Source organism: Cryptomeria japonica, chromosome 3 (genome assembly GCF_030272615.1).
Source record: "Cryptomeria japonica chromosome 3, Sugi_1.0, whole genome shotgun sequence".
In the NCBI taxonomy this organism is placed as follows: domain Eukaryota; kingdom Viridiplantae; phylum Streptophyta; class Pinopsida; order Cupressales; family Cupressaceae; genus Cryptomeria; species Cryptomeria japonica.
In genome coordinates this window covers 1,000,135,894-1,000,391,029 of record NC_081407.1, presented here as the reverse complement: position 1 = coordinate 1,000,391,029, position 255,136 = coordinate 1,000,135,894, and the positions used below count along the sequence as shown (strand labels likewise).

At 37.1% G+C, this 255,136-nt stretch overlaps 2 protein-coding genes and 1 long non-coding RNA gene across 5 annotated transcripts; all 3 read left to right on the top strand.

Annotated features, from left to right (window-relative positions):
- Positions 1 to 11,723: 11,723 nt before the first annotated feature.
- Positions 11,724 to 143,655, top strand: LOC131077750 (uncharacterized). Of its 3 annotated transcripts, none has more exons than XM_059217096.1 (4): positions 11,724 to 12,095; positions 12,243 to 12,333; positions 56,865 to 56,916; positions 121,475 to 121,870. In XM_059217096.1, the coding sequence occupies exons 1-4, from the start codon at positions 11,954 to 11,956 to the stop codon at positions 121,853 to 121,855; spliced, it is 666 nt and encodes a 221-aa protein (XP_059073079.1). In that variant the 5' UTR covers positions 11,724 to 11,953; the 3' UTR covers positions 121,856 to 121,870. The 3 variants fall into 3 exon arrangements, with proteins under 3 accessions (XP_059073079.1, XP_057871282.1, XP_057871283.1); XM_058015299.2 differs by lacking the exon at positions 121,475 to 121,870 and adding an exon at positions 143,356 to 143,655 and having other exon boundaries at positions 11,745 to 12,095; XM_058015300.2 differs by lacking the exon at positions 121,475 to 121,870 and adding an exon at positions 143,359 to 143,388 and having other exon boundaries at positions 11,745 to 12,095.
- Positions 143,656 to 159,995: 16,340 nt separating this feature from the next.
- On the top strand, positions 159,996 to 162,454 carry LOC131077753 (uncharacterized). Its single transcript, XR_009113644.1, has 4 exons — positions 159,996 to 160,148; positions 161,322 to 161,384; positions 161,750 to 161,797; positions 161,986 to 162,454. It is a non-coding gene; the product is annotated as an uncharacterized LOC131077753 (long non-coding RNA).
- A 64,644-nt stretch (positions 162,455 to 227,098) lies between these two features.
- LOC131077754 (trihelix transcription factor ASIL1) lies at positions 227,099 to 229,398 on the top strand. The gene is made up of 2 exons (XM_058015301.1): positions 227,099 to 228,477; positions 228,567 to 229,398. The coding sequence occupies exon 1, from the start codon at positions 227,478 to 227,480 to the stop codon at positions 228,450 to 228,452; it is 975 nt and encodes a 324-aa protein (XP_057871284.1). The 5' UTR covers positions 227,099 to 227,477; the 3' UTR covers positions 228,453 to 228,477; positions 228,567 to 229,398.
- Positions 229,399 to 255,136: the final 25,738 nt, after the last annotated feature.

Genomic DNA, 255,136 nt, shown 5'->3' with positions numbered 1-255,136 from the left:
AATTAAATAAATATTTTATTTATTTAATTATCTAAGCATAATTCTTCTATTAATTAAATAAATCTTTATTTATTTAATTAATTCATTTATCCTCTTCTAGCCTTATTTCTCATTTAAATAAATACATTTATTTATTTAAATTATCCTTTTCCTAAATTAAATAAATATTTTATTTATTTAATTATCCCATTTCTTCTATTAATTAAATAAATTTTTATTTATTTAATTAATTCATTATCTTTTTCTACACATGACACATGTCATTCATCTCTTAATTCCTACACTACCTACCCCTTTCACTATTTTACTATTTCTTCTACCTACCCTCTAATCCTAGCCGACCTCCTTTTTACACCTCTCAATCTTATCCCTCCATTTCATATTGTGTCTTCTATTTAAGGAGATGCTTCCTTCATTATCAAACCCTAATGATCCTAATGAGCTAACAACTTGATCAATTGGCTACACTACGATCCTACTTGCAACCACATTCCGTTCTTTGTTGAGCTCTTGTGCACATAAAAATCTGAGAGCAAATATATCAAGCAAGATCAATGGAGATAGGAAGAATGGAGATCCAAACCCTATTGGACATGTGATGGTATAATCTTTGTGATTTCATTTGATTTGCATTGTCTTAGGTAATCTTCATATGTTATGGTGGATCTTTGTTGATTGTTAGGCTAGGGTTTGGTGGTTGAATTCATTTAGCCTTTCAATATTGTTATTATTGTTATCCATTTTCACCATACACACATACATACACACATACACATGCACACATACACACATGCACACACATACACATACACATGCACACACATACACATATGCATACGCATACGCATACACATACACATCCACACACATACACATACACACACCCATCACATGCACACACATATACATACATATACATTCATACACATACCCATACATGCACATGCACATAAACATCCAGACACATACTCATACATGCACACATACATATATACACACATACTAAGCCATTTCAAACATCGCAAACAAGAAGACACAATGATCATTACAACTAGTGGTAATATAAAAACTAACGTTCATAGGCCAAATTCAACCCAATTTCCACAAGTCTTTAAACACAATTGAAAACACATCAAACACTTTCTTATCCTAAGGTCAATGTTCTCATGGCGGTAACTTTAGCCGACAACTCAGAATCTCCGTCAGCTCAAGTGTAGGGACACCTTGAGGGGTGTATTCACTAATTTTTCCTTTTGTGTGAGTGGACAGCTAGGGGCCTCCAAGACTAGAAGGATGACCCTATCACCCTCTCCTTGGAAAGCTACAAGTAGCTTATGCTAAGCCAAGGATTTCTGTCTCATCCCATGGGAGCCTTATGGTGAGTGTCTTGGGGGGAAAACCATCTATCCTCTTGCGTTGAAGCTATCGCAATGTTCAGACAAAAAATGGGTGGGCCACTAAAACTACTCTAAGGTGTTTAGTGGGGGAGCTTCTATGGAACTTGGTGTCTACCCATGTGGCAACAACTTATTCAGGAACCCACTCCTTGTTCTCCACACAAGTGCGTACACATAGTGCAGATACTAGGGAGTACCGTCGGTGTAGATACACATCACCAAGGCGTCGCGACTTTTGCTTAACGTATTAATTTATATAGCGGGTAGAAGAAAGTACCTCTTGGGTTGTTCCCCTCTCACCAACCTTATGGGCTTCTCGAGAGGGCATGCCCTTCTACCTAAAAAGAAGATGATAACAATTTCTTTTACACCCAACGACCAATGGAAGATGAGGAGAGTTCAAATACTTTTGTTATCATCTTTAGGGTTCTATCTAAACACAAAGCATGTGAAATACATAAAACACTTCAAACAAGCTAATTAACCCCAAAATGGAATAAATATGTGTCTATCTTTGGTACTTTTTTGTTGCACACATTAGTGGTTTGTCTCTCAATGCTATGACCTTTAGCACTTTGTTCATTTGTGGAAGTATTATCCATTGATGCTCCTTACACATTATCCCACAAATAATCAACATTGTTTCATTCACCTAAATTTAATGTTAGTAGAATTTGATAATGGAGTCATATAGACTTAAGGATTGTTAGAGCTAAATTTTAACTTTTATATTAAAATTGAATAAATGAAACCAAACTTAAATTTTTTAAATAAAATAAAACCTATTTAAAAAAAAAAAGTCAACTCATAATGTATTTATTTAATTAATTCAACTAATATGAATAATGATTATTAATATCATTATTTCAAAAATAATTAAATTTATCAAAAAAATATTTGATATTTATATAAATTGAATAATAATATTATTAATTATATATATATAATATATATTAAAACTAATTATTTATATGATATATTATAATATAATAATTATTAAAATAAATTAAATTAAAAAAAAATGAAGCATGTAATTTATTGTTTATATATTATATTTATCATATATTATAATTATTAAAATCTCTAAAAAGAAAAGTTCAAACTTAATAAGAAAATAAATGAGTAATAAAAAGTGACAAGAAAGAATTGATATTTAAAAACACATTTCACGTAGCATTGGAAAAAGTGAACTTTAAAATGTTTAAATATAAACACTGATACTTAGGGGAAGAGCACCAGTAGCCGTCATAGCTAACTTCACGCACCCACAGATCCTAAACAGTACATCGGATTTTGATTTTTTTTTTTGTTGTTGTTTTCGCATGCGACTTAATTGCTTAAAGCTATTGATTTGGCTTGTGGGTGGTAATGATGCACACTATGGAATCAGTTATGCACATAAAGGTCATAAAGTACACATTTCAAAGTGTCACCTGATACCTTACTAAAGATGTTCCAGTAATCGTCCACTCAAAATCGCCAGTACTTGTGGACAAATGTCCCAATAGTTTTGCACAAATGTTCCAATAGTCGTGCACAAATGGACCAATTATGAACAAAAAATTACAAAAAATGACAAAAAAAGGATTGGCTATTGGTACAAAACAAATTTATTAATGGTGTTTTCACTATGATGGCTATTGGGGGGTCATTGTGACAATTAGATGATGGCTATTGGAACTATGATGGCTATTGGTACTCTTCCCCTAAATAATCCCATTGTTCCTTTAAAATCTTCGTGTTTCCCTAGGATCGTACATGTGAGAAGATGATCGTCTTTTCAAAATATAAGTATAATGAAATATCCTGCACGTGAACCGATACACATCATTTTCTTAAAACTACGATTTCTACCATAACACTTCTTGATTTCCATTGTAGGTAATGCTTTTCTCACACCACAAAAGGAAAAAACTGATGAAAACCCATCTAATGATCATTATCGACTCAATCGTCTTGCACACCTCTTAGGAAATGTGGATTGTCAATTTGAAATATTAGCTCGTTCATTTCAAATAAGGAGACACCTTTGGCATAAATATATTGATTTGATTATGAATGATGGGATTTTTTTATAGACAAAACCGATTCATTAAGGGACATGTTTGTCTAAAGGAAATGTGAGATTTAATTAGCAAAAAGAGATATTTACAAAGGTAAAATGTCTTTCTCTTTCTAATAATCAAAATAAAGGTAGCACTCACTATCAAGAGGAACATTCCATTAAATGACACTTAATAGATAATTAGTGAAAAATGTGATTATCCCAAAAGGTGCAAGTTAACAAAATTATTATCATAAAGAAAGGGTGTGATTGTTAAAGAACTCATTTTTTTTTTAATATGTGACTCATCAATGAAGAGGCATGTAGATTACTAATGGAATACTCACACACACACACACACACACACACACACACACACACACCAAAAGAATACATCTCATATACATCAATAGTCTCATATGTAAAGAAAGGAATATCTGAAGAAGTATATGTAGATTTGAAGGAAGATTCATAGCAGATATAAGAACTTCATATTAGATTTATGAAGAGTATTGCTAGATTTGAGAACAAATGTTTGAATATTTATGAAGATTGTGCAGATTCACGAGAATGCATTATTGATAAATTATTATAGGTTTAGAAGAGGGATCACACTGATTTGGAAGAGAAGATTATGATAAGTCTTGAAAGGGAAATAATGCAAATTTGTGAAGGAAAGTAGATACAATTGTGATAGAAATATATGCAGAGTTGTGAAGAAGAGTACATATGCAACTAAGAAAGGGATATAGGTAGATTTGAAAGGATCAAAATGTCCATAATTCGTTGTGAAAGTAACATTCAAGGTGGAGACTAGTTTTGAAGTGGGAGTTGGTGCTTTCAGTAGGTTGGTGCCTACAAATTGTGGGAGTTGGTGCTTCCAGTGGGTTGGTGCTCACAAACAAGCTTAGGGGTTGGTGCCTCTAGTAGGTTGGTGCCTACAAACATTATAAAAAAATAAATATAATCTAAGCATTAATTTGTCGTGATTTTCTCCCATAAGGTTTTCCACGTATATATCTTGTGCTCTATTTGTGTTCACATTAGTTAGATTTCATGTGAATGATAATATATAATGAACATGTTTACGAGATAAGTTATTTGAAAAAGTAAAAGATTGTTAATATACTGATCCACCCCCACCCCCCTCTCAATATACTTGTGTGCTCTTCAGGTACTAATGAATAAATACATTGTTCAAAGGGTAATTATTAGATACAAAGAACACAAATTACACAAAAATCTTCTCTCAATAAAAAACAACAATAAGATTAGATACTTCGTTTAAAAGTGAATCATCAAACATAACGAAGCCAACAGAAACTTGCAACCAACATATGTTGTACTAAACATTAGAACTTTGAAAAATTTGCCAAGCATGCTTTACCAAAAATATCAACAACATTGCAATTAATATAGATTATCCAAAATGCCCAAGCAAGTGCAAGTCATCCTTTTTGTTTACCATAACATGCTAACTCAAACTCACTTGTCCAATATTTCTTCTTTTATAAACAAACCTGAAATACATAATTCATAACTAGAAAAGTTGAAAGAAAATCACCTTGCTCAATATCACTCTCAATAGCTTTCAACAAAGTTCTTGCACCTCCACTACCTATAATAGATCTATGGGAAATGTTAAAAAAATCACAGTAAAGAAATTCACAAGCTAAATAAACAAGACATAATATTTTGATTCAAACATACTTTCTTTAAAATCAATAATGCTTATTGTGCTGCTAATCTTCACATAGACAATGAATTCTCTGACACCTCGATTACATGAGGAAAATGAAATCAAAACATAACAATTCTTCTAAAAGACATCATATTAAAAAAATAATAAATTTTAATACCGACACATATAAATTACTACATTTCAATATGATCCAAAAATTAGTAAACAATCATTCACCATGCTTTAAACTAAATTCCAACTCATGTAATCATTAAAGACATCAATAAACTTTAATTGCCTCCTCACTTTATATTGTATCTATTAGCAAATGTATTGTAATTGTAGTAATAACTAGTATACATATATTTTAAAAAATCTATGTAAAATTCGCCGAGAGATATCAAATTTTAAAATATTTAAACATTCATTAATATGAATAAATCAACCTACAAACGAAAGCTATGCAAGTAAATATTTGCAACATTCAAAAGATTTAGTACAAATATGTTATTAGGGTTAGGGTTTGGGTTAGGATATGCTAACATGCATGTATACATGTGTGTGTGTGTGTGTGTGTGTGTGTGTGTGTGTGTGTGTGTGTGTGTATTGGGTTAAGGTTAGGGTTAGGGTTAGGGATAGAGATAAAGATAGAAATAGGTTAACAGTATGGTTATAGTTTATTTTAGGGTTAAAGTTTGAGCTTAGTGATAGGTTAGGAGTAGGATTAGAAATAGAATTAGGATTAGGGCTAAGATTAGGGATAGGGTTAGGTTATGAATAAGGGTTAAGATTAGGGATAGGGTTAGGTTTACTATTAGAGATAGAATTAGGGTTAACAATAGGATTATGATTAATAATTTGACTCTAACCCTATTTAGACCATTATATAATTGAACCCTAACCATAATCTTAATTTAACACTTACACCAATATCAACCCTATTTAAGCAATAACCCTACTTAACCCTAACCCTAATTAAACCTTATTGATAAGTAAACTATAATTTGTAATAAAATTTTATCATTAAGATAAACTATAATAACAATTACAACCCTATTTTAAAGCATAAATCTCACCTTAAGCTTAACCCTAATTAATCTCTAGTTAAAATCTAGCCCTAACCCTAATTTCACTCTAATCGCATTTTAAACTAACACTGACCCTAACCCTCACTCATCTATAACCATAAATATAATTAAAATCCATTATTTTAACCCTAACTTAATAATTTCCCCTAGTTGATCCCTAATCTAACCATGACCATAACCCTAATTAAACTTAAACTCTAATCCTAATTGAAACATAACTCAAATATTTCTCTTATAACTCTAATAGACCCTAACCCAAATTGTTCTATAACCTTAAATTTAAGCTTAATTAAACCTTAACCCAAAAATTAACCATAACTCAATACTAATTTTAACCATATCTCTAATTCTAATTCTAATTCTAATCCTAGCTCTAATTATGATTCTAACTTTTTAAAACCATAATTATAAGCGGACTCATAATGCTAACCTTGATTGAATTTTAGCCTTAAGGATAACCCTAATTAAAACCCTAATCATAATTATAATTAAGTGTTAACCCTACTTTACCCCCAACTCTAACCATAACTTTAACCCTAACCCTAACTGAATCCTAAACCTAACCTTATTTGAATCCTATTGTTAACCCTAATTCTATCTCTAATAGTAAACCTAACCCTATCCCTAATCTTAACCCTTATTCATAACCTAACCCTATCCCTAATCTTAGCCCTAATCCTAATTCTATTTCTAATCCTGCTCCTAACCTATCACTAAGCTCAAACTTTAACCCTAAAATAAACTATAACCATACTGTTAACCTATTTCTATCTTTATCTCTATCCCTAACCCTAACCCTAACCTTAACCCAATATATATACACACACACACACACACACACACATGTATACATGCATGTTAGCATATCCTAACCCAAACCCTAACCCTAATAACATATTTGTACTAAATCTTTTGAATGTTGCAAATATTTACTTGCATAGCTTTCGTTTGTAGGTTGATTTATTCATATTAATGAATGTTTAAATATTTTAAAATTTGATATCTCTCGGCGAATTTTACATAGATTTTTTAAAATATATGTATACTAGTCTATAGATGTGGTCTATTAGACTATACTCGGCTCCCATTCAATACAGAAAAAACTAACATAAACTCGTTTGAATCTCATCTAATATAGATGTTATTGTGCCAATTTATACATAAACTTAAAAAAAATAGAAAGGAAAATGCACCAGAATGGTGTTCGAACCTCTGTGGTATTCTTCAGTTTAGAACCCTGAACACTGAAAACTCTCATGCGGAGCTACTCAAAATGGAAAGGTTGAGAAAATAGTTAGATAGAAACTGCCAAAAAGAACACAAAATGGCAACTATATATTACCCCCAACCTTAATGTAGATTTAAAATCTATTAATGAGTCCACTCACATCAGTGACAAAAAAAAGTTTTAAATACATGCATATGCATTGGCTATTTTTATAGTCTGTTAAATCTGCATTTAAGCCAATTCTGCTTTTTATTATCATGCATGCGTCCACTATGTAAGGGTTGATTCATATTCCTACTACAATGGCAATATTTAGGGAGACGTTTCAATTTGTGTTGATTTTATGTGCAGATTCCTTAAACAGGCATGCGACTGTCAATTTTATTTTAAAATGGTTTTTTGTTTATGGACAACATTGATCCCATTGTAGATCGCCTATTGGCGAAATAACCAAAAATACTTTTTAGACTATAATATGTCACAAACTTACCAAAATACAAATCATTGAAAAAACTAAAAAAATTATTAAAATTAATTTTTTTCTCTACTTTTTGTAAATTAGACAATAGAAAAAGCAATAAATCAAAATTAAAAAATCATAAAAAATAAAAATACTTTTTACCCGACTTTAATACTATTGCAATATTTCAAAAATACTTGATGTAAAAATTTTTATTGAGAGGCAACCATTGTTATAAGAACTAGGTAATAATTTAGACCCAGACATAAAATTTTAAACACACTCGCCAACAAAAATGTGGTGAGGTTTCAACAGAAATACTTAGAAAAATGTGATTGTAACAACTTGTTGATTCAATGAGAAGAGGAACACTCTCTTGGGTAGCGTTCAAAATTTTATTGTATTAATTAGTTTGTATTTGTGACTAATGACATACTGTTAATTATTCAAGCAACTTAATCCAGGCAAGATATCCTCTATACGATATGAGAGTATTAGATGGCTTCAATTTATCTGATTGAAACTTGCATTCTCTAAAAGGTTGCTTCTTCATAATATCCCTTTTTCAAAATCAAGAGGATGTCATTAATGTGGTGGGTGAGGTCAAAAAGAAAAAAAAATGACTAAGTATTGGATGAAGTCCAAATGGTCACAATTTTTTGCAATCTTGATGTCTTGGAGAAGATACTCCCGAGAAGGGCAGGAATGGGAACTCGAGACAAACAAAGACATTAGGATTCAATATTTTAATGTGCTTATAGGACTCAAAATCTTGATGGACAAATAAGGAAATAAGCAAAAGGAAACTCTGGGCGAGGCAAGGAACTTATGACAAAGTCCCAAGATCTTCCTATTAATTTTGTGGATCGGAATTAAAATTTATCTTCTTCTATGTATTATCTATCATTGAATTGTTGTATAAATCTGATTGTCTTCTTTTATGTTGCAGGAGAGGAGGAGCATTTTTATTTCAATGTAAATTCTCACACATTTCATTTGGTATATGTAGTGGGCTGGGTATGGTCAAGTGATGCCTTGACCGACCATATCTTTTGGACATGGCCGATCAAGACATCACTTGATCATGCCCCCTCATGATAATAAATGTTTGAATGAGAGACTTCATTTATCTCTCATTCAATCATTTATCTTACTGAGGCTATCATGCATTAACACTTCCTGGGACTTGAAGTCCTAAACAGCAAGAAATAAGAGAAAAACAAGAGAGAGGGAAGTGGGGTATCGAGAAAAAAATAGGGGTCTCAAGATAAACACCTTAGATCCTTGTGTAATTTGTAATCTCATAGGGTAAAACATAATAAAGAAGAGGAGAACAAAAAGAAAAAGAGAACAAAAAGAAGGAAAAGGAAAGAGAAATAGAGGGGGTCCCCATTTTAGCCAACAAAAATATAAGGGTGTGTATGTAGGGCATTACACATACAAATTTTAAACAATGACGAACCCTACCAAAAATGGAACATAGAAAAATGTGTTAATGATGACGTACCTCCATAACACTTCTATAATAGCTATCATGTACATTAACTATATAGATTTTAAAAAACTATTAATCACGATAGAAAAATGCTTGTGCCCGAATTTTATTTTGTGTACATGTTTGTAAGTTGATTGTAGAAACACTCGAAACTTTGGACTAGCTCTCGTAGGGGCTCTCATTTCTAATAGGGATCAAAGCTCTAACAAAAGCTATTAAAGAAACCTATCTCACAATGCTCTAGCTCTTACAAATGGTATAGTTCATAGAACAAATCAAAGCTCTGTTAAAGATATTAGTTAAGCTATATTAAAATAAAAGGCTTTCAGTTGACAATTCCTAAGGACTATATGTTTTGCCAAACACTAGAACTCGCATCTACTTGCGAAAAATCCTTTAGTTCTCCATAACATTTTAAAATGTGACAAATGTACTAATGAATAAATAGATTGTTGAAAGGGCAACTATTAGATACAAAGAACACACGTTACACAAAAAATCTTCTCTCAATAAAAAACAACAATAAGAATAGATACTTCATTTAAAGACAAATTATCAAACACTAATGGAGCCAACAAAAACTTGCAACCAACATATGATGTACTAAACATTAGTACTCTGAATTTTTTTCCAAGCATGCTTTACCAAAAATAACAACAACATTTCAACTAATATAGATTATCCAAAATGCCCAAGCAATCACAAGTCATTGTTTTTGTTTACCATAATGCTAACTCAAAATCAGTTGTCTAGCATTTCTTCTTTTATAAACAAACCTAAAATACATAATTCATTACTACAAAAACTAGAAAGAAAATCACCTTGCTCAATATCACTCTTAATAGCTTTCAACAAAGTTTTTGCACCTCCATTACCTGCAATAAATCCATGGAAAATGTTAAAAAACAGTAAAGAAATTCACAAGCCAAAAAAATAAGACACAATATTTTGATTCAGATATACTTTCTTTAAAATCAATAATGCTTATTTTACTGCTAATCTTCACATAGTCAATTATTCTCACACCTCAATTACACAAGAAAAATCAAAACAAAACACAACAATTCTTCTAAAAAGCATCAATTAAAAAACATTAAATTTAAATACCAACATATATAAATTAGTACATTTCAATATGGTCTAAAAATTAGTAAACAATCATTCATCATCCTTTAAACTAAATGCCAACTCATGTAATATCATTAAAGACATTAATTAACTTTAATTGCCTCCTCACTTTAAGTTGTATCTATTAGCAAATGTATTGTAATTATAGTAATAACAATCAAAAATATTTTTTAGACTAAAATATGAAACTTTTCAAAATATTAATAATTGAAAAAATTAAAAAAAATTATTAAAATGAATTGAAAATTAATTTTTGTCTCTATTTTTTTAAAATCAAAATAGAAAAAATAATAAATCACAATTAAAAATCATAAAAAAAAACCTTTTGGAGACTATAGTATCTATTACAATATTCAAAAAATACTAATTGTTAAAAAAAATCATTGAAAGGCAACCATTGCTATAAGACTATTTAAAAAATATATGTAAAATATGTCGAGAGTTATCTTATAATAGAAAAGAATCATCTATAAAACAAATGTTCTTCTAAAATACTAAACACCAAGAATACAAATCCATTAAAGTCCCGCATGCAAAAAACCTATGAATCTAGCTTGAGAGTGAGGGTTTATTTTATTTGGAGTAATAAAATAACACTTTCACAAAAGCTGAAACATGGCATATTTCATGCATTTACCTATCATTTGCATGTCAAATTGTTTCAAAAATAACATTTTGATGTCATTGTAGATGCCTCTCGGCATAAATTATGCCGAGAGGCATCTACAATGACATCAATTATGTCGAGAGACATCTACAATGACATCAAAATGTCCGTAAACAAAAAATCAATTTTGAAATTTTTTGGCATTAACAAAAAATTAATTTTGAAATAATTTGACATGCAAATGACGGGTAAATGCATGAAATATGCCTTCTTTTGGTTTTTGTGGAGGTGTTATTCTATTACTCCAAATAAAATAGAACCCTCGCCACTTGTCTCTAACTATATGAAACCGTTACATTCAAATGATAATGAAAGAGTGCCATAATATTTAAAAGGGAACAATCAACTCTATTATTATCTATATTTTTAAAATTCTTGTATTTTACTAATATTTCTACAATGGTGAGACTTCTTTCTAACATAAGATATCTCTAGACATAATTTACTTATATTTTTTAAATATAAGTATACTAATTTAAACCTCGAAATAATTTTTTTTTAAAAACTCGCCAACAAAAAATGTGGTGCCACTTCAAAAAATGTTAATTCTACAAGGAGAGGAACACTCTCCCGGGTAGCGTTCAAAATTTCGCTGTATTAATTAGTTTCTATTTGCGGCTAAAGGCGGCTAAAGGCATACTGTTAATTATTCAAGCATCTTAATCCAGGCAAGACATCTTCTATCCGATATGAGAGTATCGAACGGCTTCAATTTATCTGATTGCAAGTTGCACTCTCTGAAAGGCTGCTTCTTCATAGGCGAAGATGGGTGGTCTAGGAACCCCAAATTTGCTTAAGTCACACCATTTTCATTCAAATGAACTACTCAAACTACCCCGACGAGGGGCACAGAGAATTTGTTCAGCTACAGACTTGAAAAATTCTGCGCTAAAAGTCCGTTGTTGTGGTGTGTATATAACATCTCCTCCTCCTTTCTTCTCCGCCAGAAGGAAAACTAAAATAAAATAAAAAGTTAGATATTTGGGTATAGTGATCTCTTGCCAAATATCAATTTTTAAATTTTTTATGTTGAACATGCTCTTGTGGATTGCAGATAGGCCTTCAACTACGAAAGTGGGTCGCATTGGGCAAGATCGTTTTAAAGAAGGAGCTCTGCCTGGTACCTATTGGAAGGCAAAAGCTGAGTATGTATTTGCTCTTGTTATTTCCACTGTCAAATGTTCTGTATGCTATGAACAAAAACTTTAGTTGTAGGTTCAAAGATCACATTTAACCGCTGAATAACATGGTCTTTAGTCAGTTATTACCTTTTGTATTTCATGCTCTTTAAGGGTCCTGTTTGATTTACATCATTGTAATGGCATCATTCAAACTCGGAAATGTCGGTTTGTAGAGATGCCTGAGAATTGTGCTTTCTTCGCTACTTATTTTTGAGAACTCCAACGTTTATGTAGGAGTCTCATAATCATTTATTTCCCCATATGTTTTTGATTAATTAGGATATTCTGAAGAATGCCGCCGCCTTTACACACTTGGATCATAGTTTCTACATGCCAGAATAAAATTCGTTTTTTCTCCCAAAGATTGGAAGGGAATGAACTCTCAATGTTTAATCAACTCTAACCCTCATCACGCTACTGCGATTACCAGAAGTTCTACTGAAATGGAGTGGCATGCTGCTCGATTTAGGATACCGTCCTGCTCTAAGACTTATGAATGTCGGTGTAAACCTCAGATTAAGGCAGATCATTACTCTACCTGTTCTACTGCACAAATTCGAACTAAAGCTCCAGGATAGTTCACATAAGTAGTATAATAAAAACTCAGGCTTAAGACCATCTTGTCAGTCTCAAGTGGATATGATGATGTCTGTATCAAATTTATATTGTGGCATTCTTATCTGCCTGTTGTATTTAGACAACTTTAGTTTGATTTGGCCAATCCGAAAGCAAGAATTCAGATTTAGAAAAGGAAATAGGAAATTAATTTTGTTACATTTTTTCCCACCAATAAGAGAGAACTCTATGTTTACTTTTTGATTTGTTGTTACTCTTTATCGGAAAATAATTTGTAATGGCTGGTTATACCAACTCTTACTCAGAACCACAGATCTTAAACTTAATGCGACAAAAATTTATCAACTAACTGCTATAACTAAGTGCTTTACTTAAGAAAACAACTTCTAACATAGAATTATAGTGATTGCATGGTGTTGGAAGTGAAAACTGTATATAGAATGTCAATGAACTATTAAGGAAGAGAAAAAATATATGCAGTCACAAAACCCAAAGGACATTAGATATACCTTGGATACATACACTATGACTATGAGTGAAGAATCCAGCAAATTGGGTATAATATCCCCCAAAAGGGGTGCTAAAAACAAAGACAAAAATTTCTGCAAACTAGGGCACAAAATCTGGAAATTTATTTGCATATAAATATTTTTCATTTCAAACCCAGAATTCTGATCAGATTTCAGATCTAATTTGTGCAGCTAAAAGATATAGATATTAGATTATTTCTGAGCTAGCAAAATACAACAAAACCCTCATTACTGCCCGGAAATTTGAAAACTGAATTACAATGTCTTTCCTTAAACTTTCTGAGAAAAGAGCAGAGATAAATATGCAGATTTCAATACCAAAAATACTTTAGAACTGGTTTAGAATAATTTTCAAACCCTAGCCAACCCTCAAAGTGGCCCTAGGCTTCTAAAATGGTCAATGCTAGGTCTGTTTTATGTGCTTCTTAGTAGTCATCTGTAAATTACTCAGAAATTGATGGTTTGCAGTTGTAGATGATTCCAGATTTGAGTCTCCAGCACTGAGATTCTCCTCTAATTTGGTCTCCAAACCTGATGAATATTTGCAGCCCAGAAATAATAATGTGCTAGGGTCTCACAAATCAGGGTTCTTCCACTGAAACACGCTCTTCCGATTAGGGAGAGCCTATATGTCTCATCGAAATTGAAAGATCCCCACTCAAATCTGACCCAAAATTTTCTGTTTTGATTGTTTGACATTGTGTCCAACACTTGGCATGGAAAGTGCTTTAATTCTGATTTCTGAGTGTATGAATATTTTCTGAAGTTTGTTTGAAAGTTTTTCAATGCCAATACTTAAACAAATGCATAGAAATGATAAACAAATGATTGCATAAACACATATCAAGTATATCACATCCAATTATGTCTTTATTGATATAACCCAGGTCTGATTACAACCTATGACTGGTCTGATATGAAAGTTTCAGGCTGCGACAACAGTTACAAACTTAATCCAAATTAAAGATTTGGATTCGCAGAACATGCACAACATATCCAGGATGATTGCCCTTCATTGTAGATGATGTTGAGCCTTAATTGGAGGTGATATGAGCGTCCAACTGAGGTAGACAAGTCTGATATCAGACTGATACGATGGCTGGTAACTGCTGATTTAAGGTGCCAAACTCTCAATTCTTGCCACAAACTCCTCCCTATGATCAGTGCTTGGTATAGGAATTATAAATGATGAAACCCTTGATGGATTGAATCCTTTGAAGTCTGATACAAGTCTCGGACAGCAAATGCAACCTTTTCCAGCTCTATCTCAGCTTCACAAATCTGCTCCAAAGTCTGATCTGAGTTCCTAGCTGATGCTGAAGTGTAGATCAGCTCCAAACCCAACAAGAAACCCCACATGCCACATAGGGTTTGATGCCCTTGACCTCAATATAGTACGGCAAGCTGAGACAATGCAATAATGAAGTTGTATTGGCCTTGGAAAGGTCCGATCTGATGATGGCTGCACCTGATCTGTTCAAATAAGGTGCTGATCACTGCTGTCTCCTCTAACCAGCCAAGAAAATACCTTCTCCCTGCATAATATTTGCTGATAACCTGTCCAAAACTGAAGAATTATGACCCTTAGAGGATCTCTCACCCCTGTAGGCCACCAAACCATGAAAGGTTTTTGTCCTCCACAATAGATCTGAGAATTTCTTCTCCGCACAGCTGCTGCTCTCAAAATCCAGTGCTTCTGAATGAACGAATGAGCTCCCAAAATTGCTTTTTAATCTTTTTCTCCTTTTCCCTCCAAAAGGGTCGATCCTTTTTGGGCTTCTCTTTTGCCACTTAAAATATTTTATGATGTTTTATTAAATATTTAGCCTCCTCTAGGAGGTTCAAACCTCTTGAGGGTCTTATTCCTCATTAGCAAAAGACCACCTTTTAAAAACAACTTAAAGTTGACACCTCCTAGGGAAAAGTGCCATGGGGGTCAATTTATAAATTATTATTTTATTAGCATCACTTTATTTTATTTGAATAAATATTAAAGTAATAACTTTAATATTTCATTTTTATTCCTGAATCCACCATCTGGTCTCCCAACTGAAAAACTGAAGCTGCTATCCATATCGGGATGATGCCTGAGTGTGGCGGCCCCCACTTCTGCCACACCCCACTAGCTCTGGGAAGGTCAACAGGTTGACTTCCAGTACCTTCCTAAAAAATAGGAATCTTCCCTAAAAAATAGGAACTACAACCAAAACCCCCCAGAATGGTCCTGTTGACGTGTGTATTGTGACCATGCCAACACAAAATAAAGTTTCCCAACGGTTACCTTATCCTCTCTTGATCAAAATCAAATGTATGCTAAGATTACAAGAAGATCATACATTGACTCTAAGGTTCTGACTACGTACTAGCGACTTTATTTGGATATAGGCTCGTCTGGTGATGTTGTTGGCAATCCAAGGGGACTTACATTTGGATCATTCTTTCACTTCTTTGCTATGGCTGGAACTTCATCATTGGATATAGCAATTCTGTGATGCTTCTACTTCGAATGAACTAAACTGGAATGAACTGAAATTAAAGAGGAAAGGATTTAGGAAGACTAAGCTAAACCTAAGAACTCAATAGATAGCAATGGTTCAGGTGAGATCAACCACACTTCACTTTGCCACTAGAAGACAACTACATGAAGCGGGTGCAATCTTCAAAGGTTTTGCTAGAAGGATTTTAAACCATTGATGAATACCATCAGAGAACAATGTTCATCCCACGATTCAGATTAAGCACACACATAAAATAGCTCAGTCCAACCTTGCACTGTTGATAAAAATCATCTATCAACAAAAGGTATGAGCAAGCGATCTTTGGCTTAAAACACTGCAATCAACGTTGTTCATCTAAATGATTGAAAGTAAATTTCTACTCTAAGTGAGGAAGGTGAAACCATGCAAGTTTTGAAAAATAATTTAAGTGAACACCATCAAAGAACAATGCATCACTGTTGTTATCTCAATAACTTATTGCAACAATTTCATACAAATCTCCCTCCTTTACAAATGAAGGGATGACCCCCTTTTATAGGCCTCCAACCTTGATTACATGCAAACCCTAATTATGGTTTAACCCAAAAGATTCCACACACATGATGCAACAAGGTGGGAATAAACATTAATAACCCATCATGTCCCTTAACAATTGATTATATTCCTGCCAAAAATGGCGCCCATAAAGCATTAATTAACCATTAGATTCAAAAAGTGCCCACTATGCAATAAATGCACCCTCATGCAAAAGATCGCCCAATGTGCATTAAATGCACCATCACCTCCAAATTCGCCCAATGTGCATTGAATGCACCATCACCTCCTAGAATATGGTATCTGCCATGCATTAAGTATGCCACTACTTGGTCAAGATGTCCACTAGCAATAAATGCGCCATCATGCTGCCATGCACTGAAGAGATTCTTGCCATGCAAATGGACCCTGCTGTCATAGGAATTTTTTTCCGGGTTGTGCTTCATTAATACAAAATATTCCCTTTGCACGTTGCCAACTCATCTTTTGCAAGAATCTTTCTATTCCGGGCTCACAAAAGACATTTTCGAAGATTTTCCTGCCTTGGAAGAATTTTAACAATCTTTTCCACTTCTTAAGGATTCTTGTATGTCTAGAATTCAAGGAGACAGAAAATCCTTATAGAGAGACCTTTTTTTTGAAGGAATTTTCTCATGTTCTCATGCACACCTTGTCTTGAAGGAAGATTTTCCATCAACTGACCATTTCTTCCATGTCTGGGAAATTTGCCCTATCTTGAGTCATGGAGAGAAAATTTTCACACAACCAACTTTTTTCGTGCTTTGAAATTCATCATCTTGCGCGCACTTTCATCTTAAGGAAGAATTTTTTGAATTTTGAACTTTTCGTCTTGAACCTTGATTTTCACGTCCTGCTTCCAACCTTGGGCACATTTTGAGTTGGAGAAGAAATTTTGGAAATTTGTTCCTTTGAGGAAGGAATTTCTAACACTTAGTCAATTTTTCACTTTTTCCAAGAATTTTGTCCTGAAGGAAGGAATTTCCAACACTTAGTCAATTTTTCACTTTCCTGGAATTCCTTCATCTTGGGTGTAATTTTGTCCTTGGGCAATTTTTTTTGATCAATTCATCACCTTTCCTATTTTTCAGTTTTTTTTTCCATTTTGAGCTCTGGAATTCAGGAGAGAGAAAATTCTCTTCCTTGATTAATTTTTAACTTCGCCTTGAAATTTCTTCATGAATTTTGTTCCTTGGGCGAATTTTCTTCTCGAGGAAGGAATTTTGAATTCTTCCTTGACTTAATTTCCATGCCACTCTTTCAATGCCAATTTCATCACGTGGAGGAATTCATCACCAAGAAGGAAATTCCTCTCGGTCTTGTTGATGTGTTTTTCATGCACATGCAAACACATAATAAAATACCAAGGTATCTTATCCTCTCTTGACCAAAGTTTCTCGACTACTGAAGATCTCGTCGAAGGATCAATCGGAGTAACTCCAAGGTTCTTGTATGTAGGGTCTCTATGTGTGGATAAGCTCTTTACGGTACGATGTGATCTTGCTGGAATCACAAGGGGACTTACTTTCGACGACCTGAACGTCTGATTTGCTGGAATCACAAGTCCTATTTACTAACTTGAAGATAAAGAAATGGCAAAAGACACAAGGTTCGGGAAGTCTACTCTAAGACCTAGAATGCGAGAAGATGGATGAATGACTAGGTGGAGTCCTACTGGGCTGGGTCTCACCATCAGGTTGAACAATTCAACACCAACTCAGTGCGATCTTCTAAGGGATGTTTCAAATATGTCCAAATCGTACACCATCAGATACTGATCACCATTCAAGATAATGTGTGGACAACAGAGGTGTTATGACTCGGGATTAAGCTCGTTCTATGCCAGTTGACCACGCAAGGCGCTCTTACAATTAGCAAGAGGCTAGTGGTTTGGACTAGGTGGATTCCATGCGAGTGCATTCAATAACTTCTTTCATTCAATTTAATTATCTATCATCTAAAATGAAGATTCAACAAGAGACCATGCATATTACAAAGAAACAACACACTTCACCATAACTTCAATGAAAATGGAGTTTATTTACAATCAATGGCAACAATTTCTTGCCTTGTCCTCCTAATCTACTCTAATTGCTATTCTATCAGCTGACTATTCACTATTTCTAACTATTCACCGACTATTAACCTTTACAAATGAGAACCCTTTACAAACAGATGACTCTGATTGACTTAGAATCAATGGCTAGGATTACAAGATAGAAACCCTAATTAGGGTTTGTTACAACAAACTTCCTTAGCCAATTAGAAAATTACATTTCAGGAGTGAGGACCAATAAGAAGCAGGGGTAGGTACATCGAAGTTTGTGCCACCTCCGGTAAATTAGGTACATTGAATCTAGTCATGCTGAGGTGGACCAATCCGACTGGAAGAATGATGACTGGGATGCCACCTTGTCTAACGCTTGTGGCTTGGTTGATCCTCTTCTCTGTCTCAATTTGATGAATGGTGTACCTCTTTTACTCCCAAGTGCTTGATGAGGCTTTCTTATCGTCAAGTCTTCCTTCTCTGGTAGCATACCTTGCCTTGAAGTGTTGGCGAAGCCTTTCTTTGCCGTCTTGTGGTAGAATGAGGTCTTGAGGCTAACTTGAACTCCTTGAACACCCCTAGTCTTCCAACGCTTCAAAGCACCTTGAATCCTCCCTTTTTGCATGTGGAACGTCCTTGATGATGATGGACTGGAAGAGGTCGTCCTTGTCCCAGCCTGGTCTTCTTTCATCTGCAAAACAAACCATAAGATGATTAAGGACACATAATATATTCATTCTAACATAGCTTTTTCCACCTTAAATCATAAATAAGAGTTATCAAAATGAAGTTCACTTGAAATCCTTCCCAGGGATAGGCCCCATAATATTTCGCCCTGGACCCTGGCCAAGGACAGGACCTATTTGGGATTTTCGCCTTGGACCCTCTGGAAGGGTCAAGAGCGAAATTCTTGTTTAAGCTCAAATTCCATCATTTTATTGGTTCAAAATGCCTCCAAGACAAGCATATGCTATCTTTCTCTTGTCCAAAGCCTAGGAATCCATGTCTTGACCTTCATCATGGGTATGTTAGGTAAAATTGAGAATTTGGAAGGGTCAGGACCGAAATTCATTCTTTAGCTCAAAATCCTTACCTCTTGGACTCATAACCTATTCAAACACATGCCTATGGCCATCTTTAAGTCCAATTCACCTTGATCACTATCCTGACCTATCACAAACTTGAAGGAAAAATGACATTTTGAGAATTTCGCTCTGGACCCTTTGGAAGGGTCAGGAGCGAAATTCAAGTTTTTTACTTGATATTTCATTTCCTACACTCCAATCTATCCTGCAAGGCGAGAATACATCACTTTTCTTCCAATCATGCCATAGGGATCAAGGTTCTGGCTTCAATCAAGGAAAAAATAGGTGGTTTGAAGAATTTCGCCCTGGACCCTTTGGAAGGGTCAGGAGCGAAATTCATTTCTTGCTTGTTTTCCCTCATTCAACTCCATTCCTCTCACTTTGTTCTTACTTGATTCTCACCTTTGGATCTATCTCCCAACATAACAACACTTGCTTTACCTCAAAATGGCTAAAAAGGAGAATTTTGCTAAAAACCATGGCCAGGGACAAGACCTATTTAGGATTTCGCCCTGGACCCTTTGGAAGGGTCAGGAGCGAAATCCTTGTCCTAGCCCAAAATCTTGGCCATTGGTGGCCACAATCCATTCCAAGTCATGCCTAGGGGTCCTTCCAAGCTCAATCTACCTTGATCCACACTTAGCTTGACACAAAAATGAAAGGAAAAGGTGGATTTTAGGAATTTCGCTCTGGACCCTTTGGAAGGGTCAGCAGCGAAATTCACCTTCTTGAGCTTATTTCATCATTTTCCACTTCAATTCACCTCAAAAGGGCAAGGACATATCAATCTATTCCTATCCAGGCCATAAAAACCAAGAGCTTGACTTGTTTTGAAAGGGAAATAGGTGCTCTTAAGAATTTCGCTCTAGACCCTTTGGAAGGGTTAGGAACGAAATTCTCCTTCTAGGCCAAAATCCTTCACATTTGGTGATCACTAGTAACTCAAAGCTATGCTTAAGGACATCTCCAATCCTAATTCACCCTAACCCACACTTGGCTTGGCACAAAATTGAGAAAAAAGGGAGGTTTTGGGGAATTTCGCTCCGGACCCTTTGGAAGGGTCAGGAGTGAAATTTCAACACTAGGCTTGACTCTTCATCTTTTCAACTCCAATCTTCTTTGCAAGGTAAAAATACACCACTCTTCTCCCAAGGAACAAGGTTTGGGGCCTAAACATGGAAGCAAAAGAGGTTTATCAAGAATTTCGCTTTGGACCCTTTGGAAGGGTCAGGAGCGAAATTCTTGTTCTAGGCAAGAACACATCAAATTCTTTCCAACCATGCCACAAAACTCAAGAATTTGACCATCTGCAAGAAGAAAATATGAGTTTCCAAGAATTTCGCTCTGGACCCTTTGGAAGGGTCAGGAGCGAAATTCTAGTTTTAGGACAAAATCTTTCACATTTTTACATCCCATCACTTCAAAAGGCAAAGACATGCTAATCCACTTCCAAATATGTCCAAGGAACTAGAATGATGGTCTAAACAAGGAAGAAAATGAGGTTTATGGGGAATTTCGCTCTGGACCCTTTTGAAGGGTCAGGAGCGAAATTTCCATTCTTGGACAAAACCCTCATTTTTCAATACTTCCAATCACTTCCTTAGGCAAGAACATATCAAAACCTTCACAACATGCCTTGGAAACTAAGACCTTGGTCTAATCCAGGAAGGAAAGGGTGTCTTCCAAGAATTTCGCTCTGGACCTTTTGGAAGGGTCAGGAGCGAAATTCATAAATTAGGTTGATTTCACACTCCATTGCCTCAATTCACCTTCTTTCAAAGGCTAGAACACCTCAAGGTCACTCCAACCATGACTTAGAAGTCCAAAACTTGGCCATATCAAGGAAGATTATGAAGGTTATGTGAATTTTGCTCTGGACCCTTTGGAAGGGTCAGGAGCAAAATTCCTACTTGGGCTCATTTCTCACCTTTTTCCTCCCTTTCTTGGCTTGAATATGACTTCTTATGACTCCTCCTACCACCATCAAGTAAAATTGCTCTCAAAGTGGCATTTATTTCAAGGTCTAAGTGAGAAAATAAGGTCATTCAAGAATTTTGCTCTGGACCCTTTGGAAGGGTCAGGAGCGAAATTCATATTTAGGCTCAAATCTTGACTTCATTTCTCTCATTTCTTCATCCAAACAAGTGTTTTGCCCTCAATAATGCCTGGGAATGAGTTAGTTCTAAATTTGGGTCAAAGTAGAATGTCTTATGGAGAATTTCGCTCTAGACCCTTTGGAAGGGTGTTGTGACGTATTCACACATCGCCCCATTGCAAATGGGGACCCCTGCTTTTTTTTGCTTTCTGGGGTTTGTTTTCCTAGGTTTTCGAGTTTTGTCTGTTAGCCTTTTCTTTTCGAGTGTCGCCAAGGGGATCACCTGGATAGCAGGCTCTGCTTGAGCTAGGTCAAGTTGGTGAGTGATGAAGTCTGGAATGTCATCCTGATCTTCAAATGTCTTGAAATTTGGCTACGTCTGGAATGTCCTGATCCTGAAATTTGGCTAAGTCTGGAATGTCCTGATCCTGAAATTTGACTAAGTCTGGAAAACTGAAGAATCCTCCAAAGACTAGATTTTGCAATATAACTCTTGGAGGTCCGAAACCACTCTCAAACATCCTGACAGTATATATGGAATATAACTTAAAGTATAAGTCACTTATACTTAAATGTTATATTCCATAAAATAATCCTGACGGAGAGACCAAAATGTCAAATTTCGCTCCTGACCCTTCCAAAGGGTCCAAAGCGAATTTCGCTCCTGACCCTTCCAAAGGGTCCAGAGCGAAATTCTCCATAAGACATTCTACTTTGACCAAAACCTAGAACTAACGCATTCCTAGGCTTGAATGAAGAAAAAAACGCTTGTTTGAATGAAGAAATGTGAAAATGAAGTCAGGATCTTGGCCAAGATTAGGAATTTTGCTCCTGACCCTTCCAAAGGGTCTAGAGCGAAAATCTTTATAACTCTTGTTTTCCTCCTTATTTTGGCTAGGCGTTGGCTTGATGGGAGATGAATGGGTATGTTTTTGCCTTGAAAGGGAGTTTGATTGATTTTGAAGAACAAGATTTTGGCCTAAAGGAGAAATTTCACTCCTGACCCTTCCAAAGGGTCCAGAGCGAAATTCATCATAAACTTCATTTGCTACCTTGTTTGACCTTGAAACCTTCTCCCTCAGGTGGAAAATGATCTAAGTTTGCTTCTTGAAGTGGTTTGAAGTTTGAAAAGTGAGTAATCTAGCCTAGAATGAGATTTTCGCTCCTGACCCTTCCAAAGGGTCCAGAGCGAAAATCTTCTTAAAGCTCATTTCCTGCTAAGTTTGACTAATTTTTGATTTGCAGGGTATCTTGGAAGGAAGGATGGACATTCTTGTTGCCTTTGAAGTGTTTGAAAGCGTTGAGAAATGAAGGATTTTGGACCAAAAGGGAAATTTCGCTCTTGACCCTTCCAAAGGGTCCAGAGCGAAATTCCTAAAAGCTCTTATTTTTGCAATGAAGAAGATCAAGTTTTGATTTGTTATGACGTGGATGGAAGAGAAATAACTTGTCTTTGCCTCTTGAGGTCGTTTTGAAAGGGAGAAATGAAGAATCTAGCCCTAGTCAAGATTTTCGCTCCTGACCCTTCCAAAGGGTCTAGAGCGAAAATCTCTCTAAGAGGCATTTCTTTCCTTGTTTAGCCAAATCTTGATGACCAAGACATGATGAGAAGAAGAATGAGCATGATTTAGCCTTTGAGAATGTTTGGAAGTTATGAAAATGAAGGATTCTAGCCAGGAAAGGAAATTTCGCTCCTGACCCTTCCAAAGGGTCCAGAGCGAAATTCCTTATTAGCCTACTTTTTGACCTTTCTTGGACATGAAACCTTGTTCCTAGGGCAATGAAAGATGAAATCCTACCATGCAAAGAAGTTTCAAGTTGAAAAAATGATGATTTTTGGTCAAGAATGAGAATTTCGCTCCTGACCCTTCTAAAGGGTCCAGAGCGAATTTTCTCAAAACCTCTTTTTGCTATCAAGTTTTTGCTAGATCAAGTGTGGGATAAGGTAAAATCATGAGGAAGTTGCCCATAAGAGTGACTTTGAGTTGCTAGAAACCATGAAAGATGAAGGAATTGAGCCTAAAAGTGATTTTCGCTCCTGACCCTTCCAAAGGGCCCAGAGTGAAAATCCTTAAAATCATCTTTTCTTCCAAATTTTGAGCAAAGCCAAGCTTGGACAAGCATGAGAGAGGTCATTTGGATTGCTTTGGAGTGGATTTTGGTCACCAAGAATGTAAATTTTGAAGCCAAATAGCGAAATTCTTAAGATCACCCTTTTTCCTTGCAAATCAAGTCAAGATTTTGGTTTTTATACCCTGGAGAGGAGTGAGGCAAGATGTTCCAAGTCTTGGAGGTAATTTGAAGTTGAAAGGATGGCAAAATAGCCCTAAAACAAGATTTTCGCTCCTGACCCTTCCAAAGGGTCCAGAGCGAAAATCCTAAAATCTACCTATTCCTTTCAAATTTATGCTAAGCTATGCCTAGACCAAGGTGAAAGATGCCCTTAAGATTGCCCTTGAGTTGATTGTTGTCTCCAGGAATGATGATTTTAGGCCAGAGGAGGAAATTTGCTCCTGACCCTTCCAAAGGGTCCAAGGCAAAAATCCTTCAATCACCTATTTTTGCCTTGCAAAATCAAGTTAAACTTGGGTTGGACGTGAGAGAGAAGTGTTTTCTAGCCTTTTGAGGTGAATGCAACTTGAAATGATGGAAGAATAAGCCTAAATTAAGAAATTCGCTCCTGACCCTTCCAAAGGGTCCAGAGCAAATTTTCTCTAAATCACCTTTTTTCCCAATGTTGTGCCAAGCCAAGTGCTGACTAGGGCGAGTTTTGATGGGAGAGGTGCTCAGGAATGACTTTGACTTAACAATGATTATCAAACTTGAAGGAATTGAGCCAAAAAGTGATTTTCGCTCCTGACCCTTCCAAAGGGTCCAGAGCGAAAATCTTGAAACCACCTATTTTCCTTGCAAGTCTAGTCAAATGTTAGGTTTTCATGGCTTGGATGGGCGCGAGGAGACATGTTCTTGCCTTTTGAAGTTAGTTGGTGTTGAAAAATGATGGAAATTAGCTCAAACCAAGGATTTCGCTCCTGACCCTTCCAAAGGGTCTAGAGTGAAAATCCTAGGATCACCTACTTTCTTTGCAAGACAAGTTAAAATTTTGATTTTTATGGCCTAGATAGGAGTGAGGCAATGTGTCCTTAGTCTTGGAGGAGAATTGAAGTTGAAAGGATGGAAGAACATGCTCAAAACTTGAAAATCGCTCCTGACCCTTCCAAAGGGTCCAGAGCGAAATTCATCAAAATCCCTATTTTCTCCTTGTGTCAAGTCAAGACTTTGAGTCCTAAGGCGTAGTTGAGGTTGAAATGATGTTTCTTTGCCCTGTAGGATGAATTGAAGTGAAGGAGATGAGGAATTAAGACCTAAAGCTTGAATTTCGCTCTTGACCCTTCCAAAGGGTCCAAAGCGAAATTCTTAAAACCTCCATTTTTGCCCCAAATTTACATCAAGCTTGGTGTTGGTTGAGAATGAGGACGTCCTTGGGCATGTATCTAAGCAAGTATGATCACAAGGTGATAAGAATTTGAGCCAGGAATGCAAAATTCGCTCCTGACCCTTCCAAAGAGTCCAGGGCGAAATTCTTATGGAGCCTATCCTTGGAAAGAATCTTAAGCAAACTTCATTTTGATATCTTCTTGTTGATGATTTAAGGTAGGAAATGCTATGTTGAAATGAATTTATTATGTGTCCTTAATCATCTCTTGTTGTTTGTCTTGCAGATGAAAGAAGACCAGGCTAGATCAAGGACGACCTTCTCCAGTCCAGCATCAACAAGGACGACCTTCTCCAGTCCAGCATCATCAAGGACGACCTCCTCCAGCCCAGCATCGACAGGGACGACCTTTTCCAGCCTAGCATTTTAAGGGAAGGTACACCATCCATCCTGCACATCAAAGACAAAAGAGGATTAAAGCAAGGGTCCGCTGAAGAAGTAGATAGTTTCAGAAGAGTTAATTAAAATTATCTTCTCAGCATCATCGAATTGAGCATCTACCAGGTTACAAGTGTCTGACAAGGTGGCATCCCAGTCATCACTCCTCCAGTCAGATTGGTCCATCTCAGCGTGTCCAGATTCAATGTACCCGACTCATCAAAGATGGCACTAACTTCGATGTACCTACCTCGGCTATCCATTGGTCAGAATTAAGTTTGTTGTAACAAACCCTAATTAGGGTTTTCATTGTAAAATCTCGGCCATTGATCTCAAATTGATCTAAGCCATTGAATTGTATTGTGGGCACTATATAAGCCCTGGCTCTTCATTTGTAAAGGCTAATAGTTAGTCAATAATAATAGCTAATAGTTAATAGTTAGTAATAGAGGCTAGAATAGTAGAATAGCAATTAGAGTAGATTAAGAAGAGAAGGCAAGACATTGTTGCCTTAATTGTAAAGACTTCTTTTCATTGAAGATATGGTGGAATATGTTGTTTTTTTTTGCAATATGCATGTCCTCTTGTTGGATCTTCATTTTGATGATAGATGATTAGATCGAATGAAAGAAGTTGTTGAATGTACCTGTGTGGAATCCATCTAGTCCATACCACTAGCCTCTTATTGATTGTAAGTGCGCCCTGCGTGGTCAACTGGCACAAAATGAGCTTAATCTCAAGTCGTTACACGTCCATTGTTCATGCATTATCTTGAATGGTGATCAGTGTCTGATGGTGTGTGATTTGAACGTTTTGGAAGCGTTCCCTAGAAGATCGCACTGAGTTGATGTCGGATTGTTCAAGCTTGATGGTGAGACTCAGCCCAGTAGGACTCCACCTAGTCGTTCATCCATCTTCTCGCATTCTAGGTAGTAGAATAGACTTCCTGAACCCTGCATCTTTTGTCATTTGTTTGTCTTCCAGTTAGTTAATAGGACCCGTGATTCCAGCAAATCAGACGTTTAGGTCATCAAGTGTAAGTCCCCTTGTGATTCTAGCAAAATCACATCATACCACAGAGAGCTTATCCTCGAGTAGAGAACCTACATACAAGAACCTTGGAGTTGCCTCGACTGATCCTTCGGCGAGATCTTCAGCAGTCGGGAAACTTTGCTCAAGAGAGGATAAGGTACCTTTAGGTATTTTATTTTGTGTTCGCATGTGCATGAAAAACACATCAACAAAGGGTCAAGAACGAAATTGAAATTCGCTTTGAACCCTTTGGGAGGGTCAGGAGTGAAATTTGACATTTTGATCTCTCCGACGGGATTCATATATGGTATATAACATTTAAGTATACGTGACATTTCCTTATATCTTTCTTCTTTCTTATACTTTAAGTTATATTCCATATATACTGTTAGGATGTTTGAGAGTGGTTTCAGACCTCCAGGAGTTATAATGCGAAATCTAGTTTTTGGAGGATTCTTCAATTTTCCAGACAGTCAAATTTCAAGATCAGGAAGACATTCCAGACAGAGCCAAATTTCAGGGCATTTGAAGATCAGGATGACATTCCAGACTTCATCACTCACCAACTTGACCTAACTCAGACCTTCAAAGAGGATATTCACTCACCAAGCAAGACAAAATTAGCAACAAGAGCAAAACCAGGCCCTAAGGAAGACTTTCAAAGAAACCCTAACCCGAAGCATCCACTGACTCACCTTTAGCTAAAACAGAGCCTGCTATCTTAGTGATCCCTCTGGCAACACTCATAATGCAAAGGCTAACAGACAAAACCCTAAAAGACCTAAAAAAAAAAAACCCCAGAAAGCAAAAAGTAGGGGTCCCCATTTGCAATGGGGTGATGTGTGAATATGTCACAACAAGTCTTGGGCACTAAAATCATATGCTTCATGAATTTTGTTTGAGGAAAATTCTTCCACAACGTCACTTTAGCACTCAACCTCCCTGATTGGGCCTCAAAACTTCATGCTGTAGGAATTTTGGGTTGGGAGGAAAATTTCTCCACAACCCCAATCTAGCGCTCAATACCTAGTCATGAGTGCCAAAACCACATAGTAAAGGAATTTTGGGTTGGGAGGAAAATTCCTCCACAACCCCCATTTTGCGTTCTATCTCTTAGAATGAATTTTCAATGGTGAAGGATTCCTTGTCTTGGAGGAAAATTCCTCCAAGACCTCCATTTGGCGCCCATCCATTTTGGAACCCATTTTGCCAATGTAAGGATTTTTCATTGATTCTTCACTAGACTTAGCCAATTTTTGCTCATTTTGCAGATCGGGATGCCATTTCAGGATTGAAGTGAATTCCTCTTTGCCTTGGGAGATTTTTCGTGCCTTTCAACTTTAGGAAAGAATCCAAACATCCATTTTTGATCAACTGTCTTTTTTTTCAACTTTTTGGATTTAGCCATGGATTTTCAGGAATGTTTAGTCTTCAATGTTGTGACCCCTAATGGTGAAGAACCTGCCAAAAATAGACACTAAAAATAGGAAGTACTTCAAAACGTCAAAATTAGAGCAAACTGAGGCAAGATGACACTTACTAAAAATAGAAACTACTAAAAATAGTGAGTTTGATTTTTGGCAAAATAAAGACAATCTAGGAGGCAGTGAAATTTCCTAAAAAATAGGAACTTTCGAAAAATAGAAAATTGCTTAGAATTTGCTCAAATTTCACTAGTAGTTTCGTTAAAGGGTCTTGATTTCAATGCAATGCTCAGTCTTTCCAAAACCCCAAGGAAAAGAACTCAAACCTAAGTCTAAAGGGAAAAACCCTAAAATAGGCAAAACCGATTCTAGACTTAGCCAAATTCACTCAAATGACTTGCAGTCTTGATCAAATTTCACCAAAACACTTGCAGATTGGGGAGATTAAAGGGATTGCTGCAAAAAGTCCTAGAGAAACACAACCAAAAGACCAAGAGGACCTAAAACGTAGGAATTTACAATTGGGTGATGTGTGAAAACATCACAACATCTAGCCCTAACCTGAATAAATGTTCCCAAACATTTCAAAGATAAAAACTTAATCCGCGGGGGAAGTGTTGAACAATACTTTAGGGCGAGAACCCAAATTAAAGCACATTCATCTGTGATTGCTTAAGTGTGTGCATATGCATTAATCCCATCTCACAAGACCATTAAGACTCCTGGAATTATTCATGGCAAGCTAAAGGTATCTATACTTCAAAAGCATTCAGGACATTGCCTCACTGCCAATCAAGCATCCATAGCTCCGACAAGGTTGTCTCTAAAATTCCACGAATATTGCTCCACTACCAGTTAGGCGTCCATAGTTATTCGCATATTCCCAAAGCCAATAATTTGATATTTCTTTTCATTTTTTAATCTTTTCCTTTCCTTTTGATATTGCATTCTTGTTTCCGTCAATTCCTTTGGCTTGTAAGCAATGAAGCTTACTAAGGGCTTGGAAATTTCAGTGGCGCTGAAGCAAGATGTAGGATATTCGCCAGGCATAATTTCTCCCAAGAAATCTAAATGACTTGGAGCAATTGGTTAAGTGTAAAAGCATGACAATCTCAAGATTTTTGTGCCAAGATACAACATTAGTGGAATATGACCAAACTTGTGCAAAGGAAAACATCATCACCCTACTCACAAATGGAGATTCCAAACATTCAGGCCACTCAAAACCCTAAACCTAAGCAAAACCACATGAGCGGACAAGCTCAAGGGAAACCAACACCAAAGGCTGAAAACCAAAAACCAAAACCAAAATCCCAAAACGGGAAAGGGGAAAGAAAAACAAACCAAAACCAAAAAACAACAGGAAAACAACAAAGCAAATAAAAGGGAAACCTAATCTAATAGGAACAAAAATTTCGAATGGACAATACTCACAAGACCTAAATATATACAACTCCTAATATGATTTCTCAGGATGTGCAGGAGCAACATGGCATTAGTCATGGTTCAAAGCCTTACAAATTCATCTTTAAACTCAGAAAAGTAATTTTTCATAACGCAAATCTCAAACTCAAGCAAAACTTCAAGAAATAATAGCAACTGTGGCAACTCATTGGGACCATGATTAATCCTAAACAAGTTGTTCTTCCTAAATTTCCGTAATCAAATTCATAGCTTTCAAACTCAGGAGCAAGGAAAGAGACAACCTGGTGGTCCTCGTACGTGGGCGGGAATTCTTGTGTGTGATCCACTGCTTCATCAGTGGGTCGAAGTTGGTGATGTATCATCCCACTTGCATCCGCAACATGCAACTCAGAATTCCAATCCTCAGTAGGCACATGGTGGCGAAATCCGGGCTCAAATGGAAACTTGGAGACATGAAGTATTTCAACCACTAGCTCCTTTTGAATCTTTAGTAACGGGTCTAGCCCCAATCTGAATTGCTCTTTGTACTCTACTTCCATCTTGGTGACCCATTGATCATCAAATATTTCTTCTTGCCTTAAGTTGCTTATCATTTCTTTCATCTTGAGCATGCATGAATGAACTTCTTCATCAAGGACTCTTCCTTCTTGAAGTGCACTGGAACCACTTCCCTCTTCATGTTTTTCTTCATGGATGAATGAACCTTGGAAATCTCTCACATCATCTCTACTTTGAGCTAAGTCTTCCATTTCTGGTTCTTGATGATCTTCAATAACTTGCAATTCTGTATATTCATTTGCTTCCATATGCTGACAGTCGCCTTGGGTGGTTCTCCTTGCTTGGATGTATTCCATTGCTTCTTTGATCTTTAATCCAACAACTTCTCGCTCTGGTGTGATGTAGGAATAATCTTCATCCAGCTGAATGCTTGATTCAATTGTACTATCTTCTTCCAATTTTCTTCCTCCACCTCTTGATGTTGTTGCAATACTTTGTTCTTTTGATGCAGGACTATGGTGCTCATTCCGGATGCATTTCCTTGGTAATTCTGATAATCCCAATTGACATCTAGCTTGGTTGATGGCCTCTTCACATATTGAACAAGTGAATTCTGAGTGAGGTGCATTGTGAATCCGACACCAACGAGGAAGCAACACGCTTTTGTCGTTCATTGCCCAACTCTATTTGATTTTGAATTCTCAACCTGAATCTTGAGAAAGGATCATTTCCATTGCCCTCATCATCAGGCTTTATATTAAGTAATGGGTGTTGATTATTGGGAAATTGGCAACCTCCTAGTAGGGAACATTACAATTGGTATCAGAGCTTTCATACTGCCATCCTATGAAAGATAGGTTAATGCAACATAGCCAAAGGGCACAAAGAGCCTTAGAAAGGGAAAGAAAGAAACTAGTAGCAAACTCTAAGCCCAATCAAAATAGTAACATGGATGAACCAATGGGAGTTGATTTGAAAACATTCATGGAGATGACAACCAAAACAATATTGGATCAGAATGAAAGAACAACCCAAGTACTTCTGCAGGCCTTACAAAACATGGGTAATTCAATTAATAATCTTAAGACCAATTCGTCAAATGGGAGAGATATAAGTTCAAACCATTCAGAAAACAATAATGGATCCTCTACATCTAGGATACCAAAACCCTCTTTCCTACCAAGGAATGCTATACTGAGGGAGGAAGAAGAAATTAATCCATCCACTAATAGCACCGAGGAAATTTCTGTAGCCTACACAAATTTGGACCCTGAGGTGAGAAGAACTATATCAGTTAGGGAATTTTGTAAAGCAAAGAAACACGAGGCACCTAGAAAAGAAAAGAAACATTCAAGTAAAGACTTGAGACATAAGATAAATAAATTAACTCTTCCAAACTTTGATGGATCTAATAAAATAACAGCCCATGCATGGTTACAAAAGTTGAGTAACTATTTTACCCTCAACCCAATGACATAGAGGTTGCAGTCCAATTTGCTATCCTGCATTTGGAGGGATTGGCCCACAAATGGTGGCACCATGGAATCCACACCCCAAATGTAACTTCCTATGATGAATTCTCACAAAAAACTGATCCAAAGATTTGACCAGAAACATCCCCTAAAAGATTTAAAGAACTGACTCATTTAAAACAACAAGGGACAGTGGAGGATTCATAGCCGAATTCCAAAGAATTTTAGTCAAAGTTTCAGATGTTGATGAAGATAGGCTAACCTATCTATTTGTTGAAGGATTGAAAGATTCACTCCAGGGATTGGTGAGCGCCCTTAATCCAATAACCCTAGATGATGCCATCGAAAAGGCTTTTAGACTAGAAACATCATCTGCAAGTATCAAGGCCTCAAGCGAACATACAAAACCTTCTACAAGAAAGATAGAGTCCACAAGGTCTCATCTTCCTGAGATAAACTCAAACAAAATAACCTATGCTTCAAATGCCAAGAACCTTGGGAATGTGGTCATGTTTGTCATAAGAAGGAAAAACTATGTTACAGTTGTAAGGAGAAATAGGAACCAGGAGTGGCAAGAGAGGTCGAGCCCAAAAGATAGAGGCAACCATCGATAAAGAAATCAAGGAAAATGCTAGCAAGAAAGCTAGGATTGAAAATGATGAGTATGTAACCTTAGCCACAATCACTCAAACCTCCAAACATGTCCATTCTGCATTAAAAGTGCCCTCAAAGGGCAGAGAGTTATCACCTTTGTGGATAGTGGGGCATCCCACAATTTCATAGATGAAAGATTAGTGGTGAGAAGGAAGTTGAAAACCAAGGACTTCAAAGGGTTTTCAGTGGTTACTGCCATAGGAGCAATGGTTCAATGCACAAAAATACTTCCCCAACTAAAAATGACCTTAGGGAAGTATCCCATAAAATAAGACTTCTATACGTTTCCATTAGATTTTGATGTGATATTCGGCACCCCTTGGATATACTCACTAGGATGTTCATGTTCGGCCTTCCTAACTTGACAATTCATTTTCAATATTGTAATATCCCAGTTATATTTTTTTTGTTTTTAGGCCAATAACAATCATCCACAACAAATAATCCGTTAAGGTTAGAAAGCATAAACTGAAAACTTGCTGAAGATTGCAACCTGTTGATGTGTATTTTGTACACGACCAAACACAGGATAAAATACCTAAAAGGTACCTTATCCTCTCTTGATTAAAGTCTTCGAATTCTGAAGATGTCGCAAAAAGATCAATCGGGATGACTTCAAGGTTCTTTGTTGTAGGATCTCTACGTGTGGATAAGCACCAGTGGTTGTTGAATATGTTGTTTCTTCAAGGGGCCTTACGTACTTTCAGAGAAAGCTTGTCCACGTTACTTTCTTTCCAAATGCAGGAACAGAATTTTCCTAACACTAACAGATTTTCAAAAAATGTCAAAAGATAAGGGTTTTAAAGAAGGAAAACTTGAACTGATCCTAAGAATGACTCAATGAAGACTAGACTTGATAAGATTCTACCAATTTCAGTTTCGCCAAGAAATTACAACTCTACTGGAATTGATGCGATCTTCTAAGGGGATTCAATAGTTTTTCAAATCATCAAGGATATAGATACTATCATAGAGATACATATCAATACTTCCAGGAATGATTGAATTCTTAATCAATCTCAAGGTTTCCAGTTGACCACACAAGGCGTCCTTGCAATCAGTAAGAAGCTAGTGGTTTGGAATATGAATCTTATCAAAGATCAAGCAAAACACTTCGTCTTTCAAACTTAAAACTTAAATGCTACTTCAACTGAGAGTGATTCAAGAAAATAAACAATCATAAAGATAGCCACAAGTATTGCAATAAAACACCATAACTTCAATATTTTATTGATCTCATAGCCAAATGGACAACAATTGTTCAAAATTCTTTCTTCACTACTCAATCTTACTACAACAATAAATTTCTAACTTTCTTCTCTTTAAGCTCTCTCTCTCTTCTCTAACTTTTCTAACTCTTCAAAATGAAATGAGTGAGGGTATATATAGCATCCTCAAATACAATGAATGGCCCGGATCAAAAGAAGATCAACGGCTGAGATTTTGACACCTAAACCCTAATTAGGGTTTGTTACAAAAAAGTCCCCATTTAGATAAACATCACCAATCCATAGCCAATAAAGAATTGGCACAAAAACCGAGGAGACAAACCAATAGGAATTAAGCTGCCACATCATCCTATAACAACTTTTCATCTAGAATGTTGTTCCCTTTCCTATGCTCTTTCTTAGCATATTCAATGAATCTGGACACAATTCCCTCAATCTCAGCAATGGGAATATCAGGAAGATTCTTCATTCGTTCTTCCAAGTGAAGGACTTGATCAAAAGAAGTGAGAAGAGTTGTCTCCCATCCAGGTTCAAGTTCTTTGGTCTTCCCAATCAGGAACATAGTAGTGTACATTTGATCTCGTTGCTTATCTGTGATGATGTTCTCCTCTTTGTAAAAGATGACCTTGACTCTCTCCTCCAACTCTTGGATGTCCACATCTGTCTCAATCTCGATTTGCCTGTCAAGAATGGTACACAACACCTCAAACACCTTATCTTGAATTGGATGAATGATACCTTCAACTCGACTGCATCTGGTGTTGATGTCTTCAAAAAGGACCTCTTTCATCTGGAGTAGAGCTGACCACTGTAGGAGGTTATGGGTTCCTCCATCCATTATCTTTTCTTGTGCCAGAATCCGTCTTGGTGTTTGTCTTATCACTTGTAAGACAGGAATGATAACATCTCTAGTGTGAGTGAATGCAGCTACAGTTATCATTAGATTATGGATAATCTCAAGGTCCTGGATAGCTCGATGAACTGTCTTCATCATTCTTGTTGCAAATTCAATGGCTACCGTGTGGGATTTATCAATCCAAGAGCTCATAAGTTGAACCAAGCTCTTCACCCTTTCTGCCTCACCTACTGATTCAAGAGGGAGTGCTTGTAAAGGAGATATTGCTGGATCCTGACGTCTCAAGGGCTGATTAAGGTGACTAAAATAGTTCCTCCAAGCACTGACCTTCCTTTCAAGCTTTTTATTCTTTTCCATTTCTTCTTTAAGTTTGTCTTTAAGTGCTTCAAATGAATCAGTTGCTTCTTCCATCGCTTGCTCAGAGGTAAGTGGACCAAGGTCAAATGTTTCTAAGTCATACTCTTCTGCAAGAATCTCATCCTCATATTTGTCCACCACTGGTGTAGCTACTTGCACTTTCCTGGATCCTGTCTCATCTCTAATTACCATAGACATCTTTGTAGCCATTTTTCTTCTCCATTACCTCATGAGAATTTCCTATAAGGTTTTCCAAGTCAAACACATCTTCTTCCTCTTCAACCACAACTACCCTTGTCAGTCTCTCTTTCAGCCAATCAGGAATGGCAGATCTTGTTTCCCTCACTTGTATTTCTTTAGGCAGTGGCCTATCTTCCCGGAAAGGAGATGTTGCTTCATCATCATTCTTTTCTTCGTGTTGCTCATTAGCATCAACTTGGGGAGATTGACTTGATGAATGCTGAGGTGTCTATCCTTTCTCTTGCTTATCATTCTGTACCATGGATTCCATAGACTCATCAACTTCATATACTATCTACCTCTGATCTTCCCCTTGACTCGCCTCCTTTTCATGCCTAGAAGATGTGCTTGGTGGGTGATCAGGGTTTGTTTTCTGCTTCTTCTTGGAAGATTCTTTCTTCTCAGGCCCTTCTTTCCTCTTTGAGCCAGTATTCTCACTCACACTTGCTTCTCCTTCTTCTGGTCTTGCCTCCAAAGTAAATGTCATTGATACATTCTGCTCCTTCAACTTTTGATGTTGTACATCCACCCATCTGCGAGTGCAGGATAAAACGGGAGCCATCAAAGCTCTCAAGTCTAAAACCTCGGGTTCATTCCAATCTATTTTCACTTCTTTGTCCTCTTTCTCATAGGACGACTGGAGGTATCTACCATTATCCTGGGCTTGATCGGCTACTCTATAAACTTTGCATTTCCTGATAAGATCTAAGGGTAGCCTGGAATGCATCTTTCTTTTAACCTCTAAGTCACCTGGGAGATTCATCCAAAAGTCCTCCACCTGAAACTCATGCTTGTACTTTCTACCGACTGTCTCCTCCATATAACCATGAGGGTCAAAGTTCTCTTGCGAGGCAAAGGATGTGAATGAGTATAAAGATAATTCCTTCTCTGCATCCTCCGCGGCTTGAGTATTAGGACACACCTCAACTGAGTTCCCTAGTATGATGGGCACATGAATCCCATTTCCATGCTTGTGTTTGGATGCCTTCGCATAAGCTGCCAACTGTCTAGTCACCTCAAGTAGTACTATCTTGTCTGTTGGATATCTCGGCAACATGTAAGGAGGTGAAGGACACCCATGAACTCTGATGTATGTGAACTTTTGAAACTGGATGAACCATGCGCCATACCTCTTCACAAGCTCTTGTGCATCTAGAGACAGTCGATTGTGAATTCCTCCTTGCAATATCCTAGTAATGTTCATTGTGAAGGTGTCATTGACTAACTTGTAGTCACTTCTCGGCGGATGATGCAGATGAACATAAGAATCACAAACCCTTATTTCTCCGGGTCCTCTTCCAATCACTCCTTTGTAAGGTAGCCCTGCATACTCGAAACTCCTGATCAAGGCATATATAACATATGAGCTCATGTGGAATGATTTGGTGGGTCTTAGCCTTCTCAACTGCACGTCCGGACAATTGCTAATGATTCTGGCCCAATGAAGCATTCCTTTTCCTTGAACTATCACTTGTATGAAGAAGAACATCCACTTTTTGAAGAAGGCTTGAGAAGCACCTGTAACTCGATTGAGCAAAGTTATCAAGTCTCTGTATTCCTCCTGAAAGTCGATCCTATGTGGTGTATTGGGAATCTTGTTCAGACGAGGCCGACTTTTGAGCAACCAATTCTTATTAATGAAGTTCAAACAAGACTCAGGATCATCTTCATAGATCGACCTTGCTCCTTCTAAGCTTTTGTAAATCATGTCTTTATGGTCTGAAAGATGAAGAGCTTCACCTATAGCTTCCTCTGAAAGGTAGCTAAGATGTTCCCGTCTTTGGTTACAATCGTCCTTGACTGTGAGTCATAGTGGTGGGCACACTCAATCATGAGCTCATGACACTTGACTGCGGGAGGGAAACCTGCCGCCTTGATGATGCCACTCTCGATTATCTTCCTTGCAACGGGTGATGGCTTGCCAATGTAGGGGACCTCTCGAAACTTCTTCACATTGAAGTTTCCTAAGTTGGTGTCTCCGATATTACTCCACTTGGACACGATCCTGGTCTCCAATTCGTCGCTTCTCTGATCTTCCTTGATGAGAGCCTGCCGACTAGTAGATCCTCCGGCTTTGGGGGTTGTCATTTGATGCCTACACAAAAATTTAAAATTAGTCTTTAAGTATCATACCTTAAAGCATAGAACTTAAGACCTTTCAAGGGAATAGTTCAAAACATTAATTTGAAAATGACATGATAACTCAAGAATTATGAATTTTCAAATTATGAATGAAAATCAGATTGCACAAGACTTAGATTTTCAAAGGATTGCTATGAGATCAAAATAAGTCTTGAATAGAAACTTCAAAAGGATTCTTCATACCTTCTCCTTGAATGCTTAACTATAAACCTTGGAAAATGGAAGAAAGAAGATCAGATTTTTGCTGGATAAAGATTGAATTTCTGGGCCTCCTTGGATGAATTATGTCTTGATTAACCTTTAAAAGAGCTTCACCCTCTCTAGCCTCCAACACTTAGCAAAAATTCGCCTCCAATCTGCTGGGATTCGCTCCTCTAATCTGCTCCTCAAAATTCGCATAAGAAGTAATGAATGAATGATTTGAATTTTGAAACAATACTCCTCCTTTATATAGGGTGCTCACCCTAATTAAGCATAAGGCCGACCTAGCAAATAAGCTTTAAAATAAGATAAAATCCACTAAAAAGGAGGCCGACTTGCTTGTGAAAGCCAATAAATGTGTTTTGAGTGCTCACTTTCATTTAAAATTTTAAAATTAATTTCAAGGCCTCCAAGGTGGATTAATTAATTCAATTATAAAGACCTCAAATTATGCGAATTTGATCTAACCACCCCAGATGTCTTAATTTTGGCATATTTGGAGAAAATTTGGGAATATTAAGTTTTCATTGAGGCTTAATGAAGTTTCCTGATGATTTCACCCTGGACCCTTTGGAAGGGTCAGGAGTGATTTTTCAAATTAGGTCTTGAATACCTCATCCCTTGACTCCAAAATCTCTTGGAAGGTGGGTTCATGTGTGTCTTGACCTAATCAAGTTCTTACATTTCAATTTTTTATCATTTCTCATGAGTAATTAGGTGAAAATGTAAATTTCGCCCTGGACCCTCTGGAAGGGTCAGGAGCATTTTTTTCTTATTAGGTCAAAATTCACCTTAATTTGATCGTTGACCTCCTCCAAGGCAATCTCCAGGGTTTATTTCTCTCCATCACTGGGTTAGCTCATCAAAACTTTGAAGGAAATATTGCATTTTTGGGAATTTCGCCCTGGACCCTCTGGAAGGGTCAGGAACAAAATTCTCTCCTGAGCTCAAAATTCTAATTTTTTAAGGTCCAAAACCTCTCCAATGCATTTCAAATGGGTTCTTTCACTGAGGTCCAGGCTTAGTCTCACTCAAATCTTGGAGAAAAAGGTGTTTTTAGTGTTTTTCGCCCTGGCCCTCTGGAAGGGTCAGGAGTGATTTTTCTTGTTTAGGCTTACTCCTTCATCATTTTGCCTTGAATCCACCCCTCAAGGCTAGGCAATGGTCTTCTTCATTCACTCCATCCAAGCTTGGTTTGTTCCTGTAAGGCAAAATAGGGGATTTTGAGATATTCGCCCTGGACCCTCTAGAAGGGTCAGGAGCGAAATTCTTTCTCTGGCCTAGAATCATCATTTTTTGGAACAAACATCCACTCAAAGGTGGTCTCAAGGGCAATTTCTAGCTTGGTTAAGCCTTGTCTTAGCACAAACTTGAAAGGAATGCACTGGTTTTGGATTTTTCGCTCTGGACCCTCTGGAAGGGTCAGGAGCGATTTTTAGGCTTTAGAGCAATTCCTTCATTCTTTCAACTTCAAATCATTTTCAAGGTATAGAACATCACGCCTCACTCCCATCCAAGTCATGAATAGCAAAATCTTGTCTTAAATTTGCAAGCAAAAGGGAGAATTTGGAAATTTCGCTCTGGACCCTTTGGAAGGGTCAGGAGCAAATTTCCCTCTTGGCTTCAAAATTTTCATTCTTAGCAATCCAATTCCACTTCAAGGCAATTCAAAAGTCCTCTCAAACCCATGTCTAAGCTTGGTCTAGTCCAATCTTTGGAAGAAAAGATAAGTTTTAGGATTTTCGCCCTAGACCCTTTGGAAGGGTTAGGAGCGAAAATCATTCTCTAGGCTTGATTGCTTCTTCTTGACAATTTCAATTATCTTCAAAATGCAAAACACTCTTCCTCACACCCATCCAAGCCATAAAAAACTAAGAAGTTGCTTTGACCTTTTAAGGAAATAGGTGCTTTTAAGAATTTTGCTCTGGACCCTTTGGAAGGGTCAGGAGCAAAATTCACCATTTGGCTCAATTCCTTCACTTTTTGATGATTTCTTGCAATCTCAATTCACTTCCAGGGGCAATTCTTTTAGTGTTTGACCTTATCCCATACTTGGCTTAGCAAAATTTGATAGCAAAAGGTGATTTTGAGGAAATTCGCTCTGGACCCTCTGGAAGGGTCAGGAGCGATTTTTGCAATCTTGACCAAAAATCTTCATTTTTTTACCTTAAAACTTCTTTGCTTAGTGAGATTTCATCTTTTATTGCCCTAGGAACAAGGTTTTCATGTCCAAGAAAGGTTAAAAATGGGTTTACAAGGAATTTCGCTCTGGACCCTCTGGAAGGGTCAGGAGCGAAATTGCCTTTCTTGGCTAAAATCTCCATCACTCAATGCTATCAAACACTTCTCAAAGCAAGATCATGTCCATTCCTCTTTTCAACATGCTTTGGGCATCACAATTTGACCAAACTGAGCAAGAAATGCCTCCTATAAAGTTTTTCGCCCTGGACCCTCTGGAAGGGTCAAGATTGAATTCTTCAATTTAGGCTCAATTCAATCATCATTTCAAGTTGATTTCACCTCTCAAGAAAAAAGACACTACTCCTCTTTCATCTATGCCAAGCTTGACTAGATTTTTGCAAGAAAAATAGAAGGATTTGAAAATTTTTGCCTTGGACCCTTTGGAAGGGTCAGGAGCGAATTTCCCTCTTTTGGGCAAAATCCTTCATTTCTTCATGACTTCTAAACATACCTAAGGGTTTGAATATGCTCATTCTTCCTTTCATGATGCCTTAGATTCCTCAACTTGACCAAACAAGGCAAGAAATATCCCTCATAGAGATTTTCACTCTGGACCCTTTGGAAGGGTCAGGAGCGAAAATTAGGTTTTAAGAAAAATCCCTCATTCTTCAAAGTTGCAACTTCTTCAAGAGGCAAAAACAAGCTATTCTTCTTCCACCATGTCAAAAAATTGACCTTCTTCATTGCAAAATAAGAGCCTTTTGGGAATTTCGCCCTGGACCCTTTGGAAGGGTCAGGAGCAAAATTTCCCATTTTGCTCAAAGTTCTCCATTTTTTCATGCTTCCAAATCTAAAGGATGTCCAATCTTTCCCCCAAGATACCCTGCACATCACAATTTAGCCAAAGTCAGTGAGAAATAAGCTCAAATAAAATTTTCGCCCTGGACCCTCTAGAAGGGTCAGGGGCTAAATCTCCATTCCAAGCCAAATTGCTCATTTTTCATGTTTCAAACTACTTCACAAGGCAGAGTCAGGTCCTTTTCCAAGCTAGGGACAAGTTTGCAATTTCATCTAAGGCAAGAAAGAGTTTTTAGGATGAAGTTCGCTCTGGACCCTCTGGAAGGGTCAGGAGCGAAAATCCTCATTCAGGCATCATCTTGCTCTTCAAAAATCCATTAATTCCATCTCCGGGCAAAACATATCAATTCACCTCCAAACATGCCTTAGAAAGTATCACTTAGTCAAAAATGAGGAGAAAAAGAGCTTTACAATGATTTTCGCCCTGGACCCTCTGGAAGGGTTAGGGGCGAAATTTCCCTTTTGGGCCAAGTCTTACCTTAATTTGCTTCATCCTCCATCAAACTTGATCAAACTTACTCCTTTTCTTCACTGGCTTCGCTCAACTGACTCAGACAGGGAAACAAGCAGGACTCTGACAAGAAAACCCTCTCTCACTCTAGACTTGACCTGAGATGAGACCTATTCACCCTGCCCCCTGATCTAACCAACTTGAATCCCCTGAAAGGCATGCTTCATTTTGGCAATCTTGAGGCTTCAGGCAGACGACTAACAACCTCCTTAACTAGACTAGACTTAGCTTGAAAGAAACCCTAAAACGAGCTTCCAAAGTTTAGCCCTAATCTAGCTAGCCTAGGCAGACCACTCACTCACTCAAAACCCTAAAAGCAGAGAGAAAACAAGCAAACAGAAAAACAAAACCTAAGGCAAAAAGAGGGGGTCCCCATTCTAATGAGGCGATGTGTGAAATGGTCACAACACAACCCTTCCACTTTCTGATCACCAAGTGCCCAATGTGGGAAGGTGAGAGCATACGGTGAATAGGGGATCGTTAGATCTCAAATTGCTGAAAGATGAAATGAAATACAATACTGGGCGGCAAGCTAGCCCCTTCCGCTTATCTAGCGGAAATGCAAGAAACTTGGCGGTGAACCAGCCAAGAGAAACACACAAGGCACAAATCACTCGACCGCAATATTTCAGCGGGAGGACTGAAATTACAAAACAAACTCAACTCAACCGCTTATGCAGCGGGAGGACCATTACAATAAGACATCACTCAACCACTTATGCAGTGGGAGGACTGAATTGCAATTTACTTGAAAATAGGTGGCAAGCCAGCCTCTTCCACTTTTCAGCGGGGTGAGATTTACAAGGCAGAATTGGTTAGTAGTACTACTACTTAACCTTACAATAATCAAGATAATGTGAGACGAGAGTAATGCTGAACATCCAATTAAGAACATGAAATTTCTGCTAACATCAAAAATCTGTAGGCTGGAATTGCAAAACCAGCAGCCTGTGGATTCACTAAAATGCTCATAACTCTCTCATTACTCACCCAATTCACCCAAAATCTGTTCTAAACAATTGCTATACCCGCCACAATGAGAACAAACCCAAGGAAAGCCATCGAAACACCCATATTTATTTTGCACGCTTCCCAATGCATTAACTAAACCCCACGCCTAACCTGGGAAGTTCGATTTTCATTATAAAAATCCACACTCAAAATAAGATGCTAAAAACTTACAATATGCATCGCCAGTGGTAGGAAGGAAGGATGAGCCGGTACCCAGAATGATGGAATCGCCTAGCCAAGAGGTGCGAGCAAAATACACTTTCGGCAGTCCCGCGACCAGCTTCCAGAAAACACTCCAATCTCAATCAAAACACTCCACAATCTGCAACTCACTCACCAACAGCACTGGGAATACATGAACACAACTAGGTACTATCTTGCAAGTACGAAACTGAGACTTAGCTAGGAAGCCACACTTCGAAGCTCAGATTTTTCAATCGCCAATTCGGCAGCATAACGATGCAAATTCATTTCATCTCTAAAAAGAGAGCCCAAGGCTCTTATTTATAGCTTCTTGCTCCACCAAATTCAAATGCAAATGCACACAAATTCGCCCAAATTACATGTCCTCCAATGCACCCAACACATTTGAATTTAATTGAACATGTCCCTTCAAAATGGCATCCACTTATTTCCAACTCCCTAGGCAAAGTTCGAACTTTTGCTAGGTGAACAACTTGCAATATTAAATCAATATGAACATGACATGTTTAATCATTTTCAGTGCCACCTGACTAAGGGAAATAATGATATTAGTAGCATATATTTATCCTTTTCCCTAAGTCACCCAAAACACGATTAATCAGTAATAAAATAATTAAATATCAAACCTTAGGATAAGGATTTAATATTTAATTAAATAACTTATAAGTCCAACATTGATTAATACCAAAAATCAAGGATGAAGCTGTGCGATGAAGACCACTGAACTGTGCTGAGTCAGAACCCTGTCTGAGACTGCTAAAAATAGAAATGCTCAACACAACCACTTACTAAAAATAGGAAGTCGAGAAATACTGCTCCGAAAAACATAATCTTCGCATCCAGAGAAAGTGCTTGGAAAGCTCATTAGAACTACATCAACCAAACAGCCAAACCCTAACTTACTAAAAATAGTAAGTCCTGACTTCACCAAAGAATCAAATGCATGTTATGCCACCATGGAGTTCATGGAAAACCTAGAAGGAAACCATAAGCAGAACTGAAGAATTCCCTCCTGACAAAACCTAGAAAGCTTGTGTAGAACTCCACAAAAGTTGGAAACCCTAATTTTCCTTTCCAAATAGCCTACAGGTCTCCGGAATAGGCCAATGGACCACTGAATGCACATCACTGAGAAGGGGACATTACAATCCGCCCTTCCCAAAATTGCTTGTCCTCAAGCAATGCCATCACAATTCTCGAAAATTTTAAACTGATCCGCATGAAAGTACGATCCCAGGGTCCCATGCCCGTCTCAAGAAGAACCCACCATGCCAATACTGCGCCACTCTGATCACATCAATGAAAGCATCACGCCCAAACTGCACTAACCTCCCTGGTAACTCCAAAATGTTACCATCCATGATACTCAAACTAAAAAACCTTGAAGGACTGAAATCAATATCATGCAGCATCTCATGCCCATAAAGCTCTGAGTAATCAATATCAATAATGCCACTATCTATCACAAGCCTTGGCAATAGGAAATAAAGTCTACACGACTCACAATCAAACTCCACAACATATCTCCCCAAGGTGTCAAGCGGAGCCATGACTGTAAATGTGGCTTCTCCAAATCTCCTTGCAAAGATGAAAACAATCCTTTGTAAGAGCTCAACAACCTCATCCCCATAGCTCCACATGAATCTACTAGGCCTCAATTGAATTATTCTGATACAACCATGGAGACTTTTGAAATCTCTTATAGTTCCTACTTCAAACACCTCAGAATGATGAACCATAGAGAGCAAAGGTTGGCTGTCCCAATCATAAGTAGAAGAGAGGGCATAATAATAACCACTAGTTAGAGCTTGAACACTTCCCATATACAGATACTTATAGCCCCAACTCGCCATACCTCTCATCTGAGACCATAAACCCGTTCTACCAAGAGACTTTGAAGTCTGAAAAAGAGTACACCAACGGCCCCCCAAGTCTGAAACGAATGACTTGAGATCTGATTTTAAGGAAATCAGCATCCAAGAAGATGAACAACTGCTGCAACATAGGAAATGGTCATCCCAAACAACACATCTGCTCACGTCCAAGGCTGAAAATATCTTCTCTAGTGTCTCCAACTCCGCATGGAACCATCCTTTGCTCAGAATATCTTCCCAATCCACTAGTTGATGAGCAAAAGGAACCATCAAATGGCTGGTAAAGAAGGGAACAACACCATCAAGTCTGAAAATTTGTTCCTTATCCCTCCAAAAATCCTTCTTTCCACATGTAATAAGCTCCATTAGACCATGTTGATGATCTCGAGCTTGGACACCCAACCGACAGTGATCTTCAACATACTGAAAAGAAAACTCCAAACATCCCCAAGTGCTAGTAAGAACCAAGAGCATACTTAAGAAATTGATGTCTCCTCTAGCAACCCCTTGAAGCCTAACCATGAAAGCTTCAACAACATTGGAGTATGGAACAAGTGTTGCTCTCAAATCCAACTCCCAAAATGGACTAGTATGAGCCTTATTATTATTCAACCCAAGAAATGGGTTATTAAGCATGCAATCACCACGTTTCGGTCCTTTCTCCCCTACTTTGTGAGTAACAAATCTGAAATCTTCACTCCTCGCTGCTGCAATGAAACCTTGGACGACTTCTAAACTGTGTTTAGACAACATCTTGATGCCAAAGATGTTGAAATCATCCAGCACAAAGAGAGGGTTTTCAAGAACTTGGAAGCCCTCCCTTTCTTCTTGCTCACTTCCATCTTGCTGATCCAAATCTGCACATGCAACCTTCGTTTTTCTTGTGAAGTTCTCAAGATCAAACTCTTCTTGAAGGCTATCAAGCTTACCAATAACTTGCTCAATTTCTTCAGCTCTTTGTGCATTCTCTTGCTCCTTGAAAAGTTTGAAATCAGCAAACTGATCTTCTAACTCCATTAGAGCCAATTGAGTTTTTCCTAACATGTCCTTTGTTGAGTCAAGCTCAAGAGTAAGCTCTTCAACTTTCCTCTCTTCCCTTTGGAATGCACTAGTGGTTTTCCTTGCAAGTTTGGAGACATAATCTTGATCTTCAATCAAGTGTATGTAATCTGATTTCAATATTTCCAAAGAGTCTTTGATAAGTTGCAGATTAGGGAGAGTAGCTTCATCCTTAACCCCTTTCTATCTCTCATCCACTTGAGCCTTCCAATAGAGTTCTTCAATCAAACTATGTGTGTGATCAAATTGGGATATAGCTTGCATTTCTTTTCCAACAGACACCTCGAATTGACCATCCCACTCATAAGAATGCAGAGATGGTGTAGTACTGATAGGAAACAAGAAAAAATCAAAACTTTGTTTCTTATAATCACTGCCCCCATAGCTGCTCCAAGAGTCTCGTCTAACTCCACCAACTAGCTGCAATTGCTCAACATCATGAAGAGGATCAGATTCCACTAAATCTTCAACTTTTTGCTTACTACCAACTTCACGAATAGGTAAATCAAATTTGCATTTTAGAACCTCTTTAAACTTTCCATCATCAAGAACCGTATGGTCCTCTAACTCTACAGCACAATCTGTTTTTTGAGCTTCATCAGGATCAAAGGAAAATTCATCCCACACAAGTTCCTTGTCATCGCTAGGTGCCATCACACTTGGATCCCAAGTGCAAAAGGGCTGATTACTGTGTTTAGTTAAAAAGTGCTCACCATAGCTCCACATATCATCCAACTTAGATCTTGAATCTTCTCTTAATTTCCACACATTGCTATTCCCACCAAGAGCAATGCTAGAACCAAGTAATGTTCCATCTTCCCACTCAAACAGTGGATTGTCATATGTTTTCACTTTACCCATCTCAAACAATGGGTTATCAACAATCTGAAAAGTATTTCCTTTTTCCAACTTAGACCAACAATCCTGCTGTCCTAAATCTGAAAATTCCAATTTAGGACATTGCTCAAAGACTTTCAGAATTTGGTCAAGCTCATTCTTCAAACTATGAGTCTCAACACCATTGTTCTGAAATGCAATTTCTGATTGGTCCTCTAAATCTGCCCCTTGAATGTCATCATTTTGGCATATTTTAAACTCACAAAATAGGACAGCCTCTTGGTCATTAGGAACTTCGTCATTAGCTGCAATATTTTCAGCTTCATAACATGAATCTCCATCCAACAATCTGTTAACCTTTTCCTCTTGTTTAACATCTTCAATTTTCATCTGCTCTTCCTCTAGAAGCACATGAGTGCATTCAACACTGTCACTAGCTCCATAAGAAACATTAAGATATTCATCATGCACAACCTCAAATATTGATTTTTCTTCTTCTTGAATGACAACCTCATCAATGGTAGGTGCATGCATCACCAAAGAGTCTTCATGAAGCACTGTCTCAAAGTTAGGTGTCAAAACACCAACTCCATCATTTGTCTTTGTATTAGAGATATTGTTTTCACACTCTTCCTTATGTTTGGAATTTGCAAGAACCTTCACGAACCCCATTTTAATGTCTGGATCCTTCATCAAATTAATCAATCCTTGCATTAACTCACAAATAGACTTATCTATAGTAGACATTCTTCCAAACTCTGATATGCAACCAACAAACCACGACCCAATAGGATGGAAGGAAGAACTTGTGATTTGATCAACCGAACACACAGGCTGGCAGGAAAACCAGCTTTGATACCACTGTAATATCCCAATTTTTTTTTTTTGTTTTTAGGCCAATAACAATCATCCACAACAAATAACCCGTTAAGGTTAGAAAGCATAAACTGAAAACTTGTTGAAGATTGCAACCCTTCCACTTTCTGATCACCAAGTGCCCAATGTGGGAAGGTGACAGCATACGGTGAATAGGGGATCGTTAGATCTCAAACTACTGAAAGATGAAATGAAATACAATACTGGGCGACAAGCCAGCCCCTTTCGCTCATCTAGCGGGAATGCAAGAAACTTGGCGGTGAACTAGCCAAGAGAAACACACAAGGCACAAATCACTCGACCGCAATATTTCAGCAGGAGGACTGAAATTACAAAACAAACTCAACTCAACCGCTTATGTAGTGGGAGGACCATTACAATCAGACATCACTCGACCACTTATGCAGTGGGAGGACTGAATTACAATTTATTTGAAAATAGGCGGCAAGCTAGCCTCTTCCACTTTTCAGCGGGGTGAGATTTACAAGGCATAATTGGTTAGTAGTACTACTACTTAACCTTACAATAATCAAGATAATGTGAGAAGAGGGTAATGCTGAACATCCAATTAAGAACATGAAATTTCTGCTAACATCAAAAATCTGCAGGCGGGAATTGCAAAACTAGCAGCTTGTGGATTCACTAAAACGCTCATAACTCTCTCATTACTCACCCAATTCACCCAAAATCTGTTCTAAACAATTGCTATACCCGCCACAATGAGAACAAACCCAAGGAAAGCCATCGAAACACCCATATTTATTTTGCACGCTTCCCAATGCATTAACTAAACCCCACGCCTAACCTGGGAAGTTCGATTTTCATTATAAAAATCCACACTCAAAATAAGATGCTAAAAACTTACAATATGCATCGCCAGTGGTAGGAAGGAAGGATGAGCCGGTACCCAGAATGATGGAATCGCCTAGCCAAGAGGTGTGAGCAAAATACACTTTCAGCAGTCTTGCGACCAGCAACCAGAAAACACTCCAATCTCAATCAAAACACTCCACAATTTGCAACTCACTCACCAACAGCACTGGGAATACATGAACACAGCTAGGTACTATCTTGCAAGTACGAAACTGAGACTTAGTTAGGAAGCCACACTTCGAAGCTCAGATTTTTCAATCGCCAATTCGGCAGCATAACGATGCAAATTCATTTCATCTCTAAAAAGAGAGCCCAAGACTCTTATTTATAGCTTTTTGCTCCACCAAATTCAAATGCAAATGCACACAAATTTGCCCAAATTACATGTCCTCCAATGCACCCAACACATTTTAATTTAATTAAACATGTCCCTTCAAAATGGCGTCCGCTTATTTCCAACTCCCTAGGCAAAGTTCAAACTTTTGCTAGGTGAACAACTTGCAATATTAAAACAATATGAACATGACATGTTTAATCATTTTCAGCGCCACCTGACTAAGGGAAATAATGATATTAGTAGCATATATTTATCCTTTTCCCTAAGTCACCCAAAACACGATTAATCAGTAATAAAATAATTAAATATCAAACCTTAGGATAAGGATTTAATATTTAATTAAATAACTTATAAGTCCAACACTGATTAATACCAAAAATCAAGGATGAAGCTGTGCGATGAAGACCACTGAACTGTGCTGAGTCAGAACCCTGTCCGAGACTGCTAAAAATAGAAATGCTCAACACAACCACTTACTAAAAATAGTAAGTCGAGAAATATTGCTCCGAAAAACATAATCTTTGCATCCAGAGAAAGTGCTTGGAAAGCTCTGTAGAACTGCATCAACCAAACAGCCAAACCCTAACTTACTAAAAAATAGTAAGTCCTGACTTCACCAAAGAATCAAATGCATGTTATGCCACCCTGGAGTTCATGGAAAACCTAGAAGGAAACCATAAGCAGAACTGAAGAATTCCCTCCTGACAAAACCTAGAAAGCTCGTGTAGAACTCCACAAAAGTTGGAAACCCTAATTCTCCTTTCCAAATAGCCTACAGGTCTCCGGAATAGGCCAATGGACCACCGAATGCACATCACTGAGAAGGGGACATTACAAATATGAAGGACAAGAGGTTACCTTGAAGAGTTTGCTCGATGGGTCCTCAAAAGTAGTCTCTTGGAAAAGAATGGACAAGATTCTTAATTGGGGACAAGGTGAATGGGCTGCTCAATGTATGATCTTGGACAAGTCTACTCCACAAGGCCCAACTATACACATTGATATACAACCCATCCTTAGGAAACATAATAAAAGGTATTTGATGACATTCCACCGGGTTTACCCCCCCAAAAGAGGATTTGAACACATTATAGAATTAGAAGAGGGGGCAAAACCAGTAATTACTACTTCGTATAGACACCCTTAAAAATTTAAAGAAGAGATAGAGAAAACTATTAATGAACTTCAAGAAATGGGCCATATCCAACCAAGTTCAAGCCCTTTTGCATCCTCGGTGGTACTTGTTAAAAAGGATGGTACAATGAGGATGTGCATAGATTAGTGATCTTTGAACAAGAAGACTATAAAGAACTAGTACCCTATCCCTAGAGTTGATGAACTTATTGATGAACTTCACGAGTCAAATACATCTCAAATATCGATGTACGGTCTGGTTATCAACACATAAGAATGAGAGAAGAAGTCAGTCTAAAAATAGCTTTCAAATGCCATTATGGACATTTTGAATTCTTGGTTCTTCCCTTCGGGTTAACAAATGCTCCAGCTACATTTCAAACCTGCATGAACCATACTTTCAGAAAACAATTAAGGAAATTCCTATTAATATTCTTTGATGATATCTTAATTTATAGCCCCAGACAAGTAAATCCCCATCCAAGGTTGAGGATTAGAAAGGAAGTAAGAATTGGGGCTTGAATATAGCCACTATCAATTGTACTATGAATAAATATGCTCATCTAGTTTAATAAATTAATTTAAGGCATGATAATATTAAGTAATGGGTGTTGATTATTGGGAAAGTGGCAGCCTCCTAGTAGGGGACATTACAGGAAGCTGTGGGATGACCCTTTTTTTCCTGATCTCTTAACTTTAAGAATGCCAATGGGTTCCTGAGGGTCTGAACTGTTCTTAGGACCTTCAGCTTGGTCTACTTACATCTCTGTACATCAGTATCTTCTACCCTTTGCTACTTGTCTTTGTTGGTCTTCCACTTTTATTTTTGAGCGAGCATTTTTTTTTGAGTTAGTTTTAGTCTTCTAACATGTCAGACTGATTGATTTTGGATCAGAATATTAGTGAACTTGTTGTTGGTACCAATTTTAGTACCCCTAGAAAACTTTGTTTTCAATCATGTTTATAGCCAAAGACCAAACCTTTCTTGTCAATGGCTAAGTCTCTAGGTGTTGGTATGTCCTAGTCCACTAACAAGCATAGAGGATGCTTGTCATGAAGATTATCAATCTCTGAATTCTAAGAAGGCTCTAATATAGGCAGTGGAAGGAAGGAATGAAGTTAAGAGAATTATTGTGGTGGTAGATGCTAGGTAGAGGAAGGAAAGATTAAGGTTGAGGCAAATCTTTTCTCACACATGAAGAAAAGATCATATAATGAGGTCATCTTTCAAGTGTAAGGTTGCCACTACTGAAATCCCTGATTTAAGTCAGAAGTTTCAATGTCTACTAGAAATCAAACTTTAAATGTTGTAGGAAAAAGTGCTTTTTACTTTTTAATTATTTCCTAGGTTGAGGAGAGAAGCTAAAACATCCAACTTTCTATTTTTAGAAAATTGATTTTTGTATTTTTGAAAGGATGGCAGTGGATAGAGGATTGAAAGAGTAAATTGGGGCTTCATCATGAGGAAATGGAATTTAGAAATAATATAGGGAATAAGGTGGAAAATTTGTCAAAGTGAATGTATGAAAATGAAAAATGGAAAGGTATAAAAAAGTTTTTGCATAATAATTTAAAAATTCCTCTAATTTGGTGGTGGAGAATTCTCCACCAAGCAGTGGAGCTTTCTTCATGGTATTGCCATGCCTAAATTTCCACTTTTTGGCCTGGCATGTTAAAACCTCCAATAGAGAGCAACATGTTGTCCAACTTTTACTTTTGTGGGTTTTCTACTTGGCATTGCCATGAAAAACTCTCACAACTTGGCACCTATGTCAAAAAATTCCACTTATTGGTGATTAATATCAAAAGTTCCACATCTTGGTGTTAAGTTTCAAAAGTTCCAATTGGTGCTAAGTTCTAAAAGTTCCACAAAAAGAAAAATGGGCACCTAAGCTCCACCATTCACCAAAATGACAATTGCACCCAAGTTAACCTACAGGATCAAGTCAGTGATCAAAGGCAAATAAATTAAAATAAAGGAGAAAAATCAATGAATATGAGCTCTTCTATCAAAGTGACGGCCAAGATGAGAAGGATAAGACGGAAAGAATGTTTTTGAAACTCATTTTTACATTAGTTTTGAAGAGATGAAGATGACAAAAAAATAGTTGTATAAAATTTTATGCATAGAATAATATTCTTCTATTCTCTTCATTTAATACACATTACATTTATGTAGGAGTTTAATCTCCTACATTGTAGGAACCACTCCCTAATTATTTGAGTTGTTTTAACAACTCAATTAAACACTCCACAACTAATTTCTCATATCTACACACACGTTAAACCATAACAAACATACAAATAATGTGACCTAAACACCCACGTGAGAACTAATTCCTAACACCCCTCCCCTTAGTGCGAACATGGGGAGAAAGCACATCATATGAACTAGAAACATATGACATGTCTATGCATACTTTTAGGTCTACATACTACTATTTGGATCTTGTTGCACATGATCACCTACATACAAGAACTTATTTCGCTTTCACTTTCAGTGAACTTATCACCGATCAACCACACTTCCAAGAAGTCTGATACTTAGAGGATCTATGTAGCCAACTGCTCTTCTATACAATTGTTTACAATATCGATTATATCCATATTCTCCTCTTTTCAAACTTACTAAGGGAAAGTTTATAATCTTCTGTATTATAGCCACCATTGTTGACTATTGCCAGTCGATCTTTAACAGCATAGGAAACTGCCATTACAATAGGAAGTTACCCTTGACTATAGTCAATTTGGCGCAGATAGTTTTGTAACTGATACAATTTTTACGACCCCATTGCTAGTGACTAACAAGATGATGTTGAACATCCTCTAAACTCTCATGCCTCCATCCTCTAGTGGGCTTGCTACTTATTAAATTTGGCTTTGAGGATTAGTTTTAGAATGCCCCCCTCAAGATGGACATCACGTTCAAGATGGACATCACGTACAAGTGATATGCGTCCATTTACAATAGAGACAATTTTAATTTTTAATAATTTTTGACACTTTTTAAAATTTGACAAACTTTGACTACATACAGTATTTTTAGATTTCTTTTAGACTATGATACAAAATATCTCTTTAACAACTAATTAAACGTTTTTGTAATATTAGACAATTACTGACAATAACAACCTACCACTTGCAAAATATGGTCAAACTTTACCAACCCATCCAAAGATCACAAAAATAGATTTTAGTATGGCATTATTGGAAATATGGGCCTTGCAATCTCAAAATGACTTTGAAAATCAATATCTATTATCAGACACTCTTGGGCTTCTCACCCCCTGCTATGATCCTCAGCTAATTGATTGATAGTTACTCTACACAAGTAAACATCATATATAGTTTGTGTGTTCTTTCCACCATTGGAATAAAATAACTTAGAGAGAATCACAACTAGTTATGGGCATCATCATAAAGAAAGTGAAAGTTCTATTGCTGTATATTTCCCAAGATCCCAAACCCCATCTAATCTAACATACTTATTTTTGGTAGGAAGATCCATATCCACACCACCTTGGAACTTAAAAACTACAAAAGGCAATCTTGAGTTACATACATCTCAAGGAAGCTAATAACCTTGATCCAACTCAAAATTTGCATGAGGTAGATAAATGAGGGAGTCAATGGCATGTTGGACAACTTCGTAAACTTTTGATACAAGATACATCACTATAGTACCCGAGTCAATAATTGTGCCTCCTGCAATGTAAACCATGAACATTGTTGCTCCAAGAATGTCCTATTGTGTAACACTAGAATCGGTCACAACCACATAATCAACATGACAAATATCTGCCAATAGAGTGTTGATCCTAAAGCACGTGTAATATCCCTTACAATCCAATAAACATAGATTGTTAGTCATATTGTAGCCCTTGCAAAGGATTACTTAAGTTTAGATGTTACACATGCGGTCATGCCGCATTTCGTGTGGAGAATCCCATCCCGATGAAACTAATTTGTCAGCACAATGAGTTTAAGATTGTCATTCTTATCAACTAACAGATTTTTGGGCTTGATATTGTGGTGAAGACCACAAAATAAGCCAAGAAAATTAAGGTCAACGCTTGCAATTTGAAGCTGCTTTCCTCCAAGATAGAGCACTAACTGCTAGGTTAGAACCCACAACCTTCCTAAGCTAATTAACAAGAAGTCCCAAATAACAAATAATGAGCTGGTTGTGTATACTTAGATGATTAATTGTGTAGGTTCCCTGCTAGCTCTGATACCATGAGAAAAAATAGAAGATTTAAAAATCTTATGCATAGAATAATATGCTTCTATTTCTATTCTCATCATTCAATATGCATTACATTTAAATTTGAGTTTCATGTCCTACATTATAGGAACCAGTCTCTAATTATATGAGCAAACAAACACTCCACAACTAATTTCTCTTATCTACACACACATGAAACCATAACAAACATACATATAATGCTAACCTAAACATACATATAATGCTAACCTAAACACCCATGAGAAATAATTCCTAATAGAAGATAAGATAACATCGGAATTTTCTTTAAAGTTATATTTTATTATTAATTGGAACTTTAAGAAACTTCAATTGGAAAGCTATAAGTATGTGTCTTTTACACATAAATTGTAGTGAGAGTGGATGTCAATTTATGTCGCAGAAATTGTCATTCGAAGGTTGAAGTCAAGTTAATGTGTCAAGTGTTTGTAGCAAATGAGAATGGATGCTAGACTTATGTTGCAGATATCGATATTCAAAGGTTGAAGTTGTCGTGCTCTGTGAAGTGTACCTGTACCTGCAAACACAATGAACTCAATAAATCATTACAAGCAATGGTTAGTAAATTGAAACAATGAAAGACAAAACCATAGCTAATCGACTTATTGCCTCCTAGTAAATGCGAGTATGAAAATGCTCTTAGATTTGATTATGCATATTCTAGTGACTTGACTACACTTAGATGGAGGATTTGAATGATGCAAATGCATGATCTAGCAAGAATAGCATGATTAAGCTATATGAATGATTGATCTAGAAAATGATTAAGCTAAGATTTAAGCTAAAATTGAGCATGATAACATTGCTAAAACTGATAAACTATAAGCTAGATGCCTATAATAACAATGCATAAGATGGAAATGATATGGGATCCATATTGCTCAAAATGAGGTCTATTTATAGGATTTTCCAAGGCTAGGGGTGAGTTGGCATGAATCAACGGTTGAGATTGATCTGAAGATATCAATGGTTAAATTGGAGGAGGTTGGCAAAGGGAGTTGGATTAAAGGGAACATCTATCATCTCTATGGTGACAAGTGTCAAGAGGCTTCTAGAAGAGGTTAGATGAAAGGGAACACTTAGTGACAAGTGTCACAAAGGTTCTAGAAGATGTTGGATGAAAGGGGACATGGTGGTAGGTAGAATGGGTTAGGTTTAGGAGTGGTAGAAGTTAGGAGAATTTGAATTTAAAAATTCAAATAATATGAAAAGGCTAATTAATTTCAACAACTCATTGATTTGATTTGTTTTAATTAATTAGGACTAGAAGAAATGATTTTGGATGGAGGGAATTAATTAATTTGAATTAATTAATCAAAGGGGGTTATTGAAATGAACCTATTTAATAAATCCATAGATTTATTAATAAGTAGATGAAAAGGGAAATTTAATCAAATTACTTAGTGAATTCAATTAAATTGGGAAGGGAGATTAATTAAATAATTTCTTATTTAATTAATTATCTTCAGACCATTTTTAGGTGTAAATAGAAGTCAAGTTAACATATTTAGTGTTTGTAATGAATGAGAGTGGATGCTAGACTTACGTTGTAGAAATTGTCATTCAAAGGTTCAATTCAAGTTAATGTGCTAAGTGTTTGCAACTATTAAAATAACATTGTAATATTGATAAAATGGTCATCTTAGTCATTTAGTTAGTATTTAGAAACTTCCATTTATGTCTTTCGTCTTTTGTTAGTTTTAGAAAGTTTCCTTTCCGTTTTTCGTTGTTTCTATTCTTAGTTGTTTCTTTTATGGAAAGATCTTCTTGTAATCTCTACATAAGGAGTCTTTGTCTCCTTTGTAAGTAATATATAACGAATTGTCATTTCATGGTATCAAAGCTTAAGTTCTTTTTTTGGCTAAAGTTTTTAGTAAAAAAATTTGTGGATTTTCTGATTTTTCCCACAAAAAATCATGGAAAGGTTTTGCTTGATTTTTGAAGTTTTTTTTTTGGCAAAAGTTTTTAGTAAAAAAATTTGTGGATTTTCTGATTTTTTCCAAAAAAAATCATGGAAAGGTTTTGCTTGATTTTTTCTACAAAAATCTGGGAGTTTTATTTGTATTTACTACTCGTGGTGGCCACATGTAAAGTTTTTGAACATACTAGGGGCTTTTGTATGATGTTCTTCTCAAAAATCGTGAATAGGTTTTCTGATTTTTCTCCACAAAAAATCATGGAGGGTTTTGCACGATTTTCTCTTCAAAAATTGTGGTTTCTTTGTTCATTTTTTGCATGATTTTTTCACACAAAAATCGTGGGTTCTTTCTCTGCTGGAGAGTTTTCTGATTTCTACCATAAAAAATCATATAGGGTGTTGTTGTTTTTTGGGTTTTCTGATTTTTTTCCAAAAAATCTCATGATGGGTTTTTTTTGCGCGAGTTTTGAGAAGCTGATCTCAGTGTCTCTGGATAAAGAGAGGGATGGCTTTGTTATGCAACATCATGTTGGAAGGATTGTGGTAGAAGGATCATGGTAAACTTGGTCATATCCAGTAGTTCTACAAAATCAAGGAGGGTCTTAGCAGGAAGCTCATGTCGCTGAGCGTTCTAAAGAGAAGAGGGCAGCCTTCTATGAATTCGTGGTCAAATGACCATTAAGGGAGGGTATTGAAATAATATTGTAATATTCATATAAGGGTCATCTTAGTCATTTAGTTAGTATTTAGAAATTTCCATTTATGCCTTCCGTGTTTAGTTAGTTTTAGAAAGTTTCCTTTCTGTCTTTTGTGTTTCTATTCTCAATTGTTTCTGTTATGGAAAGATCTTCTTGTAATCTCTATATAAGGAGCCTTTGTCTCCTTTGTAATCAATATATAACGAAATAACATTTCTGTAACAAGATACCAAATGTTATGCTTATTCTACACGAACTATCCAAACACATTGTTAATTATATTTGTTGTGTCATACTCTTTGAATAAGGGTAGTTATTCAACTCACTTGAAATACCTTTTTAGCGTTTTCTGTACCGATAGAAAAAGGTAATTGCAGCCTTTAAAGGCTGCATTCATATTTATTCCTACCGAATCATACATCTTGTAAGGTGGCCGCACCAATTTGAGAAGATTGCTAATATTTGTGATTGGTAATTATTTTTAGATATGGCATGATATTGCTGCTGTTGGTAATCAATTTTTAGTTGTATTTTTCAGTGCTAATCAGTCTTTTAGCTCATTAAAGTTATATTTTCTTAATGTGAATTTCTCTGCCATTTACTACTTGAAATGATATTAATAGTCGATTCTTGCTTTGTAAGCTTGGAAGGCTATGCCATATTGACATTAAGAAATTATGAACTTTCCAGCATTATTATTTCTAACAATAATCTGTGTTGTTCCCTGTTAGGTTTAGTATTTGTAATTTGGAAGGCTTGCTGCCAATAAGTATTTTATTATAAAATTTGTTTCACTTTTTTCATTGTATACTCTCACCTTGCCCACAATGAGATCATTGTGAAATTGTAAAAATAGAAAAATTTCAGTTCGGGACATTACATAGACTAATTTATTTATTTTATGTGCGAGTAATTGTTGCTAGGTACGAAGAGTTGTGTTTTTTTTTGTAGTGTATAATGGAAAACAAGGGGCACAAATAAAACAATCATTTGCAATTTGTAGCTTGCAATTTCAATGGTGAGTACATGAGGAACATTTTTCCTTTGTTGATGTTATTCATTTATTTATGTAGCTCGGAAATTGGGGGCGAGGTGCTTTTGACATTCAACAAGGACTCCAAAAAAGTGAGCGAAACAATTTTTTTTATTAAGATTGTCTGATTACTTTCTTTAAAGCAAAGGGATTATTGTTTCCTTTGGTATTTTCTCTTCTTTATTTCTTAAGAAAGAACATGATATATGAAAAACAAAAATTCTTTGGGTTTTTTGGATATTGTTGTACTGCTTTCTTTCAAGATATCATTACTAAAATGCACATACTTAGTGCATCCAAGTTTATTGTACTATTTCCTATATTGGTGGCATTGAATGCTTAATCACATTTGCAAGGAAATCATGAATTGTTGGTATAGATCTTATAACAGTAAAAACCTTACATTATAACAATTATATCATTCATCAAGCATTAATTAGAATTTCAGATTGAAACTCTTTAGGTATAATGTATAGAAATGACAGGCTACCAAACTCAAATAATGTCTGTCACAATCAACTAATTACTCAGCTACTACGTATTTCTTTGAGACATCTTTAACTAATATAACAAAGGTGGTACTCTCATAGGTACAAATAATATAATGTTTATGCAAGTCTTTTCCCACCACTTTAGGATTATAGACCTTTCCAGATCAACATTGAAGCTATTTACTTTCAATCAGGGGTTGTGTTGACGTGTATTTTGTACACAATCATACACAGAATAAAATACCGACAGGCATCTTATCCTCTCTTGAGAAAATAGTCTCTAACTGCTGAAGATCTGCAAAAAGGATCAGTTAGATGGACTCCAAGGTTCTTTTAGTGGGGTCTCCACGTGTGGACAAGCTTTTTAGTGGTATGATGTGATTTGCTGTTTCCTTCAAGGCTTCTTACGGATTCAATGGTTCGAAGATTTCACTAATCTAAAAGGAACTTTCAAAAAATGGAAAAAGGACAGGGTTTAAGTAAGTCTAATCTAGTCTAACCCTATGAACGACTTAGCATGAATGAGATTTGGCAAGACTCAACCAATTTCAATTTTGCCATAAGATAACAACTCAACTGAAATTAGTGCGATCTTCTAAGGTAATAATGGTGTTCAATGCATCAAAGACCAAGGACACTACTACGAAGGTACATATCCTAGATGCGAAAATGCTTGAAGGTTAAGGACTCAAAGTGTTTTCCAGTCGACCACGCAAGGCGTTCCTACAATCAGCAAGAAGCTAGTGGTTTGGATTGCGAATCCTACCAAATATCAAATCTCACACTTAGTCTTTCAAATTAACAAACTACTTTGATTGAGCGTGATTCAAGTACATCCAACAACCATGAAGATAACTCAAGAAACTTGCAACAAAACACCATAACTTCAATATTTTATTGATTTCCAAGTCATCATATACAACAATTGCTTGAACTTCTCTCTTCAAGACTCAATCTTGCTACAAAATAAAATTGCTTACACTTCTAATCTCTCTATTTCACTATTTTTCTATTCTTCTCTTATTCTATTACATCTATTCTCAAATGAAATGAAAAATGGGGGTATAAATAGCATCCCCAGTTACAATGAAAGGTCCAGATTGAAAGTAAATCAATGGACAAGATCATGACACCTAAACCCTAATTAGGGTTTGTTACAAATGACCTCCTTTTTACTGAACAACATTAAATACATAGCCAAATATTAAATTTGGCACAAAAATCTAGGAGGTATCAACCAATGAGAAATAAGATGTCATGTCATCTGTAACAACCTTTCATCTAGAATCTTATTCCCTTTCCAATTCTCTTTCTTAGCATATGCAATGAATTTTGCCACGATTCCTTCGATTTCTGTGCTTGGAATCTCGGGAAGATTCTTGATACTCTCTTCTAAGTGGATAACCTGATCAAATGCATCTAGAAGAGCTGCGTCCCAAGTAGGTTCAAGTTCCTTTGTTCTATCAATCAGGAGCATGGTGGCATACATCTGATCATACTGCTCATCTGTAACATCTGCGTCCTTGCGAAAGATGATCTTGATTCTATCCTCAAATTCTTGTAAATCCACATCTGTCTCGACCTCGATCCTTCTGCCAAGAATGGTACGAAGTACCTCAAATACTCTGTCCTGGATCGGATTGATCACCTCCTCAACTTGACCACATCTAACACTGATGTCCTCAAAGAGAACACTCTTTATATGGAGTAAGGTTGACCACTGAAACAAACTGTGAGAATCCCCTTCTAAGATCCTCTCTTGTGCTAAAATTCTTCTGGATGTGTGTCTTATAACTTTCAAGACAGGGATGACAACGTCCTTGGTATGGGCAAATGCAGCTACTGTTGCCATCAATCTGTGGATTATCTCAAGAACTTGGATAGCCTGATGGGTGATCTTCGACATCCTTGTAACAAACTCAATGGCCACCGTGTGAGATCTATCCATCCAACCACATGTACGCTGGACCAGGTTCCTGAATCTTTCTGCTTCATTGATTGATTGAAGGGGCAATGCCTGCAATGGTGATCTAACTGGATCCTGACGTCCCAAAGGTTCATTGATGTGACTGAAATATGTCCTCCATGCACCGACCTCTCTCTCAAGCTTTCTATTCTTTTCCACTTCTTCTCTAAGCTTGTCCTTCAATGCCTCAAATGTGTCGGTGGCATCATCTAAAGTCTGCTCTGCTGTGGAAGGTCCTAACTCAATAGTCTGTATATGATAGTCCTCTGCTAGGATCTCACCCTCATATTTGTCTGCTGCCGGTGTAGCTATCTGCAGTTTTCTAGATCCAGTCTCATCTCGAATCATCTTGGACATCCTTGTAGCCTTCTTCTTCTCTGTTGTCATATGTGAGCGTCCAACAAGGCTCTCTAGATCAATTGCCCTGTCCTCGTCCTCAATTACGATCACCTTAGTCAATCTTTCCTTCAACCAATCTGGGATATTTGATCTTGTCTCTTGAACTTGAATTTCTTTGTGTACTACTTCTTCTTGTCTGGGAGGAGATGTTACTTCGTTATCATTATCTAAATCATAGTCTTGGAGGGATCCATCGGATGAAACATGCTGTGCCTGTTCTTCCTCCTGTCTGTCATTCTGTACCATCGATTCCATGGACTCTTCCACTCGAACTGTTCTATCTTCTGGTCTGGAAGAAGTACCCGGTGCTTGATCTTTGTTGGCACCTTGCTTTTTCTTGGAAGACTCTTTCTTTTCTGATCTTTCTTTTCTCTTCGATCCTCTCGAATGGAGATTGCCCTCACTGGCACATCGAAGGTTACCTTCACCTGAATTCCTAGGATTAGGATTGCCCTCACTAACACTGGCTCCACCTTCAGCTGGTTTTTCTTCCAAAGTAAAAGACATAGCTATGCCTTGTTCTCTCAACTTCTGATGTTGAACGTCTACCCATCTGCGAGTACAAGACAAGACTGGTGCCATCAAATCATCTAAATCCACGGCCTCGGGCTCATTCCAATTCAAACTTATTGTTTTGCTTTCTCTATCATATGAAGATTGGATGTGCCTGCCGTTGTCCTGAGCTTGGTCGGCCACTCTGTAAATCTTACATTTCCTGATGAAATCCAAAGGCAATCTAGAATGTATCTTTCGTTTCACTTCGAGATCATCTAGGAGATTCATCATAAAATCTTCAATTTGGTACTCATGTCTAAATCTTCTACCAACCGTCTCCTCTAAATGTCCATGAGGATCAAAACTATTCCTCCAAGCAAAAGATGAAAAAGGATACAAGGCTAACTCCTTCTCTGCGTCATCCATGGCTGAGACATTAGGACATACCTCAACTGAATTACCCAAAATAATAGGTACCTGAACTCCATTTTGATGTCTGTGTCTGAATGCCTTCACATATGCTGCCAACTGCCTTGTTACTTCAAGTAACACAATTCTGTCTGTCGGGTACCTCGGCAACATGTATGGAGGTAAAGGACATCCGTACACTCTAATGTAAGTGAACTTGGGAAACTGAATGAACCAAGCACCGTACCTCTTGATTAACTCCTGGGCATCCTGAGATAATCTGTTGTGAATCCCTCCTTGCAACGTCCTGGTGATGTTCATCGTGAAAGTATCATTGATTAACTTGTAGTTCTTCCCTGGTGGATGATGCAAGTAGGTATAGGATTCACAAACTCTGACCTCGCCGGGTCCTCTTCCAATCACTCCTCTGTGAGGTAGTCCTGCGTACTCAACGCTCCTGATTAAGGCATAGATGACGTATGAACTCATGTGGAAGTACTTAGTAGCCCTGAGTCTTCTCAACTGTACGTCTAAGCAATGGCTAATTATCCTAGCCCAATGTATTGTACCCTTTCCTTGAACAATCACCTGGATGAAATAAAACATCCATTTCTCAAAATAGAAGGCATGAGGTGCTCCTGTAACTCTGTTGAGCATGGTAATCAAATCTCTGTACTCCTCTTGGAAATCAATCCGGTGTGGTGTGTTCGGTACTTTGCTCAGACGGGGACGACTCTTGAGTAGCCAGTTCTTGTTGATTATGCTTAGACAAGCATCTGGATCATCATCGTACACTGATCTGGCTCCTTCAATGCTCTTGTATATCATGTCCCTGTGCTCTGGAAGATGGAAGGCTTCACTTATGGCCTCCTCTGAAAGGTACGCCAAAGTGTTTCCCTCATTGGACACAATTGTCCTGGACTGTGGATTGTAATGACGGGCACACTCGATCATCAACTCGTGGCACTGAATAGCTGGAGGAAAACCGGCCGCCTTGATAATGCCACTCTCTATTATTCTCCGGGCGACAGGTGATGGCTTGCCGATGTAAGGGACCTCTCGGAACTTCTTCGTGCTAAAGTTCCCCAAGTTTGTATCTCCAATGTTGCTCCACTTTGACACGATCTTGGTCTCCACTTCTTCGGTCTTCTGATCTTCTTTCATGAGAGCCGAGCGACTGGTGGATGCTCCCGCCTTTGGGGTCGCCATACCTACACAACATTTCATTATAAGAAATAGATTTTGCAATAAATAACGTAGATAAGAGAGATAGATTTTAGGAAACCTCATGATAAGTCCCTAGAGTTATCATTTCCTAAAATACAACGATTGAGCTAAGAGATTTAAAATTCAAAATTTGAAATATGACGATGAATGAATAAAACAATAATAATTAAATCGCCATACCTCGATATAGAGCTAACTCTAGAATGCAAAAAACAAAATTTGCCTAGGCAAAATTGAGGTATAAAGATAATCTTCAATATGATCCCCTCAAATTTGATTTCGCCACCTCTGGAGAGAATGTGATCTTCAAATTCGCACAAATAAATCTCCAAGTCTTTAGCAAATTCGCCTTAGGCGTGGCCTTGGATGGATCTTCAAATTCGCTCTTGGTGTGGTCTTCGAATTCGCACCACCTTTGATCTTCGATGCAATTCGCACCTCTTCAAACACACTTCGCACGCCTCACACCACCTTGGGAATGTCTACGCCATCTTTGGTTTGAAGTCGCACCACCTTTGGAATGTCTAAGCGCGCCACCCTTGGTCTTCAATGCAATTTGCACCACCTTTGGAGTGTCTTCGCCACCTTGGATAAATGAAACTCGCACTATATTCGCCTCTTGTCAACTCGCATGAAGGAAGGTAAAATAATGATGTAGAAAATGATAATTCTACCCCCCTTATATAGCGCTTGCATCCTTTACCCCTTAGGCCGACTTAATAAAAATAAAACCATTTTTTAAATGATTTGCAATGACATAACAAGGCCGACCTCCATATATGAGCGCTCAAATCGATTTTTTATTAATTAAATAATTAACTATTAATGCCTTGCGTTTTTAAATTGCAAATTTCGATTTTTAAATAAGGCAAAAATAATTAATAAATGTTAACGCCATATTAAATGCCAATAAAAAATGGATTTTCGATTTTTTAAATTGATTTAGCATTTAAAGAAAATTTGAATTGTTTAATTTGGCGCCAAAAATATGAAAATAAAGGGACGTACCTCATCGCTCTGGTCCCTTGAAGAGGGACAGGAGCGATCCATGATTTTGGTCTAGATTCTTGCGTTTTCAACGTTCAACTCCTTCATTTCCACGTCCCAAATCGATCATCTGGTGGTCCTTCGAACTTGGATTTCTTTTCTTGTGCGAGCAAATGCATCCCATGACCATTATCGCCCTGGTCCCTTGGAGAGGGACAGGAGCGATCCTAAGTTCTTTGCTTGAAATTCTCCATTTTGGTACGATCCTTTCCTTGTATTATCTTCCAGATGCCATTTAGAACCTTGTGCGTCCTTGTCTTAACGTGATTTTCAAAAATATCATGTGTTCTATCTAACATCGCCCTTGTCCCTTGGAGAGGGACAGGAGCGATCTCCATGTCTTTATGTTCATCTTGTATCTTTGACCTTCGAAATATCATTGCTTGTGTCCTTTGCGCTTATTTCCATTTGCTTTCATTATGTGTTTGGATGTATTAAAGGGACCATCGCCCTTGTCCCTTGGAGAGGGACAGGAGCGATCCATTATTTCTCCTTGATCTTGGCGATTTTTAAACTTCGATCCTCTTTGCAATGTCCTCCAAATGTCGTCCTTCGCACTTCCTAACCTCGCCTCGCCTTGATCTTTGAAGGAACGGGAGTGTTTTAATAGTATCGCCTTGGTCCTTGTCCAAAGGACAGGAGCGATGGGAGACTTTTACCTCGATTAGCAATGTTTGGACGTTTAAAACTCTTGCAAATTATCTTCAAACGATGTCCTGGAGCATATGTAACCTTGTGTATCTTTGTCTTTACGTAAATCTTGCATGGATTAATCTAATATATCAATATCGCTCTAGTCCCTTCCTGAGGGACAGGAGCGAAGTTCATCATAATATGCTTGTTCTTGTTTGTACCAACTTGCAATTATCTTCATTGCGTGGAATGATGTCCTTTCGACCCTCTTGGTAACTTGAAACTTGTTTGCCTTTTGAAATTTACGCCATTATGTAGATATCGCTCTGGTCCCTTGGAGAGGGACAGGAGCGATCTAGGTCTTTAGAGTGCAAATCCTTCCATGTGATGACCTTTGCAACGTTGCGCTTGATGGAAATGCCTTGAAATGTCCTCGCCACCCTTCGTCCTGACTTGGATCGGCCTTGAACCTTGGAGGGACGACCTTGAACTTTGGAGGGACGTATCATCACCATTGTATCGCCCTGGTCCCTTGGAGAGGGACAGGAGCGATCCTTCCCTTGTGGCTTTCATCTCACTTTGCCATGCTCTAAGTTTATATTCAACGGATTCGTCCTTCTTCCCTCTATCCGCCCATGCCTTGACATTGTTTGTAATTTTGCAAAAAAAGGCAATTATATCAAAAATCGCTCTGGTCCCTTCCTGAGGGACAGGAGCGAACTAGGCATTTAACACTGGTATGGACGTCCCAAAAATCTTCAATTTATATTCAATGTGCTCATCTCATGTTTTCCCTTGTTTTTGAACGTAAACTTGCCCCGACCCTTGTCTGGATTTTGCAAAATGAAGGAAATCGCTCTGGTCCCTGGGAGAGGGACGAGAGCGATTTAGTCAATATAGGTCACTTTCCTTCGTTTTTTGCATCTCAAATTATATTCATTTGGCAAAGTATCTTCCTTCGGACGTCCTCAAATCATTAAGTTTTCAAAATCTTGCAAGGACAAGGCGAAATTTGAATTGTAGCTCCGGTCCTTCACTGAGGGACAGGGGCGATTTTCCTCCTGGAGGCATTTCTGTGCTCATAAAAATCTTCAATTTATATTCAAATGAAAGATCTTGTCGTTCTCTACCACTTCAAACGTAAAATTTGTCCGGACTCTGCAAGGATGATGAGATATTTGAAAATGAGCTCCCGTCCTTCACTGAGGGACAGGAGCGATTTTGCTCCTACAGGCCAAAATAACAAGATTTTTCACATTTTAACACTTCACGAGGCGAAAACAAATCAATTCCAATACCTAGGATCAAAATTCAAAAAAGTCAAAATTTGGTCAAAATATTCAATCAGACAAAAATTCACATTGACGGTCAACACTTAGACAAGTTTAAGCTCTGCATGAACATTCCAATTGAAAATTAGACCATTTTGGCGAAATCATTGCATTCTAGAAAAGAAAGCTCAAAAGCTCTCAAAAAAAACTGGATTTTGGCTTGAAAAGGCAAAATTTAAAACCCTAAGGCTTAGCCCTAAATCCAGACAACTAACTGACTAACAAAACCCTAAAAACGAAAGCGAAAACAAGCGAAAAACAAGCAAAAAGAGGGGGTCCCCATTTGCGATGGGGCGATGTGTGAAATGGTCACAACAGGTTGTTGCTTGTTGGAATCGTTTGCCATTGCACCAAAAGATCGAACTATCAACGACCGATACAAACGCCAAATTTAACCCAACCCACGGGAGGCCGTTGTAATGTCCCCTTCTAGCCAGTGATCGTTCCTGGTAGGCTATTTTTGGCAGAATTAGGGTTTCCAGCTTCCAGATGGATTTTGAGTGGGAAGCAGTTGGAGTTTGGAACTTCTGTTAGAGAAGTTTTTCTGGGTTTTCAGAGAGCTACTCAATGATATGACATGCTTTCAGTTCTGAGAGGAATTCTGAACTTACTATTTTTAGTAAGTTGGTGGCAGCTGACTAGATTTTTGAGGGTTTTTTGGGTTTTTTGAGCTCTGTCACTGAGTTCGACGAGGATGTCTTTCGAAGATGATTTCATGACTTACTATTTTTAGTAAGTATCAGTTCAAGTAGTTCTATTTTTAGCAGGGCAGTTTAGATCTCCAGTTCAGTCCAGCTGTTGGTTCAACACTTCAGTCCTCAATTCATTTGGTATTGAGTAGTATTTGGTTTGCAAAATGATTTATTAAATATTAACATTGCATTCTAAGGTTAATATTTAATTATTATTATTTGGACAACTTTGGGAAATAGAAGCTTATTTTATTTAAATGATTTTATTAATTTTCCCTAAGTCAATGGCATGAGAGAAATAAAGCTTATTTCATGAGCTTATTATATTTATATTTGCAAGTTATTTCCAAGGCAAAGTTCGAACTTGCCTAGATGGAAGGGGACACCATTTTGAAGGGACAAATGAAATGAAATTCAAATGGGTTTGGGCGCCTTTGGGGTGAAATGAAATGACATGTGATTTATGTTAATGCATGATAGCATCGGTAAGATAAATGATTGAATGCGAGATAAATGAAGTCTCTCATTCAATCATCTATCCTATCGATAAACTATGATGAAAAACTTCGAGCTATTGTTCCTTCATTTGATGATCACTCTTCATTTGTATATGTTCAATCATACTTGTAAAGTTCGATCAATGCTCATAGCACAAAATACCGATTGGTATCAGTTTACATTATAAACATATGCAATCCGATTAATATTGGTTATTGTATTAACTGTGGTTATCGATTATTATCGGTTGATATATTAAACTATGATCACCGATTAATATCGGTTGATATATATTAAACTATGATCACCGATTAATATCGGTTGATATATTAAACAGTGAACACTGCTGATTATCGGGCTTAACTAATACATACCGATTAATATCGGTTATCTTGCATATGATAGTCACGCCGATTAAGTATCGGGTGATTTGTTAAGTACACACCGTTTGGTAAATGCTACGATAGTCAAAGGGTGAGATCAAGTAATGTCTTGATCGATCATGTCTAAAAGACATGACCGGTCAAGGCATTGCTTGATCCTCCCTGCTTTCATATATATATCAAATGACATTTGTGAGAAAGACATTGAAATTAATAAATGCTTCTCTCACCTGCAATATAAAAGAAGATAATCAGATTTATCATATTAAATAGATAATACATAGTTAAAAGAGAAGATAAACTAGAATATAACTTGCATCTTGAATTGAGAATTGAATAACATTTACATGGTATCAGAGCTATAGTTAAATCAAACCCGAGGCTATTTAATTTTGTGGAAAATTCAAAACAAGCATATATTCAACATCACATTTCTTCTAAATGGCTAGTGCTATCAGATTTGAAGATAGACTCGGAGGAGGTGATGACTTCCCAGCATGGAAGCTCAGGATTCAAATGATTTTAAAAGAAAATAAAGTCGAATCATTTGTAAAAACTGAAACTGCAGAAGCTGAGATTGAACTTGACAAAACAACTTGGAGAGAGGGAAATGAAAAGGCCATCAAAATCATAGTTGATGGGGTGAGAAATAATATTATGCCCATCATAAGGAAACATGAAACGACCTACAACATGTTCAAAGAACTTGAAGATGCATTTGAGATATCCAATGCTAGTAGAACCTTGGCTCTAAAAAGAGAAATAAATCACATAGCCATGATCAAAGGAGAATTAGTCAATGACTACTTCATGCGAATATCAGCCCTAAGGGATGAGCTAGCAACTCTTGGATATGAGATCCAAAGCAAAGAATTAACACTCATTGCTCTAGATGGGTTGCCTAGTATATGGGAAACATTCGTCCAAGGCATCAGTGCAAGGGATGAATTTCCAAAATTCGATAGTCTAAAGGCAAACTGTCTCCAAGAAGAATCTAGGTTAAATAAGAAAGGAATCAAGCAAAAGAATATAGATGAAGATCTTCAAGTTCTAAATACAAACTCAAACAAGAAAAGCAAGCATAAACAATTTAGGAAGAGGAGAGGTCGTCATGGCAAGAACACCTTCAAGAAGGACCTTTCAGAGATTACAAATGTGACAAATTTGGGCACTATGTTGCCAAATGTCCAGAAAGAGCCAAACAACAAGCCACATTTGCAAAAACAGGAAAATCTAAAAGGGAAGATGACTCCGAGAAGTATGTACTCTATTCAACACTTACAAACCAAGCATCAAACAAAGTTAACTCCTGGGTGATCGACAGTGGCTCATCCAGACACATTACAGGATTCAGAGAAGTGCTAGACTCCATGATAGAGGAGAATGATGAGGAAGTGACTATCGGAGATGACTCCACACATCTAGTCAGAGGAGTTGGAACCCGCACCATCAAACTAAAGTCAGGCGTATCATTACAACTTAAAGGAGTACTATATGTCCCAGGCATCAAGAGAAACCTAGTTTCCATATCAGTGCTAGAGGATAATGGATACAGAGTGACCTTCATGGACAAAAGAGTGTGGGCTTGGCCAAAGAATTCATCCATCAAGAAAGCTAAAACCATTGGTCAAAGACAAGGCTACTTGTATGAGCTGTGGACAGAGCCCAACTTAGCCCTAATCCATGAAACTATAGATGCTAATGAAGTCTAGCATAGAAGACTAGGTCACCTGAATTTTAGAGCTTTATCATCAATGGGAAACCTTGTCACAGACCTACCTAAGTTAAAGCAATATCATTTAGGGGCATGCAAAGGATGTGCCCTAGGTAAAAATACTAAGGGTGCTTTTCAAAATAGTACTAGGAAAACAAGTAAAATTTTCGAGTTAGTTCATTCTGATGTATGTGGACCTATGTCCGTACCTTCTTTAGGGGGATTTTTGTATTATGTAATAATTGTTGATGACTACTCTAGGAAAACTTGGATCTACTTTCTAAAATGTAAAGAATCAGAATAGATCCTCAATAGGTTTAAAGAATTCAAATCACTAACAGAAAACTACTCAGGAAATAAAATTAAAGCCCTAAGAACTGATAATGGGGGGGAATGCACATCAGAATTATTTAAAGATTTTTGTAAAAATTCAGGGATTAAGAGGGAGTTAACAATACCTTATAATCCTCAACAAAATGGGGTAGTTGAGAGGAAAAATAGGACAATCCTATAAGTTGCCAAAGCTATGATTCTTGATCAGAATCTAAATGTTAATCTTTGGGCAGAAGCAACTAGCACTGTTGTATATATTCAAAACAAATGTCCTCACTCCCATCTTGAAGTTAAAACCCCTAAGGAAGTCTTTACTAAATCAAAACCAGATATCAACCACCTTAGGATATTTGGATGCCTTGTCTATATTCATGTACCTAAGGAGAAAAGATTAAAATTAGATCCTTCTGGAAAAAGGGGAATACTTGTAGGATATAGTGAAACCTCCAAGGCCTACAGGATCTATATACCTGGTCAAAAGAATATTGAACTAAGTAGGGATGTGATCTTTGAAGAAGACTTAGCCTTCAAAAGAGCCCAAAACTCACTAGAACTTGAAGTCTATATCCCTACCCCTAGCATAGATGAAGAACCTGCTTTTGAGCTTCAGAGGGAGAGTCTTGAGGAAAATGAAAATGAAACTCAAAACCCACCTAGAGAAAATTTCAAGAAAAGACCACTATGGGCCACCAAAATTGTAGAAGAAGCTCAGAAGTATGCTGCCCCTTCAGGGACTTTCAAAGAAAGCAAAAGGCCTATCAAATTGACCAACTACGTCACTCTCTTGAATAATCTCTCAAGAGCAGAACCTACTAATGTATCAGATGCACTTAAACATCAAGTATGGAAGAATGCCATGTCTGAAGAATACCAATCCATTATGAAAAATGATGTTTGGGAAATTGTTCCTAGGCCGACTGGGAAATCTATTGACACCTCCAAATGGCTCTTCAAAATCAAACACGCTGCAGATGGCAGCATTGAGAAACATAAGGCTAGATTTGTAACCAGAGGGTTTTCTCAAAAAGAAGGAATTGATTATGAGGAAACATTTGCACATGTAGCCCGATACACTTCAGTAAGAGTAGTCTTAGCCATTGCAGCATCAAAGGGATGGAAAGTTCATCAGATGGATGTTAAGACAACAATCCTTAATGGTGAGATCTCAGAAGAAGTATACCTAGAGCAACCTGAAGGGCTTGAGATTCATGATGCAGAGTCACATGTGTATGAGCTTAAACAGGCTCCCAGGGCCTGGTATGAAAGAATTGATACCTATCTCTCAAAATTAGGTTTCTCCAAGAATGATGCAGATCCTAATCTCTACTATAAGCAAAACAAAGGTGATATGCTAATATTAATTTTTTATGTTGATGATTTGTTAATCACAGGAAAAGATCACCTCATAGATCAGTGTAAGAAAGACCTTGCTAAAGAATTTGATATGAAGGACTTGGGACTTGTTGACGTGTATTTTGTACACTATCAAACACAGAATAAAATACCCAAGGGTACCTTATCCTCTCTTGAATAAAGCCTCTGAATGCTGAAGATATCGCGAGAAAGGATCAATCAGGGTGACTTCAAGGTTCTATATGTAGGATCTCCACGTGTGGATAAGCTCTCTGTGGTATGATGTGATTTGCTGGAATCACAAGGGGACTTACATTTGATGATTGAATGTCTGATCTGCTTTGAATATTGCTGGAACACAGGCTCTTACTAGCTTTGATTTGAAAAAAAGGAAAAAAGATGAGGGCGAGGAAAAGATCTAATTCTAATACTAAGAATGTAGGAGCAATGAATGATCTTTGATGAAATTCTAACTAAGTCTTGTTTTGACATCACAGGAACATCTCCACAAGGTTAGTGCGATCTTCGAAGGAAAGCTTTATGATGTTCAAATCATCATTGCAGGCATAGACACCATCAGGTTGATGCATATCAATGAAGAAGCGACAATTGAAGTTAAGCTTAAGCTGAATGATTCCAGTTGACTACACAAGGCAAGTCTGCAATCAGCAAACTGCTCGTAGTATGGATATACGAATTTCACCATCAATCAAGCACATTTCTTCCATTCATCTAATCATCTACCATCTAGGATTGAAGATTCAACAAGAAACCATGCATATTGCAAGAAACCACACACTTCACCATTACTTCAATGAAAATGGAGTTTGTTTACAATCAATGGCAACAATTTCTTGCCTTGTCCTCCTATTCTACTCTAATTGCTATTCTAATCACCTTCTAGCTACTCTCTATTCACTAACTCCTTTCTAACTGCTTTCTATTTATTATTGCCAACTGCCTTTACAAATGAAGAGTCGGGGCTTATATAGTGCCCTCAATACAATTCGATGGCTTAGATCAATTCGAGATCAATGGCCAAGATTTTACAATGAAAACCCTAATTAGGGTTTGTTACAACCATTACATAACATTTAATGCTCGACCAATGAAGTAATTACATTTTAAGGACACATGTCCTCTCTGGAAAATTCGACCAATGAATAGCTAGGGTAGGTACATCGAAGTTTGTGCCACCTTCCATGAGTTAGGTACATTGAATCTGGACATGCTGAGGTGGACCACACTGACTGGAGAAGTGATGACTAGGATGCCACCTTGTCTGACACTTGGTTGATGCCAACTTGATGTTGCTGAGAAGCTAGCTTTAATTAATTCTTCTGAAACTATCTGCTTCTTCAACGAACCCTTGCTCTAACTCCTTTTGTCTTTGATGTGCAGGATGATGATGTACCTCGCCTTGGAATACTGGATTGGAAGAGGTCGCCCTTGATGATGTTAGTCCGAAGAAGGCCGTCCTTGTCGATGCTAGGCTAGAGGAGGTCACCCTTGTCCTTGCTTGATCATCTTGGAGGAGACCGTCCTTGATCTGGCTTGATTTTCCAACTCCGGGATCTCCATTTGATGCCTACACAAAATATTAAAGTTAGTCTTTTGAGCATCAAACCTCAAAGCATGAAATTTAAGACCTTTCAAAGGTAAAACTTAAGATATTAATTTGAAAAAAGTCATGATAAATCAAGAACTATACATTTTCAAATTAATTATGAATGGAATTTGGATCTTCAAGACTTAGACTTTACAAAATTGCAATGGGATCATAATAAGTCTTGAATGAGATCTTCAAAAAAGTAATTCTTCATACCTTCCCTTGAGTATTTAAGTACAAAACCTTGAAAAATGAAGGAAGAAGACCGTATTTGTTAGGCAAGATTTATAGCCATCCCTTGGATGAAGTACGCCTCCTTTAGCTTCCAAAAAGTCTAGAAATTTGCCTTCAAATACCTTCAAAACATCTGGAATTTATCCTCCAATCTAGCAAGAAATTCTCCTCTCCAATAGCTTTCAAGATGAATTTCGCCCTCCACTAGCTTCTCCACACTTAGTAGAAATTCGCTCCACTCCTCTGGATTTCGCTCCTCAAATTGCTCTCCAATTTCGCACTTGAAAGGATGATTGAATGATTTGAATTGTGAAACAACACCTCCAATATATAGAGCGCTCACCTTCCACTTACCCATGAGGCCAACCTTGCAAATAAGAGGTGAAATAATAAATAAAACCTCAAAAGGAGTAGGCCGACTTGTCAAATAAAGGCAAAATAATGCCTTGTGCGCTCAACTTTTAATTTTAATTTCACAAAAATTAATTTTAAATGCCTTTATAATAGAAATTCGATTTTTTGAGGCCCAAAATTAATTTATTAAATGCCAATTTAATTAATTTTTTCAAATATTCCAAAGTTAGCAATTTGGCATCTAATGCGATTTGGAGGATATCAACATTGGGATATGGCAAAAATAAAGAATGCTAATAACTTCGCTCTGGTCCCTTGGAGAGGGACATGAGCACTTTTTCATTTTTAGGCTAGGATTCTCAATTTTTTGAAGTCAAACCTTTGTTCACCATGCTTTAGAAGATCTTTCCCATCTCACACAACTTTGCCTTAGCATAATCTCGGAGGGAATTTGTTGTTTCATAAAAAGCGCTCTGGTCCTTCAGTGAGGGACGGGAGCACTTTTGAGTCCATTTCATGAATTCTTGATCACATTAATCTTCAATTTACCCTCAAGGCATAGAATATCACATTTCACTCCATCTTGAGCCTTGGTAATAAAAATATCCTTTCAAAATGCAAGGTAAATGGTCATATTTGGAAAAAGCGCTCTGGTCCTTCAGTGAGGGACGGGAACACTTTTGCAATTTGTCGTCAAAATTTGCAACTCTCGCATCTCAATTCCACTTCAAGGCATTTTAAACACTTTTTCAAACTTGCGCCTTGGCCTCAATTTGTCCAAAATTGGCAAGAAAGGCTAGATAACATGTTAAGTGCTCTGGTCCCTTGGTGAGGGACAGGAGCACTTTTTCAACTTCAGGCTTATCCTCCTTTGCTAGCCTTCCAAATTATCTTCAATGGGCTAATCATGTCCTCTTCCATTCATTTCGATCATAAACTTGCCTTGGCCTTGCAGGAAATTCACACTTTTTGGAAAATCGCTCTGGTCCCTTGGAGAGGGACGGGAGCACTTTTTGTAAAATCACTTTGGTCCCTTGGAGAGGGACGGGAGCACTTTTTGCATCTTGGCATACTTCTTTGTTCTTTAAACCTCTCAATTGCGTCCAAGGCATAAAACATCATTCATCCTTCCCATCCAAGTCAAGTTTTGCCATAAAATATCAAACAAAGAAGAGAAACTTGAAAAAGTGGCATGGTCCTTCAGTGAGGGACAGGAGCACTTTTTGTCATTTGGGTTGATTTACTCCTTTGTAGACCACTTAAATTATATTCAATGGACAAAACATGCTTCCCTTGACCTCTTCAAATCGTAAAATCACTTTGACCTTGCAAAGATAGTGCAAATTTGAAATTCAAGCTCCGGTCCTTCAGTGAGGGACAGGAGCACTTTTTGCCCTCTAAGCCAAATTGTCTCACTTTTCACCTCGAAATTCCTTTGCTAGGGAAGATTTCATCTTACTTCACGCTACGAATAAGAGTTAATGTCCAAAAAAGGTCTAAAATTCTGCATATAAAGAAAAGTGCTCTGGTCCTTCAGTGAGGGACGGGAGCACTTTTTACCTTCTAGGCAAAAACTTCATCATTTCATTGTCTTCGATCAAGTTTGGATGCTCTATCACGTTCATTTTGTAGTCCACCATGCCTTTGATGTTTCAATTTGACCAAACAAGGCCAGGAATGACTCAAATAAGCTTTTTCGCCCTGGACCCTTGGTGAGGGACGGGAGCGCTTCGCCTTGGTCCCTTGGAGAAGGACAGGAGCACTTTGCGCTCTGGATCCTCAGTGAAGGACAGGAGCGAAATTTGACTTTTCGAACTCTCCGACAGGATAATTTTTATGGAATATAACATTTAAGTATAAGAAAATGTCACTTATACTTTAAGTTATATTCCATATATACTTTCAGGATGTTTGATAGTGGTTTCAGATCTCCAGGAGTTATATTGCAAAATCTAATTTTTGGAGGTTTTTCAGTTTCCAGACTTAGTCAAATTTCAGGATCAGGACATTCCAGACTTGGCCAATTTTCAGGATCAGGACTTCACTCAAGCAGGACTTGCTATCCATGTGATCCCCTTGGCGACACTCAAAATGCAAAGGCTAATGGACAAAACCCTAAAAGAACTAAAAAACAAACCCTAAAAAGCAAAAAAAAAGAAGGGGTCCCCATTTGCAATGGGGCGATGTGTGAAAACGTCACAACAGGACTCCTTCATTACTTCCTAGGGTTGGATGTATGGCAGAATACTGATGGCATTATACTAAACCAGGGTAAATATACCTTGGACATTTTGAAGAGATTTGGAATGCTAAACTGCAGAACCATGACCTCCATAATGGAAACAAACCTTCATAAACTTAAGGAAGTAGCAACAGAATCACAACCATCAGATCCTACTCTATATAGGCAAATGATTGGGTCTCTGATGTATCTTGTAAATACAAGACTAGATATATGTTATGCAGTTAATGCCTTGAGTCAGTTTATGTGTGAGCCTAAAGAGATCCACCTGATTGCAGTAAAACACATTATGAGATACTTACAAGGTACTCTAAACCTTGGTCTCAAATATGAGAAAGTTGTTCTAGACCTACACGGATTTACAGACTTAGATTGGGCTAGAAGTGTGACTGACAGGAAAAACACTTCAGGGTGTTGCTTCAGTTTAGGCTCAGCCATGATATCCTAGATCAATAGAAAGCAGTCTTTTGTGGCTCAGAGTTCCACCGAAGCTGAATACATTGTAGCTTCCATGGCTGCCCGAGAGGCAGTATGGCTTAGGAAGTTGCTTGTGGGATTGTTTGGAGAGCCTATGAAACCTACTATCATACATTGTGACAATCAGAGCTGCATAAAACTTTTAGTAAATCCAGTGTTCCATGATAGATCCAAGCATATTGAGATTCCATACCACTATGTGCGAGATATGGTAGACATGAATGTGATCCAATTAGAATATGTTTGTACAGGAGATCAGACTGCAGATATTTTGACCAAACCTCTTTCCAGAGTAAAGGTTGATCACTTCAGAAAAGGTTTAGGTATGATAGAAAAGTAATTTGCTTTGTAATCTGTATTTACATATCGATAAGATGTTTAATGTGTAAACTTCTTTGTCGTGATAGGACATTTTGGATTTTATCCCTTGGGTTCATATCTAAGAGGTGACGATCTCTCAAGATGATGAACACTTGTATGTAGACATTATAAGGGGACGATTTTATGATGTTCAAACCAATTATCATGTTGGATCTCTGGTATGTCATGGATGTGCCATGACTATGTTGTGGTAAAACATTTGTATAAGATGTTAGTGCACATACCACAACTTGGATAAGAAGAGAATTTAATCATCCTCATATGTTTATCCTTAAGTATTGCATGTTTAGGCAATACTGATACCACATGCTTAGGTGATATCCTGTCATCACAAGATTGATGTGATGAACATTTGTATCATGTGTTTAGGTGATATTTCATGTCATGTGATTAGGTGATATGATTTTCTAAAGAGTCAGATTGTGTAAAGAATACTAACCATCATTTGAATTGTGATGCTTGATATGTTGGTTTTCATTTATCTTACCTAGCTAAGAGGGAGTGTTAATGCATGATAGCATCAGTAAGATAAATGATTGAATGAGAGCTAAATGAAGTCTCTCATTCAATCATCTATCCTATCAATAAACTATGATGAAAAACTTCAAGCTATTGTTCTTTCATTTGATGATCACTCTTCATTTGTATATGTTCAATCATACTTGTAAAGTTCGATCAATGCTCATAGCACAGAATACCGATTGGTATCAGTTTACATTATAAATGTATGCAATCCGATTAATATCGGTTATTGTATTAACTGTGGTTACCGATTATTATCGGTTGATATATTAAACTATGATCACCGATTAATATCGGTTGATATATATTAAACTATGATCACCGATTAATATCAGTTGATATATTAAATGGTGAACACTGCTGATTATCAGGCTTAACTAATACATACCGATTAATATCGGTTATCTTGCATATGATAGTCATGCCGATTAAGTATCGGGTGATTTGTTAAGTACACACCGTTTGGTAAATGCTACGATAGTCAAAGGGTGTGATCATGTCTAAAAGACATGACCGGTCAAGGCATTGCTTGATCCTCCCTGCTTTCATATATATATCAAATGACATTTGTGAGAAAGACATTGAAATTAATAAATGCTCCTCTCACCTGCAATATAAAAGAAGATAATCAGATTTATCATATTAAATAAATAATACATTGTTAAAAGAGAAGATAAACTAGAATATAACTTGCATCTTGAATTGAGAATTGAATAACATTTACAATTTAGGTGTCTTTGGTGTGCATTTGCATTTGAATTTGGTTGGACAAAAGTTATAAATTAGAGCCTTGGGCTCTCATTTTTGGTATCTTGAAGAAATTATATTGTTATATTGCCAAAATGGTAAGTGAACTTGAGCTTCGAAGTTGTGGCTCCCTAGTTTAGCCAGTTTCGTACTTGAAACATAGTACCTAGCTGAGTGTTGGATTGTGGTGAAGTTTTCAGTGTGCATTTTCAGTTTCAGTGTGGTTTTTGGAGTGTCGACTTTGCTGCTGTGATTTCAGTGTTGCTGGTTTTTGGTGTGGCTAAAGCAAAGATTCGATCCTACCTCCCTGCTTGTGCAACCTATCATTCTGGGTATTGGCTCGAAATATTTTTGTGCATTTGGCGATAAGATTTGTAAGTTTTTAGCCCTTCGTTTGGAGTCTTTAATTTTATAATGCAAATCACTATTTTCTAGCATAGGCATACTTTTTTTGTGGGTGCATTGGGATGTGTGCTGTGTTTGGGGGCATATTGAAGCTCATTTCCAGTTTGTTCTTAGTGCATTTATGCCTAGTGCCTGTTTTGGGTGAGTTTGGAGCGAGTTGGGAGCATTTTGGTGTGGTTTGGGGTTGTTGGTTATGCATTTCCAGCCTGCTGTTATTTATATCAGATTTTTGAAAGTTGATGTCTGACTGAGTTCTTGCGAGTGAGTGTAGTTTGAGCTGGTTTTGGTGGTAGTTATCTTTTGTGATCAGCATTGCTCTTCTATTCTATCTTTCCTTTTTTTTGTAAGGTTGAATAGTAGTACTATCAACCATTTCTGGATTGTAAAGCATACCCGCTGAAAAGTGGAAGAGGCTGGCTTGCCGCCTACTTTTGATATTTGTAATTCTTGTCCTCCCACTGAGTAAGTGGTTGAGTGATATTGTCCTCCCGCCGAAATATGCGGTAGAGTGATAGTTGTTATGTATTGTCCTCCCGCCGAAATATGCGGTAGAGTGATAGTTGTTATGTATTGTCCTCCCGCTGAAATATGCGGTAGAGTGATTGAGTTGAAATTCCTTGTTGTTTCCTTGGCTGGTTCATCACCAAGTAGTTTAGTTTGTATCCTGCTGGATAAGCAGAAGGGGTTGGCTTGCCGCCCGTGCATTGTAATTTCAGTTCAGTTTATGGTGCTAACGATCCACGAAAACACCTTATGCTCTCACCCTCCCAATTTGGGCTCTCGGTGAACAAAAGGTGGAAGGGTTCCCTTTCAATTGTTTTAGCTTATTTCTCTAAACTTAACGGGTTATTGTGTTTGCATTGTAATCTTACTGGAAAATTCAAAAAAAAATTTAAGGGGAATATTATAGCAGTTAAGCCATGTCACGAGTCCCCAAGGAGGTGCTGATCACCAAGTCAATTATCTCCCCCTTAGCATTGACTGAGCCTTCAACACCTACTGAAGGGAGACTTGAACCCATGACCCAAGGCTTTGATACTAATTGTTGGAATCGTTTGCCGTTGCGCCAAAAGGTCGAACTATCAACGCCCAATACAAACGCTAGATTTAACCTGACCCACGAGAGGCGATTAAGCCATGTCACAAGTCCCCAAGGAGGTGCTGACCACCAAGTCAACATTACCATCAACCCATTGTATTGGTTCAATCTTTATCTTGCAAACCAAAGATTTCTCACCATATGCTCATGTTCTTCTAAAGACTTCATTCCAAGAGGTCATCACTTTTCTTAATCCCCACAAGGAAGCTTGATTATGCCACTTTAGGCAAATCATCATGTCTCAAATAGAGATTGATTCCCTTATGAGGTTAATTGTGGTTTCAATTGAAAAAAAAAAGGAAAAAATAACTACAATTATGAGCAATAATCATACAGAGTATTTGTTATACGTTTAAGCCATGGGAAGTTTTTTCTTTTTTTGTAAATGAATCCTTAATCTTAAAAAACAAAGTTTGTGGTAGATTTTGCATAATGTTTGCACTACACAATGAAGCTAACCTTGTTGAATTTATTTGTATGCTCGAAGTTCAAATGTAAATTATGTAACTTGAGCCTAATAAATGTTACGAAAACAATGACATCTTGGGAAGAAGACCTTAGGATCAATCAAATTTGCAAATTCTAGTTAGATAAGGCCCAAAACCAAAATATACTAAGTTTCAGGTTTTGGTATAGGGTCAAGTGCATGTACAAGGTTTGGGTACATTGCTACAACAATTTTTTTTTTCTTGGGTATGGTATGGTTGTATTTGTAAAAAGCCGTCTAAAATTTCACCAAAATCATTAACAAGGTTGGACTTTCTTAAGATTTTTCACAATTCATTGCTGATTAGAGTTTTCAAACTTTTGCATTGAAGGTCATAGTTTGGAAATGTTTTGCACAATGCAAGTCAAACTTTAGATAGACTTTGCATTTCCAAGTCAGAGTTTGTGTGAAATTTGCAATTATCAAACACCCTAGGTCGGAGTTTGGGAAGAATTTACATTATGCATGATCAGACTTTGCTCAAGTTTGACATTTTCTTATCAAGGTTGGAGTTCTGTAAAGTTTTGCACTTTGTGCAAAGTCAGACTTTAAATCTTTGTTGCATTTTCTTGATGTCGGACTTCTGAAAGGTTTTGCATTCAAGCATCAAGATCGGAGTCTCAAACATTTTTTTTTTATCGGTAAATGTTATTTTATTTAGAAAAGATTAGGTTTCAAAATTGGCTTGAACCTGGTGGGGCTACAACCAGGGAGCCACCTCCCCAAAATGCAACGTACCAAAGATCACAGACCCATCACGAAGTCAAAACACCAAATCATCCACAAACTCCACTTAAGACAAGGGGACAATTTGAATAAGTGATCAAATCCTCTTTCAATGTTTTCATGTTCTTCTTCACCAACACCTCTATCCACCCAACCTCCTTCTCAACAACATCCTGTGACATGATAAAATCTCCAAAAGGAGCCACATTTCCTCTCCTCACACTAAATGAGCCATCGTGACTACCACTAACGACAAAACCACAACCAATAGGTTTATTGTTCATTAATACTAGCTTCGGATCCCCTGAGGCCTCCTTAGACACCTTGTTCGACTTCTCCTTCTCATTCTCAGGTTTATCAGCTGCAATCCTTTTCAAAGCCTGGCTCAGTTTATCCTTAATAGTTTTACCAACTTTCTTCCCGGTTCCCCCATTCTTAATGGAAAGATCCTCCTCCACAGAATAATGGTGGGGGGAGACCTCCTTCCACTAGGTAGCCACATCCTTTGAGTTTTGCTTGACACAATTAGCTGCCATAACCCGTTTGATAACACCTTCTACATCTAAACGAGATATTTTTCATAATCTATTGACTGCACCCATATCCCATTTGCAAGCTTCAAAGACAGCTCAGCTGGAGGAGCTTCAGAAAAATCCATCTCAACTAAAATGTGTGCATAAGTTGTATGTAAATAATCTAAAGAACCCTCATCCACACCCAAAAATTTCCCTATAGTATTAGCTATATCTTTAAAACAAGCTTCAAACTAGAACTATAAAGGCAAATTAGGCAACATTACCCATACTAGGATTTTATCAAATGACTCTGTAGCAGGGTTAAAAGCAGGATACCATGGTTTCAGTAGCAAAATATGCTTCTCCTCCCAGCACCACTACTGCTCACAGAGAATTCTCTTCCTGTCTTGCTCATTATCGAAAACCACCACGAAAAAACCTCGAGCGCTAGGGTAAATATGCACATCTCCTTTCAAAATTGGCTTCCAACAATCTGTGATCCATTTGTGTAAATCAGCCAAACTTGGCCAAAGACCTTGGAACCACCCAACCAACCCCATCTCAGCAAAGTAAAATTCATTCTCCTTCACTTCTTCGGAGATTTCAGCATCAAAGCTTACCATTTTCTTGTCAGAAGCTCAGACTTCCTGAGAAAAGGGCAACAATGATTCTTTGAAATCCCCTCTATCTTGACAACCTGGTAAGGCAAACTCCTTGTTCGCCCCATTCACTTGTTGCAAATGATTACCCCTACGAGATAGTGAAAACTCACAATGCTTACGCTCCTTAAAAAGAGCGGCAAAATTTGCAGCACCTCTAGATGTACCACCATTTCCGGTAGAGAAAGAATTAACCCTCACAGAAGCATTTGAACCATGGCCTGGAAAACATGTAGCGCCATTAAAGGGAGTAGTTAGTTCAGAGGAAACCCCAGCCGAAGCCCTTAGCAGACGGGAGAGAATTCTATAGCATCGCAACGGCTCAATTGTGAGTCTCAAACAATTTTGCAATGAATAAAGGTTGGAGTTTATGAGAGTTTTGCAATCCTTCCCAATGCTGATCGGACTTTCATCAAGGTTTGCACTGATGCATAGGCTAGGTCGGACTTTATTGAAGATGTGCATACAAAGCAGATCAAAGTTCATAAATATTTTGCAAACCTCAAGTCAGCTAGGTCGGAGTTTTGAGAGGTTATGCAATGATGCAGGTCAGACTTTAGAAAAGTTATGCATTGTGTCAAGGTAGGGTCTGACTTTAGGAAAGTTATGCATAAATGCTAAGCAAATTTGAAGGGCTTTCTTAACCTTAGGTTAGGTTGGAGTTTGGTGACAATTTTGCATTGATCTACACCTCAACATCATAGTGAACTTAGGCTAGGTTTTGTAATCTGCTCTTTACCATCGGATCATCCCGTCAAGGCTGGAGTTTGAAAACGTTTTGCATTGATCTACACCTACGCCAAGTTTTGAATTGAATTTGCATTTTGCACATTAAGGTCGAAGTTTAGGAAGGATTTGCAATGATCCACATTCCCCTTGTGTGAAAATCCTAACGTGTTCAATCGCCTAGACACAAATGCAATACTTTCAACTACTTGACAACTTTAATACTCTACCAATACTTGGCATATTGACCATTTCACTTGTTACTCCTTGACACTTCTAATGGTCATTCCAACATTGTAGAGCAAGACCAACATGAAAGACTTGCAATTCCTGACAGAATTGCAAGTAAATTTCCACTCCAACATTTGAGCTTGCATTTCAACAATCCGTCTTGACAACATTTTTGCAACTTTGATGACATTGACAAGTTTTTATTCTTTTGCAATTCCATCATCAATCCCTAATCTAGACACATGATCATTGATCCTGGACTCAAAACAACACTACCTGACTCAGTCATAGCCCGAGGACAAACCTAACCAAATCCTCTCATACACAAAGGCTAAAGACTCAAACTAAGAAACCACTGCCAAGCTAAGCAAAACAACTACCCTAAACACAAAAAAGTGGGGGGTCCCCATTTGCAAGGGGGCGATGTGTGAAAACGTCACAACACTGACCTCTTTTATTGTCCTGAAATGTGCATACAGTAGTTGATCAATTTTGATAGAACTTAATTAATAATAAGGTTGCAAATGAACTCAAAAATTTCTGTTAAAATAATCCTCCAAGCGCCTCAGCAAATCCCTGATATGATGCCCTTTGACTGCTGCAAATTACGTTCAGACCTGGCACTTCAGATCACTCAGAAAATTACCTCCAAATGTCCATAAACTCTGCCTACAAATTCTGCCAATTAAAAATCTCCCAGGTCTGATAGTTTTCCCTTCGCCCTGCTGTGTTTATTTGCCAAAAATGGCGATGAGGGTTAGTGCTAATGGATGACCCTCCAGGTGCAGATCTAGTTGCCTCAAAAACCTTCATCAATAAAATTCAGCTTCTCTAATCTGCCACAAACTCATGATTTGGACCTTCCAAATGGGGCACTAGGTAATCTGTATTGTCAAGCACTTATATGGCATCCAACTCCACAACTAAAACCTTGAAATTTGTCTTTAAAAGACTTCACAAATTTTTAGAAAAATCTTCTCAATCTGATCCTTGAAGTGCAACTGTGAATTCTTAGATGAATCCACCAAGGGTTGAGCTTGGTTTTCCTCCAACCAACCAAAATACCCAAGGGGTTTCATCTTGGGGCATGCTGAACCTGTAGAATAGGCTCTCCAAAATTCTCTGAAAGAAATATCAAAATCTAAGATGCCCAAATGTAATAAACCCCCTTAATTTTTTTTTTTTTTTTTAGCAAGATTACACACACAACCACACCTGTTAGGGTTAGAATAAGAAATCCAAAACCAGCAAGAAGGAACCCTACACCTTTTGATCACCAAGAGCCCAAACTGGGAAGGTGAGAGCATACAGTAGCAGGGGATCGTTAGAAGTAAATTGCTGAAGTACTGAATACAATAATGGGCGGCAAGCCAACCCCTTCCCCTTATCTAGTAGGTGAACAAAGGAACTTGTCAGTAAACGAGCCAAGTGAACAAACACTCCAAAACACGAATCACTCCACCGCAATGTTTCAATGGGAGGATTGAACACACAAAACTAAGCTCAACTCAATCGCTTATGCAGTGGGAGGATCATTACAACAAATATCACTCAACCACCTATGTAGCGGGAGGATTGAGTTACAAATATTAAATATAGGCGGCAAGCCAACCTCTTCCACTTTTCAACGGGTATGCTTACAATCTAGAAATGGTTGATAGTACTACTATTCAACCTTACAAAAGAGAGGAAAGATAGAATATAAGAATAATGTTGATCACAGAAGATAACTATCACCAAACCAACTCAAACACCAACTTCCTAAAATCTGAAATAGATAACAGTAAGCTGGAAATGCATAATCAGCAACACAAATCACACTAAAATGCTTCCAACTTGCTCCAAACTCACTCAAAACACCCCACAACTCACCCAAACTGACACTAGGCACAAAGCGACTAAGAACAAACTGAAAATGAGCTTCTAAGCACCCCCAAATACCTAGCACACATCCCAATGCACCCCAAAACCCACGCCTAGGTTGGAAAAGTACAATTTGCATTATAAAATCAAAGACTCCAAATTAGGGGCTACAAACTTACAAAACATATCGCCCAAAGCATAGTTGGACTACTCGCGACTCGGCTCGACTCGCCAAGCCCTTGGGAAAAAAACTCGGGAAAAACTCGGCAACTTAAAAATGCGCTTAAATTTAATAAAAAATGCATTTTTTTTGCAAAATTTAATGAGAATATGCATCCAATGAGTCAATAAATGATAACACAAAAGAAACAAGCTGATTCTAGATATATTTAAATGCAAAGTGTCTACAAAATCGCATCCTCATGAGGAATGCTGATGGCTGGAAGCCTGGAAGCAAAATAGTAAATAGTTTTTGTAAAACAAAAAGTAAATACATCATTACAAATTACAATTACAACTTCCTCTTCCCAGCTCTAGCAAAAACTAGGGGAGAGGTAGAACTAGAGGGTCTAGTCCTAGAAGTCTGCAGTGGGCATGACTGTGCCTCCTCGCTCGGTATGGATGACTCATCCTCCATCCTGGATGAAGCTATGTCTCCACCTTCTTATGGCACTGGCAATGACTCCTCATCCTCATCCTCTTCCTCCTCAATGTCATCCAGTGTGAAATCAAATCCATCCCCCTCCTCCTCCATAGCTCGCCTCTCCGAATCAATGATGTCATCCTCAAAAAACAATGGAGGCTGCTCCTGTGATGTCCAATCATTGTAAGGATCCATATCATCCAATTCCAGTGGACCACCTGCTACTTCATCTACCTTCCTTACATGCAATCGAAGATTATATTGCACAAAGACAAGGTCATTGAGGCATTTTTGAGCTAACTTGCTCCTCTTCTTCATGTGGATGGTTTCAAACAAGCTCTAATTGCGCTCACAACTGGATGAACTACAAGGTTGACATAAGATTCTGAGGGCAAATTTTTTGAGATTTGGGGTATTTCCACCCCAACTTTGCCACCTAGCATCTGCAAATTAAAATTAGGTTGAGAGTAGCACCCCTCGCCGAGGTCTGAGGGTGAGAAAAAGAGGGGTGGAGAGATAGGTCTAGATCTTGGGGGAGAGAGGAGAGAGTGAGATGGAGTGTGGTAGAGAGGGGGATAGAGGAAGAGTGATAGGGAGATAGATAGTTTAAAATTCAAGGCAAATAAAGTGAGTGAGATAGAGAGAGCGAGAAAATGTTGATAGGAGCATAATGATTATTGAAATTTGATTGTCTGAAAATTTAAAAGATCTTCTAAAACCTAGAATTTGCATTATAACTCCTGTTGACGGGAATAATCATTATGTTATGTTGGTATATTATGTTTATGTTGTCGTCGGTAATAATGAGTTACGGCGGTCAGTTAGTTAGCCGACGGGTAGGTAGTTGGAGTTGCGACGGTTGTGTCGCACCCCTTCGGCTGTCATATATTGTACCACCTCCGGGTGTTGGAGGACATGTAATGTTGGCGACACATTATAATATGAACATCTTTTGACATTAATGGCAAGCTTATTCTGGTACTTCTTTTGTATTTGCATTGTGCATTGCTGTTCGATTTCTGTATTCTTCCTGTTTACCCAGTGAGGTAAACAACTCCTAGAGATCTGAAACCACTCTCAAACATCCTGCCAATATATACATGAAATATAACTTAGTATAAGAAAGGAAAAAAACATATTGAAATGCCACTTATACTTAAATGTTATATTTCATGTATATATTCTGATGAAGAGAATGAAACTGACCTGGAACAACAAAAATAGATAATTTTTTGACATGTTTGGGCCTCTTTTTTTAGTCTAGCCGAGTTTTTAATAGTCTTAGCGAGTTTTTGCTGCAAGTTAAAGTGGTAAAAACTTGCAGAGCTCAAAAACTCGGCGAGTACTTTGCGAGTGTTCCATCTATGGCCCAAAGCATAGAAATAGTTCGAGCCAATACCCATAATGATAAGTCGCATAGGCGAGGAGGTAGGATCGAATCTTTGCTTCAGCCACACCACACCAAACCAGCAACACTGAAAAATCACAGCAGCAAACCAAACTCTCCAAATCCACACACGCAATCCACTAAAACACCACGCAATCCAACCACAACGAGGAGTGATGTCTCACACTCGAAACTACAAAGGATAATCTAGGAGGTTTTCACCCTTGAAGAAGTCTGGAATCATTTCGACAGCATAACATTATAATTTCTCTGGATGATTGTAATATTCCTCTTAAATTTTTTTTTTTTTTACCAATAAGAGTTACAAGCAAACACCATAACCCGTTAAGGTTAGAGAAATAATCCAAACTGCTGAAAGGGAACCCTTCCACCTTTTGTTCACCGAGAACCCAATTTGGGAGGGTGAGAGCATATAGTGTTCCGGGGATCGTTAGCACCATAAATCAAACTGAAATTACAATGCACGGGCGGCAAGCCAGCCCCTTTTGCTTATCTAGCAGGATAGAAACTGAACTTTTGGCAGTAAACCAGCCAAGGGAAATAACAAGAAACTAAAACTCAATCATTCTACTGCATATTTCAGCGGGAGGACATTACATCAAGCTATCACTCTACTGCATATTTCAGCAGGAGGACAATTGCATAAAACTTATCACTCGACCACTTATTCAGTGGGAGGACTGAGTACATAAATTGGATTACAAAGCAAGAAGGCGGCTAAGCCAGCCTCTTCCACTTATGCATTGGGAATTACAAATAAGAACAACAAGAATGATTGATCAGTACTACTGAAACAATCTTACAAAATAGAGATATGAGATAAGATAAGAAGCTTAATGCCGATCTCAAACAACCACTATCAAAATCACACCACACTTGAACGCTATTGTTGTTATAATTTTGCAAGCTAGAAAACACACTATCCAACCATTACAGGAAACACCAAAACACTCATAACTTTGTCAAAACTAACCGGAATCACACCAAATATAATGCAAATGACTAATATAACATAGGCAACCAATCCGGTACCTCAAACTCGCAACTTGGAAGCCCTGAATGTGTTGCACGCATCCCAAGGTAAGTCTGAAAATGGCGCTACAATAGAAAACTTCAATTTGCAACCAAAAATTGTGATGACCACCAAAAGCCACGCCAAGATAGGGGAATGATTGTCTTCCCAATACGCTTCCAAAGAGCCGATACCCAGAACGATGCAATCACTTGGTCAAGAGGTATGAGCAAAATATGGTTTCAGCAACTCCGCGAACAGCAACAAGGAAACACTCCAAAATTCACACAAAACTCTCCACAAACTGTAGAACACTCACAGACAGCACTGGAATTACAGGAGAAACTGAGACTTAGCTAGGAAGCCACACTTCGAAGCTCAAATTTTCAATTGCCAAACTGGCAGCATAACAATGCAATTTCATAAGATAACCAAATGGGAGGCCAAGCACTTGTATTTATAGTTTTTTCCCTTTAAAATTCAAATGTAAATGCTCCCAAATTCACCTCTCCAATTTGCATTTCATTTCACTATCACATGGTGTCCAAATGATAATTCATTTCATTTCCCAAGGTGGGCGCCCAAGTTGCATTTTAACCAATAATTAAGCAAGTTCGAACTTGCCTAAGTCTTCAACAATAACTTAATGCATTCTTCAAATTTCACGCTTAACTTAGGAAAATATAACATTGATATTAGATATAAATGTCTTTTCCTAAGTCACCCAATAAATCATTAATCAGTAATAAAATAATTAAATATTAAACCTTAGGATAAGGAAATAATATTTAATTAAATCACTTATGACTCCAATACTGATTATCAACAAAATCCAGGATGAAGCTGAGCAATGAAGACCACTGAACTGCTACAGGAACAAGACCTTGTCCAAACTACTAAAAATAGAATTGCTCAATACTGCCACTTACTAAAAATAGTAAGTCATGGAATACTCCTCCGAAAAACATGATCTTCGCACCCAGAGAAAGAGATTGGGAAGCTCAGTAAGACAACATCATCCAAACAACCAAACCCTAACTTACTAAAAATAGTAAGTTCTCACTTCACCAAAGTATCAAATGCATGTTATGCCACCTTGGAGCTCATGAAAAACCCAGAAGGAAACCATAGACAGAACCGAAGAATTCCCTCCTGGTAAACCCTAAAAAGCTCGAGCAGAACTCCACAAAAGTTGGAAACCCTAATCCTCCTTTCCAAATAGCCTACGAGTCTCCAGAATAGGCCAATGGACCACTGAATGCACATCACTGAGAAGGGGACATTACAATGATGAAATGAGGAGCCAAGCACTTGTATATATAGATTTCCAAGTCTGAAATTCAAATTCGATTGCCTCCAAATTCACCCCTTCTAATTTGCATTTCATTTCCAAGGTGGACCCAAGTATGGCGTCCCCTTCTTAAGTCAAAACCACGCCTAGCAAAGGGGACCATGATTTTTGGTATAAAAAACACTGTCAAATAAAAATAAAGTCTCCATATTCACTTTGGCGTCCTCCTTCATAAAACAAATAATCCGCCTAGCACACTTGGGAAAATCATGTTATCCACAATTTTCAATAGCATTAATCAGTAATAAAAATAATTAAATATTAAACCTTAGGATAAGGAAATAATATTTAATTAAATAACTTATAACTCCAATACTGATTATCTTCAAAATCAAGGATGAAGTTGTGCGATGAAAACCACTGAACTGAACTGGATTAGGATCCTATCCAAGACTACCAAAAATAGAAATGCTCAAACTGCCACTTACTATAAATAGTAAGTCATGAAATACTCCTCCGAAAAACATGATCTTCGCACCCAGAGAAAGAGCTTGGAAAGCTCAATAAAACTGCACCATCCAGACAGCCAAACCCTAACTTACTAAAAATTGTAAGTTCACACTTTATCGTAGAATCAATTACATGTTATGCCACCCTAGAGTTCATGGAAAACCCAGAAGGAAATCATAAGAAGAATTGAAGAATTCCCTCCTGACAAACCCTAAAAAGCTCGTGCAGAACTCCACAAAAGTTGGAAACCCTAATTCTCCTTTCCAAATAGCCTATGGGTCTCCGGAATAGGTCACTGGACCACTAAATGAACATCACCGAGAAGGGGACATTACACCAAATGACTTTCTCTCATATTTTTTGGAAGGTTCAGTTGGATCTTCTAGAAAGTTCTGATTTAACCTCCTTAAAGCTTCTAGAAGAAACTTTTATTTACTAAAGTGACTTAATAATATTATTTTATTTGAGTCACTTTAATGAAATAATTAAAAAAGCTATCCTTATGATTTAATTCATTTGGATAACTTTATAAATACTTAATTTTATTTTATTCCCTTATAATGTTTGATCATAGCCTATGGGAAAAAAATAGGCTAGATGGCCTTGCAGGATGATCACTCGGAAAAGGGGGACGTTATAGTATTATACTAGCCTTGCAGGATGATCACTCGGAAAAGGGGGACGTTATAGTATTATACTAAGTTGCCAGTTGGGGTTCGGGTTCAGGTTTGGGTTCGGGAACCTAGTTTGCCTATTTGGCAAAATTTTGAAATGGGTTATTTATATATTTATGCAGCCTAGAAACATGAATTAAGATTAGAATGTCACATAGCATCATATAAACAAAAAAACCACCATAAACTTGTAATCATAGCATCATGATCATACCATCATAGCATCATACACTTCAAGTCGAATATCAAAGTAATAATATCGAGTTCAAGTATCATTGTTTCCACAATTGGAACTTTAGTTTTAAGTTTTAATCATCAAATGGATTCTCATCATCATCATCATCATTGACATTAGATGAACCAATGCCAATGCCAATGCCACTTTCACTTGCACTTACATTAATAGTGTTCTCGCTTTACGAGTCCTCAAATACAACAAGTTGAGAAGTCGAAGCATATATTTCACTTGCAAGGAAAGTCTAATTGGTACATGGACTAAACAAGTACTATTGAGGATGATGAGCCAATTGACTTTGATGAGATTGATCTAGAGTTTGAGTGGATTGTTGCTGATGATGAATTTCTTGAGCCTGAAAATTTTGAGATCATAACGAAGGCCAACATGAATCCTCATGATATTGAACTTATTGGGAGAGTCTCTTACCCAAGAGCTTCAACATCATGACCTCTTGCCCTCTAGCATAGCAAGAGTCATTGGCTACATTTGACTTTTTGGAACTTTGTATTTAGTTTATAGGTTGATTTTGTACAAATTTACAAACTATATTGTAATTGACAATTTGTCAACTGTCACCATCTAGTTATTACTTATGCTCTTGTGGTTTGTTTTGTGCAATGTAATTAGTGATATGAATATAAACAACAAAAAACTATTGTCCATGATTCATAACCAATCTATTATAATATACTAAAATTGATTGAGAGACTAATCATGAAGCCAATCATTGATATTCTTCAATTTATTAGTTATTAACAAGTGCTTATTTATTTTCCTCATTAGATGATTAATTTCATTATTCATAGTTCTTAATATAGATATCAGACTCTACTACTACTTCAGATTTAAGGGAGAAGGGTCTATGTATGTTACCAAAGCGCTTAGAAACCAAATACAATAGGTTCCCTCAAAGTTTATAGATCCAAGCCCTTACCTATCTTGGGCTTATAACCTCAAGGCTTGTGGGTCGCTGATCCCCACCCTATCTTGGGACTTAACCTATTGCTTGGATTTAGACTACCCCTCTTTGGAACATCTCATTCCCATCTTCTTAAATACTGATAGTAATAACATTATTCAGAATATAAGTATACCAACTTCTCATGTATCATGAATATATATGAAATTACGTATGTTTGTCATACGTATTGCAGTCTATATTAATATTACTACTAAATTCTGTATAACAACATTATCGAGCTTCTTATATTAAGCATACATATTCAGCACATCCTCATGCATACCACCAAGAACAAAGATGCTACTGCCTGTAACTTAATAACAGTTATGATCTGATCCAATCCATGGTGATGTTGTTGGATGCTTTGATTACTTTCCTTTATATCTCTCAATGTGAGGGAGAGGTCACATCTCTTCATCATGCATGCCCTTTGGCAAGAGACACACCCTTTCACCATTATCACCCTTTGAAAGAGTGCAACTCTTCATTATTTCTGCCCTTTTGAAAGGGACATAACCTTTCATAATCAGGTTTGCACTTCTTATTCAAATCAGATGTGCACTTCTCATTTCCAAATCATCCCCCCTCTCAAATGAGGTTCTCTTCTCCCTTTTATATCTCATTGTTGAGGGAGACACAATCCTTCCATGTCTTTTGACCATTCATTAACTTAATTAAATTTTAATTAAATATATTTAATTATATTCTTTTATATTTTAATTTATTTTTTTAATATTTAAATTTAATTATTATTAATTATTAAATAAATTCCATTTCAAAGTGGGGACATTACAGTTAAACTCTCTATTTTAGTTGCTCTCTATATCTCTATGCTATGGAAATGACCCTATTTTTTTTTTTTTAAGTAGTTTTTGTTTTTTTTTCTGCAATTTTTTATGTTTTTTTAAATTCAATTTTTCCCCCAAGTGATTTTTGCTGTTGTGCTTGATTCAACTTCAAAAAAATGCATACCTCATCAATTATTTCTTCATTAGGTAGTCTCTGAAGAAGATTAGCCACAAGAATTTGATCGTACTTGATCACATGATTTTGCACAACATTGAGATTAACCTTTGGTCTTCATTTGAAGTTTCATGTGAATCAAGAAACTGATCCTAGAGAGAATCTCTCTTCATCTGCATGCCATCAACAATCTTAGGTGGTCCCTTAAGCAAATCGACTGGTACCACCTCATGAATGAACACCACACCTGAATCCCATATCTTATTCTTGTGATCACTTGATTAATCAAAATCGGGAAGTGTCCCATCATCCAACTCAAATAGTCGATTATCAAAGGATGCCTCTGTATCCATCTCAAACAGTGGGTTGTTAACAAGCTGAAAATTATTTCTATCTTCTTGCTCCAACCAATCTTCCTATTGATCCAACCCTGTACACAACTTCTGATTGCTTTGGAAATTACTCCAAATCAAATTTCTTCTTAATGCTATCAGGCTCTTCAATTACTTGGTTGATTTCTTTTTCCCTTTCCTCATATTCATGCTTTCTAAATTGCTCTGCAACAAGGAGATTCTTTGCTTCTAAAAGCATCATTTAGACATTTTCTAGTAATTTCTTAGTTGATTTAAGCTCAAAGGTGAGCTCATCTTCTTCTTTTTCTTTCCCCTTCAATACATCAAAGGTCTCCTTTGCAAACTTGAGTGTATGGTAAAGCAAATGTAGTTAATCTGATTTAATTGTTTGCCAAGCATCTTTGACTATATGCAAATCTACAAATGTGGAGCTCATTCTTTGCCTTTTTATCTCTTCTCAACTTGGGCTTTCCAAATGAGATCTTCAATAGATTTATGTGTGCAATTAGCTCTTGACAAGACCTGCACCATTTTCTCTTCTGTGACCAAGAATTGATTCTTCAATTTCTACAACTCCTTAGACCTTTGATCCAAATCAGTAGTCACTTTGCTAATGTGTTCTTTCTTTAACCTTTGAATTGTCATCACTAGAATGTAGCATGGACTCATCACTACTTGCTGTTCTAAATTTTTCAGGTAGCTCAATCTCGTCATTAACATCAACACCTTTAGTAGATTCATTTTGGAACTCCCTGCTGTATGCCTCTAGAGATGTGACATTTTCCAGTACACGAGAGTTCTGAATCTTCATCCTACCTGCATTTTGGCTTTACTTCAAATATTTCAGTTCTGAACTTTTCTTCCTCTTCCTCATGTTCCTCTTCACTTTTCTTCACATTGATTAGCAACCCTTCGAGCCAACACATTTGTAACTGATGAAGATTCTTGGTCTTTTTTCATCATGTTCACCAATAAAACTGATAAGAGTGGATGAAAAACATCATCACTCTCATTGACCATCAAAGACATGCTTTTTTACTTGGCTATTATAATATTATCATCATTAACCTTTTTGACAACAGCAAAGAAATGTTTGAAGATTTGGAGTATCATATCATCACAACCAAGATCAATCATCAACATACAAGATCTAACCTTTGCAATAGTTTCTACTTTCTAGAATTCTTACTTTTTTGGCAAATGAAGGATATCTAGTATCTTTCAAACCACGGAAACCCCCTACCATCAACTGAAAAAACTCCTCCATTATGTCATCATTGTACAAAACTTTGGTGGCTGTAATTCTTGTAAATTCAGTGATGAAAGAAATAGCTGCAACTCTAACCTCTTCATCTGGGTATCTCATAATCTTAGGCTGAATCAATGTACTCACAGTCAGAGCCACAGCCATCTTCAACCCCATAGAATCTAGCTGATCTATCTTCAAGAAACAACTCTCCACAATATCCAGATTTCATGGAAATTCATCCCTTGTTAGATGCAAGTGGTCAAGTCTTTTTCTACCCTATAAATCTTCTCATCAGATTCAAATGCCACGAGTCATAGGAAGGTATATACTAATTTCTGAATTATCTTCTATCACAACTGGATGGAGTGATGAACTCAACAAAAGCAACTCTGGAAAAATACTATGCAACTAAAGAATCTGCAATAAGGGTTAGCTTCCCAACGGGCTGGAAAGATCACCAACTCCAATACCACTGTAGTAACCACCCTAGATTTTTTTAATTTTTTGCCAATAAGGAAACAATAACATAAACTTGCCAAACAAGGATACTGCTGTTATAAAATTCTAATATAAGAAACTAGCATTCATCAACTGCTGTTACAATTGTTTTTGATGGTGAGATGCTGACTAGTTAATAGCTCAGATCATGGATGAAAGTAGACTAGTACAGGTTTGCACCCATTAGAAATGCACTTCTACAGGTCTGATGTGTCTGTACATGAAGCTTCAGGTCTGCATTCCAATGTTGCAGGGCACTTCAGCAATAAAAACCTCTTTCCAACACCTCCAAACTGACCAAGAACACCTCCCAAGGTTGTTAGATAACATCAAACTCATCCAGCAGCATTCCAGCACCCTCAAAAGCTAAAGAGATGACAACTACAGGTCTGATAATGACTGATATCAAGGCTGCAGGTCTGAAACACCTTTATTGCAGGTCATTGCAGCAATGAAATGTCATCAAAAACCTCTTCTAACCTACATGCAATACCTCTAGTGATAACAATCAGCAACCATGTACACCCAACTCCACAAAACACCCTCAAAATGCACGAAATGAGCAGCTATAGGTTTGTTACAAATTTTCAATAATACCTAGCACTGAAATAGAGGCTACCAGCAAGTAGAAAATCCATAACTCATGATTCCTTCATTGTGCAATGTTTGAATGCCGAGGAACGAGTACCCTCCAACCAACTCTCTCAGAAAGGCAATGCTTGGTTGCCTATATTTTCACACCTAGCTCCACAAGTCATGCAAACATGGTACGACCTTCATGGTAAATGATACAATTGCAAAGAGCCCCAAAAACCACCTCGAATGAATTACTTAGCTATGAGGAATAGAACAAAATTATTCTTTGATGATTTTGAAACCCTAACACATCTTTCTCTGCAAGAGATGGATGGTATGGCCTTCTCTTGGAAGATGATACAGCCAGCAGAAAGGACCACTGTAAACACTAAAACAACACACCGAAAATCTCAGGAAATATTAGCAATCAAACCCCAAAAATATTGTAACTCCGAACACAATCTTCATACTGAAACCCCAATCTGCAAACTTTGTGAAACACAGGTGATTCCTGAATAGAACCACTCCAAACCAGCAAAGGATCCTCTTCCAAATCCGAAACCAGTTATCTAATGAGGGTTTTCGTCCTCACAAGATTCAAGGAAAAACACATAGGTTCAATCCAACAGCATAACAGTATGTTGAATCTTCAACATGTGAACAAATGAGCCCCAACACTTAATTTTATAGCTTTTTCGAGAGAACTCGCTATATAAAATTATAATAACTCATTTTCCCTCAAAAAATGACCCTTTTGAAATAATAATGCATTTCATGTGTAAAGGTCCCCTTAACTAGGCATCCAATTTTTAAAACACTTCATTACCTTTCCAAAGAGCTATCGCACTAAGTAGTCCTTTTATATTTCTCAACATTAGACCACATTAATGAAATATTAATTAATTAATAACTCACCCGAGTTGTGGAAAGCATTGATATTGAATCGGAATCAAACTTTGATCACACTGCAATGATACTAAAAATGTAGGATGATGATTATAGCCAACTGCGTGACTTATTAAAAATAGACATGCTCTCCAAGAAGTTCAGAGAACATCCCAGGAGTCGGAAAACACTTTTGAAAGTGTCATAGTGTAATGTCCCCTTTTCTAGGTGACTTGAGATGACCAGGGGTTGACCTACCATTCGAGTTCCCGTAGGTCAATGACATGGATAGGGGATTCATTTTGAGGGTCATGGAGCTTTGTAGGGGCTCTGTGAGCTATTTTGGACCTTCAGACGACAATTCCTACTTTTTAGGGAGGTCTCCTATTTTTTAGGGAGAACTGGTAGTTGACTGAATGACCACCTGGGGGACCAAGGAGTAGAGCAAGATCCTTTCAAGCAATTACAGGTGTTTGGAGAGAGGTTCCTACTTTTTAGGGCGAATCCATACTTTTTAGAAGGAACTGTCAGTTGCCCTGTAGGACTCAGACAACATCAGTGATCACGGTGTTTCAGACGGAATTCAAATTTGAGTCACGGATTTCATGTTATGAATAAAATATTTCCTAACTTGGATTAAATAAATAATAGTAAAGAGAAATAATACAACCACTTTATATTAATAAAGTGGCCCCTTGGCACATTTTCTTAGAAGTTATAACTTAAATATATGGCCACTTTTAATCAGGAATTAGACCCTCAATGGGTCAAACTGTTAATACATAATAGCTTCAGTAAGATAAATGATTGAATGGGAGATAAATGAAGTCTCTCATTCAATCATTTATCATATCATTAACTATGATAAAATCATCAAGCAATTAATTCATCCTTGATAGCGATTCTATATTTGCATATGAGCAATCTATGGATAATCACATATTCATCTATCTAATGAATTTTGTATTTAGATGAATAACAACTAAACATAAATAATGATGACACCGATTAATATATACCAAATTGAATATATATATTATATCGGGTTGCATATAAAGTATACCGTAATATATATTGGGTGGCAATGAATTAATCACCGATAGTTATTGGTGTGTTAGTCTACACCGATAGTTATCGGTTGTCAAGGCTAACACACCGATAACTATCGGCTGTTAGCATTGACAACCACCGATATACTATCGGTCATTAGCGTTGGGTTAAATACACCGATAAACTTCGGTTGTGACAACCGATTTGCATTTATTGTAACATGCCTTTGTTAGTATAAACAAAAAGGTACAATCAAGTAATGTCTTGATCGGTCATGACCGATCAAGGCATCGCTTGATCGTGCCTCCTATGTCATATACTTATAGTAAGTGGCATTCTTGAGATAGGACATAGAAAATATTAAATGCTCCTCTAATCTGCCACAAGCAAGAAGATAGTTAGACATATACAATAAGAACGTAATAATACATATCAGATAATAGAAATATAACTTGCATATTGAATGTAAATTGAACATCTTTTACATGGTATCAAAGCCAGGTTAAATCGAACCTGAGGCTGTTCAATTTTGCTAAAATTCAAATCAAGTATATATTCAACATCACAATTCTATCAATGACCAACACTATTAGATTTCAAGATAGACTTGCAGGAGGTGATGATTTCTTCGCATGGAAATTTAGAATTCAAATGATACTAAAAGATAACAAAGTTGAAACATTTGTAAAGACTGAATCCAAAGAACCTAAGACTGAACCTGATCAAGCAATTTGGAGAGAAGGAAATGATAAGGCTATCAAAATAATAGTCGATGGGGTAAGGAACAATATTATGCCCATTATAAAGAAACACGAATCAGCTTTCAACATGTTCAAAGCACTTGAAGACGCTTTTGAGATATCCAATGCCAGTAGAACCTTGGCTCTAAAAAGAGAGATAAATCATATAACCATGATGAAAGGAGAATTAGTCAACGCTTACTTCATGCGGATATCGAACTTAAAGGATGAACTAGCAACCCTTGGATATGAGATCCAAAGCAAAGAATTAACCCTCATTGCTTTAGATGGGTTGCCCAGTATTTGGGAAACGTTCCTCCAAGGCATCAGTGCAAGGGACAGCTTTCCAAAATTCGATAGACTAAAGGCAAAGTGTCTCCAAGAGGAATCAAGGAAAAATAAGAAAGGAATCAAACAAAAGAATATAGATGAAGATCTTCAAGTTCTAACTACGAACTCATATAGAAAGGGCAAGAAGAACCAATTCAAGAAGAGAAAGAGTCGCCATGGCAAGAACTCTTTCAAAAAGGATCTCTCTCAAATTCAGTGTTACAGATGTGACAAATTTGGGCACTATGTTGCCAAATGTCCAGAAAGAGCTAAACAAGCCACATTTGCCAAATTAGGAAAATCGTAAAGGGAAGAGGACTTCGAGAAGTATGTGCTCTATTCAGCACTCACACATCAAACGTCAAACAAAGTGAATTCCTGGGTAATCAATAGTGGCTCATCCAGAAACATCACAGGATTCAGAGAAGTACTAGACTTTATGAAAGAGGAAAATGATGAAGAGGTAACCATCGGAGATGACTCCACACACCCTGTCAAAGGAGTTGGAAACTGCATAATCAAACTGAAGTCAAGCGTATCATTACAACTTGAAGGAGTGCTATATGTTCCAGGCATTAAGCGGAATCTTGTCTCAATATCAACACTGGAGGACAATGGATACAGAGTGACATTCATGGACAACAAAGTGTTGGCTTGGCCAAAGAACTCATCTATCAAGAAAGCTAGTACAATTGGTCAAAGACAAGGCTACCTATATGAACTATGTACAGAGCCCAATTCAGCCCTAATTCATGAAACTACAGATGCCAATGAAATCAAGCATAGAAGACTAGGCCACCTAAATTTTCGAGCTTTATCATCAATGGGAGGCCTTGTCACAGGTCTACCTAAGCTAAAGCAATATCATTCAGGGGCATGCACAGGATGTGCCCTAGGCAAAAATACTAAGGGTACTTTCCAGAGTAGTACTAGGAAAACAAGTAAAGTCTTAGAGTTAATTCATTCTGATGTATGTGGACCTATGTCTGTAAATTCTTTGAGGGGATTTTTGTATTATGTGATATTTGTCGATAACTACTCTAGGAAAACCTGGATCTACTTTCTGAAATGCAAAGAATCAGAAGAGATCCTTAATAGGTTTAAAGAATTCAAATCATTAACAGAAAACTACTCAGGAAACAAAATTAAAACACTTAGAATTGATAATGGGGTCACACATCAGAATTATTTAAAGAGTTTTGTAAAAATTCAGGGATTAAGAGGGAGTTAACAATACCTTACAACCACCAACAAAATGGGATAGCAGAAAGGAAAAATAGGACAATCGTTGAAGCTGCAAAAGCTATGATTTTTTATCAGAATCTAAATATCAATGTTTGGGCAGAAGCAACCAACACTACAGTATACATTCAAAACAGATGTCCTCACTCTCACCTTGAAGACAAGACCCCTGAAGAAGTCTTTACAAAATTAAAACCAGGTATAAGCCACCTTAGGATCTTTGGATGTCCAGTATATATTCATGTACATAAGGAGAAAAGATTAAAATTATAACCCTCTGGAAAGAAAGGAATCTTTGTAGGATATAGTGAAACCTCCAAAGCCTACAGAATATATATACTCGGCCAAAAGAACATTGAACTAAGTAGGGATGTGATCTTTGAGGAAAACTTAGCCTTCAAAAGGGCCCAAGCTCTCTAGATCTTGAAATCCATACTCCTAACCCTGGCTTAGAAAGAGATCCTACTCCTGAGCTTCAGAGGGAGAATCCTGAGGAAACTATGAGTGAAACTTTAAGTCCACCTAGAGAAAACTTGAAGAAAAGACCACTATGGGCCACCAAAACTGTAGAAGAAGCTCAGAAGTTTGCTGCTCCCTTAGGAACCTTCAGATAAAGCAAATGGCCTAATAAATTTTCTAGCTATGTTGCCCTTATGAATGAACTCTCGAAAGCTTAACCAAGCAATGTATCAGATGCACTTCAACATCAAGTATGGAAGGATGCCATGTCTGAAGAGTATCAATCCATTATGAAGAACGATGTTTGGGAGATTGTTCCTAGACCAACCAAGAAATCTGTGGTTTCATCTAAATGGTTGTTCAAAATCAAACATGCTGCAGATGGCAGTATTGAAAAACACAAAGCCAGATTTGTAGCTAGAGGCTTCTCACAAAAGCAAGGAATAGATTATTAAGAAACCTTTGCACCAGTTGCCAGGTATACCTCAGTAAGAACTTTATTAGCCATTGCAGCAACAAAGGGATGGAAGGTACACCAAATGGACATTGAGACAACTTTCCTAAATGGTGAGATCTCATAAGAAGTCTACCTAGAGCAACCTGAAGGCTTTGAAATTCATGACACAGAGTCTCATGTGTAGACTCAAGAAAGCCCTCTATGGGCTCAAAGAGGCTCCCAGGGCATGGTATGAAAGAATAGACACCTATCTCTCAAGACTAGGTTTTTCCAAAAATGATGCAGACCCTAATCTCTACTACAATTGAAATAAAGATGATATGCTAATATTGATTTGATATGTTGATGACTTATTAATCACAGGAAGTAATCAACTTATAAAACAATGCAAAAATTATCTATCTAAATAATTTGATTTGAAGGACTTAGGATTACTTCATTACTTCCTAGGGTTAGAAGTATGGCAGAATTCTGACAACATCATACTAAACCAAGGAAAGTACACTTTGGATATTTTAAAGAGATTCAGAATGCTAAATTGTAGACCCATGACCTCTCCTATGGAAACCAACTTACATAAACTTAAAGAAGCAGCAATAGAGTCAGAACCCACTGATCCTACTCAATACAGACAGATGATTGGGTCCCTGATGTATCTGGTAAATACAATACCAGATTTTTGTTATGCAGTCAATGCTCTAAGTCAGTTTATGTGTGAACCAAAGGAGATACACCTGGTTGCAGTGAAGCACATTATGAGGTACCTACAAGGTACTCTAAACCTTGGTCTCAAATACAAGAAGGTTGAGATAGACTTACATGGATTTACAGATTCAGATTGGGTTGAAAGTGTAACAGAGAGGAAAAGCACTTTAGGGTGTTGTTTCAGTCTAGGTTCAGCTATGATATCTTGGATCAGTAGGAAGCAGTCTTCTATAGCTCAAAGTTCCATCGAGGTGGAATACATTGCAGCTTCTATGGTTGCCCGAGAGGCAGTATGGCTCAGGAAGTTGCTTGTAGGATTGTTTGGAGAACCTATGAAACCCACTGTTATACACTGTGACAATCAGAGTTGCATAAAACTTTCAGTAAACCCAGTGTTTCATGACAGATCCAAACATATTGAGTTTCCCTACCACTATGTGCGAGATATGGTAGATAGGAATGCAATCCAACTAGAATATGTTTCTACAGGAGATCAAACTATAGACATTCTGACCAAACCCCTTTCCAGAGTAAAGGTTGATCACTTCAGAAAAGGTTTAGGTATGATAGAAAGGTAAATTGCTTTGTAATCTATATTTGCATAACTATAAGATGTTTAATGTGTAAACCACTTTGTCATATTAGGACAATTTTTGGATTATATCCCTTGGGTTCACTTCTAAGAGGTGACGATCTCTCAAGACAGTGAACACTTGTATGAGGACATTATAAGGTGACGATCTTATAATGTCCAAATCAGTTATCATGTTGGATCTTTGGTATGTCATGCATGTGCCATGACTGTGTTGTGATAAAACATTTGTATAAAGTGTTAGTGCACTTATCACAACTAGGATAAGGTGAGAAATTAAGCTTTCTCATGATTATCCTCAAGTATTGCGTGTAGGCAATACTGATATCACATGCTTAGGTGATATCCTATCAATCGCAAGATTGATGTGATGAACTTCAGTATCACGTGTTTAGGTGATACTACATACCAAATGATTAGATGGAATGATTCTCATGAATGACTAAAATGATTACTATCAATTAAATTATGATGCTTGAATATATTGTCTACATTCATCTTACCTAGCTAAGAGGGAGTGTCAATACATAATAGCTTCGGTATGATAGATGATTGAATGAGAGATAAATGAATTCTCTCATTCAATCATTTATCATATCGTTAACTATGATAAAATCATCAAGCAATTAATTGATCCTTGATAGCGATTCTATATTTGCATATGAGCAATCTATGGATAATCACATATTCATCTATCTAATGAATTCTGTATTTAGATGAATAATAACTAAACATAAATAATGATGACACCGATTAATATATACCGAATTGAATATATATATTATATCGGGTTGCATGTTATATATTATATCGGGTTGCATGTTATATTATCGGGTTGCATATAAAGTATACCGTAATATATATCGGGTGGCAATGAATTAATCACCGATAGTTATCGGTGTGTTAGTCTACATCGATAGTTATCGGTTGTCAAGGCTAACACATCGATAACTATCGGCTGTTAGCATTGACAGCCACCGATATACTATCGGTCATTAGTGTTGGGTTAAATACACCGATAAACTTCGGTTGTGATCACCGATTTGCATTTATCGTAACATGCCTTTGTTAGTATAAACAAAAAGGTACGATCAAGTAATGTCTTGATCGGTCATGACCGATCAAGACATTGCTTGATCGTGCCTCCTTTGTCATATACTTATAGTAAGTGGCATTCTTGAGATAGGACAAAGAAAATATTAAATGCTCCTCTCATTTGCCTCGAGCAAGAAGATAGTTAGACATATACAATAAGAACGTAATAATACATATCAGATAATAGAAATATAACTTGCATATTGAATGTAAATTGAACATCAATTACACAAACCACTTAGGGGAAGTATTTATTTAATAAAAAAAAACAATTTAACATGTTTTATGATGCCAAGAGTACAACCCTAACCCGAAATTCGAATTAGGGTTTGAAGCATGTTAAAAAGACATTGAGGGGCAGCATTTCAATTATTATTGAAGTTGTTTTTTGGAGAGCATTGGTAATTGCAGGTCTGCAATGTTTCTTGCAGGGTTGGTTTTGGGATTTGGAGATGGAAACCTTCAGATCTTGGGTGAGAGGACAGAATCCCCCTCATCTACACTACATTTATTTATCTGGGAAGGTCATATCTTGCCAAAAAGGGCCAATTTTCTGAGTTTTGCAACTGCTACAGCAAGGATACAATCTGATTTTCAGATCACAGCAGGTTTAGAAGTCATTGTAGACTCTATTTTATTAATTTGGTTCAGCTATTCATCCTCCAGCTGAATCGTACCATTTGGAGACAGCCTGGGACACCAAAGAAATAAATTGGAGGGTTTTAACTAGAATTTTTGTTACAAAAATCATTGTTAGGGGCTAATAAGAAGGATTCCAGTGTTTGTTTGGGAGAATTGATTCATACTGGAGCTATAGGAGTAAATCAGTGGGTAAAGAACACACCAAATTGGAGCTTCTCCTGGCAAGAAGTTGGAATTCTCTTTGGGTCTGCATAATTCTTCGTCAATTGTTTTTTATAATTCATGTTAGGATCAATAAAGCATTTTGGAGCTGTTGTCTCATTGTGGAAGCTCCAGTTTCATCATATTCTTCAGTTTAGGCAGTAGAATAAGCCTTACCAGGCAAGCTCGGGACACTTGGTATGCTAGTTGGCTTTGAATGATAGCATTTAACTATTCTTTGAAATTATTCATTGCTGATAAATAAATCAGAAGTCTGAAAATTTGATTCCAGTAAGTATTTCTTTATGTATTGCATTTGTATTCATTCTACATTCTCAAGTTTCAAGCATTCACCTCAAAAATCCAAAAAAACGCATACGCTGGCCAAAGAACTGAATTAAACAAACAAATCAGCAATCCATTTAGTGGTGGGTATCTTTCACATAGCGATCCATAATGCCAACTTAGCTCAAAACCACCAATAAAAAACCACAAATACTTAACATGCATCCTCCAAGATGTTTGGAGTTCTCCCTAACACACCTAGAAACTTACGGCAAAACTCATAAAGTGGCGAAAACCTCATGAAACATTATTTCGTAAAATGGGGACATTACAGTATTGCAATTAGTATCAAAAGAAGTTTTCCAAATTTGTGTGTGTTTTTTTGGTATTTATCATTTGTGTTTCTGAGTCAATCATGTTCAATTTATAATTTTCAATCTCTACATTTAATTGAAAATTATAATTGTCTTTTAGTTGTGTTTGTAAAAGATGTTCAATTTACATTCAATATGCAAGTTATATTTCTATTATATGATATGTATTATTACGTTCTTATTGTATATGTCTAACTATCTTCTTGCTTGTGGCAGATGAGAGGAGCATTTAATATTTTCTATGTCCTATCTCAAGAATGCCACTTACTATAAGTATATGACAAAGGAGGCACGATCAAGCAATGCCTTGATCGGTCATGACCGATCAAGACATTACTTGATCGTACCTTTTTGTTTATACTAACAAAGGCATGTTACAATAAATGCAAATCGGTTGTCACAACCGAAGTTTATCGGTGTATTTAACCCAACGCTAATGACCGATAGTATATAGGTGGCTGTCAATGCTAACAGCCGATAGTTATCGGTGTGTTAGCCTTGACAACCGATAACTATCGGTGTAGACTAACACACCAATAACTATCGGTGATTAATTCATTGCCACCCGATATATATTACGGTATACTTTATATGCAACCCGATAATATAACATGCAACCTGATATAATATATATATTCAATTCGGTATATATTAATCGATGTCATCATTATTTATGTTTATTTGTTATTCATCTAAATACAGAATTCATTAGATAGATGAATATGTGATTATCCATAGATTGCTCATATGCAAATATAGAATCGCTATCAAGGATGAATTAATTGCTTGATGATTTTATCATAGTTAACGATATGATAAATGATTGAATGAGAGACTTCATTTATCTCTCATTCAATTATTTATCTTACCGAAGCTATTATGTATTAACACTCCCTCTTAGCTAGGTAAGATGAATGTAGATAATATATTCAAGCATCATATTTTAATTGATAGTAATCATTTTAGTCATTCATGAGAATCATACCATCTAATCATTTGGTATGTAGTATCACCTAAATACATGATACTGAAGTTCATCACATCAATCTTGCGATTGATAGGATATCACCTAAGCATGTGATATCAGTATTGCCTACATGCAATACTTAAGGATAATCATATCAGAAAGCTGAATTTCTCACCTTATCCTAGTTGTGATAAGTGCACTAACACTTTATACAAATGTTTTATCACAACACAGTCATGGCACATCCATGACATACCAGAGATCCAACATGATAACTGGTTTGGACATTATAAGATCGTCACCTTATAATGTCCTCATACAAGTGTTCACTGTCTTGAGAGATCGTCACCTCTTAGATGTGAACCCAGGGGATATAATCCAAAAAATTGTCCTAACATGACAAAGAGGTTTACACATTAAACATCTTATAGGTATGCAAATATAGATTACAAAGCAATTTACCTTTCTATCATACCTAAACCTTTTCTAAAGTGATCAACCTTCACTCTGGAAAGGGGTTTGGTCAGAATGTCTGTAGTTTGATCTCCTGTACAAACATATTCTAGTTGGATTGCATTCCTATCTACCATATCTCGCACATAGTGGTAGGGAAACTCAATATGTTTGAATCTGTCATGAAACACTGGGTTTACTGAAAGTTTTATGCAACTCTGATTGTCACAGTGTATAACAGTGGGTTTCATAGGTTCTCCAAACAATCCTACAAGCAACTTCCTTAGCCATACTGCCTCTCGGGCAGCCATAGAAGTTGCAATGTATTCCGCCTCGGTGGAACTTTGAGCTACAGAAGACTACTTCCTGCTGATCCAAGATATCATAGCTGAACCTAGACTAAAACAACACCCTGAAGTGCTTTTCCTGTCTGTTACACTTCCAGCCCAATCTGAATCTGTAAATCCATGTAAGTCTATCTCAACCTTCTTGTATTTGAGACCAAGATTTAGAGTACCTTGTAGGTACCTCATAATGTGCTTCACTGCAACCAGGTGTATCTTCTTTGGTTCACACATAAACTGACTTAGAGCATTGACTGCATAACTGATATTTGGTCTTGTATTTATCAGATACATCAAGGACCCAATCATCTGTCTGTATTGAGTAGGATCAGTGGGTTGTGACTCTAATGTTGCTTCTTTAAGTTTATGTAAGTTGGTTTCCATAGGAGAGGTCATGGGTCTACAATTTAGCATTCTGAATCTCTTTAAAATATCCAAAGTGTACTTTCCTTGGTTTAGTATGATGTTGTCAGAATTCTGCCATACTTCTAACCCTAGGAAGTAATGAAGGAATCCTAAGTCCTTCATATCAAATTCTTTAGATAGATCATTTTTGCATTGTTTTATAAGTTGATTACTTCCTGTGATTAATAAGACATCAACATATAAAATCAATATTAGCATATCATCTTTATTTCTTTTGTAGTAAAGATTAGGGTCTGCATCATTTTTGGAAAAACCTAGTCTTGAGAGATAGGTGTCTATTCTTTCATATCATGCCCTGGGAGCCTCTTTGAGCCCATAGAGGGCTTTCTTGAGTTTACACACATGAGACTCTGTGTCATGAATTTCAAAGTCTTCAGGTTGCTCTAGGTAGTCTTCTTCTGAGATCTCGCCATTTAGGATAGTTGTCTTAACGTCCATTTGGTGTACCTTCCATCCCTTTGCTGCTGCAATGGCTAATACAGTTCTTACTGAGGTATACTTGGCAACTGGTGCAAAGGTTTCTTCATAATCTATTCCTTCCTTTTGTGAGAAGCCTCTAGCTACAAATCTGGCTTTGTGTTTTTCAATACTGCCGTCTGCAGCATGTTTGATTTTGAACAACCATTTAGATGAAACCACAGATTTCTTGATTGGTCTAGGAACAATCTCCCAAACATCATTCTTCATAATGGATTGATACTCTTCAGACATGGCATCCTTCCATACTTGATGTTGAAGTGCATCTGATACATTGCTTGGTTTAGCTTTAGAGAGGTCACTCATAAGGGCAACATAGCTAGTAAATTTATTAGGCCTTTTGCTTTCTCTGAAGGTTCCTAAGGGAGCAGCAAACTTCTGAGCTTCTTGTACAGTTTTGGTGGCCCATAGTGGTCTCTTCTTGAGGTTTTCTCTAGCTGGACTTAAAGTTTCACTCATAGTTTCCTCAAGATTCTCCCTCTGAAGCTCAGGAGTAGGATCTCTTTCTAAGCCGGGGTTAGGAATATGGATTTCAGGATCTAGAGAGCTTTGGGCTCTTTTGAAGGCTAAGTTTTCCTCAAAGATCACATCCCTACTTAGTTCAATGTTCTTTTGGCTGGTTATATATATTCTGTAGACTTTGGAGGTTTCACTATATCCTACAAAGATTCCTTTCTTTCCAAAGGGTTCTAATTTTAAGCTTTTCTCCTTAGGTACATGAATATGTACTGGACATCCAAAGATGCTAAGGTGGCTTATATCTAGTTTTGATTTTGTGAAGACTTCTTTGGGGGTGTTGTCTTCAAGGTGAGAGTGAGGACATCTGTTTTGAATGTATACTGCAGTGCTAGTTGCGTCTGCGCAAAGATTGATATTTAGATTCTGATGAAGAATCATAGCTTTGGCAACTTCAACGATTGTCCCATTTTTCCTTTCTGCTGTCCCATTTTGTTGGGGGTTGTAAGTTATTGTTAACTCCCTCTTAATCCCTGAATTTTTACAAAACTCTTTAAATAATTCTGATGTGTATTCCCCCCCATTACCAGTTCTAAGTGTTTTAATTTTGTTTCCTGAGGAGTTTTTTGTTAATGATTTGAATTCTTTAAACCTATTAAGGATCTCTTTTGATTCTTTGTATTTCAGAAAGTAGATCCAGGTTTTCCTAGAGTAGTCATCAACAAATATCACATAATACAAAAATCCCCCCAATGAATTTACAGACATAGGTTCACATACATCAGAATGAATTAACTCTAAGACTTTACTTGTTTTCCTAGTACTACTCTGGAAAGCACGCTTACTATTTTTGCCTAGGGCACATCCTGTGCATACCCCTGAATGATATTGCTTTAGTTTAGGTAGACCTATGACAAGGCCTCCCATTGATGATAAAGCTCGAAAATTTAGGTGGCCTAGTCTTCTATGCTAGATTTCATTGGCATCTGTAGTTTCATGGATTAGGGTTGAGTTGGGCTTTGTACATAGTTCATATAGGTAGCCTTGTCTTTTACCAATTGTACTATCTTTCTTGACAGATGAGTTCTTTGGCCAAGCCAACACTTTGTTGTCCATGAATGTCACTCTGTATCCATTGTCCTCCAGTGCTAATATTGAGACAAGATTCCTCTTAATGCCTGGAACATATAGCACTCCTTGAAGTTGTAATGATACACTTGACTTCAGTTTGATGGTGCAGTTTCCAACTCCTTTGACAGGGTGTGTGGAGTCATCTCCGATGGTTACCTCTTCATCATTTTCCTCTTTCATAAAGTCTAGTGCTTCTCTGAATCCTGTGATGTGTCTGGATGAGCCACTGTCGATTACCCAGGAATTCACTTTGTTTGACGTTTGATGTGTGAGTGCTGAATAGAGCACATACTTCTCAAAGTCCTCTTCCCTTTTCGATTTTCCTGATTCGGCAAATGTGGCTTGTTTAGCTCTTTCTGGACATTTGGCAACATATTGCCCAAATTTGTTACATCTGTAACACTGAATTTGAGAGAGATCCTTTTTTAAAGAGATCTTGCCATGGCGACTCTTTCTCTTCTTGAATTGCTTCTTCTTGCCCTTTCTATCTGAGTTCGTAGTTAGAACTTGAAGATCTTCATCTATATTCTTTTGTTTGATTCCTTTCTTATTTTGCCTTGATTCCTCTTGGAGTCAGTCAGCGTTTAGTCTATCGAATTTTGGAAAGTTGTCCCTTGCACTGATGCCTTGGACGAACGTTTCCCAGATACTAGGCAACCCATCTAAAGCAATGAGGGTTAATTCTTTGCTTTGGATCTCATATCCAAGGGTTGCTAGTTCATCCTATAAGTTCGATATCTGCATGAAGTAGGTGTTGAATGATTCTCCTTTCATCATGGTTATATGATTTATCTCTCTTTTTAGAGCCAAGGTTCTACTGGCATTGGATATCTGAAAAGCATCTTCAAGTGCTTTGAACATGTTGAAAGCTGATTTGTGTTTCTTTATAATGGGTATAATATTGTTCCTTAGCCCATCGACTATTATTTTGATAGCCTTATCATTTCCTTCTCTCCAAATTGCTTGATCAGGTTCAGTCTCAGGTTCTTTGGATTCAGTCTTTACGAATGTTTCAAATTTGTTATCTTTTAGTATCATTTGAATTCTAAATTTCCATGCGGAGAAATCGTCACCTCCTTTAAGTCTATCTTCAAATCTGATAGTGCTGGTCATTGACAGAATTGTGATGTTGAATATATACTTGATTTGAATTTTACGTAAAATTGAACAGCCTCAAGTTCGATTTAACCTGGCTCTGATACCATGTAAAAGATGTTCAATTTACATTCAATATGCAAGTTATATTTCTATTAATCTGATATGTATTATTACATTCTTATTGTATATGTCTAACTATCTTCTTGCTTGTGGCAGATGAGAGGAGCATTTAATATTTTCTATGTCCTATCTCAAGAATGCCACTACTATAAGTATATGACAAAGGAGGCACGATCAAGCAATGCCTTGATCGGTCATGACCGATCAAGACATTACTTGATTGTACCTTTTTGTTTATACTAACAAAGGCATGTTACGGTAAATGCAAATCGGTGATCACAACCGAAGTTTATCGGTGTATTTAACCCAACGCTAATGATCGGTGGCTGTCAATGCTAACAGCCGATAGTTATCGGTGTGTTAGCCTTGACAACCGATAACTATCGGTGTATTCTAACACACCGATAACTATCAGTGATTAATTCATTGCCACCCGATATATATTACGGTATAGTTTATATGCAACCCGATAATATAACATGCAACCCGATATAATATATATATTCAATTCGGTATATATTAATCGGTGTGATCATTATTTATGTTTAGTTGTTATTCATCTAAATACAGAATTCATTAGATAGATGAATATGTGATTATCCATAGATTGCTCATATGCAAATATAGAATCGCTATCAAGGATGAATTAATTGCTTGATGATTTTATCATAGTTAACGATATGATAAATGATTGAATGAGAGACTTCATTTATCTCTCATTCAATCATTTATCTTACCGAAGCTATTATTTATTAACAGTGTTAGGATTATTTTCTACAATAGACAGATTTATATTAAAAAATCTTCTTATCTAGTGTAGATGTGCTGAAAATGCTTTATGATCGTTATCAAGAAAATAAAAAGATGGGTTTCTAATTATGTTTGTTTTATTGCATACCTCTAAATCTATAGATTTTAGTAAAAAGGGAGCTTCCTCCCAGAATTTGAAAACCAATTTGTAGTACACGCTGTTCCATTTTGTGTCTAATCAAAAGGTGTGCATTTAAATGCTAACATGATGACTTGCTTCAATAGGATTTTATATGTTTGTAGGATCCACCTCATTAAGATACATACTTACTAGATGTCTCACGCTTATTCGTAGAATCTCACCTTGGGGATCTTGATAATACTATTGAGGTCACTGTTCTCCTCTTTGATGACAACTCATCTGCAGCTTCATAACCTTCTTTAAATGTACTGAGGTTGCATAAAATTCTCTTGTTCACTCGCTTTCACCTCTACATGCTTTCATGATGACACATCGTAGATTTGCACTTCAGTCTATTCATCAAATCTGGTCACATTACAACACAGGCATGAGAAAATATGAACATATTCTACATATCTTTATTTTGCCTCACCTCAATCAACTTTTGGAGTGGTAATTCAATAGATATACAACACAAGGGTTCTTTATTCCAAAGTGGAGATGCATTTTTTGATGTAGGAGTTATATTGCAGCACTTATGATGAGACTGTCTACTTTGATTTTCTTCATTTTTTACATGGGAATTGTTCTTAAGGGGTGTGTCTGGCATCTTTCTTTTGTGGAGGATACATTTTCATACATAGGAATCTAACATGGCCAGTTTCTGGGACTTATTCTTTTCATTGTATAAGTTATGCTTAGATGGCATCTTTCTTTTGCTTAGATGGATATTATAGATACTGTGTATTTTAGGAGATTGAATTCTCTCATCTTTATCTTCTCTTGTATTTTCATCCAAGTGTAACTTCGTTGCATTTTATGGTAGCTCAGTATGCATAGTTTTTACTGAATAAAACAGTGCTTTGTTATGTCATTCTTTCATATTTGTATTAGTCTTTTCTTCTGCACACTAGAGAGTTTGTTTTAATTCTGTTTTGTTCCCTAAGATAAATTTAATTCAACATATGCATTGAATATTACATGGTATTGTTGATGTTTTTTTCATGCACTTCAAACACAGAATAAAATACCAAGTCTTCTATCCTCTCTTGAACAAAGACTCCTCAAATGCTAGACTGCGTGATCAAACGAGATGACTCCAAGGTTTCTTTAGTTATGTCTTGACTTTACAATGGATAGACTTAGTGATATGATGTGATATTGCTGGTATCACAAAGGGATTTACGTTTATGAATCACAGCTGGAACGTGATCATTTTGATGTAACAATTCAGTGATGCTTTCTTCCTAAATTAACTCAAACTCAAATAAACGCAAAAGGGAAAAGGTCTAGAGAAACTAATCTATCTTAACACCTAAGGACAATGATGATAATGGATGATGCTCTGATAGACAAACTCCTTCAAACCGAGCTTTGCTTCGTCATGATAACAACATTACACAATGCTGGTGCATTCTCCCAAGGAAATAAAATATTTTCTTTCTGTGTGATCGACTTGAAAAGCATTGAGAGGTGGGGGGGGGGGTGAATCAGTGACACCAAAAATAAAACTACTTCAAACACTAACCGGTAGATGAACTTAACAAAACTTTTAAACACAATGCATGCAATCCAAAATGATATAACAACATCCACAAAAAGTAAAGCATCCACCATAACACAAGCGTTTGTACGTGGAGAACCCAAATAGGTAAAAACCACAGTGAGATGGAACTCACAAGTTAACTATCTGCAGTAATAGATAACTGATCGGTTAAGGTCTACAAAGTGCTCTACTAGGAGCAAATCTTGTTAGAGATCCTAAAGCTTGATTAGAAGCTTATACCCTGTTAGGAGTAACCTCGGTGGAGGATTTCTGAATCCAAACTAATGGATCACCCTGTTAAAGGATTTATACATTGAAGCTTGTTAGAGCTTACCCGGTTAGGGGATTTGATTCTGCTGTAATGGTTAGAAAACAACAAGAATGGTTTGATCTGTTTTGAGTAGCACAATACTTGCTTAATCAGATCCTTCTAAACATATTCAACACTGCTCTTCTGCATACTCTTCAACTTAACTCTTTTTCCTTTTGCACATAACATAACACTTTTCACTATTTTAAATAATTCATTGTGATGTCAATATATAGACCTTATGATTTCATGTCGGTCTTAAGAAATCATAACACAATTTCCTAGGTGTAGTGTATCTGGACAAGTGATCATAACTCATCACAAAAATTACCGCCAAACAGTCGGTGCAAGTAACTCATCACGAAATGTGGTAACTCATCACAAAATTACGAAATACCGGTTGGAATAATCAAATAGCGGTTTGAATAAAACATATGAACCGTTGTCTTTAAATCTTCGCTTGATCTCCATCTCGATCTTCATCTTGATGCCGACTTAGTATAATCACAGACTGTCTCTTATGCACATACCTGTTGACACAAAGTACCGGTTAGAGATAAACCTCTTAGTATAACCTCTAACATACCGGTTGACAGAGTAAACAATTGAAGTTACACTAGTAGTCAATATAATCATATGTGTGTGTGAGAGTGTTTCATCAATGACAACAAATGATGAATACATTTACACATTTACTCATGCTCCCCCTTAATGCATACATTATACAAAATTTTAAAAAACACACGTACATATTTCTACTCCCCCTTTGACAACAATGCCAAATTGAAAAAGTAATATATATATATATATAATTTGTATCAAATTGTGCAGCATATACAACAATAACTTAAAAGTTCATGCATTAGCTAATTTCATAAAAATATCATTGTAGCTCTTCTTCATCTGTGACAAAGCATTTTCCCATGATTCCAATATGTTCTTAGTCTACTCAAATGTAGACATCAGCTGTGAATGAAATTCTTCCATTGAGTCCAGTGTGCAGGTTTCAGGGGTTGCTAGGATAGCTTCTGCATTGGAGTGGACTCTATGAAGTATGTCTACCTGTGATGTGAGCTGACTTTTGAGTTCTTTAAGAGATCGGAGTCTCTTTGCCTTCTCATTATCATAGATGTCCAGTCTGTTATGCAAATCATCTACAGATTTGCTAAAGGCAAGTATAGAGTCCTGGAGTGGGACATATGCCTTGCATATCCTTTCCAGTTCTTGCTCTGTTTCAATTTGACTTTTTGAAATGTCAGAATAAAAGAAAGTAACATTGGATGTAGAAGCAAGATACTTTCCTCCCGTTTCAATAACTTTACTCAACAAACTTTTATTGTGTGATAGAGCCATTTTGCGTCTATCAATATCCTTTGCCAATTTTTCTCCATATTTCTTCTTGTGACTCTTTTCAGCATACAGTTGAGCAGCATCTTCTAGTGACTTGATTTGATCAGATGCATCTGCAACTAGCTGACCAAGTTTGCTAATAGGTGTAGATAGATGTGTTGTAGATGTTTCCAGTAACAGACCAGATAAAATATCTACTACAGTCTGAATTGTTTCAGCTTCAACCTTTTTCTCTTTCAATCTCTTCTTATGCGCTCTAGATTGCATGACATTTGCAATCTTCATCATTTTTTATGCGCTCATATTGTCTACATCAATGATTCCTAACATACTCAAAGACTCATCATCGTCCTCATCAATTTGTTTTTGCTTTGCTGGTTCAGAGGATACGACTTTAATGATTGCTTTCTCAGTATTCTTCTCTGTTTCCTTTTCAGAGGACTGTGTGACAACAATTTCAATAGGCTCCTTCTGAATAACTTGAATGACCGGTGGAGATTGGGGTTTCTCCAGTTGTTTTGTTGCCAATGGATTGTCCACTTTTAGTTGAGTTGCCGATTGCTCAACTAAGGTAACCTATACATCAGCATTTGCAGGAGGCTCCATATCTAGTGCAATGTTATCTCCAGAGAGGTCAACTATGTCCTGAACATCATCAACAATATGAATAATGGAGTCATCCTTTTTCTTCAGAGGATAGACCTCATCAAGTTGAATAATCTCTTCTTCATCCATTTCCAGTCGATTAACATCATCAGCAACATTATCCTCATTCATAGAAGATTGGATGAGTTCTTCCATTTTTCTGATTTCACAAGCTATTTGATGGGTCTCAGTTTCAACAATTGCCTTCTTTCCATTGAGTAACTTCAGTCTTCTTGCTTTAAATGTAAACTGAGATTTGTATCAAGCAACTAAGGCACTAATATCATCTTTAGAAAATTCAGAGAAATATTGTACAAATACCTAATCAATGATTTCTTTTTCTAATTTAATAGCTTCCTCCCATTTATTCAAAAGAATAGTATACAAAGAATTTGAGATATCCTTTTCTAGTTCATGTGGATATCTACTAGAATGACACACATGAGTGATTACCTGTTGAATCACTTGCTCTTTCTCATTTTCAGTGAAGGAATCAAAATGCTCTTTTACATTGTCAAACCTATTCCTTCTTAGTGTCTTCATTATTCTTGTGAGATTTTGCCAAGATCTAGAGGCAATGGAAAGCACAAATAAGAGAGAACAAAATAGATGATAGAAATAAACTGTATTCTATCAAGATGAAAATATTGATCAACTGGATCATCAAGCGTTACATACAATGAATATGAATCTTCTTATATAGGCAAGGCTATATGGATATGTGAGCACACAAACATGACATGTGGCTCAATAAGAAACAAGGGTAGGTAGGAAATAGGTGTGGGTAGGTAGGAGAAAAAATATAATATTCCACATGAGGTGGATCACCCACTGAATGTGGAATGTAACAACAAGATAAGTCCACAAAAGGTGGAAATTCTCCTACACACACTATCCCAATGTGGCACACACACCCAATGTCTCATACCCAAACTACTATGAAATGCATTTCCTAAGTAAACTTAAGTAAAGTGTAATAATATCCATGATGAATAATTATTTACACCAACACCCCCTCTTAAGTGCAACTTAGGGGAATGCAGTTAAGTCTACAATGCAACTAAGAAATGCAAGATGGGTCCTGGCTACAAGGCCATGTTAGGTACCCATGTACAAATGCAAATGCATGCAAACCAATGCAATGAAATCTCTCACAAAGCAGGGAAAGAGAGAAAAACCCAATGGGAAAAAACCCTCCCCCAAAAAAGAGATGAAAACTAGATACAAAGAACTCTCATAGAAGTATGTGAAGGGCAAAACCCCATGTGAGGAAAAAGAAGAGAAGCTAGGTAGCCCCCCTCAATGTGGAATCTACACCAATGATAGAAGCTCGATGATGAATGAAAAAACTGCTCAACGAACGTTGAACCACGTTCCTCCCCTTAGGAAGAAACAAAACCAAAGGTGTATCCATGAAGTCTCCCCAATCATAAAGGGAAGATGTAGGAAAAATACTCATGATGAATGGAATCTCTGAAAACTGCTCGAGTGTCCCCATGTCGATGTTGAAAGTTACCCCCTCCAAAGGTGGTAAACTGTGCCACACTGCTTAAAAAGGCACTCCAAGATCTAGTGGAGATGAATGTAGAACAATATCCAAAGACTCACATGTCTCCTCTAAGCATAAAGAGACCTCCTCCAACTGCTGGACAAAAGTATCCACAATCATGTCAACCTCTAAAGATTGATTATGTAGAGAATGCACAAGAGGGTCAGAGCAATCCCTCGCAACAATCGAAGAAGGACCATCTTCATCAAAGAGAAGCTGAATGTCATCAATGATGTCTCCCAAATCTGCAATGTTTGTCAAGTAGTCATCCCAATGAATTGAAGCTGGAAGACATGTGGTATCCTGCTGCACTGAATCACAAGAAGGCAAAATTGTTGCACTAGTTGTGTCATCAGGTGCAATAGGTGGCGAGATATCAAGAGGAGAAGATGATATGCAAGGCTCAAGAATGGGGTCACATGTGAGAATCACCAAGTTCAAGTGCCCAAAGCTCTCCTCAAAATCTGAATCATCAACATAGGAAGAATCAACCTCATCAATAGGACCAAAATGTGAAAAAGAGTACAACCGAGATGCATGATCAACCACCCCAGTCGCAATGATAGCTCCACTCTCCAAGTCTCTAATGATAACTGAATCAGGTTTGAACTCCACAGTTTTCCTAGTTGCCCCATTTGTGATTTGATAGATGGAAAGAAGATTGTTTGTCAAATGGGGTACACACAACACATCATTGAAGGAGTTATCCCCAATGGCAATAGATCTTTTCCCAATTACATCCATGTATGTATGATTGCCCATCAAAATCTGCGGCATGTGGCAAGGCTCAAATGTAGAAAACATAGACTGCGAAGATGCCATATGATGAGAAACCCCTGAATCTAGAAGCCATCTCCCTGAATAATGACTTGTAGTAGCACAAAGAGCTTGTCCCTTTCCTTTATCTGTCCCAAAAGAGTGATCCTTTCCTTTATCCTTAGAAGAAGAAGCCGATGTAGACATTCTAGAAGGTAGGTTGATTTTGTTCTTCTCAAGAAGATTCTTCAACTCATCAATATCCTTCTTGTAACAATGACGTTCATCATGTCTTGACTTCTTGCAATATCCACAAAAAAGATTGTCCTTATATGATTTCCTCTTAGGTGAGAATGGTGAATCACCTTGTTGTGGAGAGGAAGATTGTGCTCCATCTTGTTGTGGTTTTGACTTAGGTTGCTTTTGATTCTTGCCTTTTCCTTGGTTGCTTTGATTCCCTTTGTTAGCCCCCAAAACTTGTAACTTTGAAGATTTGAGAATCCCCATCGTGGTCAACTTAGATTGCTCAAGTATCAACATCTTCGTGAATGAATCAAATGAGGGAGAAGTGTATGAGGAACCTTGAGCTAACCTATGGGTGTGAAAGCTAGATACAAAGGCTGCATACTCTGAAGGAAGCTTGTCCAACAAGTTATAAACCAATTGAGCATCCTTTTTGTCAATTCCACAATCCTTTAGCTTTGATCTTAGCTCATTTGTTTTTGTGACATAATCTTGGATTGTATCAAAATCCTTGGGATCCAAAGTTGTGAGTTCACTATCAAGCTTGTAGCCCTTAATCTCATCAACTTGACCATACAATTTCTAAAAAATATCCCAAGCCTCTTTAATTGTAGTACACTTATCAATGTGAAAAATGAGGTAATCTGATACATACTTTCTAAGAGTTTCAATTGCCATAGCATTTTTAGTGAGCTATTCAATTTGAGCATTAGGACCAGCCTTAGGAACAAGTGGTGCTGTTATAGTTTTAGGTACATAATGAATGAGTCCTTTTTCCATTAGATTACTCCATGCCTTAATCTTCCATGATGCATAATTATGAGGAGTTAAAAGTGGAAATTTAAGAGAACGCATAGCACCAAATTGAAAACACACAAGATAGAGAGAGGCACAATCACACAAGACACCCCCCCAAAATACTCAATCAAGAACCCCCCCCCAAAAAAAATGGTGATTTGACACTTTATACTTAGTGCGTATACAATGGGCCACTTGCTAAACAAGACAAAGTGGACTTCTGATTTCAATTTACAACTTCTCAAAATGAGATATAAGAGACTTCAACAAATACTGCTAGTGATTTAAACTGAGATCCAAGCAAAATGCAAGTACCAAATAGGCCAAAAATGACCAAATACTGAAAGTACAATTTCTACTCAAAATCATTGCAAACAAATAGCAGATTATGAAAGTAGACAAAAAAATATGCACTTTAAAAAAAAACGGCACCTGAAAAGGAGGTCGTATGAGCCCAAATGAAGCCTTCAAAGTTGTAAAAATCGAGATTTCATGATTTCCGAAAAACTTGTAACCAAAAAACAGGAAACTCCTGCACCACTGTACAGATCACGAAATTCTACCCCAAAACAAAACAATTGCTCGAAAAAAGGAGTCCGGATGAGTGAGATATCACTATTTGAAAATTGTTTGCAAAATTATAATTTTTGGAAAATTTCTGCCAAACTTCAATTTTCTCTAAATATGGCCTCCGAAGTCCGATTGGATGAAACAAAAGGCAAAATTGACTTTCTTGGACCTCCTCAATCCAATGGTAACCTCGGATTTGACCCATCAAGCTTCAATAATAACCTGCAATAGAAAGCTTCAAAATACACAACCCCAAATAGCATCAAATTTCTCTCAATTGGCAAACCATTGACTTTTTAATGGCTCTGATACCATGTGAGATTTTGCCAAGATCTAGAGGCAATGGAAAGCACAAATAAGAGAGAACAAAATAGATGATAGAAATAAACTGTATTCTATCAAGATGAAAATACCGATCAACTGGATCATCAAGCGTTACATACAATGAATATGAGTCTGCTTATATAGGCAGGGCTATATGGATATGTGAGCACACAAACATGACATGTTGCTCAATAAGAAACACGGGTAGGTAGGAAATAGGTGTGGGTAGGTAGGAGAAACAATATAATATTCCACATGAGGTGGATCACCCACTGAATGTGAAATGTAACAAGAAGATAAGTCCACGAAAGGTGGAAATTCTCCTACACACACTATCCCAATGTGGCACAAACATCCAAGTGTCTCATACCCAAACTACTATGAAATGCATTTCCTAAGTAAACTTAAGTAAAGTGTAATAATATCGATGATGAATAATTATTTACACCAACAGTTCTTTCAAAATGGGTTTCTGGTTTGAAAGATGCTATATCAATAGGCACAGTTGCCTTTTGCACTTCCTTAACCTTCTTGGATATTCTGCCAGTTGTTTTTGCCTTCTTTACATCAGAATCCATTCCCTCAGACTCTGGTTGCAAAATTAATTTTCTGCCCCTCTTCTTTGTCCCCTTCTTAATATATGTTAATGCATGATAGCTTCGATAAGATAAATGATTGAATGAGAGATAAATGAAGTCTCTCATTCAACCATTTATCATATCGATAAACCATCGAGAAAAACATCAAGCTATTATTCATCTAATAATCATTCCTATCTATATCGAATCTACTTAGTAAATCAATATCGATGATCTCTAATGGTTATTTGGGTTAACTATGTATTCCGATTTACATCAGATATGTTCCTTGAAATAAACAAATGATTATCAAGTGCTTTCGGGTGGCAAAGTATGCATCGCTTGGGATGTATAACCGTTAGTTAGTGATCGGTGTCAATTAACATAGACACCGATTCCCATCAGTTAATATGCCACGCCAACCCCATCGTAAATACCGTTTAACATATACACAATGTTACGTGAACCCCGATTAGTATCGGGCTGGTAATAAGTTAAACACCGGTTGATAATACATGCCAAGGGGTGCAATCAAGTAGTGTCTTGATCGGTCATGTCCATAAGACGACCGGTCAAGGCACTGCTTGATCCTCCCTCTTGCATATATGTATCATTTGATATTTGTAAAGAGGATATTGAAATCGAAAATACTCCTCTCACCTGTCAAATAAAGAAGATAGTCAGATTCATAATAGAGATAGAAAATTTCATAGATATAGAGAATACATTAAGAATACATCTTGCATATTGAATTGTAAATGGAACAATCATTTACATGGTATCAGAGCCAAGTTAAATCGAACCTGAGGCTGTTGAATTTGACGTAAAATTCAAATCAATCATATATTCAACATCACAATCCTATCAATGGCTAGCGCTATTAGATTTGAAGACAGACTAGGAGGAGGTGATGACTTCTCTGCATGGAAATTCAGAATTCAAATGATTCTAAAAGAAAATAAAGTCGAATCATTTGTAAAGACTGAAACTGAAGAACCTGAGACTGAATCTGACAAAGCAATATGGAGAGAAGGAAATGATAAGGCTATCAAAATCATAGTTGATGGGGTAAGGAACAACATTATGCCCATTATAAGGAAACATGAAACAACCTTCAACATGTTCAAAGCACTTGAAGATGCTTTTGAGGTATTGTTGTGACCATTTCACACATCACCCCAGTAGAATGGGGACCCCCTCTTTTTGCTTTGGGTTTTGCTTTCTCTTTGCTTGTTTTTCTCTCTGCTTTTTAGGGTTTTGAGTGAATGAGTGGTCTACCTGGGCTGGCTAGATTAGGGCTAAACCTTGGAAGCTCGTTTTAGGGTTTCTTTCAAGCTAAGTCTAGTCTTGTTTTGGGAGGTTGTTAGTCGTCTGCCTAAAGCCTCAAGATTGCCAGAATGAAGCATGCCTTTCAGGAGAGTCAAGCTGGTTAGATCAGGGGGTAGGGTGAATAGGTCTCATGTCAGGTTAGGTCTAGATTGAAAGAGGGTTTTTCTTGTCAGGGTCCTGTTTGTTTCCCTGTCTAAGTCAGTTGAGCAGAGCTAGTGAAGAAAAGGAGTTGGTTTGATCAAGTTTGATGGATGATGAAGCGAATCAAGGTAACATCTAGTTTGAAAATGTCAATTTCGCCCCTAACCCTTCTAGAGGGTCCAGGGCGAGGATCATTGTAAACCTTATTTTTTCTCATTTTTGACAAGTGATACTTTCTAGGGCATGTTTGGAGGTGAATTGATATGTTCTTGCCTGGAGAGGGATTTGATTGATTCTTTGAAGAGCAAGATGATGCCTGAAAGAGGATTTTCGCTCCTGACCCTTCTAGAGGGTCCAGAGCGAATTTCATCCTAAACACTATTTCTTGCCTTGGATAGACTTGCAATCTTGTTCCTAGCTTCGAAAATGACCTAACTTTGCCTGATGAGGTGGTTTGAAACATGAAAACTGAGCAATTTGGCCTGGAATGGAGATTTCGCTCCTGACCCTTCCAAAGGGTCCAGAGCGAAAATCTTATTTGAGCTTATTTCTCACTAACTTTGGTTAAATTGTGATGTGCAGGGTATCTGGGGAGGAAGATTGGACATCCTTGTTGATTTGGAAGCATAAGTAAATGAAGAATTTTGGACAGAAAGGAGAATTTCGCTCCTGACCCTTCCAGAGGGTCTAGAGCGAATTTCATCCTAAACACTATTTCTTGCCTTGGATAGACTTGCAATCTTGTTCCTAGCTTCGAAAATGACCTAACTTTGCTTGATGAGGTGGTTTGAAACATGAAAACTGAGCAATTTGGCCTGGAATGGAAAAATCGCTCCCGACCCTTCCAAAGGGTCCAGGGCAAAAAACCCTAAAATCACCTTTTTCTTCTAGATTTGAGTGAGACCAGGCCTGGACTGCAATGAAATAACCTATTTGGAATGCCTTGAAGAGGTTTTGGACCTTCAAAAATAAGAATTTTGAGCTCAGGAGAGAATTTTGCTCCTGACCCTTCCAAAGCGTCTAGAGCGAAATTCCCAAAAATGCAATATTTCCTTCAAAGTTTTGATGAGCCAACTCAGTGATGGAGATAAATATACCCTGGAGATTGCCTTGAAAGAGGTTAATGATCAAACTAAGGTGAATTTTGGCCTAAAATGTAAAAATCACTCCTGACCCTTCCAGAGGGTCCAGGGCAAAATTCACATTTTCACCTAATTTCCTCATGTGAAAGACTAAAAATTGAAATGCAAGACTTTGATCAGGGCAAAACAAACATGAACTCGCCTTCCGGGAGATTTTGGAGTGAAGGGAATGAGGTATTCAAGACCTAATTGGAAAAATCGCTCCTGACCCTTCCAAAGGGTCCAGGGCGAAATCATCAAAAAACCTATCATTCAACCTCGTTTGATTAAGTCTAAGGCAAATTGCAAGATTGTGAAGACAAAGTCATGGAAATTTGCAAAAATAAGTTGTGAAGTTTTTGACTCATGAAGTGAGTAAGTCTAGATGAGAGGTTCAAACAAGTCTTGAAATAATTTAGACCTTCATCACTTTGGACATTTCAATGCCTAAGGGAGAAAGGAAACTTCATTAAGCCTCAATCAAAACTTAATATTCACAAATTTTCTCTAAATTTGCCAAATTCAAGAAATTAAATGAAATTCGCATGAATTAAGGCATTTGCAATTGGATCAATTAATTTTAAGCCTTAAAACAAATGAGAAAGAACACCTTTCAAGCCTTGAAATTAATTTTAAAATAAAAAAAATATAGGTGAGCACTCAAAATCCATTTATTTGCTTCTACAAGCAAGTCGGCCTCCTTCTAAAAGGGATTTTATCTTATTTTATTGCTAATTTGTTAGGTCGGCCTCATGGTTAATTAGGGTGAGCGCCCTATATAAGAGAGAAGTGTTGTTTCAAAATGCAAATCATTCATTCATTGTTCTAAATGTGATTTTGAGGAGCAGATTGGAGGAGCGAAATCTAGCAGATTGAAGGCGAATTTCTTACTAAGTTGGAGGCTAAATTTCTAGAATTTGCTAAATGGTTGGAGGTTAGTGGAAGGCGAACTTCTTTTGAAGGTTAATCAAGACATAATTCATCCAAAGGGAGACCAAAATCCAATCCTTATCCAGCAAGATCTGATCTTCTTTCTTCCATTTTCCAAGGTTCATAGTTAAGCTTTCAAAGAAGGAGGTATGAGGAATCAAATTTTTGAAGTTCTCATTCAAGACTTATTTTGATTTCATAGCAATCTTTTAAAGTCAGTCTTGAAAAATCTAATTTCCATTCATAATTAATTTGAAAGTTTATAATTCTTGGATTTGTCATTCTCAAATTAATGTTTTGAATTATTCCCTTGAAAGGTCTTAAATTCTATGCTTTAAGGTATGATGCTTAAAGAGTAATTTTAAATTTTTGTGTAGGCATCAAATGACGACCCCCAAAGCCGGAGGATCAACTACTTGGTAGACTCTCATCAAAGAAGATCAAGTCAGGACAAGGATGACCTCCTCCAATCCAGTTTCATTAAGGACGACCTTCTCCATCTATCTTCCAGTCCAGCATTTGAAGGAAAGCATCACCAAATTGAGCATCAACCAAGTGTTAGACAAGGTGGCATCCCAGTCATCACTCCTCCAGTCGGGTTGGTCCACCTCAGCATGATCAGATTCAATGTACCTGGCGTATTAAAGATGGCACAAACTTCGATGTACCTACCCCGGCTATCCATTGGTCGAATATTCCAAAGAAGACGTGTCCAAATGATGCAATTATTTCATTGGTTAGAATTAAGTTTGTTGTAACAAACTCTAATTAGGGTTTCATTGTAAAATCTTGGCCATTGATCTCGAATTGATCCAAGCCGTTCATTGTATTTGAGGATGCTATATATGCCCTCACTCATTTCATTTTAAAGAGTTAGAAAGGTTAGAGAAAAGAGAGAGAGCTTAGAGAGAAGAAAGTTAGAAAGTTATTGTTGTAGCAAGATTGAGTAGTGAAGAAAGGATTTTGAACAATTGTTGTCCATTTGGCTATGAGATCAATAAAATATTGAAGTTATGGTGTTTTATTGCAATACTTGTGGCTATCTTCATGATTGTTTATCTTCTTGAATCACTCTCAGTTGAAATAGCATTTAAATTTTAAGTTTGAAGGACGAATTGTTGTGCTTGATCTTTGATAAGATTCACATTCCAAACCACTAGCTGCTTACTGATTGTGAGGACGCCTTGTGTGGTCAACTAGAAACATTGAGATTGATTAAGAATTCAATCATTCTTGGAAGTATTGATATGTATCTCTATGATAGTATCTATATCCTTGATGATTTGAAGGTTATTGAATCCCCTTAGAAGATCGCATCAATTCCAGTAGAGTTGTAATTTCTTGGCAATACTGAAATTGGTATAATCTTATCAAGTCTAGTCTTCATTGAGTCATTCTTAGGATTAGTTCAAGTATTCCTTCCTTGAAACCCTTATCTTTTGACATTTTTTGAAATCTGTTAGTGTTAGGAAAATCCTGTTCCTGCATTTGGAAAGAAAGTAACACGGACAAGCTTTCTCTGAAAGTACGTAAGGCCCCTTGAAGAAACAGCATACACAACGACCATTGGTGCTTATCCACACGTAGAGATCCTACAAAAAGAACCTTGAAGTCATCACCGATTGATCCTTTTCGCGACATCTTCAGCATTCGGAGACTTTAATCAGGAGAGGATAAGATACATCTGGGTATTTTATTCTGTGTTTGGTCGTGTACAAAATACACATCAACAGGTATCTAATGCCAGTAGAACCTTGGCCCTAAAAAGAGAAATAAATCACATAGCCATGATGAAAGGAGAATCAGTCAATGCCTACTTCATGTGAATATCTGCCCTAAGGGATGAATTGACAACCCTTGGATATGAGATCCAATGCAAAGAATTAACCCTCACTACTCTAGATGGGTTGTCTAGCATATGGAAAACATTCGTCCAAGGCATTAGTGCAAGGGATAACTTCCCAAAATTCGATAGGCTAAAGGTTGACTGTCTCCAAGAGGAATCAAGGCAAAATAAGAAAGGGATCAAACAGAAGAATATAGATGAAGACCTTCAAGTTCTAAATACGAACTCAAACAAGAAAGGCAAGCAAAAGCAATTTAGGAAGAGAAAAGGTCGCCATGGCAAGAACTTCTTCAAGAAGGACCTCTCTCAGATTCAGTGTTACAGATGTGACAAATTTGAGCACTATGTTGCCAAATGTCCAGAAAGAGCTAAACAAGCCACATTTGCCAAAACAAGAAAATCCAAAAGGGGAGAGGACTCCAAGAAGTATGTACTTTATTCAGCACTCACAAATCAAGCATCAAACAAAGTAAACTCCTGGGTGATCGACAGTGGCTCATCCAAACACGACAGGATTTAGAGAAGTGCTAAACTCCATGAAAGAGGAGAATGATGAGGAAGTAACTATCGGAGATGATTCTACACACCCTGTCAAAGGAGTGGGAACATGCACCATCAAACTAAAGTCGGGTGTATCATTACAACTTAGAGGAATGCTATATGTTCCAGGCATCAAGAGAAATCTAGTCTCAATATCAGCACTGGAGGACAATGGATACAGAGTAACCTTCATGGACAACAAAGTATTGGCTTGGCCAAAGAACTCATCCATCAAGAAAGCTAAAGCAATTGGTCAAAGACAAGGCTATTTGTATGAGCTATGTACAGAGCCCAACTTAGCCCTAATTCATGAGACTACAGATACCAACGAAATCTAGCATAGAAGACTAGGCCACCTAAATTTTTGAGCTTTATCATCAATGGGAGACCTTGTCGTAGGTCTACCTAAGTTAAAGCAATATCATTTAGGGGCATGCACAAGATGTGCCCTAGGTAAAAATACTAAGGGTGCTTTTCAGAATAGTACTAGGAAAACAAGTAAAATTTTAGAGTTAGTTCATTCTGATGTATGTGGACCTATGCCCGTACCTTCATTGGGGGGATTTCTGTATTATGTAATATTTGTTGATGACTATTCTAGGAAAACTTGGATCTACTTTCTGAAATGTAAAGAATCAGAAGAGATCCTTAATAGGTTTAAAGAATTCAAATCACTAACAGAGAACTACTCAGAAACTAAAATTAAAACCCTAAGAACTGACAATGGGGGGGAATACACATCAGAATTATTTAAAGAATTTTGTAAAAATTTAGGGATGAAGAGGGAGTTAACAATACCTTATGACCCTCAACAAAATGGGATAGCTGAAAGGAAAAATAGGACAATCGTTGAAGCTGCCAAAGCTATGAGTCTGATCAGAATCTAAATATCAATCTTTGGGCAGAAGCAACTAGCATCTATATATTCAAAACAGATGTCTCCACTCTCATCTTGAAGATAAGACTCCTGAGGAAGTCTTTACTAAATCAAAACCTAATATTAGCCACCTTAGGATATTTGGATGCCCTGTCTATATTCATGTACCTAAGGAGAAAAGATTAAAATTAGAGCCTTCTGGAAAAAGGGGAATCTTTGTAGGATATAGTGAAACCTCCAAGGCTTACAGGATCTATATACCTGGTCAAAAGAATATTGAACTAATCAGGGATGTGATCTTTGAAGAAGACTTAGCTTTCAAAAGAGCCCAAAGTTCTCTAGACCCTGAAGTCTATATCCCCACCCCCAACATAGATAGAGATCCTACTCTTGAGCTTCAAAGGGAGAATCCTGAGGAAACTATAAGTGAAACTCAAAGTCCACCTAGAGAAAATTTCAAGAAAAGACCACTATGGGCCACCAAAACTGTAGCAGAAGTTCAGAAGTTTGTTGCTCCTTCAGGAACCTTCAGGGAAAGCAAAAGGCCTAACAAATTCACTAGCTATGTTGCCATTATGAATGATCTCTCCAAAGCCGAACCAAACAATGTATCAGAGGCTCTTCAACAACAAGTATGGAAGGATGCCATGTCTGAAGAGTATCAGTCCATTATGAAAAATGATGTTTGGGAGATTGTTCCTAGGCCAACTAAAAAATTTGTTGTTTCATCTAAATGGCTTTTTAAGATCAAACATGTTGTAGACGGTAGTATTGAAAAACACAAGGCTAGATTTGTAGCTAGAGGTTTCTCTCAAAGGAAAGGAATAGATTATGAAGAAACTTTTGCACCTGTTGCCAGATATACATCAGTAAGAGTTGTACTATCCATTGCAGCAGCTAAGGGGTGGAAAGTACACCAGATGGATGTTAAGACAACATTTCTAAATGGTGAGATCTGAGAAGAAGTCTACTTAGAGCAACCTGAAGGGTTTGAAATTTATGATGCAGAGTCTCATGTGTGCAGACTCAAGAAAGCTCTCTATGGGCTTAAACAGTCTCCCAGGGCCTGGTATGAAATAATTGACACCTATCTCTCAGGACTAGGCTTCTCTAAAAATGATGCAGATCCTAATCTCTACTACAAAAGAAATAAAGGTAATATGCTAATGTTGATTTTATATGTTGATAACTTATTAATCACAGGAAATGATTATCTTATAGATCAATGCAAGAAAGATCTATCCAAAGAGTTTGATATGAAGGACTTAGGACTCCTTCATTACTTCTTAGGATTGGAAGTATGGCAGAATTCTGACAACATTATACTAAACCAAGGAAAGTATACCTTGGATATATTGAAGAGATTCGGAATGCTAAACTGTAGGCCCACGACCTCTCCTATGGAAACCAATTTACATAAACTTAAAGAAGCAGTAGCAGAGTCACAACCCACTGACTCTACTCAATACAAACAGATGATTGGGTCCTTGATGTACCTGGTGAATACAAGACTAGATATTTGTTATGCAGTTAATTCCTTAAGCCAGTTCATGTGTGAACCTAAGGAGATACACCTGGTTGCAGTAAAGCATATCATGAGATACCTACAAGGTACTCCAAACCTTGGTCTCAAATATGAGAAAGTTGACATAAACCTACATGGATTTACAGATTCAGATTGGGCTGGAAGTGTAACTAACAGGAAAAGCACCTCAGGGTGTTGCTTCAGTCTGGGTTCAACCACGATATCTTGGATCAGTAGGAAACAGTCCTCTGTAGCTCAAAGCTCCACCGAGGCAGAATACATTGCAGCTTCTATGGCTGCTCGAGAGGCAGTATGGCTTAGAAAGTTGCTTGTGGGGTTGTTTGGAGAACCTATGAAACCCACTATTATACACTGTCACAATCAGAGCTGCATAAAACTTTCAGTTAACCCAGTGTTCCATGACAGATCCAAGCATATTGAGATCCCATACCACTATGTGCGAGATATGGTAGACAAAAATGTAATTCAATTAGAATATGTTTGTACAGAAGATCAAACGGCAGATATTTTGACCAAACCTCTTTCCAGGGTGAAGGTTGATCACTTCAGAAAAGGTTTAGTTATGATAGAAAGGTAATTTGCTTTGTAATTTGTATTTACATATCAATAAGATGTTTAATGTGTAAACTTCTTTGTCATGATAGGACACTTTGGATTTTTATCCCCTAAGTTCATATCTAAGAGGTGATGATCTCTGAAGATAATGAACACTTGTATGGAGACATTATAAGGTGACGATCTTATAATGTCCAAACCAGTTATCATGTCGGATCTCTAGTGTGTCATGGATGAGCCATGATTGTGTTGTGGTAAAAGATTTATATGAGATGTTAGTGCACCTACCACAACTTGGATAAAGATGAGAATTGAATATTTTCTCATATGATTATCCTTAAGTATTGTGTGCTTAGGCAATACTGATATCACATGCTAAGGTGATATCCTGTCACCACAAGATTAATGTGATTGACACCTTGTATCACGTGTTTAGGTGATACTTCATATCATGTGATTAGGTGATATGATTCCCTAGAAAGTTAGATTGTGTGAAGGAATGCTATCATTTGAATTGTGATGCTTGATATACTACTCTCATTTATCTTACCTAGCTAAGAGGGAGTGTTAATGCATGATAGTTTCGGTAAGATAAATGATTGAATGAGAGATAAATGAAGTCTCTCATTCAACCATTTATCATATCGATAAAACATCAAGAAAAACATCAAGCTATTATTCATCTGATAATCATTCCTATCTATATCGAATCTACTTAGTAAATCAATATCAATGATCTCTAATGGTTATTCGGGTTAACTATGTATTCCAATTTACATCGGATATGTTCCTTGAAAATAACACATGATTATCAAGTGCTTTCGGGTGGCAAAGTATGCACCGCTTGGGATGTATAACCGTTAGTTAGTGATCGGTGTCAATTAACATAGACACCAATTCCCATCGGTTAATATACCACGCTAAGCCCATTGTAAATACCGTTTAACATATACACAATGTTACATGAACCCCGATTAGTATCGAGCTGGCAATAAGTTAAACACCAGTTGATAATACATGCCAAGGGGTGTGATCAAGTAGTGTCTTGATCGGTCATGTCCATAAGACATGACCGGTCAAGGCATTGCTTGATCCTCCCTCTTGCATATATGTATCATTTGATATTTGTGAAGAGGATATTGAAATCGAAAAGACTCCTCTCACCTGTCAAATAAAGAAGATAGTCAGATTCATAATAGAGAGAAAATTTCATAGATATAGAGAATACATTAAGAATACATCTTGCATATTGAATTGTAAATTGAACAATCATTTACAATATATACTTTGGGTTCCGGTTCCTTTTTGGTTAGGACACTCCGAGTAAGCCTAGTACTCTTTATTGCTGGAGATGCTTCATCAGATTTTTTATTCTTTCCTCTTGCATTTTTAACAGGTGCAGTACTGATTTGTGCAGGTGCATCTTGGACTGCCACAATGTCCAATTTTGCCTTCTTTTTGTCTTTAGGTGATGCTAATAGGGTATTAGCATAACCAACCAGTAGATCTTAGTTTACCTCATAACTCATGTCTTCCATTTCTTCCTCTCTTGGCTCAATTGCTTCCATCAAGCAAAAGTCAGTGGTAACAGTGAAGATTATGTCTTTTTCAAAGTGTTTTATCACTTCTTCCGGTAGTCTCATTCTCATGCTCATCCTCTTTTGAAACTCATTGAAATACTTATTCATGGCAGCAAGGAAAGTATTCTTTACAGCCTTGATGCTATTCTTAATTGGTGCCGAGACCGATGAGTCCTTCGACCACTCAATGTCTCCAATTCCTGGTAGAAAGTTCTGAAAATAAAAGAATAATCCAACCAATAGTTGACCAAACTTGAATTTCAAACTGCTATCCTTTTTGACAGATTGCAAATTCATAAACAATTGACTCCTGATTGCTTCACAGAGATCATAATTTGCATTATGAACAATCATTCTATGAGCTGTATGAACTGTTGCTGAAGGAACATTGTTAAGTCTACTAGAATAAAATACTCGGTAGCCTATTACCATTGCTGCTAGTTTTACTGCAGGGTCTTTAATGTTGTTGACAAAAAAAGCACACCCATTAGATGTAGAACCGGTTAAGTTGAAGACAGTATCCTTAGAAATTCTCCTTAACTCAGGTACTTCACTGGTTGAGAAATAGCCAGTCACAGCCTAAATGGCTTCCTTTGTAATTGTGTGAGTTCTTTCTAAATACATGTATTCTCCATGAACTCGACTCAAAATGATTCTGATATGCGCTTCTTCGAAGTCTTCAAGAAAATAAGCAGCATTATGAAAACCCTTTTCAAAAACCCTAGCATACTTTGTCTTAATCTTACCGTTCTCATCACAAAGTGATTTCAACTGTGTGTAGATGTATAGAGATCCTAGATCTTATATCTTACTGTCAATATAGCTAGATAAATCTCCTTTGATCAAAACACTGCTCGGGACTTGCGACAATGCATTATACGACACAATTTGTTCTGCCTTTATAGCTTCCATAGGCTCAGAAGTGATCATTAACCTCTCTACACTCTTTGAAGTCAATGCCATTACAAATATACAAAATTCAAAGTAGAATATTCAAGGAAAATACCTAGATTTGCACACGTTGCCCCATTTACTGGTTGAAATGCCCAAGTGCACACCAGTTCGACCTTCTGCAACCTTCAATTCAACTTAATTTCACAAATCACGAAACAATTCGGCAATTAACAGCAAAACAATCTTTCTCAGCTCAGCAAGCGCTCCAAATTTCTTTCTTGAATGCGTTAGGGTAAAAATGACAAAGTAATACTTGCTTTTATCCTTTTTACCTACTGCATTAAATGCTTGCACGTTAGGGTTACAAACCCTAATTTCACCACTCAAGGGGAAAACTCGTTGATAACATATTGACAAAAAGTTACCAAAATTTCATATTTCAAAATTCTTTTCCTGCTCATTTTTCACAAGGGGTCCAGAGGTATTTTAACCGTTAAGCTCCCCTTAGCCATTTTAAAAAGGCTTAAGTCACCGGTGCAGGGTTCTCTTCACTGAGTGAAGGAACAATTTCTTCTCCAGATGAGTCATCACTTTTCTTCTTCCAAATCCGATTCATTTCCTCTCTGGTTTCTTCAACATTAGCTTTTTGCTTTCCTTTCTGATCCTTAGAAGAATTGACCGATTTGCTATTTCTGGATCTATGGAATTTTGCTAAGTGCCCTGGTTTGTTACAGTAATAACAGGCCATACCAGATGATCTCCAAGGTCCTGCATTTCCTCTTCTTGTTCTTCTTCTGCAGTTCATAGCCACATGACCAAAGTTATTACAAATGGTGCAAATAACATTTGTTACCTTTTCCATCTCAAATGGACTAAACCGGTTGCCGTAGGGTCTTTGCTAGTTCAGGTTTACCCGGTTGTCAAAGTTCCTCATCCGGTCACCATTTGGTCTTGGATGCATGTGTGGTACAACATTGTTTGCTCCATATTTGCACTCAACAGATCTATGTCCATACATTCCACATGTGAAGCAATGACCTTCAAATTTCTTGGACACATACCTAGCATTAGTATTGTAACTTGCATTTCTGTTAGGTTTGTACTACAAACATTTGCAGTGTGACCAGGTTTATGGCAAACAAAACAAACAGGTTTAAAGACCTTCTTACTGGTAGGCTTATTGATCTTAGGAGCAGATTTGTTCTTAGGATTGTTGCTCTTTGTACCAGAGGATTCACCTTTTTCAGTTGTGTGAAAACCAAGTCCAGAGATATCATCCTTCATTCTTTGTGATTGAATTTGTTCTTCCAGCATGGTAGAACTTCTGTTGAACTTCTCCAATTTCTCATTGGCTTCAGAAAGTTGTTTGGTGAGATCTTCATTATGCTTTGACAGGTTCTCTCTCAGAGATGATGCCAGTTCAAGATCTAGCTGCAGGTTCTCCTTTTCTTTTCTTTCAGCAATCAAATGCTTATGTATAGTGACACTTTCCTATTTGATCTTTTTAATCTCTTGATCTCTTTCCTTAATAAGATCTTCAACAGCTCTTCTGGCTTCCAGTTCCTGACTCATGCGGATAGTGAAACCTTCTAGCTCTCTCCTCAGATTCAGTTTCTCACTGTTTAACTTTTCAACTTCCTCTGCTAAAGCATCAATATTGGCTTCATCTGAAGAACTATTATCAGATATCTCTAATAGTTGTTCAGTTAGTTCTCTCCTTTTGACTTGTGAAGCTTTCAATTTGACCCTAAGGGTTTCAAGTTCATTTCTGCTAGCTTCTAGCTCTCTAGCCATCTTGAAGTAGCTCATGTCCCCCATGGTGGTTTCAAGGTTCCCTTCTAAGCAATTGGGCTTCAAAGAAGTTAGGCTCTGATACCAATTGATGGACTTGAAAAGCACTGAGAGAGGGGAAGGGGGGGGGTGAATCAGTGACACCAAAAATAAAACTACTTCAAACACTAACCGGTAGATGAACTTAACAAAACTTTTAAACACAATGCATGCAATCCAAAATGATATAACAACATCCACAAAAAGTAAAGTATCCACCATAACACAAGTGTTTGTACATGGAAAACCCAAATAGGTAAAAAACCACGGTGAGATGGAACTCACAAGTTAACTATCTGTTGGTTGAAAATTTGTACACTTGGGGAAATATACAAAATTGTGGTTTCAACCACAGCACACGAGTAAAAACTCTCCTAATTAAGGGAAGGCTCCCCCTATCTAACTAAAACTGAAATAAAAACAGGATGGGACAGCAATCTAACTTCTTTCTTTAAGAAAGACAATATCCTTTTCTCTTCACAGAAAAGGATAGCGATTGAATATGAACAGTAATAACCACTTTTAAGTAAAATGAGAGAAAGGAAATGAAGTTTCCTGAAAGCGCGAAGACTTCCGTCACTTCCTTCGGGACGGGACAACAATATCAAGCTCAAAGACTTGACTATTGAAAGTCCTATCTACCCTTTGCTATACGAAATTTTACAATAAATAAAAGACGACAGCACAAAGACTAGAATAATTTATTCTTTTAACACAAAGACAAGAACTAATGCAAGCTCAAAGACTTGCTGCTATTTCTTATCAAACAATAATTTTTTCTCAAGAACAGACGCAAACTCGAAGATTTGCTGCTCCTTCTAGAGATTTCCTATTTTAATTAATCTTCTCTACTTGTAGCTCAAAGACTTCAAATCAGATTGGACTAAGCTCCTTTAGAAACACTTTGCATAGAATAAATAAAAAGAATGAAACTCAAACTTGTAGCTCAAATACTCAAAACTTGAGTAATCTTTCTTTACTATTTCTTCAAAACCTTCAATTCACATACATAAGCTCAAAGACTTCTTGCTGTAAATTTGGCAGAGTTTTTGCTTGCTTTCCCAAAAAGATCTCCATTACAAAGGACCCTCTCTTCTATTTATAGGAGAGGAGCCTTGAGAAAAAGGTGGGAGGATCCTAACTAACTTGAGAAATTCCCTCAACCACCAAGACCTATTCAACAACTAATTGTGACTTCATTAACTAACTAAGACTTATTCCAACTACAGTCCTAATCGGACACAACTTGTAGTTGCCTTACCAGTAATTACAAAAATGCAAGTGATGACAACTTGCCGAAAGGGAAACTACAATTCTGAAATTACAATTTTAAAATTTTACAACAAGTGTTAAAAACACTTAAGTTGCAACTCTTGAAGATACGAACAATTCGAACTTTTGAATAACTTTCTGCAATTCATCAGGATCTGGTTCATGAGTGTTCATAGCCACCACCCTAGTTTTTACGATGACATCATGGCATTGGCATAGCGTGGAATTGCCTTTTTCCAATGCTGACCGGATTTCCTGCAACTCAGTTTGATACTTAATCAATATTTGAATGGAAGCGACTGAGAATTGCTCACTTCTCCATTCATCATGAATCTTGAGTTGCAGGTCTGCAAGAACTTCTTCCTCGGGCAGCAGCTCATCATTCTGATTTAAAATATTGCAGGATGTCTTTTTGCAATGGGAGGTTACATCTTGAAAGACTGCTTCACGCAACTTTAAGGTTTCACCAATTTCTTCAATGAGTGATTTGAGAACAAGAGATTTGTTCTCCAGAAGTTCCTCATATTCAATGTATGTGACTCTAGAAGGAATTACGTCATGCACCTAAAGAACGCCCAACTGATGTTGAGGCATCTTTCGCCAAGAAACTAAATTTCCCTCAACCTTCTCTAAATTTAGTTTGAAAGCACCCAAGATTTGATTCAACTTATCTTCAATGATCTCCAATTTAACCATCGTTTCAAATACCTGTCTTATGACTTGTGAACATAAGTCATGCAGTTGATCAACCCAGGTGTCTAAGGCTTGAACCTTTTGGGCGGCTCTCTCGATACCTTGGATTGGTTCGCTGACACTAGAAGAAATAGGTACTTGGCCTTCTCCACTTGAAGGTTGAGTAATACTTTGGATAGCTGCCATGAGTCTTTGATTCTCTACTTCTAGTTGATCTTTCTTGGTCAACACCTCATCATACCGTTGTACCAATGTAGCCACTGTTTGTTGAGCATCGTGCTTGACAACCTCATGAGTCTGCTTACCCAGTTGAACTTTGGTGATCCGATAATCAGCTGCTTGCATTTCTTCAACTGGTTTATCTGATATTGGTTCAGCAATCTCCGCCACTCTCATCCGGTTTTCATCAACGATCACCCTTGAAACTGTCTTTGCCCTCTTAACAGCTTTAGGTTTTGATTGTTTCAACTATTGGTAGTCAAAGGGATCAGGTGAGATCACCTGCTTCTTCCTCTTTGCAGTGAAGGAACTAAGCCATGGAGGTAAAGCCATTAACTCTGATTCTGGGATAGAGGGAGAAGCAGTTTCTGTTTGAAAAACAATGGTGACCTTGGGAGAAGTGTCCATCTGGATAGCCACCATAGTCTGCTGAGTGACGACAGGATGTGATGAAGATGTCATGAACTCATCAAAACAGGTCATAGAAGTATCAATATCAGACACAGGTACATATGAAGGATCTTCCGAAAAGATATTCAACAAATATTCCTGAGGATGGCCTTGAGATGGTTCTGTTGCTGAAAGTGGGAGGACGTTCTGCGGAGATTCTGAAACTGAAGGGGCAGATTGAGAGCTCACATCTATCACAGGAGGAAACATGGGTACCTCAATAGGAAGTGAAGAAACAGAATTATGTGGAGACTCTGTAGAAAGTGACTGAGGAGCATTATCAGATTGAGTTTCTTCCTCTGAAGCTTCAGGATCAATCACATGAATTTCCAACTATGGCTTCTCCTTGCCTTGAACTGTTATTTCCTGAGGAGGAAGCACCATTGCACGGTTGACTCGCAATTTAATCCTCGCACTAGAAGAGGATGCACCTTCTTTGTTGTCTAGTTGAATTTCAGACTTCCGCCCAAGAGGACCTGTAGAATCATCTTCTTTCCCCACCTTAATCTTAATGAGCTTGACACCATTATTCTTTAGCCAGATATTGGTATTGGCAAGAACTGACTGGAATCTATCCAAGATAGAAGTGCCTTCCTTGTGGGACCAGTGGATAGAAGGAAGCGGAGCCTCATCAACATTCTGATTGACATTCTCAGGATCAAGAACGTTACCATCATCAATCATACCTTGTGGCATGTTCACGAGGTTTAGATCCACAATCTGTTCTGCAGTGAGTCGGCAGTAATCCATCTTGCGAATCTCCTTTTCGATATGAAGATCAGCCCAGATATCTTCTATCCGGTGTACATGGATGAAGGTCTTCTTGATCTTCTCCTTCATGCTTCGGTAATCGAAATCAGCTCTAGGTTTGAATCTTTTCAGTCTGATTTCCTGCAACTCAGTCTCCATAGCCCTGGCCTTGATTGAAGTCATTAGAGAATATTGACCAATCTTCAATGGGTTGTTGGAAGAAATACCCATGCCAACCTTGTGCTTAACTGATTGGGGTGTATGCACAGCCATGATCTGCCTTCCCAACTCCATGAGAATAATCTTATCTGTTGGGTACCGTGGGAGCATGTAAGGCTGCCCGCCATAGCATCCAACTCTCATGTAGGTAAAAGTTGGAAATTGGAGAAACAAACAACCATATTCTTTCACCTTTTCCCATGCTTCATCTGAGACTCTTTTGTTTTTCAGGTTCTTGTCAAATTGACACAAATAATGACCAAAGAAAGCGTCCTAAACCCTTCTGAAATGAGACCTACTTGATCTTGGAGGCAACTGATCATAGTATTCCCAAACCGGTACAAGCATGCGGTCACCCTTGGTGGAAAGACCTGGGAAATGTCTAAGTGACGCAGCAATATACACGAGATATGAATTCATGTACAAGGTGAAGGTAGTAGGGACGACTGCAAGTTGTTCACACAAAGCATCACTGATGATTTCACCCCAACAGATGTGCTGAGACTGCCTTACTAACATAATAAATTGGTACATCCAAGGTTCAAAAACATTGGAATGCTCCAATCCCATCATACGACTAAGAAGAGTAATAGTATCACCGATCTCATTCTTGAAATCAAACCGATATAACTTTGCCCATCTGGTAAGCGCAGTGCGAGGTTCATGAATCCATTTGTTGATATGACGCTTACAGTCTTTCTCCCTTTTGGCAAAGTATTTAGCTGCACTTTGCTTGGAGATCTCTATATAAATGGTTTCGGAAGGTATTTTGAAAACCCTCTCTATAGCTTCTGCATCCAGGCGAATGATCACTTCCCCATCATCATTTCTAATGACTCGTGACTCTTTGTCAAAATGATGAGCACATGCTAGAATAAATTTTGGTTCTAGGGCAGCAACTGGAAAGGATGCGGCATGATGGATATGGCTGTCCAGCAACCGTTGCATATCACCCTCCTTCGGATCTTCAATCCTTTGTATGAATTCGGACATGTCAACATGCCCTATCTTAGTATCCTTGATATGATCAAGGGAGGAGGAGATCTGTGACTGCGAAACTTCATTCTGGTATTTATCATACCTGTATTTCATCTTTTTTGGAGTGGGAGATGATGATACATCTGTCATCTGGAAATAACTGGGAATGCTGCAATGTAAATCCAAGAGTATCAAGGCAATATCAAAGTCAGTATCTTTAGACATTTTCACTCCTCCAAATGAGAAAGTTCAACTTTCGTATTTTGGTTTTGTGAGAGGAGATATAAGAGGTGGAAAAATAAGCTTTGGACTTATTTCGGGTTTTGAAACATGTTTTGCAAGTACACAAGAGGGAAGTACAAACGTGCAATCGGGTTTTAAATTCCGAATGCAATTATACTTGCAAAACACGAAGCATGAATAAATGGAAGGAGAATGAATTTTCAGTTGGGAAGTTGGGAAGAACACATTTGCAATTGGTTTTCTAAATCCAAATGCAAACTTATTTACAAACTGAAAATTGAAGGAATGGACGGAAAAAAAGTATTTAGGCATGCGGGAAATGACGAAGATGATAAGTACGGATGAGGGAATTGGAAGCGGATAGGTAAAAATGAATTTCGGGAAGATCACTTGGAACTTTGTCATGCCAAAATGGGAAGGACTTTCAACTTGCAATCCGGATTTCAAAACCCGAAATTGGGAAGAACTTGATTTTTTTACCATTGAAACTTGATTTTTGGACTAAAGAAGGTTAAGTCTTTGTCCAAAAAAAAAAAAAGGGAAGAACACATTTTGAGGTAGAACTTTTCACACTTGCAAATTTCTTTGCAAATTGGGAAGAACACATTTTTCTTGTTTTGAAACTTGATCTTTTGGATCAAAGAAGGTTAAGTCTTTGTCCAAAAAAAGGAAGAACACATATTTTCTTCTTACTTGCAATCGGGTTTCTAAAACCCGAATGCAAGTAAAGAAAGAGAATTTTCAAAGGGGAAGAACAACTTTTACTCTACAAATTTCTTTGTAAAATGGGGAATTTCCTCTTCATAAACCCAATATGAACATGAACAAAACCAAAACTTAAACAAGAAAATGCAAGGAAAGAAACAAGAAAGAAATACAAAAATAAAAATTACCTTGCAAAGATGAGGAGAGATCCAAGCTTGTAGAGTCAACCAAACATAGCAGATGAAACCCTTTAAATAGAATTTAAACAAAGGAAGAAACTTAGCCACGCATGGTGACCAAAGAAAAACCGATTTGCTATAAAAATGCCATGAAAAATGCCAAGGAAGTAGTTCGAAAATGATTTGATTCATCATTAAATACAAGAGAAAGCAAAAATGACTTAGAATTGAAAGCATACCTTGAATGAGAAAGGTGCGAAACTTGCAAAAAACGTGGCTGGTTTTTAGGGCGTTTTTGCAAATCGATTCCCCAAAATGCACACAAAACGGTTTGAATGAAGCTTGAAATCCAATGCATTTATGATTAAATCAAAAACGCCTTAGGAAAGGGTAGATTCGAACCTCCAAACCATGGCAAATGGCACAAATGCATGATTTAGAAAAAAAAACGTTGAAGAAGACAAATGGCGAAAATCAGTTTGATAGATGCGTAGAACAAGGGTTTGAATCCTTCAAAGTTGCAGCAAATCTACATTTGGAAGGAATCCCTATCTTTCCTCCAAAAAATTCGAACCTAAATCAATTTGCAAAGGCATGGGAGAAATTTCGGGTTTTAGAAATGAAACAACAAGTTTTCAAAATGTTCATATTTTTGCCTCTAAGGCAAATTTCGGGTTTTAGAAAAGGAAATACAAGTTAAATTACTTGTAATAGGGAAATAGAATTCCCTTTACAAGTGATTTTACTTAAAACATGTAAAGGGATTTTAAAATCCTATTTACAAGTTCTATTTAAAAATAAAAATAACTTTAAGTCATAAAACATGTAAAGGGGTTTTAAAAACCCATTTACAAGTTTTACAAAACACTTAAAAGTTATTCTACTAGTAAAGGGGGTTTTAAAACCCTTTTTACCAGTTTCCAAAAACTTGTAATTGGAGAAAAATTCCCCTACAAGACCAAAAGCTTCAAGGGGGTTTTGAAAAACAAATTACCAATTACTGGTAATTATCGAAAAATTCCCCTACATTGAAGCAAAAACATAGCAAACGGACTCGAAACGCAACGAAATTCGAAACGTAGCTTGGGGATGGATCAACAATCGATCCAATCCAAGGATGGGGCGAATTTCTGCTTCGAGAAGCATGCCATAGAGTAAAATTTTTCATTTTTTAATAAAAATTTCCATGTGATAGTCCAATTTTTGAAATAAAAAATTGAGGACAACACTATCTGCAGTAATAGATAACTAACCAATTAAGGTCTACAAAGTGCTATGCTAGGAGCGAATCTTGTTAGAGATCCCAAAGCTTGATTGGAAGCTTATACCTTGTTAGGAGTATGTAATGTCCCCATTTTGCAAGCATCAGAGTTTGTAAGAATTAGCCTATCATTTGACCCTCGTAGGCTAATAATTATTGATAGAGGGCCTCGTGTGGCAGTTACTTGGTGATTAGAGACATTACTCTTCAGCTAGATTCAAGTTTTGGCCTTTGCACAGGTTTTTTGACTCAGATTGGCACACTTACTATTTATAGTAAGTTACTATTTTGGGAGAGTCAGGGTTCCTATTAATAGAAAGACACCTGAGCAGAGCTTATTGGCAGTGTTGACCTTGATTGGGCCTTTGCAGCTATTTCTAGACTCAGTTCCACATACTTACTATTTATAGTAAGTCACTATTCAGGGTTTCTATTTTTAGACAGGTATCCAATCACATGGAGAACAGGGAGAGTCGACTCCTGGCTCAAACGGTTTAGCAATCAGACAAGTACATCAAGAGATATTAAAGTTTAAGCAACTTAAATGATTTATTTAATATTTTAATATTATTATAAAGTTCTAAAGTAACTTTATAATAATAAAGTCACTTTAATATAATAAAGTGCGTTAAGTGAATAATTTAATGTGGGAATAAATCTTTTATCCCACATTGGCCAAGAAGGTGTTTGAGCTCTCTTAAAGAAAGAATAAAAGGAAAGGCAAGAGTTCATTCTGGGCATCCAGTTGATGAATAGTATTTTGATTGATTTTTATTGTGGAGCCTAGGGCTTTCGCAATTTTCTTCTTTGATCATAGGAAACGAAAACTTCCTATTGATAGCAATTTTGAAGGTGTGAAATAACATCTGAATTATTGCAGTTGTGGGAAAGAATACTTCAGTTCTTTCATTTGTGCAAATTGGTGAAGTTTTCTACAAGGGTTTGAAGTTTATTGTTGAAGAACATTTATAGTTGGTTGTGAATCATCCTTCTTTGGCACATGGAGTGATATCATTCTTGTTGGGAGAGATTATCAACAAGTTATTCATGGTTTTAAGAGCAGATTGCAAGTTATTTCATCCACTGCTACAGTGCCGTGAACAGTGCGCTACAGTGCCATGAACAGTAACTCGTGAATAGTGAAATGCTACAGTGATATGTGAATAGTAAAATCGCTACAGTATATTGCATCTTAGTTGAGTCTACTCAAGGGTTCTTCAAAGGTTTTAATTGCTGCTCATTTCCAGATTAGTTGCTGCTGTCATGACATTGGAATTTGGGCAGAATTTATAATTGTTGGAGGCCGTACTATAGTAGCAGCAGCCACGCATGTTGCTTCACAATTTACATGGTATTTGAGTTGCTACATTACCCACAACGTAGGCGCTTCATTGGATCAGGTTCTCTTGCATTTAATTTCAGTATTTAATAGACATTCGAAGTTGGTTGTATGTTGCCATTGTACTCAGACCTGGGTATTTTGTTTCATATCATATTCAGCTGTCAGCCAAGAGTCTTGGCCCTTTCATATATGTGGTAATTGGGACATCAATAAAAAGGAGTTGCATATGATATATTTGTAGTATTTATTTCAGTTTGCAAGATAACTGTTTGTCTTAATGTCCCTAGCTGAAAGTCAACATTTCATAATAGGAATTGCATGGCAAATGTTCGATAAAATGCTTATGGCTGTAGTTCTCATTTCCATACTCTAGTTTGCAGCATATGTTATTTGCACTTTCTTTATTCCTTGGTGAAACATCATTGAAAACTCAAGCAAAACCCAAACACTGAAAACATTGAAAAATCAAACAAAGGCAGAAAATTGTGGTTGGTTAGAGTCCACCAAGTGTGGGTTCTTACAGAGTAACCTCGGTGGAGGATTTATGAATCCAAACTAATGGATCATCCTGTTAAAGGATTTATACATTGAAGCTTGTTAGAGCTTACCCGGTTAGGGGATTTGATTCTGCTGTAATGGTTAGAAAACAACAAGAATGGTTTGATCTGTTCTGAGTAGCACAATACTTGCTTAATCAGATCCTTCTAAATATATTCAACATTGCTCTTTTGCATACTTTGCAACTTAACCCTTTTTCCTTTCGCACATAACATAACACTTTTCACTAATTTAAGTAATTCATTGTGATGTCAATATATAGACCTTATGATATCATGTCAGCCTTAAGAAATCATAACACAATTTCCTAGGTGCAGTGTATCTGGACAAGTGATCATAACTGATCACAAAAATTACCGCCAAGCAGTCGGTGCAAGTAATTCATCACAAAATTACCAAATACCGGTTTGAATAAAACATATGAACCATTGTCCTTAAATCTCCGCTTGATCTCCATCTTGATCTTCATCTTGATGCCGACTTAGTATAATCACAGACTGTCTCTTATGCACATACCGGTTGACACAAAGTAGCGGTTAGAGATAAACCTCTTAGTATAACCTCTAACATACCGGTTGACAGAGTAAACAATTGAAGTTACACCAGTAGTCAATATAATCATGTGTGTGTGAGAGTGTTTCATCAATGACAACAAATGATGAATACATTACAATCATCATCAAGCCGACACTATGAACCATTCATTCAAATACCCCATGCTAATGCAATCCAAATGAAACATTCACAATCGAACTTAGCAACAATGAGATTCAAGTTAACTTTGCACTGTAGCTTACAATCAACAAACCGCAAAAAGTATGAACCAAGGAATTCAACATATATCATCGCATGCATCCACAATAATCAATGAACTTCAATTAACTTTGAGAAGTAACAAGAAACCATGCAAAATGTGCAACTCAATACAAAGATCCGCTATATCTTCAATGAAACTTATGTATTGATGTCAACATAGTCTTGGTAACAATTTCTAGCTTCCTCCTCCTACTCTACGCTGACTTGCTATTTCTATTCAACTATTAACTATTAACCTTTAGAAATGAGAAGGCTAGGTCTTTTATAGCTCTTCCATTACAAAAGAATGGCGTTGATTGATTCTCAAATCAACGGCCAAGATTTAACAATAAAACCCTAATTAAGGTTAGTTACAATTAACTCCCTCTTGTCCATTGAGATCATTACAACAATTTGGATACATGTCCTACATTGAATGTGGACCAATAAGAAATGAGATTAGGTACATTGAACTTAGTGCCCTCCACATGTGTAGTTTTTGATGAATCATGTTCAATGCACTTGGATTCCTTGACTTATGATTTGATTGGCTTGATGATGTTTAGATGCCACCTCAGCTATTTGCACACCTTGTACCGCAAAAAATTCTCTGTGTTTTGGACAATATCTCTTGATACTTAACATTTCCAATCCTTTGATGAATGTGATGGGTCATATTCCCGAATTGTATCATCTTCTAATTTTTACTAACTATTCTGAAATTATCTGCTCAAGAGATGCATTCTTTGCATTGATCATCTTCTTCTTTCGTTGCCTTCATGATTCTTATGCTCAATCTTCATGTGTAGTGATTGCAAGTGTAGCCTCTGTTAGCACATATTTTTACAAAATATTTTGTGCTATATATGGATGCCTTTTTTCCTATCATATGAGCATTTACTGCTGGTGTCTTATATGCAGGAGCATAACTGAAGAAAATGGAGCTGTCCAAAAGATCAACTGTTTCATGAATGGCGTTGCTAAGTCCTCCAAGCCTGCACAAATGGAGCGGTAGAAAAGGCTTTAGAAACTTTCAAGTATGCTGCGCCAGAAAAGGGAAAGCCTTTATCCCACATTGTTTGTGGGATAGGCTCTTTTAACATCTAAATCCAAAGCGACTCATATGATAACTATCGAAAGACAAATGGCTTTTGGCGTGAAGAAGGTTTGGTGATCCAATGGACCCCGCATGCGTGCACATCTCAAGGCGTCCAAATTTTGTGATAGGCTATCGATGACGAGGGCTAAAGACTAAGCATGTCGGGCTGATCAAACGATGATCGCAGATGATCCAACGGTGGTCTCTATACCGCAATGAGAAACAAATCGCCAGATATCCATTGCGGATCAGCAACAAAGAAGAACCAAAGTGAAACGGTGGGTTCGGCGGTGCTGAGGTGGTAGACCGGCGGTGATGAGCTGATAGTTAGGTGGCATGTCATCAAATTCATAAAGTGACTTATCTAACAAACCTTGGCCGCGATGGATCTCTAAAAGGATTCACCAAAAGCATCAGTTCCATCGACATAAAATACATCGAAGAAATCAGAAGTGGTCCCGTCGATAAAATAAAAAGTATCGATAAAACTACAGAATCAATAAGACATGTGAACAACTCGCCGAGGGAGGAAGTTTGGCCGAAAGAATAATATCGAAGAAACCAACAGAAACTTTATCGATAAAGGGTGATCCGCGAGCGAACCAAAAGCAGACACGTGGCGGGGTGTAGAATCAAAGATCAAAATTGAATGTGTAGTTCAGACTATAGGTTGAAAATGCATTCTTATCACATGACTAGATTATTAATTCACGGATGTCATTTTTAAAAGGGAAGTATATTCTTATCCTCAGATACCGGTTCTCCCCTATTTTGGCTGGGTCCTGGTCCTGGTCCGTGCCCGGTCCTGGTCCTGGTCCGGTTCGCCCTGGGTCCCACCCGGGTCCTGCCCAGGCGGCTGGGTTCCCTGTGGGTTCTGCCATGCAGGACCCACAGGGAACCCAGCCGCCTGGGCAGGACCAGGGTGGGACCCAGGGCGAACCCAGGAGGACCCGGGTGAACCCAAGCCCGTGGGTTCCCAAAAACGGGGCCCACGGGTTAGCAAGCATTTAAAAACAATAAAAAAACAATATTTTTAATCATATTCATAATTTGCAAAAAAGATAATATTCAAGTTTCAAGTTTCAAAATGTGAAAATGTCATGACACAATAAAGTATAAAGTTAAACATTCAAATTACAAGCCATCTATGGGATTTAAATTCCATATTCATCTTCATCTGAAGCATCCAACCCAAGCCATTAATTCAGAATATTTATTGGCATTGGCAATTATGGATTTATGATTTATTGATTTATGATTTATCTGTTATCATCTATGTATCATTGTATGGGAAAGTTACATTGTATGTTTGATGTTTCATATTTGTATGTTTGAACTGTGAACATATATAATTTTGATGTTTGAAGTTTGAACATATATATATATATATATATATATATATATATATATTAAAAAAAATTAAAAAATATATATATATATGTACGGACGAACCCGTACTCGTACCCAAAAAAAAATTTTTTTTGCCGAATCCGCGAACCCGTACCCGAATCCGAACCGGAACCGGTAACTTAGTTCTTATCGTATCACACTGCCTTACGTTATTATTTGAACGTAAATTAAGATGAAATTTATGTATATTTACCCTAAATAAGTGCCTTGAATATATATTTTAGGGTAAAGCGTTATTTTATATCAATGGATGTTATGTTTGCAAAATTATTTTCTTAAAATGTAAATACTTTGGTTTTATTGAATTATTTTAAACAAATATTTATATAAAAATTATTGACTTTTCAAACTAAAATCTAAGGTGGAATATGTTTAATTTTCAAATCAAGGAATTTGATTGGCTTATCTTGTGGACAGGAGATATTGAGAAGATGATGCATATTTGCCGAGGAATTTTATCAAGGCGGAGAATAAAAGACACATTATTAAAGCATCATTTATTATTTTTTAGGGTTCTCATTTGTAATTGTTTATTAAACCAGAGGGTGTGTCCTTTGGAATGCAACTGTCCGTAACTCCTTTTTGTGTATGAAAGGGTGTGTCCTTTCGTATATGTCTTTTGATTCACATACTTATAGGGAGTCATTTTTGTACGTAAGGGGGGAAATACTGCTGGGGAAGGACTGTAAGTTATATGTATTAGGGAAGTCTATAGGAAGAAGAAGTATCTTTTTGTGCAAACAGACTGTAATGGAGTATCTTCAAGTGCAGCTTATGTATGCAATCATTTCCTAAAGATTAATATATAAGGTTCATTGTTTGTTTTCTAAATATTGTGCATACTTTTGTGTTGATGAGTTATCTTTGTCCTCTTGATAAATCTGTCATTTGATTTGCTATGATGTGTCATCACATGCTGTTACATTAAACGTGAGATTGGGTTTTCATTGTTTTTGTAACACATACTAAAACCTTCATAGTTGATGATTAATATTGTCTCTGGAGTTGATAAGATCTCTTGTCCACAAAGTGTCATAAATATCCCTGGATAGAGGCACTAGTCTGTTATTTATCTTTTAAGGTCCTGGTTTGTTATGCATTTAAGGTCCTCGATAGAGAAACATTCTTCCCAGACCCTATATGAACTGATCTTTGCATATTTCTTTTAAGTCCTGAAAGCATCTTATTCCTAAGATACAATCATAATCATTTTCATTCCTTTTCAAAAGCATTCACTTAAAGTACATAATAAAGCATAATTGCAGAACAATCATTTGCTAGTTTTGCATTTGCTAACCATAAAGCTTAAATCCACTTTAAATAACTCTTTTTGTGCTTGAGAGGGAGAGGTATACCCACCTAGGTTCAATGGAGCCTTAAGTGCAGAGGGATTTGGTCTTTGACCATCCCTGTTCGTTGGCCAAGGCTAGTTGGATCAGTTAAGGGCTTGGCAAATCCTTAAGTTTTCCAATCTATGGTTTTGGGAACCAACAACCTCCATTTGCGTTTGTTACTTGTACGTGATGTCCTCTTGTTATCACTCTCTATCACCTTGCTTCCTTGTCAAAATGACCTTGATTCTTTTCTTGGATTTCTGAAGGAAATTAAAGATTGTTGTAGCATCTCCTTCATTTGCAATGTTCTCCTTCACTCACATAATTGAGATGTCCTTCTTTGCATGATTCAATTCCTTTGCATTGCTTGAGATCTCTCTCTCATATGTTGAAATTTTTCTCCTCATGTTGTGATTGCAATGTTGAATCTTCTCAGGGGGCATAGTCATTCTTTCTTTACCATCTTCCTTGAGTACCACCTTCTTGTGTATTGCTTTATAGGACTTGAGTAATTGCGCATTATGGTGAAGTTTGGAGAGAGTTATGCACTATACTTGCATTCCTTTGTGTTATTGCAAGAGAAACAAGGAATTCTGCCCCCTATCCTTTTGACTTAGGCAATTTCACTTTGTAGGCTTTGAATGTGATTACATTCTTTTAGTGCTCTTGTAATTGCAAGAACCTAGCAGATTAGCGTGTTGGAAATATTGTCATTGATGTCAAAGGTGAGGAGGTAAAGTTATCATTTGTGTCACAAAGATTAGAAAGAATGTATTAAGTTATCAAGATATATGAAGAAGAATATGAAGGAAACAATTAAGTGGATAGACATATGAATGATAAAGAATATCCCAAGGAATATGAAAGATGATGATTATGCAAAGATAAAATGTCTTGATCACTCACGTTCAGGTTGTCCAAGTAAAGAAAGTGATGCAATTGAGATCAAGACAAAAAGTCCTATAAAGACAGATTATTAGAAACACGATATAGTAAAAGAAATTAAATATAATATATAAGAATATTATTAATTTCCAAATTAATAAATGGCAGTCTCTTTGATCAATGATTCAGACAGTCATGAAAAAAGGAAGATCCACATCAACATCGTTGTCTTTGGGCATATTGACTCTATGAAGTCGACTACCACCAGTCACCTTATCTACAAGCTTAAGAAAGTAAGAAGCATGTGATCGAATATGTTGAAGAAGCTGCTGAGATGAACAAAAGATCATACAAGTATTTTGGGGTTCTTGACAAGCTTAAAAAGGAACATGGCATTACCATTGATATTTGAGTCTACAATGAATTGTGTCTACTATGAATTATGAGACTATGATGAGTCGACTTTAATCTGCTTCAAAAATTATTCTTACATGCCTTGAATCTTTATTAATAGCATAATACATGAGCATGGTTTTAAGTTTGGAACAACAAAATATATGATACTGACTTCATAATAATGCAGCAATCGAACAACTTCACAAGGGAATTGTATTCATGGTTATGTATTAACAATTTTGTGAGTAGACAGCGTAGAATTCTACTTGTGATTCGTAGTCCTCTCCAATATTCACTGAAGATATATTCTCATAGCAATTGGTGCAGTTTCTATTATATGGATGAACAATGTTAATTGATAGAGACGTGGCAAAGAAAGATGACTGGTGATCTTCCTGATGATGCAGATAGAAGTCGAGTTCATAGAAATCAATGAATTAAATAACACCCGATTGAATGTCAAAACCAATACAATGGTCGTTTAGTAAATATTGAATTTAATTATATTAATCATGAGAAAACAAATACAAGAGCTGCGATTTCTATATAAGCAATTCATATGGAGGAGTGAAAACTGTTTATAATATGGTGAAGAAATTTGAGGAACAACAAATATAGTTTCAGAGGCAGCAATTGCTAAAATCCTAAGTGCCCATGCACATATACGGAGTAAGTGATTAAGAAAAGCTATTGTAATTAATGACAACAACCATATTATTGAAGAACGAATCTACAAGAAGAAAAATGGCTGAACTCATAAGAGATAATGAGTCTTTAAGTGAAGCAGCAACTACGAAGGAAATAATTATGTGACAGTGATTAGTATGTAAAATTTAAGTTAAACAGCAGTAAAGGATATACAAATGATATCGACCATGATTCAAACGACAACACGAGCTTTAAAGACCTGATTGTGTTGAATTTTCGTACAATACTAGGAACTCAAGAAGATGTCCATGTACAGTAACCATAGGGTGTGTTCGATTAACCACGGGCAATGATTCACATTATTGTTGCCCTCCCAACCATAGACGATATACAGTTATTGTCTCCCCCGAGCACGAAAATTATATCTCCAATATATATATCAAATATGAATAGCAAGATGTTGTTACAATGACACAAAGACCAATGTGAATTGCTTCAATCCTTGAAGCTTATAGATGGATCCAGTCACTTTAGACTGAAGCAGATGCAAACTGAACTGCTGTAGGATGTACCACCAATGCTTTCCTGAGTTGCTTGCATACAGCACGATAGTGCTGAAGAATTCACAATGTTTTGAAGAATGACAGTGCATACAACACGATAGTGTTGTAGATGATAGTTTGATCTACAAGTATGTTATATGTACTTCGATCTACTACAATATGTTCTGCACTGCTCACACATTCTAGATTGCAGTCTATATAATTCGATCTGTTCACATTTATGATGGGGAACAATATCCACAATGCTGAAGATAATATCGATATGCTTATGTGTCTTGCTGTAGTGAAGACCCGATATGTATATATGTCTTCTGATCTGTGTATATGTCGCTTTGATCTAATATTTGTGAGAGGAAAGGCACACTATTTGTATCCATTCATGGGATACATCAAATGACACGTCTTCTTGACAATGTCGGCTGTGATCCTACATCGTGACCTTTCCAAGGGGTGGCGGGTTTATGAAATAATTGTTTTGTATTAACCACTTAATGCAATTTGTTAACCAATAACAAATAGTTAGGGACAAATCTGTATAACATAAATACGATTCTTTTTAATAGGCAAGATAACTTACAAATCGTTATATATAAATGTGTAAGGCCAAAGGCCATTCATACATTTTTAATTTGCTATGTCGGCCTGAAGGATCCGCCCATAGCTATTATTTCAACACTCCCTCTTAGCTAGGGAGGAATCCTTCTTGAAAAATGAGTCACATTTCCTCATCGTGATGACTATACTCATGTGAGTAAAGGAAGCTAATCACCTCATCATGATGTTTTACCACAATGGCTACACCCATATGTGGAAGGGAAAGATATCACCTCTCTGTGATATCAACCATCATGGCTTCTCCATGGATGGTGTAAGAATAGATATCACCTCACTGTGATATCAACCATCATGTCTTATCCATAGATATCACCTCACTTGATATCCACCATTATGGCTTAAATAAAGATATCTCCTCACGTAATATCCACCATTATGGCTTATCCATAGATATTACTACATGGCATGTCCACGGATTTCACGTCACATGAAATCCACCATGAATATCTCTTTATGTAATATCCACCATTATGGCTTGTCCACGGATATCACGTCTCATGATATCCACCATTATGGCATATTCAAGGATATTACTTCATGGTGTCCACGGATATTACGTCACATAATATCCACCATGAATATCTCTTTATGTAACATCCACCATCATGGCTTATCCATGGATATCACGTCTCATGATATCCACCATTATGGTATATCCATAGATATTACTTCTAGAGATATAAACTACTATGACATCCATAGAAATCAAGTCCCATGATATCCATCATAATGGTATGATCAATCAATCTCGTAAGATCATCACCTTGCGATAATGATCAGATGTACAAGTGTTCACTATTGAGAGATCGCCACCTCACAATAATGTTCATAGGGGCTCATCAAGCACTGAACCAATGTTGTCACGGAGTCACACACATGACACTAATCATGAACCATATCAGATTAATAAGATTACATATTAAGAGTTTACACTTTAAACATCGTAGAGAATACATTAGTACTATTTAAAACATATCAATGTTGTTGAGACTCAATCTTAGCTAGGGCTACATTTTCTACCATACCAAGCTTACCTCGAAGGTACACAAACTTTATTTTGGAGAGAGGCTTGGTGAGAATGTCTATCGTTTGCTCATCAGTACTAATGTATCTTAACTGAATAGCATTCCTTTCCACCACGTCTCTAACATAGTGATACTTGATCTTCACATGCTTCGTTCTGTCATGAAACATAGGATTGACAGAAGGCTTTCACACAACTTTGGTTATCACAATGAATAACTGTAGGCTCCAATGATTGTACAAACAATCATGCAAGGAGCTTCTCAAGCCACATTGCTTCACGAGCTGCCACACATGCTACAACCCAATGAATCTATCTTGGTTCGCACATGAACTGAGTGAGAGTACTCACTGCAAAGCAGATATATGGTCTGGTGTTGACCAAATACATTAATGATCTAATCAACTGACAATACATATAGGAATCTATTAGATCTGAATTGGAAGCTGACTCACTCAACTTCTCTAGAATTATATCCATCAGCGTAGACATGGACTTACAGTCCATCATGCCAAATCTCTTCAGGATGTCTATAGTGTACTTCCCCTGACTCAAGAAGATCTCATGCCGTCTTTTGCCAAACTTTCAGTCCAGGAAGTAGTACATAAGGCCAAGATCATTCATCTCAAATTCAGAGGCTAACTCCCTCTGACACTGAATGATGAGCTTCTCTGCCACAATGAGAAATAAGTCATCAACATAAAGGACCAAAATCAATGCCTCACCATCAACAACCTTTATGTGAAGGTTGGAGTTTGCATCACTCTTGGTGAATCCCAAGTTCACCAAGTATCCATCTATCCAGGAATATCACGACCTAGGTGACATCATAAAACCTTCCAGCCTACACACATGGGACTCCATCCATGAATCATAGAGTCCTCCGACTGCTGATCACTAGAGAAACCATCTCGACATGGTCCACTCCCTCTGAACAAATATGACCAAGATCCTTGAAAGTCAATTGAAGCAGAACCTCTAGCTGCTCCCTTTGTCACAAAAGCATACCCTTAGAAGTCCGCTCCCTCTTACTAGGAGAGCTCTCTTGTCTCAACTTTGTTGTGTAATCCTCGATGCTTCCATTACCTATACAAATGCCTCAGCAACATTCCTAATGTATCGTTCTTCTTTTTCTGCAAAACCCATCCCCGAGGGCCAAAGAAAAGAACAAGAGCAACTTTTATAGTACATATAGGAATACTGATAAGAGGCTGACTACGACAAGCAAATAAAAGTAATACGCAAGAGATAATAACCAAGAAAAAATTACTTATCTCATTATCCAAGCTACATCTGGCTTTGGATAAACTTGCAACCCTTGCAAGTAGTATAACAGCAGTCAAGCCTTAACTACTAAGGTCTTCAAGTGTCCCCTGCAATCACACATGCACTTGCACATACACTTGTAATAATCTGCTGTTAAACATAGCTCAAAAATTGATAATGATAAATTAGATGTCTTAAATTGTATGTAACCATAGCTAAGGGCTACATAATTCAACCTTACACATGGGCAGTTCTAGTCTCATGAATAGGAAGGCAACCATTAGTCCAATACATACAATAGACAAATAACATGAGCATAAGCAATGCACCATATACTATCAAATACATGTGGTAGTAGGGAGAAGACTTATCTGATCAGTTTGGTCCTTTCATCCAATGAAGGTCCTGATCTCATATCTCAATTGCCATAGACAGATACAAATCTGCAGAGTTTCCAAGGCTGAAGATAGAAATGTCACTTCTATGAAGAGAATTATCAAAGTCTAGTTGGAAGGAAGTGGCCCCAACTTCCTTCTCATTATTCTTGGCATTTTCCTCAATTATAACCTGTAACCAAGAATCTCTCTCTACTCAATCTAAAAATGATCTCTATCCCCTGTCATATCTTTTCACTCTTAAGCTCAAGTTCCTCCTCAAGATAGAGGGGATGCACTAACTGTGGCAATGGTTCTTCAGGAACCTGCTCCGATACCATGTTGAATTTTCTTACAATACTAGGAACACAAGAAGATGACCATGCACAGTAACCATAGGGTGTGTTTGATTAACCACGAGCAATGATTCACATTATTGTTGCCCTCCCAACCATAGATGATATACTGTTATCATCATAGTTGGACTACTCACAACTCGGCTCGACTCGCCAAGCCCCTGGGAAAAAAACATGGCGAAAAACTCGACAACTTAAAAACACGCTTAAATTTAATAAAAATGCAGTTTTTTGCAAAATTTAATGAGAAAATGCATCCAATGAGTCAATAAATGATAACACAAAAGAAACAAGCTGATTCTAGATTTATTTAAATACAAAGTGTCTACAAAATCGCATCCTCATGAGGAATGTTGATGGCTGGAAGCCTGAAAGCAATATAGTAAATAGTTTTTGTAAAACCAAAAGTAAATACATCATTACAAATTACAATTACAACTTCCTCTTCCCAACTCTAGCAAAAACTTGGGGAGAGGTAGAACTAGAGGGTCTAGTCGTATAAGTTTGTTGTGGGCATGACTGTGCCTCCTCACTTGGTATGGCTGACTCATCCTCCATCCTGGATGAAGCTATGTCTCCACCTGCTTTTGGCACTGGCAATGAATCCTCATCCTCATCCTCTTCCTCCTCAATGTCATCCAGCGTGAAACCAAATCCACCCCCCCCCACCTCCTCCATAGCCAGCCTCTCCAAATCAGTGATGTCAGTGTCGGAAAACAATGGAGGCTGCTCCTGTGATGTCCAATCACTATAAGGATCCATATCATCCAAGTCAATTGGACCACCTTCTAGTTCCTCTACCTTCCTTACGCGCAATCGAAGATTATATTGCACGTAGACAAGGTCATTGAGCCGTTTCTGCGCTAACTTGCTCCTCTTCTTCGTGTGGATTGCTTCAAACAAGCTCCAATTGTGCTCACAATTGGATGAACTGCAAGGCTGACATAAGACTTTGAGGGCAAATTTTTTGAGATGTGGGGTGTTTCCACCCCAATTTTGCCACCAAGCATCTGCAAAATAAATAAAATGGAAAAGTTAGAAAGCAAAGAGAAAAGAGAAAACATAATTTATCAATCATTTTAGATCCCAAAGTCCAAATGGCAAATGTTATACCTGGGGTTTGAGTGGTTCTTCCTCTCTTAGCCAGCTCTGAAGAGAATAGCTTACCCCTTCCTCATAATTTTGGAGCTCACTCACAATGAGGTCTCTCTCCTCAACATCGGGTACCATCCTCTCAATGCATGTATTGAGGCCCTCCATGACCTCTCCATTCGGATCTGAGTAAGAACCCCCAAACCTAAAACAAGGGTTGAGGAAGTACCCTGCTGCATGAATGGGTTGGTGGAGCTGATTGTTCCACCTCCTATCAACAATTTCCCAAATGGGATCAAATTTGAGTCTATCCCCCTTGTAGTAATTTTTGATAGACTCCTTGGCTCTATCCATGGCCTCATAAAGATATCCCATTGGGGTTTTATCCCCATCCACCAAGCGAAGAACTCGAACCAAGGGCTCTGACACCTACAATTGAAAAATACAAATTACAAAAAGATTGAATAATGAAGTTACAAATTAGTAATGAGAGACTTGAATCAAGAATAATTAAAATTTAAAAATTAAAGTTTTGAAGTAACAACCTTCACAATCTCTGCAGCCCTTTGTGCAAATTGGCTGTCGAAGACTATGCATGCGACAACCTCTCCTTCAAGCTTCTTTGAATAAGGTGAGTTAAGCCATTCTCCACTCACAAACATTTGTTTCAAAGAAGTCAATGCAGCAAGAAGGCTTTGCAACGTCAAGCAAATTGTTGCAAACCTTGTGACACCAACTCTCACCAAATCTTTCCCTTGGGTGTGCTGTCTCATCAAATTTAGGACTCAAGGATGATTGTAAATACATTTGGTGATCCTCCTTGCATCTTCCACAACTGGAGTCACCCACTCAAGTTTTCCTATGTCCTCCAAAAGAAGGTCAAGGACATGTGCTGCACAAGGTGTCCAAAAAAGAGTGGGGTGCCTCTCTTGGAGGATTCTTCTTGCAAAAGAAGAATTTATTCTTAAGAAATATGCAACCAAGTAAAACAAAGCCACAACAAATAAAAATATTGCTAATGCCTAAAGGTGATAATTTAAAAGGATTCTACCTACTGACACGTATGTTGCTGCATTATCTGTGATGATTTGGACCACATTCTCTACCCCCACCTCCATGACGACATGCTCCAACATTCCAGCCAATGTTTCTGCATTTTTCACCTTGCTAGAGGCATCAACAGATTTCAAGAACACTACATTGTCCTTGCAAGTAACCAAAAAATTGATGATGGTGCGGTTCTTGCCCTCTGTCCACCCATCAGAAAGAATGGTGCAGCCATAATTTGCCCATTCGATTTTTTGATCCTCCATCACTTCTCTTGCCCTAGCAACTGCATTTGTGAGCAACCTGTAATAGCAAAGTGAAATTAGGTCTTAGTACACAATTTTGATTCAATAAACAAGAAATCTAAAAAATAATTAAAAATGAAATCAAGTGGACTATGTAGTAATTTACTAACCTCCCACTTAAATCCTTGCGAGAAGGGGCCTTGTACCCCTTTCCTGAAACTGTCATAGCAGTCACCAAATTCAGCCAATAAGGATTGTTCGCCACATTGAATGGAATGTTGTTGAAGTACCAAAAATCAGCTGCTGCAATGTCGGTTTTCTCATGTACCTCCTTATTCCATCCAGTGGCCTCTAATGATGGTTGTGCTCCAGGTGTGTTCTTGGGCACAAAATAATCACCTATGGACCCTAATCGTGACGATGAAAGTGGAACAGTGCCAGGTACTCTACTAGAGAAAGCAAAAGTGATGGGCGAGGTGGTGGTGGGTTTGTGGATACGTGGGCCACGCCGAGAGCCCACTATGCCCTCAAGTGCTTCTTGTTCCTCTTCAATGTCAACAAAAACACCTTGAGATTCAGCTATGGCTGATTTCATGGCTAGCTTTGCCCTCTCCCTTTGCAATTTCTTCTCTTCCCCAGTTGCAAGTAGGGAATTCATTTGTCTTTTTATTTCTTCATTGGTCCCAGGGCATGCTCTAGCATCATGCCTGTCTATTCCTGCAAGGTGGTATTTGAGGCACTTGATGTCTCCATGAAGTATTTTCTCACACTTTATGCATATAACTGACCCAGGATCGGGTCCCTCATAGGCATACCTCCATGCCCCATCTCAAGCACCTTTAGGACGGGTGCCTATATATCCAGATGGGCATAGATCTAGTGGCCATTGCTCCCTTGCCATGATTAATGCTTACTTAACCTACACATACAAAGTTTTAAAAAAAATTAACATTTTAGTTAAACAATTTAGCAAACTATCTACATTAGTTTAAATAATTTAGACATCATTCAAAGTTTAAAAAAAAAAAATAGTAGGGTTTGAATTTTTTTTTGAAAACTTGTCAAATCTAGTGTTAAATCTTGTGCAAATAACTTAGAAAGGATTTAGACTACCTAGGAATCATTTCTAATCCATCTAAATGCAACAAAAAATAAACAAATTGTTTTAAAAAAACAAAAGAAAAAAAAAAAAAAACTAACCTGGGAATCTGATTTTCCCTTCAAATCCCCTTCAAATCAGTTCAAATCACCTTGCAAGTCACTCCAAGTCAACTTCCCCCTTCTCAGCCCAAAACCCAATCAAAAAACAAAAAATGATTTCTCTTTCTGCTGTTTTCGGCTTCATGGAAGTGTAAAGCGGAAAATCGCGGTCGAACCCTAGTTGTTCTCCCCTCTTCTGACTCCGAGGAGAGAGAAGGGAGGTTCGCTAGGATTCGATGGGTTTTCACTTAGGGGGAAGACTTTACATTCAAAAGAGGGGTTGAAACTCATAAGATTCAATCCTACACAATGTAAGATTGGATGCTAAATGAATTTCAAGGGTTAGGAAAGCAAGGCTACCCTCTTTTGTAAAGAATGTGCATAGAAGAATTAAGCTAAGCATGCATAGAAAGTGACAAAGATTCGCTTATAAACTGAGTTTAGGTTTATAGGATGAAGCTGCGGACCTGGAATTAGCAGTAAAATGTCGATACGGCGCTGTCCTGCAAATTTGAGCAAAAGTTGTCGGGACGATGGCGCCCGGCGCCACGGTCCTCCGAAAAATCCGTCAAACGAAGGGGGATCGGTTCGTCTCTGCACCAGGATTCTAGATCTTCAATTTCAGCCGCGTACCTGCAACCTACACACAGAAAAGCGAAGACGATGGGGGGTTAGGGATTAGGGGTTTGCCTTTAGGTCAAACCCCGGTTTTGGAATTAACCAAGAAATGAGCAAGTGCTGTAAATGTAAATGACTATAATGTAAAACAAGTACTAATACCTTGTTCTAAGGATGTTGGTATCCTTATGTGCGAAGGTTTAGATGTTGTATGTTGTAGTATGTAGTATGTTGTATGTAGCATGTAGTAAGTGATCTCCTCTTCAATGGTTGAATCCTTGTCTTGAATGCAACACTTAGCCTTGAATGGAGACTTAGAAGGAATGCTTGAATGCTTGAATGCTTGAATGCTTGAATGTTTGAATCTTGCTTTTTGCCTTTTTTCCATCTACCCAAATGAGAGAGGAAAATGTAGTTTATATACTTGTCAATTAGGGCTGATAGACTGATTTTCCCGACCTTAGGCCGACCAAGGAAGTATATTTCCAAATTGCAATCAAAAAGACCCGATATCACTTAGGAAACCGGGCCCAAAATAGGACCCAGGGACCAGGGCGCTGGGCGCCCTGGTCCTGAGGGACCAGAGCGCTCTGGTCCCACCTCCGGGACAGCGGGGTGCAAGGAGATTCAGGCCAATGGTGCTTGAAAAATGCAGTTTTTGGTGTCGTGAGCAAGTTTTGGGGTCTCCATTCAGGTTGCGTGTTGCGTCGCCATCATGAAGACCAAAATGCAGTCGAAATTGCAAGTGTCGCAATTTTAGGACGCTACAGGAAGCAGACGGGCGAGTTTTTAAGTCGGACTTGCCGAGTTTTTGCCAAAAACTTGGCGTAAAAGTCGAATCTACTCGCTGAGTTTTCGGCGAGTAGTCCATCTTTGGTTATCATCTCCCCCGAGCACGAAAATTATATCTTCAATATATATATCAAATATGAATAGCAAAATGTTGTTACAATGACACAAAGACCAATGTGAATTGCTTCAATCCTTGAAGCTTATAGATGGATCCAGTCACTTTAGACTGAAGGAGATGCAAACTAAACTGCTGTAGGATGTACCATCAATGCTTTCCTGAGTTGCTTGCGTACAACATGATAGTGCTATAGATGATAGTCTGATCTGCAAGTATGTTATATGTACTTCGATCTGCTACAATATGTCCCGCACAACTCACACATTCCAGATTGCAGTCTATATAATTCAATTTGTTCACATTTATGATGGGGAACAATATCCACAATGCTGAAGATAATATCGATATGCTTATGTGTCTTGCTGTAGTGAAGACCCAATCTGTATATATGTCTTCTGATCTGTGTATATGTCGCTTTGATCTAATATTTGTGAGAGGAAAGGTGCACTATTTGTATCCATTTGTGGGATACATCAAATAACACGTCTTCTTGACAATGTTGGCTGTGATCCTTCATCATGACCTTTCCAAGGGGTGGCGGGTTTATGAAATAATTGTTTTATATTAACCACTTAATGCAATTTGTTAACCAATAACAGATAGTTAGGAACAAATTCGTATAACATAAATACGATTCCTTTTAATAGGCAAGATAACTTACAAATCATTATATATAAATGTGTAAGGCCAAAGGCCATTCCTACATTTGTAATTTGCTATGTCGGCCTGAAGGATCCGACCATAGCTATTATTTCAACAGATTGAAGGCATGGATCACGTTAGAAGGCAGCAGTAATAACTGGCATAACACAGAGATCACACAGCAAATAGAAAACTCACGTAATACAAATTAAAGAATATGAGAAGGCAACGCTTCAATTCATAGTGTTAGAAAAGTCATTATAGACCACAACTTTGACAAGTCATAAACAGAATTAATAATAAGTTTATATCTGCAGTGAATAAAAGTTACTATGATACGGTATGACAAAGAGTTTTATATAGTTGATTTGAATTGATTTGTCTAATAGAAAGTCAACTACAAATATTAACAAATCTGAATGATATATGATGGAAGGGTGTGATTGGTAATAGTGAATTTATTATATTTATCAAGAGGTGCAATTTGGAGGAAGGCATGATTAGTTAAAGGTGTAATCATAAAGTTAGTTTGATGAAGAGGCAGGTTTAATGCCTATTCCCAAAAGGTCTGTCACTTAATATGTATCGTGAATTATATAAAAGGTACATGGAAATCATTTGATGTTTGATAGTGTGAAGAATGTAGCGTGAGTTGTGTGCAATAAGGAAGAATGTGAGGAAATAAAGGATATATATAGGACAGATAATTATGAAGAGTGTTTCAGATTTGTATTGATGAATATATGCAGTCCATATATGAGAAATAAGTGCAGAATATGTGTGCAAAAATTATATGCAGATTCGATAAATAATATATGCAGATTTGTAAGGAAGGTATGTGATCAAGACAGATTTATGAGAAGATCATAATCCATTGAAGGAGTAAAATACAAGAAGGAAGTTGAAGAAATTGTAATGTCCATCATCTGTTGAAGCAACATATTTAAGGTGGAATCATATTTTGGAAGTTGGTGCTTCCTAAAGGAGAGATTGGTGTCTCTTGCTAAGTTGGTGCTTAGCAGTGGGGATCGGTGCCTCCAGTAGGTTGGTGCCTACAAATTGTGGGAGTTGGTGCTTCCAGTGGGTTGGTGCCCACAAACAAACTTAGGGGTTGGTGCCTACGAACATTGTAAAAGAAGAAATATAAAAGCATTAATTTGTCGTGGTTTTCTCTCGTAAGGGTTTCCACGTATATATCTTGTGTTCTATTTGTGTTAATAATAGTTAGATCACATGTGAATGTTGGTATGCAATGAATATGTTTATGAAATAAGTTATATGCTTTTGATTAAAGTTCAAAAAGTAAAAGTTTGTTAATATACTGACCCCCCCCCCCTCTTAGTATATTCTTGTGCTCTTCATAGTGCCCTTGTTATCATCATTGTGAAGCCTTCCTCTTGATTGTCTTGGCCTTCTTGAGTGACTTTGATCCTTGATTAGCTTTGCACTCAATTTCACCTCTTCTTCATCTTGAGCTTTCACCTTTGTCATAGCTGCACCCTTCTTTGCAATCATCTTCAATGTGTGGATCTTGTCTCCTGCATCCCTTCTTAAAGGGTGCTAAATATTAATGTTATCTTTTCTCCTTGTACTTCTTATCCTCATGCCTCAAGTCCAAATCTTCATGTTTTCCTTCTTGCCTCAGACCTGCAAAACAAACACATACTGAATTAAAATATTAATCTGAAATCTAATCTTTAGGTCTGATTATTTTTCTTTTCAGGTCTGATTTGATTTGCTCTCCAAGATCTGCTGATAATTTTGCTTGTAATAAACCTTGAATTCACTCTGATTTTGATTTTGATTTGTCTTGCTAAGTGACTTATATTGATGAAACTTGATTGTAGGTCTGATTCTCCTTCCCATCTGGACTTTGCCCTTACAGTCTGCTCTGTGTTTTACGTCTGCTTCTCAAATTCACTGTATGTTGGTTTGCAAATGAACTGATATTGTAGTGAACATCCACCCTTGTTCATAGGCGCCACCTTGAATATCTAATCGGGTCGGCCTAGTTAAATTTTTGAATTGTTTTCCTCCAAGCCTAGGTCAGCTCCTAACCTGAGCGCTCATACTTCATAATTACTTGTTTTTGTAAAGGTTTTTATACAAGGTTGGCCCTTTGTCTATGTGTTACACATTTTAAGCTTGTTTTTTTTTCATTATTTTCAGGTTGGCCCTAATCCTTGTTTCAACATGCCCCCTTTGATCATATAAATATAAGGCGGGGAATTACCATCAGCAAGCACTTCAAACGAATTAAACATTTTATATTTGCTCTGCTATTTCAGGCTTTTTACCATGACATGTATGGATTTGGGATTCAAGAGGACTCGTATAAAATCGGAATTTCAAGGCTTCCATTTATAATTTTGGGATTTTGGGGCAGTCATGTAAGATTTCGGGCTCTAGGCATCATCATGTATAATTTCGGGGTTTTAATGCTTTCATGCACAATTTTGCAATTCTGCCCTTAGCATGTAGGATTTTGGAGTATTGAGCTGATTGTGCATAAAATCAGGTTTTTACTTCTGTCTTGTACAAATTAGGGATTTCATCATTAGCATGTACAACTTGGAAAATTACCCTTTATCCAGCCGGCCTACCCTCACTTGAGCGGGATTTTGAAGGTGCCATGCATCGAATATCTAACAAGATCAAATTTTTGAGCACTTTCATGTAATGCAAGGCAGAAGTCGGATCTACACCATACCCATGCATAAAATATCAAGGGCAGAATTTCTTCTTAAGCATGCATAACAAGGGTGGGTATAGCAAGAGGTCATACATTGACTACATTTGCCATTTAATGACGTTTAAGGTCAGATTTGAAACATACTTGTGCATTGAAACCTCTAAGGGTGAAATCCTTCATGACTAGTTATTGAAAAGTCTAAATAAGGTGAATAAAACATCAGGGATAAGGGCACAAATCTCTCATTGCCTTGTATAGATGCAAGATCGGAATTAGGCAATGCTTGTGTTTAAAACACAAGGGCGGGAATCCTCTATAGTCACGCATTGAATTACCAAAGACAATGTCGGGTTTTGAGGATGGTGGCACATTGAAACTCCCAAAGGTCGGATTTCCTCTATGCCTATGCATTGATCACAAAGCCGGACTTTACACACCTCTTTCACTAGGTCAAAGGGTGAAAACGTACCCTTTACTTGCGAAGATTGAAAGCAACATTGGGCGAAATTGCAAGGGAACCTTGCAATTCCACCCCAAAATGATCAAAGCACCCCTATTCTTCTAACTCTTAATTTTGCATTTTGACAACTTTGCAAGATTGACAACATTGACATCTTTTGACAACTTTCGCAATTTACCTTTCAATCCTAAGTCTTGACACTTAATCATGATTTCAGACTTGAGACTAGACCTCTTGACCTGATCCCACCTATTTGACTCGAAATTTATCCTATCCCTGACTGACAAGACTAATCCTTCCCACAAGCAAAACACTGAAACTATGAAACTACTGCGAAGCCAAGACAACTACCTAAAACACTAAGCTAGGAAAGGAAAAAGGGGGGTCCCCATTTGCAACGGGGCGATGTGTACAAACGTCACAACAGGTATCAGCACATTATTTTGCAGCCCTCCTGCATGATCTTTGAGCCCAAATCTTACACCTATATTGATGGTTATTCAACAATTTCATTACTAATTGAAAACCATTATGATAGAAAACAAACTAATAACTGTATATTCATGTTAACACCATAATGAGATGTAAATGAACATTTCAGTTCCCACTTTCTGAGAGAAGATATTCTTAACTGGTTGAAGGCATGTTACATTAGATACACATATTTTTATAGTACTGCATTCACATTTAAGGAGATTATCCGTACCTGAATTTATTAAATGTTAAATTCTCTAAACTTTTAGCAGTGTTCTTGTTGCATACTTCCAGGTTACAACCTTGGCAAGGTCTGGGGAAAACTTGTTACGTGTTGCTGAGCATTGTGGAATGATGATTCCCAATACGGTAAATAAAATTTTGTGTTGTCTTCACTACTTTTCCTTTCAAGTGAAGTATGCTCATATGTAGATACTTAAGTTTTAAGTAAAATGGAACAATATTTTTTTTACTACAACATGATGTTCATATACAAGTATTCTTTTCAATTAGTCAATAAGAGCAGCTTTATGATATTTCTTGGAAATATTTGTAAGAATCAGAAATGTAGCAGACCACTTCAAGGAAGTGACCTCCAATAATCAGATTATAATATATCAATTCAGTATCTGATGAAATGATGATATGGAGAGATTTATCATCCTTATTTATAGGTTTAACTATGTAAGGACATACCCCTTCATCTTAATTAAGAGGGATTAGTGTATTAACTAATATTTATGTTAGAATCAAACATGCCACAAGTGCTTATCGTTATTATGCTTAAAAATATATAATATATACTTAGGAATATATCATATTAGGATGATAACAAGCAGATATACTGCAAAGTTGTGATTTGCAAAGCTACTACTCATTTTGTCATGATGCAGTGTTCTGGCATTTTAAACTTATTTTGTATTGACAGGTTCATATAGTTCTCTAGCTTGCCGTTATTCCAACATGTAGTTGTAATTTGGAGTGATTGTAACAATTGATAATGATGCATTCATTTATCATTACTTTCAGGTTTCTTTTCCGTTAGTCCTCAGCTGTCCAGAGTTCAACTATTCTAGACCAACTAATTCTCGTGTTGTCTAAGACTCTAAATATCCATCCTTTTTAAGTTTATAACTTTATATGTTATTTTACACAAATCATTTTATCTAGCATCTTCTGCCCATGGATAATTAGATCAATGCTCTGTTGTTAATCTTCAAATATAAATAGTACCGTGTTATTCTTTATAATTACAATATATTTAAATCATTTTGAACTTTGCTACAATGAAGTGCAGATGCTTGATACAATCATAAAAAATGTTTCTCTAGTTACTTGTCTTTCCCTTGTTTATGGAATTTGGAGTTAATTTGGAAATAGTTTGTGCTAGTATTAATAAATAATTTTGTAAAATACTGAAAGACTTTAGCTACAGCATATCAGAATGGAGAAATATAATGAAACTTCTAATAAGAGTGTTATATTGTATAATAAGAAGCGTAGCTGATACGGTACTAACTCCCAACTTGTGGGGTTTTACAGGACTTCTGTTTTGAAGGGTCGTGCTATCATTGTGAAATGGAAGTAATTGGAGGAGCACAAGAGGTATTAGAAGTTTAATGTTTTAGCTGTTATAGTAAAAGGACTGGTCGGATTGAATATGAAAAGGCTTATATAAATCGATGTTTAAACTAATGGGGTCCATCATAACCACTTGAATTCTATTCCATTATGATACTTCCTATGTCTTTGCTCTAACAAAATCTGTTAGACTGATTATTCCATTAACATAAACTTCATGCTATAGGTATTGGAAACTTCTTTTGCATGTATCCCGCCTAATCTCTCATCATTATTGGATGCGTTCCCATACTAATGGTCAAACGTGAAGTCTTATTATAATGCAGGGTACTTCTTACTAATGATCAAAACTCTTATCAGAAGTGTCATGTGCTCTATTCATTTTACAGGCCGGCCGTCAAGATAGTTCAGATCTTATTAGAAGCTGTTTATGCCCTGTAAGAACCAGTCATGTCCTCTTTTCAAATTTAAGCACTTTCATTTATGCTTTATGTATATTGGGTCTAAGCATGCAGTGCAAATTATCATCTTTAATTTTTAATGCCTCCTTTAAAACCAATTATTTCTTTGTATATTAAGCTAGTTGTGATACTTTTTCTTATTCCTCTTATCTTTTCTACAACAGGTTCCTGCAGGAAGGACTTCTATAGACATCAATGTATTTGATGATGATGGTATGTGAGTAAATTAAAACATATTGAGTCAGATAATTCTCGATTGCAATAATCGCAAGACTTCAAGCTCCTTCGGTGTTTTGCAAGATAGCGTTACACTAAAACTTGAGAAGGAAGTCCATGAAGAAAGACATTAATGTGAAGAGCTTGTTCCCAAGATATTTTTTTTATATGATTAACAGACCGTGGGATCATTATTTGTATTCTTACCAAATTGATAAAAGGCTGAGGAAGGACAGAAAAATCATTAACATTTGTTAGGCATGATAACCCATTGAACTCAGAGGATACTGTTACAAGCTAAGCAACAAGAGGGCCAACGTACAAAGAAAAACGTATCAATCTCTAGTGTCTTTTTGTAAGTGTTTCATTTTACTCATATTGCAATGGTTAGTTTTTAGAAAATTTTCATATTGGAAATATTCCTTCCCTTTTTATCTTAAAGATCTGCCAGAGTTGTTAGATTACTGAAAATAAGATACCAAGGGATTTAAGAATTCATGAAAAAATGGCAAAACTGGAAAGCTTTTAAGTTCTAACCAAAAAAAACTAGTCAACCATCGAGCATAGGCCGTTGCAGCTCCTACATCACGTGGGGAACTAGACTAACCCCAAACATCCTTGGACTTTTTTTTTTACGTCTATAAAAATAAGTTACAACTTTAGTATTCTCTGAATATTAACTAGTGTATAATTTCTAAGGGAGGGGTTAGGCAACTTACATACAATTCTTGTGTTACATATATAAAATCACTTATAAAACATGCGTAAATATAATAACTCATCAAAAAATACCGCATAATCATATTATCATGTGCTATATATACCTAACACATGTCTACAATGTCTTGGTGTAAAGTAGAGAGAGCATCGTGTGAATTTTATTCTTCCAAACATAGGGCTGCATAGAGTCCCTTATATGCCCACTAAAATAGGTGGGATCTTATCCTTCACAAGTGAGGTCGCATAAGAGATGCACAAGAAGAATGAAACATATCTAATGTAGGGCATTAGATAAATGTTTAATAAAATGAATCAGAATAAATGATCTTTTGGCCAAGGTTTGAGATGAGTGTCATGGTCTAACCACCTCTTCACAATATAATTGATGTTCCAATTTAGTCGTGAACACTTTTTACCTATCATGAAAGTACAATACAATTGCACCATGGATAGGAGCATGTCTCACCTATTGTTAAAAGATGTCAAAGGTGTCCCAAACATTTGTCATATAATTCTTACTACTCTACGTGGATCGTCAAAAACATACAAAGAGGGAGTGAAACCCTAATATGCTTCATTCTTAGTTTTGTAATAGTACATCAAAATTTAAAATAGATGACATAATAGGCATGGCTCCATGATGTTCTCACAATACACATCTTAAACTAAAAATAATGATTATTGATTGATTAATAACTCCAAACACAACTAATTAGTTCAAGAATGATATGTATGTAGGGTTATTTATAGATTCCACACAAGGTTAATAAGTACCTTTTCTATAAGGTTTCACTAAAGCAATAATAGTGTTTTTATTGCCCTAAGTCGAACTAAACAAAACATTTCATATATGTCTTTTTTTTTTTTTTTGGTTAAGTTCAAGAATAAAAACAATTGCTTATTACGTCGAAGGTGTGTCTTTATTTGAGGAGAACGAGTTGTCAGATTAAATCAATGACTGTCTTTGTGTTACATGCAAGACGATTGAATAGATCCTATTTGTTCATCGTTGTTTGCTTGTTTTTTTCATCAGTTTTCACTTTCGCTTGTTTATCACAGTTGTCAAATAAATTTTGGATTACAGTGAAACGTGTACAATGTTCAAATACTTTTGTCAAAGCCACTCTTTTTGTCAGATTAAATCAATGACTGTCTTTGCATTTCATGCAAGACGATTGAATAGATCCTATTTGTTCATTGTTGCTTGCTTGTTTTTTTCGTCAGTTTTCGCTTTCACTTGTTTATCACAGTTGTCAAATAAATTTTGGATTATAGTGAAACGTGTACAATGTTCAAATACTTTGGTCAAAGCCACTTTTTTTGTCCCTCAATTACATGCAAAAACTGAGCATGTGAACTTATTAATTCATAATAATTTGGAAAAAAGAGGTGGCCTTTTGGTTTTATCCGTGCTAATTTAATAGTATTACCTTTAACTTTGAATTTGAATTTGCCCTAAAAAACCACACACATTTCAACTATTTATTGTTTAAATTAATTATATTTATTTATTGTATATTATATTTTAATTTAACATAATATAAAATATTAATTATTTATATTATTATTATTATTTTATATGTATGCTAATTATGTCATATTTATAATGTTTATGAATATTGTTTTTATTAATATTATTTGATATTAATTATATTTTTATACATATTTCATTTATATTTAAATTCTAATAAATTAAAAATTAAAAAAAATTAATTTATTTTACATTATAATATTATATAATAAATAATAATTTATTCTAACATTATTTTGTGTTTATTTATTAATTTATTTTATTTTATTTTGTAATTATTGTAATTGAAGAAGTTGAGAAATACAACTTCAGAGATCCCAAGAACACCTACAAAAAAAATACCTATCACAAGATAAAAATAGAGGCAAAAAGCAATAATGACTAAAGAAAAAGATTATCATTCAGAGAGGGAATCAGTTATAAAAAAGTACAATACAATCCTTATAAAAGGATATTAGCAACCCTAAATATGTGCAAACCTAAAGAAGCCTTAAGGGATAATGTGTATTTAATTATTAAATACCTACAATATTATTAAATGTCTAAGTTTAGCTTAAGCGTAGAGTATAATAGACTAATAATTAAATAAATAATTATTAGCTAATACAAGATAACTCTAACACCCCCCTTTAAGATGAACTTAGGGAGTAGCTAAAAAACTAAATGCATGAAGCAAAAAAAATGCAACTACAGATAAGGCAGATTTGGGTCTCGACAACAAGGCTTGATGAAGTACCCAATCACAACCAAATCTCTATGAACCAGAGAAATAGAGAAAACCAAATGGGAAAAAACTTTACTCCAAAAAGAGATGGAAAAAGCAAGAAAATGATTGAAGAAGCCTCCAAACAAGAATGTTCCAAAAGATAGGAACAAAAGAAGAGCAGAAGAATCATTGAAGCATGAAGAACCTGCAAACACTATCAAAGAATAACTATCGATATGAAGAACCTCCACTGAAATAGAAGATGATCGGGTAGAGAAGGTTGTAATCTGCATGAGTGCTCTCAAATAACACTACTCGAATCAGATGTCAAACAAAGGCAAACAACTGAACTCGAAGATACAGATGGCATAAAACACCAAAGCCTGAAGAGTTGATCCAATGAACCAAGGAAGCATTAGAACAACAAGAGAAACCCCCCCATAATGCAGACAAGGGTGAGGGACAGGTTCACTGAAAATGACAACCAACAAGAACTGCATGACGAAGAACTAGGAACATCGAAGGTGCAGAGAAAGTACATAGTGTTGTGGAAGGAACACTCACTTGACACACATCATGAGGCTAATGTCGTGGAAGGAACACTCACGTGACAAAGGTAGATGGAAAACAAAGGCAAACATCAACCCCCCCATGACACTTTATAATGTAGTGCATGTACAATAAGGCACAAGATGTGCAAGATCTCAAGTATACAATGCATAGTGGCACTTTATCTCAGTGCGTTTGCATAAAGAAAATGCTTACAAAAAAATGTCTACAATGATCAAAAGAGACATAAAGCTGGAAATATATAAAGAACAACCAAAGACGAGACATCCTACTCAAAGAAAGAGATCCCAAGACCTGAAACATCCAAGATATTCACTAGAGTGCTGAAGAGAAAAAAATTGAATAAAATGTACTTGGAGCGAAATCTGGAAAGAAAACTCATATGATTGGAAAGTGCACAGAACAAGATTTCCAATGATATATAGTTTTCGAAAAACGGAGTTCGGATACTCAAGTTATGTCTACCATAGTGCAAAAAAGAACTTATGGCTTTGACAGAAAAAAAAAAAAAAACACCATCAAAAAAGAAAAATTAGAAGATCAGACCTCCAGATTTGAAGAGCTTGAAAAGAGCTTTTCGACGATATAAAGTTCTTGAAAAAACGCCTTCGTATGACATAAAGAGGGTAAAAACAACAAAAATTTTCTAACGCATTTGCAGGTACAACCACATGGAATTTTGTGCCTCGTAAAGCATGCCAATGAAAAATCATGGCCCAGATGTCCTTGTCACCAAAATAGGTCGAATTATATATCAAAATGACTAGAAATGCCCTTCGGAAGTCAATGGTGAGGTATTGCTCTAAAAAAAGATTTAATGATTTTTCTGAAGAATTTCTCGAAATTCATACAAAAAAAAAGGCAAAACCAAAAAAAGTCCAGAACCCAAATTTTTCAAAATTTGACAAATTTTATATGGAAATAGGGGGGGTTTTGGGTGTTCTGGGCTCAACGATGAGGTCCGTTTGAGCCCAAAATAATCAGAAACAAAACAACTACCTCATATCCAATAAAAAAAAAACTGAAAACCCTAACCTTCAAAAATCTTTTGAAAAATTCAAGAACAAGTAGCAACAGATGTAGGCTCTGATACCATGAAGAAGTTGAGAAATACAACTTCAGAGATCCCAAGAACACTTGCAAGCAAAATACTCGTCACAAGAGAAGAATGGAGGCAAAAAGCAATAATGGCTCTGAAGGAAAAAATTATTATTCAGAGACGAAATCAATTATGAAAAAGTACAATACAATCCTTATAAAAGGATATTAGCAACCCTAAAGATGTGCAACCCTAAAGAAACCTTAAAGGGATAATGTATTATTAAATACCTACAATATTATTAAATGCCAAAGTTTAGCTTAAGTGTAGAGTATAATAGACTAATAATTAAATAAATAATTATTAGCTAATACAAGATAACTCTAACAATAATAATATTTTTTTATTTAATAATCAAGTTTGTAAATAATGTATAGATATAATAGAATAATTTGAACTAAATTAAACTTAATATGGTTGTTGGACAAAAACTAAAACTCTATTAATTCATTTTAGAATGTGATTATTAGCGTACAAAAGTTATTAGAAGGGTGTGAGGTTGAATGGGCCTTAGGAGGACTTGACCTCATATTGTATCAATATTCAAGAACATGTAATCAAAATAGTATATTCTTGGTAAGGTTGTATGTGAAACTAAAGCAAACAAACAAGAAAAAATATACAATAGATCAATTGCAATGGATCCAAACCAACAAATATCTTGTAACTTCATATATAGTTAAAGAAAAATGATATGTCCTATGCATTTTCAAGTATCTCCCTCTCTCGGTACTCTCTCCACCACAAAATCCAAACTACCAATTAGTACAATTATGAATGACATGTCAAATATTGTAGTTATAAATAATTTATGTTTTGATCCCTTAGATGTCTTCTATCTTGAAAAGTATGAGGAGATAAGGGGACTAAAGGATGGTGCATATGTGACCACAAAATACAAAGAGACTATACATGTCAATTAGAAATGATTTAAGATTCTATTAATTTTTTACCATTGGTACAAAGATTATTCAATGGTATAGCCACCATATTAGGTGTCAATCTATGTAAACAACTTTGTTGATGTGCAAGTTACAAATTGGTTGATGAATCTCTACATGGACATGCTCATATACTCAAGCAAGAGTTGAATGTTATACCTCTATCCCCCTATCACTCTCCTTATCCCTTCCTCTATCTCCCTCTCTCTTTATCTCTTTCATTATCATTCTATCTCTCTTCATATCCCTCTCTATATCTCTATATTGGCCTCTAAATATATCTCGCCCTCTCTATATATTGAGCTCTCTCTCTCTCTCTCTCTCTCTCTCTCTCTCTCTCCCTTCGTTTCTTTCCCTCCCTCTCTATATCCCCCTATCTCTATCTCTTTGCATTTCTACCTCCCTCCCTCCATATCGCTCTCTCGCTCTCTCTCTCTCTCTCCTATTTCTCTCTCGCTCTCTCCCTTTCTATTTGTCTATCTCTACTATTTGTTTGTATGCATCTCTATCTCTATCCCCCTCTCTCTCACTCTATATCTATTTATATCTTTATATCTCCTTATATCCCTATATCTCTATCACTCTATCTCACCATCTATATCCATGTTTATGTTTTCTGCTCTCTCTTCTTCTATACCTCTATCTCTTCCTCTCTCCCTCTATCCTTATCTCTCGCTCGCCCTCTCCCTCTCTATCTATTTATCTCCTTCTTCCTCTCTTTCTCTATCTTCATCTGAACCTCTATTTGCCTCTCTCCCCTATGTTAAGCAGCACCTCTATATCTCTTTATATTTCTTATTCCATCTCTCCTTCTATCTTTATCTCGTTACCTCTCTAGCTCTTTCTACTTTTCTCTACATATAACTTCTTGTCTCTAATTTAATCTTTTTATTGTTCCCTCTCTTTCTCGCTCTTTGTATATTTATATCTTCCATCTCTATTTGCGTCTCTCCTCTCTTCTTCTCTTTCCATCTCCATCTCTATCTTTATCATCCTTTGTATCTCTAACTCCTCACCTATATCTCTCTCCCTCTTTCACTCTTCCCCCATCAATATCTACCTCTATCCTTATTGCAAACATAACATGAGCCTATTGGTAATGGAGCCTACTTATCTTACTAATTTATAGGTTTTATCATCTCTTGCACTTTCTATCTCCCTCCCTCCATATCTATTTGTCAATATTTTCTTATCTTTATTTCCATGTCTTTATCTCTCCCCCTCTCTCTATATATCCTTATATCTCTATCTCTTTATCACTTCATCTCACCATCTATATCACTCTCTCTCCCTCTTTCTCTATATATCTCTTTATCTCTCATTCTCTACGTCCCTATTGCTCCCTCCACCTCTCTCTATATCTTGATACATTTGTCTCCCTCTTCATCTCTCCCCTATATCTCTTTACCTCTCTATCTCTATATCTTCATGTATTCATTCTTCAGTGTCTCCTTCTATCTATACCATATTATATCTCCATCTATCTCTATCCTTATATCTTTCCCTCTCTATCTCTTTTTGTGTATTACTTCCTATCTCTATCTTATCTTTCTATCTCTCCCTCTCTCTTCCTCTCTATACATTTAAATTTCTTCTCTCTCTTTATATATCCCTCTAACCTCTTTTTTATCTCCTCCTCTCCTCTCCATATCCTTCTCTCTCCTTCTCAGTCAACCCTCTCTCTTTCTATTGCAAAATAACACAAACCTTTTAAGAATGGGGCATGATTATCTTCTTGATTCAAAGGTCTTATTTTCACTCATGTTTGGATCCATGTAAATAGATGCCTAGTTGATTTAAATCTATAACATGCATAGATGATTTTAATCTATATCACTTCTCCATTAAGATCTTTGTTTCATAAACAACATCATTTAGTAAATGACCTACTAATTGACTATACTACACAAATGTATACAAAAAATAGACCAAAATTTTCCCTATTAACCTTGCACACCTCTTCAGCGTATCCGTTGCACACCAAGGTGCAATTTCTAGTTATATTATGAAATAATCCTTAAAAAACATAAAAGGCGGATAGACTTCGTCTCTTTTGTAACACTGATTAAGACATGATACATGTATCAAATGTACAAAATTGTATTAACGATTTTATTAAACACACAACTTATGAACCAAACTAAAAAAATAACCATAGGTTTATCCCTCCAAATATGTTCAATTAATGTTTATACTTTGTCGTATTGGCATATATGTATAGGCCTTCATCCTAATAAACATCTAGCCTTAGGCTTATCAATATCATAGTCCATGGTTCACATTTTCAATATTTTATAATGGTTTATACTTGTATGAGATTCCATAGTGTGTCAAAGATTCAAGCTAAAGTTTTCATTTTCCCAGAAGAGGCTTTGTCATTTCCACCTTCATGTTTTTGGGATCATAGAACAAGTTTTTCAAGTCACTTGTCATAGTGGAGAAGGAAGATGTTGAAAGAATTTGTTAAAGATGTAATCAACTTTGTTCAAAATAAAAAAATTAAAAAAAATAAATAATGTTAAGGTTAGTAAATGAATGTGCACTTTAGTGAAGGAATCCAATAAAAAATGTTAAGGGTAATAAATGAATCTGCACTTTAGTCAAGCTTAATTTTCAAAATTCACTCAATAGAGTGCATATGAAAGAGATAAAAATCTAGTTTCAAAATCCAATGTATAGGTGCATGTGTGTAATTAAGGTGCAAACCTAAGCATGATGAGTGTTTTCAGATATAAATTAACAAACTATCATTCATAGGGGTATGCCTATGAAGGTCGATTATTAATTAAGCTCAAAGAAGTCTCATCTTATTAAGTGGAAATTTGACTTAAGGATTGAAAGACAAAGGAAGTCAACCTAAAATACTAAGTCCCATTTGAAGATGTGTGTTTGGTTCCTAGGAACATGTCTATTTCAACAAAGCGCACCTTGTAATGAATTTTTGAAACACACCTTACGAAATGAAATAAAGAACAATGTATAGGTGTGTGCCTATAGGGTTGGCATGCACCTTATCAAATTAAAATAATGAATTCTAATACTCAGGGGTGTGCCTAGAAGTCAAGTGTATGCCTCAACAAATGATTTAATTTCAAATTAAAAAATCTTATAAGGTCTATATATAAGTTGTAAGGAGGTGAAATAGGTTTCACTAGTTTTTGCATGCAAACTAAGAATCTCAAACCTATTACACTCTTACATTGGAAGGAAGATGATCCACTAGGCTCAAGATGATTCAAGCACAAAGTGGATGCAATGGTCCTTCGTTGTGATTTGAAAGTGACTATGCAATTATAAGGAAGCATGGACAAACTAGGAGCAAGTAAGCTAAAATGATAGTTTTCTGCATGTACAAGAAGATAACAAACTCAAAACTCGGTTCCAGAAAAGTATGCAGAAGTATAGATTGTAGCTAACTTGCAGTCCAAATTCTAGGCAAAAGTGTAAGGACTCAATCGCCTAACTCAGCCCACTCTCGGGACTCAGTCGCCCAGGGTGCCCCGTTCCTGTCAATTTCTACTTCGATGAATTGCAGATTGTAGATCTCCATTTGATGATTATACACTTCTTTTTATAGCTTCATCACATGTTCCTACACATAGAAAAGAGAGGAAATTATTGGGTAGATAGGGGTTTGCCTAAGTCAAACCTTGATTTTGGAATTAACCTTGAAATAGAATTGAAATGAACTTGAAAGAAAAGTATATTGTTAGGTAGCAGAGGCTAGATCTGGAAATATGGAAGTGTCTTATACCTTGATGATGCAAATGCTTCTTTGAATATGATCATGAATGTTGATGCAACAACATGACTCCACACAAAAGACCTAAAAGGACTTCACAAAAGACATGCTTGCATGAAGGTTGCCACAATGAAGAATATGGTGGGATGAAATGCCTTGATTGCTGAATACTTAAATGCTTGATCTCAAGTTCGCCTTATTGATTGATATGGACTTACCCAAAATGAGGAGGATACCTTTCTTATATACCTCTCTCAAGCATTTTAGAGTGCAAAACATGGAGCATGTCGACACAGGAAAGGATTTATCGCTCAATCCACCTGAACTTTATGTGATTTCAATTTGGGGCCAAACTAAGGGGAGCGGGGTGCCCTATGCACCATGCTCTCTCTAAAGTAGGCTCAAATTGGGCCTTGAGGTCCTAAATGAGGGGGAGATGCCAGAATGATATGTTGAATTGAGTTGTGATGAGCAGAACCAGATGTAGGTCATACATGCTAAAGTAAGACCTAATTGAGCAAGAAATTGCATAGGGATACAATTTACAACACTACATTTAGCCCCCACTTTAGCAGGAGTATGAGCCTAGGACATACATACTCATGGTAAAGTAGATGGAAGAGAGAAAGAAGAGACATTGGGCAAGCTTGCAAAGAAATAAGACATCACCAAGTTCAAGGGACCAAGTCCCCCAAACTAAGGATCTCAACTTGTACAACCACGCGTAAGGACACACAAACAAAAGCAAATTTCACAAACACAATAGACACACTTAAGGGGTTAGTACTAAAAACAAAGGCTCCAAGTTAACTAGTTGAAGAGACCTCGATAATCAAAACGTCTCAACCACTAATATCACCCTCATAATGTTATTGCAAGAGCACAAATGATCATCTAGAAAGGGCAAGAACATGCATCAAAGATAAGACAAGACTATATGGCCCAACAACTAGCAAGGGTATGCTATGGGATCATAGAGGAGAAAGAGAGCATGGATTCCATGTGCTAGCAAGTTGTGTTATGCTAGGTGATCCATGAAAGAGGAGGAAGAGTAGGAAATAGTCTAGCAAGTTGTGTTATGGTAGTCCCACTCATCCCAAGAAAGTTCAGTGCAAAGAGAGAATTGAATAGTGTATCAAGTTGTGTTATGCTAGTCAACTCATCTCATAAATATATTGGTGCGATGGAAAGGTCAAATAGTATAGCAAGTTGTGTTATGCTAGTCAACCTATCCTGAAAATGCCATTTGGTTTCAGGAATTAAGCATCTCGTCTAAGACTTTCGGTCTGGTTTCGAGTGTGCAACAACCTGTATAAGACATGCAATTTGAAAAATGTGTGGTTTTGGGAATGCAAAATCTCGTCTAATACTTTTGGCCTAGTTTTGAGCATGTGCACCCCATCTAAGACATGCAATAAGGATAACCAAGCAAGGCATCATGCAAGGAAATCCACAATAAACGGTGCAAAAGGATAACCAAGAAAAGCATTGTCTCCAAGGAAATTTGCAATATAATACGCAACAAGGCCGCATATATGACCGCCTCCTTAAGATGGAAGCACAAAGCATGGTGATGTCTTAAGGAAAAAAATGAAGGATACACACCTTTAATCACCAAGGAGATATCCATAACAAGAATGTACAAGCAACCCTAACCAAAGAAGCATAACTCTTATGAACCAAGGAAGAGATAATTGTGAGATATCTTGTAACAAGTGTAAAGGAGATCTTTTGGAGGAGGAGGAAAAGATCTTTGCTGAAACACATCTACCTCCAAGAGGAGATCTTGAACAAAAATAACATCATTGACCAAAAGAAAGTAAGGAGAACAAGAATTCACACCTTCCTCCTATTGCTAGGTAAAGGGATTCTTGATGATGGATAACACACTTTTTAGCCCCAAAGTGAGGGATTTGTTTATAATAAACATGCATTGTCAAGCGAGGAAGAGGTTGTACCCAAGGATACCCACCTCTTGCATAAGAGAGAACCCTTGAGCAAACAAACAATTCCACAAAACAAATGATATCGTATCATAAGCAAATACTACTTAACCAAGGGAAAGTGGATCCTTAGAATGGATAAGAGATAGAAGATAGAATCCTTGCCCCCCAAGCACACAAGGGCTTCACTTAGTGAACCTAGGTTATAGCACTTGCGTTCATGGCATACTAAATAATCCCCCTATTTTAAAAAAAATTGCCCTAAACTCCTTTTTTGTCACCCCTCCCAATACACAGCCCGAATTAAAAGCCCCCCATATTTTCACCAAATATTGTATTTTTTCATAGTCGAGATTAAACCCCCCTATTTTCACCAATAGGCTGTTGCTATTTTGGTATGGTTTTGTCATTGATGTCAACACCTGCTAACACACCTACTTTGGAGATCCAGCAACATTCACCGGCAATCAGTGAACTGTTCAAACAATCACCGGTATATGGTTAATCGGCAGGATATAATGTTCACCGGTACCTACAATGACATGGAAGACACTTGGTAATGTCGAAGACATCATGTGGACACTTTTCCTTGAAGTAATAATCATTGGTATATTCTTATTTGCATATTTGCTTTTACCGACAAATAGGTCCAGGTTATCTAGGGTTACACCGACAGGTTTATCTTTTCCAGATCAGCATGGCAAGCTATGGAGATGATTTATTATTGTTGTAAATGCATTAAGCCGACATGCTTAATCGATTATTGCATCGGATATTGTATTATTTGTAAAATGTTTTATTGTAATATCTTGTAGAGATGACCTACTAAAATTGGTCTTAGGGTATGGTATAAATGTAAGATCTTATTTGTAAGATCAAGTGTGAAATGCGAAAGAAAAAAATTTAAGGGTATATGCGAGATCAAGCAGAGATATACACGAAGACATCATTTAAGGTGAAGTTAGGTCTTTGCAAAAGCATATCAGCATTACACCGGTACTGAATCCAGCATATGAAGATGCTATTTTGTGCAGTACATTCTCATTGGATTTAATCATCCAATTGTAGTCAGTGTGACTCCCATTTGTGGTTGAGCAGTGAGCTCTAGGCTGTTGGCCTTTCTACATGTGCAGACCCCTCTTTGTACACTTACTATCTGCAGTAGTATCATCTGATTGTGGGTAAGGTTTCCCACCGTGGTTTTCCCCCTTATAGGGTTTCCACGTACAAATATTTGTGTCATGTGTTGTGGATGACTTTATGTTTATGTTTCATGCATTAATTCTTATCGGTATAAGCATTTTCTGTTAACTCTATTTACCGGCACAACTAACTATTTTATCGGTATTAAGGAATAAGTTGGTTAATAAGATTTTGGTTTGAATTTATTAGACAACTGATTCACCCCCCCCCCTCTCAGTTGTCCTTGAGACCTACAATTGGTATCAGAGCCTAGTCCTCTTTTTGCAGAAGTTTAACAACTTGAGGAGATCCAATGTCTACTAATTATTTCAGAAAGGATAGTCCTAAACTTGATGGAACCAACTATGGAATATGGAAAATCAGAATGGAGACACATCTGAATTGCATTGGTAAAGACATCTAGGAAGTTACTAAGAATGGCTATACTGCTGCTATAGCTGGTCAGCCTGCTCCTATTACTTTAGCTAAAGATGAAGAAAATGATTGCAAAGCAAGAGAAGCACTTTTGAGCGCATTATCAGATCAACAGATCATGGGATTATCAAATAGATCTACTGCAAAAGCTATTTGGGATCATTTGGAAACATTGAATGAAGGGGATTCCACAGTCAAAATTGCAAAACTTGAAAGCTTCCGAGTCAGGTATGAACATCTGAAAATGGAAGAAGATGAAAGAATTTCTGCTTTTATGGAAAGAGTAAATGAAATTGTTTTAGGTATCAAATGTTGTGGAGGAACCTTGAGTGAAGATGAGATTGTTTCAAAAATCTTAAGAGGTTTGCCACCAGCATATAAAATGAAGGTTACTGCTATTAATGAGCTGAGAACAATGCATAATACATCAGTAACTAGGGATACATTGATTGGAAAACTTTCAGCTTTTGAAATTGAGGAATTTGGTCTTGTTGCTATAAAAACTGATTTGGCCTTCAAAGCATCAACATCATCTGCTCCATCTTTTGACAAATCAGACTAGAGAGCCTTTTATGCAAGAGAACTTGAAGAAACCAGGAAGGAGAATGAAGAGCTTGAAGAACTTGAAGCACTATTTGCAAGAAAAATGCCAAAAGGTCCAATTGGAAGTAAGTATGAAGGTAAAGCACCCTTTAAATGTTTCAATTGCAATAAGATTGGTCATATGGCTTCAAGATGCCTTGATAGACATGCTAGACTAAGAGAAGAAGCTAGAAGGACATACAAACCTAATCCTGAATATCAGAGATACAGATTTAAGAAAAACAAAGATAAATCCTGTTACATTGCTGATGAAGGTGTGACTGATGATTCTGATGAGGATCCAGCAGACAACAGATGGGTCTTTGTTGCTATAACAGAAGATCAACCGGTACCTATTGCTCCACCGGTAGAACAAGCCCTAGCAGCTAAAGTTGAATCAAAGGAATGGATTATTGACTCAGGATGCTCACATCACATGACTGGAGACAAAGGCAAATTCTTGAACTTTCAAGAATACAATGGAGGTTTAGTAAGATTCGGAGATGACAAAGCCTGTTCAATCAAAGGTAAGGGTTCAATATCTCTTGATGGTAAACATAACACTGACAATGTTTACTATGTTGAAGGATTAAAACATAATCTTTTAAGTGTTGGTCAATTAGTTGAGAAAGGTTTTCAGTTACAATTTAAAAATGGAAAATGCAAAATCATGAATAGAACTGGTTTGGAAATTGCAACTGGTAATCAAACTAGAGGTAATATCTTTCATTTGAATAATAGTGAAAAGGCATGCTTAATTGTTCATATAGATGAAAGTTGGCTATGGCATAAAAGACTATGTCATGTAAATTTTGATTGCATGGTAAAAATCAGTACTTCTAAGGCAGTTAGAGATCTACCTAAAATTGTGAAACCTCATAATACAATTTGCAAGGAATGTCAATTTGGAAAACAGGTTAGAGCTAGTTTCAAAAGTATTCCAGAAAAATCCAATAATGCTCTTGATTTAATCCACACTGATCTATGTGGTCCGGCTAGAACTAAAAGCTTACAAGGTGATAGATATTTCATGCTAATTATTGATGATTATTCTAGAATGTGTTGGGTTACTTTTGTCAGGGAAAAATCAGAAGCACTTGGGAAGTTCAAACTATTCAAAACAATGGTTGAAAATGAAACCGGTAAGAAAATTAAATGTTTAAGATCAGATCAAGGAGGAGAATTCACATCTAGAGATTTTAATACATTCTGTGAAGTGAATGGAATCAAAAGACAGTTATCAGCACCTCAGACACCACAACAGAATGGAGTTGTTGAAAGAAAAAATAGAACTATTTTGGATGCAGCAAGAAGTATGTTATCTAAAGCAAATCTACCACATGTGTACTGGAGAGAGGCAGTAAGCACTGCTGTCTATACATTCAACAAAGTTCACATCAAAGGTGAAACCGGTAAGACCCCTCATGAACTATGGTTTGGTAATATTCCTACTCTTAAGTATTTCAAAAATTTTGGAAGTAAATGTTATATTAGAAGAGATGAGTATATTGGAAAGTTTGATCCTAGAAGTGATGAAGGAATATATCTTGGTTATTCATCTAAGAGTAAAGCTTATAGATGTTTTAATAAAAGATTACAGAAAATTGTTGAGAGTACAAATGTAAAGATTGATGAACAATTCAGAGGAACTTCAAGGTATATAGACTCTAAACCGGTAACAGAAATTATGACAAATGAACCAATAGTAAATCCACCGGTACAGAATGATGATCCAGTTACTCCGGTATCATCAGAGGATACCACAGTAATTGAAGAACAACAACAGACTAAGACACCCCGATATGTAAGACCGAATCATTCTGAAGATCAGATAATTGGAAGCAAATTTAAAGGAGTCATGACAAGAGGAAGATTGGCAAATGAAGAGGTATGTCTTATTTCTCAAATTGAACCATTATCTATCAATGAGGCATATGAAGATAAATTTTGGATTAAAGCTATGGAAGAAGAATTAAGACAAATTGAGAAAAATAATACTTGGACATTAGTTCCCCGGCCTGAAAATAAAAATGTAATTGGAACCAAATGGGTATTTAGAAACAAACTCAATGACGATGGCAAGGTTGTCAGGAATAAAGCAAGACTAGTGTGTAAGGGATATTCTCAGAAAGAAGGAGTTGATTACAATGAAACCTTTGCACCGGTAGCCAGAATTGAGGCAGTTAGATTATTCTTGGCCTTTGCAACTCACAAGGATTACAAAGTTTATCAAATGGATATTAAATGTGCATTTTTGAATGGAGATCTTGAAGAGGAAGTCTATATTGAACAACCTGATGGATTTTCTTTGACAGATAACAATGATATGGTTTGCAGATTAAGAAAAGCTCTGTATGGACTAAAACAAGCTCCAAGAGCCTGGTATGCAAGATTGGATAAGTATCTTTTAAAAATTGGTTTTACTAAAGGAAATGCAGATAGCAATTTATATTACAAAGTAACTAATGATGACATATTGATTATGGAAGTATTTGTTGATGATATAATCTTTGGAGGAGAAGATGGATTATGCAAAGAATTTTCTCTTAAAATGCAGCATGAATTTGAAATGTCTATGATTGGAGAAATAAAATTCTTTTTAGGATTGCAGATTTTACAGACTGATAAAGGCATATTTTTGAGTCAATCTAAGTACTTGAAAGAACTACTCAAGAAATTTGGGATGGAGAACTCTAAACCGGTAAGCACACCTATGACAAATTATCTCAAAGGGATGAATCTACACCTGTTAATCCAACTAGATACAAATCTATGATAGGAGGTTTACTGTATTTGACACAAACCAGACCTGATATTATGAATGCAGTATGTATAGTTTCTAGATTTCAGAGTAATCCTAAGGAAAATCATGAATCAGCAGTAAAAAGGATTTTCCGGTACTTACAAGGCACAACAAATCTTGGATTATGGTATCCTAAAGATGAAAATTTTGATCTATATGCATACACAGATGCAAATTGGGCAGGAGATGTGGATGATAGAAAGAGCACCACTGGAGGAGCATTCAATCTTGGAAAGAGATTAGTTTCTTGGTTAAGTAAGAAACAGAGTTGTACATCTTTATCAACAGCAGAATCAGAATATGTTGCAGCAGCAACAAACTGTACACAGGTACTTTGGCTTAAGCAAATGTTGAAAGACATAAAGGTAAAATCCAAGGAACCTATTACTATATATTGTGATAACATTGCAGCAATCGATATATCTAAGAATCCAGTATTACATTCTAAAACAAAACATGTTTCTATCAAACTGAATTTTCTAAGGGAAAAAGTTGAAGAAAAGGAAATAAAACTGGTTTATGTGAATACTAAAGAACAGCTTGCAGATATTTTTACAAAACCTTTGCCTAAGGAAACTTTTGAGTATCTCAGAGATCAGCTCGGAGTCCTACCTCCACCGGTAGAGACTTAGACAGTTGATGATTGTCATCAACCGGCAGAATTAAATGGACAAATCTTTTTCCGGTATTTGATGAGGAAGCTACCTCTCAGGGGGAGTAGTTGGTATATTGAATTGGTTGGTATTTTGTATGAACTTGACCTTTTTGTGACTTTGGCATTTGATGTCAAAGGGGGAGAGATATATGGAAAAACATTAAGGAAAAGTATATGGAAAAATGCATTATCTTTTTTAGGAGAGATTGGTATTGTAAATAAATCTTTGTATAAACACATATTACTCCCAGGGGGAGAATTGGTTTTTGTACTTGCCATTTCTATTTTGGCACTTTGATGGTTTTTCCATCTTGTGTTGCCATCAATGCCAAAGGGGGCGATTGTTGGTATTTTGGTATGGTTTTGTCATTGATGTCAACACCTGCTAACACACCTACTTTGGAGATCCAGCAACATTCACCGGCAATCAGTGAACTGTTCAAACAATCACCAGTATATGGTTAACCGGTAGGATATAATGTTCACCGGTACCTGCAATGACATGGAAGACACTTGGTAATGTCAAAGACATCATGTTGACACTTTTCCTTGAAGTAATAATCATTGGTATATTCTTATTTGCATATTTGCTTTTACCGGCAAATAGGTCCAGGTTATCTAGGGTTACACCGGCAGGTTTATCTTTTCCAGATCAGCATGGCACGTTATGGAGATGATTTATTATTGTTGTAAATGCATTAAGATGACATGCTTAATCGGTTATTGCATCGGATATTGTATTATTTGTAAAATGTTTTATTGTAATATCTTGTAGAGCCGACCTACTAAAATTGGTCTTAGGGTATGGTATAAATGTAAGATCTTATTTGTAAGATCAAGTGTGAAATGCGAAAGAAAAAGATTTAAGGAAGGGTATATGCGAGATCAAGAAGAGATATACACGAAGACATCATTTAAGGTGAAGTTAGGTCTTTGCAAAAGCATATCAGCATTACACCGGTACTGAATCCAGCATATGAAGATGCTATTTTGTGTAGTACATTCTCATTGGATTTAATCATCCAACTGTAGTTAGTGTGACTCCCATTTGTGGTTGAGCAATGAGCTCTAGGTTGTTGGCCTTTCTGCATGTGCAGACCCCTCTTTGTACACTTACTATCTGCAGTAGTATCATATGATTGAGGGTAAGGTTTCCCACCGTGGTTTTTCCCCTTACAGGGTTTCCACGTACAAATATTTGTGTCATGTGTTGTGGATGACTTTATGTTTATGTTTCATGCATTAATTCTTACCGGTACAAGCATTTTCTGTTAACTCTGTTTACCGGCACAACTAACTATTTTACCGGTATTAAGGAATAAGTTGGTTAATAAGATTTTGGTTTGAATTTATTAGACAACTGATTCACCCCCCCTCTCAGTTGTCCCCGAGACCTACATAGGCAATATATTGCACCCTCATTTTTAGGATATTAACCCCCCCAATATGAATGTACGTGATATAATATTGCCTAGTCAGTGAAGCCCTTATGCCCAATCATAGGGACAAAGAGAAGGGTTACACACCCTCTAAGGAGAGATTATGCATAAAAGATGTATCGTTTCAAATAAAGAATAGGTCCTAACAAGGAACACACATGTACTCACATAAAAGATATTCCTATGCAAGAAAGGACATCATGTTATGAAAAATGCAACTCACTAGAAAGGAGAAAATGATAGAACACTATTCCAAACATAGAGACAAGAATAAAGAAACTATTATGTTGCTATCCAAGTATGATTGGAATTGAAGTTGCATCACCATCCATGACAAAGAGCCCCCAAATAAAAGTAAACTACCAATGTGATCAAGTGAGGAGCAACATAATAAGGTGCAAGAGTGCTAAGGCAATTCTGGTATACCAAGAAAATGTATAAGATCAATTGTAAGATTAATATGGGCTTGAACATATTGGTCTTGAACAAATTCTTTAAAAGCTTTACAATCTCCAAGAGAATGAGAATAACTATGATGAAAGAGACAATACACATCACCACCTTTGTTCTTTATTGTTATGCTTTATGAAAGGAAAAAGCACATTGTTGTCATATTTCAATCTCCAAAAGATTCTTGTAGCTAGTTTGTCTTGATTATCAGTATCTACAGGGCAAGAGACATTAGTAGAAGATGAAGGATTTTTTTCTTGTGGTAAAAGGATTTGTAAGGGGGGAGGAGGATTGTTTGATGAAGAAGCATGTTTAGATGGACGATGGTTTCTATGTCTTGCAAAGTATTCCTTCAGCATTTAAACTTTAAGGAGATATTCCATAGGTGAGTGATGGGGATATCCTTGACCTTCTGTACTAGCTTATGAAGGAGGGTTTATAGGGCCTTTGATTCCTTGTTCATGTTTGCCAAGTCCTTATCCACTATAACCTTATTTTATGATTATATCATAACCAACCCTATAAGAATTTTTCAATTGTGAAGGACTATTTATTTATTTTAATCGGTAAATAGTTGGATAGGCCAACACCTGTATATTAATAATAAAGGTTTATACATTTCCTAGAGTTGTTTGTGTGTCACTACCTCCCAACCAAAATGAGGACATATTGTCGCCACCAAAAAATAGGCTATATCCTCATGTCACTGTCTGGCCAATGAAGACAAAATCTGGACGCAGAGGGAAACCAAACCTCCTATATATACCTAGACTTCATACTGTAACCATAGGGTATACCCCTCGACTATCGCTAGTACATAAAATTGAAAACTAGAGAAAAACTAAGCAAAAAAAGCTAGATACCAGAAGATAGGAGAAGCGAGATCACTCACTCTCCGAAGAGATCGATATATTTTCATACATCCTCTGGGCTGCAGTTTCCTGTGCAATCATCGAGCAGTCCTTGCCGCATCCCTCATGTGCCTCCCCTGCAGCGATTTCCTCAATGAGTCTCATATCATTTGGAATCCACAATCCCCCCTTGTCGATTCCCCAGTCATTTCCCTCCTCTACCACCCCATTCTCGTCCACCCCAATGTCCCTACGACCCTGAAGACCTTCCTCAAAAATTTCCCCAAATCATATGCCTCCAGCCCGGCCAAACTGTTTGTCACAAAGAGCAGGAAGGCCACGTTTCGGTTCCTTTCTGCTTGATTGCGATTGAATTTATCTAGCTCCATGGTTTGCACAATTGAAAATTTCCTCACTTCCCCACCACCCTCCCAAGCCATGTAGTATTGGTGTGCCAACAAAATGTGCTTCTGCTCATCAATCTTGTCCAGAACAATGTCTATTTCCCCAAGAAAGAAGTGTCAAAAAAGCATTTGGTAAACTTTCTTCATTCTAGGCTTACAAATGCCCATTTATATGCTGAGTGCCAAGAACATTGTTGTTATATTTGAATTACCCTGTATTTGTGAGTTGCTCGTAGGAATTCAACACCCAAAACCTTCTTCACTGCATGTAGAATCAAGGGATGTTTCAACTCCAGCACCATGAGTAGGCGCTTTTCTATGATTTCTCCTAGGAAAGACATTTGTTGCTTGGTTGCTTGAACCAAAAGAACAAGGGTATCCATCGCTAAGGCTTCCAGATATCTTAAGACTGGGGAGAGGTAGAATGTCTCTTCGCCCATTCTTTTCGCGTATATAAACCCAGTCTCTGAAAAGGCTGCGAGCCGAAGTGAATTCCTACCATAATGATCGCAACATCCAAATCGTACTTTATGAAAAGCCTAGTTGTTACCAATCCATACCATAATCACCCTCCAATGACATGGAATCCTGACACTTTTCCATCTAGCAATCATATCGCCCAAATCTTGAACCAACACTTCTTGTGATTTCGTTGTATGATTGTCCCTTCACTCAGCTTACTTTCCAAGTATAGATTCTCAAATGATGTGACCTCCCTTGTCACCTCCACACATGTTGAAACACTTGGGAAATTATCCCTACATACTAACACTGCCCTAACAATCTTTTCCCAAATCCATCAAGCAAGACACCCAACTCGTGCTTCTTTGTGGAATAAATTAAAATGGTCCTTTTGCTCAGCAACTTGCTTTGCCATCTCATCCACCATCCCATTTCCCTCCCGAAAGATGTGACTAATTTTGAACTTGACAAAACCATTTAGTATCTCTGAAATGTGGGTAAGCCATCTCTCAAGTTTCCAATTTACCACCCTATTTTTTATTGGATTTATGGCTAGGAGAGAATCTCCTTCTACGTGTAGTTTTGTTGCCCCCAATTTCTTGCCTAATTTGCCCCCTTTCAAGGCTACTCTGAATTCTAATACGTTGTTTGTTGTCTTTCCTATATATTCAACGTAATATCCCCATGATTAATCCTTTTTCATTACGTGCTACATTGACTGACCCCGCATACCCTGGATTGCCCAGCGAAGTCTTGTCAAAATTTATCTTAATCCACCCTTTTTCAAGGGCTTTCCAACTTGTGGCTTTCCATTGTTCAACTTTTCTTTCCATTTCAGCCAATTTGTGTCCCCTTGGAACCATCAGCCCTGGAAATGTTTTCCTTAATTCACTGTCCTTATTTGTGAAGACATTGTTGTTTTTTGCTTTCCTTTTGGCCACTTCATTTACAAGTTCCACGATTGAGGCTTCCATTTTTTATACTAGCACTTCTCTTGACATTTCCTAATCCTTGAATATCCTTTTGTTCCTTTCCTTCCAGAGTTCCCATACTAGCATTGATGGAAACATTTGTCATATGTTGTTGAACATAGCCTTGTACATGCATCCAGGCCATGAGATGAACCACTCCTTCAGGCTCAATGGTTCCACATGCTGAAATTCCAATTTCCCCAACAAACTTTTCCAACAAAATTGTGCATATGGGCAATTCACAATAGATAATTCATAGTTTCCATATTGCTCTTACACAAAGTACATCTGCTAGGTCCGTAAATGCCTATTTTGGCTAATATGTCATGTGACAAAATCCTACCTTGAATGGCTAGCCAAGAGAAGACTCCAACTTTGGGAAGTAGATCTTTCCCCCAAAGGAGTTTAACAAGCCATTGGTTGTTGAGTTTTGTCACTTAATTTTGTAGCCAAGTTTTACTTTGTATTCCTCATCCTTCAAAGTACACCACCTAATTTTGTCATTTTCTAGTGAGACTAGAATACATCTATCTCTAAGAATATTTGAAGCATTTCTTTTTTAGCTTGAGGGGCATTAATGTTCTCCAGAGATTTCTAGCACCATTTCTCAACTCCATCAATCTTGAATACTTCTGCATAATTGCATACCTTACTCCCCCACACCTTGATTGTTTCTAATATTATCTCCTGCATATGAGGACTGGCACACAACTTTGGTTGGCCATCCCATGAGTCTTCCCAAAAGGAGGTGAATTGACCATTGCAAACTTCCCAAGTGATGTGTTTCATTACAATATCCATGCTGTCACAGATGAAATTCCATATAGTTGAACCTTTAGGGGAATTCTTGACCCTTAGGATACTAATTGGGTCATCTGAATCTAGATACTTCCTCCTGACCCATTTCAAATTAGTCTTGGTCATCATCCATGGGAGTTTTGCTCCTAAGGCCATGTTCATGATATTGAGTTGTCGAACCCTCGCCCCACTAGCCTCTTGTGGCCTACAAACCTTGTCCCAAGCCAATAACACATTTTTTTGGGTTTCATGTGGGCCAGTCTAGAAAAATTTCCTCAAAATTTGATTGAGACTATCTTCTACTAATGATGGCAATTTAATACAAGCCATTGAATAGATTGGAATTGCAGATAGGACAACTTTGACCATCAGAAGCCTACCTGCTGATGTAAGCCACTTTCCTTTCCAAAGCTCCATTTTTTTCTTGCAGTTATTTATCAATCTGTCCCAATAACACCTTTTGATGATTCCTCCAAAGAGGGGTAGTCCTAAGAATTTTATGTGGAGGTTTGCCACTTTTAAGCCCAAAATCCCTACAATATCTTTCTGGAGGTCTGGTTGCACGTTGAGGAAAAAGACTTCCGATTTGTGCCAGTTTATGGATTGTCTTGATACCCTACTATAATTGTCTAACATAGATTTGATACACCTAGCTTCACCCCTTGATGCTACCCCGAATAAGATAGTGTCATCAGCAAACTCCTGGTGAGTGACAAGTTCTACACCTGGTGTGATCTCTATTCCATTCCACTTCCCCTCCAATCTAGCTTGTGTGATGCTCCTACCTAACTCCTCTGCCATAATAATGAATAGATATGGTGATAGGGGATCCCCTTGCCTTAACCCCCTTTTGGCACTAAAATACCCATTGACTAAGAAAGATAACTTTGGGGTTTCGATGCATCCTCTCACCCACTCAACCCAAGAGTTACCAAACCCAAACCTAGATAAAACTTCAAGCAGGAAACTTTTGTCCACCAAGTCATTGGCTTTTAAAATTTCCAACTTGATTATCATGCAAGGGTTTCTGAGCTTTCAGACTGTATGGACAACTTCATGAGCAACAATAACACCCTTTTTTTATAGATTTGCCTAGAGCAAAGCCGCTCTGCTCTTTTGATATGATCTTGCCTATGATCTTCTTAAGTCTGTTTGCTATAACTTTGGTGATGATCTTATAGTAGGTATTGCATAGGGCAATTGGTCGATAGTCAATCATACCCGTGGCATCTTTTTTCTTGGGAATAAGGGCTACAAAAGTGTGATTGACTACTCCAAGGAAGGTGACTTTTTTCCTCGATTCCTCTATTGTTTTCTATAGGTATTCCTTGACGATTTCTCAAAATGTTTGGTAGAAACAAGCTAGGAAGCCATCCAGGCCAAGGGCTTTGTTTAGAGCCATCTGAAAGGTGACCTTTTTGAGTTCATCCAGGTCAATGGGTCTTATGAGCTCCCTGTTTTCTTCATCTATTATGATGTTGGGGATCTGATTGAGGAAATCCTCTCTAATTTATGTTTTGATTATTCTGGTTTAAAGGGTTTTGTGGTGCAATCATGATTAAGAGGGACCTCAAGGAGATCAATCTGGACCATGCAGCAGGAATTAAACACAATGGAAACATGACAAGATGATGAAGGCAATGCAAAACTGATTGAATTATATCTTGAAAACCAATTACAATCCGTTGGCAACATGCGGGCTACAAGATTCGGCTCACGGGCCTAATACATACATGCTCAATTACAATGGCGGTCAACTCCGAACCTCTTAATCTCAAGGTAGATCTTCTATGTTCTCCTCTATCGTTTCTAATACTCAATTACATTGATTTATATGATCAATAAGGAACCACGTCCCCAAGATGAATCAAATGCTGATGAACAAGATGAAACGCTTAAAACCACCAGGTCGGCCTTTGCCAAAGATAATCCTCCAGAAAATCCAAACGATGAAGTGAAGACCAAAGGGAATGTCGGCCACATGCCAAGGAATGTTGGAAACAACGAACTCAAGGTCCGCAAGATACAGAAAGGATCCGCAAGATTCGCCAATAGCAAAATAGGTCCAAGCGGTTCCGATGTTCTAAGCTAGAAAACTGTCTCAGATTTTGGAATTGATAACTTGTCGGAAAAAGATCCAAACGTCCTACGGACTTAGGGTAAGGAAGATAATCATGTCCACAAGCAAAATCCAGCTCTGCAAGATCCGGTGAGAAAATGCAAGAAAATGCATAAAGAAATGCTAAAACTGCAAAACAAGAAACAAACTGAAAAGAAATGTTTTGGTTGATGCAAGATTTCCAAGAACCAGGGATGCTCCCGCGTCATTTTGAAAACACCTAACCGCTTCTTGGTTGATCTCCTCTTTAGAGTAAGCCATTGTCTCATCTTCTCTAATCAGTTCCATTAATATGTTTCTATTTTTGTTGCCTACTGCTAAGTTATGGAAGAACTTTGTGTTTTTATCCGCCTCTTTAAGCCAAAGTTCCTTTGACTTTTGCCTCCAAAATTGTTCTTTTGTAGCTAAAATTTCTGCTTTCTTTGGCTTAAGACTTTGTTCCTTCTTGAATTCTTCATACTTCATTCCATTGGCAATGACTACTTCATTCAGGGCCATCAACTCATCTTCAACCCTCTCACTTTTTTTGAATATATTCTTGAAATGAACCTTATTCCATTCCTTTAATTTGTTTTTTATATATGACACCTTTTTGTGGAAAGTGAACATCTTCGAATGGTTTCCAATCCGACATTCTTGCCACCACTGAGTCAGAAGATCATAGAGTGATGGGTCCCTAATCCACATCTTCTCAAATATGAAGGGGTACCCTCCAAAATATAGATCCATGGCAAAGACTAATTGAATTGGAAAGTGGTATGATCCACTATAGGGTAATATTAATGCTTCTACCATTACTGGGTCCACAAACCAATCCCCATGGAGGAAGAATCTGTCCAATTTCTCTACAATACAGTTTAAACCCTGTTGTCTATTAGACCATGTGAATTTTCCGTTGCTTGAAACTACTTCCCTGGGGTGATTAGAATTCACAAATTCCTAAAATTCTTGTTGTGTTTTGTTCATTGACATGATGTCTCCTTGCTTCTTCGAATTATTGAGTGTTGCATTGAAATCTCCCCCTATAATGACCTTATCTTCCCTATCTGCACTGAGCTCCTTGGTAATTGATGCCATAGCTCTCTCTTTGCAATTATAGCTATTGGCCCATACACATTGATCACCTTCATCTAGTTATTATGGGCTATCTCTAGAGTGCACCTAGCCTTAGTAAGGTTTTAGAGAACACCAATGCCTCTTGAAGCCCCAATTGATTCTACAAACAATCCTTCCCACTGTCTCCAAAATTTCATCTTGCCTTCTTGCTCTACCTTCCTCCATTTTGTCTCTTGTATCAAAACTAGATCAACCTTACTATTTTCAATTTGGTGCTTGAATTTGGCACCATTTGCTAGGGGCGTTTAAGCCCCTAGCATTCTAGCTTAAGATCTTCATGGCTCCTCGGGAAGGGGTAACTCCTTCCCATTTCTAAGAATTGTTTGTAAGAGCTTAGTTTGGCCTTTTGCACATCCAGCCATGACCATTTTGGTCTTGTTCTACTGGCATCCCCTCTGCCTATTTGTTCTGATTTTGGGGGTCTTCAGTAGTAATCGAATTTTCTCAAGATCTCTTTCCTCCATGATCCCTGCTTGGAACTCCTCGAAACTATCATGTGTATCTGAGTCTGAGTCGGAACCATCTTCTACCTTAGCAATCTTTGTTAAAGCCTCAGTATCCTGTTTCTCCTCAGCCCCTGCTTGGTCTTTCTAAGTACTTTCATAACTCATGTCTACATCATTAGGTAAGGGGGTAGTCTCTTCTAAATGCTCACCTTGGCCTAGCAAAGATATTTTTGATAGGCTTGGGAAGCCTAGCACTTCGGGATCCTCATGAATGATCCCAATCTCCTTATTGATTATGTCATCTTGTGTTTGGGGTTCTTTGTTATTGTTTGATCCTTCCTGCTCATTATTTACACTCCCATCCAGTACTTCTTGCACTTCTTCTGAATTCATCCTTTTAGGCCAGATCATTTCAATCAATTCCTTTTCCATTTCTAAATGTGTGCCTATCTTCCCGAAGCTGAACTTTGCTTGAACAAATTTGTGAAGACTACTTACTGAGACCGAGGAGTAGCACCTATCTAAGTCATGGGCTATAGATTTGCATTGAGGACATAATGTCAATTTGTCTTCCCTTTCAATCGCTTGGGTCCAATTTCCTACTTTAGATAATAATTCGATCTCTGAGGGGATCTCTGCATCTTTTTTGATGCTCACACAAATTCTAAAGTACACCCCCAATTTTTGGTCTTCCAGTGGTTTGTCCAAATAGAGAAATTTGCCCAGTTTCCTCCCAATGCCTCTAATTATCTCATCTCCCCAGTATTCCAAAGGCAAGTTATATAGTCGAAACCATGTTGAGGTTTCTGTAGCTATTTCTGGCCAGGGATTGAAAATTTGTCTCCAGTCAAATAGATGCATTTGAGTCCCCTCCATGATGATGGGGGTAGAGTTTAGCACCTTCAATTTTTACTCATTGGAGGGAAAGGAGACCAAGTAAAAACCGTTTGCAACCGGTTTGATCACAATTCTCCTTCCCCATTGATCATAGCACGGTGCCCTAATGACTTCCCAACTTTTCCATCTAAACCCTCCCCATTTAATGAAAAGCCCTACTTGCTTCAAAAATGCTTTGTTTTGTTTGACTACTTCATCTGCAATGGAAATTGTACAAGGAAGGATTGATGTGCCTTACCGATTACTGGTTCATTTCCATGAGAGGGTCCTTCTCCTTCAATTTGCATGCCTTTTCCTTTAACATCTTGCCCCAGTATAGTGGATTTGTTTGACATCCCTACCTTATACTTCTTCGCTCTCCATTTGAGTGACGTATCTGCCTCCAAAATTGCCATTTTCTTGAACCACCCTTTCTTTCCTCTTTGAAAGTCTTTACCTTTCTATTCTTGTGAAGAGGTTGGCCACTCACTTTGAGGGCTTCTTTTTGACTTGGATCCGTGATGGATCCTTTGCCTGATCCAAGGGGTGCCTCTAATTCTTGGCTTCATGTCCTTGTAGCCCTCCCTTGATCCTGAAACCCTATTTTGACCATGATGTGCCATTTGTTTCTTCATTCCAAGCTGATATAGTTTGTCGATCCATCGACCTTTCACAAAGACCCATTGCGGCCTTTATTGCTCCTACTAGGGGAAGGGTTGAGCACGTAGGTTTCTATCATCATGCCTCAGGCCATATCCTGTGTTGCCATACGCCTGCCACCCATTGTTGATTCTTGCTTTGAATGACTCCATTGGGATTGCCTAATCTGTCTCATCACTCCAAGTAGTCGCCTTTTGCCATTTGTTCCTCCCATCAAACTAATGCTTGATCTGTTGATTTCAACCTTGCTGGAATTGCTCTCGATCCCCTAGATTCACTACGCTCCTGCCGTTGAGCTGACGCTCGTTGCCACCTCCCATAATCGCCATGGTTTCACAATAAGTGTAAAATGGTGTATGGATAATTGTGAAGAAGGACTATTATCATGAACTTCTTTAAAATTTGTGGTGTAAGGACACATGGAAGGGCCAAATGGATGATTAGATGAAGAAGGAAAATCCTTTGTGAGGAGATTCTCCTTTCTATCATCATTATTCATGTCCTCTTGGGTTGGTTGGGAAGGAGGTTCTTTATCATCTAAGGCTTCATCGTTTCTTAATAATGAGTCTACCGTGAGATCCCTTACAAGATTTGAGGCATGAGTTCACATCGTAATAAGATGAAAAAAAATATGACAATTAGAATTGCATTATGGAAGAAAACCAATTCAAAGCATAAAATGTAAAATTAAATAGCAATACGAAAACTAAGACATGGTGTAGCATTGTAAATTGTACACCCCTAATTAGGGTTGTCCAACTCCACGCTTAGGTTAGCACCCGCCTTAGTGTATCCCTTTGCATTTTGCATTTTCAAGGTTCCTAAAGTATTTATTTATTAATTTAATTTAATCTAAGGTCCTCTCTCATCAATTCACACATTATAAAATTGAACCCTTAACCCTAAGCGTGCCCTTTTCTATTCTATTTTAATTGATCCTAATGAACTCTTATTTCTCATCTTCAAGGCACATTTTTGCATATCTAAACACCTTGGATTGACCCATTGAGCTAGATTTGACTTTGTAATTATGATATTTTGCATTCCTAGAAATTTGGAAAAATGTCGGTCAGACCGGTATGCCCTGCTCACTATACCGGTCCCGACTTTTCATCTTTGAATTTCATGATTTTAATTTGGCGGTATTATAATGCTCAAATCCTGCTTTGTGTGAAGTTTGATTGATTCTAGGTCAGCATATGTTCAAAATTAAAGTTAGGGTTTCATATATATAACCTTTCCTTTCCTCATTTGAGGATCCATTATCTAGCAATTGAAGGAGATCCTTTTGTGAAGTGAAAGTACATGTTTTATGTGGAGTCTACAATCAACAAATTCATCATTGATCAAGTCTTCATCAACCTTATTCATCATTAATGGAAGCTTAGGAGATATTGAAGAATAATAAGGAGATCACCGATTGTTGATTATCTTGTACCTTTCCCTTAGAGTTTGGTATGGTTCATGTTGTTTTCATATCTTTATGTGAGTTTCATATCTCTATTTGAGTTTCATATCATTCATATTCATATTTACATTATTGCTTTAGATCTACATTGCATTTGTGATTGGATCATTTACATTACATACATTTAGGGTTTTTACTCAAAACATAAGGTAAAACTCTAGTTTGCGTTTTAGCTCATAGGAATCTTACAAACACATGAGATTCTAGGGCACACACTTTTCAATATGTAGCATCCTAAAATTGCACCCCTTGCAATTTAGACCGCATTTTGAGCCCTCACCTTATTGGTCTCATCCCCATGCTTGATCGAGACCTATTTATGCCTCCCCTATGCAACCAAGCTTTATATTTGCATCTTGTAATTTGCATAGCCCCTTGTTCCTGGCCTAAATTAGGGCAGGACTAGGGCGCCATGCCCTGGTCCTCCCTAATCAGGACCTATTTTGGCCCCTAGGCCCTATCTCAAATTTGAGCAGGAAATAAATCACCCATGTCAGCCCATGTCGGAAAATTGATAAGTTTGACAATAAGAAAGTATATAAGGAGATATTCCCCTCTCATTTTGATAGAGCATAACAACAAGCACGAAGGCAATCAGGTGGAGAAGGCAAGGTGACCGCATCAAGCATTCATCATCAAGAATTCTTGAAGGTTGCATATTCTTCATCTATCTATTGGAGCATAATTACATCATTCATTTGCAAGCATGTGTGTGTGTTAGGGTTGTGTCATGTTCATGCCATTTCATACAACATATGTGATTACATCTAAGAAGCAAAGCATCATCATCATCTATTGTAGATCTGAAGGTATACTTTTCCATCATTTTTTTCAAGCATTTGCAGTATTTCATTCAAGGTTGATTCCAAATCGGGGTTTGCCTTAGGCAAACCCCTGTTCCCAACCCCTTTCTCCTTCTTTCTGTATGCAGGAAATAAGTGTCTAGTTGTACCTCTGGAATTAAGCTTTATTTGCAGAGACGGGAAAACCCTTTTCGACACACAAAAAGTTTGAAGGACCAAGAGGGTGGGGGACCTGGTCCAGACACACAGTCCCTGATGCTTTTGGCAGATTTCACGGAGCACCTCCAAATCATCTCAAACTTCTCAGATCCAGGTGCACGACGAAATCCTGAATCTGTAGCTTATTGTTTTCGCTTACGTTTTTAATTTCAACACTTTACTTATTCAACTTACAAAAGAGGGTTGAACACATTTCAAACACAATCAATCTACTCTTTGTATCATTTAGGATTGGATCTAGTGGATTTATCCCCTCTTTTGAATGTAAAGTCCTCCAAATGAAAATCAACTTAGTGATTTCTCCCTTCCATGTGGTGAATTTGCTAAGCCCGAATTTTCCACTTTACACAATATTACATTGGCTATTTGTGGAGGTGGAAATCACCAAAACAAGGGGTTTGACCAAGGCAAAACCCTATATAACAGCATACACCATTTTTCAGATTGTAGGTGCAGGTACAGGTTTCCATCAGAGTTATGAATTTCTAAGAAGTCTCAGTCAGCAGTCAGGGATCCATTTGTAGAATTTGGGCTCAAACCTTTAGGACCAGAGCGACCAAAACCCTGGTCCTCCTCATTTAGTTGCAGGTTTTGGCAATCCAGGTCCAAAGCACTTCAATTTGTAGATTTCCAGTTTCTAGCTTAGTGCAGTGACAAAGACCAAAGCGCCTAGCACCCCGATCCAACTCAATCAGGCTCAAATTTTAGTATCAAGTGCACATCAGAATTCTCCTCTCAAATGTGTACTCTGTGTTTCAGTTTCATTCCTATATCAATTTGTTAGTGCAGTTATCTTGGTTGTTTTCATACATTTCATTAGGCTAGTTTGTTATTACTTTTCATTTAGCGTATTCCCTTTCATATCAATGAAGGAATAGAAACCCTAAAATATTATCGACTCTCTTTTACAAGAGTTAGTCAAAGTGAATCACTTCCTTAGGCTCTTTTGTATTCCAATGTATGGATGAAAGTGATATTAGGTTCTAAACTACTTGATCCCATGGAAATAGAGTAAGTGAAAGATCAAATATAAAACTAACATTTCATATTTTAAAAATAAAAAAGATAAGACTTAATGTGTGTGTGTACACATATATATCTACACACACACACACATTGAATCAATGCAATTACAATAGTGAAGCTATTAGGAGCCACCTAAAGAAAAGACTAAACAATATACAAAACAATCAAAGAGTGACTGAGAAAGATACAAGTCATTTCATAATTTTACAAATTCTTTGATTGTAATAAAGAGTCTACAAGGTTTGAAACTAAACAATTTGCTCCTTGATTTGTTGAAGCATTTCAATGGCATCCACATTCTTTTGCACAAAATCTAGGACTACATAAAAAGAGAAGCCACTTGAAGATAGATGTCAAAGTAAAGCCATAAAACAATAATTACCTAATAAGTTGCTAGAAATTATTGCATTACATCTCATTTTTCAAATGTGCTTTAAAATGACTTGTCTAATAGAATCAACCATCACATTATTATGCATGTCAAACCAAAAGATAGCCTCTTTCCATTTCAAATCATGACCAACAATAGCTAGAAAGTTAGTAAAAATAGTAGTTCATTGCCTTTTTAGCATGAGTGCGATCCTAAATAAGATGTTTCATATTTTCAACTATGACATAACTGACAACTTGTTGGTTGAAGCAAAATACATTTCAATCTATCTCCTATAGGTAGCTTGTAATGTAATTTTTTCCAAGCCAACGCTTGAGTGTCAAAGTTAGTTTTTGATTTCCATATTTGTGCAATCATTTTTGTCCAAATTTTAATGCTAAACCTACACTTCCATTCAAGATAAATTAAATGAGTTGCAGGAGACCAATGAAGCAAAATCTGTCTATAAACTTCCTTTAAAGGGAGAAAATTAAAGTGACTATGAACCAACCACTTCCAATCTTTAAAAAAATTGCAATCCTCAGGAGTGCAAATTTTCGTAGAAAGCTCGATGAGAATTAATGACTGCAAAAAAAATCATAAAATGTTCATAATTATTACTCAACCCATAATTCTCCTTAATGGTCTACCAAGAAGCTCAATAAAAAATCTGAAAATCTGAAATGTCTTTGAGCTATCGAATCCCCTTTTTGAATAAATAATAAGCTTGTTTAAGAAAGTAAGTAGCTAATGGTTGGTTATGATAATTGACAAGTTTGTTCCACTAAATAGACATTGGTGCAACATTGAAATCATATTGCAAGGAAGTTCCATTCTACTTCAAGAATTGACAAACTTGTTGCCAAGCCTTCCAAATAGACTGAAAAGGAAAGAAGCTTTAATTTTAATGAAAGGGGACATGAGAATTTTGTGAATCCAATTCACATCTTGCCACATCTTTTTAGTTGAGGCTTCAAGAATGTGAAAAGGAACCAAAATTTTCCAAGATTCATCTCCCTTAATAACTCTAATAATCCACTTAGCACTAAGACATAGCCCATAGCCCCTGAGTTTTTGGGTCTATGATTCCCAAACCTCTTTTTGTCATTGGTTAAGAAAAGTTGATTAAAAATTGAAGCACAATCCAAGATAAGGTCAAGGTCTTATGAAGGGGGCTTAAACTCTATTTTTAAGGAAGAGGTGGTCCCATGAAGAATTTTGTTTTTGTGCTATGGGATTATTTAGAATCTTTTCCCAACAAATAGGAGCCCCTACTTTTTAGGCCTACAAATTTTAGTGAGTGAAAAAGGGATGGGGCTAGAAATTGCCCCACCAACTTCAGGATGTTATGTGCCACTTGTCAAATATTTAAGTTTAATTTCTATAAAAAATAGTTTTGGAGGGAAATGAAATATTTTTACTTGTTTTTATATGCACATAGTATAGAAGACAAAGGTATTATAGTCATCACACCTAAAAATGTCACACAGTGGCGAATTTCAATTTTTTTTTTTATTTAATTAAATAATTTAGAACTTACATTTTTAAGCTAAACTACACTACAAAATTCATGGAACCAGAAACTTTAAATTTTCTTAAAAAATCTACCAATAGTGGACATAGCTAACTTTGCACACATAGAACTCTCAAACCGTATGTCAGATTTCAAATTTTTTTTTGGTTGTCTCTGTATACGACTTAACTGCTTATAACTAAGGATCCGGCTTCTGGGTAGTGACGATGCACGTTGTAGTACCCCTCCTCAATCAGACTCTTTTTGTATCTACGTTTGACTTTAGTTGACTGTTCAGTGGAACATTATTGTATATTGATTCAAACTTTATGCGATATTATTTCATGCTTTATCGGGATTTATGGTGTATGCTTTCATGCAGTATCTCAGTGCTTATGATTAATGTTATTTCTATGGATCATTATCTTGGACTAACACTTTTACCTTATATGTGCGATGCATTATTTATATGTTGTGTGTTTGCATGTGTATGGGATGCGAGGGAATGATTTTTCTTCACTCACTCTGGTGAGACAGGGAATGTCACGATTCTCCTTCATTGGTGTGTGTGTCGTGTCTGTTATATCTATATTTGTCTATATGCACGTGTGGTTCTTTGGTGCAAGACATTGCAGGTATCGACTCCACCTGGTTTCACAGGTTTGAGCGTGCCTTATATGTCCAATGGGAGTGGAGGAGATAGTGGTTGGACCCTAACTTGGCCCGCAGTTACACTCGTGTGAGTGTTGTCAGTCGGTTGTCTTCCCGTTTGGCCAGTATGCGAGTCATAGTGCTTCGATTTGGTCATTTGTGAGTCGTCATTTGATCATTCTTCGTTTTGTGTGCTTTCATTTATTTGAATGGTTATTTAATTGAGTGGATGATGCTATTTTTATGTTGGCGTAATTAGTTAACTATTATGCTCTTGAGATTATTGATTTAATTAAATTAATAAATTGCTAGAATTAAATGGTTAAATTGGCTTATTTTATTGTGTATAGTTGTATTGATATTTTGTGGAAGGAAATAAATAATTGCCTAGCCATTTAAATTTTAAATCCATATGTTGAAAGGAACTATTGTGAAAATGGAAATAGGAAATTAGTAAAAGCTTTTCCTTTTTACCCTTTCCATTTGACTTGTGTATTTTATTTTGGAAAAGAATTGTTTTTGGAAAAAGGGTAAATCTGATTGCTTTTACTTTTTAAATATTTTAATCTGATTGGTTGGAAAAACTTTTAACCTAGAAGTTAAAGTTGAAATTATTTTTCCCATATATTCCTGGGAGTTCATGGGAAGAGGAGGCAGAATTTTGAAGAAGAAATTTGGAAAACCATTCTAGAAGAGGAGCTGGAATTGGATTTGGTTTGCGAGGACTGGGTTTCCTCCATCATTTTGCTTGCTAGTTTGCTTGAAGGTTGGATAATCTCTTCTTGTGTGAAATTTAATTTTGAATATTTTAGTTCCTTCTTGTGTGCTGGAAAAATGCAAATATCTTGTAAATCCTTGTTGAATGGTTGGAATGAAAGAAAGAGTGTTTGTTATTGTTGATTTTGTGGAACTCATATCAGATGTTTGCATATAGGAAAGAAAGGGTTCATTTCTCTATTTGTTGTTTGTTATTTGTTCATGCAAAATCAAGTTCTTGAATTACCTCTTCTATTTGGAATAGAAAGAATTAGATTTATCTTGTTGTGTGTTTTCAAGTATGTATTTGCCTAAGATTTAGGGTTTATGTTGGTAAAAATTGGTTGTTTACCTCTTGATAGATGTAAGGAATCCTTCATGTGTATGGAAGTGAGGAAATTGATCTCAATCCTTCTCCTATCTATTAAGTTCTTCTATGGTTGCCTAAATCTTTATTTATTGGGCTCTTGTGTGATTTTAAATTCACCATTTGCCTTCTTGGTAAATGTCCCTTTGAATTTTGGTGTTTGGCACTATGTGTGTGTGTGTGTGCCCGTGAAATGACCAAGGGATGAATGGAGTTCATGTTAAAACAATTTTAAATGCTTAGGAAGTATAAATTTTATAAAATTAACCTTACCTTACCCACGTGGCAGGCTAGTCCCACCACACGGGACGATGGTGTTTGACTACCGCATGTAGCAATACTACAGGTTCGCAATATTACTATGCGGTAGTAGCACTACCGGTCGATAGGGCTGCTACGCGGTAACAACACTATCGGTCGGTAGGACTGCTACCGGTTGGTAGTGGCTGCTACTGACAGTAGAAGCACTACTGGTCGGTAGGCCTACTACCGGCGGTAGCAGTAATACCGGCAGGTAGTGCCTGTTGCTCTGACAACAATACTACCACGGGTTGGCTTGGCCCCCGTGTGACCTTGTACCCTTCACGGTACAACTTTTTAGGTGTCGTTAATTTAATTTATATAAAACACAATATTTCAAAGTTGGTTTTAATGATTAATATCAATAGTAACTTTTTAAGTGTTTTTTTCATTATGTTGATTTGGTAAATTTATTTATTGAAATCAAGGCATGAATTATTAATTCAAAATGGTAAATTTGGATGTATTCTGGAAATGGATTAAATGTCTATGATTAATTCATATTTTATTCTTGTTGAAATATTGAATTGGAAATTATGAGGAAGTGAATGTCGTATAAGGGTGTTTTATTTAATTTTCAATCAATGAAGTTGCAAGTGCTTATAATGCTGATTTTTTCAAAGATTGTCTGAGTGCGGACTTAGTGAAATTAGCTTTCCTTGTAAAGAGTTATATTTTTGTTATTTCTCATCTTTGGTTCAGTTGTCCTATTGTGGTGTATTTGGTACCATTGACCAAGTGATATATGATGACCTCGTTGTCTTAACCATGTAGTGTCTTTGCCTTATGGTTAACCAAGAGTCAGTGTGTCCTTTTTTTGACCACTTGTATTTGGATAGTGGTGTTATGGTTGTCTGCTTCGCCATAGGGTCCTTGTGGAGTGACCATGTTTGTTTAGTGTCCCTTGAGAGAGTGGCTTTCGAGTGGGGGTCGCGCCCAAAGTGGATGGCTGGATAACCTATTGAAAGTCAGATAATAAGTGATAATCTAATTAATTGATTAGGTGGGTAGTTTATAACATTATATAAGATATTGTATGTCGTGCATGGGTGAGTGCTTGTATAGGGCTCATGATGTAGTGGGAAGGCCTGGAATGGCAAACCGACCACCTTGTCTTCACAAAAGGTCGGTAGGGTCCGCATGAGACTTAGTTGGAGCTGGAGGTTCGAGAAAGGTTACCAGGATAACCCAGGATGGAGGCTAGGACCTATGGAGGCCGACCATGGTAACTATCATAGGTTATGTGATGACACTCTCTCTTTAGGTTCACTTATGTTTTGTGATGTTGAGTTCACTTGTGTATTGTGATGTTGAGTCACTTGGTTCATTGTGGAGTCGTATTGTGCTGACATGGATTCGTATTGTTTTGTCGACCATGTCATGCTTTTGCTTGCTTGAGGGTCCTCTGCTATCTCCTAGCACAGTGGGGTGATTCCATTTCGGGAATTCCATAGTCGAGTGGTAGTGCCACTTCCCATCGGATGTTTCTTGTTCATACCTTCATGCGAGGATTGGCTTCACAGGTGTTTTTGTGGTTCGTGGCTCATGCTCTATCTCATGTTTGGAGATTATTATTCTTTGGAGACCTATGTGGTCATTGTATCAATGATTTATGTAACCTTGTAATTGGTTAAGATGTAAACTTTATATGTATATTGAGAGCCATGTATTGGAGGTTTAATGTAATCCTTAGTTTGGATGTTGTCTATCAGCTTTCTTTATGATTTGTGTAAATGATGGTTGAAGAATAATTATATTGTATCCTTTCATTCTTTCAATGGTGTATCTGTTATTGCATATGGCTTATTATGATCTATGAGTTTTGATGAATTATTGTATGAATTTTAATTGTGAAATTTAACTTTTGGTTTTATTTTTCGTTTGTAACCCTTAAGGAATTTTGGTGTAAGTCTTCCGCTTGTGTTATTATTGTGCATCATTGTTATTAATGCACTTAATATGTTTATAGTTTAAAAAAAAAAATTGTTTCACCCTTGTTGTGGGTCATTCCTTTAGGGTTCCTGGCGGGGCACTACATTTGGTATCAGAGCGCATGTTTCAACACTGGGTACTCTGGGTTTGTAGTGAGCCCATTCACCTAGACCTTTTGTGTAGGTCTTAGTGGTTGTGACTTCCTTGTTTCTTTCCTTGCCATTGATCTGAACCTTTTTCTTCTGTGCAGTGTTAGTTCATGGCTAGGAAAGCCAAGGGAGGTGGCTGTGTTGGTGGCCGCACTAGAGGCAGAGGAGGAGGTCAGGGTAGAAGTTCCGACCGCCATAGTCCTTCGCCACCACCCACTCATGCGAGAGTGGATCAGGATCAGACTGTTCATCAAGATGAACAACACTCAGGAGAGAAAGTTCTCGAGAGGGAAGAGCTACGACAGATGTTTTAGGAGGTGCTAGCTAGACTAGGCCCTAGACCTGAGGTGGATCCGCCCATCCATGCCCAGGTGGAGGAGTCACTTCAGTAGATTCTGTAAAGAGAGAGAGAGAGAGAGAGAGAGAGAGAGGTCCCAGTGGACTAGGATCCAACTATAATGGGGCACATGAGGGACTTGATGAGGTCCAATCCTCCTTTCTTTGACGGTAAAGGTACTGGTCTCGAGGCAGAGACCTGGCTTATCAGTTTAGATCGGTGTTTCACCATGTATCCATATGGTAGCAACACCAAGGCAATATGCACTATCATGCGTCTCAAGAGTTTCACATATATCTAATGGCGGTTAGAGAAGGAGAGGATCGATGTGAGCATTAACACCGTGTAATGGGAAATCTTTCTAGAGAGATTCAGGGCACGATTTCTCTCCCCCCAGTGGAGGCAGTCGCGAGCAGACGAGTTCTATGCTTTGCGCCAGTTTGGTTTGTCAGTAGATCAGTTTGAGCACAGGTTCTATGAGCTCAAACAGTATGTCGGGATCGAAAATGATGAGGCTATGCTTGTCCAACACTTCTTGAGGGGTCTTAACGACCGCATCAATGGAGGAGTGAGATTTTTTGAGCCTGCTTCAGTAGAAGTAGTCGTGGCGAAAGCCAGGCTGGTGGAGCGGAACCTTAGCCATGCTCATGGCGGCCAGTCTGGAGTTCAGATCGGGAGTGATCCTTTCAATGGGTCTAGAGGGAGAGGGAATCAGTCCCAGACTGCTGCACCTTTTAGGGGTCCTCAGACACTCGCTAAGGGTGGCCAACAACAGCAGTCGCCGAGACCAAAGCAATCTCAAGGCCAAAAGGGTGGCAACTCTCAATTTCGGAAGAGCAGGAACTAGCAGAGGAATAGGCAAAATTTTCCAAGGCAGACCTCTCAGGGTGCATCTTAGGCCCCTAGTGGGGAAAGCTTTCAACAGTCTAGTGGGTCGTCTGGGAGTAGAGAACCTCGTAGAGGAGTTTGCTTCACTTGTGGTCAGTTTGGCCACAAAGCCGCTTAGTGCCCTTAATGTTCTCACCAGACGAGTAGTTAGAGGCCAGCCGCATCAAAGTCGACAGTGGGGGATGCAGGTAGATCCCATAGAGTATTTGCAGCGGTTGATGATCATCAGGCTGAGCATCAGGGTACAGTGATTGAGACTATAGGTGTGTTGGGTGGTATTCCTATCTTTGTACTTTTTGATTTCAGTGCTTCATATTCTTTTATTTCTTCATCCATTGTGGAGCAGTGCAGACTCGCGTCTACTAAGCAGGCAAATAGGTGGCAAGTAGAGTTGGCTACTGGTGTACGTGTGTTTGTAGATGTCTTCGTTCCCAATTGTGAGTTGGACCTAGGACCCTTTGTCACTTCAGTTGACCTTCAAGTCATTCCTTTGGGGTCCTATGGAGTTGTGTTGGGGATGGATTGGCTATCATCTCAAAGTGCTCATGTAGATTGTCATCTAAAGATAGTGGAGTGTTTAGATGAACATGGTAGGAAAGTGGGGATCTTTAGAGTTTCGCGATCGATATCCTTACGTATGATTTTTGCTATGCAACTTAAGCGGTGCATGCGTCAAGGGTGTCATCTTTTCTTCGCAGTTGATCTTGAGGATGTGGATGAGGAAGAGAGTCGAGAAATCTCTCTTGATGGTCACCCTATCCTTCGAAAGTATGTTGATGTGTTTCCATTGGATATTCCCGGTATGCCTTCGAAGCGAGACATAGATTTTTGCATTGACTTAGTTCCTGGAGCGGAACCTATTTTGAGAGCTCCATATCGGATGACTACTCAGGAGTTGAGTGAGTTGAAGTTGCAGGTAGAGGAATTGTTGGCCAAGGGGTTCATTCGTCCTAGTGTTTCTCCTTGGGGTGCGCCGGTTATCTTTGTTAAGAAGAAGGATGGTTCTCTTCAGTTATGCATTGATTACCGACAACTGAATAAGGTAACCATCAAGAATCGATATACATTGCCTCATATTGATGATCTTTTTGATCTGGTTAAGGGAGCCAAGGTGTTCTCTAAGATTGATTAGAAATCTAGGTATCATCAATTGCGCATTCATGATGCAGACATTCATAGAACGGTGTTTCGTACTCGTTATGGTCATTATGAGTTCACAGTGGTGCCATTTGGGTTGACAAACGCGCCTTCAGTTTCCATGAGTCTTATGAATGGGGTTTTTCGCACCTACCTTGATCATTTTGTTCTTGTGTTCTTGGATGACATATTGATTTATTCTAGATCTATGGAAGAGCATGAGGGCCACTTGCGACAGGTATTGCAGTGCTTGAGGGAGAATCAGCTTTTTGCGAACTTGGCAAAGTGTCATTTCTTCCAATCAGAGGTAGGCTATCTTGGTCATATAGTTTCGGGAGAAGGTGTATCAGTGGATCCTTCTAAGATCCAAGCCATTGTTAATTGGCTAACGCCAACCAATGTTTCTAAGGTTCGAAGTTTCATGGGTTTGGTCGGATATTACCGTTGTTTTGTTCAAAGTTTTTCCTGGATAGGTCACCCGATCACTTCTCTTTAGAGGAAAGGGAAGAATTTTTTTTGGTTAGAGCAGTGTGAGTCAACTTTTCATACCTTAAAGGAACTCCTTGTTAGTGCTCCGATTTTGGCAATTCTTGCTCCATCCAGAGATTTTATGGTATGCACAGATGCCTCTTTAGAAGGTACAGGTGTAGTGCTTATGCAGGATGCACGTGTGCTTGCCTATTAGTCTTGCAAACTCAAGGATCACAAATTGAACTATCCAGTTCATGACTTGGAGTTGGTAGTTGTAGTGCATGCGTTGGTTAGATGGCGACATTTCCTATTGGGCCCGTCAGTTTGAGCTGCATAGTGATCACCGCAGTTTGCAGTATATTTTCACGCAACCAAACTTGAATGCTTGACAACAAAGATGGATGGAATTCCCCTACGAATATGATTTTGAGGTTCGATATATTCATAGGAAATAAAATGTTGTGGTAGATGCTTTGAGCCGTAGGTGGCATGAGGTTGCAGCATTGTCCCTCAGTGTGGACTTGAGTGAGAAAATTCTTGGAGTTCTTCCTCAGGACCCCTGGTATTAGGATGTTAGAGTCGTGGCAGAGTTCGGAAGACCATTGGAGGGTAGATATTCTAGATATACTCTTGAGTCAAATGGTCTTCTTCGACATCTTGGATGGATCTATGTACCTCCTTTGGAGGATCTTCGCGTTTTGATCATGACCGAGGCCCATCGTGCACCTTATTCGACACACCTTGGTGTCAAGAAGATGCACGCAAATCTTAGACAGATATATCATTGGGCTAGTATGAAATGTGACATTGTTGATTTTGTATCGAAGTGCTTGGAATGCCAGCGGGTGAAGGCAGAGTATCAGCACCTTGCAGGGCTTTTACAACCTAATTTAATACCGGATTGGAAATGGGATATCATTTCCATGGATTTCATAGTAGGGTTGCATGTTTCTTCACGTCGTCATGATGCCATCATGGTCATTGTTGATAGATTGACCAAAGTTGCTCATTTTGTTCCTATTCGATCTTCTTATACAACAGCAGTGGTGGCACGAGTCTTCTTGGAAGATGTGGTGACGTTGCATGGGATCCCAAGGCAGATCATTTCTGATAGAGACCATGTCTTTACTTCAGCATTGTGGACCTCACTTCAACATGCTTTGGGAACCCACTTGAACTTCAATTCAACTTATCACCCAGAGATCGATGGTCAGACTGAGCGTGTGAATTGGGTCTTGGAGGACATGCTTCGCATGTATGTTATGGACCAGCAGTCGTGCTGGGAGGAATATCTTTGCCTTATGGAGTTTGCTTATAACAACGGATATCATAGCTCTATAGGCATGTCTCCCTTCCAGGCATTGCATGGTCGTCCTTGCCGTACTCCTTTGAGTTGGGATCAGTTGGAGGATAGGGTGCGTTTAGGACCGGATATGCTTTGTGACATGGAGCAGCAGGTTGAGCAGATTTGTGGGCATTTGGTTGTTGCTCAGGATAGGCAGAAGAAGTATGTCGATGCCCATAGAGTAGATCGTCATTTTTCAGTTGGCGACCGTGTGTTCTTGAGAGTGCGTCTGTGGAAGAGTCTGATCCGTTATGGAAAAGGTTCTAAGTTGGCGCCTCGTTTTGTAGGCCCTTTTGAGATCCTTGAGAGGATAGGACCTATTGCCTATCGTCTTGCCTTGTCGCCGAGTCTATCCCACATCCATGATGTCTTTCATGTTTCGGTTCTTCGACCTTATCATCCTGATGTGACCCATGTTCTTGATTGGAATGCTTTGCAGGTCGAGGACGAGTAGCTTTCCATGGAGCCCATGCGCATTCTTTAGCATCTGCTAGTACATTTGGGCCTAACTTCCGACGGCTAATTGTCGGAATTCCGATGACACCACGTTGGACATCCGACCAATTTTACCATCGAAAACTCGTCATCGGTCTTCCCGATGATGCCATTTGCGTTGGTCATCCGACGACGTTATGAACTCCTCCGACGATGGCTATATTTGCTTCCCTAACCACAAATTTTGGTGGATTGCCGCCGGAATTCCAATAGATGCTATGTTTTCTCCTCGACGATTGTCCGACATGGATGTGACATCGGATATACAACATCCTTGTCAGATGTTTCCTTAGTTGTCGTCGAAATTCCGACGGTGAGAGATGATGTGGGTCAAACGGCTTTGTCGTTGGTGCATGAAAGCATTGAATGAGTTCTACTTTTAAAAATTGCATAAAACATTTATTATTTATTTGATTCAATGTTATTTGCAAAAAAGGATTATCAATGATGTTTCCTTTCTCCAAGAATTGTCTAGGATCTTTTTGTCAGATAATATGTAACATCGAATGACTAAATCTTTTCTTTACAAATGCTTATTTTATTTAATTGTCATCTGAGCGTGAATTAAAATTTATATCTGTACGGAAGCAAAACATACAAGCTGAAGACTCATGAGCAAGTAAATTTCATAAAAGAAAGCAAGCAGGCATTATCTTGAATAACATGGAAACAAGCTCATCAGTTGCCTAGAAGAGAGCAATTGGAGAAAAGCAGAGGAAAGTGTTAAAGGGTGATAAATACATAGAGAGTATGCAATACAAACAAACAATGTCTGGAGTGTGTGATGTGGCATCTCTAATTTATGTCCGGAGGGACTCACTGGTTTTGGAGTTCCTGCAAAACCTATTGGGCCACACTTGGAGGAAATCAATGTGTCCATGCAAGGAGCACCTTTTTTCTATTATGAGAATGATGCTTTTGCACCGAAGATATTTGGAAGGTAATATCCGAAATTTTTTATAGTGTGGAACCAGAGTTGGCGGACTCGAAGTAATTTTCAGCTTTCAGAAGACCAAGAGGTTATGTACACAATCTCCCAATAGAAGGGCGATTTCAAGAATTACCTCTCCCCCCCACGACTATTCAGGAAGCACTTCCTCAGACAAAGGACTGTTGGCCTCCATGGGATCAAAGAAAAAATTTGAAGCATAGACTCTAGACGATGTGGTGGTGTCCTTCATGAAGAACTCTGCACTATAATTGAAAATTCACAAGGGAAACTACAAGATAGTGAACAGAAATACTGTAAAGCGGAAAAATCGAACCCTAGTTGTTCTCCCCTCCCCGACTCCAAGGAGAGAGAAGGGAGAGTCACTAGGGTTGATGGTTTTCACTTAGGAGGGACTTTACATTCAAAAGAGGGGTTGAAACCCACAAGATCCAATCCCACGCAATGCAAGATTGGATTCTATATGAGTTTCAAGGGTTAAGACAGCAAGGCTACCCTCTTTTGTAAAGAATGTAGATAGAATGATTAAGCTAGGAATACATAGAAAGTGAGAAAGATTCGCTTATAAACTAAGATAGGGATATAGGATGAAGCTGCGGACCTGGAATTAGCAGTAAAATGTCGAGACGGCGCTATCCTGCAAATTTGAGCAAAAGTTGACGGGATGATGGTGCCCGACGTGCACACGATCCTCCAAAAAATCCGCGAAACGAAGGGGGATCTGTTCGTCTCTGCACAAGGATTCCAGATCTTCAATTTCAGCTGCGTACCTGCAACCTACACACAGAAAAGCGAAGACGATTGGGGGGTTAGGGATTAGGGGTTTGCCCTTAGGTCAAACCCCGGTTTTGGAATTAACCAAGAAATGAGAAATGTTGTAAATGTAAATGACTGTAATGTAAAACAAGTACTAGTACCTTGTTGTAAGGATGTTTGTATCCTTATATGCGAAGGTATAGATGTTGTTGTTTGTTGTATGTTGTATGTTGTAGCATGTGATCTCCTCTTCAATGGTTGAATCCTTGTCTTGAATGCAACACTTAGCCTTGAATGGAGACTTAGAATGATCAATTGCTTGAAGGAATGTTTGAATACTTGAATGCTTGAATGTTTGAGTATCGTTTCCACCTTTTTTGCCTCTATCCAAATGAGAGAGGAAAATGTAGTTTATATACTTGCCAATTAGGGTTGATAGACTGATTTTCCCGACCTTAGGCTGACCAAGAAATGTTATTTTCCAATTTGCAAACAAAAAGACCCGAAGTCCCATAGGAGACCGGGCCCAAAATAGGGCCAGGGACCAGGGCGTTGGGCGCCCTAGTCCTAAAGGACCAGGGCGCTGGGCGCTCTGGTCCCACCTCCCGGGATAGCAGGGTGCAAGGAGGGATCAGGCAGGGTGCTGGAAAAATGCAGTTTTTGATGTTGTGGACAAGTTTCGGGGTTTCCATTCAGGTTCAGTGTTGCGTCGCCATCGTGAAGACCCAAATGCAGTCAAAATTGCAAGTGTCGCAATTTTAGGACGCTACATTTAGCCCCCACTTTAGCGGGAGTATAAGCGTACGCTCATACTTCCGATAAAGTACAAGGAAACAACATTGAAAAACTTTCACCACGTCAAGGAGGCAAGATACACCAAGCCCCCAGTGGACTAAGGATCTTACGACTTCGATTGACAAAGTAAAAGGGAAGATCATGAGGGAGAACCATGACTGTCAGTAGCAAGGTTCCCTCACTATGAGTCATGCAAGAAAGATATCAAAAATTTTCAAGAGAAAGCTAAATTTGTCAAGAAATTTTCAAGTATCTTGAAAAGATATGAACGGGATGTATGCCCCCCTACGTTAAAGTGATCGCACACGCCTCACCGGGGGTGATTGCTTTAAGGTAGTGATACATATAAGAAATGAGAAAGGAGCACGTTATCGCAAGGATTTAGCCCCCAAGTGTGAGATAAGCCCAAGGATAATAGACACAAAACACAAAGCACAAGGTGACTTCGCTTCCCTCGGGGTCAGTATGTTGTATGATAATTCATGTATATCATATGTATGTGTGCATAATTGTTCTTCATTCCCCAATCAAGAAAGGTCACCTAGAAGAAGGGAACACATGTGTCTTTTGAGTCAACATGAGAGAGACCAAAAGAGATCTCAATGTTTTGCATCGTCCTCAAGTAGACAACACTAAGGACAACAAATAGAAGAATGAGAATAACATATAGAAGAAGTAACAAAAGAAATAGAGGAGGAGAGAATCTGCTATGCTAATGAAACTAGTCTAGCACGTCATCTACCCCCCGATCTTGCTGATCAACGTTTTAGGAAGGCAGGGAACACGCTAGAGGAGGAACATTCAACACAGCAGATGGAGATATCACAAGATCCAAACAAGGGCTATGTTCATGTTCCAAGCCATGTTGTTCTTGTCTAGGAGCTAGGATAAGTGCTTTAGAAAATTCATTAGATAAATGGTTATCAACATCAACAAGTTCATGTTCACTATCAGAAGCAAGAGAAGTAACATTTTCATCTATATCATCATCAAGATTTATAAAAATAGGATCTTTAACTCACACAGGATCAAGACCATCATGCATCTTATGTTTAGGAGATTTCGGCTCAATCGTCGGCTGAGGAGAAAATGGAATAATGCTTGTTGAAGGTGTTTTTGGGGATTGCAAAGTTTGAGAGGCAGCTGCCTGAGCTCTAAGACGACGCTTTCGTCGGCGTTCACGTGCAGAACGATTTCGTCTAGTCTTAGTAGGAAGTTGAGAAGATTGAGGAGGAGGAATGTTCTCATCCTTATCACTTGGGTGTTTAGGTTGTGGTTTCTTAGGCTGAAAAATAGGAGAAGAGGAAGGTCTCTTCTCTCCATAAGAGGAAGGAGGAGGAACTGCTCCATATAAGGGAGGAATATTTGGTTTAGGAAGGAGACCAAGTCCATCATGACGAGGAGGGATAGGTCTACTTTTAGGAAGTTTATTAGATATAGGCATAGTCACATCCATAGGGATGGGTTGGGAATCTTCTTGAGGAAAGACATTAGTTTTATCTTTCAAAGGAAGAACTTCCTTCTCAAGAATGATAGGAATGTCAAGTTTGGGTGTTCTAGGTTCACTTAGAGATAGGATCATATCTTTTTTCCACTTTTGATAAGATTTGAAAAGATGATCACTTCGCGGAGGAAGAGATTGGAATTGTTTAGGCCAAAAGTAATCAAGAGGAACGCTAGAAGTTCTTTCGGTTGGTTTAAAGAGACTATGATTGACAGTAACAACTTCACCATTATGGGGAAATTTCAAACACTTGTGAATAGGAGAAGCAATAGCTTTCATGGAAGATAGCCAAGGATAGCCTAGCTTCACACGAAATTGTTCGGATGATGGAATAATAGCAAAGTCCACATCAAGGGATTTGTTATGGACCTCAATAGGTAATGTAATAGAACCAATTGCAAGAGAAGAAAATGCATCAAATAGTTTCACAACCACATTTGTTTCGTCATAGATCACTTGATTCAATTGCAAAGTAAAAAGAAATTCTTCAGTAATGACATTAACCATGCAAGAAGGATCAATAAGCACTCCACGGCAAGGTGTATTTTTTACTTTTGCAACTATATATAAAGGACCATCAGGTGCCCTGATAGTTTCGCTAGAATCAAAGGTGATGGAAAGTTCTTTAGGGATTTTCTGCTGCTCCACAAAGTTAATCACATTCGGAGTCATGGACACAAGATCATCAGGTGAGACAGAGGAATCAGTAGTATCAATCGCATTAGAGGTATGAGAAGGTAATGGATCAGTAAAAATCTGAAGATTTTGGTTAGGAGGAGCTACAGATGTGTTGCCTTTATCATTCACTCCAGAAACAGAAATAGTATTATTATCAATCAAATCTTGAATTTTACCCTTTAAAGCAAAACATTTTTCAGTATCATGCCCAGGTTGACGATGAAATTGACAAAAAGATTTGTTATCAAAATAGGGTGAATTAATCTTTGCAGGATCTATTTGCCTTATAGGAGGAAGAGTAAGCACATTTTGTTCCAATAACTTATTCATAATACTATGCAATGATTCATTCAAAGGAGTAAACTTTCTTTCTTTCTTGAAAAACTTAGAAATAGGAGGCACACCTGATGCTGCATTCACATTGTTGTTGATGATGTTTTCATTGAATTTAATGGACTCTCTGTTCGGTTTAAACTTCCCAAATGGTTGTTGACTACTATCACCCTTATCACTCGGAGCCATAGGATGTGATTGTTCCATTTGACTCACAGTCAGTTGATAATTGTGAAGAGTTGCGCACAACTGTTGGAAAGAAGTAAACTCAGAAAACAGGAGTTTGTCTCGAATATCTTTTTGTAAATTAGAAATAAAGATTCTTTGAATATCATTGTCAGGCACTGGAAAAGAAATTTGAGCATACAAATGCTTATATCTACCAATGAAATCAGTCACTTTTTCTTTAACACCTTGTTTACAATGCATTAAATCAATCAAAGTAACTTTAGGACTTATATTGTTTTGAAATTGTTGAATGAAAGCATTTGCAAGTTGTTCGAAAGAAGAAATAGAATAGGAAGGCAACGAGCAATACCATTGTAGGGCTTTGTCTCTTAATGTTCTAGTAAACAGTTTTGCAAGCAACCTTTGGTCATAAGCAAAATCAGTACATATTGTTTGAAAAGTCTTAACATGTGTTAGAGGATCACCCTTACCATTATAAAGCTCCAAATGCGGAATTTCAACATGTTTAGGGGGAATAGCTCGAACAATGTCAAGAGAAAGTGGGCTTGCAACATCAAATGTGGGCACACTAAACTTAGATTGATTCATAGAGGCAATTTGTTGCTGTAAAGAAGAGACAGTTTGTGCAAGATTGTTAATGGTCGCTTCAATCGAAGAGTTCATATTAGACGTGTTAGATTGTGATGGAGGTGTTATGTTATTGAAAGAAGGTAGAGAGTAAGGTGGTGGGACACTATGATAGTTAGTCATAGGAGATGATTGGACAGGAGGAACACTACAAGGAGGAATGGAAAACGAATTGCCCCCTTGTGTCATGTTCATTTGTGGTGATATAATAGGAACACTTATTGAAGGAATGAATGAAGAAGTCGGATTGAATGAAGGAAGAGGGTTGATTGAAGAAGAGGGATTGCCCCCATGACTAGTGATCATAGGAGGAATGTCTTGTATTGAAGTAGTCATTATGTTTGATGTAAAAGAAGGTATACTAGCAATAGAAGTCATCAAAGGAATAGAATGATTGTCTTGAGTAGGAGGTTGTGTATAACCCAAAGTTTCAGCACAACTCTTCATAGGCATCACATTTGAATCCACAATGTGTGCAATACCACGCAAAATATCAATTCCATTCTTATCACTTTGAAGCATACGTTTTAGACCCTCAATTAAAGGAAGAGCTTGACTATCAGGGTATTCTTGAGACATCCATTGTCGAAAATCATCAAATTGGTTATCCAATTTTGAAAGTTGTTCTACAGAAACCTCATGGAGAGCTTCTTCATCATTAAGAGGATTAGAGGAATTACCCATGTCCTCGTTAAAAAGGCTATTCAAATTAGGTTCCATCTCCTCAGTAATTAAACCTTGGAAGGACTTAATTATAAGGCTTCGTCTAACGGGAATAGTGTAAGTAGGACTTATTGTTGTAAAACTCATGCACTAAAGAAAGAGAGAAGATTTTGAATTTTAGAGGTAGCAAATTTCAGTAAAACCGGCCAATCTTCTAGATTTAAGCTGTTAAATACAATCAGGACAATCTCCCGAAATTTTGGAAAAAATGTCTGGGACCGTGGCGCTCGGGGTGCACACGGTCCTCGCAACTTTTTTCGAAATTTGCAGGGATGAAAGCTATGATGATTTTACAGCTAACCTGAAAAAATTGAGTGATTTTACGATCTGTAGATAGGCCAAATTAAAGTTGCAATCTCAAAATTGAACCCTACCAATATTGTCAAAAAATGCAAAATTTGAATTTTGAAAAAGAGAGGGAAACTGAAATTTTGAATTTTATGATTTTAGAGGGAATACCAAAAGCAATGCAAGTTTTGAAATTTGAAAATTGACTCAATTTCACGCAAAATTCAATTTTGAAAGCGGAAATCAAAGTTGTTGTAATTAAGCACTTAATTTCAAAAGTCACAAATTGCAAAAATTTGAATAAATCACTGAAATTTCGAATGAATGATAACACACTTTTTAGATTTAGGACTGTAAGAAACACAATTTTGACACAAATTTCAATTTCAACAATTTTTTGAATGATTAGAAGCCTCAATCCAAGCAATCGCTAGACCAACTTTGACTGTAATTTTGAAAGTGTTAGAATTGATGAAATCAGCCAAAATTCTGGATTTTAGGAGAAAAATACAGTAAGATCTAGCTCCCGAAATTTCGGAAAAAATGTCGGGGACGATGGCGCTCGGAGTGCACACGATCCTCGCAACTTTTTTCCAAATTTTCAGGGATGAAAGATATTGTGATTTTATTGCGGAATCCAAAGTTACAGCCGATTTGGAGGTGTTTTGATTAGTGAAATTGTCGGACAAAGGTTGAATCAAGAGGGTCTCAAAAATTAGGGTTTTGACACTTAACCACTTAATTTTCAAAATTAAAGCACAAATATGAATTGATAATTTGTAATAGAAGGGCAGATCTGAAACAAGCATTAACAATTAAACATTTCACAAGTTTAATTACTTAAAAAGAAAATTTAGGGTTTTTATGCAATTAACCTCTAAAATTTTGCAAAAGATCAAACATGGAAATATAATTAGGAAAGCAAAATTTTCAGATCTAACCCTAGTTGTTCTCCCCTCCCTGACTCCAAGGAGAGAGAAGGGAGAGTCACTAGGGTTGATGGTTTTCACTTAGGAGGGACTTTACATTCAAAAGAGGGGTTGAAACCCACAAGATCCAATCCCACGCAATGCAAGATTGGATTCTATATGAGTTTCAAGGGTTAAGACAGCAAGGCTACCCTCTTTTGTAAAGAATGTATATAGAATGATTAAGCTAGGAATACATAGAAAGTGAGAAAGATTTGCTTATAAACTGAGATAGGGATATAGGATGAAGCTGCGGACCTGGAATTAGCAGTAAAATGTCGAGACGGCGCTGTCTTGCAAATTTGAGCAAAATTTGACGGGACGATGGCGCTCGGCGTGCACATGGTCCTTCGAAAAATCCGCGAAACGAAGGGGGATCTGTTCGTCTCTGCACAAGGATTCCAGATCTTCAATTTCAGCTGCGTACCTGCAACCTACACACAGAAAAGCGAAGACGATTGGGGGGTTAGGGATTAGGGGTTTGCCCTTAGGTCAAACCCCGGTTTTGGAATTAACCAAGAAATGAGAAATGCTGTAAATGTAAATGACTGTAATGTAAAACAAGTACTAGTACCTTGTTGTAAGGATGTTTGTATCCTTATATGCGAAGGTATAGATGTTGTTGTTTGTTGTATGTTGTATGTTGTAGCATGTGATCTCCTCTTCAATGGTTGAATCCTTGTCTTGAATGCAACACTTAGCCTTGAATGGAGACTTAGAATGATCAATTGCTTGAAGGAATGTTTGAATGCTTGAATGCTTGAATGCTTGAATGTTTGAGTATCGTTTCCACCTTTTTCGCCTCTATCCAAATGAGAGAGGAAAGTGTAGTTTATATACTTGCCAATTAGGGTTGATAGACTGATTTTCCCGACCTTAGGCCGACCAGGAAATGTTATTTTCCAATTTGCAAACAAAAAGACCCGAAGTCCCATAGGAGACCGGGCCCAAAATAGGGCCAGGGACCAGGGCGCTGGGCGCTCTGGTTCCACCTCCCGAGACAGCATGGTGCAAGGAGGGATCAGGCAGGGTGCTGGAAAAATGCAGTTTTTGATGTTGTGGACAAGTTTCGGGGTTTCCATTCAGGTTCAGTGTTGCGTCGCCATCGTGAAGACCCAAATGCAGTCAAAATTGCAAGTGTCGCAATTTTAGGACGCTACAAATACATTCTTGAAAAGTGTGAAGAATGGAACTTGGTTTGGGTGGGGCCAACTCAGGTGGATCCTCTAGAGGTTGACGAGATAGAAATAATATTAGGATTTGAAAAAGATCACACTCGTGGAACTTCGTGTGCAACTGATCGATTGCATTGTTTGGGTAATACATTCCAAATAGATACAGTTGCATACCATTTATCTGTCTTGATTAAAGCCTTTTATCCTGATGACATTAAATTAAAGTACTTTCTCTTCTATCTGGTATTGGTGGAGAAGAGGTTGCATTGCATTGACCTAAAATACATATTTCCATAGATACAACACAAGTTAAATGTATCCCAAGTTGATGCAAAGAAACCTATTCTCCACCAATGCCAGATAGAAGAGAAAGAACTTTAATTTAATGCCATCAGAATAAAAGGCTTTAATCAAGACAGATAAATGGTATGTAACTGTATCTATTGGAATGCATTACCCAAACAATGCAATCGATCAGTCGCACACGAAGTTCCATGAGTGTGATCTTTTTCAAATCCTAATATGATTTCTATCTCGTCAACCTCTAAAGGAGACACCTGACTTGGCCCCACCCAAACCAAGTTCCATTCTTCGCACTTTTCAAGAATGTATTTCTGTTCACTATCTTGCAGTTTCCCTCGTGAATTTTCAATTACAGTGCAAAGTTATTCACGAAGGACACCACCACATCGTCTAGAATCTATGCTTCAATTTTTTTCTTTGATCCCATGGAGGCCAATAGGCCTTTGTCTGAGGAAGTGCTTCCTGAATAGTCATGGGGGGGGGAGAGGTAATGCTTGAAATCGCCCTTCTATTGGGAGATTGTGTACATAACCTCTTGGTCTTCTGAAAGCTGAAAATTACTTTGAGTTCGCCAACTCTGGTTCCACACTATAGAAATTTTTGGATATTGCCTTCCAAATATCCTTCGGTGCAAAAGCATCATTCTCATAATAGAAAAAAGGTGCTCCTTGCATGAACACATTGATTTCCTCCAAGCATGGCCCAATAGGTTTCGCAAGAACTCCAAAACCAGTTAGTCCCTCTGGACATAAATTAGAGATGTCACATCACACACTCCAGACATTATTTGTTTGTATTGTATACTCTCTATGTATTTATCACCCTTTAACACTTTCCTCTGCTTTTCTCCAATTGCTATCTTCTAGGCAGTTGATGAGCTTGTTTCCATATCATTCAAGATAATGCCTGCTTGCTTTCTTTTACAAAATTTACTTGCACATGAGTCTTCAGCTTGTATGTTCTGCTTCCGTATAGATATAAATTTTAATTCACGCTCATATGATAATTAAGTAAAATAAGCATTTGTAAAGAAAATATTTAGTCATTCGATATTACATATTATCTGATGGAAAGATCCTAGACAATTCTTGGAGAAAGGAAACATCATTGATAATCCTTTTTGGCAAATAACACTGAATCAAATAAATAATAAATGTTTTATGCAATTTTTAAAAGTAGAACTCGTTCAATGCTTTCATGCACCGACGACAAAGCCGTTTGACCCACACCATTATCGATAATAGAACAAATCAATAAAATAGGCTATTATAAAGAATATATACAAAAATATGAAAGAACATTAAATTACCATTACAAACCCATAAACCATTAAATAGTGAAAATAGATATAAATTTGTAAATGTCTCCCTACAAACAACCACAACCATAACCAAAACAAAAAAGATTCTTACCCGCAAAAACTAAGTAGCTGGTGAGTAGAATGGTGAAGTTTATCACCCAAACAAATCATATGCAAGGGAGACAATCACTTAAGGTCCATCTGATCTTGAGACATTGATACCCACTTTAGCATGTCACATCCTAAATTGACAAGACTCATGATTGGGACCCAAAATATGACCCCTCATTTCTTGCCTCATGTGTGAGAAAAAATTCAAACACTTTATGTATGATTAGGTATAAAAGGAAGCCTACCCTGTCATTTGAAGGGGTCTACCTACAATTCAAGTGATCTCTTAACTATAGAATCAATTAAATTCCAAGTGAACAAGCAATCAAGCATTCATCAAGCATTGAAGGAGAATTCAAGTTAAAGCACAACATTCATGATCAACAGTCTGCATGACATCCTAAAACCTTGTGTGAGGATTCAAGAAAGATTCATCAAGGTATCATGTTCAAATTTAAGCATTTTTAGATTAGATCTAAAGGGGTCATTTTAAAGAGGGAGGAAGAGATATTTTCCTAAAGATGTCTACCTCCAAAAATAGAGGAGATATTTAATAAAGATATCATCTTTTAAATTAAGAAATGGGCAAGAGATTAAGAATACAAACCTTCCATATTGTACACTTCAAGGTATATTCAAACCTATTTGACCTAGGAAAGCCCTCATCAACAAACCTATTTTCGTCATTTTATGTGTAGGAAATTGATTCAGGAGTTACGTGTGAAGAATTTGGCAAAGTAAATGATGACAATCAAACTCAAATTTTGATGGCATGAAAGTCTTTTATCCTGATGGCATTAAATTAAAGTTCTTTCTCTAGTTTCTGGTGATCTCTGGAGCAAAGGTTGTTTTGCATCAAACTGGGATACATTTAACTTGTGTTGTATCTGTGGAAATATGTATCATAGGTCGACGCAATGCAACCTCTGCTCCACCAATACCAGATAGAAGAGAAAGTACTTTAATTTAATGTCATCGGGATAAAATGCTTTCAAGACATATATTAGGTATAAAAGGAAGCCTACCCTATCATTTGAAGGGGTCTACCTACAATTCAAGTGATCTCTTAATTATAAAATCAATTCAATTCCAAGTGAACAAGCAATCAAGCATCATCAAGCATTGAAGGAGAAATCAAGTTGGTGCAGGTGCATTTGGAAGACCAAAGCACTCAATGCAGCCATTAAAGACTTTTGAAGGTCTTAGGAGTGAAGAGCCAATCAATTATGATGTCTTAAGGTCCATTATGGCCTTTAATAATGAAAATTGTAATAAGTTTGTAATTTGTCCTAAAGGGCTTGGTAAGGACCTTAGGACCAACAAAAAGATGTAATAGGAATTTATGGCTTAGGGAGTCTAGAAGAGTTTAGGCAAGTTCAATAAATCATTTCATGACCTTGTGTGTCAGTAATTAAGAGTTTTTGATCAAATGGTTGATGTAATGCTTTGTACGACAGAGAATGCTGGTATACGGACTGGGACAAGCAATAACAACAAATTTTTGTTTTCTTGCAATTTTTTGGTGTTTTGGCTTATGGTAACTTTGTCTTGAGTGTGTATTTGAATTCCTAATGCATTGAAGAGACCTTGAATATCTTATTTGCAGGGAAGATGCACTGATAATCCATTTATCACGGACTTTAGACTAGTTGCATTGACTATTCTAACAAATTTGTGCAATTTGGCATTTGATTTGGTTGATTTACAATGAGAATGGTCATTCCATGATTGTAAAATGCCTAATATTCACGGGATGGCACTCCTCTAACATGTACAATAAATTACTAACAGGTTGATGTGCAGATTGGGTGGAGAACCGGGGTGATCACCAAAACAACGAATGTAAGAGTGGAGAAATTGCTTGCTAAGGAGCAACAGTAGCAAATCTGCCTTAAGGAGGGGCACATTTTATGATTGACAGTGTTTAGACATTTCAAATGAAAGGTTAATCCATCATCATTTGGATGGTATAGTGTTTGGAAGAGGGGTATATGAGAAACCCTACTTTTAAGGGTTTGTGAGAGGCTAAATAAGGGATTTTGCATCTAAGAAGGTTAAACATTGTAAATAATTGCATTTTCCTTAGTTTTGAATCATATTGGATGATTGTTGAGAGTCTGGGAGTCAAGGAGTTAAAACATTATATACTTCCTTTGTAAAACTATCATTTTTGGAGTCCAAAAACAGTGCATAGTTACAGGACAACATATACTTTCCAAAGCAACCATATGCAATCTTCTGGTATGTTGAAGAGAAGACAAATGGGTGTCTGAATATCCAATTTTTTTTGTTTATTGTTTTGGTAAAGTTGAGAGAAAATAATTCATTTTCCTCGCTGGAGGGCTAATTGGGCAACTACGCCTAGAAGGCTAAAAAGAGGGTTTTGCACTTAAACAAGTTCTTGGAACCACAAAACCAATTAAAACAACTTATTTTAAGGTAGTACAAACATTCAATACCTTTGGAATCATTTGAAAAAGTGTTGGCTTGCATTTGACCTATTTGAGCCATTTGGGTGCTAGTAGGCCTAGGGGTTGGACCTTGTATTTCCCTTATAAATATTAAAGGTTCATTTATCACACCCTTCCTCTGCATCACAAGTTAAAGCACAAAATTCATGATCAACAGTTTGCATGACATCCTAAAACCTTGTGTGAGGATTCAAGAAAGATTCATCAAGTTATCATGTTCAATTTTAAGCATTTTTAGATTAGATCTATCCTTTCCCTCAAAAGGAAAACATTATACTTCAAGGTTAATTCACAACCCGAGGTTTGACCTAGGAAATCCCCCATCAACAAACCTATTTTTCGTCATTTTGTGTGTAGGAAATTGATTCAAGAGTTACATGTGAAGAATTTGGCAAAGTAAATGATGACAATCAAACTCAAATTTTGATGGCATGAAAAGCATAAGAGTAGGCCATTTCACACCTCCTAGTCCCAAGAATTTTTGACAGCCTTTTGATAGTAGATTCTGTGTACCATCCTAATCCAAAAAGCATTCATTTTGTCTACATCTAATAGTCATTGCTAAAATTAGTTTAAAGTGTATTCATTTAGGGACCTTTCATAAAATATTATCAACTTACACATCATAAAAAGATCTTAAAATATTCATTGTTTATAATGATAAGAATTTGGTTGTTTCATACACCTTCCTTTACTGTTTTAAAAATATCATCGACCAAAATATTGTGCAGCAGTAGTATGGAGTGCATTTCATCTATTTTATGCCCAAAGATTTCATCATACCACTTTCTTTTCAAAGGTGACCGATCAATTGCGTTGTTTGGGTAATGCATTCCAAATAGATACAATTGCATACCATTTATCTGTCTTGAAAGCCTTTTATCCTGATGGCATTAAATTAAAATTCTTTCTCTATTTTCTGGTGATCTCTGGAGCAGAGGTTGCTTTGCATCGACCTGGGATACATTTAACTTGTGTTGTATCTGCGGAAATATGTATCCTAGGTCGATGCAATGCAACCTCTGCTCCACCAATACCAGATAGAAGAGAAAGTACATTAATTTAATGCCATCAGGATAAAATGCTTTCAAGACATATATTAGGTATAAAAGGAAGTCTGCCCTATCATTTGAAGGGGTCTACCTACAATTCAAGTGATCTCTTAATTGCAAAAGAAAGGAAGAGATAGTTGTAAGAGAGATATTATGGAAACATTACATAGTTTAAATGAAGGCAACCAAAAGAATGCAAAGAGATTAAAAAAAATCTATAGAGCAACTATTTTACATACCTCAAATACAAAATCATAGGGTGGAACAATAAAAAATGGCAAATCAAGGAAAGAATGAAAGATCCACACCAAATTCTTATACAATGCAATCCAGTTGAAGGATTTTCATTCAACACAAGATAGTGAAGGGGTAATTATGATGATTTATTTGAAGGTTCATAAGTTAAAGGTAGTCACTAACATATAAAGAGTGAATAAATTGAAGAGCCTGATGAATTCTCAGTGTAGCATGAGGATGTATGATGTTAACAATAGCAAAATGATATTATGATGGTGGTGAAACTACAAAAAAAATTGATCATATTTTTATTGAGCATGAAAGCAACCACCTTGAGCTCATGAATGATAGGCATCGTGTTGTAGAGTATCATTTTAGGTTGAACAAGGGTGTCACATTTTTTAGGCTCGATCAGTGCAAGGAGACATTTTGTGTATATGAAGTGGTTTCAATTAGCCATTTTGTGTATAAGTAGAGAGGAGACGTCGATGTCTTTGTTTATTTGCCTACAAAACAATGAAAGAGGTCCTAATCAAGGAACACACACGTCCAAGCAAGGAGAGAATTTGGATTCAGGACAATTCTATGCAAGAAAGGATATCAAGTTATAAAAGATAAAAATCAACAAAGGTAAAGTGGATCCTTAAAAAAGAGGAACAATTGACAACTATTATTCTTACTCCACAATGTAGAGACAAGAAGAACTAGGCTATTATGTTGCCTCCCAATTATGATTGCACATGAAATCGTAGTACCATGAATGACAATGAGCCCCTAATGGGTAATTAAGCTACCAATGTCATATAGCAAGATAAAAACATAATAGGTTATAAATGTCATTTTAGAAGGGATATGATGAGTGTATAACTCATTGTAACCTATTATTTAAATGTTACTAGAACTACAATAAGTTGTTGAATTTTAATCTCCAAATCATGACATTCATTAGTGGAATAGTTGATGATGCTTGAAAAAAGGATTGTCCTAATTTTGTTTATGGTTTTTTATTCAATTTTTGAAGGGGAGAGTAATAAAGTTGGCTTTAAGAAACTCATACAAAATTATCTCTTGTTGTGATATTAAAAGTTGTTGGAAAATTCATAGATATATTAGACAATGGGGGAGGGGATGTCAACAAAGGAGGAGGATAGAAACCTAAATCGGTGTATATCACTTAACAAACCACCTGATACTTAATCGACATGTTTATCATATGCAAGACAACCGATACTAATCGGTATGTATTAGTTAAGCCCGATAACAATCAATGTTCACAATTAATATATTAACCGATATTAATCGGAGTGCATTGGTTAAGCCCGATAACAATTGGTGTTCATAGTTAATATGTTAACCGATATTAATCGGAGTGCATTGGTTTTAATGTAAACTGATACCAATCAGTATTCTGTGCTATGAGATTTACAACCGATGATTATCGGTAGTTAAGCATTGATCGAACTTTGCAAGTATGGCTGAATATATACAAATTTAAGAATCATCATCAAATGAAGGAACATTAATATATACATATTGGACCTACCCTATCTACAAGTTACATTCAATATAGGACCACAAGTTACATCACCCAATTAGGGTCAGACCAAATTACAAGTTACATTTACAGGGCTTGTCCTATCCACAAGTTACATTATATATAGGTCTTGCCCAAACAAGACATAATTACAAGTTACATGTATTTGGGCCCAGCCCTAAGTTCGATTTACATAATAGATAATACATGTGTATTTTAATTGTCATTGACAACATTAAAATGCAATAGATAGGTATCCGAGCTAGCTACTATTTCAACACATTCTAACACATGTATCTATTTATATGCCATAATTAGTAGTAGCTACATAGACTAGCAGGGTACATAAGTTCTTTTCTAATAGTGCCCTTCATATGCAATTCTTTCAAGATTATTTAGTTGTATCTACCTTCTTAGGTTATGCAAATGGAGATTAGATAGGCATGAGTTGCTCAAATGTGTGCACCACAATTGTAAATTATTCAAATACTAATAGTATGAATACGATGGAACATTCATGTGGATAGGGTCTTTGGAGTAGTCTCACATGCTGGAGTAGTTAGTTGCTGAAGATATGGAAGTGCAATGCTTTGATGTTCTTTGTTGAGCTGCTGGCCCTTCTTGCTCTGTAATTCTCATTGTGTTTAATAAATTTTTGATGATAAATATCTATTTTGTCTATTAGTTGATTCCCATGCCAAAACTTATCACACAAGCTGAAATATGATTAATCTTGGTTAAAAAATCTCATACAAAAGAATAATGAGTTATGTCTTAAGTTTCATTGCATGGTGTTATGTGGCATTGGATAAGTTCGCTACTGTTAATCATGAAAGATGATGGACTAATCATGGATGGTGCTGAAATTGTTATGACAAACCCAATGGAGTCGTGGCTTAAGAGACGAATAGAGGGATGTGCCACAAAAAACCATTGCATGTCAAGCCTAAGATCCACTCTTTCTCAAGGCTTCAAGATGCAAGTGATGCTATTATGTGCCTTATGCGATTGGAAATGGAACGTGAAAGCATAAAGTGAGCTACTCGTGAAGAGGCCACAATCTGTAAATTGCACTATGACATGCTAGGTTTAACCGATGGTCTTCTTGTCCTTCCCTAGCAATGCACTTGAAGTGATTCACATATAACAAGTACATTGCATTTCCTAAGAACTTGGGTACAATCGAATAATTTCTTTATATTAATAAACTATCATTACATGTTTCCTGGTGTTGTCTACTTAAGAGGGGACCTTTAATATGGAGAACACATAGTAAATATACACCATAAGTGTGATCAAGTACTAGAATAAGAAATGAGAAACTATAATATGTTTTTCTGATATAAGTAAACTGAAATCGCAAAACTAACAGATAACTATACCTGCTCTACTATATTCTCAAGGTCATGACCAAACTTGTTGAGAGCAGCAACATATGCATCAGTAATGCCAAGGTTTCCAATTGCATTTGTCAGTGCACGTCCTTGAAGATATTCGATTCGTGATTGATTGCCAAGGACACAATTTAGTTCACCCAAAAACACCATGGAAATCCTCTTCGCCCTACCCCTGAATAGAGCGGCTCGTTATCTCGCTCGAGAAATAGAGAGCTAAACAGAAGCTCGAGTTTCGCTTGTATCTCTTCGTAAGCGGGTGTGGAAGTGCAATACAGTCTACTTCTGTTGGTGTCACTACCTTTGTTGCCTTTATAATGGCCCATGCCTGTGATCTTGCAACTCCAATTCGTACTTGGGTGGGCCCCCCATGCAAGGTGGGTGGGAGGAAGAGAGTTGGTGAAGGAGATAGTTCCCCAAGGATTTATAAACTAGTGCTAGTGGGGAGGAAACTACTATGCGGATCGAGCCGCCTGAACTACTATGCCCCGTTCCCTCAAAAACTACTCTCCGGGTGTTTGTGTGGGAGGAGATAGTTGCAAATCTTGGGAAGCCCTCAACTATAGTGGTGAAGAACACCCGACATGGATTGATCTGCCTCTATCGCTTCCGTCGGTCCTCTATCGCAAGACATTCATAGCTCCGTTGTCCTCCGGAAAACAATAACTATCCATAGTAATAACCTAATTCTTTTGTACAAGCAAGCAAGACCAACAATACTACATTATCTTTAGCTCGCTCTGTTCACTCTGTATGCAGATCCTCCAACAACAGTTTGAGATATAAAACCCACTTCAGGGTGCGAGGTAGTCGGCTTCATTGGATTGTTCGGATCACTTGAGAAAGGTTATGGCTCCATCCTCCTAGAAAAAACCGGTCGTGGCATTACGCAGACACAACCTTGATACAGTTGCAGGGGTTTGACAGAGGTGGAACTGTGAGCGGGAATACGTTGTTGGGGCGGCAATGTGAGAATGGGAAGAGGCTGCGAAAATGATTTCAAATATCTTGGTCTTTTTTTTTTTTTTTTCAAAGTAATGCCCGTTTTCATCAGAATTTTGACGAACGCGAACACTTTTTGTAAAAAACACAAATGTCATTGCCAATTCCTTCTCTGTCGAAAACATATATTGAATTATCATCGGAATTCCGACGAATGCGAGCAATTTTTCAAAAAAAAATCAAATTTGTTCTCAATATACCTTCTCCGTCGGAATTTTAGGCCAAATGTATTACTGATCAAGATTTGACCTTCAGGGGTCGTACCATCGACCAGGTAAGGGTCCTATGGGACCCAAGTGATGAGACCTCAGCGACATGGGAGGATGAAGCGAAGATGAGAGAGCTTTATTCTTATCTGTTTTAGGCTTCCAAGAGTAAGCCTAGGCTTGGGGGGGAGGATGTAGTACCCCCCTCGATCAGGTTCTTTTTGTATCTATGTTTGACTTTAGTTGACTGTTCAATGGAACATTATTGTATATTGATTCAGACTTTATGCGATGTTATTTCATGCTTTATCGAGATTTATGGTGTATGCTTTCATGCAGTATCTCAGTGCTTATGATTAATGTTATCTCTATGGATCATTATCTTGGACTGCCACTTTTACCTTATATGTGCGATGCGTTATTTATATGTTGCGTGTTTGCATATGTATGGGATGCGAGGGAATGATTTTTCTTCACTCACTCCGGTGAGACAGGGAACGTCATGATTCTCCTTCATCGGTGTGCGTGTTGTGTCTGTTATAGCTATATTTGTCTATATGCACGTGCGGTTCTTTGGTGCAAGACATTGCAGGTACTAGTACATGGTAGGTACGTGGTATCGACTCCACCTGGTTTCACAGGTCTGAGCGTCCCTTATATGTCTAATGGGAGTGGAAGAGATAGTGGTCGAACCCTAACTTGGCCCACAGTTACACTCGTGTGAGTGTTGTCAGTCGGTTGTCTTCCCGTCTGGTCAGTATGCGAGTCATAATGCTTTGGTTTGGTCATTTGTGAGTCGTCATTTGATCATTCTTCATTTTGCGTGCTTTCATTTTTTTGAATGGTTATTTAATTGAGTGGATGATGCTATTTTTATGTTGGCATAAATAGTTAACTATTATGCTTTTGAGATTATTGATTTAAATAAAATTAATAAATTGCTAGAATTAAATCGTTAAATTGACTTATTTTATTGTGTATAGTTGTATTAATATTTTGTGAAAGGAAATAAATAATTGCCTAGCCATTTAAATTTTAAATGCATATGTTGAAAGGAAGTATTGTGAAAATGGAAATAGGAAATTAGTAAAAACTTTTCTTTTTTACCCTTTTCATTTGACTTTTGTATTTTATTTTGAAAAATAATTGTTTTTAGAAAAAGGGTAAATTTGATTGTTTTTACTTTTTAAATATTTTAATTTGATTGGTTGGAAAAACTTTTAACCTATAAGTTTAGGTTGAAATTATTTTTCCCATATATTCCTGGGAGTTCACGAGAAGAGGAGGCAGAATTTTGAAGAAGAAATTTGGAAAACCATTCTGGAAGAGGAGCTGGAATTGGATTTGGTTTGCAAGGACTGGGTTTATTCCATCATTTTGCTTGCTAGTTTGCTTGAAGGTTGGATAATCTCTTCTTGTTTGAAATTTAATTTTGAATATTTTAGTTGCTTCCTGTGTGTTGGAAAAATGCAAATCTCTTGTAAATCCTTGTTGAATGGTTGGAATGAAAGAAAGAGTGCCTGTTATTGTTGATTTTGTGGAAGTCATATCAGATGTTTGCATATAGGAAAGAAAGGGTTCATTTCTTTATTTGTTGTTTGTTATTTGTTCATGCAAAATCAAGTTCTTGAATTACCTCTTCTATTTGGAATAAAAAGAATTAGATTTAGCTTGTTGTGTGTTTTCTAGTATCTATTTGCCTAAGATTTGGGGTTTATGTTGGTAAGAAATGGTTGTTTACCTCTTGATAGATGTAAGGAATCCTTCCTGTGTATGGAAATGAGGAAATTGATCTCAATCCTTCTCCTATCTGTTAAATTCTTCTATGGTTGCCTAAATCTTTATTTATTGGGCTCTTGTGTGATTTTAAATTCACCGTTTGCCTTCTTGGTAAATGTCCCTTTGAATTTTGGTGTTTGGCACTGTGTGTGTGTGTGTGTGTGTGTGTGTGTGTGTGTGCCCGTGAAATGACCAAGGGATGAATGGAGTTCATGTTAAAACAATTTTAAATGCTTAGGAAGTATAAATTTTATTATAAAATTAACCTTACCTTACCCACGTGGCGAGCTAGTCCCACCACGCAGGATGGTAGTGTCTGACTACCGCAGGTAGCAGTATTGCTACGCGGTAGCAGCACTACTGGTCAGTAGGCTTGCTACCAACAGTAGCAGTACTACCGATAGGTAGTCCCTGCTGCTTCGACAACAACACTACCACAGGTTGGCAAGCCAAAGCTATTCTGGCTCCAAAACAAACCTTTCGTACAACGTGTTAGCGACAGGTTAGTCAATCACAGCCGTTAATTGCAAAATTGACGGTGTAAAACACGCGACTAACACGTGTGTTAGTCAATCCGTACTGTCGTTTTGGACCCAGAATAAACGCATCCGGGTTGGCTTGGCCCCCGCGTGACCTTGTACCCTTCGCGGTACAACTTTTTATGTGTTGTTAATTTAATTTATATAAAACACAATATTTCAAAGTTGGTTTTAATGATTAATATCAATGGTAACTTTTTAAGTGTTTTTTTATTATGTTGATTTAGTAAATTTATTTATTGAAATCAAGGCATGAATTATTAATTCAAATTGGTAAATTTGGATGTATTCTGGAAATGAATTAAATGTCTATGATTAATTCATATTTTATTCAGTTGAATATTTATGTGGATTTTATTCTTGTTGAAATATTGAATTGGAAATTATGAGGAAGTGAATGTCGTATAAGGGTGTTTTATTTAATTTTCAATCAATGAAGTTGCAAGTGCTTATGATGTTGATTTTTTCAAAGATTGTATAATTGCGAACTTAGTGAAATTAGCTTTCCTTGCAAAGAGTTATATTTGTGTTATTTCTTGTCTTTGGTTCAGTCGTCCTACTGTGGCGTATTTGGTACCCTTGACCACGTGATATATGATGACCTCGTTGTCTTAACCATGTAGTGTCTTTGCCTTATGGTTAACCAAGAGTCAGTATGTCCTTGATTTGACCACTTGTATTTGGATAGTGGTGTTATGGCTGTTTGCTTCGCCATAAGGTCCTCGTGGAGTGACCATGTTTGTTTAGTGTCCCTTGAGAGAGTGGTTTTCGAGTGGGGGCTGCACCCAAAGTGGATGGCTGGATAACCCATCGAAAGTCAAATAATAAGTGATAATCTACTAATTGATTAGGGGGGTAGTTTATAACATTATATAAGATATTGTACGTCGCGCATGGGTAGGTGCTTGTACAGGGCTCATGATGTAGTGGGAAGGCCTATAATGACAAACCGACCACCTTGTCTTCACGAAAGGCTGGCAAGGTTTGCATGAGACTTAGTTGGAGCCGGAGGTTTGGGAAAGGTTACCAAGACAACCTAGGATGGAGGTCGGGACCTATGGAGGCCGACCATGGTAACCATCATAAGCTATGCGATGACACTCTCTCTTTAGGTTCACTTATGTTTTGTGATGTCGAGTTCACTTGTGTATTGTGATGTTGAGTCACTAGGTTTATTGTGGAGTCGTATTGTTCTGTCGACCATGTCATGCTTTTGTTTGCTTGAGGGTCCTCTGCTATCTCCTAACACGGTGGGGTGATTCCATTTCGGGAATTACATGGTCGGGTGGTAGTGCCACTTCCCATTGGATGTTTCTTGTTCGTACCTTCATGCAAGGATTGTCTTCGCAAGTGTTTCTGTGGTTCGTGGCTCATGCTCTATCTCATGTTTGGAAATTATTATTCTTTGGAGACCTATGTGGTCACTGTATCAATGATTTATATAACCTTGTAATTGGTTAAGATGTAAACTGTATATGTATATTGAGAGCCATGTATTGGAGATTCAATGTAATCCTTAGTTTGGATGTTGTCTATCAATTTTCTTTATGATTTGTGTAAATGTTGGTTGAAGAGTAATTATATTGTATCCTTTCATTCTTTCAATGGTGTATCTGTTATTGCATATGGCATATTATGATCTATGAGTTTTGATGAATTATTGTATGAATCTTAATTATGGAATTTAACTTTTGGTTTTACTCTTCATTGGTAACCCTTAAGGAATTCTGGTGTAAGTCTTCTGCTTGTGTTATTATTATGCAGCGTTGTTATTAATGCACTTAATATGTTTATACTTTAAAAAAAAAAATTGTTTCACCCTTGTTGTGGGTTATTCCTTTGGGGTTCCTGGCGAGGCATTACACACGCTCAGGTAATCATTATGTGCCGAAAGGTCAAAAAGTGGTCATTTCAAAGTGTCTACCCATACATGAACTCCTTTGCGCCAATAGTAGATAACTCATAATTTCTAATAGTAGTGGACAAATGCCCCAATAGTTTTGCACAAATGTCCAAGTGGTGCACAAATGAGCTAATAAAGAGCAAAAAAGTTGAAAAATTATCCACTATTGGTACATGTGATATTCACTAATGGTGCACTAATGGTACATTTTTTGGGCTGCTTTACAATCTACTAGGGTTGGGTTGACAAAAAGGTGTCCACTATTGAAACTATGTCCACTATGGATACCCTTCCCCTAACTTAAGCTCTATTTTTTAGGAAGCCCTTCCATGGGACCCAGCCTAAGTACTCACTGTCATGGTAGAAGAAGAGGATAACCAAATGAAAGCTAACAAGTAAAGAGCCCAATTGTTTGAGTCCATTTGTCACCGTTCTAATTAAAATCATTTAATTCTTTCTGCTTTGAATTGTAAAATAATCATTTATTTCTTTTTATTGGCTACTTTCGGTTCGCGGTCCTTTCACGTTGACCCTTCCACCTGTGGTGCAGGCCTCAGACTGTAATTTCTGCCTTCCACAATTTTCCTGATTAAAAAGAACAAATTTCAATGAATACTATAATATATTTGCAGCTAAATCGAGAATCGGAGGCACTTGATCTGTATCTGGACTCTGGATTAAGGGGAAAAAATGCACAGGGCGAGAAAATTCGAGGCAAATGGGATTTGTGAAGTCCTGTTCCCGTGAAAAGCACAAAGGAATCTTGGAATAGGATAATTACCACATACCAAATACGACCTTCCCGGTAAGGAGAAGGGGATAGCAACTGTGGCATTGGCGTGTGTCCGAGAAAAAGATAGCATTTGAATGGAGGGTGCAAACGAAGCAGGCGTGCAATGCGAGAATTATCTTGGCAGCGACAGCGAGTGAAGCGGGTGGACGAGTGGGAGGAGATGGGGATGGGGATGGCGAGTGACGAAGATGAGGAGCGGATGGGAATGGGGATGGCTTCGCGGTGCGAGTGGCACCCTGGCACGGTGGAGTGTCTGTTGGAGAGCTATGGCGACAAGTGCTGCAACATAAAGGGCTACCTCAAGATCAAAGACTGGGAGGACATTGTGCGCTGCGTCAACGCCCACTGCGACGCCTCCAAGACGCCCAAGACTGTTAAGCAGTGCCGTGACAAGGTGGAGAACCTGAAGCGAAGGTACAAGCTCGAGAAGCGCCGTGCTGATACCCGGGGCCCTGGCACCGTTACCTGGTCATTCTTCCATCAGCTTGATCACATCATGGCCAACCTCAACAAGAGTGCCAACCTTGTCGACGCTTCCGCCTCTGCCGAGGACCTCCGCTCGCCTTCGCCCTCGCACTCGCAATCCTTCGAGCTCAATGATTGCGATCTCCCTGAGGGTTTTGCCGGCGAGAGTATGAGTGTGCCTCTGCCTGCCATGTCGATGTCTGACATGGTGCTCTCCGTCTTCGGCGCCGGTGCCGCTGACAAAGGGAAGCTTGACGCCGACTGCTCTCTTGACGATATTTTGAACTCCGTTGGCTACAGCTGTAAGAACAAGGCCAGGCTTGACTTCCAGGACTCCTCCTCGCCGGAGAAGAAGCCTCCTAAGCGGAAAAAGCCCTCACCCTTCGCCGGAGCGTCCAAGAAGCGCAAGTCCTCTGCTAAATCCTCGTCTTCGTCTTCAAGTAATCCCGTGCAGTCGCTGGCCGATGCTTTGGTGGGATTTTCTGAAGTGTACGCCAGAATCGAGATCGCCAAAATGGAGATGTTTACCAAGCTTATTTTAGAGGTCGCCAAACTCCACTCCAAGAAAAGGAAGAAGTCCGATTCGACATCTACTGCTTCCGATCCAAATTGATATTCTCTACTTCTTCTGCAACACGGTAAGATACGAGCCTTCTTAAAGATTTTAAGCTTGTTCGCTTTATAGTTTGTTGCAAGAAGGGTTTCTAAAGACTTTAAGCATCTACAGATTATAAACTTATCTTAAGAGGGTTCGTTAAGATTTCAAGCCTCTGCACTTCTTAAACTGGTGGAAGATGCTATCTGAATAATCTAAGCTTCTGCAGTCCATAAGCTGTTGCTGAGGATTTCTTTAGATTTTATACTTCCGCAGTTCAAAGGCTGACAGTACGTGGGATTTTAAAGATTATAATCTTCTTAAGCCAATAAATTGGCGCAACAGGATTGCTGTAGTTTTTTAAATTCCAGAGTCCTTGCTTCTATGCAAGGGAGGTCTCTAAAATATTTCTAGCTTCTACCGTCCAAAAATTCTTACTGGAGGGTTTTCGGGATACAAAACCGCATAAAACTTTTTAAGAAGCTTAGTTGCCATAACAGTCATATTGTAATTTTTTAGACTTGTTATTGCTATCTTAGTGGGATGACGACGAAATGAGGTAGCCATCATCTTTTTTTGGGGGGAGGCGGGGGGACCTTGATGTATCATTAATAGTTGAAGGTGCTCTTTAAACTTCCATCTTTGTTTGGATGCCAATTTCCTAGTGGCGTTGATGTATTGTTATAATGACATGTTTCTGGTACTGCCATAAGTGCCCCGTCACTTACAGTTGGCAGTAAATAGCAGCACTCTAGCCCTGAATTTTTATCCTGTTTCAATTTGTGCTTCTATTGGCGATAAAACTGGAAACGTGTTGATTTACCTGCTTCACTGAGAATTCTAGTGATGCCGGTAATGTCTTGCTTTAGTCCAATTATTGATTCTGCAAAACAGCATGTGTCTTAATGGCTATTTTTCTGTTCCCAAATGGCTAACATTTAAGAAAAGATCTTAGATTTTGACAGTGCATGGTATTTGAGATAATGTTTCTATATTAAACTGTATTTTATGTTTTTGAGACAAGTAGAAATATGAAATACGGTTCAATCAGAATTTTTCTGAGAAAATAGACTTTCAAATGTTATTGATTTGTAGTATAATCTATATGTTTTCCTAAATATTAGCCTTTAATGTACATTTTTCCTTATGATTTGAAATGGATTAGTTGGTCAAGTATTCTGCACCTACAAAACATTTTTCATCCCTTAAAATATTTCCTGCTTTGACATTTCTGGGGATGTTTCCTATGAAACTTTACGTGTTATCAATTCCTTAAGAATTAAATAACATACTTTCTCATTCATTATTTTTGCACTTATACGTGGATTGCTACTGTAAGTCATGGTTCATTTTGAAGATAAATAATATTGCTAAACCAATGCAGGAGACGAAATGCTAATAGAATCTTAATTCAATAGAATATAACATGATTATTTACCTTAGGAAACCCTTTTGGGAAAAAAACCCAGAAAAGACAGCACCCACCTATTGTAAGATTTGACTGTTCAAAATACAATTAGATATTTTGTGCTTGTGCTTGACCTTAATCTATATCTGATTATTTATAGGTTCTTCACTATAAGATACCGCTAAGCACTATTAGAAATTGAATGCAATAGCTATAAAACCATGGGCCGAAAAACCACCTTACCAAATATTTTTCTATCGAAGAAACAAGTGCATTCTTTGATGTACCTCTCTTTAGTAAGTGACACCTTTATTTGTTCCTCATCTTATTCATTTTTGTTATCTTTTTAAGGATGTTGGGCCCTAGCCCTCTATAAGTTACTTTGGAGTTTGGAGTATCAACGAATATTGGAGATCATCTTCACGTTCTGTTACATTACAAGCATAGAACTCACAATAAGTAAATGTCCATGGTGTGCGCTGGTTCTTGCCATCTTGAAGATTGCTTTTATAAGCTGCATCTAGTTGTCGACTTCTGCCTAAATCAAACAGTTAATCATAATTTATGAGATTGCACCAGTGCTATAAATTCCTTCTCTAAATGTATGAAATCAATTTGTTTAGCAATACAGCCTATGCTAGTATAGAAAGTGGAAGCTGTAAATATCATTCCTCATTTGTAATTTTTTCGCTTCTTATTCTAAGTAAATACTGTAGTGCTAGGTGCACCATATCAATCACATACCAGAATCATAAGCACTAGAGTTTTGATGTTGCAGAAATATTTGTAGACTCAGTTTGGAGCCTTTTGCTAATATACTTGGCCCGATGATGATACCTAAGAAAGGAGCATAATTTTTGTGTATATGCTCGCATCTAAAGACAAAATTAAGAGTTCCCATGGAAGAAAGCTCTGCAGCTGGGTTAAGTTCAAACATGTAAAATATTACAAATTTTTATTGAAGCAGAGTTGAAACATCTCAGTGGATTTCTATAGGATCAAAGACTATATCAAAGACTATAAATTAGAGGATTTACTATTACTAGGATTGACAGTTTTTTAGTTTTTTTTTTATTGGGGACATGACCAAGTTCCCCACATCACGAAAAATATTATGTTGGGCGAACACTGGATAAAGAACCAAAGTCTTGGGACTTGCCTTTTATTTGCATTTCATTTTTAGGAGCTGACTTTCGTTTGAAATGTCAGTTTTAGTTGGTGCCTTCTCTTTGGCATGTCAAGCAGATGCCTTCTGTTTGACGTGAACATGAAATTATGAAGAAAAATGGCCAACTTTAAGGCAGACCTTCACCATGTTTGACATTAGATGAACCGAGAAAATCTTTCAACAATTGTAACTGTTGGTGGCTATTTACAAATCTTTTCTCAAGGCATGAACATAGGAAAAGTGGATTGGTGAGAGAGAATTGTGATGTATTTGGCTTTCATATTATGCCCTTCCACACAGTTGCACTTTGTACCAAATTGTAATATATTGTCTGGCAGTTTGGTGCTCCATTTTGGCAATCGTCCATCTTCTTGATGCCTTCTATGATGTCTTTTGTTGGATATCCCAATCAATTGTATGTTCAGTATAATATCCCAAATAGAATATGTTATGATCCAATAAATTTAACTTCCTTCAACAATTGATAGGGTTTAGTTTTACAAGTAAAACCACATATTATTATTTTGCTATATAATTGTAATATGCTGCTGTTAGGGAAAATGAGTAACAAAAGTATCAATGATCAGTCTTGCAGAAACTACTCTTTTAAACGATTGAAATTTCTGTACTTCAACTTCAATCCTTAAGATGATCTCTGATAGCAAGAATTAATTGCAGTGAAACGTGCTATATATTATGCACAAATTGACCTCCAACTTCAATAACTTAATACCCGTGATCGAATGGGTAGCGCTAAGAAGAATAAGGCGCTTTTCATTGAAGATATAAATTGCTGCTAGTTGCAAATGCGAACTTGCTGTTGTCTCATTATTGAAATTTGCTGTACAAAGAGATTATTGCCAGCCAACATGCAAATTGATATTGAACTGACGTTTTGATGGTTGCTGTGCAAGAAAAATATAGCTGCCTCAGATTTCAAACATGAACTGCTATGATCTTGAAAGGGAATTCAAATTGCTGCACCCAATTATGAATTGTATATTTGAAGGATATTTATTTAATTATTGACTGGAATTTATTAAATCTGCACAATACCGATTTCTGTACAGTAATCACCAAGAGTCACAACTTAGAATGCCATATTAGATGTCTCTTTTGGATTTGAACTTGGGTATCTACAATGAGAATTCAATGCTTTATCCAATTATACTCTAACACCTTAGACAATTCTTATTTTCTTGATCAACATCCATCCATTATTATTAATTCCTGGTGAGAACAACCCTTAGTGTGTTTTTTTTGGCTAAAGTTAGCAAATCCTCTCAAACAATATATATATCTTTGTATTTTGAATTTGCATCCAAAATATGAGACTTTTCTCAGTGTCCAGGTCATCCTCTTTACTTTCTTCTCAATGAGTTTGTCCCCGTGGATTAAATTGTCTCTTAGGGGTTCACCATTTGATGAAATATCATTGTCAATGCCATTCATATAAAATTCCTCCAATTCCTTACTAGTTGCAGATAGGAGGGAAATGCAGAGGCAATAGCGTTCTTCAAATAAGTTACTTTTGCTGCGAGATGGAATAGAATCTGTGTGACAAACAATTTTGTTTGATTGGATCTGCACGACTTATCTTTGGTGGCCAACAAACTATTTCCTTTGCTTCTTTTGGTAATAGCTACCGCCTTCATTTCTTCAGTGGCTTCACTGCTTGCTTCGGTGTCCACAAACCTGTGATCTTTTCCCCTTTAGTGGCAACTACTATCTTTGGCACCTGATTTTTGGGGTTTTAAATTACCATGATCCTTCTTTATTCCATCGTCCATGGTTCTATTTTACTTTACAGTGATGGTCACTTGCTACAATTTTGCAGCAGCGTTGACTTCAACGATTACACTTTTCCTTTCTGTAGATTATCCTTGGTGAAAAATATGCAAACCAGTTTCTTTCTTTACATGATTATCTCCTCCCAAAACTCAATTGGAGGGGTTTTACCAAGTCTGCTGCAACTTTTCTCTCCTTTGAGATTATTGCGGCGATTTAATTTGAGGTCTGGCAGCTTCCTTAATTCATTCACAATTCCTTTGTTTTTGTGAACTTCTTATTATGGCCTTTAGTTTTATTCAAAATGCCCTTTATTTCCTTCTGCATATACTTCCTACAACAACTTATGGCTCTGGTTTCAACGATTTCAGCTATGGACAACTCACCAAATTCTTGCAGATTGGCCAATCTCTCTTTATTTCTGCTATCTGCGACTAAAATTTTTGTTGTGGCTTCTATTCGCTTTTGGCTAAAACTTTGATATTGGTAGCAAAACCCAAGTCTCTCACAGCTTCTCTTTCTCTTTCACAGGCAGGCTGGATAGCTCTGATACCATTGTAATATCCCAAATAGAATATTTTATAACAGCCAGTCAGTTTTAACTTCTTTCAACAATTCACAGGGTTTTGTTTGACAAACAAATCCACATATTATTACTTTGCTATATAATTGTCATATGCTTCTGTTAGTTAAAATGAATAACAAAAGTATCATTGATGAGCCTGGCGGAAGTGGCTCTTTTAAACAATGCACATTTCTTTATTTGAGCTTCAATCCATAAGATAATCCCTGATAGCAGGAATTAATTGCAGCCGAATGCATTATATATTATGCACAAATTGACCTCCAACTTCAGTAACTCAATCCTCACGATCAAATGCAGTGCTAAGAAGAATAAGGCACTGCTCTTTGAAGATATAATTTGGTGCTAGTTGCAAATATGAAATCGCAGTTGTCTTAACTTTGAAAATTACTGTACAAAGAGATTATTTCCAGCCAACATGCAAATTGATTTTGAACTGATGTTTCTATGGCTGCTGTGCAAGAAAAAATATAGCTGCCTCAGATTTCAAACATGAACCACTATAATCTTGAAAGGGGATTTGAATTACTGCACCCAATTATGAATTGTAGATATGAAGAATATTTATTTAATTACCAACTGAAATTTATCAAATCAGAAATCGCTTTAAGGAATTGTGGGTTTTCATCCTCTAATTCCAGACCTGGAGTGTTTTCATCCGCAGGTTAACTCAACCAAAGTCCAATTCTCAATCAATTTCTCCCTCCTCTTTGCTTGGCCTCTCTGAAATAGATTTTCTCTCCAACAGGTGTAAAACTCTTCAAATAGCTCTTGATTGATTATTGAGGGGAATTATTCAAAATAGTTTTTAATTTTAAGATACCTTTTTATTATGATTATCTCAATTAATGATTATTATTAATTTAATCCCATTTTCAAAAGGGGACGTTACATTTGGATTGGACAATTTATCGAAACTTGATCTTGAAAAAACAAACAAATGGAATAAGGAGAAATTTGATATTTTTCTGAAACAAGTTTAAGATTCAATGCAACTTATGCGTGTGCGATTCCAACAGTTTGCAGAAGGTACATAAATTCATTTTTGAGAAGTATCTTGGAGGGTTTTTGTGGAATTAATTAAAATTATTTCATTATTGTTAAAAGTGCTATCGATGAGTCTCTAGACTTTGGTACAATGGAGCCAAATGGTTGCAAAATGATATGCCAAAAAGCATGCTATAATCGTGCTATCAAAATAAAGACTTTTTCAAGATGGCAACTATAATCATTTAGAAATTTGAAAATGTGTTTTGGGGGACCATTCATTGTTGATTACATTCAGCTACTAATGATAATGGAGCAATCAAATTCAAGAACCAAGGCACACGGTGAAGGGTCAGGTGAATGGGAGTAGGTTATGCATACCATGGAAACTGGCTTTTCCCCATAACTCGTTGAAATTTGAAGGCTTGTTTGTACGCAAGGATGGGTCAGACACCAAATTATGTAAATAAAGGTGATTGCAATAATTGGCGCTGCTGGTTGTGTTAGAGGTATTTCCTTTAATGTCTAGGAAGTTATGGATAATAGATTGGCAGTTTCGAACCTGTACCAAAATCATGTATGGAGAACATGATGGAAGAAGTGGAGCTATGGACTTCATTTTATCATTATTACATCCCACAGTTACCTTGGAATTGAAGTACACAGTTGTGACCTTTGGAATTGCTGAAATTGCAACTGAAAGGAAAAGGGAGTCTTCAACATTATTTTGGATTTGAAGACTCTGATGTGGTGTCAAATAAAGGAATTAATAAACAATGCCTTATGACGTTTCATGTAAAAGGAATTAAGAAACAATGGCATGTAGCATTTCAAGGACCGGATAGCATATAGAACTTGGATACAAGTAGGTTGGGAAATTGCAAAGGAGTCCAAGTGAAAGTGATGCCAAAATCGTTGATGTCAGGTGGTCTTACTTGGAAAGAAGTAAAGCAAGGAAGCATTAATCGTTTGGGGAATTAATCGGCAAACCAAAAGTATAAGATTTTTTGAAAAAAATGAATTTACAAAAAATGTAAAAAATTGAAGAAAAACAATAAAAAATTACCTTTTTTGATATTTAAGGGCATTTCCATAACATAGAGATATTGAGAGCAAAGAAAATATAGAGTTCAACCCATAAATTGTAGAAAATAGAGTTTTGTTATTTATATTCATATTGCCGATTATATTGCACAAAACATACAACAACATTAATGATAACTAGATTGTGACAATTGTCAAAATGCCAATTCCAATATAGTGTTTGACTAGCTCGTTCAACAAATTGGAGCTTGTGTTGCTTAGACAAATTTTTTCGGCTGTACTAATGTTTGCTGAAGTCCTAATTTTAGATTATTATTCAATTTATTTTTTATAAATTGATATTTGAGGGGAAACTATTTGGTGGCTTTATGTATTTACTTTATTCATTTATACTACAAAATATAAAATATTGGACGTGGTTTTAAGTTTTCAATAAGTATTAAATCGTCAATAACATGTAAAAATTGATTATATCTATCTATCTATCTATCTATCTATTCATATTTAGTTACTTTATTTATTTATTGTTATTATTTTAGACTTCAAAAAATAAATTTAATTACATATTTATAAGAAATATATATATAATTTTTCATTTTTAGTTACTTTATTTATTTATTGTTATTATTTTAGACTTCAAAAAATAAATGTAATTACATATTTATAAGAAATAAGATTTAAGTATTTAAAACATTTATATATTTTAATTTTTATTAAAAAAAATTAAATTTAAATCGGTTTATATTCTAATATTTTTCAAAATTGTATAGCATTAAATTAGATTGTAGGGTTTAATAACGTAATTTAAAATTAAATAGAATTTTTATTTTTCTGCATTCAAAAATATATTTTAAATAATTTTCCTAAATAAATATTAATTTATAAATAAGTTATTAAATGAATAAATAAATTATCATCCGATAAAATTTTTCCATTCAAATAATTAATTTTTTTGAAACATTCTGCACCAGTCATGGAATACGTGAATGACAGAGAAACATCGATGCATAAAAAGTTCAGATTTGAGTTTTGTATAAAAATTTAGATTGTTGCGAATGATGGAAGCTCTCAAAAATCGTAACTGATCTCCTGGTTTTTGCGCCGCTGCTATGCCCTCAGAAATCATGAATAATGAAGAATACCTATCCTTCTACCACCAAAATGAGTTCTAACCCTCGCGCGACCTGATCTACAACGTATTCGTAGCTTTTTTTTTCCGGATTTCGCAGGTTTTAGGGTTTTCGCGATAATTTTTTTAGTGTTGATTTTTGGCGTTTTTATAGACGATTAACCGCGCGATTTAACCGCTAAAAATCGTGGAAAATCGTTGACCGATTTTTCCACCATTTTTTTGGGGAAAAAAAGCACCACTCACGATTGCTGATTAATCGCGATCAGTCTCGATTTTTTCACGACTATTGCTTCTTTGAAGTAAAGTGCCATTCCAGTGAAAAATTAGTTGGCTTTTCTGGTTGCACATATGAGAATAGCAAACTTTGCAAACATGAAGAAACGCTGCTTTTCTTATGGATGTTATTAGGTAGCTATGTTATTTATAAGATATCCATTTTTCATTGAATAGGTTTTGAGAACCTTATAATCCAGCAGGAAAGAATCAGAAACTTTCTGAGACCACCAACCCAACAAGTATTTTTCCAGTTCAGAAAGAGTTCTGAGCTCAATTATATCTGCTACAAAGCATTTGCATTGAAATTGTGGGTTACATTGGTTGCGGTGAAGAAGTTTCATTGTAATTCCTTTCAGAGGTAGCAGCACTTTAGAAAAGGAGAAGTGTAGCTTAAGATAAATTATAATTCAAGAAGTTAAAGCTGTCTCAAAGGGAAAGAACAAAACAAAATCCAAGAAAGTCGTCATTCAGCTGTTTTGCAACCAAGGGCAGATTCAAGTATTGGTTTTATTGGACACTTCATAGTCTATTGCAAACACAAATTTCAGGAGGTCCACTTTTTATCAATGCTCTCCTAACATATTGTGAACCAAACCCTCAGTGTATGATGGTCAAGTGCAATGATTGTTGCAAATCACTCCAAGAATAAGGCATGCAGAGGTTGTTGATCTACAATATTATGGTAGAATGGTGACACAAATGAGGTTTTATTTGTAGTTTAATATATGCTGTCAGTCATTGCTTGATAATCATATTTACTATTTTATAAATGAGGAGGTAATATTCGGGTTCACACACTTCATTAAGGATAGGTTAGACGTTGCAACCTTGTAGTCGAAGAATAGATTTCATAGGACTGCATAAAGCTAAGATAACTAAGAAAAATTCTAGAGCAATTGACATTCCAAGAATTGCAAAAATCAAATAAGCAACCAGCAAAAAGCTTATCACTAGGAGATTGTTACCTAAAATCCATTAGGATGCTATCACCATTCAATCCGTCCCTTTTAATAACCGATTTTATCCTGGAGCCTGTTGGGAAATTTGAGTTAGTGCTCCATGTATGTGGGTACATAATAATTATGTAAGTAGTTATTATCATGTAAATTTTAGTATTTAGTAATATTATTGTTATATTAACAATAATATATATTATGGTTTGGAGTTGTTTTAATAAATCATATAATTTGAGTTGTGTATTGTTACGTGAGTAAGAATCACAACTAAATAAGGATTTGTAGAGATTTTTTCTCCTTGAATTTAGAAGTAGACTCTCCTGTATATATGTAGGATGTATTGATTGAAAAGGGGAAGCACGTATATCCAGTTTTTTTATTATTGTGACTTCTCTGTCTTTGCCCATATTCCTAATAGAGCCTGGTTGGGATTTTCCCTATGGATTTCACTGTTAGTTTTGGAAAAAAGAGGGGTTAATTCTTGTTGGGTTGAGCTTTAATCCATTGGAAGACATTTCAGGTACTTGAGTAATTCCACAGACATCATTAGCGAGCTTAACAAACAGTTAAACGAAATGGTGTGATGTTATCCAAGTAATTGTTGAGAAATCTGATACCTCATGTATTCCACTGGCAACTGTGATAGTATATCATAATAAGTCTCAAATTTACACGGTCTAAGACAATGCTGGCATGTAACATTAGATTGGATTGATTCACAAGTTGAACTTCTTCCTTTTATGACAACTCACTAACATGTCAAGGCTGAAAATAAGGGGCAAAATTATTGTATTATTTTTAGTACTGCTGGATAGACTTTTTTTTAGTTTAAATACCAAATGGTTGAACGTAGAAGTAGTATAATAAATCCAAATTTGAACTATCATATGTTGACTCTTCAACTAAGTTGACAAGGGCTGCTCAACAGCTGCAAAATCCAGCCGCACATCATGTATGTGGAGAAGATTTGCAGGACCTCTATTTCTGAAACATTAGAGAACTCAGAGATCTCAATACATTTTGAATATGTGGAAATATTATAAATGGAACGGAAGAGGACATGAGGGAGTTGGATGATGCAAGGGGCGATTGGGAAATAGATTATTAACTGCAGCAATAATTGGTATGGATTGAGAGAAACAATAAATTACCTAGGAAGTGCTTTTTTGAAGAATACACCATATCTGTTGTTTGTAATTAGGGCTGGCGGATTTCAATTGCCTTAGGCAACATTGGAATCCACCTAAGGGGGGCAGCCCCTTCTCCAACATATAGGGCCAGGCCCTATACCTCTCGGCTACTCCTAAAAGGTCCCCACACTACAAACCCAACACGCCACCATGATAGGGCCAACCCTATCCACTTCGCACAAAAGGAATTTAATAAATTAAAAGATAAATTAATAGGTTCATTTGCAAGGCAAGCCGACTTAATTAGAAGTATTGCCACTCCTATAAATAAGACATATACTTCACATAATATTCATCCATTCAGTTTTATGTAAATGTGAAATACATTTGGAGGTAGCGAACTTCTTTAGAGGCAGCAGATCATAACGAACTTCATTAAAAGGCAGCAGAGTACCAGTCAGATCACAGCGAACTTCATTAGAGGCAGCAGGTTATCATTAAAGACAATGATCTCCATTGAAGGCTCAAGCAAACCCCATAAAAGGACTGTGAACTAGTTGAAAGGTGCAGCATAACCCTTGTTATGCACAACAAGTCAGATTAGAAGGACTGTAAATCATGATCTCTGTCAGTAAGCTAGTTGTGTAAACTTCAATGTCATCTCCCTTGTGACTGCAACATCTATACTCCAGATAAGTGTGTAATTATCAATTGAATCTAAAACCATAATCAGATCTGAGGATCTTTTCTGGCTAGGTTTTTCCTCTTAGGAGGTTTTCCCAGGGTAACCCTGTCTTGTCTTTATGCATTCATTTCTTACTATGCTTAAATCTGGAAAACAACAAATCTAATTAACCTATTCAGAAACAAATTCTGATTTTCTAAGTTTTATTTAATCTGAAAGTACTAAAACTAACATGGTATCAGAGCTATAGGCTAGATCAAGCATTCAAATTTTAGAATTCAGTACTCCTTTATTTCCAGATTGTTGTCGCATTTGCAGGTTAGGTCAATGGGGTTGAAAGTTGAAGATAGGCTTGATGGGAATCTCAATTTTACTGCATGGAAGGTTCGAATCAAGTTGGCTCTAGAGGAAGAAGACCTTCTCCAATTCATGGAAGCGAAAGAGCTAACTGAACCTACAAATGCAGCCGAGCTAAAACAATTCAAAAAGGATGTTGTCAAGGCCAAGAAGATTCTCATTGATTCAGTCAAAGACCACCTAGTCACCTCTATTGCCTTATTCACCACTGCAAGGGAAATGTTCAGCCATCTACAAGGTACATATGAAGTTAACAATCTCATTAGGGCAATTACTTTAAGACAACAACTACTTAATATCAAAATGGCAAAAGAAGATTATGTTATTTCCTACTTTATGAGAATTTCAGAACTAAAGAATCGGCTAGGTTTAATTGGTCATAACATGGAAGACAAAGACCTTGTCATGATTGCCCTAAATGGTCTACCTCACTCATGGGAGTCATTTATCCAAACCATAAGTGGCAGGACTGAGTTACCTACTCTTGATCGCCTTAAGAATGATTGCATCCAAGAAGAGTCTCGCCTCATCTCAAGAGCGCAAACCAAAAGTCCCCATGTAGATGATCATCACATACTTGTAGCTCAATGCAAGAAAGGAGGAAATTGGAACAAGCCTTATCCAAAAAGAAATAGGGAATTCAGACCATTTAGTCCCCAACACCCTTGGAAGAAACCAAGAGATACCTCGCGTGTTCGATGCTTTAGATGTGACAAATTTGGTCACTATGCTAAAGAATGTCAGAATAACCCTAACCAAAGTGAAGCCAACCTAAATGAAGTCTCAGAACAAAATGATGACTTCTTATTCATCTCCGCTCTGTCTAGCAGTGTTCCTTCAGATAGCAATACATGGTTGATTGACAGTGGTGCCTCCAGACACATCACAGGCTATTGTGATCATCTTTCAGACTTAGTAGAAAAGGATACCAACCTTCACATGATAATTAGTGATGACGCTCGTTATTCGGTAAGAGGTTCTGGTTCTACTTTTCTAAATTTAGACTCTGGTATTTCTCTGCACCTCAGTGATATCTTGTTTGTTCCTGGAATTAAAAGAAACCTAATTTCCATTTCTGCTCTAGAAGATAAAGGTTATCAAATTGCATTTTCTGAGAGAAAAGTTCTTGCTTGGCCTAAGAAATCTAGTTTTAAATTTGCTCGTATAATTGGTCATAGATATGATAGTCTTTATAAGCTCTCTACTAAGCCTATTCAAGCCCTTATTAATGAGGCTCCTGAATCCTGTGAGCTATGGCATAGAAGACTTGGACACTTGCATTATCAAGCTCTTCCATCCCTTGAAAAGTTAGTCAAAGGTATGCCTAAACTCAGTCAAATCCATGATAACTCTTGTAAAGGTTGTGCTATAGGTAAAAATGTTAAAAGTCCTTTTCATAAAAGTGAAAATAGAGCTAAAGACAAACTAGAACTTGTTCACTCTGATTTATGTGGTCCTATGTCTATAGCATCTCCTAGTGGATTTCTTTATTACGTAATCTTCATAGATGATTTCTCTAGAAAAACTTGGATCTACTTCTTGAAATCTAAAGAATCTGATGAAGTCTTAAGTAAATTTAAAGAGTTTAAAGTATTAACTGAAAACTCCTCTGGCAAAATAATTAAATGTTTAAGATCTGATAATGGAGGTGAGTACACCTCCGGTAGCTTTTATGATTTTTGTGTTGAGTCAGGAATTAAAAGGGAGTTTTGTGTTCTATACAATCCTCAACAAAATAGTGTCGCTGAAAGAAAGAACAAGACTATTGTGGAGGCTGCAAAGGCTATGATTCATGATCAAGACTTGCAGACCTTCCTATGGGCTGAGGCTTCTAGAACAACAGTGTATATCCAGAATAGATGTTCTCACCGTGTTCTCAAGAACATGACCCCGAAAGAAGTCTTCACAGGATCCAAACCAGACATCAGTCACCTCAGAATTTTTGGAAGTCCCGTTTATGTTCATGCGCCCAAGGAAAAGCGATCAAAGTTGGAACCCTCTGAAAAGAAAGGCATGCTAGTCGGCTACAATGAATCCTCCAAGGCATTCAGGATATACATCTCGAGTCAAAGGTATGTTGAGGTAAGTAGGGATGTTACATTTGAAGAAGACATTGCTTTTAAGAAATCAAAAGGTTCTTGTGTTATTGATGAAGCTAATGACAATCAAGATATAAACGTTGATACTAACCCTGAGATTCAGAGGGAGCTGGTTGAACCTCCACTTCAAGAAGAACATAATGATCCACCAGAGCCCATGAATCCCACTGATATTCCTAGTGACATTGTCATTACCAAAAAGAGGCCTCTTTGGGTAAGAAACACCATTCAAGAAGCCGAAAGATTTGCTGCTCCCAGTGGCACCTTCCGTGAAACTAAGAGACCTCGGGTATTCTCCAACTATGTTGCATTGATGTGCAATCTCATTGAAACTGAACCTTGCAATGTTGAAGAAGCCTTGATTCATCATGCCTAGAAGCTTGCTATGGATGAAGAGTATCAGTCAATCATCAAGAATGATGTGTGGGACATTGTGCCCAGACCCAAAGGTAAATTTGTTGTTTCCTCTAAATGGTTATTTAAAATTAAACATAATGCTAATGGTAGTATTGAAAAATATAAGGCTAGATTTGTAGCTCGTGGTTTTTCTCAAAAGGAAGGCATAAACTATGAAAAAACATTTCCTCCTGTTGCTAGATATATTTCTATTAGAACAATAATAGCTATTGTTGCTGCTAGGGGTTGGAAACTACATCAGATGGATGTTAAGACTGCCTTCCTCAATGGTGTCATTGAGGAAGAGGTCTATATTGAGCAACCTGAGGGTTATTAGATTCAGGATAGATTAACTCATGTGTGCAGGTTGAAGAAAGCTCCGTATGGCCTTAAACAAGCTCCTCGTGTTTGGTATGAAAGAATTGATAAATACTTACTAAGTCTAGGTTTTTGTAAAAATGATGCTAACTCTAACATATACTTTAAGGTAGCCAATGATGAAATGCTAATCCTAGTTCTATATGTGGATGACTTATTCCTTACTGGTAAAGATGAACTTATTATTAAATGCAAGAAAGAACTAGCTTCAGAATTTGAAATGAAAGATTTAGGTCTAATGCATTATTTTCTAGGTCTAGAAGTATGGCAAAGATCTAACGAAATTTTTCTAAGTCAAGGAAAGTATACTATTGACATTTTGAAAAGATTTAGAATGATGGATTGTAAATACATGTCTACTCCTATGGAATCTAACTTAAAGAAGTCAATTGTTTCTGCAGCTAACTCTGATTTTGCAGATCCATCCGAGTACCGACAGTTGATTGGATCACTGATGTATCTAGTTAACACTAGACCAGACATATGTTTTGTTGTGAATGCTCTCAGCCAGTTTATGAGCATGCCCAAACATGTTCATCTTGTTGCAGCCAAGCATATCCTAAGATACTTGCAAGGCACAGTTGGTTTTGGGCTGAAGTATCCACTTAACACTTCAATAACCTTGGAAGGTTATTCAGATGCAGACTGGGCTGGAAGCGTCAAAGACAGGAAAAGCACCTTCGGTATTTGTTTTAGCTTGGGATCTGCAATGATCTCTTGGGCTTGCAGAAAACAATCCTCAGTGGTATTAAGTACTGCTGAAGCTGAGTATATTGCAGCAAGTGTAGCTTCCAGAGAAGCAATGTGGCTTTGTAAACTTCTTGCTGGGCTGTTTGGTCAGCCTGGGATCCTACAGTTATTCACTGTGATAACCAGAGTTGTATTAAAATGTCTATCAATCCAGTGTTTCATGACAGGTCAAAACATGTGGAAACCCACTATCATTTCATTCGGGATATGGTGCAAAGAAGTGCTATTCAGCTGAAGTATGTCAGCACTGATGAGCAGGTTGCAAATATTCTTACCAAGCCTTTATCTAAAGTGAAGTTTGTGTACTTCAGGGACAGACTTGGCATTATGGAAAATGAAACCCTAATTGAGAGGGAGTCTCAATCTCAGTGATACATTGTGTTGTATCAAACCACCCTCTGTGGCCAATGTAAGGTGGTATTGTAAACTTCTCAGGGAGAAGTATAATTATTAACCATCCTCTGCGGGCAATGTAAGATGGTATTGTAAATCTTCTCAGGTAAAAGTGTAATTGTTAAACCATCCTCTGCAAGCAATGTAAGATGGTATTAGTGTAATTGTTGACCATCCTCTGCGGGCAATGTAAGATGGTAGAAAAGATCCTCTCCACTCTCTGCGGGCAATGTAAGATGGTAGAAAAGATCCTCTCCACCCTCTGCAGGCAATGTAAGGTGGATCCAGTCTATGCTCGTGTGCAAGCTGGAAGATTATGATTATGTAGTTCCATACTTTGCTTGTGTGCAAGATGGAAGATTATGGTTATGATTCTCTTCCCTAATTAAGAGAGAGTGTTGTTTGTAATTAGGGCTGGCGGATTCCAATTGCCTTGGGCAACATTGGAAACCGCCTAAGGGGGCCAGCCCCTTCTCCAATATATAGGGCCAGGCCCTATACCTCTCGGCTACTCCTAAAAGGTCCCCACGCTACAAACCCAACACGCCACCATGATAGGGCCGACCCTATCCACTTCGCACAAAAGGAATTAAATAAATTAAAAGATAAATTAAAAGGTTCATTTGAAAGGCAAGCCGACTTAATTAGAAGTATTGCCACTCCTATAAATAAGACATATACTTCACATAATATTCATCCATTCAGTTTTATGTAAATGCGAAATACATCTGGAGGTAGCGAACTTCTTTAGAGGCAGCAGATCATAGCGAACTTCATTAAAAGGCAGCAGAGTACCAGTCAGATCACAGCGAACTTAATTAGAAGCAGCAGGTTATCATTAAAGACAATGATCTCCATTGAAGGCTCAAGCAAACCCCATAAAAGGACTGCAAACTAGTTGAAAGGTGCAGCTAACCCTTGTTATGCACAGCAAGTCAGATTAGAAGGACTATAAATCATGATCTCTGTCAGTAAGCTAGTTGTGTAGACTTCTATGTCATCTCCCATGTGACTGCAACATCTATACTCCAGATAAGCGTGTAATTATCAATTGAATCTAAAACCATAATCAGATCTGAGGATCTTTTCTGGCTGGGTTTTTCCTCCTAGGAGGTTTTCCCAGGGTAACCCTGTCTTGTCTTTATGCATTCATTTCTTACTATGCTTAAATCTGGAAAACAACAAATCTAATTAACCTAGTTAGAAACAAATTCTGATTTTCTGAGTTTTATTTAATCTGAAAGTACTAAAACTAACAATATCGAGGAACAAAAGAGAAAATGACTGGCTATCTTTATTGCCGAGAGAATTCAAGTCCTCTCCAAAGAAATAACTAAGTGCTAATTACCATTAAAGTTTCATGAAAAGGAACTTACAGACAACAAATATACTCAAGGACAGGTGCATATGCAACAACAACAGAACATGATGGCCCTCCTACATTTGCACAAGGTATGCCTCAAACTACAACTAGTTTGGTTTGTATACCTTCACATTTACTAACATATACAATCCAATCTAGCTTTCCATTCATTCTTTACTGTACATTTCTCTCAATGAAGTAAAACCCTTTTAACATATCCATTTTTAGATTAAGTTTCCCATAATATCTGCCCTTTTTTCAATAGAGATGTTCAGTTGTTTAGAACAGTGATCAAACTAATTGAATTCTAAATGACACCTCATGAACAATAGATGGCTGACAAAATTAATTCTTTTGGTATCTCTCTCTAGATGAGGTGAGATGATCTTTTTTCATGCTTTAAGCCAAAAGGGTTTGTAGGACCTATCAAAGAATGTTTGCTTCTTTAGAACGTTTATATGGATGTTGAGTTATATTTTTGAATTTTTTTTGTATTTAACCAATCTAGATTCACGACCTCGTGGACTAGGTATGATACAAATGTCTGCCTAATTGTAACTAATATTTTTCATATGGTGCAGTTTAAAGAAAATGTGTTTCATGTCATACTTCATTTAATTGACAAGCTGACAGGTTGTTTGTTCCCAAGGTGTCGTTGGGTGGATTGATCAACAACTTCAATTTTAGTTTGTTTGTTGTTTTCAGTTTTGCAATCACTATTTTCTTGTTGAGGCTGGTTACCTTAGTTGGGCTTGTGGTATGCTCTAATTTAGGTTTGATGGTATTCATATGGTACAAAGTTCCTTCTATCTTTTACACATTTTTGTTGTTCCACAAGATGTATCTGTCAGTGTCACTTTTGCTACTTGAATTTTTAGAGTCCAAACCCAAATTTGGTTGAGTGCAGGGATTAACAGCAGGAGTGAATTCTAAGCTCACCTTTCTTTTTGCCTTTTATTGAAAGAGATGAGTGCACCTTCTTGTTTACAGCATGGTTGGCTCTATGCTTTCACAGCCCTCAATGTAGACCCAGATGTGTCCACACACATAATTGTGCACGTGCACACACGAACACCAACAGACACACATGTAGTGCGTGAAAGAAATGTATGTTTTCTGAATGTGATGCCTGATATGCGTGTGCATTATGTATATCGTCAATCTTTTCTCGGTCTGGTTGTTGTATTTTAGATCTCAATTAGTTTGCTTAGTGTGTGGCAAGGTCAAACATTTATATCCAGGATCTGATTTTAGAAGTTCAAATCTCTATTCAATTAAGGCAACAACTTACATGGTTGGCTTGATGCCAATCTTGTCCACAATTCCAAACTCAACCTCAATTTTAGCTCCAGTTTCCACACCAAATCTAATTATTACTCCGATTTTGATATAAAATCAAGTTTCACAATGCCCAACTACTGGGGATGCTGAGGTTTTGCTATTTGCAATTCAACTGGTTCAATATATTGACATCGATAATGGAGCACCCAACCATATCATAAATAAGTTTGCCTACAGATTAAGTGCTTTGAAAGACACAAATGCAGCAACAACTATGAGCACAAGCACCTAAATAATCAACTATTGAGAGAAAGAAGACAGGACTGGAAGAGATGCCATTGCAAACCATCCTGGAAAGCATTGCCAATTCTAGTACTGGACATTTGTTGGTGCTAAACAAAGACAAAATCAACCTAATCACAAATTTCAACCAAAGAAGTTCAAAGTTCAAACATGAGAGAGACTCAGTTTTTTCTGGATCTAGGCAAGCTGCATATTGAACTCATTGTTCAAGGAACCCAAGTTTTTACATCTTGCCTGCAAACATGATATCTCAATCACAATTTTGTATTAGTGGCTTCTCAAGTTTTTCAGGACTTGTCATCAAATTAAGCAAGGTTCTTGTTCTACTTTTGCCAGAAACATCAAAAGACTTAGTGCTGTGATTTGAACAGTCAGCAAAGATTGAGCTGACTAGCTTGACAAGAAGATAAGTTAAAACAGGCAAGCAAAAAGATATCTGAGAGTTATTTAGCAATAGTTGCCACTAATAAGAAAATCAGTATGGAGACAATTCCAAAGCCTCAACAATGTAATGATGTCTTTTATAAGAGATTTCAACTGAATCACAATTGATGCATGCTTAGGTGATGTACCGTGCCTGTAGATCCTCTAGGGAGTACAAATGAGAGAAGATTTTCAGGCAGCACCAAAGGAAGAGCAGTTTAATCCATGGTTAATATTAACAATTGGAAACTTGGCAAAAAGCTGGTATGATAACCATGGTCCCTCTTATGTCCAATTGGAGACGTTTAATCCTGCTAACAGTGTCTTAGTTGTTGTGAAGATGAGTTCACTTTACTGGTAAAGGAGATCAACACAAAGATGTCAACTTCTGCAATTTCTATTCTTTTTGGTTCCAAAATATTAATTTTTGCAAACAAATTTTTCTTTCTGATTAATCTTGGTGTGGTTATTTCTGTTTAAGCAGCAATTTTTATGGTTGAATTTTTGTTCCTTAAGCAGCAGTACTTAAGCCTCTTGAAATGTAGGTTGACTTTTGGTGTTGCTTAAGGGCGAGAAAATTGTGGGGGATGACCTAAATGTTGTCCCTTGTTCATCCTTCTAGGTGGATGATCTAGTAACAAAACAAAGGATAATGAGGAGTGAAGGAAACTACTCAGAAATCTTGAGTGGTTCACATTTTGCTCAGATTACTTTGCTAACATAGAAAAATAGGAAACTTTTGTGTGATTACCATGAATGCAACAGTTTATCAAAAATAGTAAGAGAGCTTTATGGAGTGATTTCTACACACCCTGGAATTAAATCAAGCAAAAAATAACACTTCTGCAATGATCAACACTATAACCAGCCACAAGGCAAAACTGTTGAGATCTCTTGAACACAATTTTCCATTGAACATAACTTGTAAAATCCTGTGTGGCTTCTCCATCTCCAATAAATTTAATATGTAGCCATTCCATTCACTGCAAAATAAGTATAACTAATTATTAATTTGTACGTTGTTCACCTACACTTGGTCTAACAGAAGCATGCATACATTTTCTTTTTGGCATTTGAATGTATGTTCTTTTTCAAACTTAAATCTTGAGTAGAAGTAAATAATCACCAACAAGGAATGTTAATAAATAATCAATTGCCGAAACATATTTTGTTACTGGATTCCAACGGAATCAACAGGTGATTGATTGTCGTGTATCATAATAAATGAAATGGTTGCTAATAACAAATAATCACATTTGGAATTTTGTATGTAGTCTGTTAATGACCTTTGGAACATTGTGAGTGGCTTGTGTTTGGCCTGCATTTCTTTGCCTTTGGGGCTTCTTGTTGTGAAGGGTCAGCACCATAGCTTGTGGCTTTCTCAAAAACAACTCAAGTAGTTGTTTGTGGCATATTTGGCCCGTGTTTGTATAGGGTCAACACCCTTGGTTTATTGCTTCTATAATAAAAAACAATTTATCACATCTTTTGGCAATATTGTCTTAAAACAGTGTACATAAGCAAAATATTAAAAAATCATCTTTTAAGTCAACGACTAATCAACCACAAAAATTTGTTTACATGTCTCTAATAAAATGAATACATGAATTAATAAGAGAGATAACAATGTATCGAGATATAGGAGTAAAGTATTTTTTTTATTTTCACATGAAATTATTACATAAGAAGACTAGAGACAATCAACCAAGGATCAAAGTTGATTTGATTGGATCAGATTGCTTTCCTTAACAATACACAACTATTTAAAAGATTTGCTAAGAGGAATACAATCTTTGACCAATTGACATTTATAACCACTCAAAGCTAACAAACAATTAATACATTGTTAGATAATCCATATTATGGAATAAGTCATTGTACACTAACTACATCATCCCCCCAGAAGAAAAAAAATGTCTTCTAGGCGGCAATCAAAATAAGCATCAAGTAACATTAAAGAAGACTATTCAAATTGAGTGTAGATGAGAACTTGTAGGCAAACTTAGAAGTGTATTTTGTAAACTTGGACCATGAAAGTTCTTGACAAATTAAAACCACATAGACTTTCATGGTGCACATCATTTTCATAATTTAAGAAATCAATGTAGACAACACCAAAAAATAGAGATTTTGGTGTTTAACCAACATATGTCATGTTCTCCATGGGTCATTCTACCTTTGCTTGCTTATTAATTGATGTTGATATATCTCTGGCCCTCCTTAGGGATGTGGTTCTTATGGTTGGGGATAGGCCTTGAACTCAACTGTTGGATTATGAGGGCAACCTTTTTTGCTGTCGAAGGTGCTTTTCAACGGGTTACCTTGCTTTTGACTGTTCTCTCTCTCATTGCAAAGGTGCTGGTACTTGGTGGAAAGATGCTACGGAAGACCACTTGACGATTAATGCTTTAGATTCTGTTTCGGTTGATTCATCTCAAGATGAGGTACCCCTTGTTGCTGATGAAGCCTTGGTTGATGTTTTGTTGTTGAGGACCCTTCCGCCCCCTTGGTTCCTACACCTGTTGCTCTTGCTCCTCACCTTCACTCTGCTCCTGGCGATTCTTCTCTTGCTGCTGCTCCACTGCAACAACAGTCTGACAGTGACTCTGCAGGGTCTTTCTCGCTTGATTCTTCTTTGAAAGTTCTTAATGATAGTGTTGCATGGACGGTTGTTTGTCGTAGGCAGAAAGGAAAATCTAACCCCCTTTCTCAACCCCCCTTTGTCAAGTTTTGGGTTTTTCTCCCCTCTCTTGATTTGGGTTGGGTTGTTAATGGTTTGACAGGTTGGTTTGTCCTATCCGACTTTCTTTCTTTTGGGGTTTGCACCCCTTCTTGGTTTTTTAATTTGGATAGCCTTTGACTTTGTAAAGGGTCAACGCCTTAGTTAATGTTGCTTTTTTAATCAAAAACATATGCCAATATGTGAATAATGTTTTGAACCAACTAATGGACCTCATTTGATTGCACATTGAAAGCTAAGAATGTTGCATCCAATTGATTATTGAACCCAATAATATTGTAGTAGAGGTGTCTTTTGTTTGTGCTCAACTACACATAATATTGGAAGCATTGGGAATGGATTGTGGTTGAGAATGACTCTTGAAAATATGTGGTTGAAAATCTTGATCTGTAGGCCATATAATGGAATTTGTATGTTGTACAATACAATGAATAATATATACAATAAGAATATATACTCGTCGTACAATAGAAATATATTGTCATCATACAATTGGAAACTTGATGTTGTATAATGAGAGTTTTGTTGTGATATAGAGTTGAAGACTTCAATCTACAATGGAAAACTTACACCACAAAAAAAAATTTGCACCACACAAACAAAAAATTGTGTTGTACAATTGGAAAATTGTTGCATTGTTCAAGGCAAAAACTCTTGTATTGCAATACAAATGAGTTATGTAGTGGAAGACTAAGTTGTCATAGGCATTACCATCATAGAATTGTAGTCACACTATACTTTTCCCTATACAATTTAGATAGTTGATTGATGAGGTGGTACAATATAGACTGTTGGTAAACAGATTTGTCACTTAAAAATCTTTACTATGTGCCCAATGGAGGAGTGACAAAAAGTTCCCAACAGTTGGAGAGATCGTTCTGTGGAGCACGATCTTCCTCTGCGTTTGAGAGGGGCAACTCCCTCGTATGATAGGGGTATTTGTATTTTTAAGAATAATTAACCTTGCAAATGAAAACAAAGAATAACTACAAATGGATTTAGAGGGAATCTTCACAACAAACATACGATTGCCACTTGGATTCTATTGACTTTTAAACTTGTCACTATCAACTCTAGACTACGCATGAGGAGACAATGACACAAAACATTTAATTTGCATAACGTTTATATATTTCCTAGATACCAAAGAAACTTGTAACGTTATATGACCATTGTCTTCATGAAACTGGGAAAGTAATTTGCAGGCTTGCTATTGCAATATCATACGATAATCACATAACATTAAGCAAATGAACACTTAACAATCATAGGAGCACTCCCAATTTGCCTTGTATTAAAAAATGATGAAATAATACAATCCAAAATTTTCAGTTGTCCCAAAATCATAAAATCCAAAAAGTCCTCCTTTCATCTACGTTTCTAGCATTTATAGTCTCTCAAAATAACTACCTTATAACTAACTTGATTTTTAGTTAGTAACTAACTCATTTCTGCGCAAATTACAATAAGTTAATAACTAGCACATTTATGCGCAGAAATAGTCAACCCATTAACCTTGACTCTATGCTATGGAAAATCAGCAATAAACTAAAGACTAACCACGTATCACATAACCAAACAAAATATACAAAGATGTGAACATGGTGTTGCCTTTCAATATCCCAAAGAGCATGCTAACTGATTATTTTCTTCTGTTGGATTGGTGCTCTGGCCTTGAATGACTTGTATGCTTTGAGCGTGTCCACCATGAACTTGTACCTGGGAATGATCACATTATCCATTTTTAGTTTGGCAATTGCTTGGTTATCTTGAATATTGACCAAATCCCGAAAATATGAAGACATATCACAAGCCTCTTAGGCAACTGAAACAACATTGAGTCTCTTCATCTTATTTGCATTTGACACCTGTACATTTGTTAACTTAGAATTGATTCTGTCATGAAACTTGATTAAGAGCATTTGCTTGTCCATTTGCTGAAATTGCTCTTTTACGGATACATCACCAATGATATTCATTGTATCTTCTTTTATCTTCCTCTTTGTCTGTTCACAAGCTATCAAGAGTTTTTGATATTCATCTAGGCATTGCTTGATATTCTCCATTTTCCAACTTATACTTTTGCACCATGTATCGGACTGATTTTCTTCTTTATGAGAGAAGACCTTCTCAACAATGAGTATATTCATGTCTGTTTTTGCCATCTTTTGGAATTCCTGTAAAGTATCTTGCCAAGACATCTCTTGCTCTTTGGCATTCTTCAATTCTGCTGCAATTTCTTGTTCATGTGCATCCAACTTAATGTGAATATCTTTGGCTTTCTCAATAAAATCTTGTGCTTAGGACTTCATTTGATTAATCCAATCTTCTAGCATCCTACTCTGTTTCTTGCATTTGTGTATATCTTCTATCACCTTTTTCTCAATAATTCCTCCAGTATGTGCCAATGTAGAAGTTGAGGCTGACTCCAATTGTGTATCTGAAGAATCCACAATTGATTTGATGTAGGATGAAAGAACTTGAATTTGTTGTTTAAGTTGATCCTTAGTTTCCTTATCTTTATTTGCTTTATCGATAAGGATAGTTGCTGAAATCTGAAAATTATGAACAACTCCGTCATGTGTTGTAGGACCTAGATCCAACTGTGTCATACTAAAATCAGCCTCATTAGCTTCATTTATATCTTTTTCAACAATGGGCTGGGCTATTTCTACACATAAGTTTCCTGAGGATGGATTAATCCTCAATCTGGATGCAACTTTGGTTTTCTTGGATTTAACTGTCCTGTGAAGTACATTCACGACTGCATCAAAACTAGGAGTTACCAGCTGAACATTTCTCTTTTTATTATGCAAACTCTGTTGTAACCAGAATGATGAGGATGATGGCAATGATTCTTGATTGTTCACATATGCAGAGGTTAAAGATGCTAAATTATTTGGGAAGGGCGGAGATTGAATTTCAGCTTGAGCATCCTTTATTTCAACCTCCTCATGAATAGCAAAATCATCCTGTTGGGGTGAAGAAATGATGATAGTTGGTGAGACGGAAGGAAATTGTTGATTTTCAATATTGGGAGGATGTTGGGGTGAAGCAATTTCTAATTCATCTTCAAGCTCTTGAACAAGATTCACCGTTTTTCCCTTTGTCTTTGATCTCTTCTTCTTAATGACAGAGCTGACTTCACATGCCTTAGCAAGATCCTTCCCTTTTTCTGGATCTTCTCCATCGTCGCCTCCTTTGGAAATATTTTGGTGTGAACCCATCCCTGGATTAGATCTTTGCGAATTAGTTGGAATGGAAGAACTTCCCTGTGCACCGTTTCTATCCTTTGAGGAATTAGCTTTATTTGAAGGTCTAGTTGCTGTAGACTCAATCCTCTTGCTTTTAACCCATTCAAGAGTCCTTTGAACCACATAAGTTGATCTTTCTTGAATACTCCTTATTTCTGGAATTGGCCAATTGATGGGTGGAAGTGCAAGAAGCTGAATCCTTTCAAAGTAAAAACCATCGATCAAATCAGATTCATCATCTTCAATGCCATTTACATTTATTTCAATTCTATAATCAATTATTTGCTTGATAGAAAATCTCATCCAGTCTCTTTTCCGCACTTCAAAATCATCTTCACGGTCTTGCCAAAAATCTTCCATATCAGGAAAGTGTTCAAATCCGGCACCGAGCTCCAACTCTCCTATAGCATATCCTTTGCTATCAAAGGGAAATTTCATTTCATAAGGATATAGGTGAATCTTTGCTATAGACCTCTCGATACTTTGAGCATCTGAATGGCTCTCACAACTATAATAACCAAGTCCAATGGGAAAATAAATGATACCCTTTCTTTTATTCCGGCAAATTTTGTTGACTTGTGCAATCTGTCGGCAAACCTCGATGAGAACCAACTTATCTTCAACAAATCTTGGCAACATGAGAGGGCAGCCATCATAACCGCCTATCTGAATATATGTGAACTTCGGAAACTGTATAAAATAACTACCATATTTTTGAATCAATGCTGTTGCTTCTGAGGATATTCTGAGTCCAATATTTCCCAGCAGTTCTCTTACTGTCAACATAGTGAAAGCATCATTAATTCTCCTGAAATGATGATAACTTTCCTCCAACTGCAACTGTGGATGATAATTGTAAATTTGGGTCATATCATTATAAATGCCTTCAACATTTAATCCTGGCCATTTCTTCATCCCAGCGATAGCATAGAAGAGGTACGATGTCATGTAGAAGTTATGATTGTCCTTTAGTTTGAGTAACTGATCGCAAAGATTATCGCTAATAATCTCGACCCAATTAATGAATTGTATGCCCTCACATATGATATTAATGAATAAGAACATCCATCCTGCCAAGTCATTTGAGTCTTCATTTCCTGTGACCCGATTCAAGAAAATGACCATATTAGCAATATCTTCTATTAGCAGAGACCTGTGAATTATTTTAGGAAGCTATGTTTTTCCTTTTCTTGGTTTTGTTAACCATTTTTTGGCTATGTTATTCAAGCACTGGGTTTCATTATTGATAAAATAACTTTCAGCATATTCCCTATTTATCTCCGTGAACTGACCTCTGAAAAGTAACCTGAAAGTTATAGCAATGGAAACTGGATCAAGTTTGGCGACCACGCTACTTTCTGCTATTTTAATTTCTTTTGTCTCTGGATTGAATGCTTTCATGCATTCCAAGACTAACTCCAGACACTGCACCGATGTGGGATATCCCGCTACGTGAGCTAGTCCACTATCTAATAATCTTTGAGCTGCCAAAGTCTTATCCTCCCTTTCCATTGTTTTCCAGAAGTCTGCAAGACTTACATTTCCCAACTTGGTATCTCCAATATCTGAATGTGAACATTTAAGGATGGGAGCATAATCGAGGCTATGGAATTTATATTTCATTATGCCAAAAATAAAAATGACGCCCTCACAGTCCTATTTTAACGAACATCCGCAACTTAGCCAAAACAAATTACATTCTATTCTTTATCCTGAACGAAATACAAATCTTCTGAAACAGGAGCCGTTGCAACTTCCCTCCTCTGTACTTTGCAGATGAATCTTATGTGTACTTTGCAATCATGCAT

Excerpts from the sequence above, each read along its gene's own strand:
- LOC131077750 (XM_059217096.1), top strand. The coding sequence starts at position 11,954 with ATGGGTGGTCTAGGAACCCCAAATTTGCTTAAGTCACACCATTTTCAT. Across the intron at positions 12,096-12,242 it reads GCTAAAAGTCCGTTGTTGTG|ATAGGCCTTCAACTACGAAA; the intron begins GTGTGTATATAA and ends TGTGGATTGCAG. Across the intron at positions 56,917-121,474 it reads TCAACAAGGACTCCAAAAAA|GCATCAAATGACGACCCCCA; the intron begins GTGAGCGAAACA and ends ATTTTTGTGTAG.
- LOC131077754 (XM_058015301.1), top strand. The coding sequence starts at position 227,478 with ATGCGAGAATTATCTTGGCAGCGACAGCGAGTGAAGCGGGTGGACGAG.